The 288,358-nt window shown below is 43.2% G+C and overlaps 3 protein-coding genes and 1 pseudogene across 15 annotated transcripts; 2 read left to right on the plus strand and 2 right to left on the minus strand.

Annotated features, from left to right (window-relative positions):
* The first annotated feature begins 12,551 nt into the window (after positions 1 to 12,551).
* Positions 12,552 to 59,895, plus strand: RGMA (repulsive guidance molecule BMP co-receptor a). 2 transcript variants are annotated; one of them, XM_047795551.1, is made up of 5 exons: positions 12,617 to 12,837; positions 25,982 to 26,115; positions 32,765 to 32,880; positions 49,429 to 49,943; positions 57,490 to 59,895. In XM_047795551.1, exons 2-5 carry the CDS (start codon positions 26,093 to 26,095, stop codon positions 58,204 to 58,206), a joined length of 1,371 nt encoding a protein of 456 aa, XP_047651507.1. In that variant the 5' UTR covers positions 12,617 to 12,837; positions 25,982 to 26,092; the 3' UTR covers positions 58,207 to 59,895. The 2 variants fall into 2 exon arrangements, with proteins under 2 accessions (XP_047651508.1, XP_047651507.1); XM_047795552.1 differs by lacking the exon at positions 25,982 to 26,115 and having other exon boundaries at positions 12,552 to 12,837.
* Positions 59,896 to 71,470: 11,575 nt separating this feature from the next.
* CHD2 (chromodomain helicase DNA binding protein 2) lies at positions 71,471 to 199,075 on the minus strand. Of its 11 annotated transcripts, XM_047796055.1 has the most exons (39): positions 198,503 to 199,073; positions 198,026 to 198,158; positions 178,375 to 178,606; positions 174,338 to 174,424; positions 172,554 to 172,615; positions 165,787 to 165,894; positions 162,949 to 163,089; positions 161,193 to 161,326; positions 158,942 to 159,167; positions 157,509 to 157,609; positions 155,892 to 155,936; positions 155,536 to 155,714; positions 152,385 to 152,509; positions 149,008 to 149,224; positions 146,515 to 146,604; positions 145,448 to 145,638; positions 135,343 to 135,531; positions 129,732 to 129,894; positions 129,064 to 129,216; positions 126,892 to 126,963; positions 123,164 to 123,313; positions 122,082 to 122,230; positions 119,883 to 119,979; positions 119,229 to 119,321; positions 115,791 to 115,961; positions 114,707 to 114,882; positions 109,750 to 109,791; positions 109,028 to 109,167; positions 104,297 to 104,435; positions 103,951 to 104,101; positions 102,693 to 102,815; positions 101,391 to 101,519; positions 99,836 to 99,976; positions 97,111 to 97,245; positions 92,280 to 92,458; positions 90,025 to 90,124; positions 87,254 to 87,467; positions 81,405 to 81,651; positions 71,471 to 74,996 (listed from the first exon to the last, which is right to left on the minus strand). In XM_047796055.1, exons 2-39 carry the CDS (start codon positions 198,085 to 198,087, stop codon positions 74,663 to 74,665), a joined length of 5,487 nt encoding a protein of 1,828 aa, XP_047652011.1. In that variant the 5' UTR covers positions 198,088 to 198,158; positions 198,503 to 199,073; the 3' UTR covers positions 71,471 to 74,662. The 11 variants fall into 11 exon arrangements, 9 of the variants coding, with proteins under 9 accessions (XP_047652011.1, XP_047652015.1, XP_047652013.1 ...); XM_047796059.1 differs by lacking the exon at positions 198,026 to 198,158; XM_047796057.1 differs by lacking the exon at positions 165,787 to 165,894.
* LOC125135575 (translation machinery-associated protein 7-like) lies at positions 160,510 to 160,734 on the plus strand (annotated as a pseudogene).
* Positions 199,076 to 201,184: 2,109 nt separating the features above from the next.
* LOC125135393 (spidroin-2-like) lies at positions 201,185 to 215,368 on the minus strand. 2 transcript variants are annotated; one of them, XR_007136954.1, is made up of 5 exons: positions 214,639 to 214,940; positions 212,596 to 212,664; positions 211,939 to 212,023; positions 206,738 to 206,790; positions 201,185 to 201,551 (listed from the first exon to the last, which is right to left on the minus strand). XR_007136954.1 is itself a non-coding variant. In XM_047795505.1 (5 exons), exons 1-2 carry the CDS (start codon positions 215,299 to 215,301, stop codon positions 212,648 to 212,650), a joined length of 360 nt encoding a protein of 119 aa, XP_047651461.1. In that variant the 5' UTR covers positions 215,302 to 215,368; the 3' UTR covers positions 201,185 to 201,551; positions 206,738 to 206,790; positions 211,939 to 212,023; positions 212,596 to 212,647. The 2 variants fall into 2 exon arrangements, 1 of the variants encoding a protein (XP_047651461.1); XM_047795505.1 differs by lacking the exon at positions 214,639 to 214,940 and adding an exon at positions 214,959 to 215,368.
* Positions 215,369 to 288,358: the final 72,990 nt, after the last annotated feature.

Genomic DNA, 288,358 nt, shown 5'->3' on the forward strand with positions numbered 1-288,358 from the left:
AAAAGGGTAGGGTATGCTTTAGCAAGTTAAGTTGGCTAAATGCGGAGACCAGCAAGACAGAGAGAGGCACTACTGAAAGAGAGGGAGGAATCGAGTAAAAATTTCAGGTTTCTAACTCGGAAAATTCAGTCTGGAAACGTTGAGTTTTGCCAGCAGGACGTCCATGTAGCCCAGAGCAATTAGATATGAGCGTCCAAAATCAGCGTTTAATCTGTGCTGAAGATAACAGAAGCAGACACTCAGCAAGTTCTAGCACTAAAATCGATAGGGGGAGGGACCTGACTTTTTAAGCCTCTAGTCTATTGGTTCTCCCAAGTAGGCCACGCCCCCGGGTGTCTGGGTACTGAGGCAGAGGACCCACGGATCCTCCCCAGACAAGCATTTTCTATAGCACGTGGCACGCCTCACACACAGCTAGGTGCTGCTTTTCAGTTGCATATGGATTCGATTATGATTTTACTAATTCATTTAAAAATTTTTAATTGGAGATTTTTTTCCATTATGAGTATTTTTCAACCAGATAATAAAAGTGCTAGAACTGGCATGAAAGCGTGCAAAATGTTTAATTCTTGAGAAGTGGCCGTGACTTCCGGCCAGCTGGGCTTCCCAGGGGCCCAGGGGTCTCCACTACAAGTTCTGCTTTCCGGGTCCCCCGGGTATTCTTCCGCTGAAAGCAATCTCCCACCTGTTCTCTTTACGGATACTCCCTGCCCTTCCAGGCCGCCCCCAGGCCTCCCCACCCCCACCCTCAATTCCTCTGTGAGTAACAGGTGGCTGCAAGCCTTCTCTTTGAAATCGAGAATCCCTCTCCCCGGCCCACCACTTGTGCAGAAAGCCGCTGGCCGGAGATGGATCAACCCTGAGTTGTGCCTGGACGGCCTCTAGGGAGTTCACTGCTGGGTAGATAGTGCCAGCCTTGCTGGAGCTGCCAGGCACCTCTCCTCCCTGCCCTTCCAGTGCAGCTTGGGGCTCTCCTTTGCAACCTGTAAGAAGATATATTAAATCACACCTCCCAAGCCTTTCTGATCTCCAAGTGTACAACATCCACAGCCTCCCACACTCGACCCCAGGTAAGTAGTATGAAAGCAAGCTGAGTAGCCAGGATGGGCAGAAATGCAAACCAAGGGGTCTCAACGCTAGAAACTGAGCCTATTGATGTGTAGGACAGCTGGGGAGGGGAAAGTCTGGGGCCCCAAAATGCATTGACTGTGGATTCCTGCTTGCCTCCGGTGTTCCATAAGATTGCAGCTTAAACACAATTCCAAAGAAATTATGGTTATCCTTGGGAGGAAAGGAGGGGAGGGAGGGAGAGAGACAAGGAAAGGCGAGCTTGTCTTGTTCTATTACCGAATTTCAATCACTGATCCTTTGTGACACAGAAGTTATAGGTCAAATCTAAGATCTTACTGCAAATGGAGAGGAGGGGGATTGTTCTCCTAGGAATATGAGACTGTCCTCTTATTTTCCAATATCTCCAAAGTCTCCTGCTCTGAGAATTAGCAAGGATGATGACACAGAAAAAGATAAGGGGACACAGCTCCCTGCCATCGCTCTGCATCCATTTAATTGATTATGCATGTTTTTAGCCTTAGACTCCAAAAGCTCCCCAGGCACTTTTTTTTCTCCCTACCACAGGGAAACTAGTGAAGCATCATTTTCCACTTATAGTCATCTCTTTGCCTTATTTTTGGAATTTTCTAAAATTAAAAAAAAAAGTCAATGTCCAGACCCTGGTTATTTAAAAACAAGCCAGTTAACTTCCCCTGTATCAACTGACCTGAATAATTTCCCTGGAGGCCCCACGATTCCTAAAGTGAATCCCTCTGAGGAAGACAGGAGGTAGAGAGGAAAAGGAGAGAACTAGTAATTGAGAAGATACTGCCTTCGCTTTGCCTCCCCTATTTTCTTCCAGCATCTTCTCAAGCCCATGATCTAAGGACTCTCCTCTATGTCCAGGCTCCTCCCACAAGCCAAGCCATGCCCACCCCTCCACAGTGCTGCCAACCAGTTGACCCAGAGGAGGCTCACCTGAGCAGCACTGCTTCCTCCTTGGGGTGAGGCCAAGGAGCCCTTGTTCCCTCCCTTCCCCCCACTTCCCCATTCCCGCCCCCCACTGCTGTTGTGGGTACTGTAAAGGCCTTCCCAACATGTGAAGTGGGGTGGTGTTATTCTTTGGGGACTCACTGTCAAAAGTTCCCCAAGCTTTTCATCAAAACAGAATACACAGGAATTCCTGTCGTGGCTCAGCAGAAATATGACTAGTATCCATGAGGATGCAGGTTCGCTCCCTGGCCTTGCTCAGTGGGTTAAGGATCTGGCGCTGCTGCGACCTGTGATGTGGATCACAGACTCTGCTTGGATCCTGCATGTGGTGTAGGCTGGCAGCTACAGCTCCAATTCCACCCCTAGCCTGGGAACTTCTGTATGCTGCAGGTGCGAACATAAAAAGACAAAAAAAAAAAAGTATAAGGTTAAAACAACTGCTTTCTGCTATCACCGTCATTTCTTTTAAGAAAGAGTGCTTTAATTTAACTCATGCGCATGAATACATGCACTTCACTCAAAAAGATAAACTCTTAGAGTAAAGAACAGCCCTTTAGCTGATAAGGTTGAGCTTTCTGGAAAGCCCACCACTGAGAAGGCTGGCCTGGGGTATCAGTCCCCTTCCTTAGCTGTGTACAGGGACCTAGGCTACATCTACAACATCTCTCAGCAAAGATTAGTTGGCTTGAGAGCTACAGTTTTCTGCAGTGAATTTCTTTGGTACTTGAGAATGAATCAACTCTGAAAGCCATGCCCTCCTTGGACAAAGAGCAGAAAAATAAAGACTGACAACAAAAATGTTGTTCCCATTATATATTCTTCATTCACCACCTCCTCTCCAATGTGAGGGGTTTTTTTTGTTGGTTGGTTGGTTTTTGTTTGTTTGTTTGTTTGTTTGTTTTGTCTTTTTAAGGCTGCACCCAAAGCACATGAAGATTCCCAGGCTAGGGGTCAAATCGGAGCTGTAGCCACCAGCTCGCGCCACAACCACAGCAACACCAGATCCGAGCCGAGTCTTTGACGGACACCACAGCTCACAGCAACACCGGATCCTTTAGCCCACTGAGCGAGGCCAGGGATCAAACCCAAGTCCTCATGGATGCTAGTCGGGTTCGCTATCCACTGAGCCACAATAGGAACTCCCTCCAATGTGAGTTTCTAAGATCAATTTAAATCTGAAACTTCTGATCCCATCTCAGTGGTGACAGAGGACTGGCCCAAAGCTTGGCAGGAGCTGTGGTGTGGCCTGCCCCTGTGCCAGCTGGACAAGGAAGGACTGTCTATTGATGTCCCACTGTTAGACCTCAGTCCCTTCAAATGCCTTGCAAAGACCCAGGAAACCATCTCTTGACCCCAACTAAAGTGAGATGCTCTGATGCTCAATGGACATCCATCTAGTTGTAGTTTGGTTAGTTCTGGGCACCCCTGCAGAATGGAGAAGTGGACTCTTTCATTCTGATAAAGATACAGATGCCGCAGCCTTGTGCCAGGCAAGGGGCCCCCATTGTCGTCTTAAAGCAATTTGTAAGGGATTGGAAGACTTTGAAGGTCATGCACTCGTGGCCAAGGTTGTATAATACTGGCTTCTTAGTCACACTTGACTTTCCTTCACAAATGCACTGTCCAATTTGTATTCTAACGGTGAGGAGGGGGTGGGCCTCTTGAGAGCTTGGCATGCAAGGCCAGAATCAATTGCCTTCATTCTTGCAAATGCTCTCCCACCTGACTGGGAACCACTGAGGATGGAAGACGAAGCTGACAACCAAGAAATAACACTGGGAGAGGAGATGCTTATTTAAAAAGGAGGCAAGGAGGTAAACGGACCAAAAGAAAAGGGCAAAAAAGGTAAATACAGGAGTCCCTGTTGTGGCTCAGCTGGTTAAGAATCTGACTAGCATCCATGAGGATGCAGGTTCTATCCCTGCCCTTGGTTAGTGGGATAAGGACCAGCGTTGCCATGAGCTGTGGTGTAAGTTGCAGGTATAAGCTGCAGACACAGCTCAGACCTGAGGTTTGCTGTGACTGTGGTATAGGCTGGCAGCTGTAGCTCCGATTCAACCCCCAGCCTGGGAACTTCCACATGCTGCGGGTGCAACCCTAAAAAGACAAAATAAATAAATACAAATGGGCAAGAAATAGAATTTAAATGTTCAACACCATTGGTAACTTTTTAAAAATGTGAATCCATATGAGATACCCTTTTTAGGGCATCTGATTGGCAAAATAAAATTTTTATAGTCCTCATTTCCTAGGATCTGGGGAAACTGACACCTCATAGGAGGGAGTAGAAAAAAATTGCAGTTTTTCTGGAAGTCAGTTTTGCTTTACATGTCAAGCCTCAAAAACATGTGTATCCTTGGACTCCATTATTTCACAGATGTGTTCTAGGAATAAAGAATGTGAGAAGTTGTCCCTATATAAGGGACTAAATGTCCAACAATTGGAAGGAGTTTGTCAGTTATGGTCTCTCTAAATAATGGAAGAGTGGAAACTTAAATGATATGGTAGTTGTGTCTTTGGTCATATGGAAAGGGGTTCAAATTTTCTTGTTGTTTTAAAAGGGTTACAAGCAGTAAGCATACATTTTTTGTTTGTTTACCCATTGTTTTGTTTAACAGATATTACTAAATAAGAGAAATACGTGAAAGATCAAGATAGTTCCTTACTCATAAGGACTGTATTTACTGGGGTGATGAGGTCTGGGGATTGGATAACAATGAATAAATTAATGAGAAAACTGTCAAATTTTGATAATTGCTCTACAGAGACTTAAAGTTGGTGACTTTAATAATGACAGATCTTTCTGACATTTTATAATGAGAGCTGAAAAACAAAGAAGAGAAAGTAATGAGAGCATGCCAGGCATAGAAAACAGCAAACAGCTAGTGCAAAGACCCTGAGGCAGGAGTAAGCTTTCAATGACATGATTAGATACAGCTGGGCCGTGTAGCTAAAGCAAAGTTTAAGAGGGGCAGAGTGGTAGATGGGGTCAAAGATGGGGCAGGATCTGAGTCCTGAGGGTTTGGCAAACCTGGGGAAGGAACTGGGATTTGATTTGATTTGATGTGCTGCGAAAGGCATTGCAGGTCTCAAGTGGGAGACACAATCTCATTAAATGATACTAAACTTCACTCTGACCACTGTGTGAAAGAATGGATTTGAGAGTATAAGAATAAAGGCAGAGGAGTTCCCGTCGTGGCGCAGTGGGTAACGAATCCGACTAGGAACCATGAGGTTGCGGGTTCGGTCCCTGCCCTTGCTCAGTGGGTTAACGATCTGGATCCGGCGTTGCCGTAAACTATGGTGTAGGTTGCAGACGCGGCTCGGATCCTGCGTTGCTGTGGCTCTGGCGTAGGCCAGTGGCTACAGCTCCAATTCGACCCCTAGCCTGGGAACCTCCATACGCCGCAGGAGCAGCCCAAGAAATAGCAAAAAAAAAAAAAAAAAAGAATAAAGGCAGAGAGACCAGTCCCTGGGGCTACTGTGCTGCTCCAGGCAAGGTTTGAGTGTGGCTTGGACTAGGATAGGAGGTAGAAAGGGAGAGAAGTGGGTATAGTCAGGATTCATTTTGGAGTTAATGCCAACAGTGCTCGCTAATGCATAGATGACTCCTAGAATGTCCCCCTCTTTCCTCCTGTGGCCATCAAATGCCTCCAGCTCTAATTCTGGTCATTCCCTACCAAGGTTCATCTATACTTCGGCTTTTGGGTTCCATGGGATGACTTGAACCATACATGAAATCTCACTTTTCTCAAAGCTAACTCAAGCTGGTTTTCATTTCTTCCAACTTGATGAGGCCATGAATCAAGTCTTCTATGGGGAGCACAGCAGTTGAAGCAAGCAAAGCTCAGAGAGGTAAGGCAGCCCGCCCAGTTCAGAGCAGCAGAATAAAGATTCAAAGCCACGTCTTCATAGTCTAGAGGCGGCACTTCCTCCACTAGGCCATATGCTACTTGGATGTGATGCATTCATCCAGCTGCTAGCTGTCCTCCAAAATGTAAGCTCCCTTGTTCCATGGAAACAGAATAACAGTTGCCTACATTAATTTCCCTGCCTCCTTTGCAGCTTTGGACCTATGACTTCCTCCAAGAGAATATTAGGAGAAATGATGAGGCAAGCAGAAGCCGTGGCTCCCTCACACTCTTTTTCCTTCTTGCAAGCAGCACCCAAGCTTGGCAGCCAGCCAGTTTCTATTATGAAGATCACAATAAGGCTCTGGGGGATGGTGGAACAATGACTGGCAAAGAGCCTGAATCCCAGAGTGACCATATGGATCACCAGCCTTGAGGGCCCACCTTGGACTCTTATGTGAGAAAAAAAGGATATAAACTTTATTCTTTAAGTCATATTATTGTTGGGTCTCTATTACAGCAGCCCAGCCTTATCTTAACTGATCTGTTAAGCAGCTTCTTTTGTTAAAAAATAATTGAGCCCCACAAACAGTATGTCCAGACACTGGGTAGATCCTTGTTCTCCCTACTCCAGTCCATGGCTGAATTTGTCTAATTTGTGGACTAGATTCAATGCCTGGTGCCCTCCCAGGAGTACCTTTAAAACACAGTTTCAGGGAGTTCCTGTCATGGCTCAGCAGTAACAAACCCAACTATTATTCACGAGGACACAGGTTCCATCCCTGGCCTCACTAGGTGGGTTAAGGATCCAGCGTTAGGTCAAAGATGTGGCTCAGATTTGACATTGCTGTGACTGTGGTGTAAGTGGGCAGCTACAGTTCTGATTTGACCTCTAGCCTCAGGTTGGAAAACAAAATCAAGACCTCCATATATAAGGTGTGAGAATTTCTTTTTTTAACATGCTAATGTTTACTTATTAAAAAATATTTGACTTGATGTGGAAAAAGCAAAATTTAAAATCATGCAATCTAAATTAATTCCACAAGTATAGGAATAGATTTTTTTAATTGAATCACGTTTATTTCAGAAGGGCCACCTTCTAAGGATCCTGGGGTCTGGCTTTCATATGTTAACGAATCACTTTATTAAAGATGTTGGTGAGTTAGGGAGCAAGGTGAAAACCCTAGCTGACCACTGAGAATTTATTTATATCCACCAATGAGCTCTTTCCCAAAGGGCCTAAATTTGAATACCATCCTAAATGCCCCAGAGAGAGGCGTGATTCAATCACTTCCTGGGAAGCACATCTGAATATTTAAAGGAATTCAATGTCTCCTTGACCTTCCCTGTGGTTCACAGACTAACTAAGCCTTCCAGAGCCCACCAGAAAACACCCCACTAGGAGATCTTGCTCTGTGGACATCGTGTGCATTTGGCTAGAAGTGATAGCATGACATGTGCACCTTAGCAGCTTTGCCAGTGCTGTGGAAAGTAAGGCACAAGCTTGCTCCCCAGAGCTGTGGGTGTAGGTGTTTCTGGCTTAAACCTGGAGAAGTGGAGAAGGATGGGCCACATGCTTAGCGGGAAAGGCACTGTTGGGGGACTCAGACAGATGTGAATTCAAATCCTGACTCTACCAGGATGCATTCATCAAATCATTAACTTCTTCGAATCTCTGTTCTTTTATTTTATTTTATTTTATTTTATTTATTTATTTGTCTTTTTGCCATTTCTTGGGCCACTCCCACGGCGTATGGAGGTTCCCAGGCTAGGGGTTAAATCAGAGCTGTAGCCGCCAGCCTACACCAGAGCCACAGCAACGCAGGATCCGAGCCTCATCTGCAACCTACACCACAACTCAGGGCAACGCCGGATCCTTAACCCACTGAGCAAGGCCAGGGATGGAACCTGCAACCTCATGGTTTCTAGTAGGATTCGTCAACCACTGAGCCACGACGGGAACTCCAGAATCTCTGTTCTTTTGAAATGAGAATACTTAACACCCATCTCATAGTGTTGCAAGGACGAAGGAAACGTCTATAGCACAGAATGTTCTGGCATGGTCAGCATCCAGTAAACAATAGCGAAACAAAACCCACACTGGTCCTGCCTGGAGATAAAGAAATCAGCAAGCCTTGCCCTCCTGGCCACATCAGCCACATCACCACAAGGGAAGGCAGTGTGCCATGTGGCCCAGCAGTTTCTGAATTGTCAAGGACAGGCTTCTGTGGATGTAGTTGTGGGGCAGATAGATGTGCTCACCAACCATATCCCAGCTCTTTTGCAACCGTGGCTGCCCAAACCCTCCAGGTAGTCTCCTGGCGAAACCAGCCAGCGAAGCCTCACAGCAAGGTCTGCTTTCCTATCACCTTATTCTGTTGTCCAAATGCATGAAACGACAATGAAGAAATGTGTTGTTTGCTTTTGTTCCTGAGGCTGGCAGTTCACTTATTTAACAAAAAAGCAACCAAACAAAAAACAAAAATGAAAACAGCAACTTTATTTTGCCTTGTTATGGTCCTTACCATTAGACAGCAAGTAACTAGCATGTGGGAAAGAAAGCTGAAGAGAAACAGTGAAAGAACTAAGTCTTCTTTTCTTGTGATGGGCACAGGCATTGGGTTTCAGCTTAAAGACAAAGGCAGACCATCAAATATGGAAAATCAGAGGATTTTTTTCAGTATAGCTTTGGGGCTCCCTCTCCTGCTGTGCCAACATGGGTTGGTCCCATCGCCATCCACCCTCTTCCAAGCTTCTATTCATTAACTTTTTAGTCCCTATAATGCACATTCACCACCCAGCCCCCGACCCTTTGATACTCCTCTGACTCCCACTTCTGCAAAGCATTTGGGTCCTCTACCAGCCCCATACTTGCCAGTACACTCTTAGTGCCCTGGGTCATTTTCTTGACAACAACATGCCAAGCGTAATCAAATCTTCTGGTTAGTCTTCCACCTCCAAACCCTCTTCCATTGACCTCCTAAAGTGCAGCTTCACTTACATTATTCTCCTGCTCTGTAAACTTTGACACTTCCCTCTTAGTCATTCTGCTACCAAGCTTCCCCACACAGTGGTCCTAACCTCCCGTCTCCACCACACCTCTCTTCCAGCACAGGACTTTCAACTAGATGTCACCACTCGGTATTGAACTACCCCACCTTTTGCCATCTCCAAGCCTCTATTCATGTGATTCCCCCCGCCTGGAATACTCTGCCTCCTTCCCTGTCACCCACACACTAATGCCAAATCCATCCATCAGAGACCATCTCAAGGGACACCTCTTCCATGAAGACTTTCCCAATCCTCCCAACTTGTAATGAGCCTGCCTTCTAAATCTGCTGACGTTGTCCGTGCACTTTCCTTTGGTCTTTTCTTTCCCTCTGCCTTGCAGTGTCAACCCCACAATGTCTGTAGGGGCTTCTGAGCAGCAGTCTGATTAGAAGGGGAAGGTGGGAGACCAACCTTAAAGCAACACTTGCACCAGCCCCATGTTTCACTCTAATTATATGAGGGAAGGGGCTGATGAGAGAAAATGGAGCTAAGGCTCCCCATCCACCCACCTCACCCCACCCCCTGCAGCCAACCCCAGCCACTGAGACCTCTTTGATCTTCTTTTCTTTCTCCCACTGGACTGCAAGTATCTTAAGGGTAACGGGTGTGTTTCTCAAGCAAATGCCTGCTGCACATCAAGCACAGTGCCAGCTGCAGAATAGCTGCTTGACACAAAATGCACTGGGTTTATGAGAGCAGGCAGTGCCTCTGGGACTCATCCAGCCTGTACAGCTTCTTCACTGTCTTTGCAAAACAAGTCCCCAGCACCCATTCCCTCCCCTTGTCTCACTGGAGCCAAGGATGGGACCGTCAGCCCCTCCCTCTTTACCAGGCTCCTACAACAGCTCCTGACCTGCTTTCTCTTTAAGTAGCACTTTCACTTTTGAACCTGAATTTACCCTGGAAAACCTAATGGGGTAGAACCCCATTCAAAGGGACAACCCTGGGTGACAGCCTTCAGTGGAGAGTTGGTTCACATCACATTGTTTTGCCAGCTGGGAAGAAACCCTTAATTTCACCAGGAATCTATTTCTGAGGGTGCCCTCTTGCCAGCAGACACTACCCCTCCCTTGAAACAGAAAATACATTGCTCCCCATCCTGCACTGGGTGTGGCACCTCCTTCCACCAGCTCAAGCCCCATCAGCCTCACCACCAACACAGTGCTCTTCCCAGAAGACTTAAGCTATCCCCCCATTCCCCAGCCCCCATAAACTAAGGGCTGCTTCAAGGGGCTTGGAGTGGCATCCAGGATTGCACCTGTTCCTCGCAAACAAGAGAAAAGGAAAGAGTGTCCAAGGAGTGGAAACCCCAGGACTCCTGTTTTCCTCTAGAGATGTGAGGCCAGATTGTAACCTCTCCCTTAGCAACCCTGTGCATTGGACAAGAGAGAGACTAACATATTAGTCTTAAGCTACATTAGACATTTACTCCACCCCCCCTCTCTTATTTCTTAATGGCCTTAATTTTCTTAAACACTTGAACCCAGGTTAGCCCATTTCCTGATCATCTTTTTAAGGAATTCAGGCCCTTTGCAGTAAAGCAAGACAAGCATTCCCTGGAGCTTGCTAGTAGGAATGTTTCTAGATTGTTGGTTGAAAGCATGTACATTTGTTAATTTGCACCCTAAACACACCCCACGGCCTCATTTAACTCAGAGTACTCATGTGTGCATTGCAACTGCCTATGCCTGTTCCAACTTAATCAAGCTCTTAATGAGTAGCATTAATATTCGTTGTCTTCTCCATGGAAGCCTGCGCTCATCAAGGTAAATAGCTGCTGGCCGCCTCCACAGCCTGTGGTTAAGCTAAGAGTTGTCTGTCCTCATCCAGACAGTGGACTGTTTGTCCCCCCAAGATGGGAAAACCCTGCTGGGTACTTTCCAAAAGTTTCATCTTAAAAGGTTTCCACTTGCAGATCTTTTTAAAATACCCAGGGATTTGGAAGAGTAGCAAGAAACCTGCTCTCTGGGTGACAGTCCTTCAAAGATTCTTATAGCACGTCTAGTACATGCCAGGCACTACACTACAAGCTGGGGGTGCAGTGATGACCGCAGGCATCTGGTTTCTGCTGTCAAGGTGCTTACAGCCTGATGGGAGAGGCCCACACCTACAGAAGGGTCACGCTAACCAGTGCATAATTGCAAAGTGAGATCAGTGTTAGGAAGAAAGAATGAAATGCTGGGAGAGCCATTCCCTAAGGAGGTTAGAGTTGAGTTGAAAAATTTGATAAGGGAAGAAATCTGTCATTCACCAATTATTAGGGCTGGACATTCTCTCTCTCTCTCTCCTCTCTCTCTCTATGAGGAAACTGGGGCCCAAGAGAGCTAAAAGTCTTGCCCAAGGTCAGAGCTAATTATAGAAACCAGCAATTCCAATACCCGATCTCTTCCTGCGAAATCACATGGATTGTATTTATATCCCAGCTATAGATTATCTCAGTACCAATAAAACACAGAATATTGAGTTGAAACCACATCCCTCAAGACCACAAGCATAAATAATGATCGTGTTTTAATGTAGATGATAACTTTTTATTTTGCAAATCCAAAGAGTTCTCATCAAAATCCATGACAGCTTGTTTTCTGTAAGAATGCGAAGGCCATAACCCTGTCTGAAACGCACTGGCAAATTTCTCTAACCGAGCAATGCTAATTTGGGCGTGAGCTGTGTGTTCAGGCTGACTGCAAGCTCCAGCTGGGGTTTCAGCTCTGCACAGGGCGATTGGGTGGCTCTTTGCTGTTTCACGGCAAGAATCTTTCCCTGGACTCCCGGAAGCCTCTGGGGAATTTATCGCAACCGAAGTGTTCTCGCCAGTGTGTGCATGCGCTGCATGGTGAAACATTCTTTTGAGAAGAGAATCCACTTACAATCCGTGCGTGTGAGCGTAAAAGCGCCGCGCAGGGACAGGAAAGACTCGCGGCGGAGCACACTCTGACCCGAGGTTACCTCTGGGGAGGGGCTGAAATGGGGAGGGGGATGTTATACGGTCTTCTTACTCTAGATATGCCTGAGCTGTATAAAAGTTGTACACAAGGACGTATTCTTGATTTACATATTTAATACATATGTGTTAATGTTTAAAAAGAAGATTAAGCAAACATCTCAGAACAACAAAGGTGCGTCTCTGCAGAGAGTAGCAGCTTTTCTCCTGGATGTGACTGTCTATTCCAGAAACCTCAGAATATCTCGCCCTACCCATGGAACTGATGATGGAAACGTGCTCTCCAGGGCTTCGCAGCGGATGATTAGGAAAGTTGGAGGCGCCTCGAGGGTCATGGCACTTGCGGCTCGCGCCCCCCTAACCCGCATGTTTAGGGAAGTCTAGACTTGGCAGCGTGAGCAGCTCCCGACCCCAACCGCCTTAGCGGGTGCTGATGCGGGAAGGTGCGGCCGCGGCGGGGCGGGGCAATCCGAGTCGGCACCCCACGTCTCCGCTCCCGCCCGCGCCCGGCTGGCCCCGCCCGTTTCGCCCCCCGCCTGCGCCCCGGGCGCCTGGCCCGCCCCCTCCCCTCCGCGCGCAAAAGAACCTCGCGACGCCGCGCTTGGCGGCGGTTGCGGGCGGGGGCCGGGCGAGGGAGGGGGCTGGCCCGAGCCGCCCGACTCTGCAGTTGCCTCTCGAGCGCGGGCTGCGCAGCCCGAGCCTCTGGCTGGGTAAGCACTAGCCGTTCGCTCCCGGGCCGGCTCCTCCAGGCGCTCGCAGGCATGCAGCCCGGGAGCAGGCGGCGCGCCCCGGGCCGCTGCTGAGCCGGCCGGGGCGGCGGGGACCAGCGCCTGCCGAGCCCCTCCCACTTTGCCCCGGGGCCGAACAGCGGCGCCCCGGCAACCCCTCTTCGCCCGCAGCCCTGTCAGCGCCACCCCCCCGAGGGCTGCAGGGGCTCATGCAGCCGCCAAGGTAAGCGCGGGCCAGGAGCGGGGCGGACCCGGCTCTGACATCCCTGAGGCGCCGCCACCACTTGCCCGGGCTACGGCACGGCTTTGGTCTTCCCCAACCCCGCGTCTCATCTTGCTCCCATCTTGCCCAGATTTGAGCTTTGCTAAGCCTGATCGCTTTAGCTCTTGGCAGCAGCGAAGTTTTTGTGGTTTGGTATTTGCTCTTTTTTCCTAAAATGCTCTCCCCGGGCAGCCTGCAGCGCGCGTGGTTGGGCAGACCCGGCGAATGTGTGTACCACTGTGCGCGTGCTGGGAGCTCTCTTTCTCCCGCGGCCACCTCCTCATTGGGCGGTCGCTACGTCCAGCCCGCGGAGCCTGGGACAGGGAGAGCCACCGGGCTGTGCCGCTGTGAACCCGCATTGGCCCGACTCTCCCGGGCCCTCTCCTCCAGCTTCTCGCCCAGCTGCCTAGCCAGCTGCAGAGCCGCTGCTCTAGGGCTTGCCCCGGGGGGCATCGGCGCTGCGCACTGTTTGGGCTCGGGTCTCCAATGGTCCTTTGCCTGGGAGCGCAGGTGCGCAGGAAAGTGAGGGACTTGTGTTGAGTGCTTAAGCGATAGGAGTCGCGAGTGGCCCTGGCGTTTCTAAGTGAACAGGTGGGCCCAGAGTGCTGGGCACAGCAACAGTTCCGTGCCTGGCTCAAGCAGTGGCTCATCCCAGGAACAAGCTGGGGCAGTGGGACAGGTGTATTTGGGGGGAGGACTGATGTGGGGGACACTAGTATGCAATTCTTGATTGCATCCTGTTAATGTAATTGCATTAGATTTGCTCGGAGGTAGAATCAATATCCCTAAATTGAGATTTTTTTTTTTATGGGAGCCTGCGAGCTGCTATTATGTAGTGTGGTTTCGGAAGGCGTTGGAATGTATTTATTTTATAAATCGGGTGTCTTGAGGACCGATTAGGGGAAATCGCGCCATCTAGCGGAAATGATACATTGAGCGTTTCTTTTAGGCCACGAAGTTGGGTGTTCTCAAAGTAGGAGACTCCGGCTCGAGGTGGGGAGGCAGGCACTTGGCTGCCTGGGGCTAGAAGTTTTCACCGTAGCTACAGTCCGGCTGAGCTGGAGCGCCGCTACGCCCCCAGCTCTCACGCCAAGCTCAAGGGTCAGAATTGCAGGTCCTACTGATTAGCAAGCTCCCACCTCAAAGAGATCCTTCACCTTCACCATCAGGCTTTAGGGTCCTGTAACAAAAGCATAACGTAAAATGTTACCTGCCTGTAAGTCTGTGCCTGTTTTCTGGGCATTTATCGCAGAAATTTGAAAAACCTATGTACGTAGGGACGGTGCATCAGAGAGGCGAATCTTGAGTCATGACCCCTAGAAAAGAGATTAGCTGTGCTCTGAAGGGCAGCTGAAGGAGAATTGGGAAAGGATCTGGTGCAGATCTGCACAGGAAAGGTATGCCAAAAATGGCAAGTTTCTTTTGCACAAAGAAGAGGTTTCCTGCTGTTCCACTATCGGAGGCCCCCTTTATAAGGGACATGTTCTTCAGTTAGCCACTGGAGCAGACTTTGCTGGATGCCAGCACAGCGGACAAAGGCTGTGGGTGGGGCACCCATACACAGACGGGCTCCACATGCCTGGTTTTTGCTGCCACCTTCCAGGCCAGATGATATTAGCACTGAGCTGGGCTCTCCCTTTTCTGAAGGGTAGGCTGTTCTGCTAGTGGGGAAGATCCTTGCCCCCTTGAGATCCTTTGAGCAGCAGTGGTGGTAAGGGAGGTCCCAGCCTCCTTTTTTCAATGGCCCTGTTCCCATCATTTCCCTCCCAGGTGACAGGCAGGTGCTTCTGCTCTGAATAACAGATGGAAATGTGGGTGGCTTATCTGCCTACTCCCCAGGTTGTGTCAAACTGTCTTGCGGTTTGCAGGTGATTATTTAATAACTAGATTTATGACCCAAAAAAGGGTCTTGCAGTAACCTGGCTTCTTATTCAAGGTGGGCTTCTCTGACCTTTGCTAAAAAACAAAAAACAAACAAACAAACAAAAAAACAAACCTCTGTCTGTTTTCTGTCCTTACAAGTCTCTCCAAGGAGGAACTCCCCAGTGTGTGTAATAATACTGAATGGGGGGGGGGGTCCCAGCTAATAGGACCCTTGACTTGGCTCTTCTACTGCCCACCCCGGGGGGGCAGGGGAGAGATACAGGAATTCTTAGATGGGGAGATAAAATGAATAGGTACTGAGCATTCCTAACATTGGGACATGGAATTTTTCAAGTCTCTCTCAGCACTGCTGGCTGCTGGGAAGAGCAGGCAGGAAGAGGCACTGGCATTTCCACTTCTTGGAAGAGGAAACTGATGCCCAGAGACGTAAAGGGGTATAGCCAGGGTTCCAGGGGTTTAAAGTGCTTTTTTTCCCTCTACAGCCTTGCTACCAAATGAATTAAACTCAATTACCTTTAACCAAGTATGGTCCCAACATTAGGTCGTGCCTTAAGATGTCTCATCACCGATCTCTCCAGAAATCTGCTATCCAGGAAAAGAGACAGGATATACCCAAATGAAACTGAGCATAAACGGACAGGATTCTCAGAAACCATTGCAGGCTCATTGGAATCTGCTAGTTCTGTGAAATGAAAAGGCACCATTCCTTAAAGATCACTGTTCTAGAACTTGACTTAGAACATCCCCCGTGTAAGTTCAAACAAGTTTTAAGGGTCTGTGGTGTTTCTGTGGCTCTCTAGAAGGACAGATTTGCTTTTCAAACAACACTTCATTGTGAATTATTTCCACAATCTTAATTCAACACAGACTTAACCTGAAGAAAGGGCGATCCGGGCTTTTCCACCTGTGGTTTCCAACCCTTTTCAGGTGACCGGTTTCTCTTTTTCTTATTTTGACTGAATGGTAGCACAATTTCAGCCTCCCTTCCCCTACTTAGCAACAGAGCTATGAAGAGCAATGAAAAGGGCAGTGGAAAAAATTAAGCACTACCTCGCCCAAGTGTGCAGACAAGGTCAGGCAGAAGTCAGTTTCCTTGGTGACAAATGAACAGCTTTTAAAAGGATGCCCAGTTTCTTAGCCAGCTCTGACCTCTGAGTAGAAAATGCTGTATCATACTAGGGCCTAGGGGTCAGGAGGCAAGAATGCTCACTGAGGTGTGAAATACTACAATTCTAAGGGCAGGAGAAGAAGAAATTTTGAAATTTGGTCAGAAATTGGAAAAAAATGTCGACTGCAAATTTAATAGCTCTCATTTAAAAGATTTAAAGTCACTGCTACTTGACAAACATAAATACATACTACATACCTAATAAAATTGTTATATCCAGATTACTAGAATAAAGAATTAAAATGTAGCAGACGCTGTTTATGTGGAAAACAGTGACAAAATTTGCCAGTCGAATTTACTTCTTGTTTTTTGACTGTTTGTGGAAAGCGACACTTCAAGATGGAGAACTTTCAGGAATCAAGATCCTGGATTTGCTCGAATCTGAAAATCTGGCAAAAACTTGAAAACAAAAGATTCTGTCACCAATCTGGTAAAAACAAGGCTGATTGTTATAGATTCTGTGTCCTCCATGGAGCCTAGCAGAGATGAGGGAACATCAGTACTGACACTCAAAAGCTTGTTGATTTCTGTTTCCTTAGGACATCACTTGGTAGTGACCATCCATTGTAGCTTCAATTCTGTTTCATTTTTTTTTTGTCTTCAAAGACTCTCATTATCTCAAGGTCTCTGCAACATCATGCTCTGGCTGATGGCAACAATCTATCCTGTTCCCTAATAATATTAGCTCTATGAACAGAAATGGCCTGCCTTAGTTTTCAGCAAGAGCCTCAGTACCATAACTTAGCTTTTTTTTAATCAAAGCATAGTTGATGCCCAATATTGTATAACTTACAAGCGTGCAGTGTAGTGATTCACAACTTTTATAGGTTATACTCCATTTACAGTTATTATAAAATTTGGCTGTATTCCCTGTGTAGTACAATTTATCCTTGTAACTTATTTTATACATAATAGCTTGTACCTCTTAATCCCCTGCCCTTATATTGCCCCTCCCCACTCCCTCTCCCTGCTGGCAACCACTAATTTGTCCTCTGTGTCCATGAGTCTGCTTCTTTTTTGTTATATTCACTAGTTTGTTGTATTTCTTAGATTCCATCTGTAGATGAAAATAGATAGTATTTGTCTTTCTCTATCTGACTTCACTAAGCATAAGAATCAATTGTTCATGTTGTTGCAAATGGCAAATTTTCATTTTTAATGGCTGAGTAGTATTCATCTGTGTATGAATAGTATATATACTTATAGTATTATATATATATATACATATGTATACATACTATATCATATATATACATATATACACATACACACACACACACACACACACACAAACACACACACCTTATCTTCTTTCCATCATGTGTCAATGAACACTTTGGTTGCTTCCATATCTTGGCAATGGTATAATAATGCTGCTGTGATCAGTTGAGGTGCATGTGTCTTTTCAAGTTAGATACATATCCAGAAGTGGTATTGCTGGGTCATATGGTAGTTCTGTTTGGAGTTTTGGGAGAAAGCTTCCATTACTTACTCTTAGCACACTTATTCTTCTTGAAGATGGATGCAGACAACTTTTCATCGTCTTTAGCAGTTTGTAAGGAATTTTCTCCTTGATGACTTCTTTAAATGAGACTAGGTGGAAACATACAGACATTCAAAGATTTACCCATGATGGCTTCCTAAACATCTATTGTGGTAGAAACCTTATGGGTCACAACGCAGACACTCCACCTTAGAATTCACTCTCCTGACAGACTGATACATTTCCCAATTGATTTGGACCACCATGTATCTCTACTTCCAGGATAGCTCTTTAAAATCCAGGGTATCTAATTGCCCAAGGTCCTTTCACAGATTTGATCCTCTCCATCAAAGTCTAATCCACTTGGGAGACTACCAGCCCTTGCTGGTTACCCCTTGTGAGCACGCCATTTTCCTAGCTCTCAGAGAGGCTTGCTCAGGAAATGTCTGCTGGAGCCATCACAGTGACTTAGAAATTTGCTGCCAGTGTGCATTTTCAGCTCAAGAATAGAATAGAACAGAACAGAACAGGATAGAATAGAATAGAACAGAGTAGATAAGTCTCACAAGAACAAGTCTATGGGACTGCTGAGGGTTTAGCTGAGCTACTCCATAGTATTACTGCATCTGCATCCATTTTGTTTGGCCAAATGGCCCATGGAAACCTTAAATTGATGCCAGCACCCCGCCCCCCCCCCCATGCAAGCGCATGCCCTAGACAGCAGCCATCCCTCATGAACAAAGGTCTCCCCTTCTCCCCAGGGCTTGCCCCTTTTGCGTCCCCTAAGACTGCCTCCCCACCCCCAGCCAATCAGGCTCACAGAAAGCCAGCTCTTTGGGTTTGAATTGACCATTCTAGCTTTAGCTCAAGAAGTCCAAAGCACTCTACCCACAGACCCTAATCAAGGCATGTGCCCCAGGTCTCTGTGATTGCACTTGGCCTTGACTTCCCCCATATGGCCCCTCGAGGTATGCCGGGTACTTCTTCCTCCAGGACCTGTGAGATCTCACCTTCTGTATTTCAGTTTTTCTCAGTCTGTTGTTGAGCCCTAGCTCGCCATCCAGCACCCAGTGCTCCACTTAATAAGTGTGAATTGAACAGATTTCTAACAGAACAAATAAATGCAGCATGGAAATGCATTTTTCATTCGCAGAATAGTAAAAGCTATGGAGTTTCCTCCAAACAGTTGGTGCCTCGAATAAGAATCAATTGGAAAGAATAGGAATTGATGTTTGGAAGTTTGGGTATATAATATACTTGCATTTATGTTTAATTTAAAGTCACCAATGGAAAGAGGTACAGTGTAAATAGTAGATTTTTAATGTCATTGCATTTTGTCAGATGGGCTTCCATTTATGTAAGCAAAAAAAGATACGGAGTTTGGGGTTAGTAGATATAAACTATTGCATTTGGAGTGGATAAGCAATGAGATCCTGCTGTATAGCACAGGGAACTATATCTAGTCATGTATAATGAAACATGATGGAGGATAATGTGAGAAAAAGAATGTATATATATATTTTTATATATATATTATAATTATATATATATTATGTTATATATTATATATTATTATATTATATATAATATAGTATAGTATATATTATATTGTATATAAAATATAATATATATTATATATTTTTATATATAATATATATATATGACTGGGTCGCTTTACTGTACAGCAGAAATTGACAGAGCATTGTAAATCTACTATAATAGAAAAAATAAAATCTTATTAAAAATTCGAAAGAAAAAAAAAAACCAGATGTAGAGCTTAGAGACCAGGCTCACCTGTAGACATTATGAGGTTCATGAAGACATCCCCTGACAGATCCAGACCTGCTAATAACCCCTCCCTACTAAATTTGGCAGGTCATTCTGCCCCAGACAGAACAAGGAATTCACAGGAGTTGAATTTATATTGTTTTATGTCAATTCATGCAGTTAAAGGCGTCTGAAATTCAGATTTCGGAATAGTAATTTCAAAGTGCTTCCCTTACTCCCCTGAGGCATACTTGGTTTTGTATTCTTGGGTATCTGGTATGTGGCAAAGAAAAGCTAGATGTTACCCTCTTCCAGGTCGTGAGGGTCTTACATTGCTTTTATTTTGAGAATGGAGCTCTCTAAACTCTTAGTATCTGATTTCTTCATGAGCAAATGGATGCTATTGGCAGAGTCTGATGACTTCAGGCTATGTAGGAAACATATTGCTCCCCTCCCACCCACACACACAACTGGGCAAAGAGTCAATGCGAGCAAAACCATCCCAAGCCAAGAAGGCACCCCAACCAAAATGGTGCCCAAGCCTTCCCTTTCTCAATCGGTGACCAATCTGTAGAGGCAGAAGCACATCTGGCTTTGAGTTCAAGACATGATCTGAATGGCTTGTGGTGTAAAGTGACTGCAGTGAATGGATAATGTAGATAGGTTTACTTAAACATCTTGCCGTGTAATATTTACCTGTCATTCAGAGGTTGTTAAGCCCAGGTAAGGACTCCATGAAAATCTGACCTAAAAATACCGCTTAACATCCAAAGGAAAAAAAAAAAAGAATTCTAGAACTATTTCAGCTTCCTGAGTTCTTAGGGGTTGGGAGAGATGGTTCAGGAAAATTTTTCTTTTCTTAAAATATTTTAATGTTTTTGTTTGTTTCTGGAAAACAGTATATCTTTAAACATACCTGCATTTCTAATGCATGACCCATCATTATACATATGGAGCATTTTATCTGACTAATAAGAAAAAATAAACCCAGTGAAGACTGAGAAATAGCCCTGATTTGGTGGGAAACACCCTGGATTTGGCATCATAAAACCCGGATTTGAGCATCTCCCTGCCATTTATATTCTTAGTGACCTAGGACAAGTCATTTAATCTCCCTGAGTCTCAGTCTCCTCATTTTGAAATGGAGACAGCTGTGCCCATCACATAGTTGAGATAATCCTACAGTTACATGGGAGACTCTGTCTTATAACAGTTGCTCAACAAAACTTGAGTATAACTGATAATGCACTTAGAACCCACCCAGAAGTCAGGGTTATCTAAAAGTCCCTGGGCACTAATTCAAAAAGATACATGCAGCTCAATATTCATGGCAGCATTATTTACAATAACAAAGATATGGAAGCAACCTGAGCATCCATCAACAGATGTATGGATAAAGAAGATGTGGTATATATACATTGGAATACTACTCAGCCGTAAAAAAAGAATGAAATTTGGCCATTTGTAGCAACATGGAAGGACTCAGAGGGCATTATGCTTGGTGCAATAAATGAGACAAAGATGAATACTGTATGATAGATATACTGTATGATAGATATCACTTGTATATGGAAGCCAAACAATAGAATAGACTTGTGAATATAACAAAATAAAAATATGCAGACTCACAGATGTAGAGAACAAATTAGTGGTTACCAATGGCGGACGTTGTTGGGGGGAGACAATAATATAGGGGCAGGGGAGTTGGAGGTACAAACTATGAGGTATAAGATAGGCTACAAGGATGTATTGTGCAACATGGGGAATGTAGCCAATGTTTTGTAATAATTGTCAATGGGAGTAACCTTTAAAATTGTATACAAAATTTAAAACTTTTTGAAATAAAAATCCTTGGGGAACTTTGCAGATTTCCCCCCAATTCCCACGCATACAAAGGCTCTACAGAATCAGGGACATAGTAGATACTTTGTTACAATCAAAGCAATGGTTCTTTTTTTAAAAAAAAAAATAATAATGGTTCTTATCCTGGTTATAAAACTAATATTGGCAACTCCTTATCAACACTTGCTTGATGCCAAGCATCTTTTCTAAGTGGTCTATTATTACTTTAACTCATTTAATCCTCACAATAATCCCGAGGGAGCCAAAGTACATATCCCCATTTTTCAAATGAGATAACTGAGGTTTAAAGAGTCCGTGTCCAGACTACATATTCTTGGCCAGCCTGCGGCATTGCTTCTCTAATGTAAAAGTAAAGACATTCCCTCAGGCTCCAACAAATTTAGAAAAGAAAGACGTGGTGGTAGAGGGAAAACATCACAGAAAGCAACACATTTGTTCTTTCTGGATTGGCACCCTTCCCCACCACCCATCAGCTGGGGATCTTCTTTATTTCAGCTTTGCATTAGCCATTCTAAACAATTTTGAATTTGATGAATAACTTGGTTATCTGTTCCTATTGCTAAATGTGTATGGTATTTGTGCTTGGCACCGACTTGTTCATTAATCCAAATACTGCAGCCTTCTGCTGGTTGGGAGAGAGACGCAGCCTCACTGTCAGTTCAAACAGTTGCCATTTGGTGGATAAATGGTTTCAAGCTGGTTCTTCTCCCAAGAACTTACTGGACTGGGGTGAGGTAGACACTGGGTGGGCTGTTCTCCACTCTAGGAACATGGCACGGCTTGGTATGGGTACCCGAAAGTTGCTTTCAAACAAGAGGTTACTAGATGCTTTCAAGGTGTGCTTTCAGGTATACAGAAGTATTGCTGGGCGTTATTGCTGAAGAATCTCATGTTGATGCTAAAACATAAAAATGTCACTTTCCAAATAACATTTCCTCCTTGTTCAGCAACATCGCACTTGGAGGGACCCAGAAATGTTCCAGATGAGGCCCCAGAATGGCTCCTTAGAGTCACGTATGGGCAAGGTCAGTGAGTTACAGAGCCAACGTCAGGTCACTGGATCCCTAGAAACCCTGGACTGTGGAGCTGGGAGATGCTGGGGGGGCATCCAGGCCCCCGTTCTGCAGATTGGGAAGCTCAGGGTCCAGAGATAGGACAGGACGGGGGCCACACAGAGGTAGAGCTGCCCCAAATCCCAAGTCTCTCTCTTTCCCCATATCCACTGCGATGTCTAAGAAGTTTTGATCTCAACACTGACAGTGAAGCAATTCACAAATGCTATCACCTTTGTACTGGGCTTTGTAGGCAGAAGAATTTGCAATTGTGGACCAGATAGGAGGTGTGCCCTAGAGTCGCAGACAAGAGCTCAAGAGGACAGTGGAGGGAGGAGGACTTTCCTAAATGCAACTCCAGCTGCATTCTAGTTTATAATCCCAGTTAGGGAGAAAGGGGAAATGTATGAAAAGGAGAAATGAGGTTGCTCCAGGAATCTGCTGAGACTCTCAGAGGTCAAGAAAGAGAGGTGAGAAGAGACGGAAGGAGGGGCTTACATTAGGGAAATGTGACCCCAGAAGCTGTTAGCAGGTCGTCAGGAGGGCTCCAGCCCAGCCGGGCTGAGGTTGGAGGACCTCAAAAATGGGCCTTTCCTTCTGTTCAGAACAAGAGGTTGAGGACACTGACAGAGGAGGGTCAATAGAGGCAGGAGAAGACCAGACGTCTCTGTGGTCTGGCAAGGAGTTGGTGAGCTCATCAGAGATGGCATGGTAGCTGGGAGTGACCCAGACCTGACCAAACGCCACTCTGCCACCAAACCAGCTGGGTAACCTCAGACACGTTCCTTACCTTCTGTGTGATGGACGCATTGAGGTAAACCAGCCTTGTCTGACTTCTGGATGAGAGGGCACACAATGAGTGTTTTTAAATGGGAACTGAAGTCCAGCAAAAGGAGAGGACATAGCTTTTTAAAGGCATTCGGCATTCCTCGCACAGACTATTTTATTTTACTTATTTTTTTAAGTGAAGCATAGTTGCTGTACAGTACTATACAAGTTACAGCTGTGCAATAGAATGATTCACAATTTCCACAGCTTATACTCCATTTACACTTATAAAATATTGGAGGTCGCATCATGGCTCCGTGGTTAACAAACCCGACTAGGATCCATGAGGACGTGGGTTCGATCCCTGGCCTCACTCAGTGGGTTACGGACCTGGCGTTGCTGTGGCTGTAGTGCAGGCTGGCAGCTGTAGCTCCGATTCGACCCCTAGCCTGGGAACCTCCATGTGCCGTGGGTGCAGCCCTAAAAAAACCAAAAACCAAAGACAAAAATATATATATATATATTGGCTATCTTCCCCGTGTTGTACAATAGATCTCTGAGGCTTATTTTATACCTAATAGTTTGTACCTGTTAATCCCTACCCCTATCTTGCTCTCCCCTCTTCTTTCTCCCCACTAGTAACTACTCTATGTCTTTGTTGTCTATATCTGAGAAGCTGCTGCTTTTTTCACAGGGACTGTTTTATATTTAAGTCCACCTGTATGTATAATAGCACTGCGGGTGTAGTGGTACCATGCAAGATTCCCATAAGTCCACCTGGATGTACATGGGTTCATCCCCTTTAGCTAGGGAACTCTGCTCTTCTAGGACTGCTTGGCTCCTGCCATGATGGAGGAGTTCATAGGGCCATTTCATGGAGAGACAGAATAAAATAGGACATACCTGCTGGAGAGAGAGCTGTAGAGAAGTTGCTAATAGTTTTTGGTAACTAGATAGGTTGATTGACTGATTTTTATGTGTGCTTATAATTGATTTTTATGTGTGCATATGGAAATATCTAGAAAGATCCATGTGAAATTGTTAATAGTTATGGCCTCCAGGGACAGTGACCAGATTTCATTTAACAGGAAATTGATTTTTTTTAACATGTATATCTATTACTGTTGCAGTTTCTTGAAATAAAATTGATGTTAGATTGAAGGAAATGGAAAGTCCAAAAAATTTGTTCTCCCAGCATTTACTTTAAAAAAAAAAAAATCCCTTTTATATCTTCCCAGTGCTAATGAATATGCCCAGGCCTACCAGCAGGGGTGTGCTTCTGGAAAGTTCTGAGGTGGACACTCCATACAGATGTCCTGTGCCAAGCTGGTCCTCCAGGCCCTGAAAGTCCCAGACTCTGTTCCTGAAAGCGGACCCCCGAGCAGGAATGCTATCCCACGGGGAAGTCTCACGTGGATTGTCCACGAGGTGGAATTTTGACATGTGGTGCTCTAGACAGTATGAGGCTGATGGTGGTATAGACAGCACCCAGTCTGGTGTTCATGATGTCCTGCTTTGCAGTCAGTGGTCCAGTTTGTTACCGAAGCTACTGACAGAGACCCTCCAATTCCAAAAGACCTGAGGACTTTGTGAAGTCCTGAGCTGATTTGCAGCAAAGGGGGTGGGGGATCAACCTGGGGCTCCCGAGACACCGCGCAAATGCCCCTCTCAGGGTCCTCAGCGCTGTGCTAGGATTATTTGTGTCCACACCTTACTGCCCCCTGGGGCTGCCCAAGGGGGCCAGACTGTCTGCTGCTCATCTGAGAACCCCGAAAACCCCACTCAGAGCCAAGTACTCACGGAAGGCTTGATGAATGGGCGAAACGGAAAGACAATAAATACATTAAAAGCATCTGCCTTGTGTATGGGGAAAATGTTACTCATCTGATCACACACATTAGAAGACATGTCCAAGAGCAAATAAAATCTGCTAATGTGTTTTAAATCTGTCCAGAGAATTCAAAGAGAAAGTGAGCTATTTCTCCAGTTTCTAAAGGGAGCTGTTAGAATGTCAGGGAAATGGATGTTTCAAAAAGCCATTAAAATATTGGAATAAAATCTGTATGTTTTAATTCCTAAGAATAAGTGTCCCTTGCGGTGAGGGAGGGAACACTCAAGCAAAGGAAATAGTGTGCACGCAGAGAGAAAGGCAGCCTGCAGCAAGAGCTAAGAAAATGAGGTAGACCAAAGCGAGAACCCCCTGGAAGACCTTCCAAAGTCAACAGTAAAGAGGTTCCTTGAAGCCAGGGTGAGGATAGTGAGACCCAAAACTGCTTTGGAAGAAGAGAAGTAGGGAGATTCCTAAACTGTCATGGAGACAAACAGGTCAAGCCTGTGACCCCCTATCCCGGGACCATCTGGAGGGAAGGGAGCAGTGGCAGCTAAAGATGGCAGTCATGGAGTTCCACATGTGGCTCAGCAGTATCAAACCCAATTAGTATCCATGAGGACAAGGGTTCAGTCCCTGGCCTTGCTCACTGGGTTAAGGATCCAGGGTTGCTGTGGCTGGGGTGTAGGCTGGCAGCTGCAGCTCCGATTTGACCCCTAGCCTGGGAACTTCCATATACCGCAGGTTCGCCCCCCCCCCCCCCCAAAAAAAAAGATGGCCATCACATCCAGGTGCCAAAATAGGCACCTCTCCTTCCAGATCCCAGCCTGTGCCCAAGCTCATAGGCTGGGTCCCCTGCCCACCAAGGAAGCCCACCCATCCAGGAAGGGTCACTTTTAATAGCCACTCTGTGGAATAGATACAAAAAGGTAATATTGATGAGCATTTTTTAAAGTCCCAATTAACTGGACCAAACACACTTTCTGAAAAGAGACCATGAAACTGGACCAGTCTATTAGCATTCCTCGAGGAGGTAGAAACAGGCCTCCTGAAACCCAGGGATGAATTATGTTTAGACTTTCAAAATTCCTTCTGACAAAGTTCCACCCCAAGGTCATTTTCAATAGTAAGTTCCTCCACAATGGGGGGTGGGAATTGCCATAGATCAGAATTGTCCTTAGCGACAGGAAACCGAAAATAGGATAAACAGGTACTTTTCTGGATGAAGAACATAAACAGTGGGAATCCCCAAGGATCGCTCGTACTCCTAGACTTTGTTTAAATGTCCATAGATCGTCTGGAAGGAGAGAGTGGTTCCAGGCCTGCAGATGAAATGAAGGCTTTGCAAAGAGATGGCAAACAAATGGTGATTAATGGCTGGACCAGCTTGAGTGAGCAAGAAGATGCATGTTAAGCTTTTGCAGGGGTAAGCCTCAGTTAATGCATTTAGAACGTAATCCTAAAAAAAAAAAAAAAAAAAGGATTGTGTCCAGTCTGTTTATAGCCACAAAAAGGGATCTGGGGTGGTGGTGGGGGGGAAATCTTTGCAAAATGTATGTTTCCTAAAGACCGTGCAGGACCAAGTATTCAGAAATGGTATGGGCAGCTGAGCCAAAAATAGTATTCTCCCTGCGCTCTACCCAAACCTGGCAGTTTTATGAGAAAAATATCTCAGAAGTATAGAAAGGGGAGTAATCACTTGGGCAGAAGGCTTTCTTTCCCTGAGAAGCTGGGCTGCTTTGTTCTTTAAGGACTTCATTGTGGAAAGATGAAGCCAGAAAGGTGATATCAAAGTCTATAAAACCTTGAAGGTTATGCAGAGAGTAAACAGGGCTGGTTCATCAAATCTGAGATGGCCAGACCCAGGGTAGCCCTTGAAGTTTCAATGAGGAATTTGAGGGATAAATTACAAAGAAAGATTAGGTCCCCCTCTGAGCCGTAAAGTAAAGTAACTAAGTTCCTTCAGACATGGTGTAGACAACATTTTTTCGAAGGTGGGGGGGATGGGAGTAGGCTAGAGAAATTATCGCCAGTAAAATGAAGGATGGATTAAGAGTCATTGACGGGGAGTTCCTGTCGTGGCTCAGTAGTTAATGAACCTGATAGTACCCATGAGGACATAGGATCGATCCCTGGCCTTGCTCAGTGGGTTAAGGATTGGCATTGCCATGAGCTGTGGTGTAGGTGGCAGGCACAGCTCGGATCCCGAGTTGCTATGGCTGTGGTGTAGGCCAGCAGCTATAGCTCTGATTCAGCCCCTAGCCTGGGAACCTCCATATGCCACAGGTGCCACCCTAAAACGGCAAAAGAAAAAAAAAAGTCATTGACAACACATCTCTGCCCTTTTTTTTTTTTTTTTTTTTATGGCCGCACCTGTGGCACATGGAGGTTCCCAGGCTAGGGGTCAAATCAGCCAACACCACAGCCACAGCGACACAGGATCCAAGCCGAGTCTGTGACCTATACCACAGCTCATGGCAATGCCAGATCCTTAAACCCCTGAACGAGGCCAGGGATTGAACCCACAACCTCATACCAGTCAGATTCGTTTCCACTGCGCCATGAAGGGAACTCCAACATATCCCTGCACTTCTGAGGACTATGTAAATACTCCTTGGGACCAGTGTTGGACCTTTACTTCCTCCTTACTGGTCAGGAGTCTGTGCATACATGTGAGAGAACCCTAAATCAAACTAGTTTTGGCAGAGCAAGGATTTTGTTGGCTCCCATAGCTGAAACAGGTCCTCAGGTAGCTCCAAGGAACTAAGGAGGAGCTTCAAGGCGAATCGCCTGCTGAGGGAGTGGTGTGGGGAGGATTAGCCCTGAAAATCACCATCAGCCCCTGAAAAGCTCACCAGATAAAATGCACCTTGTAAAGACAGTATGCCAACTCTACAAACACAGCCTCAACTCACAACACTCATCACAACTTCACCTTCTCATCAGATTGCTACCCCAGCCCCATCCTATGTAGGAATCAGAGGCCAGGGGTTCCCCCCGCCCCCATAGCAACAGTCTCAGGACAGATTCTGGTTGGTCAGCTTGGGTCATGGGCCAGTCACTGCTTTACTGAAAGCCATTATTAAGTTCTCTGCCTTGCTTGGACCTTAAGTCCAAGAGGATAAACTGATGGACTCAGCCAGGGTCTTATGGGCACCCAGAGTTGATAGAGGGGGAGGGAACTTAGAAACCTACCAGTCCCTATACACGAGTCACCTGGGAGAGCTCATCTTAGAATGCTGATGCCCAGGCTCTGCCTCCCGGGATTCAGATTCAACTACTCTGAGTGGGGCCTGGGAATCTGTATTATTAACCACCACCCCACCCAACCATGGTCTCCCGCAAGAATAAGTCCCTCCCTTTTGTGAGGTTTTGGGTGGGGCTCCCAGGCACTAAAACCACACACCCTAGCAGAGCATGTGCTGGCCCTTCACAGGCTTTCCCAGGCTCCTGCTTACTTTTTCTGCAGCCTCACATCTTTCTCCTCTAGCCATGCTCCAGCTTTTCCAGCTCCTCAGGCACACCACACCTTGGTACATGGTATAGTCAATGTTCCTTCTACCTGGAAGCCCTGCCCTGTTCTTCCTTCTGTGCCCACCACCATCCCCTGGCACACCCCCACACTGGGAAAACTTCCTCCCCACGCTGCACCCCAGACTGGGCTGGAGGCCCCTGGCACCTATGTTCTGTGCCTCTCCCATCAGTGTCTGGGTTATGCTTTATTGAAAGTGATTTAAGTTATCTGTCGCGCCTTGACTTTTTAAGCCCAGTGTGGACTTGCGTCATTGGAATGAATGGCACATACAGCACATCAGGAGTGGAGTTTGGTGTGCTTGGGCTCTGCAATTTATTAGCTGGTAACTGGGTGAGTACTGAAGCTCAATCAGCCTCAGTTTCCCCACCTGCAAAATGAGGATGATAATAGAACCTACCTTAAAGTGTCTAGAAATGTCAACCACTTAGCCAGCAGCTGACATAATATGAGAACATGGAAACATAAGCTATTATTACTATCAATCTTACTAAGAATGAATCCTTGAGGTATCCCAAGCATCCCACCTTTTTACTCAAGCCTTCCCCAAGTAGTGAGTTGTTCACTCCTCACCTCCGCATTACCCCTCACCTTCCTCTGATATCTGTTTCTACCAGCAGTTCAAAGATAGGAGCTGTCTTGCTGACTTCTTTATCCCGCAGGGATTAGCATGCACTGGTCCTGAATATGGATTTACTGACTGATGATTCAGGCCCTGGATTTGAGAACACCCTGTTCATACCCAGAGGCAGGGGAAGCCAGAGTCTCAGCCCAGAGGCAGGGGAAGCCAGAGTCCCAGCCCACCCCTGCCCATGGGAGGGCTTCCACCTTAAGCAGACCTTGATTTACAGAAGCCCCCTGCCCCTCCACCACATAGCGCCACCCCCCCAAAGGTGGAGAGGGATAAATGGAGAGCGAGGCTTCCGTGGTGGGGCCCCCATAGCCAGGACAAGGGGAAAGGGAGCGGGAACCATGCATGAGCGGGTCTCTGACCCAAGGCCCAGGCTACCACCCCGGGGGAGAGGGTGTGAGTGGTCAGAGGCTATATAACTAGAGCTGTCAGTCTGAGGGCAACTGCACGTTTAGTTAAATGAGTTTCTATGGTGAATGGAGGGCTGAGTTCCAAAACCCAACATTTCAAGAATTCTTATTTTTGCAAAGCATTGGGGAGTTGTCAGTAAGCTGCGGGGGGCTGGTGGGGAGGGGTTGGCCAGTATAGACAGATTCCTCAAGGTCAGCACAACCCCATATTGTTCTGCTTGGAGCTGGATTTTTCTTCATAGTCTAAACTGTCGAAAGGCCAAATCTCCACATTCAGCCTCATACATTTCTCCTCATGAGAAGAAAGCCCTTGGCATCCCATCCCAAAATGATTTGGGGAAGAAATCGTCTTAGGAATTGACCCTCCTCCCCAGATGGCAGGCAGTCCCCTGGCAGGAATGCTGGGGAGCTCCCATGGCCCAGTGCCGCTCCCAAATTGTGCAGGCACACCTCTTTCTACTGTGCTTGACTTCGTTGTGTTTTTCTTACAAATTGAAGGTTTCTGGCAACCCTGCATCAAGTAAGTCTATTGACACCATTTTTCCAACAGCGTTTGGTCCCTTCATGTCTCTGTGTCACATTCTGGTAATTCTCTCAATATTTTAAACTTTTACTTTAGTATTCTGTTTGTTACAGTGATCTGTGATCAGTGATCTTTGATGTCGCTCTTGCAAAAAGATTCCAGCTCACTGAAGGCTTAGATGATGGTGAGGCTTTTTTAGCAATAAAGTATATTTTAATTAAGGTATGCACTTTTTTTTTTGTCTTTTTGCCATTTCTAGGGCCACTTCTGAGGCACACAGATTCCCAGGCTAGGGGTCCAGTCGGAGCCGTAGCCACCGGCCTACGCCAGAGCCACAGCAACGCGGGATCAGAGCCGCGTCTGCAACCTACACCACAGCTCACGGCAACGCCGGATTCTTAGCCCACTGAGCAATGCCAGGGATCGAACCCACAACCTCATGGTTTCTAGTCAGATTCGTTAACCACTGCACCACGACGGGAACTCCTGCACATTTTTTACACAAACTGCTATCGCCGCTCTTAACAGACAACAGTACAGTGTAAACTGAACTTTGATATGCACTGGGAAATAAAGACATCTGTAAGACTTGCTTATTGTATTATTCACCTTGTGTCTGGAACCAAACCCGCAATATCTCTGGCGTATGCTGGTATTCAGTTGCAGTCTTGGGGTGATAGTATTATCAGCCTGCCCCTTACTGATGAAGAAACAGGTGTCGAGCCTCAAAGTCCTGCAACCAAATGTACCCTTTTGGCAGGGACAGTGCTGGAAGGACCTGCTTCCAGCCCTTCTGAAGCCTGCACAGCCTCTGCTGGATCCTGAGCCACCTTCTCCCACCTGGAGATGCTGCGGCAGTGGTGGTAGGGATTGTACTCTCAGGGCTGCTGGAATGCTAATGGATCCTTTCTCTCTCATTAGTGAGAAGCTTTAGAAGTAACTTGTGAAAGGCAGGATCTAGCAAATGGTGTTAATTGGTGGACCTCAAAGGTGCCCCTGTGCAGTCTGGCTTTGTGCCTGCATCGGGGTGCCAGGCTGTCCTGTGATTGTGGAGAATAAATTGAGGGTTTGGCTCCAGGGCCAAGCCTGAGAGGAGGGTGATTTGAGACCTGGATTCGGAGTTGGTGGCCAACTATAGCATTCTGCCCACTGGGTCTTCAGATGAATCCCGGTTGGAAGGATGATCATTAGACACAGCCTGTTGAGACCTAAATATTTGAGAGAAATACAGTGGCACCCCAAACTATAAAGGCCAGCAGATGCCATCGTGGCCGTTTGCCCTAAGGAAACAACTGCTTGCTTTTACCTGGTGGCCCAGCTGCCTGAGGCATTAATCTCCTCTTGTACCTATTTTGTAGAAGCTAGATTCAGAAGTGTTACTGCTTCAAGAGTCCCTGTCGTGGCTCAGCCAGTTGTGAACCTGACTAGTATCCATGAGGAGGCGGGTTCAATCCCTGGCCTCGAGCAGTGGGTTAAGGATCCGGCGTTGCCATGAGCTGTGGTGTAGGTTACAGATGTGACTCGGATCTGGCATTGCTGTGGCTGTGGTGTAGGTCGGCAGCTGTAGCTCCGATTCAATCCCTAGCCTGGGAACTTCCATGTGCTACAGGTGTGGCACATGGAAAAAGAGAAAGAGAAGAAAAAGAAGAAGTATTACTGCTTCAGGTTGGGTCTACAGACCTAACGTCCTCTTCTCCTTGCCCAAAGCTTTCTCCTCCAGAGTTTCATCCTGCTCCCAGCAGGCAGCTACAGCCATGCAGCCTCTGTGGCCTTTTGCAAGTGAGGACTGCCATATGGCTTCAGAGAAACATCCAAATTGGATACAAACTCAGAATTTTTTCCAAAGAACCAGATGAGTAGACTTGGAAGAGAGGTGAGGGGGGCCGAGGGAAGAATCGGTTTGACTAAAAACACTTGCTCTGGCCTATTTGTGTTCCATCCAAAAGATGTTTCTTAGGAGAAGTTGCCAGTCTCTTAAATTTTATCTTCACAGCAGCAGGAGAGCTGCCGGGGCCTAGGGAATCTTGGGGAGGAGACATTTTCCAGGTCCTGGAAAAATAAGCGACCAAGTTAAAGGAAGTCACCACCCTGATGCCCTCCCAAGAGCGGCCTTGGTGGCCTTGCCCTAGCAGCGCCGGGTGGCAGGCACCGCTGCATCCACACCTCCTGCGGGTGGCAGCTGTCCTGACGCCTCCGTCAGGATCACAAGCCCCCAGCTGGGGAGCGCGGCCAGGGCAAGTCCTGAGGAAGCAGTGAGGAGGGGATGCTGGAGGCTGCAGAGTCCAGGCAGGGTGGGTGGCCCAGGGCGGAAGCCTCTAGGTGCTTTGGTGGCTGAGATCCAGCGGGCTATCCCGCCCAACGCCGGCAACTCGAAGCGATTTATCAGCCTCCTGCACCAGGGACACATCTGAGCGAGAGAAAGGAGCCAGGGTGTCGGCGGCGTCTTCGGACGGCGGTCTAGTTGTAAAGGGGTCCTGGGGTTTGCCTCCCAGCTCAGTTTCTACTTGGGTTGGATACGTATAGGGAAGATGGGGGGCGGGGGCGCGGCCGCCCTTGAGCTCTGCCTGCCTTGGCCACCCCGGGGGGATTTGCGCCTTTTCTGTGTGCACAGCCACGGGGTTCCGGGACCCGGGGCGCGCCCTCTATCCCCCAGCCCCGGGTTCCCGAGGTCCCCGCGGCCAGCGCCGCAGCCCGGCCGCCTCGGTCCCCGCCCAGCTCCTCTCTCCCCCACCCCCCGCGGGCCGCGCTGAAACCCGAGCGCGAGGGGGCGGAACGCGCGGCGGCTGGGGCGGCGGGGCTGCGCCGACATTGGAGAGGAACCGGGTGATGGATGGCGAAGGAGGGGCGGGGGGGCGCGCCGGGCGCCCGCGGCCGTGGTGGACCGAGCCTCCCGGCTCGCTGCTCCCGCCGGCGGAGCGAAGCTGCCCTTTCTCCGCAGCGTGATTTATTTTCTTCTTTTCTTCTGAACTCTTCTTCCAGGGAGAGGCTAGTGGTAACAGGCCGAGCTGGATGGATGGGTATGGGGAGAGGGGCAGGACGTTCAGCCCTGGGATTCTGGCCGACCCTCGCCTTCCTTCTCTGCAGCTTCCCCGCAGGTAAGGCACTGCCCGCGGCCCGGGAACAGCAGGCTGGGCGGGCCCGCCTAGCTCCCCGGGTCTCCTCGCAGCGCTGGGCCACAGGTTTTTGAGCGAGTCGGAGCTCAAGTTCGTCGGGCCCCCGCCTCCCACTTCCACGCGTCTTTGTCTCTCCCGCGCCCCGCCAAAGGCGCAGTGGATGCCCGTGGGGACCAGGGGGGAATCCCTCCTAGTTTGGAATGAAAAGGAGCAGGCTGGGAGGTCGCTGGCGCCCAGGATGTCTCCCAAACTTCCAAAAAAGGGGGTACCGGGGATGCGCCCCTTAGGGGCCTCGGAGAAAGAGAAGGGGAAGGGGAGGCACGGACTCGTAGCAGGGGGCACGTTCTCCATCTACTCGCCCAGCACTTTGCAAATCTGCCGGGTGCCCAGGGGTGGAGCCGGGGGCGCCCCTGGAGGTCCCAGCCCAGTCCCTGACCGCCCCCTCCCGCGGGACCCGGTCCAGCCCCCACGCGCTCGCCACGCGGGGAAGCCCACGGACAGGGCTCCAACTAGTCCTTATTCCTGTTTGATAACATTCTACGTCGCCCCCTGTTTGTTTTTATTGTGTCAGAAAAGGAGAGAATTTCAGAATTAAAGCTGAAAAAGCCCATCTGTTTCCAATGAATCCCCCATAGTTTTTCACAATGTTTTTGGCAGATCGCTGCTTTCAAATTCCTCCGAGCCCGGACCTCTTGTTTTTGTTGGGGGAAGGGAGACCAACTCCACAGAGAAGCATTTGTTCCTTCCCAAACGCTCCAGTTTCTTTACTTTTTTTTTTTTTTTCCTTTCGGGGGGAGGAGGAAAGCACGAAACTTAAATCCCGGGTCTGTTTTCTTTATAATGTTTCATTAAAGTTTATTCCATTTTTGCCATAAACTACTCACAGTCTGGAAACGCCAGTTAAACTCCGTAAACCCATTTTTCTCTTGCTAAAATTACAAATAAACCCAGCGTCATGGGCCAAGTGGTCCCCCATGCAAGGCAGGATTTCCCGGCTGTTTCCATCCATTGTGCTGCGGGATTCTGAGGCGTCTTTTTGCAACAACACCACCAAAAAAAACCCCCAAGAGCTTGTTTCGCTCAGCAGCCTGAATGGATCCGCAGCCCCCGCGCTCTACTGAGCTTTGCAAGAAAGGACTTGAGTTAGACTGGGATTGGGTTGTTTTGTTTTGCTTCTCAGCCAACTGGGTTTCAGGAACTGGCAGAACTGGGCAGTCCAGACTCAGCCTGGCTGTAAGTTGGGGCTCCCGGTGGGAGGACTGTGCAGGCAGCTGTAAGGGGCAAGGGATCCATTTACTTTCCCGCCCCATCCCTGCTCCAGCACCCCCACCCCAGCCCTGCTCCAGCACCATCCCCCCACACCCCACCCCCAGCCTGCTGGACCCCTTGCCCCAGGGGCCTCCAGAGAGTCTCAACCAGCTCACAGGCCTGAATTCCACTGGGGAGGTTCCAGCCAAATACAAGATGAGAGGTGTCAATGTCCCAAAGAGCCCTTGGACCTCCTGCAACCTCACCCTGGAATATTACAACCTCCCTAGAGGGTCAAACAGCAGGGTGACCTGCTCCCTCTCGCCCCATCCCTTTTTTTAAGGCAATTTCCCCACCTATAGAAGGGTCTGGTCAGAAGACTGGTTTGGTTCCCTCCCAGAATTTTAAATGACCCTCTTCTTTAAAAAAAGAAATCCCCCTTTTGGAGAAGCAGGAGTTTGCAATGTGTGTGCGTCTTGGTTTGGTCCAGATAAAGATCCAGCCCATTGAAAGTTTTATCAGATGGGTTGATAAATGGCTTTTGTCCCTTGGCTGCTGTGGGGGATGTGATCTCAGCTTGGAGCTGAAATTGAGAAGGGGGGCTTTAGAGGCCCTTAAAACAACACCTTCCTGCTCTTAAAGTGGCAGCACTTGTTAACTACTTGGACTGGAAGGAGAGGAAAGGAAGGGCTGGCCTGGGAGGTTCTCAGAGGCAGGACGGAGCTGGGAGGACTGGGTGGTGGCTTTGGTTTGGTTTGGGTTTTTTTTTTTTTTTCACTGTTTTTCATTCATTTCTCCATCTTAAAAACTTTATTTTAAAAGTATCCCCCGTTGTCTGAGGAAAGCTAGTGGGTTATATAATTCACAACCAGAATTCCATCACTTGTTTCCAAGAAGCCCATTTCTTTTTGGCTTCAAGGCTGGTAACGAAAACCTGGCAGATAGAGCAGATAGCTATTGCACTGTCATGCCAACTGGCTAATGTTTCTTCTAATTTGAGGCCTTGACAGCCGCATTTAGTCAAAATTGCCCACCTTGCTGAAAACTGAGCTTCTGATATGCCCAAGCGAAATACACTGGGGGCTCTGAAAAACGTGTGACCTCCAGAAACCCGGGTCAGAAAACGGTTTCTTAAGAAATGAGATGGGTAATTTCCACTGCAAAGAGATGGACTGTTGTATTCTTGACCTACCAGCCTAGGTGGTACTTGGGAATAAAGTCAGAGAACCTACAGGTCTGCTGGGGATCAGGGGGGGATGTTAGAAAAGAAAAAAGAAACCACTGGAGCAGTCAGGCGTTCTGTGTGCCAGCCTCTCCCGCTGAAGACAGGTGGAATCTGGCTGGAGAAGCCGGTGAAAGCGTAGGCTTGTTCTGGGCTAGTGGACTTGAATGGCTTCCAGGAGTAAACCCATAGGAGTGCAAATGAAATTGGACATAGTTATACAGAGAAAGATGCCTTAACGTCTGCTAGACTGAAAGGGTTTGTGTCTTTGGAGAGTGTTTACACGTACTCACTCAACGTGCGTGGCACACCTCCTGTGGTCCCGACTCAGCAACAGCGTTCGGGGCCCTCATCTAAGCAAGGCTGGCATCTGCCTTCAGGCCTGGTAAAAGGAAAGGGGCCCTGCCAGTGTCCCTCAGGCTGGCAGGGTGTCTGCTTCGACGAAGCTGCACTGTTAGCAGATGGACAGAGTGGCCACGTTTAGCTGGGAGGGAGGCCAAGAAGAGTCTCCCACTAATAGCATCTGCTTCAAAACACAATTAATAGATGCTTTTTAAACTTCGAAACCACCCGGACTTCATAAAACAGATTTCTAAGAGGAACCCAATGAAGTCACATGCTGTAGACACGTTAGCATGCTTCCCGTTCACTGCTTATGGATGCTGTACTCCAGCTCTGTGGTTTTCAAAGAGTGGTCCTTGGACCAGCAGCCTCAGCCTCCCCTCCCCCTGCCCCCACTCTCCCATGCCCACCCTCGGCCAGGAACTTGTGAGATGCCTACTGAAGCTGATGCTCCAGGGGTGGGACGTGCTGTTTGTACCGTAACAGGCCTTCTAGGGGGTTCTGATGCATCTCAAGTGTGAGGGCCACTGTTTGTTTGGGTTTTTTTTGACTTTTTGCCATTTCTTGGGCCACTCCCGTGGCATATGGAGGTTCCCAAGCTAGGGGTCTAATCGGAGCTGTAGCCGCCAGCCTACACCACAGCCACAGCAACGCAGGATCCGAGCCGAGTCTGTGACCTACGCCATAGCTCACGGCAACGCCGGATCGTTAACCCACTGAGCAAGGGCAGGGATCAAACCCACAACCTCATGGTTCCTAGTCAGATTCATTAACCACTGCACCACGACGGGAACTCCCACTGTTTTAAAAATGACGGCCCAGGGACTTTCTTTTTTCCTCGTGTCTTTCCCTTTCCTGTTAAGCTGCCCCTGTTTTAGAAATGTTCGTTTTCAGTGCAGAAACTAAGGCTTGTGGAGAACCAGGCCCTCTGCAATGTGCAAGTATATCTGTGTCCTTGTAGAGATGAGAATGTTGACCTCAGAGCTTTATGCAAAAAATGTGTAAGCTGGAGTTCCCACTGTGGCTCAGTGAGTTAAGGATCCAATGTGGTCTCCATGAGGATGCAGGTCCGATTCCTCACTCGGTGGGTTAAGGATCTGGTGTTGCTACAAGCTGCGGCGTAGGTTGTAGATGCAGCTCAGATCTAGCAGCTCTGTGGCTGTGGTGAAGGCCGGCAGGTACAGCTCTGATTCAACCCCTAGCCTGGGAACCTCCATATGCCACAGGTGCAGCCCTAAAAAGAAGAAAACGTCAAAGCTCTCCACCTGCGTACCACGTTCTCGTCCTCTCAGAAGGACTTTTGTGTCCCAGAGGGAGAGAATGAGAAGAGTCCCATTGCAAGAGCCAGGTGGCCGCAGCACCAGCCAGAAGGCTGGCGTGTGACACACCAAATGGTTGGTGGCTCCCAGGGAGGGCAGAGTGTAAAATCCTGCAGATGATGAGTCCCTTCAGCCCTGAGTTGGGGACTAAAAAGAGGATCTCTAGTCTTCTGGTTTAAGAAGCAAGGTTGGGGGAGTTCCTATTGTGGCTCAGCAGGTTAAGAACCCAGCTAGTATCCATGAGGATGTGGGTTTGATCCCTGACCTTGCTCGGTGCATCAAGGATCAGATGTTGCCACAAGGCTGTGGCATAGGTCACAGATGCGGCTTGGATCTGGCATTGCTGTGGCTGTGACCTAGACCAGCAGCTGCAGCTTGGATTTGACCCCTAGCCTAGAAACTTCATAAAGAGGAAAAAAAAAAGAAGAAGAAGAAGCAAGGTTGGAGGAATGGCTCAATGGAGAACTGGGGAGATGCTATCCATGGACTCATGGAGATGGGGACGTGGGGTGAGAGGATCTGGTAGGGACCACTTTACAAGCTGGAGGTCATGTGGTTCCTACTGAAATTTCCCTCTCAGGGACAGTGTCTAAGGCCCTTGGCAGAAATGGGCAGAGAAGCCCAATTTTATGTTTAGATGAGTGGTTGGGGTGGCTTGCTCTTTTAATGCCTAGCTACATTCAACCTGCCTAAACTTGAAGGTACTTTTTCTTCTAGGGTGACCAACTCATGTCAGTTGATCCAAGACTTTTCTAGTCTTCACACCGAGAGTCCCATGTTTTAGAAGACCTCTTAGTCCTGGACACTCCAGGGGAAGGAGCCACAATAGCCCGTCCCCCCCCCCCCCCCCACTAAGCACCTGGCCTGTGTCTGCTAGATCCCACTGCCCGGAGCCATTACATTCTGGGTGTGAAGTGGCCTCTCCCTTCTGTCCATTCAGCTGAGGCTAGGCCTCAGTCCTCCACCCTTTCTTGCCTGGTGCCATTGTCACCTTGCTACAAGCAGCTTACCAGCCCTACGACCTGCCTTCCAGGAGACCCTACCCCTCCAAAAGAATCTCTAAAACTTCTGCTCAGGAAATCACAGCTCCCTGTGGCCCTCTTTGGAGCATCAGACGGGGGGACCCTCTGACATCTGATCCCACACTTGTTCCTAGCCTCATTCACGGGGCTTCTGGCATGTCCCCAGGCTCCAGGTCCCTCGCGGCTTCCCCAGGCTCTGCCACCAGCCATTACATCTCACCCCTGGGCAGCCCCCAGGCCTGGCTCATGCCACTGCCCAGTTTAGAATGGGAATGCTCACTGGATTAACACCCAAATTCAGTGCTATCTGTTGGGGTCCAGTGCCATCCATCCAGTGACCTGGGAATCTGTCACCTTGGCTACTCACCCCTTCCTCTCGGCCTTGTTACTTTCTGGGTCTTGGGTTTTTGTCCCTTCTAAAATACTAGGTCTGTTTATAAGAATAGGAACCCCATAGCCTGTTTCTTTATACCCTTTTTCTTGCCACACACCCCAAACACCCGGCACAATCCTGGAAACTACAAGAGGCTTGGGTTTTTTGTGTTTCTGTTGTTTTGTTTAATGCTCAATAGAGACTGCAGGAGGTTTTTTCTAATAGATACTCCAATCTTTTTTTTTCCAAAAAAATTTTCATGTTTTATAATAATAATACTCTTTTTCAAATCTGAAGGACAAAAAGGATAAGTAAGGGAGTTCCCACTGTGGTTCAGTAGGTTAAGAACCTGACTAGTATCCATGAGGATGCGGGTACTATCCTTGGCCTCGTTCCGTGGGCTAAGAATCCGGTATAGCCGTGAGCTGTGGTGCAGATTGAAGATTCCACTCAGATCCCACATTTCTGTGGCTATGGCAGCTGCAGCTCGGATTCGACCCCTAGCCTGGGAACTGCAGCCCTAAAAAGACAAAAAAAAAAAAAAGGATAAGTAAGAAAATGAAAATAACCCAAATCCTGGCCTTCACAGACTGCCATCACTAATTAACATTCATGAACAGCCTTCAAGACAATACCTTCATGTCGTCCTCTCCCAAATATAATCATTTGGAGAACAGTCATTTTTAAAGCTCTTCCATTGAATGGCCACAGTATATGGGTAGGTGCTCTGCTAAATGCTTGAAATGCATCATCTCCTGAGATGGTCACCCCTCCTCCATGAGCATCCGCACTCCCACTCTATCGAGGAGGAGACAGAGGGTCAGAGAGGTTGCCTGACATTACACAGCTTAGTTAGTGGCAGAGCCAGGAGTAGAACCCAGGCCCCTGCCCTTTTCCATACAGCAGATTTGGGTTAAACACGCTCATTGAATGTGCTGTGTAGTGTTTTAGATGTTGTACGAGGTAGCACATAAAACTTTGAGGTGAGGGGGGTGAGAACCTTTCGTGATATGATTAGATGGCAGAATGAGGAGTGACCACATTTTCCATGAATCTCGCATTGTTGCCTCTTCCCAAAGGCCCTCTTTGCTCCCTCTTCATCCCTGGCTTCGCATACCAAAGTAGATGCCACCCAGCCTTAGGCTGGGAAAACATCTTTGGCGGGGCCGTCATAGTACAAATTTCCCCAAGTCAGATTTATGTCTTTTGGGTTTTGCTTATTTATTCATTTCATGCGCCGTTTCACCGGGGCAGTCAGAACACCCAGACGATTGCTGAAGTGATCCCTCTGCACCCAGGTCCCTGCAGAAAGGAGCCCATTCTTGCTCCCCATGCTAAGGAATGTTCCATGAACACAGGGTCACACATGCGTGTGCACCAGCTGGGCGTGTGCCCTCCCACTGCATGAAGAAGGTGGAGGAAGGCCTGCCTGCCAGTGAAGGTGGGGGAGAAAAGCCCCTTCAAATGAATTTTGACCTGGAGCAGTCGAGCAGATGAGCCCAGGGAAGCAGAGCCAGGATGGAAAATGATCATCTCTAGAGCCAGACCCAGACCCAGACTCAGGCAAAGGGGTTATGCGTCAAAGCAGGAAGCTCAGGAGTTCCTGTCATGGCTCGGTGGTTAACAAATCTGACTAGGGACCATGAGGTTGTGGGTTCGATCCCTGGCCTTGCTCCGTGGGTTAAGGATCCGGTGGTGCCGTGAGCTGTGGTGGAGGTTGCAGACGCGGCTCAGATCCTGCGTTGCTGTGGCTCTGGTGGCGTCTACAGCTCTGATTCGACCCCTAGCCTGGGAACCTCCATGTGCCAAGGGAGCGGCCCAAGAAAATGGCAAAAAGACTAAATAAATAAATAAAATAAAGCAGGAAGCCCAAATTGTTCACCTGCAAATTTGGCCTATAAAGAGCGATACTTTGACTATAACCACCCTCCTTGTGGAACCCAGGGTCACTTAGTTCTCTGTCCTAAGCCAGGATGGTCTTGGCATGGAATTCTGTGCCTGGGCTCTGCCCGCCATGGGTCCCTCTTACCCAGAGAAGCCCTCAGCTGCCTCACTAACAGGCCTGCTTGGGGCCTGAGGCCTGAAGGTGAGCACATGTGTGTTTGTTTGTTTGTTTGTTTGTTTGTTTTCATTTTTGGATGTCCTGCAGCATATGGAGCTCCCAGGCCAGGGATAAGATCCAAACTGCAGCCGTGACCTAAGCCGCCGCTGAGGCAAGGCGAGATCTTTAGCCCAATGTTCCCGCCAGGGATCGAACTCGCGTCCCACAACCCACACTCCCAAGACACTGCTGATCCCATTGCACCACAGTGGGAGCTCCCACATGTGGTTTTCAGTGTCCCCTTTGCTGTTGACCTGGCTCCGTGTGGCCCCAGCAGGAACAGGGGGAGGGTGTCCAGTTTGGAAAGCTGAGGTGTGCCCTTTTCCTTGGCATGCGGTGTGGTTTCTTGCAGTGACTTGGCGTGTGTGGAGACTGGGACAGAGCAGCCCAGCTGGGTGTGACGAGGGGGCAGTGCCTCCTGCCTCAGCCTGGCGAGTGGCATCCAGCCACCTCTGCCCACATTTGGCAGTGAGTTAACCCCCAGTTCCCCAGCCTCCCCACCTCCCCTCCCTAGGTCAGTGCAGATTCTCTGAGAAGCTTCCTCTCGCCCTGCTCTTTGTCCTGTAGACCAGTCCCTGGAGGAAACCCTTGGAAAACTCTTAGCACAGGCAGGGGGTGAGAGAGACATGGGAGTCACGGGCTAGATGCATTCCTTGGAACCTTCTTAGGCTGAACTGGGAACAACGCCTTTGAGGAAGGGTGATCCATTCTGGCTGCTTGGGGGTTAATAAGGTAGGGTCTGCGGTGCCTGGTGAAGAAGCCATTCCCTCACCTGGGCGTATTCCTCTCGGGCACTGGGCACTGACGCCAGACACCTGGATGTTGACACCAGGATGATAGAGTGACACCAACTGGCAGCCTCAGGCATCTCTCAAGCAAGGAGACTCCAGAACACTGCCCAGGCTAGAGTTCACTAAATTCTAGTGCTGGATCGGTCCACTGCCCCCCCCCCCCCCCCCGCCCCAGATTCAGTGCTAAGGGACAGGAGAGGGTGGAGTGTGGCCTGCTGCTGGTGCTGCAGTGTGGGCCTCCCTCTGGGCTCAAGTGGCTCTCCCACCTCCTTCAGGATCTGCATCCCAACGTGCTGCTGAGAGGGGAGCCTCAGCCTCGGTGCTGCCTGGGGCAGGCGGGCAGTGGTGGGGGGGACAGGGAAGCCCCAGGCCGCACACGGCCCCTTCCACAGGGGCTGTGCGTTGATTTCTCTTTGAAGCTGTCCTCCCTCTGCTCTGCCTGCTTCCATCCTAATGAAAGCCATCGCCTCTTATGTTACACCGCTTCCTAAAATAGTGTTCTGAGCATGCCATGTACTTACTGAAAATGATGCAGGGGCGCCCCACGGTCAGCTGGATCTGGTCTGAAATCCTTCAGCTGGCGTGTCAGAGTCCAATCAGGAAAACAGAAGCCACGATGGGTATTGCCACAGAGGGAACCTAATATTGGAGATTGTGTGAAGACGGGCGTAGGAGGAAGGGAAAGGCCACAGGGGACACAGAGGCACACACAGAGTTGCAGGAAGTGACTTCCACCCCTGGGACTAGGGGGACAAAGGAAGGAGGACCTTGGGGCCCAGGGCACTGATGAGGGTGCTGTGTGGCTGGGTGTGGTACTTCAGAGCAACACCCAGTGGCTGTTGGGGAGGCAAAGAGCCCAGGCTGGGTGATGTTGAGAAAGTCAACCGGACTGGGCCTCGTCTAGTGCCCCCTTGTGGTGGAATGTAATGGGGAGCTGGGTGACGGGGAAACAGGGTTAACAGAGCCCCAGCCCCACACAGAGCGGAGCAAATCATTTTGAAGCTGAGAAACATTTGCTCCATCACTGGCTTTATCTCAGGGCTTTTGTGTGTGGCCCCAAACTGTTGGCCCCACTCTCACCATCTAGCATTTCACCTCCAGCCAATCTCAATCACCTTTGCCCACATCACCTGTTAAATCCCGCCGCCCTTCAAGACCCAGTGGAAAGGCTGCTTCCCGATACCCTCTCCACCCCATCCTTAAGTCTGTGTGCATCCCAGTGGTGTTTGTAGCTAGCTGCCCACACCTGAGCACAGAAACCACTGCTGCTGCGGGTTCCAGGAACAGCAGGAAGCACTGTGCCTGGCAGAGTGGGGTCCAGAGACTTTAGCAAAGTACATGAAGCCGGGCAGCTACTCCGCAATCCAGAGTTGGGCAAAACCAACTTGACTGGGGCTTGCCTTCAAACGAGCCTTACTCCTTTAAGAAGAGGCAGGTTTTTCTCTTTCCCGGCTCACCCCACCCTCCTACACGGCAACTGAAACCTGATCTAATCCCTTTGCATGCGGGTAATTTATTGGTCTATTGGGTTTTTCTTGGTGGCAAATTGCATTGTCTTTATTCCCGGGTTCAGGCTGAGGAGCGGCTCCCGCATTCCTGAGACTCCTTTCTCAGGGCCGAGCCTTCACACCCCTTGGCGCTCAGCGAAATAAGTTTTATTGGGCTTCTTTGTTATGCAAACAAGGCGGTAATAATCATGCTATTATTCTGAAAGGTTGGGCTTGATTAACAGTTCAAAGGAGGTCTCTGAAAGCAGCTAATGCCGCGCTGGTGCCTAAATATTTTCCTCCTGCCAGGGTTGGTACAGCTGGTGCTCCCAGCTCCCTGCCCCCCCCCCCCCCCCCCCCGTCTTTCTGTTCGGAGAAGGGCTGGGTTGCTATTTAAAGGAAAAGAATTGTCAGGCAAGCTGTGTGGCTGCGATTTCTCTCTCCTGTGTCTCATCCCACCAGGAAGGCAATCTGGCGCCCACCTCCCCAAAAGGTTACTTATGTGGGGTGTGCAGGAGCACAGATGCTTTCAGTGTGGAGCGTGGGAGTCAGAGGACTGCAGGACAAAGTGGGGGGGCTGATCTCAGGGGATTTGTGAGCAGGAGGTGGCACCCTCACAGAGCATCGGTGGTGGACACAGACAGTTCAGCGAGGCCCCCAGAGGGGAGCGGCCAGAGTGTGAGACCAGAGGAGGTGACACAGGAAAGCCATGCCTAGGGGCCACCTCCAGTATTTGCAGGGTTAACTTTGAGCCTCCTCTCTCTTAGAGAAGGGCTGAGGCCCCGCATATCTCCCTAGAAGCAGATGCGGGTCTGCAGCTGGAGCTGTCCAGAGCAGGAGGGGCCAGCCCTGTCCCAGCAGAGTTCCAGTGGCAGTGGAGGCCAGCTGTCCACTGGGCAGGAATGCTGCAGGGAGAGTTCCTGCTGTGGGGGCTGGTGGGAGATGCAAACTGGTCACCTCCGGTGTCCCTCAGGCCCCAGGTCCTAAAATCCCATGGCTTGACATGGAACTTGGTCACTAAGTCATCATTAATAAAGTGATCCTGACAAAGTCTATTACACAGAGAAGAGAGAGGTCTGGCCCTCACAGCACAAGCTGGGAGCCAGTGGATCCACGGGTTGCCCAGGGTCCCAACCTGAGCACCAAGGGCACCACCTGTACCCTGCCCTCTGAGCCGGATGTCCCACTTTGCGGGGCACCAGAGGGAATTCAGGGGGCTCCTGTTAGTGAGTCGGAGCTGGCCGCTGTCTTTGCAGCCCCTGGACTCTCCTCTGTTCACTCCCTAGTAGCTAATCCCAAAAGTTCTAAGTCTCAGGAGGGTTGAATCAAAACAAAACATGAGTAATAAGCATAAAGTCTCTTTGGCGCCTTTACGTTTTCCTGGGCGTCTGAGATGGAGTCCATGTACCAAAGGTCAGCAGCCCCCATCCTCCATCCCTGCTGCCGAGATGGAAATAGAAGCTCGGGGAAGCTTCTTCCAGTCAATTTTGGAGAAGGGGGTCTGCTTCCCTTCTTGCACTTTTTCCTTTTTAGGGCTGTACCCACAGCACATGGAGGTTCCCAGGCCAGGGGTCGAATTGAAGCTGCAGCTGCCGGCCTACACCATAGCCGCAGCAATGCCAGATCCGAACCATGTCTTCAACCTATACCACAGCTCACGGCAACACCAGATCCTTAACGCACAGAGCAGGACCAGGACTAGAACCCGCATCCTTGTAGTTACTAATTGGGTTCATTACTGCTGAGCCACAATGGGAACCACCCCAGTCAGTTTGTTTAATCCCCTGGCTCTGAGCATACTGGCTGTCCTGGCTCCATCAGGAAGTGGCTGACAGGCCAGAATGGCCACTTTGCCCTCCCCGAGAACCAGGAGAGGCTCCTTCAGAAAAGCTCGCTTCTCAACCTGCTTGCACGAGCTTCAGAAAGATGTTTCAAATCCTCAGACTTTCCTCTCCTCCCTCCCTTCCTCACACACATCAGAAAAGTCCAAGGGTTACTGCCTGGAATTCACACCATTTTTCCTTTTTTTTTTTTAAGATACGGCACATAAAAATCAGGCCCTCTGAGGTCTCTTTGGCAGGTGACACCACAGCCCAGGGCTTTTCCTTTGATGCTGGGCCAGGTTACATTCACGTCCCTGACCTGGAGGGCCTTAGGCCTGTGATTTACTGGAAGGGATTCGCGTGGCAGGATGACTCAGTGGGGGTCAGGGCCCCTCAGGTCACCCCAGCATCCCCAACGCCCTTCCCTGAGGCCCCAGGAAATGATGGCCAAGTGGCCCAGGAGAGCTGCATTACTGCCTGGAGATGGGACAGAGGGACTGGGAACACCTCCATTCTGGTTCCAGCCCTTGTTACTCTTGGGGCCTCTTGCAGGATGCTCCCCCACCCTGGCCTGAACCTGAGATGGGGACAGGGCAGGGGTGGTGTGGTGGGGGGCAGTCCCTAGGATTCACACTGGCTGGCTCCCATCTAATGCCCTTCCATCCTCCACCTGGTGACTTTTAACCTCTGACCTCACAGAGGGTTGTATTCGTCCCCCTCTGAGACCTTTGTCAGGGCCCCCTGGGTCCCAGGGACGCCATGTGCATCTCCTCTTTCAATCCTCAGTGGCCTCGGAATCGGGTGCCGCCTCCACTTCACAGATATGGCAACTGAGGCCAAGTCAGGTTCCCACAACAACTAGTCAGGGACAGAGCGGGACTTTGGCCCAGACGCCCTCCCTCCGACACCCACTCTCCATCACCCCACAGGGCCAGCATCCTCTTCAGACCTCTCGTCATGGGCCCAGTCCTGGGTCATAGCATGAAGAATGTTCTCCAGATGGTTAAGAAATGAGATTGGCAGGAATTAGAGGAAGTGAGGGACCAGAGAAGCATGCAAGCGAGCACTCGCACATACACACATGATGCACACACACGAGGTTGGAGGCAGAGACTGGGGCCCTGGCTCCTGAGTGCAGGGGCAGCCAGAGTATGACCTCTGTGGCCACCTGGGGGTGGTGGGCAGAGCTGCCATGCCCCCTCTGGGGGCGTCCTTGTTCCTACCTGTGGCTCAGGAGCAGGAGGGGAGCAAGAGAAAGCGCCACATTGAAAGGCCTTGCCAGTAAGGACTGACAGCCTGAGTGCCCAGCCACTCAGGCTTGGCAGCTGGGTCCCTCCTGGGTTTGCTACCTGGGAGGGCTGTCTCCTCACTCCCCTCTGTCTGCAGCCCCTTCTCACTCCCGGAAGAAGAGCCCAGCTCACACACTCCACACGGGCCAGGCAGCAGCGGGGGCTCACTTGGCTCCTCTGTGGTTGTTGAAAAGAAAATGACCCAATCTGTCCCCTTTGAGAAACGCACACCTCAGGGGCCAGCTGAGCCAGAACCAGGCAGTTGGTGGGCACAGTGACACTGGAAAGGGCTGCTCTGAAGAGCTCTCACTCCGTGACCCCCTCTAAAGCACGGGAGAGACCCCCTTTAGTGACACCTCAGTGGGATTTCGTTTATGAATTTCAGACACACCAGGGGGCTCTGTAGCTGAGATACTGCGCCAAACCCCGTTTTCCAAGCTGTGGAGACAGCAGACCCCTATCACCACCTAAGGGCCTGGGGAGTGGCCCCCTTGGGGGGGTAGAGCCACACAACACATGATGGTCCAGAGTGGGACACCCCACATACCCCCTTGCTGTCTGTGTGCAGGCTGGTCCTGCCCTGGCACCGCCCGGACCCCAGCCTTCAAGTCCCTGCCCACGTCCTGGCTGCACCCTGAGAAACGGGCCTGGAAACTAGTCTGGGGACAGCACCACAGAGAGTGTGAGGACTATGGGCCTCCTGGCCGGTGGGGGTCTCAGCATCGTAGGAGGGTCCTCAGGCAGAGGCTGAAGCCCACCTGTGACAGAGCATGCCCATGAACCACCCAGCGGCCAGTGGAGGGAGTCATCAAAGCACTAAGATTGATGACTTGGCGCCGCCAGGGGCCCAGAGCCTAGGGGCTGGATTCAGATCCTGCTGCTTCCTCACAGTGGAACCATGCTGAGTCTGGCTCTGCTCAGGGAGGCGGGGATGCTGTAGTGCCCGCCTGGGTACTGGCCAGGGTCACTGAGCTGGCGGGCAGGTGGGCAGTGGGCAGAGCCAAGACAGCACCACTCAGCACAAGTCCTGAGTCCCTTTGGGGCGGTTTCCTCTGATATGCCGATCTCCATAATTCTGAGAAAGCAGAATGGTAGGTTAGCGCACCTGCTCCAGAATCATGTGGGCATTGCATTCAGGCCACGGATGGCAGATGGACGGTTGATGGCTGCACCAGCCAGTTCCCCTGACTCTATTCCTCCACTTCGCCTCCACCTAGAGGGCCTCCTTCACCATCTCCCACACCAGGCATGGTAGCATTTGCAGCCCACAAAGATACTGGGTCCTTGGTCATCTACAGATTGGGGAAGCATGAAGATGGCTGGGCCAGACAGTCTTCCAGCCGCCCTTCAAGGGAGCCCTGGGCCAGGAGCATAGCTCTGTGGGAGGGGCACCACACGGGGGTCTCACTCAGACTGGAACCTCTTCATAGCAGTCACCACCTCTCATATACCAGATCTGCTTCTTTAGGGCAGCACACCTTCAACTTACAACGAAGCTTTTAAAATAGGGAGTCTGTAGCTCTTCCATCAAAGCTGCTTTATTTTTCTAATGCACATTTAAGGAAATAATAACTTCTCAAATTAAAAGAAAATTGGGGAGTTCCTATAGTGGCTCAGTGGGTTACAAACCTGGCTGGTATCCATGAGGACGCAGCTTCAATCCCTGGCCTCATTCCGTGGGACGGGGATCGGCATTGCCATGAGCTGTGGTGTAGGTCGCAGATGCGGCTCAGACCCTGTGTTGCTGTGGCTGTGGTGGAGGCTGGCAGCTGTAGTCCAATTAGACCCCTACCTGAGAACCTCCACATGCCGCAGGTGCAGTCCTAAAAAGCCCTCCCCCCCAAAAAAGAAAGAAAAATGCTCACCCAGATACCCCCTGAAATGAATTTGTCTCCCAGCAGTGTGACAAACACAGGTCATGTTAGGGGAAAAGTGTGAACTTTAGATGAGCATGGGCTTCCCCACAAGCACGAGTGTGTGACTTGGCCGAGTCACTTCAACGCCAGGAGAATGGCACCTGCACGCCTGCACCTGCAGAGGTGGGAGAGCTCAGGAGACAGGCCATCCCGGCATACAGGTATGGGGCCAGGCAGCACAGATCAGGGCCCACACACGCCAGCATCAGCAATGTAAAGTGACTTTGCCAAGGTCATAGGTCAGTAGTCCAGTCAGGAGTGACAAGCATCAAGAGCCCCCTTCCTCTCTGTTGACTGGGCTGGGGCACCAAAGGCTGGGTCTCCCAGCTGGTCTGCTGACCCCTCGGCACCTGGAGTGGAAATTGCTGTCACTTGTGGTGACTACAGGCCGTGCAGCGGAGGCCAGGAGGCCAGGAAAGGTCCGTGTGTCTAGGTACAAGCTTGAGGTGTGTTAAACCCATGCTTCTCAGGCATGGTTATTTGTGGCTCATTATCGCTAAGGTCTCAACACTTGTGACTGATCTTTTAAAACACACATACACATGGAGTTCCCACCGTGACTCAGCAGAAACGAATCTGAATACCATGAGGACGCAGGTTTGATCCCTGGCCTCCCTCAGTGGGTTAAGGATCCGGCGTTGCTGTGAGCTGTGGTGTAGGTCCAGATGCTCAGATCTGGGGTTGCTGTGGCTGTGGTGTAAGCCGGCAGCTGTAGCTCCAATTCAACCCCTAGCCTGGGAACCTCCATATGTCTCAGGTGCAGTCCTAGAAAGACCAAAAAAAAAAAAATTTAACACACACAGATTAGAGCAGATCCAAAGTTATCACTCTCAGTTGGTACCCAGCTTGCTCCCCTGAGCAGGATGGAGGGGGAGGGAGCTCTGTGACCAAGAGGGAAGCTGTCTTCCCCTGTAGACAAAGTGACACAACCAGCCCCTCTGTGAGCAGGCTAATAAGTAATCATAGTAGCCAGCATTCCTTGAGTTTCTGCTATATGCTGGTGCCACATTAAGTCCATTAACATTTTCAGCAACCTCATACAGTAGATACTGTTAGTATTCCATTTTCCAGATAGGTATAATGAGGCACAGAGAAGTGAAGTGATTTGTACAAGGTCACACAGTGGCAGAGATGGGGACACATATTGAATAGTCGAGATTCATTCCCTGCCAGATTTCTGTTGCTTAGCTGAAGTTCTTGGGAATGGTTGTGGACGTGCCAACAGATGTCAGAGGCCCAAGGGTGGCCAGTCAGCTCCCACAGTTCTGCTCTCCAGAAATACTGACCACGGCCCAAAGGTGAAGAGCTTTGGGCAGAGGCGGGGCCTGGACTATGCCAGGCCTTTCAGTCTGCAAGTCTGCAGACCTGGCCACTTAAGGGTCATTGTGGGCTGCACAGAAGAATGGGAAGGTGGAAAAGGCAGGTCCCTATCACCTGTGGGAGCTCTTCTGACGTCTGTGTGCTGAGGGGCAATGTGCCTGGTGTCCTCTGAGACAAGGCAGTCTTTGTCCTTGGCACGTGCCTGCAGCCCTGGCCCACGGGGGAGGAGGCCTGGGTTCACCCACACTGACAATGCACCCCCTTGCTGCCCCCACAGCCACCTCCCCGTGCAAGATCCTCAAGTGCAACTCTGAGTTCTGGAGCGCCACAGCGGGCAGCCACGCACCAGCCCCAGACGACACCCCTGAGTTCTGTGCCGCGCTGCGCACCTACGCCCTGTGCACGCGGCGCACGGCCCGCACCTGCAGGGGCGACCTGGCCTACCACTCGGCCGTCCATGGCATCGAGGACCTCATGAGCCAGCACAACTGCTCCAAGGATGGCCCCACGTCGCAGCCTCACCTGCGCACACTGCCGCCTCCGGGGGACAGCCAGGAGCGCTCGGACAGCCCTGAGATCTGCCACTATGAGAAGAGTTTCCACAATCGCGCAGCCGCCCCCAACTACACACACTGCGGCCTCTTCGGGGACCCACACCTCCGGACTTTCACAGACCGCTTCCAGACCTGCAAGGTGCAGGGCGCCTGGCCCCTCATCGACAATAATTACCTGAACGTGCAGGTCACCAACACGCCGGTGCTGCCTGGCTCGGCTGCCACCGCCACCAGCAAGGTAAGAGGGAAGGCAGGCTGAGCGGCCCCGGTGGGTGGGGGTCATGGCACCAGGACCGCCAGTAGGAAGGTTCTAGACTCTTATCCACCTGACCCAGACACCTCCTGCACTGACCATGTTCTTGTCTTCAGTAAGTGAGCAGATTATTTAGAAAGGAATGTCCTAGACAGTCTGAAATCATCACATAAACCACCCTGGAACGACCTCTGCCTGCTGCCTAGAGTGTGATGTTTGTCAGACTGTTGGACACCATCCACTCGGGGTCTGTAAGATCAGCCTTTTGGGGTCAGAAGCCAGCACACAGGTGTATTGTTTGTTTTCCCAGTTGGGCAGGGTAGCACAGGATAGCAACACCTAGGGCTCAGTAAAGACAGCGTGTGAGTGCTTTTTGTACACAGTAAGGGTAACCGTTTAGGAACCTAAGTTCCTGGATGTTCCTATGTTCACATGCCTTTCCATCGGGTCCAGAGGGAAGATGGATTTCTCACTGGGGTTAGAGTCCAGAAAGTTTTATTTTATTTTATTAATTTATTTTATATTATTTTTGTCTTTTTGCCTTTTCTAGGGCCACTTCCCGTAGCATATGGAGGTTCCCAGGCTGGGGGTCGAATCGGAGCTGTCGACACCAGCCTATGCCAGAGCCACAGCCACGCGGGATCCGAGCTGCATCTGGGACCTACACCACAGCTCATGGCAATGCCAGATCCTTAACCCACGGAGTGAGGCCAGGGATCGAACCCCACAACCTCATGGCTCCTAGTCAGATTCGTTAACCACTGCGCCACGACGGAAACTCCAAGTCCGGAAAGTTTAGAAACACTTTCCAGAGCATTCAGTTTCAAACTTCTGGGAAAGTATTCTCTTGCTCCCAGACTACATTTCAGTAGAACCCTAGTGTCAAATCCCAATAAAAAGGAGCCTCTGTGCATGTATGTTTCCATTGTATTCATCACAGAGCTTACTGTCTGGTGGGAGCAAACCCAGCCGCAGACAAGTGGAGGTAACAGTGGTGGTCCTGCTCAGGCTTCCTCCTTGTGGCTGCACGTTTAGAAGATAGCGGTTCTGGGCCCACCAGGCTGGTCTGACACCAGATCTCTGGGTGGGGTCAGACATGTTTTTTTGTTTGCTTGTTTGTTCATTTGTTTTTTTAGGGCTGCACCTGCAGCATGTGGCAATTCCCAGGCTAGGGGTCTAATCAGAGCTGCAGCCGCCGACCCATGCCACAGCCACAGCAACACCAGATCTTTAACTCACTGAGCGAGGCCAGGGATCAAACCCACATCCTCATGGATACTAGTCAGGTTCATTACTGCTGAGCCACAATGGGAACTCCCCAGACACGTCTTTTTAGGAAAAAAAAAAAAAAAAAAAAACAGTGATTCTGAGGCCTGGAGGGCCCTGGGGACTCTGGTTGGAGGCCGGGCTGCAGGATGTTGCTGGGGCCAGTCTGGGCTGCAGAGTGCAGCCCTGTCCTTTGTCTCTGCCCCACACCAACAACAGAAAGGCCAAGCCTCGGAGAAGAGAGAGCCGTGGAGTCTGGGGACGGGGAAGACGGGACAAGTAAGGACAGGGCATCAGCCCACTGTGAGCACCCCATAGGGCCACCCACGCAGCCTGCCATGGCAGTTGCATTCAGCATATCTGGGTCCTGAGGCTCTAGGAGGGAAAGTGGCCTTCCCACTTGAAGCACAGTCAGCTGGGCCGGGTGACTCTGGAGCCCAGTGTGTTTTCACTGCCAGGAGCGGCAGTTCCCACCTGGAGCCCCAGAGGCTACCAAGAGCTGGTCATTTTCTGACCCAAGAAGGCTTCAGTGTCCGGGTGGCAGGACTCAGGTCTTGCTCACAGGGCCACTGCCAGAGGCAGCCATGATGTGTCCCCAGCCAAGGGAACCTTCCTGTCCACCCCAGATTCTCCCTCCCATTTTCTGGGAGGGTCTCCCATGACCTTACGTTCAGATCTAACCAGAGGACATGGTCTCAAGTCCAAGAGGCTGATGGGTGATCAGAGTCCAGGCAATGGGGCCACCTCTGCCTGTCCAGGGCCTGGCCCACCAGAGCGTCTGGGGTTTCCGGCTTGGCAGTGGGTCTGTTTTCCCAGGAAGAGCGCATTGCAGGGCAGCGTGTGGGGCAGCGCCAGGCTGGCCCACAAGGGCGTTTCTGTTCCCTCTTGTCCCTCCACACCCCAGCGGAGGACAGTGAGGTGACCTGGCAGGCAGGAAAATTCCTGCCACCTCCCTCTGCTCCGGTAGCCGTTGCATGCCTGCAGGAACCAGCTTCTGGGTAGGAAAAAGCAGGCGTTGATCCTGCGGATGCCCTGACAGGCCTTTGGCATCAGGCCATGAAGCCTAGTGGGCAGCGAGTTGTGGCCAGTGCTCCCTCTACCCCGTCCCCCCACCCCCTGCCAGCCTTCTGCAAACCAAAGGGGGCCAGAGTCAAGGACCCAGCCGCCTTCTCTGCAGCCCCTTCACCTACCCACTTCCCTCCCTAGAGCCAAGATAAATGAATGCTGGGAGCCTGAGGCTGTGGCTTCTAAATCCAGCAGCAAACACACTGTGGAAGGGGACCCCACCTCCCTGTTCCATCCTGGCAGGGGGCACACGGAAGGGGTGAGGGTGTGAGAGGGCTGCGGACTTCAGTAGGCCCCCTCTGATCCAGGGTAGTATAAGCATCAAATATGACAACAGACCTGGAGAGAATTATGGTTAGCAACCATCAAGACGGTACTGTTCCCGCCTTTAACTACGGGTGACAAGGCAGAGCAAGAGCCTTGTGGGTCCTGTAGGCTCGGGTGGTGTGCCTTGGCTTCAAACCCTTGGATACCACCCCCCATTGACACACAGCTCAGCGAGGCTGTCCAAAAACCAGTTGGATCATTCATTCATTCTTGTGTTCCGTTCATTCATTTGGCCCATGTTTTTCAAATGCCCACAGTGTTCCAGGCTCACTGCTGAGGGCCTCCCTTCCTGTTCCAGCATGGAGCTTTCAGAAGGGTTTGGGGCTCTGCAGAAAAGCCCCTTAAGCAACCCAGTCCGTTCCTGCTGTGATCTGGGACCCACTTGACCTTCCCAGCAGGCTGAGAGCCTTAGCAGCCTTCCGTTATCGCCCATCCACTCGAAGGCAGCACAAGGCTCTGCTGAGGCCAGCGACAGTCCCAGTGTCTGGCCAAGCCAGTCTTGGGTCTCAGGGTACCCAGATGGGAGAAGGTGGCTGGTTTCCACCGTCTTTCGGGCCTCCATTACTCAGGTATTTGTGTCTCTATTGATTCAGAAAACATTGACCAGACGGCCCTTTGGTGCCAGTCTCTGTGCCCAGTAACGCCTGCCTCACTGCAGCTCCCAGGCCAGTAACAGAGAACAGACCAGCCAAAGGGCGCTCATGATGGGTGCTGAAGGCCTGGGGTGGGAGCTGGCTCTACCCAGGGCATGCTGGGAGGCCTCCTGCAAGGCCTTGCAATGAACTTGCCCCCGAAGGATGGGTGTGGCAGCGGCCGAGGTGGGCAGAGTGTGGGCTTTTATCTCTGAGGTGGTGGGGTCTGGGCTTTCTTGATTCCCCCCACCCGTCCACAAGAGCCCACTGCCAGACTCTTCTGCTCATGTGAGCCCACTCCCCTTAGCCCAGGAGCATGATGTTGGCATTACCCAGCCCTGCCCAGCCCTCCATTGTTGTAGTGGATGATGAAAAGCCAGTGTTTTCCAGCCCAGGCTGACATTTCAGCCAGCTTCCTCCCCCCCACCACCGCCCCCCCCAGGCCTGCCTCCAAGGCTCGCCCCCAGGACTGTCTCCCTCTTTGCCACTGTGCTGGTGGCACCCCTTTTTGAGCCTCAGGGAGGAGAGGAGGGGTCTCTGTGCCTCCCCCGGGTCCCCACCCCTGGCAGGATCCCCCATAGCACTTACGTTCCATCACAGGGCATCATTCGTTTGCTGGGTCTGTGACATCCCCCCCGCCCCCCCGGAATGTGAGCACCAGAGGATGGGGGCGTGGGGGGGGGCGGTGCTTGGGTGGTTTCCTCCTGTCATGTGGACACAGCCCCCAGCCCCAGGCTTGGTGCATCATCGGTGCTCCATAAATAGCTCGGTGAAGCTGGGCTCTGCGCAGTGCCCCGCAGAGGAGAGAGCGCGGGCCCCTGGGGGAAGGGGGGCAGCAGAGACGGGAGCGGCAGCCGCGCCCGTGGCCATGTTGGCAGCAAGCCGCCCGGCTTTCGACAGGCCCCCTTCATGCTGTTACTTGTGGCTGAGTCCCTGGCACCAGTGCCAAGAAGAGTCAAGCGGCCTGTCAGCCTTCCAGGAGACTGTCTCCACGAGCGATGGCGGTTAGAGCGAAACCAGCCTTTCCTGTTCCAGGGAGGCTGATGGCACTTGGAAAGCCGCCCCCAGTGTCTGTGTGTCTGTGTGGCCCTGCAGTGCCAGGCAGGGACACCGAGCCCCTCATCCCATGCCCCTCCCCCCACGGCAGGACCACCCACTGCCCAGACCACCCTGGCTGGCCCACCTCCCGGCCCCCAGCAGGCGGCCTCCACATCAGAGTGGGAGCCTTGGATGGAGTGAGGAAGCAGCAGGAGCTGTTTCCCTGTGAAGCTGCCACGTTCGTAGGTCCAGGCGGCAGAGGAGCTGCAGTGGAGCGGCAGTTTCATGCGTAGGGTTCTCTGTGGGAAGGAGAGGCTACAGCCGCTTGGATGGCCCACCGCTAGCCAGAGGCACTACCTCCTGGGACCAGCCTGGGACCTCCAGGAAAGAGATGGGGACTGGAGCTCCGGCCCAGGGGCTGTGTCATGCAGGCCTCCCCGTGTCGCCCTCTGTGGACTCTGGCCCTCGGCCTCGGGGCACTCGCCCCTCCTCCTATCCTGTGAAGACCGCAGAGCGTGTCCCTGGCCCACCTGGGCCAGTCACCATCAGGCCTCACAGTCACAGCGCTGTGGCCCTGAGATGTCTAAGTCCCACAAAAAAGCATCCCTTCATTTTAAAGTCGAAGGAAAAAAGTCAACATAATCCAACCTGCACTGTATTCATCTTTATACCAATGCAGTCACCAAATGGAGTTTTTAATATTTCTGGTGGAGGAAGGGACCCATGATGGCCCAAGTTCATAGAGTTCCTGAAAGTCACACTGCGTCCTGCCCCTCGCTGACCTCCCTCAGCCTTCATTGCTCAGGAACAGGGCGAGAGGGGCCGGGGTCTCTCTGCATTCCCTCCGAGGCATCCGGCCCCTCATACACACCACGCCTGGTCACCCGTGGGCTTCAGGCTGCTGTGGGAGGACCCGCAGGGCAGTGAGGAAACTGCAGGGGACCCCTCCTGCCAGGCTCATGCTACCTTGTTGGCTCGCTCAGCCTAGAACTTTCTGTAGCCCCTAGGCACCCCTGTCTCCAGTCCTCGGGCCTCTCAGCACCTGCTCCTGAGGCTCCCTGCCAAGGCCACTCCCTGCCAGCTGTGCCTCCAGCCACCCCCGACTGCAGCCAGACATACTCCCAGGCCTGGGGCCCCACCCTGGGCCGGCCTCCCCCGACCCCCCTGCCTGAGCAGAGATCCCTCTGCAGCTCTCCTTGCCTTCCCCTCCCCATCAGCACTGCTCTGGGTTCCTGCCTTGATTTATAGCAGGTCTGGGCCTTGCCCTTGTCACACACGCTGTAGGACCAGAAATTCCCTTGATGCTTTGCTGAATCACCCTCAACCCTGAGAGCGGTTCCAGGCCATCTTCATGCCCTTCAACTGCCACATCCTCCTGGGGTCCCCACACAGAAAATTCAGCCACTGCCAGCTGTACATGTCATTACCAGCCCCCTGCCCCTTACCAGAGCCCCCTCGGCCTACAGACATTAGGAAGAGGTTTGGTACCCCAGTTGGCAAGGCCCTTCTCCAGGCTTGGTGGCAGGGGTGAGGGCACAAGGCCTGGGAATGGTGGCTGGAAGCCATACAGAGGTTGGGAGCCAGTGAGCTTTTAGGAGGGGACTCCAAAAGGCCTGGGTACCATATCGCCCCCATCACTCCGCCTTCCTATCTGGCTTCAGGCTGAGACTCAGGGTGCTAGTTGCTCTTGGTCCTGGGGGTGCCCTGGCCATAGAGGCACACTCAGAGCCAACAGCTGGCACCTGGTAGCAGGAACAGGGGCAGGGGGTGTCTCCCAGTTTCTCCCACATCTCCACCCCATACAGTCTTCCTGGTTAGGGTTATAGAGGGAAGAGCAGCTGGACATCTCAGCCTGGCTAACAGTGGAAACACATCACTCCCCAAGCTGTTGTCTCTTGTCGTTCTCCCAGGCCTCCCATCCTATGGCTTGTGGCTAAAAATGCCCAAGGACTGGAGACCAAGAGCCCAATCCCAACTCTGGCCCTTGCTGGCTGTGTGCCTTTGGGCCAGTCACTTTACCTCTCTGAACTTGAATTTCCTTGTATCTAAATTGGAAATAAAGTCACCTCCTCTGCAGCACTGCACAGGACCAGAAAGAATACATGCAGCGAGTCTGCCTGTGTCTGTGGTTCTCAGGAGGACAGCTACCGATGGAGCCACTCAGGGAAACCCGTCACCCTGGCTGCAGGCTTCAGCAGAAAGGGGCCTCCCTATTTCCCTGGCCAGGGCTGCTGGTTCAACCTGGAGACCCCAGCTCCCTTTTGCTGACCAGCATCTCCTTCCCCTCCCGCTTTCTCCTGCTCATCTCCAAGGCCCAGCTGGGTGACCCCTCAGGGCAGCTCTGATGCAGTGGCCTTTGCAGGCCTGTGTGTCCTTTTTCAGGAATTCTGCTGTGGGCCCATGGGCAGCATGAGCAGTGAGAGGTGGTTGTGAACCATCTGGAGTTTCCTATTGCTGCTGTAACAAGTGCACAGACTAAGTGATTCAAACAAATATATTCTCTTAGACTCCTGAAGGCAGAAAGTCTGGAGTGAGTCTTACGAGGCCAGCATCGAGGCGGCGTCAAGGCCGATCCTCCTGGAGGCTCCAGGAGAGAAGCTGTTCACCGCTTCTTCCAGCCTCTGCTAGTTGCCAGCATCTTTCAACTTGTGGCTGTATCCGAGTAGTCTCTGCCTCCGTGGAAACGCGGCCTTCTCTTCTGTGCTTAGATCTCCCTTTGCCTCCATCGCATGAGGAGACACATGATTATATTTAGGGCCCACCAGGGTAATATCTCCATCTCAGGATCCTTAACCTACTCCCATCTGCCAAATCCAGTTTGCCATACAGGGTAACATTCATGGGTTCCAGGGATGAGGGCCTGATGTCTTGGAGGCCATGATTCAGCCTATTGCAATGGATGATGACCTTGTGTTTTTAATTTGACGTGCTTTGCTGTTTAAGTTGCACCTCTGTATATGGTCAGTGAGCTGGCTTCTTCTGTTTAGGGTAGTAATCTAAACTTTATTCTAAGTCAAAAAAATCTTTAAGCAAAACCAAATGTTTTAAAGAAAAATATTAAGTACATCACAGTGCAGGTGGCACTGAACAGTGACTAAAACGAGGAAGGGATGGCTTGGGGCATCCTGGGGCTGCTGCTGGGCCTCGTCCCCCGGGGGTCCCCGGCACCACCTCACCTCCTCTCTCCGCCCCTTTCCCCGTAGCTCACCATCATCTTCAAGAACTTCCAGGAGTGCGTGGACCAGAAGGTGTACCAGGCCGAGATGGACGAGCTCCCGGCCGCCTTTGCCGACGGCTCCAAGAACGGCGGGGACAAGCACGGGGCCAACAGCCTGAAGATCACGGAGAAGGTGTCAGGCCAGCACGTGGAGATCCAGGCCAAGTACATCGGCACCACCATCGTGGTCCGCCAGGTGGGCCGCTACCTGACGTTCGCCGTCCGCATGCCCGAGGAGGTGGTCAACGCCGTGGAAGACCGGGACAGCCAGGGGCTCTACCTCTGCCTGCGGGGCTGCCCCCTCAACCAGCAGATCGACTTCCAGGCCTTCCGAGGCAGCGCCGAGGGCCCAGGTACCCGCAGGCCGGCCGCCGCCAGCCCCGCACCCTCGGCCCCCGACACGTTCCCGTATGAGACGGCCGTAGCCAAGTGTAAGGAGAAGCTGCCTGTGGAGGACCTCTACTACCAGGCCTGCGTCTTCGACCTGCTCACCACGGGAGATGTGAACTTCACACTGGCTGCCTACTATGCCCTGGAGGACGTCAAGATGCTCCACTCCAACAAGGACAAGCTGCACCTCTACGAGAGGACTCGGGAGCCACCGGGCCGGGCAGCTGCTGCAGGCCTGCCCCCGGCCCCCCGGCCCCTCCTCGGCAGCCTCCTGCTCCTGCCCCTGCTCCTTGTGCTCCTGGAGGCCGCTTAGGATGGAGAGCCAGGTGTCCGCGGAGCTGCTTGGCGGCTGCACAAGGGCTGGTGGCCGCCGGTGGCCCTGAGGGCTCAGCAGGGCTCAGGAGCCCCGGCAGGCAGCCGCATGGGACCGTTACCTCCTCCGAGCTGCCTTGGGCCGCCTGCTGGCAAGGGCTGGGGGCGTGGGGCGTGGCGTCCCCTCCCCTCCCCGGGGCCTGTGACAAGGTTGTGGTGACTGGTGCTGTGATGTTTGTGACATAGAGCTGTGCAGAGGGAGAGCCGCCCTCTCCGCCCGCCCGCCCTGCCGTGTGAATGTGCACATCAGAGCCCCTCAGGCGCAAGCCCCCACCCCGCAGAGACACTGGGCGTGGGCAGAGTCGAGCTGCTCCCACCCCCTGCAATGCACTGAAACAGGCCCGGCTGACTGCTGCACACGCATCCCGGGGCCACCCAGACCCGCCGCACGCACACACACTTGTACACACTCACACACGAAGCCAGGAGCCAAGGCAGCCTCGAGGCTGCCCCCCCCCCGACCCTGAGCAGGGCATCCTTTCCCCCATGGGCTTTATAGGACACCTCCAAGGCGCTGCATGGCCCCTTTAGGAAATTGATGTTACCCTTTGGCCAAAAGATGGTGCCTTCCTGCCCATGTGAGCCAAGGAGAGACCACCGTGTGTGCCCCCCCACTGCTGTGGGCACAGGTTCAGGCCCCAGTTACCAGGCCCCACCGGTGGGGGCAGGGTGATGTATGTTGGCACGTGCTCTGAGCGGTACCCTGCTCCGGCCCCTTCCCCCACTGCCCATCCTCCTGGCCCCCAGTCCCTATTCTTAGGAAGTCAAGTCTTTGTTTCTAAATGTCTAGACAGAGAACTACCCCCTTGATTTCTGTTCTGTTCTCCCCAGCAGGTGGCAAGAGCCGGTAGGCAGGGGAGCTGGGGCAGGGTGTGGGCTGGAGACCCAGTGGATAGGGCCAGCTGGCCTGCCCTGATCCTCTGCTTTCTCCTCTTGACCCCCACCCCCACCCCCCGGAGCCCTGCTCCCTACCCTGTCCACCCAGGTCTGCATTTGGGGGAGAGGAGCAGGGCCTAGAAGTTGTCTCAGCCCTTAGCATCTCCAGCGAGGTCTCCTCGGTCTTGGCCCCTCTCTTAAGCCCCATGGCCACACAGCCAGGAGACTTTCAACCAGGCTGCCTGGGCCATCCAAGGAGCCCTGAACCAGTCCCACCTCTGCTGCTGTTTCAGAGAACCCAGGGACCAGCCCCGGGCTGGGTTCCCCTCCCAAAGGTGCGGCCAGACCCCCGAGGACTCTCTTCCTGGAAGCCCGCAGCCCCGCACTGTCCCTGCCCACCCGCCACGTTCCGGCAGCCCCTCTGCTGTTCCCCAGGGACCTCTCATACACTGGCCCAGGAGGCTGCGGACTGGTCCCTGCCTCCCCCTCCAAGAGGTCCCCTCTCTCTGCCAAGCCATGGGTGGGCGGGCGGGTGGGCAGGAGGCGTGGCTCCCTCCCTGCTGGTTTTTAGATGGTCCCTATGTTGGAAGTAAAAAGTGAAGCACTTTATTTTGGTTGTGTTTGATCGAGTTCTGCTTGGAAGTGGGGACCCCTCACTGTGTCCCGTGTCTGCGACCTGTGTGGAGTGTCACCGCGTGTACATACTGTAAATTATTTATTAATGGCTAAATGCAAGTAAAGTTTGGGGTTTTTCTGTTTGGTTATTTTCTTTTGGACTACGTGTTGGAGTTTGTTTTCTAAACAGACTTTGGTTCCTTTGAAGGTGGAGGGTTGACTTTGGTGGCGGGTTGTCCCTTACAATGTGTGTATGCGTGGGAGGGCAGTGTGCAGCGTGCTTGTGCATGTGTGTGTTGGGGGGTGGGGGGGAGAGCTCAGTGTTGTGAACACCTGCAGTCGGGGAAGCAATGTAACAACCAAAGCCCCCGCTTCTCTAAAATAATTTTTCTCCTTGCACTGAGCTGCCTTTGGGGCTTGAGAGGTCCAGGCTTCCTTGCAGAGCTGGGATCGTCTCAGAGACAGACGGCCACATGGTGGAGAGTGGTGAAGGGCCTTCTTGGACAGGTGGGGTGGGCTGGCCTGAGAGTCCATCAGTCTAGGACCCCAAAGCTGGGACTCTGGCTGCCTCCCTCCCTAGAAGTCCCCATCCTCACCCTCGCCCGCAGCCCAGGGAAAGGGTGACAGCAATGCAAAGGTTCATCAGTGTGCAAAGGAGGAAAGCTTACTTGGGGCCAGGTTCACTGCTGGCTGTCTTCACACTTCATCTTTCAAAGCCACCTAGTGAGTCAGGAACAAACACATGCCCATGTTACAGAAAAAAGGGAGACTCGTGCGGGAGATGGACCAAGTGGCCTAAGATTCCTTACCTAGGGCAGGGCCACAGTGTGTACCTAGGTCTATTTTGCCCCCAAATCTCTACTGTTAATATTAAACACCATGTGGCAGAAGAGCAGCACAATTGAGCCAGGCCACCTCTGAGCCTCTCCACTTCCCTGGCTCTGTGACCTTGGACAAGTCACTTAACCTCTCTGAGCCTCCATTCCCTCCTTCATAAAATAGGGAGTGCTCATCCCATAGGGTTGTTTGAAGATACAGTGAGTTAATTCCTGTGAAGTACTTAGGACAGGGCCTGGTACCTACTGAGTGCTCAGTGTAGGTGTCATTGTTATCCCAAAGCAAGAGGGGTTGAGTGAGATGGTTGCTGAAAGGAGAGGGGACAGGGCCACAGGGAATCTTGGGAGGGAGGTGAACCAAGAAACCCAGAGAGGGAGCGAGAAATAGGGCGGGGGGACTTTCTACAGCTCTGCTCATGCGCAGGCTCCCTCCCAGAGACTCCCGGAGAGAACACAGGATGCTCAGCTTTGGGAGGAAGAAACCAGCTTGGATAGGACAGAACAAGGCCAGGACATCCTGCCTCTTACCCAGTCGTCCGATAGGCCTGTCACCCTCACTAGAAACTGAGATGAAATGAATAAGTCTTGGGGGCGGCAGGGAGGCCCTGCCAAGGTAGCAGAGCTGTTGGTACTGGGCCAGCACAGAACAGATTTATTGCAAAGCCAGGGTGCACAGGAGGGAAAAAAAATATCTCCTTCACCATCAGATGAAAAGGCTATGAGCTCTTGCCAGAAAAGTCTTGGTTTGGAATTTGTTCAGGACCCTAAACTTAACCAGCTGGGATCCTCTTCCAAGGACCATGCTACTAGTTGCCCTCGTGAACATGGAAATTTGCATTTCATCATGAATATGGAACAGAGTCCGTGATCTAAATGATTCCCAAGAAGCGGCTTCATCTCGCGCCGCCGGGTTTGGAGCAGATGCCTCTGCGCCAGCTCAGCTGGGGCCAGCTCAGCCTGGAGGTAAACCCATTAGCAGAGAGAGCAGCGGGCCCCTCTCTTCACCCCGTCCCCACTCACCGGGAGCTGGAGACTCTGTTTGGCGAAGCGGGATGTGTAAGGATGGAAGACAGAGAGAGAGGGCCATTAAAAACAAATGAATGAGGGTCATTTAGAAGGAAGGGGGCAAAATTCTGGGATGAAAATAATGACCAGAAGACTTGGCGGAGACCCCTTCGAGTGGGGCCAGAGGGGCTCATCAGAGTAAGGCCAGCGTGCGGGGTTGGAGCAGGGGTGGCACAGAGTGGGGTGGCACTTGGTCTTGGGCGGCAGGCCGACTTGGCGTCCCGACTGGCTCTGCCTGTCGCTGACTGTGTGGTCTCCCTTGGATTCTTCTGAACCTTGGATCCCTTATTTGTAAAATGGAATTATGAGTACCTACCTCCCAAGACCATTACTGAAATCCAATGAGCTAACGCTTATAAATTGCCTCGCACACGGGCCGTGGCGCCCTGGCAGCAGGGGGAGGCGGCCAGAAACGGCTGTCTCTTCCCTTAGCCATTGTCTGCATTCCTGTCTTCACTGCATCACCCCTTCATGATCACAGGCGCAGGGGGAAAGCGACAGGGATCTGTACTCACTGTCCTGGGTTCTTGTTGGAGAGATGAGTCCGTAACCAAGCAAACGTCCCATGGTAACAGCCACATGAAGAAACCTTTGAACTTTTCACAGGTCAAAGGATCTGAGAGAGCAACACCCTGGATTGGAGGAGGACAGGGGCGCTTTCCTCTCCCATGGGGTCTGCGGGACCTCGGACTGGTTCGCCTGGATGAATCTGGGGAGCAGACTTGCAAAGATCTGGGGGGAGTGCTCTCCACAGAGAAGATAGTGAGTGCAGAGGCCCTGGTGAGCAACAGCCCTCAGGGTTTAGGGGCAGCAGAAGCAAGGCAACGGGGTAGAAATGAGTGGACAGACCAGGGTCCAGGGTGAGGCCACAGAGCGGCGCAAGTGGAAAAGGTCTTGTCATTCTAGTTTTCAGAGGAAGCTGTTAGCAGGCTTTGAGCACCAAGAGATGGGCTTGACTCTTTTGTTGCTGTTGTTTTTAGGGCCACACGTGCAGCATATGGAAGTTCCCATGCTAGGAGTTAAATCAGAGCTGCAGCTGCTGGCCTACTCCACAGCCACAGCAATGCCAGATCCAAGCCACGTCTGCAACCTGCACCACAGCTCATGCTGGATCCTTAACCCACTGAGCGAGGCCAGAGATGGAACCAGTGTCCTCATGGATGCTAGTCAGGTTACTGCCGAGCCACAATAGGAACTTCTGGCTCTGGTTTTGAAGGAATCATTGCAACAAAAAGTGGGATCATCACAGGTGAGAGAGCAGACACCAGAGGCTGCAGCACAAAGCCAGTGAGGAGTGGGATGGCAGCGGCAATGCCGGAGACGACACGGACAATGGGCTTTGGGCTTTAACGGGATGAAGGTGGAGCTGACAGGGCTGGGGAGCGAGAGGTGAGAGCAGAACAAGGTGTTACCTCCAGGTGTGGGGCTGAGCACCTAGGGCAGTTGCGGCGCCACTTCCTGAGCCCGGGAGGACCATGGGAGGAATGGGTCTGGGACGCCGGCATCCTAATTTTATTTTGGGGAGTTCCCGTCATGGCACAGTGGAAATGAATCCGACTAGGAACCATGAGGTTGCAGGTTTGATCCCTGGCCTCGCTCAGTGGATTAAGGATCCGGCGTTGCGGTGAGCTGTGGTATAGGTCGCAGATGCGGCTCAGATCTGGCGTTGCTGTGGCTCTGGTGTAGGCTGGCGGCTACAGCTCCGATTGTACCCCTAACCTGGGAACCTCCATATGCCGCGGGAGCGGCCCTCAAAAAAGACAGAAAGACAAAAAAAATAATTTTTTTTAAAAAAATCTTATTTTAGGACTCAGAAAGCAAACGCAGAGAAATTGTTCTTAATATTCAAATTTAAATAATGAAACTTCCCAGAGCAAAATTTTAAGGAGTACAATGTGCATAGAATAAACTTTCCAAAACAAGGACATGTGTCGTTTGTGGTTGCACGAGTGGACTGCAAAGCCCTGGTTGGTGAGAGGCCTGGCAGGGGTCTCCTGGCTGTCCCTCAGAGGCTGAAGGCTGACGGCCATGCCCCAGGAGAATATTGGGAGCCCAGTGGGAAAAGACAGCTAATATCTGGCTTCACCAAGACAGGGCTTTATGGCAAATACCCAATTACGCGTGGACCAAAGTTCTGATCCTCATGAGGACAGTTATGGTAAAATTTTTAAAAAGCAAGTTAAAGAAATATCAGGAAAACCAGGAGAGGCATATTAAGTTCCCAAAGCTACCAAATGATTGCTGGAGACTCTGTGGGCTGGAAGGGGTCCCCTTCAACTATCAGCCTTACCACTTGCTGGCCTTATGACCTTGGCCTGATTCCTCATCTGCCAAATGGAGCTGTAGGTCCTGCTGAAACTGTGCTTGGGAAGACAGCCGAGAAATGATGAGGCGAGAGAAAACAGAAGGAAGCACCAAGCCAACCACAGACCCCCAGCAAGTGTCGGCCCCTCCCCCCTCATCCCACGAGCTCACACCACCCTCACGATGGGTTGGTGGGCCTGGATGGCCAGGGATGGGCAGTGACATGGCAGGGGGACACCTGGTCAGAGGGAAGAGACCAGACCTGGTTTGGGATCCCAGCCTTGTCACCTGCTGACTCTGCGATGGGGGTGACATGAAATGGTTTTCAGCCTCAGCCCTCATAACCACCAGGGATAATGACAGCACATCTCCACGTGGTTTTCCTGGGGACGAGATGGCTCACATCTGAGCCTGCCCTAAACGTGCAGCTGTCTTGGCCATTTTCACCATGGTCCTAGAAGGCAATGCCATCACTTGGTTTCTAAGTGAAACCCAAGCCACCCACTTTCTCCTCCCTCAAAGAGCCCCAAATCAAGGATGGCATCCAGCCAAGACTCTGGTCCTGGGGGGCGGGCAAGGGCTGGGACCACACCCCCACCTGGAGGCTTGGGAGGGTAGGGGGTCTTCAATGGACCCCGAAGAAAAGGAAGATGGTAGAGAGGGCTCCCAGATCTGAAGCCTCAGAGGCTCAGGTCAAAGAAGTAGGCAGCCCAGGGGCACCTCTGGGTTCTCGGCTGGGTCCTGACGGTCCAGGGGCTCATCAACTATCCTAAGCTGGAGACAGTCTTGTTGGCAATCCCAGACACAATCCAGCCGCTGGTGTGGACCCCCCTCCCAAATACACGGGGACTGGAGCCAACCCAGCCAATACCACGACAGCTCCATGTTTTGGACACCTGCCATGTGCCAGCGCTCTGCCAAAGGTTTGATCCAAGGACCGATGTATCACAGCGGAGGTCCCTCCTTGCTGGAGCTCAGGGGACTGGAAGCCCAGGCTCCATCAGTGAGCCTGGTCCTTGGTGAGCAGGGCTCCCAGGTGGCCCTCAAGTCAAGGCTGGGGGCCTGGATCCCAGGGACCAAATGCCAGGGTGTGTGGGCCCAGGGCAACTCCAGTGCACACATCCTTCCCTTTGCAACTGAAGGGGCAGAGGAGAGCAGTGAATCCCTCAAGGAAGTGCCAGGCCCTTCCCTTTGGGTGTCAAATATGTGGGATCCAACCTTCCTTTCTCTCTCCCATCTTTGTACAAGCACTTGTGGGCCCATCCTCTGTGCGTCCGGTCACAGTGCAGATTTGGGGGTGCATTCATTTATGCCCCACACATTCACTGAAGCCCTGTGATGCGTCCAGGGCCATGCTTGGAGGTGGGGACAGAGCAGTGATCCCAGCTGGTGAATGTGGCTACCCTGCCAGGACTGACTTCTCTGGTGAGTCCCAGAGGGAGGGGACACAAATGGCTATGGGAAACAGCCCCACGCTCGTCCTCATGCTACTCGCTTACAAGTTCTCTGGCCTTGAGCCTCCCTGTCTAGGCCTAGGGAAGGACTAGGACTGGGTCACAGGACTGGTCAGGGGAAAAATATAACACTGTTCAAAGGCACTTGGGTGGCAGTAGGAGGAGCCATTGAATGAGGCAGAGACCAGCTCAGCTTTTGGAGGCAGGAGGCGTTGGGGTGAATCTAAGCTCTACCACTTAGCTGTGTGTTCTTAGGCAAGTCACTTAAAGTCTCTGGGCCTCAGGAGCCCCAGCTGAAAAATGGGTACCCTATAACCAATCCTCTGTTGATGGTGGCTTCTGCCTGCAGCCACATCACATAGGCTGCTTCATTCACTCACAAGTCTAGCCCATGACCGGCTCAGCTTCCCAAACACAAGACATGCAGATGCTTTCTGGGGGCCACTATTCACCCAGGCCTTCTTATGAGGGTATGGATAGAAACTTCGTAATTACAGCTCTTTCAACTATAAAAATCAAGATGCATTTATTAATTAAGCCCAAATAAAACCACAAAACCAGTAAGATGCAAAGGATTTTTTTTTTTTTTTTGTCTTTTTAGGGCCACACCCACAGCATATGGAGGTTCCCAGGCTAGGGGTCTAATTGGAGCTGTAGCTGTCGGCCTACATCACAGCCATAGGATCCAAGCTGCATCTGCACCACAACTCACGGCAACATCGGATCCTTAACTCACTGATCAAGGCCAGGGATCAAATGCACGTCCTCATGGATACTAGTTGAGTTTGTTAACCACTGAGTTTTTTCCCACAATGGGAAATCCAACAGAGGATTAATTTAAGCAGAAGGGGACATTTTGTGGACACTCAATGGGCCCTCTACAAGCAACAGGGGTCAGAGGTGGGGCTGCCCAGGGCCCAGGCTCTCTCCTGCTCAGCAGCCTGACAAGCAGTGACTCTGGCCCCAAGTTTCCCTCCTTGGACCCCAGGAAGCCTGTCAGCATGAGTCCCCTCATCCACCTGGGTAAGACAGACTAACCCCTTGGGTCCAACACAACCCTGAAGTCCTGGGTTCCTTTCTCCCTTGTGCCCTTCCTTCCCATAGACCCAGGATTCACTTCTGTTGATTGAAAACGATGCTCATTGGAGTTCCTGTTGTGGCTCCGTGGTAATGAATCTGACTAGTATCCATGAGGACGAGGATTCGATCCCTGGCCTTGCTCAGTGGGTTAAGGATCTGGCGTTGCCGTGAGCTGTGGTGTAGGTCACAGATGCAGCTGGGATCTGACATTGCTGTGGCTGTGGCCTAGGCTGGCAGCTGCAGCTCCGATTCAGTCCCTAGCCTGAGAACCTCCAGATGCCTCGGGTGCAGCCCTAAAAGACAAAAAATGTAAAAAAGAAAAAAGAAAAAAAAAAAGAAAACAATGCTCATCAAAATGAAAACATACATGGAGTTCCTGCTGTGGCGTAGTGGGTTAAGAATCTGGTGTTGCCACAGCTGCAGTGTAGCTGTGGTTCAGATTCAGTCCCTGGCCCAGGAATTTCCATATGCTGTAGGTGCAGCCGTTTAAAAAAAGATGAAAAAGAAAAGGAAAATATACAAACATTTAAATTCTTCTAGAGATCTCTAAGGCCTACGCTCCCCACCATATAGCTGAGGTCCCAAGTTTGGGAAACACCAACTAGAACCCAACTGGGTGGGGAATAGCTGATTTGCATCTGCACCCACTTTTAGAGCAGGACTCAGGAAGTGAAGGAGGTGCAGAGGGACAGAGTGACATGGGGCAGGGTTGAGAGGGAGGCAGAGAGGGCCCATGGTGGGGGGTTGGGGGGCCAGAGCAATGTGGAAAGAGGTGACCCCACAAGGAGTCAGGAAGTCCACAGACCCTTCATCTCCAGGCTCTCCAGGGCAGGGAGGGCAGGGTGTGGGCCAGACCTCGAGACAGGTCGCCAGGCCCAGGCCAGGCTGAGGACCAGCAGCAATAAGGAATCGGCCACAGTAGTAATGGTTCACCCTGCATGGTGCTTGGCACGTGCCAGGCACTGCTCTCCCACCAAGTGTGTAACACTGGTTCCCCCATCCCCAGGTTAACACCTGGCAGATCACAGCATTCCGGCTGAAGGTGGACAGTCTTTCAGTCACCATGTGCTCAGCTGGGCTGCTGAGAGTGTGCTGGCTCTCCTCCCTGGGCCTCGGGGCCCTTCTGTATGAGTCCACTCGGGGATCCACCCGGCTGCTGCCACCCCCAGACCTCGTTGCCTCCTCACCCTCCTGCGGGTACAGCAAGCCCCAGCCCAGGGCCTGGGTGCCTCCCTCCCCACTGAGGCAGCTGGGGGACATGTGCCCTGGCAGAGCCACTCCAGGGGCTGTAATTCTGGAAGAACCACAATCATTAGTAAATTTCCATGACTTAATATTTGCCCCAGGCCTCTAAAGCCTCATCAGCCTTCCAGTTGTTGCCCTGGACTATATCACAATCCAGCAAATGAGGGGTTAATGCCTAGCAGGCCTGGGAAAGTTGTTTTACCCCCAGAACTGGCTTCTGAAACATCCCCTGGTCTGCCAATCAGGACCAGAACTCTGACCTAAGCCCTACACCCACCCTCTCAGTCCCCAGGGAAGGGAGCACCCCAGTCCTCCCTCCCAGACCCCCCCCCCAAGGGTGCTCCGCAAGAGAGGGCTGCAAGCCCAGCACCCACAGGGCCCATGCAGGGACAGGACTCAGAACTAGAGGTGAGGAAACCTGGTCCCCCCAGGGGGCCCCGCTTTCCCAGGGGAGACATAGTGGCTATGACAGCATGGGGGCAACAGAGTATGCCAGGTGCTCTGATGGCATCTGTTGGCACAGGGAAGGGACAGATGGGATGGGACAGCAGGGGCAGAGGAGGCTGCTCAGAGGAAAGCAAGCTTCAATTGAATCTTGAGGATGGACAGAATATGGCAGGCACCCGGAGGTGATGCAGGCGGGGAAAAGGGGGGCAGTGGCCTGGAAGCAGACCCTCAAATATCTGAGGCTGCAGGAGCACACTGATTTGGCTGCAGTCAGAGGCCCAAGGAGACAGAGATCAGCGCGGCCAGCAGGGCAGGTGGTAGAGGGCCCCGAACACAAACCAGCAAGCTTAGAGTCAAGGTGAGGCCACAGGGAGCAGCACAGTGATGCCTGGGCCTTGTGGCTCAGGGCGGCCCCTTTGGCTGACACACGGAGGTGGAAGAGGAGAGGCTGGACCCAGAGGAGCCTGTGCATTCCATCAGCCCCCAGAGGCTGGGGGACGTGGGGGGAAGAGGCCCATCATGAGGCTGGGCCATGGCTGGTCGGCACTTTCCTATGGGCCTCTTCCTGGTGGAGGCAGGTGAGGCCGGCCTCTCTCTCAGCCTCAGCTTCTCTCCTCTTCCTCGCCTCCCAGTCTCTGGCTCCCAAAGGGCAGGAAAGTGGCCGCTGAGCCCTTCCAGTTGGGTTCATGTGGAGAGGAGAGGCAAGCCGTTTGTAGTGGAAATCTGCTGCCCTCTGCAGGACAGTTCTAGAACTATAGTCACTCAAGGCCCTCTGGCAGAAAATAGGAGCCAAAATGCAAAGCAGACCCCAGCTGGGGTAGGGAGCATGGTCATCCACCGCAGTTCAGCAGTGCCTCTGGAGGTCCCAGCATCCCCCTCTGATAATCTCAACAGATGCCAAGCCCATCGGGTGTCCCCTCAGTGACCTCATCTACGCCACCCTGGCCTGGCAAGGGGCTCTCGTTATCCGTAGTTTGTATTTGAGGCTTGGAGAGGCAGTGAACTTGCCTAAGAAGCCAGCTGGTTCAAAGCCAGGTCTGTCTGCCTCCCAGACCCATGCTTCTCTATGGTCCTCATGCCTTCCTGGACTCCTGTCCCTCTACTCCTGTCCTGGCTATTTTCTCCCTGGCATTTATGTGACATCTTGTCTCCTCAGGGTCAGCGTTTGCTTGTCTATGTTCTGCATCCCTGACCCTCCACCTAGGAAAGCTCAGAGAGGGCAGGGTCTCATCCTGGCTCACCGTGTGTATGTCCACATCAGCTAGGACAGGGCCACTCTCATGACGGTCTAGTCCCAGCCATGTCTCTCTGTGAGCCTTGAAGGGGCCAGACTCTGTCTCCAAGTTTAGCTGGTTCCACTCCCCGCTGGGCGTTCCTCCTGTGTTTAGTCGCCTCTCAGAGCAGGCTTTGCAGAAACCTCCTTTCTGGGCTCCCAGGATGGACTGATTGTCTGGCTCTGGGGGGGGGGGGTGAGGGTTGCTATGTCTTAGGTCCCCCTGATCTCCCTTCCCTGATCCAAGGACTGATGGACACTGTCTCCTTCCAGTTGACCCCCAGTGTGGACAAACTTTTTCCTTTTCTGCTTTCAGAGCTCTCACAAAGCCCATGAACCCTAGGAGCTGCCTCCTCCGTATGCAAATGAAGATGAAAAGGCCAGCTTCCCAATCACAGGCAGGCACTGACTTCCCTGCCCGCCCCCAGACCACCCTGGTGCGTGGGGTTAGTGAGGACCATGCTTTAAGCAACATCAGTTCCCTCTGGGGTCAGAAAAGAAATAAAGAAAGAGCACATGGGAACCCTCTGTGGGGCAGCTCTGGCTCCCAAGAAATGGCTGCCATTCTACCATTCTCAAGGTCAAAAGTCTGTAGGTCAGGGATTTGCCCGTGCTCCACACAAAACCCTGTCTCCCTGTACAAAACTGACCAGGGATCCCCAAGACCCACCCCAGGGGAGGGCCCCTGTTTTCTACAGGATAAAGAACTTTGATTCAGACGGGCCATGTCTCTTCCCCACTTCACAAAGCAGAACAAATGCAGCTTGCAAGGTGACAGGAGCCTGGTGGGTTTTCAACCTCAAAACACAAGGGAAGGGCTGCCTCCAAGGCAAACCTGGTCCTGTTCCTTTAAGAGCCACAGGTTGGAGCTCAGTGCTGCCTGGCAAATTGCAGGGCCTTGTGTTTCACTAAGTGACCTTTCTGTTGGCGCTAATTGAGGACTTGCCTTGATGCCAGAGGAGCGAGGCCTTGCCAGGGAGCAGGGAGGGGCCTGGGCCTGCTCCTTCCAGTAAAAGGCAGGCGTTTTGGCAGCGGTCAGTTTAGAAGCCTGGTTGCTATTGTAAATCATAGACTGATTACTGCACTTGTTCTTAAAGTTTCCCAAAGTTGTTCCAGCCGAGCTGTGAGTTGCATGATTGTGCGTTAAGTTTATAGGCAGGAAGAACTCTCGGCTCTTCTTTGCATCTAACTCTACAACTACAGGCGCTAAATCCAGGCACAGCCAGGGCAGCAGGACCCTACAACCACAAGTCCTGGGCTGACAGTCACAGGAGTTAACCCTCAACTCTGAGTGGAAATGCAGTTTTATCTGTTATCAAGAATTAAGTGCTTCACAAGGACTGAAGTTTCGCTTCAAAGTCATTTAAGTGTTAGTAAAACCCCTCAGGCCTGGCAAACCTCTCTGACTTCTATTCAGACGGTTCTCCACTCGTGGGCTGTGGCTCCCTTCCTCTGTCTGGGCCTCGCAGGAGTTGGGCTGGCCCCTGTGCCAAATTGCTTAACATTTGTGTCAGTGTTTCCATTATAAAGTGCTCTTTTCCCCTTCAAGAATATATAACCCAACTGTAAAATGACCCTCAGGGCTGCAGGCTGGCAGGCTCAGTGTTTTTATTTCCTCTGGGTAGAGGTGGCTGTAGGACCCCTGTTTGCACAGGCCTGGGTCTCCCGGGATCCTCCTGGGCACGAACAACATGGGAAATTGAGGGCTGCCCTGCTCAACTACTGGTGCCAACCCCTCCAGGTTCTCATCAAGGGTAGGGATGTGGGCTAAGATGACAGCTGCTGGGGTCAGGGACGCTACTCAGAGAAAATGATAGAACCTGCAGTGCAAGATCCTGGACTCAACAGCACAACTGGTGCTCAGTAGCGAGGAGAGAAACATAACTTGAAAAGACTCCATTTCACAAGCTGTCAAAAAATCCCAATGACCCAGCAACCAGAGAAAGGGTGACGTGGAGGCATGTATGGTCACAGGGCACGCCAATGCAAAGCAACATGTTCGCCCAATTCTAAAAATCCTTAGTAACACTTTTTAATATATAAGAATCAAAAGTACAGCAGTTTTTACAATGTAGGAAAATTTAATACATACTATATAAACAACATTATTTACATCAGAAATCACTAGGACAGTGGCATTTTTCACAAATATAAATTAATTACTGTTTAGTCAACAGGTTTTAAAAGTCCACAATTTTACAATAAAGAAAAACCACCTGTCCCCAACCGAGCGGGGAACAGATGGACTAAAGCAGCCTGGACCCTTGGCCTGGATCTCCTCGCCCGACACGGTGGCCCTCAGATAAGCCAGAGGACCACTGGTGCTGGGCCCCGGGCCACCGCTCCTGCTGACGAGTGGGTTTTGGTCTGCAGGATTTCAGTGTCACTGCATCAATTCCTAACTGAATTGCGTTTGCACCGCGCACCCTGATGCGACTTTCAGACATCAGGCTAGAGTGTCTGCAGCACGATATGGGAAGTGTTCTGGTCTCCCGTGGAAGGGCGTTAAGGAATGACTGAAAGGAGGCGGAGCTTGGGGCCATTTCTCTCTGCCATCTCCCTCAGACCGCGGGATGAGTCTGGGGTGACCATGTGCTGTTCCAGGGCGATGGTAGACACAGGAGCCCTTGTTCTCTCCCTTGGCCCTGGCTTTACCTAATAACTAAATCTTTGCAAGCCAGGACCCCTGGAATACCGTCCTCACAGATTCTGGGGGCAGCTTCTCCCCCCGACAAGGGAGGGAATTTCTACCTGTGCAAATTTCTGGTTTTGACAGAAGAATACAGTATTCATACTGATTTAGGGCAATGAGGAAACACCTTTCTCCCAACCCACTCTTCAAACATATTCCAAAACCTAAAACAGATTCCTCCTATGGCGATACTGTACTTCTTTCAATTTAACACTGATCTGGCTGATACTGCCTTTTGCTATATGATATGGCACTAAAGTCCCAAATGTGAACAAAAGGAAGTTCCTTTTTCCTCATGATGAGACATCTTGGGGAATAACCCACATCTCCAATCAACAACTTCAGAGAAAAAACAAAACAAAACCTTGATGAGTATTACAATGCAGGCCCTCCGATTCCTCCTCCTGGCCTCTTCTAACTGAAAAGACATGACCTGACTTGCCACAGGGGATGCTGTGCTAGGGCCCACCCTGCTCACCCCAGGTCCCCTTTGATGACTCAGGGATCCACAAACCAACCTGGCTTGACCTTTGGCCTGGACGGGACAAACACAGGTAGTGTTGGTATTGTCAGCCCAGAGCCCCACTTGCTGCCAAGGCAGAGAGAGGATTTCCTATCTTCTCCTACCAGGCGGTCTCCATGTCCTGGGTGGGTGACTGCACCCAGGGGCTCCTCTGCGGTCCCTTGGGCTCTGCTCCAGGCATATGACATACAAGCCTAGGGTGAAGGACTGCAAGTACCAGGAGGAGATAGATGAGGAACTGGTGCTCCCACTGAGCTCCCCACAAGCTGTGCAGGCCCAGCCTCTCACGCAGACCTCACTACAGGCAAGCCCAAGGATGCTCTGGTCACAAAGCCACCTCGGCTTCACTGGCTGATGCAACCGCAGATGTTCCTGGTAAAGGCATTACGGTGCTGCCCAGGACACCAGCAAGTAAGTGATAATGGTCAGTGTGGGGAGTTTAACCCTATGTATGCCCAACGGAAGGGTTTCCACCAGCTCTGAGCCTGGACACTTATAGGCACACACTGTGTGTACAAGTTAGTTATTCTGTCTCCATCTAGAAAGGCCTTTGGATACTCTAACAATACTGACAAGCTATATTTAAAATGAATAGAATGGAAGGCCCAGAACCTGTAAAATGAAAGGAGCCTGCTTAATGGATGCAACCAGCTTGCCTCCCGTCCTGACTCACTTCGACGCTAGTCAGCCTCTCACTATCTACAGCTCAGTCACCCTGTCCTCGGTTGCTTCCTGCTTTGGAAAAAAATAATTTCACTTCAGTTTAGGCTTCACCTCATTCTAAAAGATACTGAACTCAATCCTAATGATCTGCAACAAGCAAGGGAAAGGTGTTCACCACAGGTAACTTATCTGTCCACCCACCACACGAGTGGCAGGAGGTATGTGATTCTGCATCATCTATTCTTCAAGCTGTGCAAAACAAACTAGGATGCAGCTGCAGATGGTGACCCACTGCCACACTGAAGCGCCCCCAGCCCCTTGCTGCACTACCAACCCCCATGCTGGGAAACCTGGTCACCACTGCCCCAGCGCCTGCCCTGGTGTTGCCAGCAAGCAGCTAGTCAGCAGGTCTGCTTCCTCACTCCCTCTCCTCCAGGCCAGAAACTTTTACTGCTCATCCCAGGAATTTGGAAATCCACCAGGGATTCCAGTGCCCTGGCCACACCCCCACCCGCCCCCACCCTGCATTCAGCCACTCCCAACGAAACAAGACTTCAATGCTGCCTAACTCACAGTCCTCAAAAGCCAGCCACACAGACCCTTCCCCTGGCACAGGAGGCAGAGGAGGTCCACTTGGGAGGCCAAAGCTTTTAAATGCACAGTGTGGGAAAGTTTAGTGTTGGTGGGGAAGTGGCCACTGTGGACGCTGTCTCCCCCGCTCTAGTTTCCCCCAACCCCCCCGCCCCCCGCACCAAGGGTGTCACATAACGAGGCCCGAGTGTCATTTCTCCCAAGAACACACTTGAGGGGGGTACCTGCTCCCCTTCAAGTCCTATGATGTGAGACCCCACCCGCTCTCCCACGCCCTGCTCCCGTCAGCAGCATCCATCACGTCAGAGTGAACCACACCCCGAGCTGTCCAGCAGGTCCCGGCAGCCTTCATGCACATGTCCTTCCCTGGCCACCGCACCAAGGGCCCAGCACAGTGACCCTGGCAACAAAACATTCACGACTCTGATCCCTTCTTCCTCCACTGGGAAAGAGCCTGTGAAGCTGGCACACACGCAGTCACCTCTTCCTCCTAGCACCCGTCAAAGGTGGGGGGGCCAGGACCAGGCCGGAATGGGATGGGGCGCCGAAGTGAAGGAGTGGTGACCGAGCGCAAGGCCTCCCACTCCTTGAAGTGCTCCTTAGCCGGCGAGCTGACAGGAGCAGCATGTCCAGAAACTCCACTCACTGGTCTAGAACTGGCTCCTGTTGGGTCAGACCAAAAACATCCAGGTGCTTAACAACTCTTGCTCTCCCCTTCATTCCAAGCCGTCCTTTATGTTTTCCTAACATTCCAGTTATAATCTGGGTTGTTTTTCTGTTCTAGTGATCTCTCCAAAGGAGACCTATGATCCAGGGGTGACTTGGAATCGTGAGGAGATTTCTGAGAAGGGGGCGATCGAGGATCTGAGACTGCGGGATGCAGGGGGGGCAGGGGCTGTTTATACTCCCCCAGTTTGTCTGTGTGGAAAGAGCGGTGATGGTCTGAGGGTCCCTGGCCATGGTAGCCCATAGGAGGGCGGTGATCAGACATCCGTCGGAAATCCTGCTGGTGGTAATTTTGGGGCCTGAATTCATCGGATCGCCTCCGCTTGGAGTCGTGATGGTGCCTGAAACAGAGACACAAGGATCAGCGGAAAACCAAAGCCTGGTTCCTACCCTCCCCCATCCTCCACAGGCTCCCAGCAAAGGACACTTCCAAGGACTCAAAGGCAAACACACTACTAGGAATGGAAAGAACAAAACTAAAGTAGTAATGAAGGGCTATTTTATAATTACTGGCAAAATACAGCCTATGAAATGACATAAGCCTCGTCAGGTCTGCAATGAAACAAGTACACACTTGCGTCAGTGATGGCTTTGTAAACTCGTTCTTTTCAGGAAAACTGGCAAGGTCTACAATATCTTCATACTCCTTGACCCAGCCCAGGAGGAAAAGAGCCACAGAAATTATTTTGTAAGTTACCAGTAACAGCAAAAATGACAACCTAAATACTCAACAATAAGTGCTGGGTTAATTATTTTTAAATTGACTCAAGGTGAAGAATACTACACTTTTTCATCAGGACCATGGCAAACTGCTTATTATTACTCTGTTAGAGTATTAAGAGAGAATTTGTATGAGTCAACAACGAAAAGACAAACAATCCACTTCAAAAATGGGCAAATGACCTGAATAGACATTTCTCCAAAGGAGATACACAAATGGCAACTAAGTACATGCTAAGATGCTCAACATCTTTAATGAGCATTAATTACTAGGGAAATGCAAATCAAAACCACAGTAAGATACCACCTCACACTCATCAGGATGGTCACATGCAAAAAACAGAAAATAAATGTTGGTGAAAATGAGGGAAACTGCAACTCTCATACATAGCTGGTAGGAATGTAAAATGGTTCAGCCACAGTGGAGAACAGTTTGGTGGTTCCTAAAAAGTTAAACATAGAACTACCATATGCGTAACAATTCCAATCCCAGGTTATACACCCAAAAGAACTGAAAATAGGTTTTCAAACGAACACTTACACACCTTGTCACAGCAGCGTTAGTCACAAGAGCCAAAAGATGGAAAACCTTAAAATGCTTATCAATGGATGAATGAACGGAAAAACAAAATGTAGCCTGTACATACAATGGCATATTATTCACCCATGCAAAAAAATGTACCGATACAAGATACAACATGGATAAACCTCTAAAACATCATAAACGTCCAAAAATGCCAGCCACAAAAGGTCACACGTTGAATGATTCCATTTATGCAAAATATCCAGAATAAGTAAGTCTGTAGAAACAGACGAGAAGATGGGTGGTTGCCAGGTGCTGGGGGGAGGGATGGAGAGTAAGCACTGAGTGGTTACGGAGTTTTCTCTGGAGTGACAAGTGTCTTGGAACTTGGTAAAGGTAGTGGCTGCACAAAACTGTGAATGTACTAAAGCCACTGAATTGTTCACTTTAAAATAACTAATTTATGTTACGTAAATTTCACCTGAATAAAAAATAAAAAAAGAGAGAGATGGGGAGAGGGAGGGAGGAAATGGGAAAGACACTGACCAGGTTCAAGCCAAGAAGGAGGAACAGGGACTAGATTTACTCTCCTGCTGAAACAACCAGAAAGGGACAAAATACATGGAACAATGGTTTTCAAGATAGCAGATGCCAGGGAACAAAGAACAGTGATCCCTAAAGGATGGGCAACTAATGACATGAGCCTTATAATCACCCCCACTCACTGCCTTAAAAGAGCTTCTAGGTGCAACACAGGGAGGGGGAATCAGGAGAAGCGCAGCAGCCTTCCTAAGTTGGGGTGACAGCGGGGGCAGGGTTGTCAAGACAGCTGGAGTTCAAAGAATAGAGTGCAGAAGAAAAGAGTTCTGCAAAGACAAAGAAGTTCAAAGATCAGCAAAGTTCGCCCTTGAGAATTCACAAGACCCCGCTCAGAGAGCGTATATAGGGAAAGGACCCAAAGCCCAGAGGAAAACCACTGAGAAGGATGGGAGGTGCCAGTGCTCTGTGCACACAGAGAGCTGGACAGGGTCTGTGCTCACGAGCCAGTCTAAAAAACCTCAAGAGGGAGTTCCTGTCATAGCTCAGCAGAAATGAATCCAACTAGTATCCATGAGGATGTGGATTTGATCCCTGGCCTTGCTCTGTGGGTCAGGGACCCGGCATTGTTGTGAGCTGTGGTATAGGCTGCAGACATGGCTCAGATCTGGCATTGCTGTGGCTGTGGCACAGGGCTAGCAGCTGCAGCCCCAATTCTACCCCTAGCCTGGGAACTTCCATATGTTGTGGTGTGGCTTTAAAAAGCCAAAAAAAAAAACCTCAATATCCAAGGGGTACTGGTAGAGTACCATGAGGGTCCTTGCCTTGGCAGTGGGGAATAGTGAGCCCTTGACTAAGCACTGCTCCAGGTCTGCCTAACAAATCCAAACAGCAAGATATGAAAGAATCAAACTGTTTCCAAGTAACCTGTGTTTCATAACAAGGCTCCAGAATGTTTATAGGAATATAAAAACATCCAGCACTCAACTAGGTATCTAATCCAGAATTAGCAGGCATGGAGAAATAAAAGCAACAATAAACAAATAGGACCTTATCAAACTTAGAAGCTTTTACACTGCAAATGAAACCATAAATAAAAAGAAAAGGCAACCTACAGACTGAGAGAAAATATTTGCAAACACACCAACCAACAGGGCTTTGTTTCCAACATATACAAAGAGCTCACAGAACTAAATAACCAAAAAACCCACACACAACCCAATCAAAAAATGGGCAGAAGACCTAAACAGACATTTCTCCAAAGAAGATATACAGATGGCCAATAGGCACATGAAAAGATGCTCAACATAACTAATTATTAGAAAAATGCAAACCAAAACTATACTAGTCAGGATGGACAGAGGGTATGGAGAAAAGGGAACCCTCCTATACTGTTGGTGGGAATGTAAAGTGGTACAACCACTATGGAAAACAGTATGGAGGTTCCTTAAAAATTAAAAATAGAGTTGCCATATGATCCAGTAATCTCACTCCTGAGAATATATCTAGAGAAAACTCTTAATTTGCAAAGTTACATTCACTCCAATGTTCACTGTAGCACCATTTAAAACAGCCAAGACATGGAAGCAACCTAAATGCTCATCAACAGATGAACAGATAAAGATGATGTGGTGTCAATACACAATGCAATGTGACTCAGTCATAAAAAAGAATGAAATAGGGAGTTCCTGTCGTGGCACAGTGGTTAACGAATCTGACTAGGAACCATGAGGTTTCGATCCCTGGCCTTGCTCCGTGGGTTAAGGATCCGGTGGTGCCGTGAGCTGTGGTGTAGGTCGAAGACTCGGCTCGGATCCCACATTGCTGTGGCTCTGGCGTAGGCCGGCGGCTGCAGCTCCGATTCGACCCCCTAGCCTGGGAACCTCCATATGCCGAGGGAGCGGCCCTAGAAAAGGCAAAAAGACAAAAATAAATAAATAAATAAATAAAAATAAAAAAGAACGAAATAATGCTATTTGCAGCAACATGGATGGACCTAGAGATCACCATACTAAGCAAAATAAGTCAGAAAGTCAAATACCACATGATATCACTTATATGTGGAATCTAAAATATAATACAAATGAAATTATTTACAAAACAGAAACAGACTCACATACACAGAAAACAAACTTATGGCTACCAAAAAGGAAAAGTAGAGGAGGGATAAATTAAGAGTTTAGGACTAGCAGATAGAAACTACTATATGCAAAATAGATAAACAACAAGGTCTTACTGTATAGCACAAGGAACTATATTCAATATTCTGTAATAAGCCATAATAGAAAAGAAAATGAAGAGAATATATAAATAACTGAATCACTCTGTTGGACATCAGAAACTAATACACTATAAATCAACTATACCCATTTAAAAAAAATTTTTTTTAAATTACCAGGCATGGAAAGAACCAGGAAAATATGACCCATAAGGAGGAGATTCGAGCAACTGAAGCTGACCCAGTGATAGAATTAGCAGACAAGGATATAAAAACCATGTTTGAACTGTGTATCAGATTTGAAAAGATCAAAGCAAGACATGAAAAAAATTAAAAAAGAAAAAAAAAAAAAAAAAAAAGGACCCAAAGGCAACTTCTAGAGATAAAACTACAATGCGAAAAATTAAAAAAATTAGAATTTCCCTGGTGGCTTAGCAGGTTCAGGATTTGGTGTTGTCACTGCTAAGGCTCGGGTTTAATCCCTGGCTCTAGAATTTCTGCATGCTGCTGGTGCAACTGGAAAGAAAAAGAAAAAGAAATACAAGATATACTAAATGGGACTCAAGGAAGATTAGACACTGAAAAAGAATGTAATAGTAAGCTTGAAGCAAAGCAATAGAAACTATCCAAATGAGGAGTTCCCATAGTGGCTCAGTGGTTAATGAACCTGACTAGTAACTATGAGGTTGCAGGTTTGATCCCTGGCCTCGCTCAGTGGGTTAAGGATTCAGCGTTGCCATGAGCTATGGTATAGGTCGCAGATGCGGCTTGGATCTCATGTTTCTGTGGCTGTGGCATAGGCCAGCAGTTGTAGCTCTGATTGGATCCCTAGCCTGGGAACCTCCATATGCCGGGGGTGCAGCCCTAAAAAGACAAAAGACAAAAAAAAAAAAAAAAAGAAAGAAACTATCCAAATGAAACAAAGAGAAAATATGGTTTTAAAAAATAAACAAAGGAGTTCCCGTCATGGCGCAGTGGTTAACAAATCTGACTAGGAACCATGAGGTTGCAGGTTCAATCCCTGGCCTTGCTCAGTGGGTTAATGATCCAGCGTTGCGTGAGCTGTGGTGTAGGTTGCAGATGCAGCTCGGATCCCGAGTTGCTGTGGCTCTGGTGTAGGCCGGCAGCTACAGCTCCAATTCGACCCCTAGCCTGGAAACCTCCATATGCCACAGGAGCAGCCCTAGAAAAGACAAAAAGACAAAAAAACAAACAAACAAACAAACAAACAAAAAAAGCCTCCATGAGTTGTGAGACAGGTGCAATTGGAATCTTCAGAGGAGAGAGTAAGGGAACAGAAAAAAGTATTTGAAGAAATAATAGTAAAAAAATGTTTCCAAATTTGATAAAATGATAAACCTATAGTTCCAAGAATTCCCCATCACAAAAAAAAAATATTATAATCGAATTGCTAAAAACCAGTGATGAAGAAAAGAGCACATTATGTAAAGAGGAATAAAAATAAAGATGATTTTTTTTTTTAAATCAGTGAACAATACAAGTAGAGAGTAGAGGAACATCTTTAAAGTACTGAAAGGAAGTGTCAATCTATAAATTCATACCCAGCAGAAATATCTTCCATAAATGAAGACAAAATAAAGACTTTCTCAGACATACAAACACTGAAAGAATTTACCAGCAGACCCACACTAAAGCAAAAGTCCTTCAGGCAGAAGAATGATACAAAACGGAAATACAGACCCACACAAAGGAATGTAGGGCAAATGCCCACTGGAGCCAGACAAGATGATATAAAAGAGTGAGGGGTACAGACCCTTCCTAACAGACGAAGCTGCTATTCAGCCACAGTTGCTACACTAAAGCAGCCTGGTGTTATCAGACCCTTTGAAAAGAAAGCAGGACACAGAGATGTTTATATGCAATTCAAACCATGTCTAGCATGCCTAAGGAAAACCAAAGATGCTTTTTAGGAGGTTAAAATATAGCCATGTCTTGAAATTAAGAAGAACAGATAAAAACCTCTTTAGCCCTTCCTGTACTTGCTAACTCTCACATTTAGTCTCATAAAACCTTGGCTTATCACATCATGATATCCTTGTAGAGAAGGCACAACTTCAAAAGGTTTTGACCCTTAAACTGCGGGCACCTAAAACACAAGGACCACAGGCTGGGACCCATCCTGGGATCCCTGCTACCTGATGTATCCAAGAGCCTAGCACAGAGCTTAATAATTTTGGCTGCTGATTCTAATATTTTATGGCTACCACTTCTCTAGATTTCCTCAGTGGATGGCAGAAAACTCTTCCTGCACAATACTGATGAATCCACAAATGGCTCCCTAGCCCAGAGAATAAAATTAAAACCTGTAACATGGTTTTCAAGGCCCCCTGACTATACAACCTGTTAATCCTCTGGGCATCCTATCCTGGGTGCCTATCCTTGACCTGGGCCTGTGATGCCTATTTCATTTCTCTCTGCTTAGCTGACTCCTCAGGGCCCAACTCAAGAATTACCAGCCTCTCCTCTTCCTTAGCCCTCAGGAAAAACTCAAAAATCCCTTCTTTAAACCATCCACTCAGCACACAATGTCAGCTGCCTACATCATGCTTTATCCCCAACACTCTGAAGATGCCTTGATGGCAGAAATGCTGGACCACGCTTGGGACCATGCCTAACACATGATAAGAATGAGCATCTGATGGATAAACGCATTAAGTTTGTACTGCCTGTTTCTCCCCCAAGAGCTCCTGGCAGAAGTCAGTGCCTGGTGCCTGAGGGCCTCCTGCATACCTGTCATAATAATCTCTGTGTCCCCGGTGGTCGCGGTCACTGCTGTACTGGTCATAAGGTCTCTTTCTAGACAAGTTGTTGGGTCGATAGCTCCCTGAACGGTGGGCATCCATGTGTCTCCGGTCCCCATAATGGTGGTCCTTGTACCAGTGCTGCTCGTACTGATGGTGCCTGTCACTGCCCCAGGGCGGATTGTTATTGCCACCACCATAGTTGAACTTTCTTTCCCTCTGCCAGTCGCCTCGATCTGCAGGAAAAGAGGTAATGATTCCATGACTACAAGAAACGGCTGCATTTCACTTCCACTAAAGTTTAAAATGAAAAAGGCTAACACATGTTACAAACAGACATTACAATTCCTCCTTCTTGGCCTTTTTACTGCTGGTTAATACACAAGTAATGAGTCCTACATTCTTTTCCCAAATTTTTGAGGCAAAAGAAAATTCACCACCTTTCTCTGAAATCTTAGGAACTGTTGCTTTTCATTTTCTACACCTGCTTACCTTCCAATCTGGGGCAGACCCTTAAAATGAAATTTCACAAAAAAACAAACGAAAAAACCCCAAGCCAAACATTAATTCAGAAAAAGGCACTGCTGAGTTTCACTGCCACAAGGCTTACAATAATTTTCTGTTTACATATCTACAGGATATTTACCTCCTGGTACCATCAGTTGCGCTTCGTCCCTGAAAATCATTCTAGACTATACTTACTGATTCTACTATTCTTCCTCTGCCCACACCAAAAGAATGGCACTCCTCCTGTAAAAAGTGCTTTTTCTAACTTTAGATTCTGTAGTTCTCAAAAATAGAGCCAAATTCAAATTTGTTTTAGCTTGCACAGCCTCCCTTTTTCCCTGAGGAGAAGAATCATGCTTATTTGAATTAGAAAAGGCAGTGAATGGAGTTCCCATCGTAGCACAGCAGAAATGAATCCAACTAGGAACCATGAGGTTGCAGGTTTGATCCCTGGCCTCACTCAGTGCGTAGAGGATCTGGCGTCGCCGTGAGCTGTGGTGTAGGTCACAGGATGCAGCTCGGATCCGGCATTGCTTGCTGTGACATAGGCTGGCAGCTGCAGCTCTGATTTGGCCCCTTGCCTGGGAACTTCCTTGTGGCTGTAAAAAGCAAAAAAAAAAAAAAAAAAAAAAAAGAAAAGAAAAGAAAGAAAAAGGCAGTGAAAATACAGAATTCCAGGAATGTAGACTACAGTGGGTTGAAATGTGGTCCCCAAAATGTATGTCCACTCGAGACCTATGAGTGTGACTTTATTTGAAAATAGGATCTCAAGTTGTAATTATGTAATTATATTGTAATTATGGATCTCGAGTTGAAGTCATCTTGGGTTTACATCAGGCCCTAAATCCAATGACAACTATCCTTTTAAGAAAAAGGCAGAGGTAAATTTGGAACAAAAATACATATAGAGGAAAGACACTTAGAGATGAAGACTGAGACTGGAGTGGTACAGCCAAAAGCCAAAACATCAAGGACTGCTGGCAGGACATCATAAGCCAGGACAGAAGCATGGAACAGTTTTGCCCTCAAGCCCTCTCTCTGGAAGGAACCAACCCTGTTGATTTCAGAGACCTACCTCCAGAACTATGAGAGAATACATTTCTGTTATTTTCTTCTATTTTTTTTTTTTTTTTCGCTTTTTAGGGCCATACCCACGGCATTGCGGAGGTTCCCAGGCTAGGGGGTCGAATCCAAGCTACAGCTGCCAGCCTATACCACAGCCACAGCAACGCAGGATCCGAGCTGCGTCTGCGACCTACACCATGGCTCATGGCAGCTCTGGATCCTTAACACACTGAGCGAGGCCAGGGATCGAACCCTGGTTCCTAGGAACTCCCATTTCTGTTATTTTAAACTGCTCAGTTTGTAGTACTTTGTCACAAGAGTATCAGGAAGCTAATATAGAGGCTTAACCAGTAGGAACCTCGTGGCCTCATGATAAACCCATCGTTTAGCTACAATTTGTTAAGACCAAACACGTCACCAAATAAATCTCTCTCTACTCATTCTGTTGGCCATCTAGCATCTTTCTACAGAGCCAAAGAGGAATGCCATAAAGGAACCTGTGCACCTTAGATATGTATACCATTAAATAACCAGGGGCTTAAATTCATTGCTGACCCAGGGTGGTGCAGGCCAAAGAACCAAGAAGTAAAAAACTTTTGACTATTCAACCTAAGAATTAACAAACAACAGACAGACACCTTCACAACATGAAAGGATCATTTGAAGAGGGCTTCAAACCAACTAGGAAGTAAGATTTCAAGCAGGGTGTCAATGTCTGTGGTATAGTAGAGACGCTTAATCTCAAGCCAAGTCATTTATTTCCAGAGAAAGTAAACAGTGCGTTTCCTCTTGGACCCTCCATGGTCCTGACTACTAAGGAGAGGGGTGAGAAGTTCAAAGTTTAAATAAAAAAGTACGGTTAGCTTAATAAGAAGAGTTCTTCTAAAGGATCAGACTATAAAATCAGTGACATCACATGAATGACATAAAAACAGTCTAAGCCCAGTATAACTAATACAACTACATCTAAGAACATGGAAACATTTCCCAACCACCTTGTACAGTCATTACCTGCTGCCCACACCGCCCCCCCCCCCCCAATAAAACAGTGGCCAATTAACTTAGATTTTTAAGATTAAAATACATGGAACTTCTGCTTCCAGGTAATTTAGAGTAGTTGCAGCAGAATTACACTCTGCCAAGAACAGTAAGAAATGCCAGATAAACAGAAAATAATCTGTTTAAAGACATCAAAGAGCAGCCAAAGCAATGAAGACTAGAAGGAATAAGATTCCAAAGAGGAGTAAACCTCAAAGAGGTGGTAAGAGTTGATTTCTGCAGCCACTGGAAAGATCTGTGATTCTGAACACAGGCAAGAAGCAGAATATCTGGGCTTTTCCCAGCAGAGAACCACTGCTAGAGAAACAGAAACAGCAGCAGAGCCTTTGGTGGTCTTTCTAGGCTAGAGGGACCCTGGAAGCTTGAGGGAATTCAAACACACAGCCAGCTTTCCCTTAGAACATTTGCTGAATCTGAACAGAGCAGGAAGCTAAAAAGCTGAGCTGGAGACCTTCTGAAAAGCAGAGTGGTTCAGGGCTGTCTCATGGTGCCAAGGAAACCAAGATCTGAATTTAAGACCTGCCAGTGGGGAGGAGAAGAGTGCAGCAGGCCATCTGCCTGAGGACCCTGGAGAGCCAAGCCCCAGGAACAGGGGGGGACCAAAGGCAGGCTAGACTGAGACAATGTGCCTGGGGAGGGAAGAGTAAATCCTCTCTGGGGAAAAGTGACATCATCTGGAGCTTCTAAAAATTTTAAAACAGAACTAGGCACATGCCAAAAGACAGGACTGTATGACTGAAAACCAAGAGGAAAAAAAAAAAGCATACAATACAAAATGGCTTACAATAATTCAGACATTAGAGTGAGCAGACAAGAATTTTTCAATACCTATAATTAATGTGTTCCAAAAAACAGGAAAAGATGGAGAAAATCGATTTTTCTAGAAGCTTGAGAATTTTATCAGAAGACTAAGGTGTACTCAAAAAAAAAAAAAAAATCAAATAGAATCCTAACAGTGAAGTTTAGAAAGAAACGTATATTTTATTTTGATCAATATGGAATATTGGCTCTTTGTAAAATCTTATATTATGCTTCTATATAAATAGTATTCTTCTTAGGTTTTATTCTATATGCTTTCTTCCTTCTTATTACTTTTGTCTCTAAAAGTATTCATGCTCATTGTGACCAGTGAAGTTAATACAGAATGAAGAAATTATTAATTTCCACCAATCCCACCACATTTTTACCAGCCTAAGGTAACTGCTATTGTATGTATGCTTTCACATCTTTTCCTATGCTTATAGAAATATATTATTCAAATATGATGTAAAACAGTTTGGTGATTCCTCAAAAAGTTAAACACAGAATTATCACATGACCCAGCAACTTCACGCTCCTAAGTATACACCTAAAAGAATTAAAAACAGGTACTCTAATAACTGTACACAAATGAGCTCAGCTGTACAATTCACAACAGCCAAAAAGCAGAGATAATTCAGATGTCCATCAACTAATCAATGAAAAAACTGTAGCTTAACCGTACAATGGGGTATTACTCCATTATTCCCAGAAAGGAATGAAATACTGATACATGCTACAACAAGGATGGGTCTTGAAAACAGAAGCCAAGTGAAAGAAGCCAGACACATATTGTATGATTCTGTGTGAATCCATTAATAAAAGTATCCAGAATAAGTAAATCCAGACACAGAAGACAGACTGGTGGTAGTTCAGTCAGGAGCTGGAGAGAGGGCAGAAAGAATAAATAGTGACTGCATAATGGTTACAGGGTTTTCTTTGGGGTGATCAAAAGTGTTTTGGAACTTGATACAGGTGGTAACTGTGAGAATGTACTAAGTGCCACTGAACTGCTCATTTATTTTTATTTTTATCTTTTTTTGTCTTTTTTGCTATTTCTTTGGGCCGCTCCTGCGGCATATGGAGGTTCCCAGGCTAGGGGTCCAATCGGAGCTGTAGCCACCGGCCTACGCCAGAGCCACAGCAACGCGGGATCCGAGCCACGTCCGCAACCTACACCACAGCTCACGGCAACGCCGGATCGTTAACCCACTGAGCAAGGGCAGGGACCGAACCCGCAACCTCATGGTTCCTAGTGGGATTCGTTAACCACTGCCCCACAATGGGAACTCCTGAACTGCTCATTTAAAATGGTTAAGCTTATGTTATTTGATTTTCCCCTGAATAAATTTAAACACACAACAGGATTTTGTTGCTAGTGCTGCTTTTTTTCCTTTTTTTTTTTAACCTATAAAGCCAGCTCATTCTTTTTAATATTGCAAATAAGAGTACAGATGCCCTCTATTCATCTGACCATTCTATCAATGGGCAGTCATATATCCAGCTTTTTGTCATTATAAGGCGGTAACAGCATCCTCATGCATGTATGTGTTTACATTTCTACAGAAGAGACTCCCAGAAAGGGAGTGTCTAAAATGTATTTAGATATTTCAGATTATTTTCTAGAAAGACTGTAGCAATTCATACTCTGAGCAATTTGTGTGAACTTCGCTGTTTTAATTTTTACTGATCTGAATGGGTAAAAAAAAATGGTTAACTTATTGCCGCTTTAATTTACATTTCCTTAATAACAATGTTGATTACTTCGTCATATTGGCCATTTGAATCTCCTCTTCTATAGGAATTACCTGACCTTTGCTTATTTTTTATTTGGTTATCCTTCTGTTAATAATTTATAAGAGGTTTTCATATTAGCAGTTTTAACCATTCAACTGTTGTATATAATGTAAACGTTTTCCTTCAATCTCTCATATGTCTTTTGTTTATAGTGGCTGTGTTCTTAAAAGTTGAATTAGCTGCCTTTTGAATCTTTATTTCCTGCTCTATCTCACTGAGAAAAAAAGAGGTCAATAAAAGTGATGGAGAGAATAAAGCGCAAAGGTCCAGATACCATCTTTGGAAAACAACATGATTCTTCTTTAGGCACCTCTTTTTTTTTTTTTTTTTTTTTTGGTCTTTTTAGGGCCACACCTGTGGCATATGGAGGTTCCCAGGCTAGGGGTCGAATCGGAGCTATAGCCGATGGCCTACATCACAGCCACAGGAATACCAGATCCGAGCCACATCTGCAACCTACACCACAGCTCATAGCAATGCCGGATCCTTAACCCACTGAGCAAGGTCAGGGATCGAACCTGCATCCTCATGGATACCAGTGAGATTTGTTTCCGCTGAGCCACGACAGGAACTCCCTGGCACCACTTTTTAAAACTCAACTTAATGACCCACCTGCATTACTGAAGTGTCTCTTGTTGGGGTGATTGTAGTTATCTCTTGGGTGTCCATGCATCTGTGGGCCATGAGAGGCAGGCAAATGAGGCTTCTGAGGGTGAAGGTTGTGTGGGGTGTGAGACTGAGACATCAGGGAATCCCGACTTGAACCTGAGGCCTCTGGTCGAAATGGTTTCTTACCACCAATCGCATCATCTTTCTTCTTTTGCTCCTATAGAGTAAGAGGAAACCAAAGACTCTCAGGATCTCAAGCGGAATTCCCAAGAACAGTAAAAACATCATCACCTTTAAATACTTCCCTTCTGACCTCTGACAAGTCTCTCTTCTCTTCCCTGCCATTAACTACCTTCTTAGGAAAAAATGCTCATAAACCCCCTGAGCTCTCAGAGCATGAACAACTTCATAGAGCTCCACCTGCTGCTCGACCCCAGTATACCAGGCCACTACAAGGAAGCCCATCTCCACTGACCGGGACCTGTCAGAACAGGGGCACGGACCACTGGACATCATTGCACAGGGTAAGGAACAGGTGCCCAGACTGTCAGCTTTCTCAGAGATTGCTCTTGGGTCACATAAAACTAAGACCACTGACTTCCTGAGGCTAACTAGAACCAACCACTTCTGAGTGGTCCAGGAGGAACTAGTTTCCATGCCAAAGTCATCAAGCTAAACAACTACATGTTTGTTACACCATTATCTTTACCACACAAGCGAAATTTTCAACACAAAGACAACAGAAAAAAAAAGAAACGTGAAGTGACCTAAAATCTCACCACCAAAGGAATTACTGTTAATACGTTGGTCCATGTCTTTCTGAGCCATTTTGTGTGTTTATTTATATTCAGTAGTCCCCCTTTATATACTGCAGTCCAGTCCCCCTTATCCATGGGAGATACATCCAAGACCCCAGACGGATGCCTGAAACGGCCAATAGTACTGAACCCTGTATGTAGGTACATACCTAAGACAGTTTAATTTACAAATTAGGCATAATAAGAGAATATCTGAATTGCTAGCATCACTACTCCTATGCTTTGGGACTATTACCAAGTGAAGTGAGGATTACCTGAACACAAGCACTGTGATAACACAACAGTCAGTCTGACCACCAAGAGGGCTACTTAATGGGCAGGGAGCAGACGCAGTGTGGATACGCTGGACAAAGGGACCATTCACGTCCCAGACAGGACAGAGCAGGGCGGCATGAGATTTCATCATGCCACTCAGAATAGTGTGCGATTTAAAACTTATGAATTGTTTATTTCTGGCATCTTCCACTTAGTATTCTCAGACCATAGTTGACTGCGGGTTAACTGAAACCATGGAAAGCAAAACCACAGTAGAGAAAATAGTGTGTGTGCATGTGTGTGTTTTCTTAGAACAAAATTTGACAGTCTTTTTTCACTTAATGTATTGTGAAAAATCTTATGTGAATACTTATTTCCACAGTATTTATGTACTCCCTGATATGGCTATATCAAGTCATTTCCACATAAACATGTTTAAATCCTTAATTATTGCCTTCAACTAAATTCTTAGAAGGAGAATTGCATGTTTTGGTCTTTTGGTCAATCTTACTGGACTGTCCCCTAGAAAGGTTGTGAATATACACTATACTACTTCTGTGAGTCACGCCTCATTCTAACTTCTGACACCAAGACTAATAAAGCCCTTTAACCCTTTACATCATTTGCCCAACTTCAAACACTCATCCTAATTTTCACTCTCTCCTAAAGGGCCTTTCCCAACTATTTTATTCCCTCCTGGGGCCCTTCCTGGCTAGTCATTCAAAGACTTTTTACAATGCATAAAATTTATGCTAACATTCAGTAATATTAACCTATTATCCTGCATATTACTGCTCTATCACACTCTTCCACGTAAAATTCAATTACAGACTACTTGAGGGCGCTACTCTACAATGGAACACACTGCTGGGCAAAGGATATATTTATGCAACAAATACTTCTGAGCACCAGAGCTGCGCCTGGCACCATTGCAGGTGCTGATGACACAGCAGAGGATGAGAGACATAAAACCTCTGCCTTCACAGAGCTGACATGATAGTGAAGCGAGTATTAAATGTTTCAAGACTGGCCCTACATGACTAATCTGGGTCAGCAGATCTGCAAAGGGACACACCCACACAAGGAACGGGCCAAGTCACTTTGTGTCCATCCCCCTACAGCAAAGAAGGGGAGGCAGCTTCTGGGCCCCTCCTCATGTTCACTCCTTTAGATGAGCACTTGGGACCCTATGTACAAAAGCTGGAAGGACAAGTACACATGGCCCAGAAAAGAACAGAGAAAGTATGTGCTGCCCATAACTTTGTTACATATCAGAAGTCATGTTTGTAAACTACCATAAGACTTGAGCACATGGAAGAAAAAGCCTGGTGAATAAATGTTTTCAGGACTTAAAAACAGAGTAATCCCTTGTGAGGATTTCAACACTGTCTGGTTCTAGTACACCGGCTATTTTATCCATTGGGTCTTAATTGCTAGTTTAACTACTAGCAGAGCACCTGGACAAACTGTACTGCTAGCAGGGTGAAGAAGCCCACTGTACAAGACAGGATGGGCCCTGGGGAGTCTTGCACTCCCTCTTGGACCTGGACCTCCATCTGTAAAGTAAGGCAGAGAACCAGTGACCTTTCTAGTACCAACTACCTTACGATTCTATGATCATCTCCCCAGAAAAAAAAATAATTAATATTTCTGAGGAATGAGTCTCTATCTGTATGAATCAAGATTAAATTTGTATTGTACCTCCTCTTCTTGAGATCTTTTCTTGTGGGCCATCTTGTATAACTTATGCAATTTTCGAGCATCAAATTCTGTAAACTTGGAAACAAAAATCCATAGGTTCCTAAAAAAAAAAAAAAATTCTGGTAAATTATAGGATTTAAAAAATAACTACTTATTCTCTTTATGGATGGCATGCTACTGAATTGGGGGGGGGGAGTGGGGAACGGTGGGCTGCACCCATGGCATGCGGAAGATTCCTGGGCCAGGGATCAAACCCACACCACAGCAGTGAGCCAAGTCACAGCAGTGACAATGCTGGATCTTAATCTGCAAGGTCAGCAGAGAACTATGCTATTGGATTTTGCTGTGGAATACTCTCTAAGTATAGAAATTGAGTTATAGAAATAATCTTTAAGGTCTTTGCATCAATACGAAATGGCATCTTTAGATGCAACTATCAACAGAGTTTGAGTGATGGGTCTGGGAACGACAGTTCTGTCTCTTAGCTAAAACTCCTCTAATTTATTTCACTGGCACCTAGAACTTCAATCTCCCTCCACCTTCTGCATTTCCCAGATTCTGCGTGCCACCCATCACTATCACCATCTCCTAAGTTTGGGACCTATAGTTGGGCATCTCTGCATTGCCTCCCCTTCTTTCTTCCCAGCTGTCATCACCAAGGCCTGTCATTTCTTCCTTAAAACTCCAAGGGACTCCTCTACTCCAATTCCACTGTATTCCCCCTAGCATGGCATTACCGTCAACCGGGGAGAGGCTAATAAACAAGTATGCAGAACAAGGAGCTACCCTTCGTGAAATGGAAAAGAAGGCTCACATCCCATCACACTTTCTACAGAGCAGACACACCATGCTGCACCATGTCACTCAGAGGACACTGTGCCAGTTCCCTGACTAGTAAACCTGACGCATCATGTGGAAAGCCATTTACCTTTCATTCTAACGCCTTCTCCAATAGGGTTTCAGTCATCTTAACAAACTGCCTGTAAACCCTAAAACCCTCCCAGTCCCTGCACACTTCAAGCCTTTGCTGGAGCCTGAGACCTCACTTCCTCTAAGCAGCTCAAGTGTACATGTCTACGCCTTAGAAGACTTACCTCCCTGACTACTCCTCTACGTGTGCTTCCTTCTTGTAATTCCTACTATACTTGGTCTTCCAATTACCACCTTATGATGGACAGTTTCTCTCTAGGGGGCAAGCAACTCCTTATGAACTGAAGGGACCACCGTGTCCGGTGCATTTAAACAGCTGGCTGGAACCACCGTGTACAGTGTCCAGTGCATTTAAACACAGCCTGGTCCCAGTGCACATTATTCCCTAGCTTCATGGATCTATGCACTATGACGAGTTTTGCTATCTTCCAATAAGGATTCAGGTAGGTAAAAAGAAAATCAGATGGCTAGTTATCTGGTAGTTGGCAACAGTGTAAAAGGGAAGTAAAGTAACATTTCAAAACTTAATAATTTTTTAAACGAGTGTGAAGCATGCTATGGAGAGCATAATGACAGGTTTTCTTGGATTCCTTTTTTACTCAAAAACCAATCCATTGATATTAGGCATATTATACAAAGATAATTATATTAACCATAAACTATACGAGTTCAAAGCAACTGTGGTGTATGGAAAGAGACAATGTTACAACTGTCTTCGAGAAATTCCATTCATGTTTTCTAAAAACATCAAAAGTGAATATATAAATGAATATACGTAAGTCACAATGTCTTACAAACTAAAGTTCTGGGTTAACAGCATTGACCCACGTTACTAGCAGAATTCTTCAACTATTAAAGAGAAGAGAATTCACAGCTCTGGTGGTTTGTAGCCTTTGTTTCCTCTCATGACGTAGTAGGGAACTAGTCAATTAGTTAATTTTTTTTTTTTTAGCCAATTAGTTATTAAATTATACCTGAATATTAACCTGAGGTGGCTAAAGTAATGAAATTAGACTTCTATCCCTTCCATGGTTTAAAGCTGAGTCTTTATTCTGAGAACAGGTCTGCAAATCCAGTATCACTGTATTTCTCCCACAAAATAATGACATCGTCCTACTCATTCAAAAGACTGGCCTCAGAGGAGTGGTCTGTTTCAGGAAAAGAAAACTGAAGCCTGCAAGTATGTTGCCAATAGATGGCTTTTGCTGAGAAAAAAAAAATTTTCATTAGGTGGCTATGTCATGTTTTATAAAACGAAAATAGAATCCCTAACACACACTCTGTCATCAAATCCAACCGGGCAACTTGAGGCCAAGGCTGGTTACCTCCTCCACAGTTTGATGTGCTCCTGGTCTGAGTAAGCTTTAAGGCACTCGGCTATCCGGTCTCCAATTTTCAGCAGGCAGTTCCGGGTGTGCTCCAGCTGTTCTTGCACATTGAGCCCCTTGTCAGGCTTATCCAGCTGTTTCAGTGCCTTTTTCACAGGCCTCATCCTCTCCTTACACTGGAACAGGCCAACAGAGTAGAAACATAAAACATCCTCAGCAAAGACATCTCCTGAGCGTATGGTGCCCTAAATTCCCAGAGGAAACACAGCCCAACCTCAGGCTATATAATAACTAGAGGAGAAGCAGGTAAAGCCAGTGAACAAGTAAAACTGTTAGAGTCAGAGAACCCTGAGGTGCAAGTCCCAGCTCCATCACTTGGAGCAATGACCTTTTACACCTTACCTGGCCTCCCAAGCACGGCTGTTTCCTCATGTGCAAGAAGGGCATGATGATCTCACAAGACCATCATGAAGATCAAAGAAGATGCAAAATTACAGACATAACCTAAAAACCTCCCATCACTACTACCTAAAACCAGAGGATAAAGTATTTATGAGTCCTTTAGATTCAAAAGAAACTGAGGGAAAGGCTTCCAGATAAAGATAATGGATTGAACACAAGAATCTTTTTCTCCCCCTCCCCATCCACTAAAACAACAGTAAAGGAATTACCTTAAGAAGAGAGAAGCCCACAAAGACAGGGAAAATGAGAGAAAACAATAGCAACAAAATATTGGCAGCAAGTGAAATGACTTGGTAGACCTGAGAAACAAAATCCTAAGCCAGCAGTGGAGAGAGCTGAGAACGAACCTGATTAATACTGCTAAGTTTCCCCAAAGGCTAAGCTCTCTGGAAGGAGGGGTGAGGGCTGAAAATAAGGATGGGTTTTTAAGACTGCCTAGAAGAACGGATACTCAGATTCGCAATAGACACCCAGATCTCCCATACTGCCCAACCAAAAATATGAAGTTTATTCTCTGGAGAAGATGAACTGAGCTACACGGGCATAGTTGAGCAGCAAGGCTACCACACTGTAAACAGCATATGTGAACATATGCATATTATAAGAGCCTCCACCCAGTCTTTTTTTTTTTTTTTTTTGGTCTCTCAGATTCTGGAATGAAGAAAGTCAGGCCTTAACCCTCCAGTCAAGAGACTGAAAGATTCTTGTCCGCAAAATCTGACCACCCAAGAGAAAGAACCAAAAGATGCTGACAATATACTTGGAAGTCCCCCAAGGAAGCAGCTCAGTCAGATCCCCCTAGAGAGAACACTCTCCAAGTTGATCAAGCCTCACACACATGCTCAATCAGATATTTAGTTCCTACTCTTAAATATGAACAGACAATCAAGAAGTACCAAGCCATGTGAAAAATATCTAACATGAATTCTGGAAAACAAAGAGAAATAAAAAAATATTCAAGAGAACCATATGGAAAAAAAAAGACCTTAGAAATAAAACATGACAGGAGAAATGCAAACTTCCAAAGAAATAATGGCAGATAAAGCTGACAGGATCTCCAAGAAAATAGTTAAAAAAACAGAAATGGAAAAAAAAATTAAAGATAAAATTAGCGACCACTCCAAGAGCCTAATATCCAAAAAACAGGATAAAACTAAGAGCTGAGGAGGGAATTATCACAAAATAATTCAAGAAAATTTCTCTGATCTACCAGGGATAGCTGTTAGCCACTAAGAATAATGAACTAACAAGGCACGTGTCCACGTAATTTCAACACAATGAAAATCTGACAAATTTCCAACACTTTGGGATAATTTCCATAGTTAGATACCTACAATCTATTTCTCAGTGTTGTATTTTAATTTTTTTTTTGTCTTTAGGGCCACACCTGCAGCATATGGAAGTTCCCAGACTAAGGGTCCAATTGGACCCCTGCAGCTGCCAGCCTACACCATAGCCACAGCAACACCAGATCCGAGCCACGTCTGTGACCCACACCATAGTTCATGGCATTGCTGGATCCTTTAACCCACTAAGCAGGGCCAAGGATCAAACCCGCATCCTCATGGACACTAGTCGGTTTTTTAACCTGCTGAGCCACAATGGGAACTCCGTATTTCAATTTTTTAAAAGGACACAAAATAAACTGGAAGATACTTGAATGACTATTAACAGATTAAAAAATCAGTGCCATGAATGTATAAAGGATTCCTATGCAAAAAGTAAGAACAGAAAAATTACCCAGATAGGCAGAGGATATGAATAGGCAATTCACTAGAAACATGAATGCCAAGTAAATATGAAAATAAATGTTCAAGTCTACCACTGGTCAATATTTCATACATCTTAAATCGGCAAAAACTAAGTCAGAATTACCATGTGTTTCCAGGACTCAGAATCAACTGGAAACTTCGTTGCTTAGAAGGAGTGCAAATTTCTTCAATCTCTTTGAAAACGAACTCTACAGCAGTATTTAATAAAATAGTATATGCATAGACCCAAAGAAATACCAGCTTTTCTGCTTAAGCTATACACTAGAGATGCTCTTACACATATGTACAGGAAAACATTTAATTTCACAGCAGCCTATCTGTTGTAGTGAACATTTGGAAAACCCCAATATCCATCAATAGGAGAAGGAATGAATTGTGGAAGACAAAAAACATTGAAATCAGAGACAATTATTAACGCAGATAAATCTCAAAAGTATAAATGCTGAGGGAAGAAACTGAAGCTACAGATACACAGTGTGGCATTTATAGTTTTTAAACACAGAAAGCAAGAGTATGTGTTGTTTACGGACACAAGGGAGGCTGTGCAGAACAACAGTAAGAACCCAGACACTCGTGCCAAACTGCCTGGACCAAATCTTTGCTCTACAGCTTAACTGTGTGACATGGACAAGTTACTTAACTCTCTTCATCTTATTTTTTAAAGTGGAAAATGGAGATAATTATCCACCTTACAGGTTGTTGTGGAGAAAATACACAAAAAGCACACTAACAATGCCTGGCTGTTTATGTGAGCTATTACAGTCTTTAGAGACAGAAAATTCTAAAATCATGCCTGAGCATGATGATATGATTTATACCGAATTTAGAATTGTAGTCACTTCTGGGAAGGTTAACAAAAAGCACGATCAGGAGCTTCAACATTAAGGTTTAAGCCAAAAAACTCCAGATTTGGGAGAACTTCATGGTAGCTAAGTCGATGCATGTTACATTCCACTTTTAAAAGATACCATAAAATAAAAATAAGAGCAGAATTCCCTTGTGGTGCAGCAGGTTAAGGATCTGGCATTGTCAATGCAGTGGCTTGGGTCACTGCTGTGGCATAGATTCGATCCCTGGCCCAGGAACTTCCACATGCTGCAAGTGCAGCTCTCCCCACCCCCAAAAAAGAACAAATGAGCCAATATGTAAGAGCAATTTTTTAAATAGTATGGTCGTAAGGTACCATTCAAGCATTAGGGTTTTTGTTTTGTTTTTTCTCTTAGAAATATTGGGCTAAGGAAGAAGCAGGAAACAGATCAGAGAGCTGGTTATGTAACAAATTTACTCATTTACTCAATTTACTCATTTATTAATATACTTTTAGCATCTACATATACTTCATAAAGACATGATACTTGCCCTCAGAGAGCTCATAGGCAGAAGACTAAAGGAATTTAAGAAAAATGAAGTAAGTGTAAAGAGAAAAAATACACACACACACAAATATAGGTTTTAGGAAACAAGGAGAAAAGCATAAAGAGAGAGACGACCTAACAGGATGAAGTCAAAATTCTATGCTTTGCTGCCCCAGAGCAGGAACACCTTGAGATTTGGAAGAAGGTCTGTTTTCTCTTTGAAACTAAATTAACTGTTCAAATGAACTGTGATGTATGGAAGTTTGGGGAGGAAGAGATCACAGGAGAGGTCCAGAAGGGAAGCGAGTGCCGCACAATGAAACATACACGTGCAGCTCTGAAAAGGGGCCACGGGCCCTGAGGATGCACCTGCCTGTTTCCATCCCAGCACAACCTGGTCCATGACCGCTGCCCTCACCTTCCCCATCTCCTAAGGGGAGACGGACCACAGCCAGGCCATGTCTTAACACCCAGCACCACAACATGGAAGCATGGAGAAGAGGCCATGCTCACCCCAGCAGCCAGGACCCCAGCTTCATCTCACGCCAAGCTGCCCCCGTGCTCTCAGCACTCCAGCCATGGCAGCCCCCTGCAACTCCTCAGTGCACCACCCTCGGTCCTGCCACACGGCCTCTGGGTGGGCTCGGGCCTTGCCTCGGTGTGTTCTTCCCTCCTCTCTTCTGTTGCCTTTCCCACTTCCTTCAGAACCCAACTCGAAGATCTCTCTTTAATTAAACAAGCCTTCCTGATACCCCTGCCTGGTCAAATCCCTTTCTTGGCATCTGGTCTTTCTCCCCTGTTGGCCATCACAGGAGCACAAACACAATTTGTGTGATTATCTACCTGTCCTGCTCAAACAAAGTCTAAGATGCTGGAAAGAGCTATTATTTCAGCACTGTAATTCAAGGGGCTGATACCGAGCAAGTACTCAATCAATCCAGCCCAGTGAACACGCATGTCTTCCAAACGCCTCGAAGGGCTCCTGCAGCCTTTCTGACCAGGAGCAAGAGACAGGAAATACTTTTCTTAAAATTCTTTCTCACTAGAGGTAGAGTGAGAAAATCTCATCCTACCAGCACATCCCAGAGCACGAGGTCTTTAGATATTAGAAGCAATCTGTTTCCAAAGCAATGTTCTAATGCTTAGACGACTGAGATTGTGTGGCAGGAACTATGAAAGGCGGAGCCCTGGCAAGCACTGTGGCTGTAGACCCCAGTGTCCCTCAATTTCAGGACTTACTATGCTGAATGTCTCCTGGTCCAGATCATCATCCTCATCCTCTCCAATGGGGACAGGTTCACTTCCTGCTGTGATGTGGACAGGACCCTGAGATCGCTTTGATTTACTTGAAGATTTGGCATCACCACCTTTAGGCTTTTAAAAAAGAGTTACAAGGAGTCACTGACATTCCTGTCTTACAATTTGAACTTCTTACCTATGTCACATCATTACAGTGGGTACACAGGATGGCCTCCGTTATTTATTTATTTATTTTTTAAAGGTAAAATAAAGTCTCCTGAGATACAATGAAGCCAAAACTATTGAATTAACAGCTTAATCATACATCTTTTCTACTTTCATCTCTAAACTTATAATGACTTATTTTAGGTTTCTCAATGCTAGTTTGGCTTAAATAAATAAAATGTACAAAAATGTCATCAAGAGGTTAAGATTGTAAACTGGCAGAGCTCTCACAGAATAGCATGTAGCAACTTTTATTAACAGCTTATAAATGAACATACACTTTGATTCTGGAAACTGTATTAACTAAAAAACTGTAAGTGATTGAAATTTACATGAATCCCATGGATAAAGTTCATTTAACCAAGTAAGAGTAGAGAAGGATGAAGATACAGATACATATAGATAGGTATATAAAAAATAACTATGTATGAACATTTAAAAACATAAAATGGCACTACACTTTGCTTATGATTACATACTATGTAGCAATGGTATAAAAAACATGGATAGGAAGGTTTCACACCAACTTCAGTGTTATGAAGGAGAAAAGAGGGAAGAAGAGTGATGAAATTGGGAGAAGTAACAGAGGGGAGCTTCAACTAAGGGGAGTCTTAGTAATGAGTGCATGGAGCACCAAATACAGCAGCCAAAAGAAAGCCACATGAAGTAAACACGAAAAATGTTAACAAAAGTTGTAATATCTAGGCAATGTATACATGGATGTAGTTAAAATTGTTCTTTGTGCTTTTATTTTTTCGATATTTCACCTTAAAAAAAAGAGTGTCTTTCTGTGGAAGTGCAAAGAAAGGTATCTACCACAGTACAGTTTATAACATTAGAAATTTGAATGAAGAGTTCCCGCCATGGCTCAGTGGAAATGAATCTGACTAGTATCCATGAGGACACAGGTTTGATCCCTGGCCTTGCTCGGTGGGTTAAGGATCCAGTGTGGCCATGAGCTGTGGTGTAGATTGCAGACACAGCTAGAATCTGGGGTTGCTGTGGCTATGGCCTAGGCCGGCAGCTACAGCTCCGCTTTTGCCTCTAGCCTGGGAACCTCTGTATGCCGCAGGTACAGCCTGAAATAAAGAAAGAAAGAAGGAAAGAAAGAAAGAAATGTGAATACAATTTAAATATGGGAGACTTAAATTGCTTCCAAAATGTTTATTTCCAAAATTTGTATTTATACACATGGGAAGCTGTTCATGATATATTGCTAAGTGGGGATAAAAGGCTACCTAATCTGGTCTGATTTTTATTTTGTATTTGTACTTACACACATAATAAAAATGTTCCAAAGGTGCTCATCAAGAAATCTAGTTCCTGGAGTTCCTGTTGTGGCTCGGCAGAAATGAATCTGAGAAATGAGGACGCAGGTTTAATCCCTGGCCTCAATGAGTGGGTTAGGATCCAGCATTGCTCCTGAGCTGTGAAGTAGGTTGCAGATGCAGCTCGAATCTGGCATTGCTGTGGCTGTGTTGTAGTGAACTGTTAGTTCAGTTCCCTTGTGGCACAGAGGGTTAAGGATCTGGCATCATCACTGCAGCAGCTTGCGTTGCTCCTGTGGCACAGGTTCGATCCCTGGCCTGGGAACTTCCACATGTCGTGGGCGTGGCCAAAAAAAAGAAAGAAAGAAAAAATCAGTTAAGAGTTATTATAACTGGTTGGTGGAATTAAAGCAATTATTTGTTTGTGTGTTTTAACTATGATTAAAGATTAACTGCAAAACAACTTTGTTAGAAGTTCCCGTAGTGGCTCAGTGGTTAATGCATCCAACTAGGAACCATGAGGTTGCAGGTTTGATCCCTGGCCTCACTCAGTGAGTTAAGGATCCGGTGTTGCCATGAGCTGTGGTGTAGGTCGAAGATGTGGCTTGGATGCCGCATTGCTGTGGCTCTGGCGTAGGCCGGCGGCTACAGCTCCGATTAGACCCCTAGCCTGGGAACCTCCATATGCCACTGGTGCGGCCCTAGAAAAGACAAAAACAAAAACAAAAACCAACTTTGCCAAAAGTCAGCAAGATGCAACACTACCAGAATTCTATGGTTTGGAATGAACTTCTTAAAACCCCAATGTGCGGATGATAGAACAGTAGGGCTTTTCACCCATTGCTACTCCAAAAGCTTAACTGTTCATAGAATTTGGTTTGAATCCTAAACCTTCCACATATTCAGATTCATCTGTGAACTGTGCTCTTTTACCCTGAGTCAGAAAACATGCATCAAGTAGTCACCTGTCCTATGCCATTCAAACAACCCCTCTGAAATGTGTAATAAAAGAGCAAGTAAAGGCTTCTGTATTACAAAACATCCCAAACTCATACATTCTCCTCTCTCTGCAGGAGAGGTGCAGGCATTGCCCGACAGTCCCATCCTTTCTTCTGGGATACACTCATAAAAAGACAGTTATTTCAGGGCTCTCAAACCCCATTCTATTTCTAAATCCTAGAAGGGAATTTCAAAGGGTGCGGGCACCTCAGTAAGTAGAATGACACACATACCTTTTCTTTCTTATCTTTTGACTTCTTCCTTTCCTTGTCCCCTTCCTTGTCTTTCCTAGAACTCATCTGTTTCTCCTTGTTCTCCTTGTTCTCTTTCTTCTTCTGTTTCTTTTTCATCGGACTCTTTTCTAAGCCATCATCCTAGAAAACAAACAAGGCTATGAGTTTTTGCCACAACCCTTAACTTTCCTCATTTGCTTTCTGGAGAAAAAAGCACTGCCCCAATGGTTCATGACTACATCCACAGAATCTTGTTTTCAAGCAAATAGCCTTAAAGCTACCTACTTAAACTGAAGCCTGCAGAGGCAGATGCTCTTTGCTTAAATCTCTTTACTTCTCATAGCAACCCTTCAACAGAGGCATTACCATTCCCATTTCACAGATGGAAAAAACTGAGGACCAAAGAGATTATATACTTGCCTGGCAGTAATTGGTGAGGTTGCTAGTATATGAATTCATGCACTCTTGACTCAAATCCATGCTAGTTGTTGTACCCACTGCTGATCCTCCTGGAACTAATCTCAAAGTGCAACTGCACTTGAAGAGCAATAAGTTGTTGCTCACTGAAACAACACACTGAATGCTACCAATTTACTTTTCACTTTGCTTAGACCACAGTTTACAAACTGACAAGCCTTGGGCCAAAGTGAATCCACATACGAGTTTTGTTTGGTCCAACAATGAAATGAACTGCATAACAGCTGCTCCTACACATTAGGCATGAGCACCCTAGTTAGCCACAGTCTCCACCACTCCCTATAACTCCCAACAATGAGCGTGGATATCAACTGCCCTTTATCTTTTTTTTTTTTTTTCTTTTTGCGATTTCTTGAGCCGCTCCCATGGCATATGGAGGTTCCCAGACTAGGGGTCCAATAGGAGCTGTAGCCACCGGCCTACGCCAGAGCCATAGCAACGCGGGATCCGAGCCGCGTCTGCAACCTACACCACAGCTCCCATGGCAACGCCCGATCGTTAACCCACTGAGCAAGGGCAGGGACCGAACCCGCAACCTCATGGTTCCTAGTCGGATTCGTTAACCACTGCGCCACGACGGGAACTCCCCCTTTATCATTAAAATTTGCATGGTTCCCTTCATTTGTTTGCATTATCTATAGATTTTTAATTGCTGTTTTAAATGAGCAACTATATTTTCTCTCTCATAGGTTAAGCAGGGACGTATTTTTTCCTTTTTTTTTCTTTTTTTTAGGGCCACACCCAAGGCATACAGAGGTTCCCAGGCTAGGGGTCAAATCAGAGCTACAGCTGGCAGCCTATGCCACAGCCACAGCAATGCAGGATCCAAGCACCATCTGCGACCTACATCACAGCTCACGCAATGTCGGATCCTTAACCCACTGATAGAGGCCAGGGATAGAACCCACGTCCTCATGGATACTAGTCGGGTTCGTTAACCACTGAGCCATGATGGGAACTCCTCTCTTTTCATTTTATCTACTCTGGCATGTAAACCAAATACATTTCAAATGGCTTTATATCAGTTGGTACAGTAAAGTAGTTTAAAAGAAAATCTCCACTGATGCCCAGCCCATACCTTTACTTCTCCCTCTTCTGATGGATTATCTGAGTGTCGAGGAGATGAAAACTCAATCCCATGCTCATCTTTCAGCCTGGGTGCTTTGTTTTCCTTCTTTACTCGAGGCTTCCGCTTCTTTAATTTGGCCTGAAAGGGAAAGAAAATGGTAATAAAACTACAAATCAAGTCCCTCAAAACTTGACCAAATAACATTATGATTCTTTGGAAGAGTAGCAGCCATTTAATTCAAACAAGAAAACTCAGAGGAAATTCAAAGAAGTGCAACCAATTTTACCTGAAGGAGTAAAAAAGAAAAGGAAGCTACAAGCTTTATACACATCCTGCACCGCACAAAAACACTGACTGATTGAGTCTATTTTTTTTTTTGGAATTCAATTTAAAGATAATATTCAAAGAAGGGAAAACACTTTATGTACAAAGAGATAAATAAAGATAATATGTAAAAGACAATAATAGAAACTTTAAAAAACCTAGAAGCATGCTATATCTAAAAGTAGAGAAAAAGTACTTATCTACTCAATCAAATATGACTTAATCAAGTATAATCATGATCTAATCTGTCTCTCCAGGACCTAAGTTATAGAATATCCTCAACATATTATTTGGAGAATTATAATTACTTATGATACTACTACATGAATAAGGCCAAAGTACAGGATTAGGATTTTTTCCCCCAAATTTGCTTTGTTTATGATACAAAGGAATTAATTAATACAAACGGCATAGCTCTAAGAGCACTTTTAAGGAACACTCACACACAAAGGCTGCTAGTACCGGCTGTGATTTATAGCATCTCCTAACTGTGATTCTCATTTTTCTAGTTCTGAACTAAAAGGAAAAGGTGGAGTAATAAAAGAAGTTAAAGCTCCAGTGAGCCCATTAGCAACTTGGTTCATGTTTTTCACTGAGCAAGTAAGGCAATGTAACTGAAAACCAGTACCTGCCTTAACTGGGACCCAGAATTACAAAATAGCTGTGTCAACTCTAATAGCAGGCAAACCCAGTGATATTCACATAGTAAGTAACAAAAACTAGGTTCCAAAATTAAGGAACCAGCATAAAGAAACAGCAACAATGTGTCTGGACCAAGGGCAGGGGGAGAGCTGAGAACTACTCTGAGGCAATATTTGAGGAGAATGGGTTTGTAAGGAAGTTGCCAAGATGTTTAGGTCAATTATTAAATGAACATTTCTATTAATTTCTAGCAACAGCTAGCAAGGAGAAGGTACTGTGCGGCACCCAGCGAGGGCATCTCCCCCCTACCTCACCTTGCAGGGCTGGAGCCTCAGCTGCACTCACCTCTTCCCCGCCTGTCACGGCCCCCTCCTTCTCCAGACTCTTCCTGAGAAGCTTCAGCAAATAGTCCGCTCGGGTCTGCAGCTGCTTTCCCTGGGGCTTTTTGTCTGTCTCCACGGGCAGAATCTTCAACAGGAAAGGAAGAGAAGCACCCGGCATGGCCCACGTCCCGGTTAGTGGATCAGGATAAACAGAGATGACAAACAACTGAGCAGTCCTTTCCCTCCCCAACCACCCGAAATACAGACAAAAAGCCTCAGATCCTATCTCATGTCCATGGCTCCCAGTCACTGCAAATCCCTTATGAGCCGTTCTCGTTTTACAAAATGGGATGGAGAAATCCAGCTCTCCCACTGGCTCCTACCTGTGCTGTTAACAGGGTAGAACAACTCAGGTAGGAGGGGCTTGTTGGCTTCATCTGCTAGAGCATCCCAGCCGTCGTGGATTTCCTCCTTCCAGGAGCAGGGAATCCCTGGAGCTAGGTTAAAGCTTTGTTTTAGATTGAAAATGCTTCTTAGAGCATTGCCGGAGAGCAATGAGCTATGCCAGGACACAGCTGGACCTCTCAGGCCAGACTGGATTTGGTCTCAGTGCTTATGGCAGGGTGCTGTCACCCTCTTAGAACATCGCACCTGGGATGAGCATGGTTTGACGTGCCAGGAAAAGCCCTGCCAGGAGCACAACGTGGAGCACATCCTACTCAAATTTGAGCCAGTCAGCTTTCCCTGCTTACAGCTCTGAGCACGGCCTTACTACTCGGTAGCCTGATGTGCAATGGATAGGGTGGGAGGCTCGATTTTGTGGGAGAAGTACAGCTAGTGTTTAATTCCATTACAAAAAATACCAAGGTGCGGCTCATTCTTTTTTCATGTGTAGAACCGCTTTATGGTTGTTTCAAATACACTTTTAAAGACAGTGCCAACAACTAAGGCTGGAGAATGCTTTTATTATTAATAGTCTTACCCTGGTATTTGTTGCAATGAGATCTGACCTATAATAAAAATCAGAATTTTTAGATCTCTCTTATAAACTCCCCAGAATTACACCTGGCTATCATCTTCATCTCTAATAAAAACTGTCACAGTCCACTAAAGACGACAAGCTTTCCAAGGATAAAAAAAATCCCAGAAATTCACTATTGCACTAATTTCCGATTTGATTCCCCACCCCACAGAAAATAGTTAAAAATAAGTAATCAATATAAAAATAGTGATTCCATAATAAATCTTCTATAAATCTCCAACATCACAGAATTACTTACTTTGTCAGTTAACTTTAGCTCTGGATCCGTTTTAATTAGCTCCCAGTTTCCATAGCCATGTTCATAAATTCCCAGCAACAGGCGAGAATCATCCTCCACTCCCCACTCCACATCGAAATGTGCAGCTTTGACACGACAGGTTAAGCAGTACCTGAAAAGATTTCAACAGAAGGAGGAGATCAGAAGAGGGGCCTTTCTCATTTGGAAACAAACACAAATGAACACAAAGCATTCTGATATGTTGGAGAAAAGACTTTGAAAATACTATGTGACTACACATAACAGTGAACTTTAAAGCTTTTTCTAACAGCACAACCACCCATGCATGGGCACACATTATACTCACTTTTTTTTTTCTTCAGGGTCTACAGGGATAGATTTATGCAGCATCTCAAACTCCTCTTCATGCTGGATAATAGATTTCACATTAACCTGAACCCCAGATATCTTGATTGTTGGGCCTCTCTTTTTCCCTGGTCCTTTCCCTAAAGAATACCAATTACACATTCATTAAGTGAGAATTTGCTGAGGTTTCATAGAAAACATATGTCGACAAATCCTGAACTCGTAGTCCCTCAATCTACATCTCTGGCTGTTAATTTGAAGATATAATCAGTAAGGCAAAGAACTTTCCCAATTAATGTTTGTAAAATAATCTCTAAACAATTTAGTTTTTTCATATTTAGAATTATTAATCTACTAAGTGTTTATAACTGTATTTTAATCTTCCTGTTGGTTTTATACTTTTGCTCTAAAATTAATAAAATTAAAGAAAGATGATTTTAAAGGAGTAATATTAATGCTTAAATTTTTTCTTTTGTTACTCTATCCCATCAACAGTTTTTAAAAGTGGTTTAGAAGATGATCTTCTCTACTAAAAAAGTATGAGATCAAGTTAATACCCAACACATTTGAAATGATGAACAGAAGCAGCCATGGAAATGCTACTACCCTAGCCCTAATTTCAAATTAATATAATCCTAAAAGTAAAAACAAAGCAGTCAGCTTTAACCAAAGAGTCCAAGTTGAAATCCATGAGATAATGACACCTGCCTGGGAGAGAAAAGATGGCTCAAAACTTAAGAAAAGGTTTCTATTTTTTTAACATTCAAGTCAATGAAATGGCACACAATTATAAGTAATTATTTAAGTATTCTTATATAATCCACTAGAATTTCACTTGCAAATGTTATTCCCAGCAATACTGATGGGAGCTGGAACTGAATGTGGTAAAATGGGAATGGCACCGTCTCTGAAGATCAGAAATCTAGGATTTATTCCCAGATCTGCACAAACTACCTCCTGCCTCTTTTCCCCCTCACTTCTAGTTATTAACCTCTCTGGATCTCAGTTTCCTTATCTGTAAAATAAAAAGATAGCAATAGAAAAATGGGCAAAGGATAAAGAAACAATTCCTAGAAAAATACATACAGTTCCTAAACAGGTGAAAAATACTCAACCTCATTTATAATAAGAGAAATGCAAATTAAATATATACACACAGCATTTTTAACTTATCAGGTGGGGAAAATTTTAAAATATTCTGTTGGTGAGATTAGGAGGAAGCAGACACTGTCATTCAATGCTGGTGGAAGGATATGGCTCAAACACCATATACATAAAAGATTATTTACCAAAACATTGTAAAGCAAAAGATTGGAAAACTAAATGTCCATTAACAGGACACTAATATTGTAAGCAGATTATGCAGCTCTTCAAAAAAAAATAATAATCAGGCAGTGGGGAAAAGATCAACCATCTTTAATGAATGGTGTTGGGATATATATTAGCCATATGGAATAAACAACCCACAAATCCAAAAAACCTGGATACACCAGGAAAAACTCCAAGTGGATCAGCGATATAAAAGTAAATGAAATCACACAGGTAAAATGGGGGGGAATCACAATGACTTCCTTTATAGCCTTAGAGTAGGAAAAAAAAATGTTTTTTAGTCCATTACAAGATACTAAATACAGTTCCCTGAGCTATACAGTAAAAGCCTGTTGTTTATCTATTTTATATATGGTAGTGTGCACCTGTTACTCTCATATTCCCAATTTATGCCTCTCCCTACTCTTCCCTTTTGTTAACTATAAGTTTTCCCCGTCTGTGAGTTTGTTTCTCATTTATAAAAAAATGTTTTTAACTGATCAAAATCCAAACAGCGTAAAAGATTGATAATTTTGACTATACAGATTTTTTTAAGTTTTCTGCATGAACTATCATAAGCAGAGTCAAAACAAATGACTAGAGGAGATCAATGGCAACTTTTATCAGAAAAAAAGATCTGAAAAATTAAGGCCAACAGCTCAATAGAAAATGGGCACAATTTATGCATAAACAGTTTACAAGTAGCCTTTAGAAAAGACATACAACCTTTCTTATTAAAAGAAAAATGAGATATCATTTCTCACCTATCAGTTTAGCAAATATCCAAATGTTTGACAATATATTCTATTTGTGAGGCTTATAAGCAATACCCATTGTTGGAGGCAAAGTAAATGGTACCAGATTTATGGAGAATTTGGTAGTATCTAACCAAATTACATACACATTTCTCCCAGGACTCAGCAATCTCACTTCTAGAAATCTAACCCAAGGATATGCTGGCAGAGATATGAAACAGCATATTCAATCGACTATTCATTGTGGCTTCATTTATAAGGGCAAATAACTGAAAATAACCCAAATATTCACTACTAGGGAACAATAAAGTACGGATTAATATCTGCATGGTGGAAAACTGTGCAATTATAAAAGGAAGGAGGCATGTGAGAGAATAAGTAGGTAAAGAATACACAGTATGTTATCTTCTGTATAGTAAGGAAATACACACACACACACACACACACACACACACTTACACTTTAATTTTTAAAAAGAAACCAATGGAAAAATCAACCCCAAACTAGTAGAAATGGTTACCTACAAAGGGAGGAAGAGAACAGCACTGGGAGATACGGATGAAGGAAAGATTCTCCAAGTGTTCTCTGTTTTATTGTTCTGACTTTATGCCATGCAAATGTTTTACATAATTTAAAAAACAAAGTTTCATCAAAACGGGAAAAGTAATACACAAAATCTGAAAAGACATAAAAACAAAAGGTGCTCAACTACGTATTAAATTGGTGGCATAACCAGAGGATTAAAATACAGTATTTTGACTATAGACTGCTGATCAGATGTATTTTGAGGACAAAAAGAATTGCAAAGAAATTAAACTTTGCATTGAGAAGTCTTACTGTTAAGAGTAACATTGGTTTTTAACACTTGGAAATGCGTAAAATGTTTAAGACAAATACATGATTATGTTAACATTTTCAGTAACAAAAATTTTTCGGCTTAGGAGATACCAATAATCTTACATTTGAATTGGAAATGTCAATGCAGACTCAGAATACTAGTTTATAGGAAAGACAGGGGTATGAGAACTAGTTAAGCAATGCCAGGAGGAAGCAATGCGCCAGATTCAGAATGTGAACATACACAGAAAAGAGGCATATGGGAGGGAGGAGTCTGTTGTAAGGCAACATCTTCAAATACGCTGCGAGGTGGACTACGAATGGAACAGGACAGTGTGCACGCTACACCACCAATATGTGAAAATATTATCTGTTCATTTTCTGAACATACATATTTTTATATCTCCAGAAAAAGATAAGAAACAGGGGTACTTGTTTTTCATTTCTGAGCCATGTGAATACAGTACTTATTCAAAGTAATTACAATAACAAATGGGATAAAGTTAAGGTTCATTTTTGGATGTATCCTTTTGGTGCTATAAAAACACATATTTGGATCATTATCCAAACCACTCAAGTTATTTAAGTTTCTTTTATGAAAAAAATGTATCTAATGGTAAAGATGGTAAATTTAATGTTATGTGTTTTTTTTTCCGCAATAAAAAAATTGAAAAAAATTTTTTAAAAAATGGTTACTATATTCAAGTAAAATTCTATTTTTTTTTAGTAATAACCCTAAGAAGAAAATTTCAAAGCACAGATACTTCTTTGGTTAATGAAACAGCTAACTCTGCAAACCAGAATCGATGACAAGCACTTTAGGTGTATGGAGTTATTCAAATAAGCACCCAAGCCCTTTGAGGTAGGTACTATTACTTCATTTGCAAATGAGACCTTTGAGAGGCTACCCCTTGTCTCAGGCCTTACAGCTAAGAAATGGTAGAACCAAGATTCCAGGTAAACTGGCTGACTCCATGTCCTGAATACTTAGCCACAGCTGACAGAGCCTCCTGTTAGTAACCTCTAACTCAGTGAAGGGTGACAAAAAAACATGATAGCCACTTGGGTCATTGCTCTGGCACAGGTTCAATCCCTGACCCAGAACTTCTACATGCTGGGGGTGTGGCCAAAAAAAGAGTGACAAAACAATGGGGCAATGGCACAGATAAATCACAGTCCAGTGAACTGGAATGACAACACCCTCATCTCTCTGTTTGAGGTTCAACTATAACAATGTCCTTTAACAATAAGGACTCCAGCTCTCTCCTGACAGCTCCTGCTTTTAGAGAACAGGCAAAAGCACCTTCTGGTATATAAGCAAAAACACACTACAGTAGGTCAAATCCAATTACAACAAATTCCAGTGCCAAGAAAGTAAACGTTCGCAATACTTATCTACTATTTTACTTATTGTAATTCTATAAATCCTTTATCACAGCAAAACAATACAGGTATGTATATCCAAGATAATACTGATGTTTGTGGTATGTAATATCCTCCCTACAAAAAACAAATGCGTCCACTCAGCTTTACCCACTCTGGTCTTTACATCATTCAAACCAATTTAAACTTCCTATAGTGACATTAAAAGAAAACATTCTTCTTGTTCATCACTTTGCACCTTCTACAAATCAATTTTATGAGTAAATCTCTGGGATCTTACAACTGAGCTCACATAAAGTCAGGTGAGAATATACATCTCAAAAAAGTACGGATCAATGGAGTACAAGTGCTCTTCTAAAAAAAAAAAAAAATAGCCCTCTAGCAGCAGAGATCCCAACCCCCGAGTGCCAGGTCCTAGAGAATCATGAAGTAGAGACTGGGTGACTCACCCTCGCTGGCATTTTCTTTCAGCTGCTCTTCATATTCCTGCATTGCTGACACACAGCTGTTGTGAATCAACTCCCCCAGGCGCTTCAGATCTGCCACAGACTTATCTACCAGCTCAGCATCACGTGCTATGCACTCCAGCCTGAGGAAGGACAAACACGGGGACATGTCAAGGCCCTGCGCCCACTTTCCTGATGTCACGTGAGCTGCCACTAGGTTTCACATAAGGCTGCTCCAGCAAAGACACTTTTCTCTACATTCCTTAATTGATCATTCCGAGGCTCCAACAAGAACCCTCCAACGGTGACTAAGGACTAACTTACTTTCCATCCTAAAGAATCCGACTTGGAATAGTCCACAAAACAGTCATTTTAAAAAACAGAAAGAAAGGTTTTGTGTTATTAACTTTACTAAAAGGCAGTCCCATAATGCTAGCAGATAAAGTGCCTGAAAGCTACCTGCACTAGTTTGCTTCTTTGTGCTCACTTTCCTTTCTCTAGCCTACTTTCATTCACTGTCATGTTCCTAGAAGCAAAGTACAGTTTCATCTACATTATATCTTGTTGATCTCCAAGTCATCTGGAGCATTTGAGTACGTTAATGTCTAAAAATCAGACTGTCAAAAAGTGCCACACCTTAAAGGAAAAGCAGAACCATAAAAAGAAACTGCTACATAATAAGTGAAAAAGAGGTGGATAAGGAGCTATTATATTACCGGGCTTACCGTTCAAGAGGGAGACCAAACTTCTTATATGCCTTGATGAACCTAAGAACAGGATCAATAAGTCACATTAAAAAACAGACTTTAGCTATGTTAATGAAAACATATTCTGTGATGAAATACACATGAATGGTCAAAAGGGCTCAATCCCTGCTACTGCCTTCAACAAATGAATCATGAATGCCTTTGAAAATGGCCAACTTAAAATAATGAGTGCTAAAAATCTATTCAAACTAAAGAGCAACTTTATTCTCAGTGACTGGTCATGAAACTGCTTTGGGACATAACTGAGGATGACGACTTAAATATCATTGTTTTAGTGAGGTCCCTGGTGGCCTAGTGGTTAAGGATTCAGTGTTGTCACTGCTGTGGCTTGGGTTTGAGCCCTGGCCTAGGAATTTCCGCATGCCATGGGCACAGCCAAAAAAAAAAAAAAAAGTATGGAAAAAATTATTATTTTTAGAAGGTACAAGTTTTTGGAGTTCAATATGTAATAAATGATTTAAAAACCACAGCTCTTGTGATAAAATCCAGTATAAGTTAACTGAGCTATTTAGTCCACTACTATTACTTTCAACTCCATACTACAATATTTTTCCATTATTTTCTAGCCAATGATACAACTCTAAGATTGTTAGAACTGTCTCAAATACTTTTTGGAATAAGGCAGAGTAAAATAATACATGATTTTAAACTTATTAGGCAAAACTATTTTGGAAACTCTGCTGACTCCTTCTGCCCAACCTTTTCTCCAACCAAAAATCTAATCTATCCTTCCACAAGTCTCTAGCCTAAACCATGCTAAATGCCAGTCCATGTGTAATCCTCTCCCCTCCCTACAGCTAACCACCAACACTCTCACTAAAAAGCAAGATGTCACAATATATCAAAGGCATCACTGCAACATGCCAAATTACTAAAATAATCTCATTAGGTGACAGTGAAAGGAGAGATACAATGGGGGAAAGAAATAAAAAGAGAGGGCATAGCAATTAAAGAAAATGAGAATGAATACAACAAAAGCTAAGAAATAATATTAAAGGAACAGCATGGACACAAGAATTAGGAAAGTATTAAACGTGAAATCAAACCTGAGGATTATTCCTCAACTCCACATATCTTCTTCTTGCTAGATACTGAAATATTTTACATCTGAAATGTCATTTGGAATTCATTTCAAAATAATACTGAGACAGTGAAACACTACTGGAATGGTTGGGTAAGGACCTCTGAAAATCTGCTCCTCTATAAAAGCAACAAGAACACTGGCAAAAACTGTCAAAATCAACTTTGTTGGAACTCTGGAAATTAACCAAAGGCAGCCAACTTATGAACGTTTCTTCAAGAAAACGGCTGAATCTTAGTATGAACAGCTGGCATTTTATTATTATTATTATTATTATTATTATTATAGTTGATTTACACTGTTCTGTCAATTTCTGCTGTACAGCAAAATGGCACAGTCCTATATCTATCCACATTCTCTTTCTCATATTATCTTTCAGCATGTTCCATCACAAGTAACTGGACATAGTTCCCTGTGCTATACAGCAGTCTCTGGCATTTTAACTTGCTCTATTTCCTTGCCCTCTCCACAGCATCCTGACTGCCTTGAAAACTATGTCTTCCCAATTACAGCAGCTGTACAAAGCAGCAACACAGCAGCCACTATAGAGGGCAGAGTAGGTTTGAGCTCCCTAAAACTCTTTCCCCAGGGAACAGTGCTATTCAACCTGACCAACAGCATCAGCCTGACCAACTCCATTCTCAGGCTTGTCTTCATTTGACCTGACTCTATATGAAGAACACTGTCCATAGATTATTGGTCAAAAAACAATTAGAGGCAAAGGTTTAACATCAGCGCTGCCTGAAGTAGCATTGTAAGTCAGGGGTATGAACAGGCTGACTAAAAATTGAAACGGGAAAATTGAGGGGAGAAGATGCCCACAGGGGTCTTTGAAAAGCTGAGGCATATTTCTGGGGGTCCAGAAGTCTACACATATGCAGGGCTATGTGCATGCACAGAGAAGACTCAAAGAGCTGTTATTTCTCACCTCTGGCTGGCCTTGAGGCTCTGTCTACACAAAGAGGAACTGAAGGATAAGGCAGAGTTGTAACTGCCTATCAGAGCATTGAAAATATGCTCCAACACACACAAGGAGCACTTCAGCAAAGGCTGGTAGACTTACTGGTTGGTAGATTTAAGGCATTTAAAGAAGACTGTCCAATCACTGGCTGACCACTAAGCTAAGTGAGCAGAGACTTCAAATAACAGATTTCACAGAACTAGTCCAGTAAAGTTACTAAATAAGCAAACAGCCACAATAACAAACAACAAAAACTCTGGCTGGTAGAGGGAACCTGATTTCTTGACTTGCTGCGTCATTTTACTTAAGATGTCCAGTTTTCAAAAAAAAATTACAGGACCCATAAAGAAATGAGAAAGTATGGCCCATATACAGAGAATGATAGCAGTTTTCAACAGAAACAGTCCCTGAGTTAGTCCAGAAGCTAGACTTATTAGATGAAGATTTTAATCAGCTATTATAAACATTCAAGAACTAAAGAAATCCATGTCTGAGGAATTAAAAGAAAATTTGAGAATGATATATTACCAAATGGAGAATGTTAACAGACAGAAATTGATATAAAGGAGCCAAATATATAAATTCTAGAGTTGAAAAGTGCAATAACTAAGATAAAACATTACTAGAGAGGCTCAGGAGTAGATGTGACCTGACAGAAGAAAAAATTAGTGAAAAGATAGGTCAACTGAGATAATACAATACGAGAAAAAGAAAAACAATAAAGACTATTCTTCAATAACAAAGGAGAAATTAAGACATTCCCAGATAAATAAAAATACAGAATTTGTTGCTGGCAAACCTGCCCTAAAAGAAATATTAAAGAGAGTACTTTGGGGAGAAATGAAAAGACAATAAACAATAATTCAAATCCACATGAAGAAGTCAAGAGCCTTAGGAAGGATACCTAAGTAAGTAGATAAAAAGACAGTATATTTGTACATCTGTCAGTAATTTTTTTCTTCTGTATGATTTTAAATATCAACCACATAAAGCAATAATTATAAAACTATGTTGATGGACTTACAAAGTGTAAAGATGCAATCCGTGTGACAATAACACCACAAAGGAGGGGGAGTAATGTACCCATACTGGAGTTAAGTTTTAGAATACCATTGAAATTTAGTTGATATTTATCCAAACTAAATTGTTTTAAGTTAAAATATTAATTTTAACCTCCAGGGCAACCACCAAGAAAGTAACTCTTTAAAACATAGTAAAAGGAGGAGTTCCCATCATGGCTCAGTGGTTAACAAATCCAACTAGGAACCATAAGGTGGCAGGTTCAATACCTGGCCTTGCTCAGTGGGTTAAGGATCCAGCCTTGCCGTGAGCTGTGGTGTAGGCTGCAGATGCGGCTCAGATCTGGCGTGGCTGTGGCTGTGGCACTGGCCAGCAGCTCCAGCTATTAGACCCCTAGCCTGGGAACCTCCATATGCCGAGAGTGCGGCCCTAGAAAAGACCCCCCCCCCCAAAAAAAGTAAAAGGAATAGCAAGAGATTTAAAACGGTAAACTTGAAAATATCTATAATCCAAAAGAAAGCAGTAATAGGGAATAAAGGAACAAAAAGAACAGAAGACATATAAAAATTCTATCTCATCAGTAACTGCATTAAATGTTAATGGATTAAAGACATCAATCAAAAGGAAGCTTGATAGAATGGATTTTTAAAAATCATATAACTATACACTATCTATAAGAGTTGCAAGCTAGATTCATAGGCAAATAGATTGAAATAAAAAAGGAGGGAAGGAGTCCCTGTCGTGGCGCAGTGGTTAATGAATCTGACTGGGAACCATGAGGTTGAAGGTTCGATCCCTGGCCTTGCTCAGTGGGTTAAGGATCCGGCATTGCCGTGAGCTGTGGTGTAGGTTGCAGACGCAGCTTGGGTCCCAAGTTGCTGTGGCCATGGCATAGGCCAGCAGCTGTAACTCCAATTAGACCCCTAGCCAGGGAACCTCCATATGCCATGGGTGCGGCTCTAGAAAATGCAAAAAAAAAAAAAAAAAAGAAGGGAAAAGGAGTTCCCTTCATGACTTAGTGGTTAACGAATCTGACTAGGAACCATAAGGTTGCAGGTTCAACCCCTAGCCTCGCTCAGTGGGTTAAGGATCCGGCATTGCCATGAGCTGTGGTGCAGGTCATAGACATGGCTCAGATCCTGTGTCACTATGGCTGTGGCATAGGCCAGCAGCTAAAGTTCTGATTCAGCCCCTAGCCCAGAAACTTCCATATGCCACAGGTGCAGCCATAAAAGCAAAAATAAATAACTAAATAAAAATTAAAAAAAACATGGCAACTAGGAAAAAAATTGGTTTGGAACCAACCATTTTAGATTTTTCTAGAGGGCAGAGGAGTGTGAATCAGACAGCAACAAATGTGTAATAAGTACTGACATAGAAAGATATCTAAAACTGATTGTAAGTGAAAAGCAAGTTTCAGGACAATAAACCACCACTAACATTGATGGAAAGTGGACTGGGATTTATTTTTTTATATTTATACTATTTCTTTTATATACATAAATACATACATATCTGTATTTATGTATATATTTGTTCATATTCTTCAATAGAAAAAAAAAAGTTTCAGTCCAAGTTTACCTCCAAAAGTCTCTTTCCTCTTGGCTGGACTTTCTTTGTGAAATGTTCAGAACAATCAGAGAATAATAAGTAAAATGAAATGAGCAACAAAAAGAAAGCTCAACTGAAGAAAATCATGGAGAAGAAGGACTCATCCTTGAGCCTTAAGGCATGACTCAGACTCTCCTGCCTTCCTTGCCCTTCTGGTCATCAAATGTCAGGTATCCAATCAACCTGAGGCTTAGAGCATGTCCTTCCAAATGAGGTAGAGGGAGAGCAGAGGTCCTACTAACCTCCGGATCTCAGCGTCTGTGAATCCCTCCACGAGGTCCTTCCGCACACTTCGGGGGCGCCCTCTGCGCTTGGGCTTCTTGTCATCATCAGACTCATCCGTCTCACTCTCAGAGGCAGAGGATCTCTGGGCCTGCCTCTTAGACTCAGTATCAGAATCACTGTCATTTGTCTGAGCCTGAAAATGCAGAATCACACTGCAGCAAAGTGCCAGGTCTAAGAGGTCTAAGGACTAAGACCAGCCCAACTTAACTTCATAACACTCAATGTAAAAGCAAGTCAATTTTCCTTTAAGAAAGAAGGAGGCAGATGGCATGTGATGAAAGAAGACCTATTTGGGATATTCACACTGCCAGAGACATACCCTAATGTAATTTAAGTAAATCGGGGAAAAAAATATTTGGATTGCAGGTTCATGTCTACTTCCTGGGCAAACTGCTTTACCCTGTGCCTTTTCCATTTGTAAAATGGGGATAATAGCACCTACAATACAGGGCTTTCATACAAATTAAATGAGTCAGCAAGTGTAAAAGCACTGACACACATTGAGGTAGTGCTCAAGGAAAGCTATTTTAGCTTACACTGATTTACTACAATCTTGGACAAACCTAAGTTTGTTACCTCCAACAAACTGGGTATTAAAAGTTAGTCTACTTTAGTATTGTTGCAAAAATCAAATGAGATACTGCCTACGATGGTGCTTTGTAAACCTGAAGCACTGTTACATAATCTCTTACTAAGTATTTATACCAAGTGCTATGAACACACTTAAAGGCAAAAAGAGGCTTGACTCTCTGAAGGTCAAAGGCCTTGCCAGTTAGAACCAAACTGTTAGAATTACTAGTTTCTGATTGCAAAGGCAAAATGTAAACTTCAGTCAAACTCAAATCCTGTTCGCCCATCTCACAGAAAAGGCAATATGCAAAGATCAAACATCTCACAAGTATGCCCATGAGGCCCATGCGTTTTTCCATTTCCCTCTGCTCAGTTTCCTCAAACTCTGCCCTGAAACCCTCGACATCAGGACAACAAGATAAGGCAAAGAAAATAAGAAGCACTTTCATATCTTTCATCTCACTTCATCACCTTTTTAGTGGAACTCCGAATTCGAGGCAACATATAAATTTCCTCCAGCTCCTTCTGCCGCTCTTCCTCCTCTACTTTTTTCCTTTGCTCCTCCGGAATGATCTCATCCCAGTCCTTGTGAGGACGCTCTTCTAGCTCCTCCTCGTCCTCCATCGTGGCAAAGTTGGCAACCTTGAAACAAAAGGACAATCCACTGTCTGACAGACATCTCTCCATTTCCCAAACACCAGCTCATGCAGTGTTCCTCATTTAAGATGCTATGAATGATAACAGGACTCCTATGACACTGCATAATCAAATAATCAATTTTATATTCATTTCTCCCTTATCCCCCCCAAATCTACTTGCCAAATCCTAAAGTTCATCAGAAATTTTACTGAAAAATGAGGAAAGATATAAAAGATACCAATTGGCTTATAAGTTTTATTGAAAGATTTGTTAAATCATATACATTTTCTAATATGCTTTATATATATTCAAATTATAAAATGCTATCAATAAAAATCCATATAAACTTACAGTTGTATAAATTATAAATTGCTACTGAATAGAACTCATGTGAAACAATGCATAACTCAAACCAGTAGCTATTGCCTACCAACTGGCTACCTTATTCATTTTTATACAAGTATAGAGGCTAAAGGTAATCATTTCACATGCTCAAAACGGCACTTTAGTCTTAGGAATGGAAACAAGAACATAAAATGCAACAAAAACAAACAAAAAAAAACTTGGAAGAATATTCCATTACTTCCTATCAAATATTTAATATCTAATGTCTACTTATATTGCAGTAATGTGTATCCCAGAAAGAAAACCATCTAGATGCACCCATTTCAAAGCCTTAGACTATGGCTACAGAGAAACTACCAGCTCTGACCAGCTCTGAGCAGTGGTGGGCAGGCCCCGGCCTGGGCTCCACCTTCTTTTTCTTTTTTCCCAGCTAGCCTTTATGACTATAATGAAGCTACCAAGAGCTTTAGGAGGTTCCAGCACTCAGAATCACTTAGTGATGACAGTGAGGTCAGATTTTTATAACTTTCAGCCAAAATTAACTCTAACTTCCAACATGAATATTCTGATCTTGACAATCAAGATTTTTTAAATTCCACAAGAAGTATAATTTGAGATTTAAAATTTAACATTTTTCTATTTTATAAAATGAATCATCTGACCAGCCTCTCAAGTTAAGCACTGTTTGTAACTGCTTAATTAATTTATTTTTTTTGGCCATACCCACAGCACGCAGAAAGAAGTTCCAGGACAGGGATCAAACCCGGGCCACAACAGCAACCTGAGCCACTGAAGTGACAATGCCAGATCCTTAACCTACTAAGCCACCAGGGAATTCCTGCAATTACTTTAAAGCTGACTTTTTAAATGATATAAATTGATACAAATACCAATATTACATATATGTTAGTGGTTAATGCAGTTGAAATTTAACTTTTCCAAGAGTGGTGTAGTGGTTAAAGGCCAGACTCTGCAGGCCAGACCCCCTGCCTAGGAAGTAATCTTAACTCCACATATGTGTGACTTGAGGAAATCTACTCAGCCTCTTTACACCTTGGTTTCCTCATCTATAAACGAAGATAATATTTACTTTAACATAAGATTATTGTAAAAAACTGAGAGTTAATATATATAAAGCACTTAAAATAGTGCTTCAAGTATAGTAAGAATTATACAAGGATTGGTTATTATTACTTTAAAAAATGATAACCGTAAATAACTCAAAAAATGTTTGCTGTGTTTCCAACGTGTTAAATTAGCATAACCCCAAAAAAGGATTATCAGGAAAAATCAGTCAATTTAATTCAGCATTAAGCACTCCAAAAAGAGACAGGCCCTAAGGTAAAAGATTCCTACTTAAGTGACCTGACCAGGCTGAAAGTTCATGGCCAAAAGGCCTTTAGAAAGGCAAGTGTCTCCAGCACTAAGACTTCTGACCAACCTATATAACATGCAGAAATTTTTAGAACTAAATAATCATATAATATTCTGACAAGGATACCACCATGAAGATTACCCCTGTTTAAGCAGGGAGCAACAGTCATAAAAGTAAAATCCAGTTGAAACACTATTAATTTACCTACATCTTCTGCATCCTCAGACACATTAACTCTGATCTCAAAGCTCTGTGATCTACTCAACTCTTTCCTTTTCCTTCCACTGAGACGACAACTCCCTTCAGCCAACCCTGGGCTTCATCACAAAATACTGCTTCCTTCTATATACCACTTCTTCAATCCTGGTGGGTCTACCACACATCCAGATCTCCCCTGCTTCTCTAATGTGCATGGAACCAATTCATGCCAAATCCATTCAACCACATTCTCACCTGAATCTGGGAAACCTCTGCCACTGTGACTCTCCTATCTCCCACCTTGGGATCACCAACGGATCCAATTTCTCTGACCTCAAGAATGGCTGGAGAAAGTCATATGATCCTCCTGACTGGCTCCAATGCAAAGCCCTGTCTTCTAAATTCAACTCTACTCCCTATTGAGTTCCTTCAGGCAACTCCTCACCCCTGCACAGGGCTATCCCCAATCTTTTCCACTTCTCAGCAAACACCTCATTTATTTTACAGGCAATTAAGGTCATCAACTGGAAATGCTACATCTTCTCTCCCCTACTGTTCCCTAAAGCATACTTGCCTTTTTCTTTCAAAGGCCAGCTCTTCTATCTGTGCTTTTGATTATATCCCTTTCAGTCTTCTCATGGGCAAAGTGCCATCAAATTTTCCTTCTCTCCTTAGAGCCTTTAAATTGTCCCTATTCTCAGGTTCTTTCCCTCAACCTAGAAACACAGAAACACCCTCAAAAAAAAAAAAAAAATCTTACCTTGCTTGACCCTTTTGACCCTTCTATCCTCATAAATTACTTTCACCATACTCCTCACTAAGCTGTTTAATAATATCTATTACTCAATGCTGCCACCTCCTAAATCATCTGGTACCTAGCTTCTGCATTTAGTCCTGATCTCATTTAATTTTCGCTTCTATCAAACACCACTAATGACCCTGTAGTTTCCCTTTAAAAAATCCCACCAAGTCATCTAAAGCTTCCCCATTGCCACCTTCTATTTTCACATCTTTGACTTCTTTTTGCTATAATTCTATTAATGTCTCTTCCACAACCCCTCCACACCACCTAGTTCCTCACCTATCCCACTGGCTCTTATCACTGACATCATTTCCTCTACCCACTGACTCTGGGCAGGATGGATCACTTCAGTGGTTATCCTCATGGAGAGGCCTGTAGAAGCTATACTCACAACATACTTGGAACTCTAAGAGAATAACATTAAGGATATGAGACAAACTTAGGTAAAAGGAAAAGCAGAGCGCCTGAAACCTAGAAAGTACCGAAAGCAGTAGTTATTACTGGTTAATGAATCAATGCTAAGGACTTTCTCTGACAATGATTTTCATACCTTAAATTGTGACAGAAGCTCATCTGTTGCACTTGTTGAGACTTCATTCTCTCTGGTTTCAGCCAAGCGCAAAATTTCATCTATGTCCATTTCCTAAAACAAAAGCAACACAACCATGGTAAAAAGGAAACAGTGGTTAAGATTTAGCGAAATCTAGGGGTCAAATCAGAGCTACAGCTGCCAGCATACACCACATCCACAGCAATGTGGGATCCAAGCCGCGTTGGTGACCTACACCACGGCTCACACCAATGCCTGATCCTTAACTCACTGAGTAAGGCCAGGGACTGAACCTGAATCCTCATGGATACTAGTCAGGATCGTTACCACTGAGCCACAATGGAAACATACCCGTTTTATTTTATGCTCTCAGTTTTATATCATTTATATCTAATGTTGCTTACAAATGATAAGCTGAAATTTTAGAGCTTACAAAAAATAAAAGAGACCAAAGACAAAATCCTCAAGTGCTTTTCTCATTCTTTCCTATTCACTTTAGGAAGAGCTGTAAGCTCCATAAGAAAAAAAGAGAAACTATATCCTTTAAATAATTACTATTTCTTTATAAAAGCCTCAGACTCAGAATCTGCTTTCAGAAAAAAAAAAATCTATAGATGATACTTATCGAGAAATTTTTTCCTTACTGTTAATTACCTGAGGCTCTGATTCCTCCCCTTCAAGTTCTTTGAAGAGATCTTCTGCTCCAAATTTCAAAATAGCTGTCAGCTCTTCTTTATTAAAAGGATTTGAACTGTAGAAGGAAAATGCGGTTGTAAACTCTCAGGAATGTCAAGTAACCTCTTTGGAGTTCTAAACATCTATTCTTTGTAAAGAGGTCAAATTACTGGTGAAAATATAAATTCTGACACAAAGATCTCACAAATTTTTTTTTTTTTTAATTCACAGGATGAGTCTGTGGTGGTAAACCCAACTTAAGATCAGGAAATCAATTACTTTCCTGTTCAACTATGACACAGCTAAGCAAGAAAGATAATTAGCAACATGAGAGAAGGGAGGTCCTCTCTTCATCTTTTGACTCAAAGTTATCATTTACAAGAATTTTTAAACTCATCCCTGGTCCAAGATAAAAGAATAAGCTTTTTCCATCTAGGTTCCTCTTTAATGGAAAATCATTATCTAAAAATGTTCTATTTAGGAAGGGCTCAGTTGATTCCACCTGTGACACAAGTTGTATGACTGCCAGAAAGGAGACTCAGCAATTTGGTCAAAACGTAAATTCTCTAAGAGAAATAATTATGCTCCCAAATAAAGCCAATTGAATCAGGAACAAGACAAGGATGCCCGCTCTCACCACTTTTATTCAACACAGTATTGGAAGTCCTAGCCACAGCAATCAAACAAACAAAAAAAAAGGGTATCCAAATTGCAAGAGAAGAGGTAAAACTGTCACTGTATGCAGATGACATGATACTACATATAGAAAACCCTAAAGACTCAACCCAAAAACTACTCGAACTGATCAACAAATTCAGCAAAGTAGCAGGATATAAGATTAACATTCAGAAATCAGTCGAATTTGTGTATACTAACAATGAAGTATTAGAAAAGGAATACAGGGAGTTCCCGTCGTGGCTCAGTGGTTAATGAATCCGACTAGGAACCATGAGGTTGCAGGTTCAATCCCTGGCCTCACTCAGTGGGTTAAGGATCCGGCATTGCCATGAGCTTGTGGTGTAGGTTGCAGACATAGCTCGGATCCTGCGTTGCTGTGGCTCTGGCGTAGGCCAGTGGCTACAGCTCCGATTCAACCCCTACCTGGGAATCTCCATAGGCCCTAGAAAAGGCAAAAAGACCAAAAAAAAAAAGAAGAAGATGTGGTGTGTATATATACACAATGGAATACTACTCAGCCATAAAAAAAGAACAAAATAATGCTATTTGCAGCAACATGGATGGAACTAGAGACTCTCATCCTGAGTGAAGTAAGTCAGAAAGAGAAAGACAAATACCATATGATATCACTTATATCTGGAATCTAATATATGGCACAAATGAACCTTTCCACAGAAAAGAAATTCATGGACTTGGAGAACAGATTTGTGTTTGCCGAGGGGGAGGGAGCAGGAGGGACTGGGAATTTGGGGTTAACAGGTGCAAACTATAGCCTTTGGAATGCATAAGCAATGGGATCCTGCTGTATAGCACTGGGAACTATGTCTGGTCACTTGTGACAGAGCAAAATAATGTGAGAAAAAGAATGTATACATGTATGTGTGACTGGATCACCTTGCTGTGCAACAGAAAATTGACAGAACACTGTAAATCAGCTATAATGGACAAGGCAAAAATCATTATTAAAAAATAAAGTTAATATTTAAAAATAAATAAAAAATAAAGCAAATTGAAACTTAACTACCCTTCTTTTTATACCCTCTGTTTTCAATAGGAAAAATAATCTACACACAAACATTTTTACTAATAGTAAGAAAACAAATGCCAATTCAATCTGGTGCATTCTCCCTGCTAAGAAGTCCAAGGCAACATTGCAGGCATGAAAGCCTAAAGGGGAGCATATGGCTGCCTCTGCTGCTGCTGTGTCATATGTCATTGGCAGAGCCAAGAGCAAAAGGCAAGAGAAAGGGGCACGAAAGAGAGAGAAGGCATACAAGAAGAGGGCTGATAGGTAAGAAGAGGGTTGACAGGCAAAAAGAATAAGAAGAAACAAGGAAACCAAAATAAATTGAAAATGTCATCTTGTATTTTGGCTTGGTCTTTTCCAGGTAATTAATGGACTAAGGTCTACTGCAGAGCATTCTATCAGAAGAATGAATTATACCAAACACTGATGTAAAAATCGAGGCTGCTAATCTTTCCCATCTTTCTGGCACTTACTTGGACCTTCCTGAGTTGTTTTCCAGAACTGTCCGGCCAGTGGTATCCATGCGCTGAATCACCAGATGGTCCAATACCATCTTCTTTTTGGCCCGTTCTATGATCTCTTCTTCCACAGTCCCCTTTGTAACGAGGCGGTAAATATTTACCTGGAGGAAAAGGAAATGTTAGGCTTATGCCTGATCACACAAAAAAAGTTACTTCTGTGGAAAGCCAGGACAGGAAATAAAAATCTGTTCTCTGCTACCATAAATCACTGGAAGAGATAACTCAAGCACATGAAATATTTTTACTATCTGTGCACATGACATTCTTAAATAAAACTGCCTCTAAGGAACTATTACTATAGCCTTGTTCTCATGATAAAAATATTGCTAAAGACAATGCATTTCACTAACATATAGAAAACAAACTAGCAGTTACTGGCAGGGAGAGAGAAGGGGAAAGGGTGGGAGATTTTTTTAAAAAGAAGGTTATTATGGGATTATATGAAATCATGTGAATTAAAATTCTGAAAAGTGTAAAGACTACAAAATTAAAAGTATTTTTCACTCAATTAAATAAAAAGAATAATCTGTTTCACTGAAACTGAATCTTTGGCCATGTATAAATCTTATGAAGTGCCCAACACTAGAGAAGACTTGGAAATTCATCTATGCAGGAAGTTAAGTGTGTACTTTTCCAACATACCACAGAGTTAACATTGGTCATGTATAATAAAAACAGACCATTTTGAACAGTGTTAGAATATTTAACAACTTTTCCATATTAAAAATAGAGGGAAATTTTCAATTCTAAATCTATTCATCATATTATCTTTCTAAGGGTAAGTCTGAAATTTACTGGTGATGTACTTTTCAAACAGCAAAAGAGAATAGCTCCATAATAGGTTTGTCTCAGCCCCAAAGACAGCTTCTCTACACTAGTTAATAAACAGACATCTATCCTTGGGGAAATGAAAGGAAAATGGTGGGGGGGGAGGCATTTTACAAATATCCTAAAAGGCCAGAATACCACCCCTTCACCCCCCCACCCCCGCCTCCTCCCCTCCAAGCCATGTCCAGAGGCCCCTCTCTACTGACCTGCTTCTTCTGACCAATTCTATGGGCTCGGGCTTGTGCCTGCAAGTCGTTCTGGGGGTTCCAGTCAGAGTCAAAGATGACGACTGTGTCCGCTGAAGCCAAATTGATTCCCAGGCCACCAGCCCTTGTCGAGAGCAGGAAACAGAAGTCCTGTACACAATGCAATATACTACTTTATGCAGTGGCCTTCTCAGAAACAGTTTCACAGTCCAATAAGCCCTTATACCTGGAAACCCCTGCAGGTGTGAAGAAAAGTGAGATATGATGGACAAACTTTATGGAGGCTACAAGAATGTCAGGGACTTGATGGCAGAGTGAACTTTCATTTGATTAAGAGATAAGAGTCAGTGCAATGAATTACGGAATAAAGTCGAATCTGATAAGGCAACCAAAGAATAAGAAGCCAAAGAGTTAGTGTCTTCTCCTGGCTAAAACTAGTACACAGCAGTTAACAGAAACCAGACAAACTTAGTTACCCAGGGGATTGTTTCAGCAAGTTGCCTAGACACTTATTTTCTGGGTAAAAGTGGGTTATGCCATATTAGGCAGTCAGTATAAGCAAGCAAACGTTATTGCATAAATGTCCATTATTTGTTAGGCTGGTGAGGAATACAGAAGCACTGTGCCAACAGAGCACATGATGGAACCACTGCATATCAAAGGATCTTCAATCACCACAGAATATGCACAAAGAAAAACAGAGCAGGCATGGCTGAAGGGCTATATGTGGGAAAGACCCAGGCACTGGCATAGTCCAGTTTCCACAGTAATGATAACAGCAGTACACCTGCTTGCATCTGAGCACTCAAAAAAAAAAAAAAAAGCAGAAGGCAGAAAATAAACTCTATGAGCCAGAGAAAAGAAAGCCAAACAGACTTCTATTTTCAGAGAGCTTGGCTGTGTACATTCAAAGGCTTGACACCTTGCTGGCATGGAAGTGTAACTCAAAACTGATGGTTCTGAGTTACATTTTGATAAATGGGTATATTTAATATATCTACACAGGTGCAATACAAGGTCGCTACATCCTAAAATCTGTCACATTTTGCCACAGAAATAAAAATGGAAAGAGCTATCTCACAAGAACTTTAAATAATTCCAATAAAGAACTGATCAGAGGGGTGTTGAAGCACATACTCTGTGATCTCCGGCAGAGATACCAAGTAACACCTCACCCTACAGAGAATCCTGAAGAGAAACACCTGAGAATGGGACACCTAACACTGAAATAAAACCTGGGGTCTGAATGATCATAAGAAATAGTTTCACTGTCACTCTTTATCATGGATAAGATAAAATATATTAAGATGATATTTGCTATTGTCAAATTAACAAAGGTTAAAAATTACGAAACTAAGGGTGAGGTAAATGAAAATATTCATACATAAACATTAGGAATATAAATTGTTTGGAAAAAGTGATTTAGCAAAATGTATCGAAAATCTTTTTTACATTTTTTTTGTCTTTTTGCCATTTCTTGGGCCGCTCCCATGGCATATGGAGGTTCCCAGGCTAGGGGTCGAATCAGAGCTGCAGCCACCGGCCTACACCAGAGCCATAGATAGCAACACAGGATCCAAGCCACGTCTGCAACCTACACCACAGCTCACGGCAACACCGGATCCTTAACCCACTGAGCAGGGACAGGGATTGAACCCGCAACCTCATGGTTCCTAGTTGGATTCGTTAACCAATGAGCCACGAGAGGAACTCCTTTTTTACATTCTTATATCCTCTCAACTGAAGATCTGATAATGATAAGATGGTTAAATAAATGATGGAACAGGCATGAGGAAATATTACAAATTATAATTTTTAAAACTTGAACGACATGGGAAAATGCTTAAAGTAGAATTTTTACTGAAAGGTGACAAAAAAACTATACACAGCATGATCCCAATTAGGCAGATATATATAAAGAAATAAACAGTCTCCTCTAGTACGAATGGAAATGCACCCAAATGATGTGAACAGCAAACTGTCTCTGGGATGGGACTTTTGTACCATTTTTCTTCTTTGTAGTCTTCATCTTCCAAAATTTCTAAATGTGTATATAATACTTTCCTCCAGTGATAAAGTACTTAAATTTTTTAAATTAATTTTAAAAAGACTCAGATTTGCAGAAAATGGTAGAGAATCTATATTCTACATGTCCCCCATTGGGCAGGGGGATCAATTAAGAACTCAAAGAAAGCCACTTAGGTCCTCTTCTGAGAAAGGGTAGCATGAAACATTTTCCTCATACTGTTTTTAAACTGAGAGTAGGGAACATCAAAACCAATCTCAGCAAATATTAAACAATAAAAACAGCTAACACTGATGGGGCTCTTGCTGTGCGACAGGCCATGTGCTCAGTGCTGTGGGCACATAATCCTCAGAGCAGAGTTATGAAGGAGGGTTTGGAAGTACCATGATCTTATAGTTGAGGAAACAGGGAGGAGAGAAAGGAGGAATGGGAATTAGGTGGTTATCAATGTTTTTAGTAATTCGATTCTTTTTTTTTTTTTTTTGGCTTTTAGGGCTGCACTCACAGGATATGGAGGTTCCCAGGCTAGGAGCCCAATCAGAGCAGTAGTCTTGGCTTATGCCACAGCCACAGCCACAGCCACACCAGATCCGAGCCGTGTCTGCAACCTACACCACAGCTCATGGCAACCAACGCCAGATCCTTAACCCACTGAGCAAGGCCAGGGATCAAACCCAAGTCCTCATGGAAGCTAGTCAGGTTCGTTAACCGCTAAACCATGATGGGAACTCCTCAATTCCTCTTCTTGACTATTCAAAGCCCTAGTCCTGAAGATTAGTGCCCAAAACTTCTCAAGGAGAACTAAAGGTTTAGGTTAGAGAAGCAGCCAGAATACTGTAGTCTAACTAGGCCTAAGTGCAGAGGGACTCCTCCAGAGGGAGGAGTCATGCCATTCTGCAGTGACAGGCAGGTAGACAATGAGTCTTTAAAGCTCTTCAAAAGCAGAGAGGTAAGTCTGGTCTATCTATACAAAACAGTGACCCAGATTCCAGAAGCTCTAACATTCTCTCCACAGCCTCCTTACCTCCATACACTGCTATAGCCTTACCTACACTAAACCTCTTCTCCCCACCTCTCTCAAATCCCATTGGGTTTAATAGCTTGATATGCACAAATTACAATGTTACCAGGGTTCCTAATTTGTCCGAAATGTTCTTCCATATGTGCCTTAAAAACAAAATACTTTATAATGCCAAATTCAAGCTAGAGACTTAAATGATTAACAAATGTTGCTATTTGCCAAAGCAAGGAAATTAAGTCACATGCTACCAGGGCCCAACAAATCTGAGAACTGGAAAACATATTCTCAAGGTCACCAAAAAAGTATAGATTAGAACCTTCGGATGTAACGTATATGTCAAAATTAATCCTACTGGCTGGTCCTCCCTAACCCTTGCCTTGTTGTTCTTCTAGGCCCAGAAATTTATAATCTGTAAGAGCCACCAGAGAACACTCAGTTGATGTCAAGACTACTTTGTCATTAATCCAGTCCAGGGGAGACAAAAAAACATGCATATGCTTTTCTGAAGTGACAAACAACAAAATTAAGAAGCATCTGTTATATTAGTGATTTCTTATTCCTTTATCAGGTATGCAAGTTGCACTGTGAATTGTTTCTGAAACAGAATACACTGAGCTAGAAAGGCTTTCCCCTTGATACAGAGCCCAAGCTGCCCAAATAACAAAGCCATGCATGAAGTACCTCAGACCCATCTGCATTGAAGTGGTCCAATGCCTGTTTTCGGATTTCTCCCTTGATGGAACCATCCAGACGCTATAAAAATAAACCACAAGAAAATCATAAGGCAGGAAGAACAGCTACACTCAAAATAGAACACCAGACTTGTAACCTTCTTCACTCCAACACCCACTGAGTAAAAATAACCAGAACACACTGGCAAAGTGCTGTCAAGGGGCTATGCTTGCCCCAAGCTCTCTGGTTACAAACTCAAGGTCAGAAGCTTCGGCTTCAAAGGTCCATCCAGGTTTATCTAAGGATGAGAATGACTGACGGAACCTGTAAAGAGAAAGATGGCAACCCAAGCCGTGCTCAAAGGCCTTGTCTGCTTCTACATCTGTGGGTTCTAAAGAGATCAGGAAATACTACCTACCACTGGTCACCTCAGAATTAGCTCCCACAGAAAATGAGGCTCCTTAGCTAATGTAGCTATAAGTTGACCTGTTATTAAGTGCTACATAAACCAAAAAATTGTTTACATAATTTTGTTTGGAAAACATTCTCTCATAACATTGAAAACATTAAAGTGGGTCATATATCCCAGCCTTTCCAAAAATTACACTCTAAATCAGAGCAACGTGTTCAAACAGCCAAAATGTATCTTTAAGAGAGCCTCCGGCATTTACTAACACTTACAATTCTTACATTAGAGTGCATGTCAACTCTAGGTATAAAACAATGCCACCACAGAGAAACTACATAATATGTAAAATAAATACTTTAGAATTAACTACCTGTATGCCATACATATAAAGCATTTCTCACTCTTTAAAATCATTTTCAAATTGCTTCTCCTTAGTCATCACTAAGAAAATACTTCATTTTACAGAAGGCAAAACTGACCCAACAGATGTGGGCTGGCCAGTGATCGGTGATGGAAGGGGAGAGACCTACTTCGCCCCTGCTCAGAGCTCTGCTCACCAAACCCAGAGCCACCTGAACACAAGTAGAATCAAACATGGGAGGAAACCCCCCTTCTTCTGACTACCAACTCTACTGAGAGCCTTGACCCAAAGATAAGCTTAAACGGCAGGTTCACAGCCCATACTTGAAATTAGAAAACTCAAATGCCCTCTTTGTAATACTCTAAAAGAAGACAGCGAGTGTGATAAACCTTGAGTGGACTCCAGATTACATATTCCCTAAAGAGAAAAGTAATGGATTCTTATTTGAATTGATATCAAATGATGAGGAAGACCTGACAGCTCCTAGGGATGAGATGCACTGAGAGAGCACTGACTCTCCAGAGAATGCTATTTCTGATAATAACCACAGTATTTAACTATATTCTGACAGCTGCTGAAAGGCCACTCAGGGTATTATGCATCTAACAATGGCTTTCTGAGTATCTGAAAGACAATCTGTTACTGAGTTTTAAAGCTTGGCCTTCTTAGGGGAGAATAAGTGACTTCTAGTTTCTACAACACCAGCATAACTGCATGAGTCCATTCAATTAAAAATCAAAGCACTCTAAAAATATTAGGCCAAAAATCAAGGTAAATTGCACACATTTATAAATATATCAGATAAGTTTCCCACTGTCTGACACATAGAAAAATATTATTATGCTGAAGAAACTCTTTTTTCCCTGTATTTTTCTCCTTTATCCTAAAGGAGATTAACAAATGAAGATGAAAATAAGAAATTATAATTCTGCAGAGTATATTCAGAGACAAGCTAAGTTTTAAGTATACTGTTCTCCTGAATTCCCAGCCTCACAGTAAGGGTCAACTTCCTTTGAGGTAAAATATATAACACTGTTACCTCCCTTTTTCTTTCTTTCTTAGAATTTGGCTCTGCCATCAGATTCACACTTCCTTCCCCTCTACTTTTACCACAGACTTGGAGATGTAAGACACCATCCAACATACTTTTCTCTTCCCCAGTTTTCCCTTCTCTAATCCCTACCCCTCACCCACCAAAAAAAGAAGAATGATCTCTCCATGACCTGTAGCCTAAAGCCATGGAAGTAAGAACTAAGACCCTCCTGGAACCTTAAGCTCAATTTGTTTCAAGCAAGGAAATCTCTTGTTTTCTACTTCAGGACAATTCAGCAAGCAAAGTATACAATCTAGGGGGAGGGAGGGATAGAGGGAGGAAAGGAAGGAGAGACCCTAAGTACCAAAACATCCTCACCTGGAAAGGATAGTGCTTAATAGTCAGGTACTCAGCCAGGATATCCAACATTCTCACCATCTGAGAGAAGATAAGGACTCTGTTTCCCCTTTCTCGAAGTCTTGTCAACAGTTTATCTAACAGAATCAGCTTCCCGCTGCTCCTGATCAGGGACTGAAGATTGAAAAGACATTCTAATCATCATGTTCAAAAGCATACTTCAATCTGCCCTTCACTTCTAAGAGTTCATATTTCTAAAATCACCTTAAAGCTTTTTGAAACCTTCCGCAATCTGGCTGACAAACAATTTCTAAAATGCTCTTTACTTCCCAGATTTTTCCTAGCTATTTGACTTTACTCACCTTTTTTTTTTTTTTTTTTAATCTTTTTCGGGCATATAGTGGTTCCCAGGCTAGGGGTCCAATCAGAGCTGCAGCTGCCAGCCTACACCACACCCACAGCAACGCGGGATCCGAGCCACAGCTGCAACCTACACCATAGCTCAAGGCAATGCCAGATCCTTAACCCACTGAGCCACAAAAGGAGCTCCCTTGCACCTGTTTTTAAAGCTTCTCTTGATGCTCCTTAAAAAAAATCAGCAAGGAGAAAAAGGAGCATTTTGATAAAAAGCATCTACAGAAACTAAACTGTCTTTTATGAAAGTAATTACAAACAAAGTAGCCACGCACCAGAAGAATCTCCTGTCCATTTTCCCTTTCATTTTCTTCAGGGGGTTTAATCAGATAACAGTGGTTGCAACATTTTTTCAATTCCATCACAATATTAAGAAAACCAGATGTACTGCCTCTTGTTCCTTTGGCAAGAGCCTTGTAATTTCTGGTTAGAATCCATCTGCAAATTAAGATAACAATGATTATTACTAGAGTTGAAGAAAGAAACAGTTGGGGGTATCAGAAGACTATAAAAGAAAGCAGTTTTACTGACTGGAGATGGGATGAGGACAATGTTAAAAATGCAGAGAGAGGAGTTCTCTTCATGGCTCAGAGGTTAAAGAACCTGATTAGGATCCATGAGGCTGTGGGTTCGATCCCTGGCCTCACTCAGTGGGTCAAGGATCCCACGCTGCTGTGAGCTGTGCTATAGGCCACAGATGCAGCTCAGATCCAGAGATGCTATGGGTGTGGCATAGGCTGGCAGCTGTAGCCCCGACTCGACCTCTAGCCTGGGAATTTCCATAGGTCTAGAGTGCGGCCCTAAAAAGCAAAAAAAAAAAAAAAACATGGCAGAGAAAGATGTTTTATTTTGTGTTTTGGGTTTTTGGTTTGTTTGGTTTTTTTTTTCAGAGCTGCAGCTGCTGGCCTACACCACAGCCACAGCAACACCATATCCAATTCCAGGCCGCATCTGCAACCTGCAGCTTATGGCAATGCCAGATTCTTAACCCATTGAGTGAGACCAGAGATCAAACCCACATCCTCATGGATACTAGTCAGGTTCTTAACCCATTAAGCCACAATAAGAACTCCTAGGATGCTTTATTTTGCTTCTCAAGCCACCTAACCAGGAACCCTCATACATCTCCAGTCAGATTCAGACCATTAATTCATTCTATTGAGCATTTCAACATGGCTGAATAGAAATATTAAAAGGACATAATAACAAATATATATACAAAGAACTCATATATGTAAAACAATGACTGTCACTGAGGCAGTCTTTACTGCAGTATAAAATCGGAGTTAAGCTGTCTAAAATTAGAAAATCAGTTAAATATATTACATATGCATTAGACAGAAGCTAAACACCCACTGGAACTGTTGTAAAAGGGTACTTTACAGAATACAGTGCTCAGGATAAGTATGTTTTATATCTCGGTTTGGAAAGAAGAGAGAAGTATGTAAATATTCATGCATATCCATATAGATAAGCTTTAACGACAAACTCCAAAATATTAGAAGTACTTTTTTTCTGAGTAATGAAACTTCTTTGTACTTTTAACAATCACACTTTTAGGAATCTATCCCAAAGAAGAATGCTCAAGGAATTTCATTGTAGCACTATAAAAGGAAAGCATTTGAAACATTCCAAATGTACATCACTAGAGGACTAGTTGAATAAACTACGCTTCGGCTCCGCAATGCAGCTGTAAAAAGAAGGACTGTCTCTATAAACTAGTATGGAGTAATCTCCAGCACAGCTGTTACCCATCACTAAGTGAAAAAAGTACAGAAAAATACACAGAGTATGTATAGGAAAAGGGAAGCAATAAGAAAGTTAACATGTATTTGTTTATATTCTAAAAATTGGAAAAAAAAGATAAACATTAAGATTTTAAACTACAATAGTAATTATTATCTAAGGAAAAGAGGGACTAAAATGGAGGAGATGGGAGAGAAGCCAGATATGTGCGAACATGCCAGGCTTGGCAGCTTTACCTTTGAAACTATAAATATTATAAATAATGATGACAATATTAAACAAAGCAATCCCTAAAAAAAAAAACTAAAATGAAGTTAACCATCATATCCAAACATTAACCTAACCACAGAGAAGAAAACCTATCTCAAGTGTTTTAAGATTCTAATCCATTTATAGTGGGACATACCTCTAAAAACAAACCAGGAGTTCCTGTGGTGGCTTAGCAGTAAGAGAACTTGGCTAGTATCCATGAGGATGCAGGTTCAATCCGTCGCCTTACTCAGTGGGTTAAGGATCTGGCGTTGCCATGAGCTGTGGTGTAGGTTGCAAATGTGGCTCAAATCTTGCATTGCTATGGCTGTGGCACAGGCCAGCAGCTGTAGCTCTATTTCGACCCCCTAGCCTGGAAACTTCCATATGCTGCACTTGCGGTCTAAAGAGCAAAAACAAATAAATAAAATAAAAATAAAAACAAAAACATAGAGGGTGAGGGAGTGGGGTGGACTGGGATCTTGGGGTTAACAGTTGCAAACTATTGCCTTTGGAATGGATAAGCAATGAGATCCTGCTGTGTAGCACTGGAAACTATGTCTAGTCATTCATGATGGAGCATGATAATGTGTGAAAATAGAATGTGTACATGTATGTGTAACCAGGTCACCATGCTGTACAGTAGAAAAAAATTACAATGGGGAAATAACAATTAAAAATAAATAATTAAAAAAAAAACCTGCTACTTTAAAAACTTTAACCTATTTTTGTTTATCATCTTGCTAGTGGTAATCCCGGTACTATTATTCTAAGATTCTGTGTGTAGGATGATTAAATTCGTGCCGCTGAAAAGTCAAATTTTTTTTTAAACTAATGCCTTTATTTTTATTTATTCATTTATTTTTTGGTCTTTTTGCCATTTCTTGGGCCGCTCCTGCGGCATATGGAGGTTCCCAGGCTAGGGGTCCAATAGGAGCTGTAGCTGCTGGCCTACGCCAGAGCCACAGCAACGCGGGATCCGAGCCGCGTCTGCGACCTACACCACAGCTCACGGCAACGCCGGATCGTTAACCCACTGAGCAAGGGCAGGGACCGAACCCGCAACCTCATGGTTCCTGGTTGGATTCGTTAACCACTGCGCCACGACGGGAACTCCCAGAAGTCAAATTTTTTGGTGTGGCTATAAGTTTATTAAGGTCAAATAAAATTTCTGTAGTACTATTTAACTGGAAAAAATTCATGACATATTTTTATCTTTAAAAAAAAGACATCTGCTAATTCCATCCACCGAAAAGATCTGTCAGTAATGCCCACCGCAGTTGCAAAAAACACCCCAGTGCTGTTTGTGGTCTCCAAATACCATTTTCCAATAAAACAGTATACAGAGCTTGTTGGTTGGCTGACTCTGACTCTAGTTCTGGGACTGGAAATGCTCAAGATGAACCTTGACATTTTTCCATTCTGGAGAGCAAAGAAGCTATCAACTACTACTAGGATTACGTCAAAAGAACTCCACATCAACTTAAACAAGCTCTCACTGGCTAAAACTGGACCATTAGATCATGAATACAGATAGTAACCGCAACAGAATGAAACACAAGCATGTTTACTGATGAACTTATAATCATACTGAAATAAGTCTCATTAGGTGCATAATCCATTTTTTTCTTTCGAAAATGTCAAAAATTCAACACGGATGGACTTCAAACATATTATGTTGAGTAAGATAAGTCAGAGATAGACAAGTAATGTATATGCTATCATGTATAAGTGGAATCTAAAAAAGCCAAACTTGTAAAAACGAAAAGTAAAATAGTGGTTCCACGGGGTGCGGGAGGGGAAATATGACACGTTTGAGGGTACAAACTTGGAATAAGTAGTAAATAAAGCCTAGAGATCTAAAACACAGTATAGCAAATACAGACAAAATACAATCATCAACCTTGCTAAGAGACCAGACTTAATGACCCCAACCACCAGAAAGAAATGATCAGCAAGTGACATGGTAGAGGTACTAACCACCAGTACAAGGGCAATCAGACTATAACACATAAATGTATCAAGCTGACATTTGCCACACCTTAAATTTGCACAATGTTATATTTCAAATGCACAGTCAGCCCTCCATATCAGCAGGTTCTGCATCTCTGGATATGAAGAGCCAACTATATTTTGTCATTTTATATAAAGGACTTGAGGATCCAAGGATTTTGGTATCTGATCCCCTGTGTTTACCAAGGGACAACTGTATTTCAATGAAAAAGAAAAACAAAAAAAAAAACAAAAAGTAAATAAATACATGTTTTTAATTCAAAAATCAAAAAGAACTATGAATTTACTGTCTTTCCCATATGAACTGTTATTCCTCACTTGATGTAGGGAAGTTTCTTTTTACAAAGTCATTCCATCTAATAAACAAAGGAGTAACATACTGAATTACCTCTTTGTAACGGATAATGAATTAGAGATCAGGCAATGCTCATCAATACTTGCTAATACCACAGAAAAACTTCCTGTGATAGAACATCTCTTTGCATTCTATGAAATATTCACACTGAATCTGAGTCTAACCAACCTTCTACACTTAACTCTGAATGATTAGAAAACAAAGTTGTTCTGAGAAAAATGTTAAATGATGCCATGGAGTTGGAACTAGCAAAATCCGGGCAGTGAGAAAAATCTACAGAACATAGACTCAGTTTCTTCACTCAAAAATTTACAAGGGGGGAAAATGAAATAAAATAAACTTAAGAAGTAAACTAACCACAGAGAACTATATCCAATCTCCTGAGATAGATCATGATGGAAAATAATTTTTTAAAAAAAGAATGTATATATATTTATGACTGAGTCACTTGGCTGTACGGCAGAAATGGGCACAACATTGTAAATCAGCTGTGCTTTCATTTAAATAAATTTAAATAAAATTTATTTAATAATAAATTAAATAAAATAAATTAAAATTAAATTAAAATTGATTAAATAAATAAAGCTAGTTAGCGTCCATCACCATTAATGGTTACAACCAGTTGTTCTGGGTTACAGTTTTTTTTCCCTTTGTGATTAGGACTTCTAAGATCTACTTCTTAGCAAATTTCAAATCTGCAATTCAGAATTATCATAGTCACCATGCTGTACATTTCATCCCCAAAATGAAGTCTGTACCTTTTGACTCCTGTCATCCATTTCTCTCACCATCCTCACCCCTGTCTATGGTAACCACCAATCCGTTCTCTCTATGAGCTTAATCAAGAATCTTTTATCTTTTAATTATTTGTCTCTAGCCTGTCTTCTCTACTAAGCAACAAGCTTCTCTAGCAGGAACACATTCCATTCATTCTCATCTTCTCAGTATCTAGCAGAATGCCTGGCACATTGCAAAACTTTAACAAAGTAAGTGAGTGAATGACAGAGAAGAATTGCATGAATGAGTGAAACATGCCTGTTTATTGGCAGGGGGATAAGCACTAAGAACATATATTTCAAACCATTTACACAATGAAAAGTACTGTGCAAATTCTCACCTAAATAAAAAAGCAAGAATAATAAATCTTGGAGTTCCTGTCGTGGCACAGCAGAAACGAATCTGACTAGGAACTATGAGGTTTCAGGTTCGATCCCTGGCCTCATTCAGTGGGTTAAGGATCCCGCATTGCTGTAGCTGCGGTGTAGACCAGCAACTAGAGCTCTGATTCAACCGCTAGCCTGGGAATCTCCATATGCCAAGGGTGTGGTCCTAAAAAGCTTAAAAAAAAAAAAAAGAGAGAGAGAGAGAGAATAATAAATCTTCCTCTTTCTGATCATAAATAAATTGCTACTTAAATCTCTGTTGAGGTTTCGCTAAAAAAGGCAGTTTGTCAATCATCTATCTCATGGCTTCCTGGTGCTGATCTTAATCCCATTCAGGCCTTAACCCAGCCAATGACTTACTTGTAATACTGCTTCTGAAGGGCCGACATCTCCACCCTGAGAATCTGTTCGACTTTGGCAGGAAGGGATTTCTCCACATCTTTTTTCACTCTTCGGAGAAGGAAAGGTTCTAGCACCTTGTGAAGACTCTGATAGCCGTTCTCGCGCCCTTTCCCATGGTCTTCTTCAAAATCTTCCCAGAACTCAAACCTAGAGATGAAATAGCACAGTGTTACTTAACTACATAAAAGAAGAAAAGCATTTTTCCAACCAAAATTTCTTCTTAAAGGAATTACATAGAAAAAAAAATTGTTAAAAAAAAATGAACCTTCCCTCTAAGGAAAAATAAATTTTATCAGTCACCAGCTCTTGAATACAGGAAAGGGGAAAACAAAATGGCAAGGGAAAACCAACTGAATCAATTCCATCAGTCCACACTGGGTAAGAGCAAGTTTCCAATTCTAAGCCTGGATCCAGAGTTCACAAAACATTTCAGTATACCATGCGATCAGAATATAAGTAAACATAATAAGTTACTGTGATAAAATGTTTTGCAGAAAAGTTAATCATAAGCTACATTTTGAGAAGCTGAAATTTATTGGGAAAATTAAATTCAGAGGTAAAAAAATAATGAGGGATGATATTACTGCTATCACTGCTCAAAAGTAAAAGTTACATGATTTCCACTGATTTAATAGTTAATGGATTATGAGAATAAACAAGATGATAGCCCCCAGACAGGAAGAGCAATGTAAGTGATACAAATATAATACTAACAGAACTTGGGGGGGGGGGGACTCAAAATTTATTAATTTAAAAAACATTTATCGATTTATCACCCATAATAATTCTGCCTGAATTCTCATTTTTAAATCTTTTTTTTTTTTGGCTTCACCTGAGGCATGTGCAAATCAAACCCATACCACAGTTTCAACCTGCCCCAAAGGTGTGGCAACGGCAGACTCTTAATCCACTGCATCACAAGGGAATGTCCCTCGTGTTTAAATCTTAATTCAACCATTTTTGTTTCACTAAATGATTTTGCAACAGAACACCAGAATGGGACATTATCATCAAATTTCTTTCAAAAATAAAAAAAGAAATTTACTTCATGAAGCTTAGAAAAATATGCTTTGTCTTGCCACTAGAAAGCCAACAAAGCACTTGGAAGAACTTGCTGAGTTTATGTGGAGACTAAAGCTCAGTTGGTGACCCACTGCCCCATGGGTCTGACACCAGGCAGCCCTGATCTGCTGAGGCCAGTCAAGGCCCAGAATAATAAACTCAGTGATTCAACATTACCCAGACCTATGTAATAAGGCCTCTGATAAGACCAAAAGTCAAGGACAGCAAATACCAGCACTGCCACTGGGCACAAGGATGTCAACAGAGCCTGCTGCCATTTCTGAACTCATGAATGGCCAAGCATTTCATCTTCTAGGGGTCTCGGCATCATCCTTAGTGACACCTGGTAATGTCTGAAACAACTCTATGTTCAGAGAACTAGACAAAATGATCTTTCAGGGTGGAAATCTAAAAACATCATTAAAAGCTTCAGCTTGGCAAACCTAAGGTAAACTGTATTTTGCCACAGTGCTATAAAAATAACTCTAAGAATATAAAATAAAATGAGTTTAAACAGATAAAAGGATTGAAAGGAACAATGTAAACTGAGTTATCTCAATGGCATCTCACACAAAATGTACAAAGCAAATGGAAATGAGGGTTCAGCACTATCTATCAGGCTATCTTCTGAAGAGCTGGGAGATAATTTCAAGAGAATAGTTTAATTTACTTAACGTACAGTATAATTAATGAAAACTATACTAGTCTAAAAATTTAAATATAGACTGTTTTAATAAGATTTAGTTCCCCTGTTTTAAGCAACAAATATTTTCAGCCATCTAATGTCCTTTCACTATGTTAGAGGAATTAATAAGATTATTTCTGTATATACACACTGAATTGTTTATGAATTGCCTATGGCTGCTTTCTGTCTATACAGCAAATAAGGATCTGTGACAGAGACCATAAAGTTGAAAATGTTTACTATAAGGTCCTTTAAGAAAAAGTTTGCTGCTTCTGCAATAGATAACTGTCAATTTATAACACTACATATACAAAAGGTATAGGGGCATAACGGTGAACTTGTATTGATGCCACACCACAGCCTAGATTTATTATTTCAGATTATCTCCCTGTTAATAAACTTCTATACTTAACAGATGTCTCTCAACAAAGTAGAAACAATTTTGTCTCTCAACAAAGTAGAAACAATTTTGATTAAATTTTCCAGATCTTGGGATTTTAGAAAAACAGAAGCTCACTCTACTGAGCAATAACAAAGAAGAAAATTAAATCAAAGCAGTGAAGGTGGTATACTAGAAGTCACGTGATAAATATGTGATGGGAAAAGTGCAAAAAAAGTCACAGACTGGCCTAGACAGCAGAAGCAAAAGTAAAAAAATTCCAATACTAAGAGGTAAGCTCTCTGAATATACTCTACCAAACTGAGTTATCTTGTGAGGTGGATATGAGGTACACATTTGCACATGATAATCTTTATAAGCTAAATTCTTTGATCTAGTCATAACTTTTTCTATCTTAACAACAAATCCCATGCTTTGCAAAATAGTACCTACAAAGTGGCTCAGTGATGTATATCCATAATAAGTGTAGTAATCATATACATAGTCAAGGTAGGCTCCTGGTCAAAGCCACCATGCAGGCAAGTTGCTCAGATAGACTCTGCACAAAGGAAATGGCATTTCAGTTGGTTAAATAGAAGACTAACTTTTAGATGCTGAAAACAATGGCCTACCACAGGTGAGGAAGGCAAAGTTCAAAAGTTACCTGAGCAAACCAAATTCTCTTCTGTACAACAATATTTCTTTAGTGGATCATTTCCTTGAAAGGAACAAATGGTTCTGTAGAGCTGTAATGAACCTCAGGAACTACACTAAGGGTAGGGAAAATACTTCACTGAATTTGTCATCCACACAGCAAGCTCAGACAGAAAGGAAGGTAAATCCTGACTCCTTAACTAATGGGTTCCCTTTTTACATATGCATCTTCATAAAAAATAATTTTTTAAAAAATGTTTGAAAACGTTTTAAAAACAAAGTTTGCCAAGAGAAAAAGCTCTCTTAAACACACACACAAACACACATACACACTGCATCTTTAACTCCAATCCACCCTTCAATAAGTAATCCAAATGGCCACATGGAAAACTTTGGAAGACACTATTTGATTGATCATTTCTAATGGAAAAATTAATTCAAAGTTCCTCTCTTCAATTATGAAATCAAGATATCTAAAACTTTTTTTTTTCCAAAATGTAGCCCATGCTGGGTAAAATGACACAGTTGCTTACAGCAACAAAAAAATCAATTACTACCATTTAGGAGTCCAAATTCCTACTGTCCACTTCAGCAGCCAAGTACAAAGGGCAAATCCTAAGTAACCATTCACTGATGGAAACTATGCACCACATTATTTTTCTAGATAACGAACACATATGTTCCCATATTGCCTCAAGATTCCTACTATATAGGATGCTTCTACCTAATCTCAATGGTGCTATGAAGGATATACTGTTTCTCTTAGAATTTGAAGTTCAAAGGACAGTGGCCTTGGTCACAGAAGACCAGAAATTGATCTCAGTCCATTCACTTGTTAACCATGGGATTAGGGACACATTTTCATCTTCTCTCTTAAGACAGCATATTCTTAACACAATCTAAGGCTGAACATATCCAGTGTATCAAAAAGATTATATATGGGAAAATAATAGGAAAATTAAAAAGTAATATACATGAAAATTCTCTTACCTATTCCAGAAAACAAAAATAATAATTGATACCCGTGTTTCTAAACTTTTATACATTATCTGTTTTATAGCACTACTCTGAAAAGCACATTTTATAAACACATGGGCTTCTGCTAATACATGACAGACAGGGTATTCATTACAGAATGTAGAGTAGGATGTTTAAAAAGAAAAGGGACGACTGCCCCCATCATCAGGAAGGTGACTACTACTGACTTACAAGGCTCTACAGAAGGAACAGAGGACCCAGAAAATAGGATAGAGAAAAGAAAGCAATGAGACAGGGTGGGAAGGGTGGAGTATGAAAGAATGAGCAATGTGGGTAGACATGAAGAACCCTCTAATGCAGTGCTTCTCAGCTGGTGGTGCTTCTGCATCCCTGGAGGACATTAGGCAATATTTGGTGATGCTTTTGGTTGTCGCACCTGAGGAAGGGAGTCACTCCTGGCAGGTGCTGGATAGCAGCCAGGTACACTGCTAAGTATCATAAAATGCAAAGGAGAGCCCCCTTACAAAAAATAACTATCCAGCCAAAAATGTCCACAGTGCTAAGGCTGAGAAACTCTGCTCTAAGGCAGAGGAAGGAGGGGTACAGAAGGGCCTCCTCTCTCTGAAGCACTGCAGTGAGGATGCCTGCAGAAAAGGAAATAGTGTAAGCTTGCTCTACTAGCAGCTGTCGTGAGAGCAGCACAGTCAGAGTGGTCAAGTTTCTCTATCGTCTTCTGAAGAGCCTTAAACTATTCTTCAAAAATAAAAGTGGGAATTCCCATTGTGGCTTAGACGGTTAAGAATCTGACTAGTAAGCCTTAAACTATTCTTCAAAAATAAAAGTGAGAATTCCCATTGTGGCTTAGAAGGTTAAGAATCTGACTAGTAACCATGAGGATGAGGGTTTGATCCCTGGCCTTGCTCAGGATCCGGTGTTGCTGTGAGCTGTGGTGTAGGTCACAGATACAGCTTGGATCCTACAATGCTGTGGCTGTGGTATAGGTCAGTAGCTGCAGCTGATCAAACCCCTAGCCTGGGAACTTACATATGCTTCATGTGCGGCCCTAAAAAGGCAAATAAATAAATAAGAAAAAAAAAAAACAGCCATAGACAAATGAAGACAGGATTTGTTGTTAGTAGGCCTGCCTTATAAAAATACTAAAGGAAGCCCTCTGGCTAAAAGAAGTGACACATGATGGCAACCTGAATCCACATGAAGAAAGGAAGCACTGGATGATAAAATAAAATGGATAAACACAAAAGACTCTATAAGTATATTTTTCTCTTTTTTTAATTTCCTTAAAAACACAGCTTGAATAAAGCGATAATTATAAAATGGTATATTTAGATTATAACACAAAGGAAGTAAAAATGGAGCCATGCAGAAAAGTTGCAGTATTTTACCAGAATTAAATCAGTATTAATCTTAATATTGTGATAAGATGCATATACTAAATAACCTTAGAGCAACCACTAAAAAAATAAACTTAAAAAAAATCAAGTAACAGGAAAATCTAAGTGGCACACTAACAAATATTTGTTGAAGCAAAAGAAGGCAGTAAAGAAGGGAAAAAAAGGAACAAAAAACATATTTCAATAATTTTTTTTAAATAAATAAGACAAAGACAAAATAGACATAAATCCAACCATATCACTACTTATATTAAATGTAAATGCATTAATAAATACTCCAATCAAAAGACAGATTTTCTGACTAGAGAAAAAAGAGCCAGCTATATGTTATCTATAAGAAACATATTTTAGACTCTAAGAAAGAAATAGATTGAAAGTAAAACAATGGAAAATAGTATACTCTGCAGGAGCTATAATAATATCAAAACAGACCTAAGGAACAAGAAATATTATTGAGATGAAGAGGGACATTTCATAACGACAAAAGGTCGATACACAGGAATGTTTAACAAAAACAAGTGTGCACACACCTACTAACAGAACCCCAAAACTGACAGAAGTGGAAGAAGTAGATCATATTCAACGAGTATAGTTAATCAAAATACTTCATTCTCAATTACTTATAAATCTGAAGTCAGCAGAGACACAGAAGGCTGGAACAAGACTACTAACCAAGCAGACTTAATGGATACTTACTGAACTCTACCCAACAAAACCAGGATAAACATTATTCTTCTAAGTACACATGAACATTCTCCAATATAGAAAACATAACAGACCATATAACAATTCATTTAAAGCATATTCTCCAAGACGAAAAAAAGTAAATTATAAATTATTTGGGAAATACCCAAATTATTGGAAATTAAACGCACTTAAAAAATGCATGAGGAAATCACAAGAGAAATTCAAATAGGTGAAATTTAGATTAAATAGACATTCTTACAAAACTAAGTTAATACGAAATAGATAAAACTAGAATCAGAATTCATCATTGAAAATTCTCCCACAGGAGTTCTGCTGTGGTGTATGGGTTAAGCATCTGACTACAGCAGCTCAGGTTGCTATAGAGGTGTGGGTTCAAGCCCCAGCCTAGAGCAGTGGGTTAAAAGGATCTGGCTTTGCCGCAGTTGAGGCATAGACTGCAGCTGTGTCTCAGATTCAGTTTCTGGCCTGCAAACATCCTTATGCCATGGATGAAACTAATTTCCCACAAAGATTAGCTATGGCTCACAAGGCAACACTACTGAACCCTATCAAACATTTTAAAACAGAAATTACACAAATCTTAAATTGTTTCAGAAAATGGAGCGAATACTCTGTAATTCATTCTATGATTCCAATATTAAAGCCAGGAAAATATCACTAAAACATAAAACCAAAAAAAACTAGAGACTATCATACCTCAGAAACATAGATGGACGGAGTTCCTGTTGTGGCGCAGCAGAAACGAATCCGACTAGGAACCATGAGGTTGTGGGTTCAACCCCTGGCCTTGCTTAATGGGTTAAGGATCCCAGCATTGCCGTGAGCTGTGGTGTAGGTTGCAGGCCCGGCTTGGATCTGGCGTTGCTGTGGCTCTGGCATTAGACCCCTAGCCTGGGAACCTCCATATGCTGAGGGTGCAGCCCTAAAAGGACAAAAGACAAAAAGAAAAGAAAAGAAACAAAGATGGAAAAAAATCTTTAACAAGATATTAACAAACTGAATCTAGCAACACATAAAAAGGATTCAACATCATGACCAAGTCAGATTTACCCCAGGAATGAAAAATTGGCTTAATATCTAAAAAGTAACTAATGTAATATACCATAACGGTAGAATAAAAAACAAAAACCACATGATCTGCTCAACAGGTACAGAAAAACAGCAAGTGACAACCCAACACCCATTTATTATTTAAAAAACTCTCAAAACCTAGGAATACAAGAAAACTTCCTCAAATTGATAAAGGGTATCTACAAAAATTCTCTAACATTCTACTCCCACAAATTCTAATTCAATGTGAAGGCTCTAACCAGTACAATGAGGCAAGAAATAAAAGGCATCCACCTACATTGGAGAAATGAAGAATTATAGTCTTCATTTAAAGATGTGATTCTAGGAGTTCCCGTCATGGGGCAGAGGAAACAAATCCGACTAGGAACCATGAGGTTTCGGGTTCGATCCCTGGCCTCGCTCAGTGGGCTAAGGATCTGGCATTGCCGTGAGCTGTGGTGTAGGTCGCAGATGTAGCTCAGATCCCATGTTTCTGTGGCTGTGCCATAGCCCGTCAGCTATAGCTCCAATTAGACCCCTAGCCTGGGAACCTCCATATGCCACAGGTATGGCCCTAAAAAAAGACAACAGACAAAAATAAAATAAAATAAAGATGTGATTCTAATAAAGCACTATATAATCTAGATTACTTTAAAAAAAATTAAAAACCTCTTCCACTCATAAGATAATTCAATTTAAAAATTTCGATTTGAACATTTTTCAAATTTCAAATTTGGCAAAAGATTTGAACAGACATTTCATCAAAGACATACAACTGGCTAATGAACACATGAAAAGATGTCCAACATTATTAGTCATTATAGAAATTTAAGTCAAAACAAAAATGAGATGCCACTCTATACCCGCTAGAATCTTTTGGATTCTAAACAATACACCAAGTTTTGATGACAATATAGAGAAACTAGAAAATCCAAACATTTCTGATGTGAATGCAAAATGGTACAGTCTCTTTGGAAAATTATTTCTCTTTGGAAAAGTTATTTCTTAAGAAGTTAAATATACATGCTTTCCAAACAACCTGGCAATTCCACTCCTAAATATCTAATAGCATGTCCACACAAAGACAAACTAGCCCTAAACTGACTAGCCCTAAACTGAAGCAGTCCAAACATCCATCAACTGGTAACTGGCTATGTATACAATGGTATACCACTCCATTATAAGAGGTAACTCCTGATAAACTCTGTAACATGAGCAAATATCAAAAATATTATGCAAAGTAAAAGAAACCAAAAATAGAAACACTACTTAACAGGATTCCATACAGAAGAAATTTCTAGAATTCTAGAAAAGGTAAATCCCTAGAGATGAAAGCTAATTAGTGAATGCCAAAAAGCTAGAAGTTGAAGCAGAGGTTAACTACAAACAGGAAAGAGGAAAATATTCTAAAAGTACATTATGGTAGAGTTCCCATTGTGGCTCAGGGGTAATGAGCCTGACTAGTATCCATGAAGACATGGGCTTGATCCCTAGCCTCGCTCAGTGGGCTAAGGACTGACTTGGTGTTGCCGTGAGCTGTGGTATAGGTCACAGACACAGCTTGGATCTGGCGTTGCTGTGGCTGTGGTGTACACTGGCAGGTACAGCTCCAATTCCACACCTAACCTGGGAACTTCCATACACCAAGAGTACAGTCCTAAAAAGACAAAAAATAAAATAAAATAAATTAGAAAGTACATTATGGTGATGGTCGCACAATTCTATAAACTTACTAAAAACATATTGATTTGTGAACTTACAACGGTGCATTTTTTGGTATGTAAATTATATCCCAACAGGGTGTTTAAAAAATAATTAACAGCAAGTGGAGAAAGGGACCATTCCTCTATGTTGCTCATGGCACCCAAAATGCCTTGCTCAGTTTATGGCATATAGTAGGCATTCAAGTCTTTTCTAAATTAAAAAAAAAAAAAAATGTGGCATATTTACCTTTCAAGTTGACAACTCTTAATTGAACTGTTTACTGTATGGCAACATGTGCCATTGACAAAGTAAACAAGAGCCTTACTACTTTTGCTTTTTTGGTTTTTTTTTTTGTCTTTTTGCCTTTTCTAGGGCCACTCCTGTGGCATATGGAGGTCCCCAGGCTAGGGGTCTAATTGGAGCTGTTGCTGCTGGCCTACGCCAGAGCCACAGCAACATGAGATCAGAGCCACGTCTGCGACCTACACCACAGCTCACGGCAACGCCGGATCCTTAACCCACTGAGCAAGGCCAGGGATCAAACCTGCAACCTCACGGTTCCTGGTTGGATTTGTTAACCACTGTGCCACAACGGGAACACCTGAGCCTTGCTACTTTTGAATGCATAATTTAATAACATGGGATGAACAAGGAAATAAGTGATGCCATTTAGAAAATAAAACAGGGTACAGATGATAAGCATAAAAAACTTTAGGTTCAGTGGTCTGAGAATACCTCTAAAAGGAGGTGGTCATATAAGCTGAGGCTAAGAAGTGACCAGCCATATAAAGATAAGGAGGAGGGAAAAAACATTCCAGACAAAAAGAATACCAATGGCTTGGCATATCAAAGGAACAGAAAGATGGCCAGAATGGTCAAAGCACAATGAACAAGGAGAAAGGGGTATGGGATGGGAGTCAAACTAAGTAGGGTACTCCATCGAACATCACTGGATAATTTTAAGTTTCATGAGATGTGCAAACCATCTCTCCCATAAAAATCTTTTCAGTAAAGACACTCCACAATTGTTTAAGAAGATCTAAAGCTGATGCTTTTCTTATCAAAAATTATAATTTAAAATATTTTTTAATGCTTGTCAGACTGTGTACCTTGTATACTTCAATTATATCAAACATCTTATGGCAACAGTGAGGAGGTATGATGTTTCCTATTTACCAATTATTTCCACCAAAGCATTAAATGATTCAAATGTTTGGCAGACAATATGCTTTCCTCCCTAACAGAATGGTTTCTGAGCTTTCTATCATTTGTTATGAAACATTTCACTACATTTGTTGCTGCCTCAAGTTCAATGCTTTGCTTTCCCCAAACCATGCCATCCGTTTTCCCTAAGGTCTCCTAAAAAAAGTTAAAAAGCATTGGCATTTCAGACAGTCTAGCATCTTTTGAAATACATAGGAAGGAGCTTACTTCTCCGGCATAATAAAGTGCAGCAAGGACCAGAGCTCTTTGAGGGAATTCTGAAGAGGGGTCCCCGTAATCAGGAGCCTATGGTTGGACTTGAAATCAATCAGAGTTTTATACAATAAAGAGTCATCATTCTTCAACCGATGGGCTTCATCCACTCCCAGAAAGGCCCAGTTAATACTGCCCAGCACAGTCTAAAGCAAAAACAAAACAGAACGAGCCACCAGGTCAGAAGGGAACCCAAAAGTACTTGCAAGTGTTAATTATCTCTGTACAAATACCATCACAAAGGCATACATAGACACATTTACTCTTCACTGACTTAAAGTATATCAGGACTCTTCTGTTTATTCTATTAGTTGCCAAATTGGTGTCTACTCAAAAGAGCAGGTCATCATCTAAAAGGCATGGGGGGAGGGGTGGCAAGAGGCAGGTCTCTTATGCCAGGTATTGCTGCATGCCTCAAAGCAAAAACACAAAAATGGTATGCTGGGCAAAAACACCACAAAACAACAAATGATTTTGCAGCCTCTCCTTAATTAAGATTCTCCTCTGTCTATTCTCCACCCCACCCCTGAAGCACAGAAACACCAAGAGCCACCAAACTGAACTTCTGTACACTTATTACCACCAACGGGCTTACCCTCCACATACATTTCTTACTAGATGGTAGAAAGGAGATAATTTAAAGAGCTTCGTTTTTCTGCCCTCCTCACAGAAACCATTCACATCATGTGTTCTGAAGAAATCCTTAACAATATGATGGGAAATCTTTGAGATTAACACTCAAGACCAGTTTCCAATGACTGACTGGAATCTCTGGTAAGTTACTGGCCTCAATGCCCTTTCACCCTCTTTAATTCAAGTGGCTTAGGTGACCCAAGGTCCCCTTCAACTATAAGGTTCTGTTCATTTTTTCATAACCTTAATATTCTTCATGGATTTATTCTGTTGTTCATTTGTTTGCTTTTATAAAGAAAGAAAAATAACATGGCAAGTAGGAGGCAAAGACCCTACCATTTGGATACGTCATACTCCAAAATTTAGCCTTTTAGTTACCAATTACATACCTTATCTTTTAAGAGGATCTCATATGTTGTTATAAGCGCATTGAACTTCAGCCGTTTGGTCTGAGAGTGAATCCATTCATATTCTCGTATCTATAAGAAAAAAAAAAGGTAATTAAGATACAATATCTACTTTTACCTTTATCACCAAAGTTTTATGATAGATACAACAGAAATACGCCAAATAAAAATAAAGCTGATTAGAATTTAATGAATACTGTATACTCTAAATTGACCTAAGCAACCAAAGCATAGAGCAATAAGTGTTAGAATTAAAAGATCCGGAGTTCCCGTCGTGGCGCAGCGGTTGACGGATCTGACTAGGAGCCATGAGGTTGCGGGTTCGGTCCCTGCCCTTGCTCAGTGGGTTAACGATCCGGCGTTGCCCTGAGCTGTGGTGTAGGTTGCAGACACGGCTTGGATCCCGAGTTGCTGTGGCTCTGGCGTAGGCCGGTGGCTACAGCTCCGATTCAACCCCTGGCCTGGGAGCCTCCATATGCCGCGGGAGCGGCCCAGGAAATGGCAACAACAACAACAACAACAACAATAACAACAACAACAACAACAAAAAATAAAAATTAAAAAAAAAAAAGACCTATCACTGAGCAGCAAAAACTTTATTGCCAGAATTCAAAGTGTTGTCTCCCCTTGCCCCCCCAATACATTTGACAAAAAAAATGTAATTCAGCAGCAAATAAACCATGGCAACTTGAATTTTTCCAAGGTTCTCAAAGAATGAGAATTTTTAGAAGGAAATATAATTTGATTACTCTTTAAGTAAGGCATACTTTTATTAATAAATAAATTTATTTCTGACTTCTAGCTTGGTCAGAAATTTCATTAATCATACATCAGAAAGACGTGGCCCCCAAGAAAAGAAAGGGAGCCTTATAGGATGAAAATATAATTTATTTGAAAGAGAATAAAGTAAAGGAATACGAAGACTGACACTCATACTGAAGAATAGCGTATATAACTGGATGCCCAGCAAGCACAATGGCCCATGACAACGCTCCTGCAGTTTGGCTGTCAAGTTAGGAACTGGAGAGCAGGTTAAGGAGTGCTGTACGTGATCACCATCAAATAGGAAAAAAAGAACAAAGAAAAGGAGTACAGGAAAGAAAAGAAAATGTCCCTGGCGCCACAATTTTTCAGAGTTTATTTTCTTTGTCTTCACCTTTAAATGCAGTGCTTAAAGCCATTTTGCATTACCTAGAAATCTTTTTTTTCAATGGTTAACAAGGGGATTAAGAAACTTAAGAACTACTCTAATACCTAGAAACTCAAAACTACAGCAATGAAATCTGCCAGAATTTAGGTTAGACAATTTTAAAGAAAATATTTAATAAAAATTTTAATTGGCATGATAATATATGGCATAACACCTCTCTCAAAGGTTTAAGGATTCCTGATGACTTGCGCTTATTATAAGCAATCCCCTAGAAACAGTTTACTCAACATACATACAGTGGTGAAAAGGTAAAGGTCTGGGACTGGACACGTCTTTGTCCCAACCCCAGCTCTGCCACCTTCCAGCTGGCCTGGGGATAAGTGTTAACTCTGAGTTAATTTCTTCATCAGTAAGTTGGAAAGTATATCATCTACTTTGAAGACTATCGAGGAGAGTACAGGTAATATATACAAAACACCTAGCATACAGCATTTTTTAAAAAGTAAGTCATTATCAAGAAAAGATCTGTAAAACAAAGATAAACTTAAGGTTATGTGTTCTAAGCTCCTGATGATCAAGTGAACGTTGATATCAGACAAATAATTCTCATTTCTGCAGCTCTGAAATGGCTCATTGTCTTTTTACTCTTTGTTTTTTGGGGGTTTGTTTTTTGGGTTTTTTTTATCTTTTTTAGGGCTGCACTCACGGCATTTTGGACTTCCCAGGCCAAGGACTGAATCAGAACTGCAGCTACTGGCCTACACCACAGCCACAGCAACGCCAGATCCTTAACTCAATGATGAGGCCAGGGATTGAACCCACATCCTCATGCATAACTAGTCAGGTTCGTTACCCCTGAGCCACAATGGGAACTTCTTATTCCTTTCTTAAAAGTTACACATCCTCATCATCTTAAAAGGTTAGAAAACAAACTCTAAGAACTCAATTATTTTCGGTAATATCTCTGCTCATATAGCAAAACATTCACATTCCACAAGGTATTAACTCTATCTTATAATCTTTCATAAACAAAGCAGATGTGAAAGTACAGAGGACAGAGAGAAGAAAAACTTAATACTGCAATCCAACTCAAGAGAGATTCCCATTCATGTAATGCTGTTTCTTTTCTTTACATAGTAAGCATATGTTTTAAAGACTATCTGAGACTATCTGAAATGTATTTCTGTGATACACAAATCTTCCAATAGCAGGCGCATAGCACAGTGTCAGAATCATAATTTTACTAAAGACTATAACGGCTTTAGGTCAATTTCCAAAATACATTTATAACATAGATTCTATCCCAATTCTTTTTATTTACACACCGTATTTCTGCTCATCAGGTCACCTATGTAAACCACTACGTTAATCTCTGGTGCCCAGATTTCAAACTCCCTCTGCCATGAGGTGAGGGTGGATAAAGGGACGACTATAAGAAAGGGGCCATACAGCTGGTGTTGGTGGAACAGGTAGGAGAGGAATGATATGGTCTGGATGGTCTTTCCTAGGCCCATTTCATCAGCAAGGATTACACTGTTACTTCTGCAGAAAGAAAAAACAAACAAACAAATCATTAGTTCTCAAAAAAAACACATGAGCACAAACAGCAGTGGCATCAGTGCCTCATGATGTCACTGAGCAAGACCCTGGGTGTGAGCCTCAAATGTCTTCCTCTCATCTGCAATTAAGTCTCCTACATAAGATGATAATAGAAGCTTAAAGAGCAGAATAACAAGTATCTAAGTATAATCAAAATTTGGATTACAGAGTTCCTGCTGAGAATCAGCAGGTTAAGGATCTGACACTATCTCCGTGAGGATGTGGGTTCTATCCCCGGTTTCACTGAGTTAAGGATCCGGTGTTGCCACAAGCTACAGTGTAGATCACAGATACAGCTCAGATCTGGCATTGCCGTGGCTGTGGCGTAGGCCTCAGCTGCAGCTCCAATTTGACCCCTGGCCTGAAATGTCCATATGCCCCAGGTGCAGCTGTAAAAAGAAAAAAACAATTTGGATTACTACAAGAGCCTATTCAGACTACATTTTTTATCTTGCATTTTGGTCTTTTACATCTATGCAGTGTAAATACAGAGAAGGCAGGTTTTGTTATACTGGTGTATACAAGCATGTGACCTTGGGTTCCATCGATACAGAAAGCAGGGGCAGACGAGTTATCCCCACTGCTAGTGAACCCTACAGCCTGACAGTCACGAGCCCTTGTTCAAACTGCCCACACATTCCACTGCATGCCCCTGGGCTGTTTAATGTTACCTATACTACTCCCTAGACCTACGTGTTGCGGGTGCACAGAGCTTGTTTGAAACATACTAGTAGTCTACAGCAGAGGTAGGCTGCCAATCAGATCTCTGAATCCCACCCTAAAACTACTGAAGCCGAATATCTGAGAAAGGGCTCAGGAAACTGTATTTCTGGGTTTTGGCTGGGTTGAGGGGGTGGCTGCATCGTCAGCATGCCTAAATTCCTGGGCCAGGGAATGAACCCGAGCCACAGCAATGACACCACCAGATCCTGAGCCACAAGGAAACTCCAGGAATCTATATTTTTAAAACATACTTCTGGTTATTGTGTTAGAGGTATATTCTTTGAACCATACTTTGAGAAATACTGCTCTAGGAGACAGGCTGAATTTCAGCAGTATACTAATAGGAAAGGACTGCCCAAATACAAGAAAAAAAAATAATTAATTTAATTAACACTTAAAAAGAAATAGCCAGAATTGGGCAAGTATATTCACAAAATAGAAAATAGCTTATTTGGCAGGAAATCAGGAATGCATATGTGACATAAAGTTACAAACGTTAAAAAGGTCCCTGAAAACCAGGCCATATAAGGTTTACATACATATAACACGAGCTTTATCAATGGACCAGAGAGAACAAACGTAATAGTCAAGTTAAAGACAACTTAATTGATTAGAAAAACTAGACATTTAATTCACCAAGAAGAGAGAGACTGCTTTGAGTAATTTTCTTCCTATTTCTTTCTTTCTTTTTTTGCTTTTTAGGGCTACACCCACAGCACATGGAAGTTCCCAGGCTAGGGGTCCAATCGGAGCTGTAGCTGCAGGCCTACACCACATCCGTAGCAACATCAGATCTGAGCCTCATCTCCAACCCACACCACAGCTCAGAGCAATGCCAGATCTCTAACCCTCTGAGCGAGGCCAGGGATCAAACCCTCAACCTCATGGCTCCTAGGCAGATTAGTTTCCACTGCGCCACGATGGGAACTCCTCCTTCCTATTTCTCTCACCTTTTCACAACACTGGGTAGGAAACGGGGTTAATTTTCTCAACATTTCCTCTCCCTAGTAAACTACCACCATCTGTTTGTACACATGAAAGTAAATTAGGATTAATTTGCCTGTTTTTTCTGAGACTAGACCAAAACAGCACATTACTTAATCTAAGGTTCCCCTGGCCTAGCAGCTGTCTGGGCCCTTTTCAGCTGATGCTGAATTAGTTTAAAGTAGAAAATGCTGGCTCAGAACTCCTATATGAAACATAGCATGACTCTGGACAAGAGCTCCTAAGAGCCCTCAACTGTAAAATAAGAGCGTTAGCTTTGCAACTTCTCATGGCTCCACCTAGCTTTCTAACCAGCCCTTAGAAGATCCGGTCTCACTGATCTCTGAAAGAGAAACAGTTTTCAAGCAATTTAGAACATTTACATCAGACTTCCATTCTCAGTCATAGAAACTGAATCCCCTCAAGATCTCGGATTCGCATATTCAATGTTAAAAACTACGTGAGTTTTTACAAGATAAAGAGTAATAGTTCAATTGAGAAAGTCATTGTAAAAGTGTCTCCATGACTAAAAAATATCTTTTCAGCACTGAGAAAGAAGTTCACATGTTTTCATTTTCAGGCTGTAGTCTATTTCTGAAATAAGAAATCTTGCTTTACCATGAAACACTGAAGAAATTAAGAGTTTGCATATGGGGAAGGAATTTGTAGACACACATTAAAGGTACTTTGCACACAGGATGCTCCATGAGGACAGGGAAATCCTTTCTTTTCTTGCTTAAATTCTCAAGGCCTGTATGAGTCCCTGATGCACAGTAATTAGGGGGGATTTAAATTTGCAATTGAATTTGATGAATAAAATTTATAAGTACATCCTCAAAGAACCGTTAAACCTCAAGTGCTATTATTGTGCCCCCCCCCCATAAGACTAAGGTGAACTTGTCACAAAAAGTAAAGGATACTTTCACAAGCTCAACAGAGAACTTTCTCTACCTGGGATGACCTATACAGCAACTGCAGGACAAGGGATCACACTTCTCAGCACTACCACATGCAATTTCCAGTTTCCCTGGTCTAAAAAGAAAAATAAACGGGAAAAAAGACATTTTCTTCTTTTTTTTTTTTTTTTCCTGAGAATAACTCCTTCCACACCAAAGATTTGGGCAAATTATCCTGCTACTTATACTCATGAATAACACAGTATGACATAGGTCTCCGGCTATGACAAATTACCCCCTAAATAACTAAATAACAAAGTATTCTTTACTTCAGGCTAAAGTGGTATTACACATACATAGAGAGTCCCAGAAGTGACTTCTCTCAATCACATAATTTAATTCTATAATATACAATAGGAAGAAGTTATTCTTTGCATCCAACAAGAAAAGAAAAAAGTCAAAAATAGTAAAGAAAATTTCAAACATATTTTTCTACCTACTTGCACCAGGAGTGAGCAAGCCAGTTGAGACCTTCTAGCTGATAATCTCGGAGCTCCAGATTCTCTCCTCCTAAATATGCTGGCTGTTTCTTTAAAGCCACAAATCGTGGTCTCTGCTTCAGAGCCTGAAAAACAAAATATGACAAAGCCCAGGTCTGAAGAAAACCTTCTTCCCTCTTTCTATGTTAAATGCTAGCCATGATTCCTGTGCTCTACACCAAAGCATAAGAATTCAAATTTTACAGCTGAATCACCAACCCCACCCAACCAACCATGAGCTGCTACGTCCCATGGCCAGATTGCATCGGAAATATTTTTTAGTTATTGCTCTTTTCCAGAAATAAGTTTGTGAACATCATTAAATAGCACTTACTTTACATTAGCTCCACTGTACAGCAGTAAGTCTCCTATTTTCACCTCTATGTTACCTTATTCTAAACAGCACAAAACAATGCCTCTGGGAAAGTCTGTATATGCTAAATGCAGCAGAACTTTACCATACAGCATTTGTAAATTCTGAAATGCAGCCCACCTACCTTGAACCCCCAACTGTGTGAGTTTGGTTTTCTGAAGGAAAGGATGCTGCTTTCACCTCCAGAGGTGTGAAGAATTGGCAGTCTAGTAAAGCCATGCCTCTATGGTTTGCACAAAATGTGGATTCTGTGGCCAAATCAGTTTGGGAAACAATGGATTAAAAAGTTATATAAATTTCATTACTCATGACTTTCCAAAGTCTAACATGCTTGTATATGCAGTGAACTTACAGGAGAAATTCATTCAGGAATGCTTCCCAAAGTTATTTGGCCACAATAGTCTTTTCTCAGGGAGCATTTCTCTGAAGATTAGCATTCTATAGAATTAGTGCCTTATTATGAGAAGTATCATCCTAATAATGTATTTGATAAGGTAATTATGGATAGTTTCAGCTCTCCTCTGTGAGCAACTGGCAGTAAATGAAATCAGATGCCTCACTCTCCCCACCAAAAACTGGTTGTCCACTTTCACCAAGTCTCCCCATGATGCTCCTCCCATCCAGTCCTTCCACCCACTGCTACTCCCCTGGTCCTCACACTACTTCTTCCTTCATGGACATCTTCCTGGTGGGACCTTCTGGCTTTGATGACTGATTGTGTGATGTCTCCTATACAATGCATTAGATGAAACTTTTTCTTTTTCCTTCTTCTTCTCTTTTTTTTTTTTTTCTTAGGAGCCGCACCAAAGGCATATGGAAGTTCCCAGGCTAGCGGTTGAATTGGAGCTGCAGCTGCCGGCCTATACCACAGCCACAGCAATGTTAGATCCTGGCTGCGTCTGCGACCTATACCACAGCTGGGGCACCACCAGATCCTTATCCCACTGAGCGAGGCCAAGGATAAAATCCGCATCTTCATGGATCCTAGTTGGTTGGGTTTGTTAACCACTAAGCCACCAAGGGAACTCCAAATGAAACTTTCTAAATGAAATACTGTTTCCTGCCTGCTGCTCTACTCAGGAGGGTGAGCTTATTATTAATATCCATAGGATAAAGTTAAAGTACCCTTCAAGGTATTCAAGATACACACACTCTGAACTGCCAACATCACCTCCCTCTCTTCCAACCCCGAAGTCTGGAAGTCCTCCTACTGCATTATAAGAATATCTCTCTTTTTTTGGCTTTTTGGGGCCACACCTGCAACATATGGGAATTCCCAGGCTAGGGATGGATTTGGAGCTGCAGCTGCTGGCCTTCACCACAGCCATAGCAATGCCAGATCCAAGCTGCATCTTCGACCTATGCAGCAGCTTGAGGAATTGCCAGATCCTTAACCCACTGAGCGAGGCAAGGGATCCAACCAACATCCTCACAGACACTTATCTGAGCTTCTTTAATCCGCTGAGCCACAACAGGAACTCCAAAAACATCTTTCTCTTGATATCTTTCATGGAAGGGCAATAACCTCAGACCCCTTTTGCTGTCTATCCAGCTCCAATCTATTCTTCAAGGATCATGGCACTTCAAATGCCATGATTTCCTCTTGTTTTACAACCCCTTCAGGAGTTCAGGTCATGGTGCAACAGAAACGAATCCAACTAGTTACCATGAGGTTTTGGGTTCAATCCCTGGCCTCGATCAGTGGCTTAAGGATCCAGCACTGCCATGAGCTGTGGTGCAGGTCGCAGACACGGCTCGAACCTGGCGTTGCTGTAGCTGTGGTATAGGTCGGAAGCTGTAGCTCCGATTAGACCCTTAGCCTGGGAACTTCCATATGCCACGTGTGCAGCCTTTTAAAAAGACAAAAAACAAACGAACAAAAAAAAACCTTCAATGATTCCTGGAGCTCAGTGACTTCTACCTCTGTACATACTCTTTATCACACTCACTGACCTCCAACTACACACTGCTTTTCACAGAACGGCTTGGAGCCGTGGATTTGAATGGCGACTTCTCAGAGACAGACCCCGTATCTCACACATACTTTTACTGCCAAGGACCCAAGCGTACCTTTACACAGGGAATGAATTCCAACGAAAGAAAAGGATCTGTACAGGGAATGAATTACAACAAAAGAAAGAGATCTGCCTATATAGTTTCTAACTATATACACTCTCCTTTCCTGTCACTTCTCTTCAAAGTGCTTAAACGCTTTCAAGTATTCTCCATAGTTATCTCTAATTAGACATACCTAACTCTGTAAACAGTAAGATTAAGGAAGTCAGAAAAGCTATTATATAATTCATCCTCTCCTTTTGTTTTAATTATTCTTTTATTTTTCAGGCCACACTTGCAGCATATGGAAGTTCCCAGCTAGGGGTCAAATCAGAGCTGTAGCCGTCAGCCTACACCACACCCATAGCAACTTGGGACCCGAGCCACATCTGTGACCTACACCACAGCTCATGGCAACACCAGATCTTTAACCCACTGAGTGGGGCCAGGAAGCGAACCTGCATTCTCATGGATACTAGTCAGGTTCATTACCGCTGAGCCATGAGGGGAACTCCCTGTTTTAATTATTTTCCTTTGATGTCAAGGTTAAGTCAGCTTCTTTCACTTCAAAATGGGAGTTAGCATTTACTTTTGCAGTGTTTTATCTTCCCAACATCTATGTGGCCAACGCTTTGTAGCAATATACCTTTCCCCTGAAAATTCAAAAGCCAGCAATCACCACACCTTGCATTCTCTTGTTGGGATGGTTTTTGAATTATTCCGACTATGGAAGCTGTCAATGCAGCTCTGGAATTTCTTTCCAATCAAGGCTTCATCTTCCCAGCTGCACTCTGAATAGGGCAGTCCCATCCATTTGCATAGATACTCAGGTTCATTTGATGGTGCCGGCTTCCGACTGTGAGCTATTTCACATATAAAAATTTATAGATCAGCAACTGTCAATCAAAGGAGAGGAGTGACATTCTGTTTTATGTGTAATCAATGAAAGAAACACCATATGGCAAAACTGTAAATACTCTGCAAAACATGAACTGCTCTTAAGTGCTAAACAACATTTATAAACAAGATCTCTTGCTTACCTGGAAAATCTGTCTGACCCAATGTAGATTTGCTTGTCTTCACAGCTAAATAAATGGAAAATTAAGTAAGTTATTATCATAACCAAGAAGAGAGTGACATTTGTGGTCCTACGTGTAAGAGCAGAGATATACTTTACTATCTCACATCTTAAAAAAAAAGAAAATCAGGAGTTCCCGTCGTGGCGCAGTGGTTAACGAATCCGACTAGGAACCATGAGGTTGCGGGTTCGGTCCCTGCCCTTGCTCAGTGGGTTGGCGATCCGGCGTTGCTGTGAGCTGTGGTGTAGGTTGCGGACGTGGCTCGGATCCCGCGTTGCTGTGGCTCTGGCGTAGGCTGGTGGCTACAGCTCCGATTGGACCCCTGGCCTGGGAACCTCCATATGACCGCGGCCCAAGAAATAGCAACAACAACAACAAAAGACAAAAAGACAAAAGACCAAAAAAAAACAAAAAACAAAAAAAAAAGAAAATCAGTCTTATCCTCATGGTCCTGGTCTAGCTATCACCCCATTTATACGTCCCTCCTTCACAACAAAGCTCCCAAGGGAGTTGTTTTCATTTACTGCCCCTCACCCTCTCTGAAGCCACCCCATCGGGTCTGCATCCCCGCCACCTCATGGATCCACCTCACCAGTGCCAGGCCTATTGCCAAGTTGAAGGATCAAGTCTCAGTCCTCACTGCCTTCGACAGCAGCGTCTCCCGCTCCCCGAGTCGTGTGAATCACCTGGCTTCCAGCACACCTCCCTCTCCTGGTTCCCCTCCTACCTCACTGGCTGTTCTTTCTCACTATCCTTTGCTGCCTTCTTCCTGACTTCTGAAGGCTGGAATGCTCTGACATCTAAGCTCACCACGTATACAGTTCTGATGATCCCATTAAATCGTAGGTTTTATGTACTATCTCTAATACTGAGCAATCTGGAGTTCCCATCGTGACTCAGTGGTTAATGAACCTGACTAGTAACTATGAGGTTGCAGGTTCGATCCAGTGGGTTAATGACCCGGCGTTGCCATGAGCTGTGGCATAGATCACAAACGTGGCTCAGATTCCATGTTGCTGTGGCTGTGGCGTAGGTCGGCAGCTACAGCTCCAATCTGACACCTAGCCTAGGAACCTCCATATGCCATGAGTGCGGCAATTAAAAAAAAAAAAAAAAAGAAAGAAAGAAAGAAAAAAAAACTGAGAAATCCTCTAATTTAACTCTCCAACCCAGACTTAGAGTTCTAAACTCCAGGCTCACATACACCACAGCCTTCACAATACTATCCACTCAGATGACTGAGAAGTATTATCAAACAGATAAATATCAAACTAAGCTCTTGATTTTCACTCCAAAAATCAGCCCTTCTATTAATAATCTTCCTATTTCAGTAAATGGTACCTCTGGTCACAAGTCAAAAATCTTGGCCTCATCCTCGCCATCTCTTTCTCTCATCCTCCACCTCCAAATCTACCAGCAAATCTTGTTAGTTTTCCCTTCAAGTTAATCTAGGTACCTATGTGTTCTCAAGAAGTTCACCTACAAAAATTCATTTTTAAATATATATTACTGGCAAAAGAAAAAGCGCCATTATTCCTAGAGCTCAAATACTATTTAAATGAGTTTCCATGTACTTACCTATTACTCTTTCCACTATCTGATACTGTTTATTCAGCTCCGAGGCCAGCTCTTGTTGGCAGTTGAAATATTCCACATCTTCAGGAGAAACTTTCCCTAACCTGGACAGAGAAAGACAGAAAAAGTACATACTTATCAGATTTGGGAGAATCCATACATATTTACCAAAACAAAGTCAAGGCAGGAAAGGAAAGGAAACTTAGTCTTTACTTCCATCTATCCCTTTAGTAATTTTTTACTAGTAATTAGGCCAGAGATTTTTACAAAAAAACATGACTTGTAGAAAATACTAAAAACCTTAGACTTATACTAGTTCTCTCTGATGTGGCCTATTTATAAAGAAACCTAAAATTACTATTTTGTATAATAAATTCATGTGATCTCATGTGATAAATTCATATATCTTAACAGATGAGGACAAGAAAACTGTTCCAGATTTAAAAGAAAACATGCCATTTTTCCATATATGTATGGGCTTTAGGAGTGATTAAATGTGCCTTTTTTTGGAAAACTAGTTATTCTTAGTTATGAGGACAACACTTGGAATTAAGTAATACCATACTTTTGAGGATTTTAAATTTCTAAATGTTTTATAACTTAACTCCTATCTTAGGGATACATACCTCTGCTTTTGACTCAAAGGAAAAATATGTGATTTACTGAAATAGCACATTTTGCATAGTAATAAAACGGGAATCAGAACCCATTTTGTCCCTATTCCTAACATAAAATAATCTGATCACATGACACTGACAGGGATGTCTTCAGGGGCAACTTAATACTTCTTATTACTCTGCCAGGTTTGTGTGTGCTGTAGCCCCACAAATTTCTCATACACGACCTATCACATTCAAAGCTTTAAGTAAACTAAAAACCATGGGCTATCATAGTTTCAGAATATTTCTGGCACATCATTTCTATAAATTGTGTAGAACCAAGATCAGCTTTAAGTGTACCATTACCCAGAGAACTCTAGAATATTAATTCCTGACATCTCAGCCACCCAAGCACAACCACAGAAAAGAAGCAAGGTGCTTAAGAACATTAGCTTTGGACTCAGGCTGCCGGAACTCCAATCCTGGGCCCACTCACAGAGTTGCTCTGTACCTGAATCTCCCCGTCTACAACATCTTGTTCAACAGTACAAGTCTCATAGGGTTATTGTGAGGATTAAAGAGATGATGTCTGAAAAATGCTCCATATGCTTGTTATTAATATTAAACTCTACAAATTTGATGGCTATACACAAAAATATATAGTCTCTTAAGGTCACGATTTCATAAAACGTTAACTATGGATGGCTCTATGTTCATTCAGATGATTTAGGCAAAATTTGATATCCTAGACAGCCTTGTTTCTCTATGCACCATTTAAAAACCTTCCCTTCCCTCAGGAGGCAAATATATTTCTTTGGTCCAGGACAGATAACGTACCACTGCTTGATTTCATCCTCTTTCTTCTTGAAGTTCTCTAGTTTTTTAAGACCCTTCACTTTCTGTTGCTGCAAGGACTCTTCACTCTCCCACGTGCTGTGGATATATGACCAGCCTTTCCACTTGATGAGGTACTGAACTTCACCTTCATCCTTTTCAGAATCAAAGTCGCCACTAGGGTCTCCATTAGCTTCAACTGCATATACAGTAGTAGAAGCTCCAGTGGCTGCAAAAGGATTCAATGAAATTTTAGAAAGTATATTAATCCAGGCACTGAAAAGCCTTCCAGGTACATAATCATCTATAGGAGCTCTTTCTGGATGAAGCACTAAAATCCTTTAACTTGAAATAAGCAGATATTCACAAACAATTCAAGGATGAACATGAGCAACAAACTTCAACTATTTTCAAAATGCAAACCCAATTTTTACAATAAAAAACATTCCAGACAGGTGGGGGGTAGGAATGGATTGGGGGTTGAGATTAGCATATGCACCTATTGCATATGGAATGATTCTTCCAACAGGGACCTGCTGTACAGCACAGGGAACACTACCCAATGTTCTATGATAATTTACATGTGAAAAGAATCCGAAAAAGAATGACTATGTACTGAATCACTTCATTGTACCCCAAACATTACTGCAACATTATAAACCAACCGTTTTTCAATAAGATTTTAAAATATGAAATAAACAGGAGTTCCCACTGTGGTGCAATGGTTTAAGAATCTAACTGCAGTGGCTCAGGTCACTAGTGGAGGTGCGGGTTGGATCCCCAGCCAGGCACAGTGGGTTGAAGGCCAGCAGTTGCTGCTCAGGTTGAAGATGCAGCTCAGATTCAATCCCTGGCCTAGGAACTTTCATATGCTGCGGGTGCAGCCTTGAAGAAAAAAAAAATGAAATCAATAAAAAACATTCCAAAATTTACTGGTGAAATTCAAGAAATCTTTGTGTCTTAGCACGATAAAAATCAAACAGCAACGTTCTTTTGTTTTGGTCAGTACTAACTTAAAAAACAAATCTATCTCTCTAGGAATACTAAGAACAAGGTAAAAAAATTTTAAATCTCCCCTATCACCCATCCACTCGAAGTTCTCTACCAACCCTGTTAATCTGAAGCGAGGCTGGATGAAAAAAGACAATGAAAATGGAATTAGGTATTATTTTGATACTTCCTATATGGAAAGGTAACTTTCAAAAACTGAGTTATGAAATATCTCAATTTGGATATAAAAAATTCTTCACTATTGCCCAAATAAGTATTTAACCAGTCTGATACTTAACCTAAAGGTAGATTCACTTAATCTTAATAAGGAGGAATCTCTGCTACATCACTGCTTTTAAAGATATTAACATACTTTTAACTACCTTAATTTTAAAATCTTGAAGACATAACAGAACACTGCCCTACAGTCTCAGCTCTGAGACATCAAAATTGAGTCAGAAAAACTTCCGCATTTCACAACAAATATGAGCATGGACTGAAATTCATCCTTTAGGAGCTGAATACATAAAATCTGGGCCTTTCTTACTGAGCAGATATAAAAAGTAACTTGCTGGCTTTCAATGGTAGTGTCTGGGGAAGGGGCAACAGGTGACATATCTGGCCACAAAGGTGGCAAGAAGCCCCTGAAGCAACCCAAGAAGCAGGCCAAGGAGATGGGACAAGGAAGATAAGGCATTCAAGCAGCAAGAGAAAGAGGAACGAAAGTAATTCAAGAAGCTAAAAGCAGAGGCTATGGTGAAGGGCCCCTGATCACAGGCAGGATTAAGAAATCTGATAAAAAGTAAGCTATTTTAGGAGTTCTCATTGTGGCACAGTAGAAGTGAATCCAACTAGTATCCATGAAGATGGGGGTTCGATCCCTGGCCTTGCTCAGTGAGTTAAGGATCCAGCATTGTCGTGAGCTGTGGTGTAGGTCACAGACGCAGCTCAAATCTGGTGTGGCTGCGGCTGTGGCACAGGCTGGCAGCTGTATCTCCGATTCAACCCCTAGCTGTGGAATTTCCATATGCTGTGGGAGCAGCCCTAAAAAGGAGGAAAAAAAAAAAAAAAAAGTAAGCTGTTTCCTATGTCTGAGGCAATGATGATCTTAACTCCACTCCTGTTTAAACATCTGGATTCCCTGCCACAACATCTGTTGCCACCTACAGCTCCTATGAAGGACTGTCTTAGAGCCTGTTGTGATTTAAGAATCAACTTTTATTAAAAAAAAAAAAAAAGTAATTTTCTCCCCAAAGACACATACCTCCTTTCTTTCCCAGCCTTGAATCTAAGACCTTTTCAATAGTTTCACTATTATCCTGTTGTTCATCAACTCCTTCTCCGGTCATTTCAATGAGGTCATCTGAGTCAGTCTCAAAGTCATCGTCTTCTTTGTAACTGCGTGAGGAATAATGCCGAATAAATGAAAAACTATTTTTTCAAACACCATATGTGATAATATCCTTAGAATAAGGACCCATATTCCCTTTTAGCTCCAATATGCTGGTTTACAGATCAGCCACAGATAAAGTGGGCACAAAGTTCATCTTTTTCCTAAAGAATTAATACCTGCTCATAGACAGCTGCAGGAAGGCTACCTCATATTTCAAAATAAAAACAGAAGATGGTGATTTTTTTGTAAGTAAGACATAGAAAACCACAAAGACACTCCTATGTTTTCATTCCTTAATGAGATCATTACTATGTATAATAAGGAAACAATTTCAAAGAAAGAAAATGCATGATAAATGGAAGAAACTGTTACTATTTCATTAGATTAAAACCCTGCATTTTGTCTCTTAATAGTAAGAATATGAAATTTAAGTAATCTCAACTTTCACTGAGAACATTATGAGCATAATTTTTGGTTACAAGATATTAAAACCTTCCACCATGTATAAACAACAAATGGTATGGAAGTTACTCAAGAAAAAAACACAATTCTGGATTCAGTGCAGCTGTAGGATTTTCCTCCTAAGCTACACACTAACATACATAAAACCCAGCCCTAGCTTTCAAATTATTAACTGAATGCACTGGACAGATTATTAATAACTCCAACACTCAGTTTCACCATCTCTAAGTAGACCAAAAGAAACCTGCATATCCTCCTCTAAAAGGAAGTTAAATGTTTTGATTCATATAAAGTTAAATATTTGTTTGCATATATCTACTCCTTTATTTCATTTTCTATTAATGTTTCATATCCTATCAGAATGCTTGATAAAATTACTATATCCAAATGACAATACATAAGCTGAAACTTAGAACAATGTGTCTGAGCACATTCAGAGAAACGCAGAATTAAAAACACAATGCAAATGTCTTTCCTAAAAAAGAATGTTATGGAGGTCCCATCGTGGCGGAGCAGAAACAAATCCGACAAGGATCCATGAGGTTGCAGGTTCAATTCCTGGCCTCACTCAGTGGGTTAAGGATCCAGCATTGCCATGAGCTGTGGTGTAGGCTGCAGACACGGCTCAGATCCCACGTGGCTATGGCTGTGGTGTAGGCCGGCAGCTGTAGCTCCGACAAGACCCCTAGCCCAGGAACTTCCATATGCTGGGAGTGTGGCCCTTAAAAAAAAAAAAGAATGTTATAAAATAGTGAAGACAGGGAGTTACCGTGTGTCACAGCAGGTTAAGGATCAAGCTTTGTCACCGCAACAGCTCAGGTTGCTGCTGTGGCTCAGTTCAATCCCTGGCCTGGGAACTTCCACATGTCCCCAGTGTGGCCAAAAAAAAAAAAAAAAAACCCATAGTGACAATACCACCACCACCACCTGAACAAAACATGAACTTGAAGTAGTTGAAGGCTTGAAATAAGGTATCACTATTCCTGTTGGCCAATGCCATTCTTTTTGCAAGAACTGTAGCCAGATTTCTGAATACGACCTCAAGACATGGGTCGTTATTTCTGCCTATCAAATGCCTAATCCTGGACTTCTTAGAACAAAGTTCCAGCCAACTTCACTATCATCATCCCTCATACAAATGAAAACCTTCTGTGGCTTCACCTACCTAACATTTTTAGCCGCTCTGCGGCGAGTCTGCCTTTTGGGAGCTTCATCATCTTCATCATCATCATCAGAAGAATCTTGTTTTTTCCTCTTTCCACGCTGAGTCTTAGGTTGCTTTTTCACACGAGGTTTGGGCACTGTTCTAAAATGAGAAAAGGAAAAAAAATGCCAAAGTCCTTACTTTATCATTTCGTGTCTACTTCAAATGTATGTAACTGTCTTTCCCAGAGAAGGGTTCATATATGGGATCAACAAGGAGAATGTTAGACGTGTGTGTTCCTAGGTCCCATTCATTCCCTAATATTCTAATTCACTAGAAATATGCATTTTCAACATGAAAGTGATTCTATTGCTGATACCCTTCATTCATTCATAGGAGATATAGTCAGCCCTCTGTATCTGAAGGTTCCACATCCACAGATTTCACTAATCATGGATCAAAAATATATTTGTAAGAAAAAAAATTCCACAAAGTTCCAAAATGTAAAATTGGAATTTGCTATACATTAGCAACTATGACACTGTGTTAGGTATTATAAGTAATTAACAAGTGATTTAAAGTAAAGGAGGATGTAAGTAGGTTATATGCAAATACTACAGCACTTTATATAAAGGGACTTGAACATCTGGTATCCCCGGGGATCCTAGGACTAATCCCCAGAGGCTACAAAGAGACAACTATACTGAGGGTTCTGAGGCAACAGCTCTCAACTGGTGTCTCAGAATCACCTAACATAAAAATACACATGCAGCTGATGGTGATGGGCAATTTGGAAGTATCTATCAAAGCTATAAATATGACAGTTTTAAGTCTGGGAATTGACTTTACAGATATAAAATGATACAAGCACAATAAGGTATAACACTAAGGTGTTATCTGTAATAACAAAAGATTAGAAAAACTAAATGTCCATCAACTGGGAACTAGTTTAATAAAGAGAATACTGTGCAGCTATAAAAAAGGAGTTTTCAGCATATTGATATGAGAAAGATTCCTAAGACAATGAAAGAAAAATACAAAAGATGCATGGAATGCTATCATCTTATAAAGGAAGGACAAGAAATAACTGCATATAATTTTTCCTGTATGTACACAGACTATGCCTGGAAGACCACCTGAGAGATTGTGCCCTGCCATAGACCAATGGAACAGACCAAGGAGGTGGCACCTCTGGTGACTCCCTGCAGTCAGAACTGAGAGCCACAGACCAGGAGCTCTCCTAAGGAATCCCCAAGTACTCTCTTAGTGGTAGAAAGTGGAAGGAGAATGAGGGAGACTCGAACTCACAACCATATCTATCTGTTTCTCTCATACGTACCATAATGAACACTACACAGAGACGATCAGAGATTCAAATAATATCTACAAGAGAGAACTGGAGTGGCATTCCAGTCCTCGGAGCTGAAACTGAGATGAAAGGAGATAAAACTCAGTTGATGAAATGCCCTGTTAGGGTAGAGGGTGAGGGGGTAGGTTTAACATCCTAAGCTAGTGACAGACAAATGTTTGCTGTAAATGGCCAGAATACAAATATCTCAGATAAGAAACAAAGCTAATGCCACTACATAGTACTTCTAACAAGTGAAAATAAATTTTAACAAATATTTTATTGACAAAATTCAAACTAATAATAATGATTGAGTACATTTTTTGTGATTTAATACCTACTAATGAGAAGCTTTTTTTTTTTTTTTTTGGCTATTTTAGGGCTGCACTTGTGGCATATGGAGGTTCCTAGGCTAGGGGTCAAATCAGAGCTGTAGCCACTGGCCTACGCCACAGCCACAGCCGCTAGGGATGCAAGGTACATCTTCAACCTACAGCTCACAGCAAAGCCAGATTCTTAACCCACTGAGAGAGGGCAGGGATCGAACCCACATCCTCATGGATCCTAGCTGGGTTTGTTAACCACTGAGCCACAAAGAGAATTCCTTTTTTTTTTTTTTTTTCCTATACTAATGAGAATTCTTTTTGAAGGGATAACATTTCACTTAATTGGGGTTCAAATTTAGTGTTCCCTATCATCAAATGACAAATGTTCACCTCTAAAAGCTATACTTAGCTAGCAGGCCATACAAAAAAAGGTGAGTGGGATTTGGCCCAAATGCAGTATTGAATGCCAACCCCATCCTAAGCAATACCGCAAGGAGGTAAGTTTTTCTGGGGCCTCTCTGCCTCCTACCTTCCTTTCCCCATCACCAGTACCTTATGCTGCCATCTATCTGATCAAATATTACCAAAGTTGCCTACCATCTCTGTCTACCTCCTTATTTGCACAGATTCACTGCTTAATGTTATACAGAGTATGTGGACAGGGTAATAAACAGTTAAGTATGCTTTCAACCAGCCAATTAAATTTAAGAATTAGTTCTCCCCAAAAGAAACTGTACTCTCATCAAATGCATAGGGAGCTTTTTTTTTTTTTTTTTTTGGCTGTACTTGAGGCATGCACAAGTTCCCCAGCAAGGGACTGAACTGCAGTGACAACACCAGATCCTTAACTCTCTGCACCACAAGGGAACTCCCTCACTGGGAGCATTTTTTAAGAGCAGAATGTGAGTTTACCCCTCGTAACTAGCCCACCTGGAGTATGAAACAGTTAAGATTCACTCTGAGCTACATACCATGCAAATCACAAAATCAATACAAGTAGCTCAGTCACCTCACCGCTTGCTAACAATGCAGGCTGGCAAGAGGTTAACCAGACATTCAAAATCCAGAACCAGAGCACACTGTACCCCAGTGGTTCAGGCTCTCATGCTAGCACTACATTATCCTTCTCATTCTAACACAAACTAAGCTAGACCAGAAGCAGAGATATTCAAGCAAACACTGCACCTTCTGGGGACAGGTCTTCTGGCTTTCACTTTTTTTTGCTCTGGTTCACTTTCTGCACTGGTGCCTTGTTCCTGTTCATCTTCTGAGGGCTCCCGTTTCCACTTTTCTCTGTGATCAAAAGCAAAGCAAAATGTTTCTTTTTTTCCTAAAAGAATTCTTCAAGATTGTTTAACTTGAAGAATCTGTCAACATCAATTTCAATCTGATTAGCCAAAAAAGGCAGAACATGTATATTTTAGATATCATGTGAAAAGAGATTTTTTGGCTCCATTTAAGTTTTAGTTGTTTTAGTTGTGTTCCTTCCTGGGCTGTGTAATATGTATTCCTATTTTATCTCTGGTATCAAAATTAAATGAAAATAGAAACTAAGGCTATATTCTGGGGGGGAAAATGCTATTAAATCTCTAATATTCTGGTTTTTTATTTACTACTATCATTGACCAGATTAAAGCCATAATATATACTAGATGAGTAATTCTCAAATTTTAGCATGGATTAGAACCACCTAAAGGGCTTATTAAAAGAAATTTCTGGGCCCCAGCCAATTTCTGATTCAGTAGCTCTAACATGAGCCCTAAAATTTGAATTTTAACAAATTCACAGATGATGCTGATACTGTGAGACTTCTTTGAGAACTGTTGTGACAGAGATTTTAATATCTTTAATATATGTTTGAGAAAACAGTTCCTCAAACTATCTTTCAGTGATAAAGCCACCACCACCTACTAAATAATCTGTTCATCTAATGAGGTGGTTTGTTTTTGTTTCTCTTTTTTTGGCTGCCCTGGGGCATATGGGATCAGATCCAAGCGTAGTCATGAGGCAGTCATGATCTAAGCTGCAGCTGCATCAACACTGGATCCTTAATTCACTGAGCCAGGCTGGGGATTAAACCTGTGTCCCAGCATTTCCAAGACACTGCCGATCCCATTGCACCACAGCAAGAGGAGGAAGTTTTTAACAATCATTAAGTATAGTATGTGTTCTTTTGCTCTAAGAGATCTTAGAAGACTTGGAAGAGCCATATCCTATTGGTGCCTACACCTCCAAACGGTGTTTGAAGTTTACTTGAAAACTAAATAAGTCATCCAGGGACTTAGCTCATTTCTCACCTGTAAGAAGAAAGGTACATATAGCAGCTACTTGGCATGAAATACCTAGGGGGAAGAAACTTAACAGGCAAGAACCTGAGGTTTCTCTCTACACAAAACAATTACCATTGTGCCTCTGGGTCGGCATATAGAAAATGAGGTTATGCTAAAGACAACCATTGTAGAATTGCAAAGTCAAATCAATATTCTTCATGGGAGAAGAGATACAGTAATAGTGGAAGAACCTTCCCAAAAGGTCCAGGACCCATCCTATCCTTCAATTAGTGGAAATTTTAGGAAAGAAAAATTTCCAAGCCTTTCATGAAAAGGCAGTGGAGCACTTCCACGTACACTACTCAACAGAAACGCACTACTATTTCACATTCATTCGCCAAACAGTAGGTCACTCCTTATAGGCAGAGCATCTTTGTGCCAGAGCTTAGCACAAAGGCAGGTAAATGGAGATACTCCTTTTTTAAATAAATAACTAAAGAATGAGCTCTATCAGTCAGTCAGGGTGCTTCTGGAAGCAAACTACTAAGATAGTAAAGCCTACTAGTATTGTCCAATATCCTTAAGTCTCTCTTTAAAACAAACTACACTCTAGGCACCGGCCTTATTCTCCTTTCCTAGAACCTAGCACAATAAATGTCTGCTAAAGAATCCAAGGAATAGTGGATGGTGATAACCAGAAAGGAAACACAGAAGATGTCTGCAGCAACTGGGAGACTGACATCTAAGGCTACCACTCCCTTGGGCCAAGTCCAGCACAGTTTACCCCTCAGAAGGAGCTACACAGTCAAACCAGAGAGAAGAGGTTTCACAGGAAACAAGCTTGAAAGAACCTACACTTAAGACCTAAAGGGGAGCAGATCAGATGAGAAAGCTCCACAGTCAACTATTATTTGAAATCTACATAACTGCCAGAAGTTGAGATCTATGTCAGAGTAGCTAATGAGGTTCACTTCTTCAATTTTAAGAGACTAAAATGGCAGTAAACACAGAAAGAAGGGATGTTGAGGCCAGAGTTTTCCAGTTAAAACTGCAGATCTGTAGACTTACAGACAACCAGGAGCACTTCAGATCTTCCAATATGAGAAAGTAAAAAACTTAGCAAATCACCTAGTCCAAAGGGCCCTCCCTAGACAGAGGCAAACTCAAGGCCAGGGAGAACAAGCTATTTGGTACATTCAAACCCTCAGCTCTGCTACTCTCAACCATAGCCCACTGAAGACCAAAGGATCTGGAAACATTAAAGCCACACTCACACATTCTGGAAGGATCTCAACAATCGGAGGCTTAAAAGGCCTAAATGAGTTTGTACGTGTATGAATTCAAAATTGGCTGGATTCTTTCGAATTTCATTTTAATTTTTAAGACTAGGGAAAAAAGTGTAAGTTAGGTTCAGCAAAACTAAGTCATCTTGTATAAGGGGTGAAAAGGGCAATCAATTACAAAAAGATTACTGCCCAACCTTGCAGAGTATGGAGAGGGCTCTCTGACAGGTCCAAGTGCTGTTCCACTAGTTCCACTGGTTTGCTAGCTTCTTATATAAAGCAAATTTTATGCAAAGACTCCCTAAGTCATACATTATAAGCTGGGTTACAATGAAGAGAAGTCTGCAATAAGAGAAACTAAAATATTTTTCATGAGGCAAAGGAAACATGAACTACCAGATTCAGCTCCAAGAGGGCATTGATGGGATTCCCTAAGATTCCTTAAGATGGAATAATGGGATTTTTTGCCAAAAAAAAAAATTGGGGAGAAAAACAACAAGGTTTGGCCACTGAGGCCTCAAGAAAATATAAACAAACAGGAAAAAGAATACGAGTTAATTGGGTATAGTTTTCATGCTTTACTGGGAAAAAGGTGGCTGGAAGGACACAAATCAAACCTGAAAATGGTGAAGGGGAGAATGAACAAAAGCCATTTTTAAATAAAATGGGCCTAAACGCTGACCAAGGGTCACTGAGGCTTCCTGTTAACAGTCTCTAAAAACTCAAAGGGAACTCCTTTCTCCTCTACTTTATAAGACAAGTAAGGAAAAGAGGGAAATAACCGCTTAAACGCACTGATTTTCAGTAGGTTTTCTGAAAGAGCATGCCTTTCAGGAACGGGTTCCAGTGAAGAGGGGAATGTAGGGCTAAAAGGGATTCTCTTAGGCTGTGTCACAGGGTCTGTGACAGACGTCCAATTCAAAGCCCTGAAGAAGAAGAAAGAACTATGATCCCAAGAGGAAAACTTTAAATGACCATGGTGAAAATATATTTTTAGTGCCAGTTGGGAGAGAGGGTTCTAAAACCACCATACAGTGGGATTAAGCACTATGAAGACCATAATGAGTCAGCAGAAATCCTATACAACGTTTCACAAGTTTAAAGAGCATAATAGGGACTGCATAGAAAAGGGTTCAGTGATCAAAACAGCACAAGTGGATTAAGTGAAACTGTATGACTAAATCAGGAGTTAGTCTCCAATACCCACTGGGGCCAGTAAAGATTGTATTTGGGTCAACTGGAGAACTCATGGCCTGTCCAAAGGTTATAAAGACCAAGTTATAAGGGGCAGCACTGACAGAGTTCCTCAAAAGCTAGAAATCTAGATTTTTATATACCATCTCTCAATTTTCAACATTGCCAACTAATTCGAAACAGCTTTTCAATATTGTGCAGGAACATTATGCTGTGTAACCTCTTCTAAGCTTTTAAAGTGCTAATTCACATGACTCAAGGGGAGTTAGCCCCTTCTAAGACATCATTCTTCGAAAGTGTCAATGTCATAAAAGCACTGGGGGTGGAAAAACGTTATAAAAGACATGGGGTCCACTGACAAAATGGAAATATGAATCAAAGGTATTTCAGCAAAGTTAAATTCACTTACATTAAAACTGTACTGTGCTTTTGAAAGAGAACATCCTTACTCTTAGGCAATAGACACTTAATACTTAGGGTAAAAAACCATGAATGACTCTTAGTCTCAAATGGTTCAGAAAAAATATTACCTGTGTGCAATACATACATATATAGAAACGAAGTACTCAAAAAACAATAAAGCAAATGGGGCAAAAATGGTAACCAATGATAAATCTTGGAAAGTACACAGGCATTCTTCATACTATTCCTACTCTTACAGTTTTTCTAAAGTTTGGAATTAATCCCCCCCCCAAAAAAAGGTTTAAAAAAATAGCTCCTTTTAAAAACGTTAAAATCTATGATACAATCTGCAAGGTTTCAGAAAAGCACCTCCCTATGTTACTATCTCCAAATTCCACTCCCTCTTAGAGTCTCTCTCAATTCTCAAAGTCATGTGCCCACACACTAGGTTCTGTCATCCTGCTCAGATCAGAGGCCCCTGTAGTGCTGTGCCTTCCAACCTGAGTCTTAGCAGGACCTTCTCTAATTAAACTGACTCAGGAGAAGGGTTTCCCCGTAAGCCCTAGTATCCTCCAGCTGCTCAGGGGATGGCAAGAAGTGAGGCTGGCCCAGGGCCCAAACAAACAAGAGGGAACATCTCAGCTGGCACTAAGTCCCCAAGGAAGAGCTGGGTGGGGGGGGGGGGGTGGGCATTAGGAAAGCAGCATGAGGGAAGACACCCCACACACACACAAGGAAAGAGGAGGTTCCACTTCGGGGAAAGAAAGATCCACAAAGGCCTCTGAGAGCTGTCCCCTTTGGAGAGCTCCCAGGATTGACAGGAGGGAGAAAATAAGACAAAAAAGTAAGGCTGATGTGTTCCACGATGACCGAAAAAATGCAGGGCTTCTGCACACCCAGATAAAGCCATTAAAATGACAATTTCAGGTTTTCAAGTACAGCACCATTTAGATCCCAGCCAAGAGACCAGCAGAATGTGGCCAGACAGTGGCGAAAAGAGCACATGCCTGGACTTCCCAAAAGACCATTAGCCCAGGGAGCTGAGAATAGTCTCCCAAGCAGACCCTGGGACTGCGGTAGAACAAAACCCTTCTGAGCTGCCAAGAAGTACAGGCGTGCCTACAGTTACTTTTCTAACTAAATATTTAAAACACAAATGAAAGCTGTATGTGTGCTGAGCAGGGCAATATTAAATACTACTTGACTTTTTTTTTTTTGTCTTTTTGCTATTTCTAGGGCCACTCCCGTGTGGCATATGGAGGTTCCCAGGCTAGGGGTCCAATCGGAGCTGTAGCCGCCGGCCTACGCCAGAGCCACAGCAACGCGGGATCCCAGCCGCGTCTGCAACCTACACCACAGCTCACGGCAACGCCGGATCGTTAACCCACTGAGCAAGGGCAGGGACCGAACCCGCAACCTCATGGTTCCTAGTCGGATTCGTTAACCACTGCGCCACGACGGGAACTCCCTACTTGACTTTTCTTAGCATAGTTTCCAATAACTCTGTTAGGTCAGCAGAGTTAAGTATTACTCTTCACTTTGGAGATGAGGAAATGGATCTTAAAAACTCACATTACTTTGTCTTAGGCCAAATACTTAAATTAAGGATTACTAATACTTTAAAACAGAGACTATATAACTGGAACTCTCATTAGAAGTCAAGAACAATTGTTTACCATCAAAATCCCCTGAATTTACATGCAAAGTTTTTTTTTTTTCTTTTTGCTATTTTAGGGCTGCACCCTCGGCATATGGTAATTCCCAGGCTAGGGGTCCAAACAGAGCTGTAGCTGCCAGCCTACACCACAGCCACAGCAACGAGGGATCCAAGCTGTGTCTGTGACCTACACCACAGCTCATGGCAATGCCAGATCCTTAACCCACTGAGCAAAGCCAGGGATCAAATCCGCATTCCTCATGGATGCTAGTCGGGTTCGCTAAACGCTGAGCCATGACAGGAACTCCTACATGCAAAATTTTGAGTATTTTTCTGAGAAGATGGGGTATAGAATTCAGATTGTCAAGGGGACCCACACAACCCCCAAAAAAGATTTTTTAAATTATTTCTCAAGAAAAAAAAAATCAATTTTTTTTTGACCATAAGCAGAATTTTTGAAGTAAATTTTAAAATAGCAAGTATATAATCTATATTATAAAGGGACTTCACAATGAAATCCATAAATTAAAATTCTCTGGCTTATAAACAAACACCAACTGAGAAAATATTTGGTATCAAGTAAAAATGCATGGGGATAAGTTCAAGTAATCTTCCCTTTGTTTATGAGCCATGTATTAAACAACAGGTGTAACACCCTTAACAAGTTTCAATTTAAATAAAAATCTCTCTTGACATAGTAAAATTACACAGAACAATGTGAAAGTTTATACTAAAGTGAGTGTCCAGCCAACATAATTCTGCCATGCCAACACAAAGAACAAATGAAAAGGAAAAATGGCCCAATCTAAATTTGTTTCTTGCTTAATAATCAGAATAGAACACCAAATCCCTATATGTTTGGTACTTGCGCATATTTTCAAGAAAAAAATCATCGGGATAATGGGGTATTTCAGATGGAATAGCTGGAGTTGGCCCCCAAAAAGTAGCCCAACATTTACACATGAAAAACTAAGAATCTTGGGCTTCAAACGCTGCTATCGCGGCAGATCCAGGTGGACTGGAACCCAAGATGGCAAGAGAGAGAAGGCGACTCTGCAGGGCACCACAGACACAAGAAAGGCAGTCCGGCAATGCTCACATATTTGAAACTACCAGATTAAGTCATTTCCCCCATGAAAGACTTACTGTTTTTTCAGCTGCCTCTGGCCTCTTCTTTTTGGGCTCCCACTCTCAGACCCGCTACTTGCCTTCAGTGTGTGAGGGGGGGAAAAACGATTACAGACTTTAATTTACAATTCGTAGGGTAAACTAGCCCCGGTTCAACAATCTACCCAATATAACATTATTCGATATGAGCTTTCAGACAGGAAGTAACTAGACATTTGTTTGGTGGGGCTCACTCTTCTTTTGCTTTGAAAACTAATTTCTCTTACTTCTGAGTTATCTCCAACACCAGGAAATACTTCAGCTCAACTTCTGAAAGAGCACAGTCCAGTAAAATTTTCTGTGATGATGGAAATGTTCTTATCCGCAATGTCCAATAGAGTAGCCAGCAGCCACATGGGACTGAGCCCCTGAGTGTGGCTGGTGTGACTAAGGAATGCGACTTTTCACTTTACCTAATTTTAAGACTCACATTTAAAAAACATGCGTGTCTAGTGGCATTCATACCGAGTGCTACAGATCTAGAGTATCACATGAAAATGCCACACGACATTTAGTGTGCCGTTCACAGTGGTGACTACTGATCTGTTTCATTCCAGACTTACTGAAGAGCATGGACAATCAACAAGCCAGCAGGTCTTTGCTAATGACAGTGCTTGTTAACAGCGCTAAAGCCAAGGAAGTTTACAGTCAAGACATTTGAACAACAGCTCTTTTTCCCCCAAATTTAGCAACCTGGCTTAAGCATTCTACAACCATTGCTGTTAGTCTTGTGCCCTATACAGAAAGAATTTATATATAAAAAAGAAAGGATTTACACAACTATGTGGTCGGTCATAACAAACATGGAAAAAGAAAGCTAAATAAAGGTATAAAGCAGCTCAGAGGTCACTCAAAATAAAACACCATAAAGGCAGTGCAGGTGTTACAGTCAATTACACTTTTAAAGTATATTTACTACCCCAAACTCACTAACTTCTGGCTATTAATATTTAACTTTCATCCATAAGGACATTATATAGTTAGGAATAGCAAAGTTCCTCCTAGAAATGCAGAGAGGGGAACATTTCACTGCATGACCAAAGAACACCTCCTTAGGATACAGTCTATATATAAACCCAATACAGAGGTAAGAACCCCCAAAAATACCACACAAACTGAGAGAGGTCTGACTCTACAGAAACAACAGAACCCAGTACAGAACACTAATTTTAAAAATCACAAATTTAGCCAATCTCTCACAATTTGACCAGAGAGGTAACATGTGTTAAACATTTTACACTGCACATTAAATTTGGTTAGGAAACCAAATTTAAAGAATTTAGGTAAAATAAGATAAAATACATTACTTAAGCAAACTCTACTTCTTTTCTCAGGATTAAATCCAAAACTACTTCCATTTGTTACATTTGCTTAGTTCCCCGGGTAACAAAGTTTGGGAGATTTAGAAACTAGATATTTTAAAAAGTTAACTTCTTGCTATAACCAACTGCACTAGAAGACACACACACACACACACACACACACACACACACACACACACACGATCTGAGACCAGTTCTATATAATACTCTACGAAATACTCTACGAAAGCAGTCACTATAACATTAACTTTCTGGTAGTTTTTTTTTAAGTCACATAAGGCTTTTCTTACTGTTTTAGGTTGAGAAAACTCACTATAGAGTCACTTATGTCCCAGGCCTGAAGTTCAGTCTCATTAATGATAATGCATACCAGAGTCAGAAAGGATGAGGAAATAAGAGAAGTTTCAACATATCCCTTTAAAGTGTTTTTTTTTTCCTTACCTCCTCCTTAATATTAAATCGTGATGGTTCTTGTCTGCTTCGGTTTGACCGCCTAACCCCATAAACATCAGGATATTCTTCCCACATCTGTAAAATTAATAGACCACACATGAATCTTTTTTTTTTGACCCATTTACTATTTACATAACTAGAACATATATTTCAATTTAAGAGAATTCAAATAACTAAACATCAAAAAGGTTGTCTTGTTTAGTTTTGTTTACGAGACAATAAAGGACCATCTTTAAAAAGAATAAGGTGTATTATTCTAGAGTTCTAGCTCCTTAAAATTTTAACAATGCCTCTCCTCACTAAACAACTATTAAACTGTATGTACACTGCTTACCCATCACTAAATAAAAACTTACAGTTGAATAATATGGCAAGATAAGAGAACAAACACTTCCACTGAAGACAAAATACTGACTGATGAATTTTAAGTCCCTAATGCTTTCAGTTTCAGCTTTGACTGCATAAGACCCATTTGAGAAACTCAAAAAATCAGCAGGGCCACCACCTAGTCTCATTAAATAAGAATCAGTGCATATACATATCTCTCTAAATTCTTCAGGATAGGTAATATGCCAGATAAAGGAATATCTGATATTTCTAACATCTAAAAGCTGGAAGTTCTCAGAATGAGATCCACTACCACCGTTTCTTCAGGACACTTAATGTTATTCTCTAGTAGCAGAATATTCTCCTTTGCCTTTAAAACCTGACTTTTAGTAATAATCTTTACCAGTGATCCAAGTTTAAAGAGGGATTAGTTGAAGAGAACATTTTTCTCACAATATATAAACACACTTTCATTAAAAGACTCAAAGCAACAAATCAAGAGAAAAAAATGTAACAAGGCACCCATCTGGAACTGTTATCTAACAGTCTCCAGGCTTGCTCTCCTTCCTACAGATAACTACTGTTAAGTATACTGTGTGTTCCTTTAATGAAATCAATCACCTACAGGCAAAATGAATTTAAAAGGATTGTGGATCACTGAAGTGAAGATGTTTAACAGAAGTTAAACATACAGAAGAGATGCCTGAAAGCCAAGATTAGAAATGTGGATTTCTTTGAAATGTACTTTCATCAAAGTATGGATGACAGCTAATGTTATAAAAATACTTGGAATGAGGCAAAAGGAGAAGCCACCAGCTGAGACTCATCATGAGATGTGTGGAAAGTAGACCCCCCCCCCAAAAAAGACAAAAGTGATGACAAACAATCCAGAAACAAACAATGTCACTAAGCCAAGGGAGGACATTATCAATAGTGCCTTAAAAAAAAAAAAAAAAAAAAAAAGCCAAGTAAGCTGAAGAAAAGCAAGGCCTCCAAAGAGAACAGGCAAAATGTTCCAGGAATAGGGCATTTTTGAAGTAGTAAATCCAGCATCCTCAGTTTATAAAAGTCAAAAATCCATAATCTGAGTCAGAGGACAAAAGGTCCAACCAAGAGTTAGGAATAAGAGGAGGGAGGAAATCTAGGCTAAAAAAGGCAGCAAATGCAGCACACTCTGAACAAATGTGGCAGAGACAGAAAGCGACAAGGAGCTTTGCTCCAACCCTGCCTGCCTGCCAACCCCTACCCCACCCCTTCCTGGACTTCTGCTAAAGCTATGAAATGACTCAACACAGGTTATATATGGAGCTTTTATTAACTATGGGACTCAATTATTTAAATGACACTACATCAATTAGTTTTACCTTTTTTTTTTGTCTTTTTGCTATTTCTTGGGCCACTCCCGTGGCATATGGAGGTTCCCAGGCTAGGGGTCGAATCGGAGCTGTAGTCTCTGGCCTACGCCAGAGCCACAGCAACGCGGGATCCGAGCCGCGTCTGCGACCTACACCACAGCTCACGGCAACGCCGGATCGTTAACCCACTGAGCAAGGGCAGGGACCGAACCCGCAACCTCACGGTTCCTAGTCGGATTCGTTAACCACTGCGCCATGACGGGAACTCCGAGTTTTACCATTTTAAAATATTAGATAGGCACTCAGGTTCACCTGTTAGGACATTATTACAATATATACTGTAATGTGTAATCCTAAAATTATCTTGTGTTCGTATTTGTCCTTTTGAGGGCTAATGATACTTAATTCAATTCTTTAATAAAAAAGGTACCATGTGAAAGAAAAGCATGTACAGAAAACAAAGAGCTTTCTTTAGAAGCTCACTTTAGAATAATAATCATTAAAGTCCCAATCAAATCATCCTAAATGGCTAGTATATTCATCCATGTATTAACTTTATTAATTTTTGGAATTGATCATCTTAACTTGAATATTTCTGCTTAAAGCTGTATCTCATGTTGAAATTCAGACTTTGTTAATGATTTCCCTTCTTTCTTATCCTCCTCTATCTCTTTGTATTTTCTTGGTGCTTTTTGTTTGATTGTTTGGGGTTTTTTGTGGAGGGAGAGTAGTTTTGTTTTCTTGGCTACACCTGAGGCACGCAGAAGTCCCAAGACAGGGATCGAACTCACGCCACAGCAGTAACCTGAGCTACTACAGAGACAGTGCTGGATACATAACCCATGTACCACAAGGAAGCTCTCCCTTTATCTATTTAAATGAAGTTATAGATACATGAAGCTTTATATTTATAAGGTCTCACTAACAGTTGTGAATCCTAGACACTTGAAGTTTTTTCAGTCAAATTTTAAGCATACTATGCAAGTCATGGTTTCCATAGCTTCCACTATTCTGCTAGTAAAGAACTTTCCACTGTACAGAAGACCATTCTATCTGAACTTATTTCTGTCCATCCTGGGCTTCAAACGCTGCCACCACAGCAGATCCAGATGAAGCATTTTTCTTTTTTTTGTCTCTTTAGGGCCGCAACTGTGGCATATGGCAGTTCCCAGGCTAGGGGTCTAATTGGAGCTGTAGCTGCCGGCCTACGCCAGAACCACAGCCAACACCAGATTCGACCAGTGTCTGGCGACCTGCACCACAACTAACAGTAACGCCTGATCCTTAACCTACTGAGTGAGGCCAGGGATCCAACCTACATCCTCATGGATACCAGTCGGGTTCATTACCACTGAGTCATGATGGGAACTCCAAGACATTTTATTTTTAAATTTCTAAAAGCAATTCTTTGTGTGTCTTCAGTGATTCAAACATAATTCTCTCAAAATGAAATTTTAAAGATCAGCTGCATTCTTATGATTAACTAGACCAAGTCATTAATTTTTCCCCAAAAGGAATGCATCTCAAAGTTTGGGCATCAATGAGAAAATGGTATGCAACTCAATTTTTGCCCCTTTGCATTCTTCACTGGAAAACTCTCCTGTTAAGCAAAGAATACCTATACTGCCCAGATATAGATAATTTCTTTTTCTGTAAGAAGTATTCCTTCTTCAATTTTTCAATACCACAAAAACTGCCCTTATTGTTAGATTGGAATTATCCATCACTAAGCTTTACAACTGCATTGCACAATCACCTGTGAATGATTTCTCTCTGGTGTTATTCAGTATTGTATTGAAAAATCATTTTAACTACTTTAAATGTTAAAAACCAAAACTACAAAAATTTGTCTTTTTATCCTATGATGGTTCATGTAATTATTTCCCTTATAGCCCTGTCTACTAGTAGAGCAGAAGGTAGTTCTCTTGTATATCCATAGAAAGTATATTATTTAGAAAAGCTGGCTATAGCTGAAGTTTCATAATCAAGATACACAATGAGGAGTTCCCATCATGGTGCAGCGGAAAGGAATCCAACTAGGAACCATGAGGTTGTGGGTTCAATTCCTGGCCTCACTCAGTGGGTTAAGGATCCGGCGTTGCCATGAGCTGTGGTGTAGGCTGCACATGCGGCTAGGATCTGGTGTTGCTGTGGTGTAGGCCGGTGGCAACAGCTCCGATTAGACTCCTAGCCTGGGAACCTCCATATGCCGAGAGTGTGGCCCTCAAAAGACAAAAGAAAGAAAAAAAAAAAAGATACACCAATGAGTTTTCCATGGGAAACAAAGGTCTGCTAGCTGGTCCTAGCTAGCAGCACATTTACATGGCACAGCAAAGCTGATACCTTCTTCACATCAGCTATCCGTTCCTTCTTAGAGGCTGGCTTCTCTTTGGCTTCTGGAAGAACTGGCTGGGATTTGGAACCTGCTGATTCACTTTCAGATTCCGACTGACTCTCCGAAGATTCAGAACTACTATTTGACTCGCTGCCATGTCCACTTCCTGGATCGCTGCCCTGCTCACTCTCCGACTGGCTGCCTGAGTCTGAACCCGAAGCTTCTTCAGATGCTGAATGACTTAATTCAAAAAAAAAAAAAAAAAAAATTTAAAAAGATTTAAGAACTGCTACATAAATGTTTTTTGAAATCCTAACATTAATACAACAGCAGATAGTAATTTGATAACACAAGACCAAAATTTTCAAGTTCACTTTTATATTCTTATTTGCAAATAATGTCATTACTATCATTCTCAAAACTACCATTTCTTGAGACATTACATGTTGCCATATACCACCTAATTTATATAGATTAGCTCTTTAAAAAAAAATTACAAGGAGAATATTATTTTTCCCTCCATTCAGATGTGGAAAAACTGAAGCTCAGAAGTGGCTGAGTAACTCCCAAGATGACACAAGACTTCATGCCATGTCCATCTATGTGAATCCACTAACTCTTATTCAGTATCAATCCCTCCCCCTCCCTCCTTAAGACAAAGTCAAAAACAAAACAAACAAATCAAAAACACAATCATCCCAGGAGTAAGAATGCAATCTGGTTACAATTATCCAATCAGAGGTTCTCAACAATATTCCCACCCCTTCCTCATTCCAAACCCCCCTCAGGAGAGCAACCTAGGTACAGCATATGAAAGCAGAAGCCACAAAACAGATGTCAAGGGAAGGCAGAAGGCAATACATACCACCCCCTGTTCTAGAAGAGTTAAAAAGTAATTCACAGCCATGCAGGTAAAAGGAATGAGGAGCCTCTGAAAAGACCTAGAGCTGACAGACTACAAGAAGTGAGGCAGAGAGTTCCCATTGTGGCTCAGAGGCAACTAGCCTGATTAGTATCCATGAGGATGTGGGTTCAATCCCTGGCCTCACTCAATGAGTTAAGGATCCAGCTCAGACCCCGTGTTGCTGGGGCTGTGGTGTAGGCTTGCAGCTAGAGCTCCAATTCGACCCCTTAGCCTCAGAATTTCCATATGCCACACATGCAGCCCTAAAAAAGCAAACAAAAAGGAAGGGAAGCAGGTAGCTCATTCAACTCTTCTAATTAAAAAATATCTTTTCAGGAGTTCCCGTCGTGGCACAGTGGTTAACGAATCCCACTAGGAACCATGAGGTTGCGGGTTCGGTCCCTGCCCTTGCTCAGCGGGTTAACGATCCGGTGTTGCCGTGAGGTGTGGTATAGGTCACAGACATGGCTCAGATCCCGAGTTGCTGTGGCTCTGGCATAGGCCAGTGGCTACAGCTCCGATTCGACCCCTAGACTGGGAACCTCCATATGCCACGGGAGCGGCCCAAAGAAGTGGCAAAAAAGACCCAAAAAAAATAAAAAAAATAAAAAAATAAAAAATACCTTTTCATTTAGGAGAGGCAGAGCAGAGGTGGCAAGAAGCAACCCAGAACAACAGAAAAGTCCTTGAGTTTAGCAACCAGAAGATAAAAGACATATGGCATGAACCAGTTTAAAAAAAAAAAAAAGAGAGAGAGAAGGCTTTATATTCACCACCACTCTCCCTTCTAAACTAGAAACGAGGTCAATCACTTGACAATGTATCCACAGAATGAACACAACTATACACTGCGAACTGGGATTGATCCAAATATCCCATATGATCCGCAGCAAGCACAATACAGTAGAGGAACCCTTAGTTAAGGTGAAGAAGCCATGCAATAAATGGAGGGGGAGGTTGTCTACCTTGGGAGGGGAGCAGAAGGGGAAGTCCATTTTGAATTGCCTGATCATCTAATAGCTGAGTGCCTTGTATATGTTTATTTTGCTTACACCCCAGAACAACCCTTTGAGGCATTATTATCCCCTCGTGAAAAACAAAAAAATTGAGAAGTCTTACATAACCTAGTTAATGACAAAACCAGAAAGTGCTGTTGGGGGAAGAGCGTAGGGTCTCCACCTCAGGTGTGGCTCTGCAAAGCTCATGTCCTATTTTACTGTAGGAGTTCAAAGCCTTAGAGATTCAGAAAATAAATCTTATCCCCATTACACAGAGTCCAAAACCAGTCAGGCACCCGTGTAACAGTGACTCGGCACCGTCAAGGCGTCATTACACTTACTGACTCCCTTGGCCCTTTGCACGCTGAAGCAGACTAGTCCAGCTGACTAAGGCATCTTCAGTCACTTAGCCACCTTGGTGGTTACCAGGCAAGAGGGAAAAGAGGGTGGACGGCAGTTAAAGTGCAGGCTGTCAGATCATCTCAGGCCTGTGCCACCTTTCAACCTGTGCCATCCTCTGTGACATTACCTGTACATAGGGTCATGAGGGCATCAAAGCTTTGAAAGCAGCACCCTATAAATGCCAAAGCCTTACCCAAACGTTAGAAATTTTAGAATTTTACACCCAAGCCCAGATTCCTCTTCTAACACAGAGCTCTTTCCAGCTAGCACCCACTGGAGTCAGTACCATGCAATTCATGGCACCAGTAGGAATGTATTAATCACCTGGCCTCCACCACTTGCTCACAGATGGAAAGGCACAGTGGCAATTCCAGAATGCCCTTGTTAGTAAGGGATTTAGAAAGGACACTCAGCTAGAAAGGGGTGTTGCGGGGTATACCCAGAAAAAGCATTTGCATAGCCAAGGCGGCTCAGTGCTTAAAGAAGCCTGAAAGAGCAGGAAGCTAGAGCTGGCCACCACCTCCCAGCTACCCTACCACCACCCAACCTTGGCATACCCCATGAAACCTGGCCCCCTCGACTTCTCAAGACTCATGCCTTAACCACTCCTTTCCCTCATCCCCAATGCTCCAGCCCTACTTCACCACCACAGAGTAAGTCCCAGCAGTGCTCAGCTCTAACCTCTGCTTATGCATCAAGCTAAATACCCAAAGCCTCAGATACCACACCTTCTCTAGGAAAACATCTTGCATTCCAACCCTAAACTTGGTGCTGACTAATACTTGCGTAAGACACAGAGATTGCACAGCATCTCTGCCATAGCAATTACTAAAGCTAGGAATGGGAAACACGCCGATTCATCTCCATCTGAGCTTCAACCACCATGTTCTGCTGCCTCTCCTCACTTTTATCAATGACACACATCTTGGCCTGGAAGAGACTCCAAAGCTCTAGCTGTTCACACCTATACTACTTTGCCTCTGTGTCCCACTGTGTAATTCAGTCACTTGTCAATCTCCCTAGGCCTTGACAGCTAAGCTTAACATAGCTTCATCTATGTTCCCTGAGCTGGAGAAAGCAATGGACAGGGAGACTTAATGACTTTGCCAGAATATGCAATCTTTTTGAAATCCTTATGAAGGTTTTGACTATTATAATGTGTGACTCCAGACAAGAGGTTAAGGCTGGAATCCCATCTGGCTGCTTCGGCAATCACCACCAACTCAAAACTGTTACAGAACCACAATACGGTCTATGTCCACCCGGGAAATATAAAACATTCCAACAACAAACAAATGGAAAATCTCCAACCACGACTTAAAGAGCCAGAAAAGAAAGCCACAAAAGGTAGCATTAGGTCACTGAAGATAACTTAAACAGTCTAGTTGGCTAGGAATTCTTTTGAGCGTTTTGTCCTAAAAAAACAGTAACCATTGCAATGGAAACATCCAGGGCCAATACCCACATCACGGTACATGTACATACATGAATCTCACTCTCTTTGAATTGCCTCACAGTATGAATAAATTACATTGTATTTAAACTGTCCCCTATTAGTAATAGGACATTTAGGTTATTTTTAAGCTTTTCCCTTAACCAATAAACTACAAATATCCTTAATACACTTCCTATCTCTATATTTCAGTAGAAAATTCAGATTTCCAAATGTTCTCTATAACCCATAAAACTATAAATCTTTGAATGTACCTTCAAGTGTAGCTCTGAACTTGTGTTTGTGTAAGAAAGTTTAACAATACCTTTTAGGTGAAAAATGCATCCATGTTTCTATCCATACATATCTACTTGCATAAATGCATTTTTTTGATAGAACATCCATTTTATTGCTTTCATTACACATGTGGTCTCAGAGGTATTCACAAACTACCATGGTATTTATAATTACACAGGGTGTCTAAGAAACATTTCTCAACATTAAACAATTCATTTTGCTCCTATATTTTTGTATGTATGGATCTAGACATGATGTGTGTGAAACAGGATACTAATTCTATGCTTTGCTGACAATGGATGTTAAACAAATGCAGCTGCTTTTTAAAATTTTTTATTATACTTGATAATAAATCCATTTTAATTTTTTAATTTTTTTTTTGTCTTTTTGCCATTTCTTAGGCCACTCCCACGACATATGGAGATTCCCAGGCTAGGGGTCAAATCTGAGCTGTAGCCCCCGGCCTGCGCCAGAGCCACAGCAATGCGGGATCCGAGCCGCATCTGCAACCTACACCACAGCTCATAGCAACACCGGATCCTCAACCCACTGAGCAAGGGCAGGGATCAAACCCGCAACCTCATGGTTCCTAGTCGGATTCATTAACCACTGAGCCACAACAGGAACTCCAATAAATCCATTTTAATCAACAAATTGCTAACAGCGGTTTACTCTGTTAGACGTTTGAAGTATACTACTGGATTTCACGAACTATTCATTTCCCAAAAAACTACTAACTATGAGGAGTTCCCTTCATGGCTCAGCAGTTAACAAACCCAACCCAGCAGTTAACAAACTTCCATGAGGAAGCGGGTTCCATCCCTGGCCTCGCTCAGTGTGTTAAAGATCCAGTGTTGCCGTGAGCTGTGGTGTAGGTTGCAGACTTGGCTCAGATCTACATTGCTGCGCCTGTGGTTAGGCCAGCAGCTAGAGCTCCAATGCATCCCCTAGGCTGGGACCCTCCATATGCCACGGGTGCGGCCCTAAAAGGAGAAAATAAAAAATTATTAACTATGAAACCCAATAAAATATAAACACCAAATTTACAATTGTATTCTCCTCTGGAAACGTTTTAGGACAAAGGTGAGTGGTTGAGTTCACTGTTGTTCATCATGCAACTATTAATCTTTTCAATATTTCAAATGGTTCATTATAAACCCAACCGCAAGTGTCAAGCTGAAGGCAAGGGATGTTAAGTACCCCTTTCCTACACAAACTCAGCTAAAGATATGAATGAGAGTGAGACTAGGTGCTTTTTAATTATTTCTGAAACTAACAAGTCAGATTTAATAGACTTAAAATAATACTCAGAAGAAAAAATGTTTTTAAAAAAAGCCTTTCACTGCTGTGGCTCTGGTTATGCTGTGGTGCAGGTTCAATCACTGGCCCAGGAACTTCTACATGCTGTGACTGTGGCTAAAAATTAAATTTAAAAAATAAAAAAGCTTTAATAAAGGCATAACTCAATTAATTTCCACACTTTTCCTGTAACTATTCCTAAATGTTGAAATGGAAAAAGAATATTTAAGGGAGCTCCCCCTGTGGCACAGTAGGTTAAGGATCCAGCGTTACTGCTAACTGTGACATGTCACAGATGCAGCTCAGATCCGGCATTGCTGTGGTTGTGGCATAGGCCTACACCTACAGCTCTAATTCGACCCCTAGCCTGGGAACTTCTATGTGCCCCTGGTGATGCCACAAAAAGAAAAAAAAAAAAAATTTTTTTTTTCAATTTTTTTTTTAGATTCCAATAGAAAAATAAATGCTTATGCTAAAAAAGCCTTAAAAGCTTAACACTTCTTTTCATTTTCTGATAAAAAATTTCAGTATCTCTTCAAAATCCTTTTTGAAATTGGCAAAAATGGAGTGGCTAAGTAGCTCTTACAATTGGACTCTGAGCAAGCAAGCAGCATTAAGAGCTGGTTCATTTTTAATCGCCATTTCCCATATAACCACAAGAGGGCAGCAGAGCAACACTTCACTAAAAAGCAAGCCTGTGGGTTCTCTGCCCAAGAGCTGCCATTTCAGCACTGACTGGGTAGTGTTTATTTTTCTAAATTTACAAAATGGCCGAACTACTTGATCGACCTTGTTTTTTGTTTGTTTTTAAGTGGTGGTGGGCTAAAAGCAATATCTGGTAAAAAGGCAAAGCATTCTACACTGGAATTTCATAAAATTTATTTCCAAACTATGTTCTATTGATAATAAAATAGCTAATATTTATGGAGCACTTCTGAGACATATACAATCATTCTCCTCTAATCCTTAAAACAATCCTTTAAAACAAATTATCCTCATTTTACAGAAGAGGCTTGGCCCAAGTGCTGTATATCATCCCCCACCCCACAGCCTGAATTATGAAATCCACCCTATCAACCTCTAAGTGATATTGCTGTCCCCGTCATACTAATCAGTTAAACAGATTATTAAACCACCCAACAAGAGATTAAGGCCAGACTGGACTGAATCTTTCAAAGAGTGGTGCAGGACAAGCCCTTTTCAATCACTTCTAAATGTCTTAAGAGGATAGATAGGCAAAGATGATTAAGTCACAAGCTATTTATTGATTAAAAAAATACTAATGTAGTTCCTTGGATAAATCAAACTGCATCTTTAAATCCTCCACCTCTAGTTCAAGTCTCATGATTCTGAAAAATAAGCTACATTTTAATCAAGTTTCAAAGACAAGAGCCTGAGAAGAGAAATTTCAATGTATGCACAATGAAGGGCTTATACAACAACATATGAAGAATTACATCAAAGAAAAATCCAATTAAAAAAACTATGCAAAAGATGGAGTTGCATCATGACTCAGCAGTAAGGAAAGGGACCAGGATCCATGAGGATGCAGATATGATCCCTGACCTCACTCAGTGGGTTAAGGATCCGCCATTGCCGTGCCATGAGCTGTGGCGTAGGTCGCAGATGCGGCTCGGATCCCAGTTGCTGTAGCTGTGGTGTAGGTCAGCAACTATAGATCTGATTCAACCCCTAGCCTGGGAACTTCCAAATGCCGCAGGTGCAGCCCTAAAAAGAAAAAAAAAGAAAAAAAGAAAAAAAAAAGAAAGAAAGAAAATGGATATGCAATTACAAAAAACTGCAATAGCCAATAAACATGTGAAAAGGTAAGTAAATCTCACTGGTAATTTGGAAGTGTATTTATAAGAGATTATTTTACACTTGTGTGCTTTGCAGAAACTAAAAAGGCTGGTAACATTAAAGGATGGTGAGAATGTACAGAAAATAGTACTCATATACCATTATTGAAAAAGTAATCAAGAATTCTCCTATGGCACAGCAAGTTAGGATCTGGCATTGTCACTACAGCAGCACAGGTTCAATCCCTGGCCTGGGAGCTTCCATGTGCCACAGGCACAGCCAAAAAAAAAGTAATCAAAAAAAAAAAGAAGAAGAAATAATTGGTAGAAATTTTGGAAGCACTTAGGCACTATCCAGTATACCTAAAAATATGCATATGAATCACGTGATTCAATCAGTGGGTATATAACCTAAACAAATTATCAAACCTGTGCAGGAGATGGGAGTATCAAATGTGCAGAGCTCAGCTCATAAGATAAAAAAGGGAAATAACCTAAATGTTCATGTGTGAAAATGCAAAAATAAATGTGAAATATTCATACTATTAAATTAACTACAACAGTTAAAACTAGGGACAAATTAGATCTATAAATATCAATACAACAATTTGAAAAAATATGCTCTCATATTTTTAAAACACAAAATACATTGCATGAACCATGCACGTTTTTAAAATGTCAAGGTTTTTAAATGCCAAGCTTACAAACATGACTAGGGAAAAGGAGTAAATAGAGTTTTAACTCTGACTTGTTTAAAACAATTTCATGGCAGAATTGATCAGTACTCTGGAGCAGACCTTCCTAGGATTCAGCAATTCTTTTGGAAATTACTGTAATACCAGAAGCCCTAAAGATCCCCCTTCAGAAAAAGGACATGCCTACAACACAACGCACACAAAAATGCTGCTTACAGGAGTTCCTATCGTAACTTAGCGGAAACAAATCTGACTGGTATCCGTGAGGTGCCAGGTTCGATCCCTGGTCTAGCTCAGGGGGTTAAGGATCCACTGTTGCCATGAGCTGTGGTATAGATCGCAGACGCAGCTTGGATCTGGCATTGTTGTGGCTGTGGTGTAGGCCGAAGCTGCAGCTCTGATTCAGCCCCTAGCCTGGGACTCTCCATATGCCACGTGAGCAGCCCTAAAAAGACAAAAAAAAAAAAAAAAGCTACTTACACATTCATTATATAAAGGGTTAAGTCCCAACAGTACCCCCAAGATTAAGAGATCCAGTGAGAAAGGAGGGCAAAAACAATCTATCTTTAATAAGCATGTTTCTAAAATTCTCCACTGGTCCCAGGCAGAAGAAATCTTTACCCTTTTTTTTGGCCGCAGCTGCAGCACTCAGAAATTCTTAGGCCAGGGATGGATCCTGTACCACGGCAGTGACCCAAGCAGCTGCAGTGACAAGGCCGGATCCTTATCCTGCTGCTCCACACGAGAACTCCCTGAGTCACCTTTATCTTTATCACGCTACTTCTGCTCCCCAATAACCAATAAACATTTCAGTCCTCAACAGCTTATGAAGCACCAAACAAATGGAACTCAGGCATACATATCACTAAGGAAAAGAAGACTGGATAAGGAACAAATTAAATATCTATCTTGCATAAACAAGCTGAGCTTCTTGCCCAAGATTCTACAGCTAAAAAGAAACAGAAAAAGAGACCCAAATCCCTTACTTCCCACATCTACCTCAGGTAAGAATCAAGGGAAATGGTTGTTCAACATACAGATTCCTGGGCACCAACCACCCTACAACGACTGAACTCAAACTTTAGGGCAAAAAGCCTAAAGCTTGGAAATAAGTTTAACAAGCACCCCAGCTGATTCTGAGCAAGTAAATTTGGGGTCTTAGATGCATATAAAAAGCTAAATTCAAAGGGAACAGACTTTTTAATCAAGCAAGGGAAATGGAAAACTACAAGAATGTGACCCATCTCTTCCCTCAAAACGACGACCCATCAGCCATACACTGCCTCCATCTGAATGTCAAATAATCTACGTTGGAACTGAAGACACCTTCTAATTTTTTAAGATTTTCAACACTCACCACACTCAAGAACTACTTCCCTAGAGGGGGCATGTCTATAGAACCATTCCCAATGCAGGCTTTGCAAGAGACTGCACCTGGAGGATTTCTGGCAATGCTAACTATCTCCCCTCCCCTCCAACTAAGATCCAATCAATATGGGCCCGAATTTTTTAATTCACAAGTGATTCTGATGCAAAGCCTATTTGGGAACTAAGTTTACAACAACAAAAAACAAAAATTAGAAGCAAAGCCCAGTCTCTACAAATTGTCCCCAAATCCAAAAGGCATGTGTGGTGCTGGGGTCAGTCCAGCTGGACACGGAAAAGGCTCTCCCGTCTCCAGCACCCATCCACCACCACCCACCTTTCCTCACACTGTTCCATGCTGTTTCCCCGACCACCAGAGGAATCACTTTGTGGATACAATTTAACTTGAATTTTTTTTTAACTTGAATTGTTTGATGTAAAATTATGGCCTTTTGAAAAGCAATGCGTCTCTGGTATCAATCACACCAGTGATTTTCAGTGGTTGGTTTCTCTAAAATGCAGCATTTTTTAGATAGAGTACAGAATTACTCTACATTTTTACTACTGTCCCCGATCACCTATATAGTTTCCTCCTACCCATCTAATCCTGGGGCCCAACAACCCTTGTGGCTCAGTTTTCTCATCTACAAAAGAGGGGTGATAATAATACCTATTTCACAGACTTGAGGTGAGGATGACTCAAATTAGCACATACCAAAGACTTAAAACAAGTTACAGGCTCGAAGCAGGCACTATAAATGTTAGCTATTATTGAATCTTTCCAAATCAAGTCACCTCAGTTTTCACCAAAACATCTCTCAATCATTTCATCTATGGGTTTGATATTTAATTGAAATATAAAACTATAAGCAAAACCACCATAGCCAGTTGCAAGAAGTAACTATAAATCCTTGCTGGGCATACAATTCAACTAAAGGAATGGAAAGACAAGGCTATGAAGCAGCTCAGCAGGACACAGGACCACCCACAGAAGTTCAAAGGAAGAAAGCTCTGTGACACTTAACTTGGGAAGGTGGTTAATGTAAGGAGGCCACTAAGCATTTCTTGCTACTCTAACCCTCACACTCAAAGAAAATATACACTCAAAACCCATTAAAACAGCGCCTGACAGAGTAAACACTCAATAAAATGTAAATCTACTCCGGTATTTTTCTATAAAATGTTCACATGTTATCTTCCTTCACAATTAAATCCCAAATGAAAGATTACCAGCCACTGCTGGACTTAGAAATAACTCATACAAAATGCAATATCCCGTAGAGCACAGGGAAATGTGTGCGACTGGGTCACTTTGTTGTACAACAGAACTTGACGAAACACTGTAAATCAGTTATACTTTAATTAAAAAAAAGAAAAAATGCAATTATCCCGAGGCTTATTTTTATATTCTAGTCTATTTTGTTTTTTTAACTGGTTGCAACTCACAACCCACCAACAGGTGACAAAAAGCACTCTAAATAACTGCTTCACAGCACAGCCAAGGGCCACTGCTCTAACCCTAGGTTTTAGACAGTTACCTTTATCAGCTAGAGAGAAAAGGAATTATGAATGGAATGTAACTGCTTTCAAAGTTAATTCTGGAATCCAAACTTTTGGAGGTCTCTAAAAAGAATTTAAATAGGTAATTACAATACAGGAGAGAGCACTAGAATTTAAAGCAACTGGGGATGAAAAAAATACACTAGAATACACATTTTAAAGGTATGCTACAGCGGGATCTGGCATATCATTTAATACTTCTTACATTTAACTCTTCTTCTTCCATCAAGCATACAATTTACCCCTCCCCCTTATCAACATCCCCACCCCCACCCCCTTGCTTCCAGAGCTCCAAACTCAAGCTGCCCTTAAAGGGTCACTGAGAAAATGAGACAGGCAATGGAGAGATGAACGGTTAAAAAAGATTATTACAAGTGCTCCATCAGAATATTTGAAACACATGGGGACGCATGCAAACATATGGAAACACATGCAGATTTGAAACACATGGAGAGCTTTTAAAAATCAATCATAGGGGTTGGGCTGGACGTGGGTATTTTTAGAAGCTCTCCAAAGTCTGAGTAAAAACAAAAAATAGAACTCAACAGAACTCATAAACCAAGAGCAAAGGAAATGATGGAAGCAGAGGAAACCAAAAACACAAGTTTTGATACTATAGTTCTAAAAGAATAAACTGGACAGTAGGCATTATGTCCTACCAAATATATAGTGCTGTGGTGAAGAGTGATTAGCAAAAACAAGCTACAGCCAATTAATTATTTGTTGTATATATTACTGCAGTTACATCTAAAGAGCACGGCACCTTGGTATTACTTATCCACTCCTATACAGCTTGAGGGAAATGGGGCAGAGGGTAAACCAGGGCAATAGTTACCAGCTCCAGGAGGAGGAAAAAAGGCATCTACTCAGAAGACTGACTGCCAAGAGGAAGGCTATGACTCACACAAGAAGCTGTTCTAATCCAGAAAGAATCATGTGCTCCCTTCAAAAGGCTGGGTTTCTCAAAAAAAAAAAAAAAAAAAAAAATCTAGGATTGGAGTTCCCGTCTTGGCGCAGTGGTTAACGAATCTGACTAGGAACCATGAGGTTGCGGGTTCGGTCCCTGCCCTTGCTCAGTGGGTTAACGATCCGGTGTTGCCGTGAGCTGTGGTGTAGGCTGCAGACGCGGCTCGGATCCCGCGTTGCTGTGGCTCTGGCGTAGGCCGGTGGCTGCAGCTCCGATTCAACCCCTAGCCTGGGAACCTCCACATGCCGCGGGAGCGGCCCAAGAAATAGCAACAACAACAACAACAAAATCTAGGGTTAACTACAAAATACACCCAAAGTTTTAACTATCTAAAAGAGGGCTTGGGAAGTTCCCATCGTGGCGCAGCGGTTAACAAATCCGACTAGGAACCATGAGGTTGCGGGTTCGATCCCTGCCCTTGCTCAGTGGGTTAAGGATCTGGCATTGCCGTGAGCTGTGGTGTAGGTCGAAGACGCAGCTCAGATTCCGCGTTGCTGTGGCTCTAGCGTAGGCTGGAAGCTACAGCTCCGACTCAACCCCTAGCCTGGGAACCTCCATATGCCACAGGAGCGGCCCAAGAAATGGCAAAAAGACCAAAAAAAAAGAGGGCTTGTTTTCCAAAATCATTTTAACAAATGTCTCTCCTAACTGGCCAAAAAGAAAAAAGGCCACTTTGGGAGGCCAGGCCACCAGCCTTGGAACCTCAGGAGCAACCAGGCTCTTAAAGAGGGAGTTACAGCAGAAAAAGAAAGATGAAGCATTAGGAATAAAGTAGTACTACTATAAGCCTGACATCTATTGAGTACTTTCAATGCAGTCTCTTCACTAAGCACTTTACAGGCATTATATAATTTAATCTTCATGACCCAATGAAGATTGTCGTTATCCACACTTTAAAAATGAGAAAATTCCACATTCAACAATGTACTTCACTGGCCTAAACTGGGGGAAAAAAATTTCAATACTAAAGTAAATGCTACACCAGTGCCTATCACTGTACACAGCTCTTGCCAGGGATGGAAGGAACAGGTAAAGGCTGCATAAATTACAAAGTAACTTGCTAGAACTGAATCCTAATATAAAATCAACACTATCTTTAGAATGCCTTAGCAGCTGCTTTTGTTCAACAATCTCACAAAGATGAGAGTAATCCCATTTTCTCCCAAACCATGGGGACCCTCCAGAAGCTATCACTAAAATAACAAAAATGGTGACTCTTAACCAAGAATATTAACATAATACTGTAAGTCAATCATACTTCAAAACTAACAGAAAAAGGGATCAGATTTGTAGACCAGAGGTAGGGTTGGGGAATGAGGAGGAGTGATGGGTGTGGGGGGAGGAGAAATTGAATGAAGGTAGTTAAAAGGTACAAATATTCCAGTTATAAGATAAATAAGTACTACCAATGTTGTACTACGGGTACAACATGCTAAACACAACAAATTCTGCTGTGTGTTATATAGGAAAGTTGTTAAAAAGAGTAAATCTTAAGAATTCTCATCGCAAATCTTCCTTAATTTTGCATCTATGAGATTATGTATGCTCACTAAATTTACTGTGGTAATCATTTCATGATGTAGTCAAACCATCATGCTGCCCACCTTAAACTTATGAAGGGCTGTATGTCAATTACATCTCAGTAAAACTGGAAGAGGAAAAAAAGGTGCCCCTTAACCAAACATGTAAATGATAAAACGCTAAAATGGAACCGTTAAGAAATGTAGCATGACGGCCTTTCATGCATCTTCATTCTCCATAACTTATTTCATTGAGCAAAGCCTTCTCCTCCACCTCCAACATAACCCAGTATAGTATAGGAACTTTTTAGAAGGGTCTCTGCCTCCAGACTTGCCCTATCAAGTTTAGACAGATCAGGGCAAGGTTAATGTGCTCCGACACGGCGCTAAATTACTGATAACAAAATAAACATACCACAGGCTCTATGCGCATTGGATGAATTTTGTCATATTTTGTTATTCTGGCCTTATATTCATAACACTAAAGTTCCAACGCACTCAGCAACTTTGGTGAAGTATGAATTTGAATTCAATGCCCAGTCAGACTGAAATGCAGAAGGCAATTATACAGCTAAAATAACAAACATGGCCTAAGCTTAGTTGTTTTTACTTGTATACAAAATAACTCTTGAGTGATTAAAAAGAACACTGCTTCTTCCCTAAAGTGATCTTCTTCAAGAAAGCCAATTGAGTTCTATGGTTTTAAAAAAAAAAAAAAAAAAAAAAGCTGAAAGACCTTAAAAAATGATACTCACATGCAGAATAAATTTACCACGCCTGCTGTATATGACTGGGAACTGTATCTAGTCACTTATGATGGTGCAAGATGGAGAATAATGTGAGAAAAAGAATGTATATACACATGTGTGACTGGGTCACTTTGCTATACAGTAGAAAATTTGCACAGCACTGTAAACCAACTACAATGGAAAAAGTAAAAGTCGTTTAAAAAAATTTACCAGATGTTAGAGCAGTCACTTTTACATCAAGAACAAGGTTACTGTACACATTTTATGGGAGAAATGACAGAAGACTGGACAAAGGTGGTTTAAGGATCTCTTTCAGAATTGTCAGGGATTAGCAGTACGTGGGAGGAGGAAAGGAAACCAACCAATTACAAAATCTGTGAATTTCAGCTACTGTCAGGTAAAACTCAACTGAACTTCCAGATTCATCTTTCAAAGCAATACTTGCTAGAAACTTTTATAGCTAAACTTCCTTATGATATAGTTTGCCTACCTTTCTGCAATTACTTAACTTTTACAAAAGACATTACTCTCCAAAGAGCCAAATACCAATTGGAAACAGCAGGTTTTCAAAACAAGAATCCGAATAAAAGAGAATATTAATCAGCACTTTTCTTGTCATTTCATGCCATTCCGCACACAGAAGGAAAAAACCCATAGAAGGATCAATGAACAGACTAATACTCTGGGTCTTTAAAAAGTTAACTGGCTCCAAGTGGCATGCAAACAATTCATGGATAAATTGCTATACAACAACATTCATTTTAACTCACACCTTAATGATTCCTCTATAACAGAGCAGTTTACATTCTGGAACAGGACCAGGATGTTACTTAATTGAAACACAAACTACAATGTTACTTAGTTCTATCCCACTTTTCATTTAGTGCATTTACCAAATAAAATAAAATTGTAATACAGCCAATCAGAATTCAATGTGAATACACAGAAAGAACTTTTGCTCTTGCTTTAGATACACTTTAGGAAGTTGCTCTTTAAAAGAAAATTGCTGTTAACATGTTAATGATCAAGTTCTATAAATACTTGTCCCTAAAGCTGTTAAATATTTCATCATGTATTTGAGCATATAATTTAAAAACCACTTACAGAATCTCTGATGAACAGGTCTATTAAAAAAACTTAAAGCCCAATTTCACCTAGTTTCAATAAACTATCCAAAGAATTCTTCATAAGGAACCAAAACTATTCGAAGCCTCAAAACCAGTTGAAAGTGTTGTAAATTATATCCTCTGTAAACTTTATCCAAAAACTTACAATATGCCCAGGTAAACAGCTCTACCTACATTCAGGAGTTACATCTCTTTCATACCATACTTTGCTCAATAAAAAATTTCTAAACTATTGCCAACTATATCAGCTCATTTCAGTCTGTTAAAAACACTCCAAAAGAGTTTAAAAAAAAAAAAGCAAAACTTTCCACCAGAGTGCTACTGAGAAAACACCGAGAGGCTTTCCGTCTTGCTTAAATTCGTATCTCCTGACCAAACTATAAAGTCAGTAAGCTACGTTTTTGGTTGTTTTGTTTTTTTTTTTAAACCAGAAATCTTTGCAAGGATTTCCCAACAAAGCAGGACATAAGCTTCACCACAGCATTTTAACAAGTTTACTAGGACTAAATGAAAATTTCCAGAATAGGGAAATCTCAGGAGTTTCGCAAGATTTTGCCAAGTAATTCCACTATCAGCCCAAGTTTAGGGAGTCACTGTTCTTTAGCAAGTGCTATTGACACCTAAAGAGTTGTTTTCTAACACCTGTTTGTATAGTAATGGACACCTATTGCAGTATCCTGTTATTTAAGTTAACCTAACATTTACCGTTACTAAGCAGGTGAAAATCCCTAACCACTTTCTACTTAACTATCCCATTGTTTATCTTAAAAATAAGTCACTTAGCACATACTGACCTGAGTTTTTCTCCATCAAATGACAACTGAGAAAGTGTTTGGTACCAAGTAAAAATGCACGGGGACAAGTTCAAGTAATCTTCCCTTTGTTTATGAGCCATGTACTAACCAACAATTAACACCCCTTACGTTTCAATTTAAATAAAAATATCTCTTAACAGAGAAACGCTTTCAGTCAATGGTAACAAACTCACTAATCTTCTTAGTGAACACAAAAGGGGGAAAAAAAAAAAAGGACCCGCTAGTATATGAGAAAGGAAAGCGAAAAATGTAAAAACTGGCAGGTTTTCGATTTGAAGGTTTCCGATTAGTGCCTTTTACTTTCTCCAAAGGTAGAAGCTGCTTCTAAACGAGGAAAACCACTCCTAGGGATGGGAAAGGAATACACGCTGCAGGGTGGAGACCGCCACAGGGTGGAGACCGCCACAAGGCGGGACGGAGGGCGCTGCAGGAGCGAAATTGCACAGAAAAAAAGGCCGCCCACAGGAAAGTCCCTAGTCCCCACCGGAGTTCCCTTCCCCGCCACCCCACCCCCAGGCCGGCGGCTAGCTAGGCGGAGAAAAGGAACGACCTACGCTGCGCACGCAGCCTGACGCCGCTGCGCACGCTCCCCTCTACGGCGAGACGCTTGACGTCACTGGGCGGAACCTACCCGAGGGCCGCTGCTGTTGACCCACTGTTACCAGGCGCGCGCACAGCCAATCAGCACTCGGCGCCGGCGCCGGCCGGCCTTTGAACTCGGCTCGGCAACTTCCTGCTGTTTGGCGAGTACACAGTGCAATGCAGTATGTCTGTCAGCGCTGCGGCACAAAGGAACAGCCATTTTGTGACTGAGCTGGACCTGCACCAAGATGCCAGGGGTTGACGGAGCTGCAACCAGCGCTAACTACCGAGCTGCCCTTTATTTCAGTACCAAAGAGCCAAAAAGGGGGAGGGCGTGAGATGTTTTGGCATTTGAGGTTTCAATTCACTTTATTTTCAGTCTCCTCAAAAAATCCCGATTCTTAAGAATTACCAGCTTCATAAAATGGCTGCCACTTAAAAAACTGCCTGCTCCACTACACAGGCAACTGCATTATGCCATTTCTAACCATTCCCAGCCTTTTAGAGTAAAAGATAAAGGGGTGATTAAAAAGATTTTGCCAGCACTTCAGGCTAGCAAAATAAACCTGGTTCACAGACAGAAGGGCTTGGAGAAATTTAAACAGTCTCAGTTCTTAGGATAAATTGAAAACGGAGCGTCCTAGAACGCAGAGCTCTTTGCACAGTTCCATTCTCGTTCTCTTTCCATTCTTTGGTATTACTTAAATTACCCCAAACTTTTAACTAGGTAAGTGTATGGTATACATTTCTGTATGTGTCCATCACTGTAACTTTGTATAAGATATTCAGTAACTTTACAGACATAAAATATCTCTAAAATCATGTTTTTGAAAGTGAACTTACTAATCTTCAAAAACCATGATATACAAAGTATAACATTCTGCTTAAGCAATGACTTCAAAAGAATAACAAACTTACATAATGACTATTAAGCATTGCCATTATTTCTAAAAACAGGAAGATAACAGATTTATCTAAACTTAAATTCAATCCTTTCAGATCCTAAAGTAATTCACAGACCGAAAAGTTTACTCGACCTGAAAAACTCCACCCTTCCTCTCCTGTGGCTCAGGCTGCTGCAAAAGTGATTTTTGTAGTACTACCTAAACACTAGACTTTATGCCACAGAAACTAGGTCCTTAAGAGAAATTCGAATGGATTAAGGAACCAAGTACTTACTAGTTACCATAATAGTTACCTTAATTTTAGCTCACTAAAAAATAAGTCTACTACAATAAAACACCACTAACATTCTATAGCTTCACAATTTTAAAAGGAAGTGATGTCATAATTATGTACATGTATTAAGGTATGCAATTTGAGATAAAAGTAATTTAAAACCCCACCTTCAAGTAGTCAGTCGCTCAAAATATTTTTCTGACACCAGGTATATGAATCAAAATATACTTAACACATTTAAAAGTACAATGTATGCTTTTTGTTAAGCTGCAACCCCATTTCCAGTAGACAAATGCATGGCAACTTCCAGGTAGTTTTCCAGGTCAGAGCAAATTATTAAAAGGAATAGCAACACTGCTTATTCTTTTTAAATAGAAAGCGATCTGTTCAATGATGTTAACCACAAACCTTGCATGAGAAAGCCAAAACCCATGTGAGATATGCAAATCATACACTCAAGGGAGTACCAATTTTAGGTACTGAATTTTTAATAATTTGTCAAATATACCTGGGGGTTCCTATTTCTTCAAATCACCATTACTTCTCTGAAAAATCATTTTGGAATTAGTGGAGAAGTCCTAAAAAACCTAGGTAATTACAAGGGCAATTCAATTCCAGAGACAGCAATCCAAACAAGTGACAACTCAATTTGCAAAAGAATTTGGAAAGGTATTTTCAAAAGCAAGGGTCAAAATATTTAAAGTCATATAAAACAAAAATTCAACATTTGTAATAAACCATGTTCAAAACTTTCAGATTAACTAAGCTAGGAATAAGGTATAATATTTATATAAAATTATAAAAATAAAAGCAAAATTGGGGAAAAAATAAATCATAATTAAATTCATCAGTGCATGATTTAAAATTTGCAACATGACAATTCACAGAACATACTTCATGAATTCATATATACTTTAAAAATTAATATACATATCATACAACAAAATATCTTTTAGGCCTTTCATACAACAAAATATCTTAGAGATTTTATTACTTAGTCACTAATAAGGTGAATTCCAACAAATGTGAAACAAATCATGATCTGAACAAACAGTACATTTGTAAGCTTCAGAAGATAAAACATTCCAGGCGACTCTGTCGAAATAAATCAATAAATTTAAAGCAGCTACAACTGAAATGTGAGGATAAAATACATCTATCAACCAGAGCATTGTCTGAATATAAGCATACAAATGAAAACCTTAAAGTATTTTAAATATAAAATATACAGTTATAATCACAGTAACAAACACAAAACCTAAATATATTAAGAGTATTCCAGGATCTCTGTGATCACAGGTATGATTTCATAAATGCAGAAACTGTAACCATCGAGAGAGAGTAAAGGTTTTGATAAATCTTATCAAAATTTCCTAAAATGTCAAGAGTATCAAAAGAAATATAGAGTCAAATAAAAATGTAAACTGAGAGGCATCAGTCAAAGGGTACTTTTTGCAATTTCATTTTAAAATGTACATTTTTTCATTCATATAACTTTCTCAAATGTCTATTTACTATAATTTACTACCACAAGGCTCCTCTATGGCCTTCAGTTACAAGTTTGGGTATCCTAGATTCTTCAAAGAAAAAATTTGCCTTGTATGTAAAATGGTGCAATGCAGCAATGGCTAAACCGACAAGGTCATTTTCCTACAGCACAAAAACCTAAAAACTGAAATTTATTGACAAAAAAACTGTAGTTTACAGGAAAGGCCCCCTTGAATAAAGGTACCTTACCTTTTGACTGCTGTAAGAGGCCTTAAGTCACAACTTAACTTTCATAAATTGTTACCAAAAAATTAGGGTGTGGCATATTAGCAATCTCAAGGTCACGCTTTAAAAAACGAATCCAAATTAGTAAAATACTTAAAATAAAACAGACAGCTATCCCTGTCTGTCAAGGTAAACAATGTAAGCTGAGGTTTCCCCAAAAAAAAAGAAAAAAAGGAAGAAAGTTGATAGCTCATACCTCGATGCATTGCTGTGTAGCGAACTGTCCTCCTCTTGGCTTTTGTCCTTATTTCTCATCATCTTTTAATTCTTAAATATTAAGGGGGAGGGGAAATCTGTGTTTGCTTTGAAGTCCTGTGCCCAGGTATTTACTGTCAAAAGTTGAAAGAAAGGTAAGGTCCCAGCTTCTATCGATGGTTTTTATTATCAGGAACAAAGTCCTGACGATGTAACGATATTGTTATAACACAACAGCGGTAAGCACCAAAAAAACAAAACATTTCTGCTTTTTCCTTTAAAAAAAAAAAAACCAGGATAAACCGAACAGGGGGAATCATCACTATCAATAAGGAAAGTTTCTCAAAGTAACACACTAGATACAAATAACAATCTCTGTATCTTATTGCGTCATCCAGGAATTTCTCATATTTACAGAATATAAAGCAAACTTAAACATAGAAATCTTCAAAATTATCACTAATGATCATGAACTTACCTGATCCATGTAGTAGGTCCAAAGCAAGAGTCCTATCTAGTAGTAGAAAAATATCAGATCCCAAATTAAAAATAAAAACAAAATTCCCCGTTAAAAAACGAAAAATAAATAAAATAACCCTCAAATATGTTAACTGTTCAGAAAAATAAAGAACAATTAATATTAAAACGGGTCCGGAAGAAAAAAAAACCTCATTAGGAGAGCGCACAAAAATGGAGGTGCGCCATGGCTTCTAAGCTGGAAAAAACAACGACCTGGGCTCTCAGTACGGCTGCTTCTTTCCAACAAGGCACGAAAAGAAAGCTCCCAAAAGCTGCTTTTCTCCCTAAAAAAGGTTCGAATCGACCCCAGTAAGTCACTAGAAGAGGCAGGGGGCTGCGGGGGCCCCCTGAGGCTGCCCGAAAGTTAGGGAAAGTTGCGTAAAGTGAAGCGAAGGCAGGGAGCAGAGCGCGCTCTCTCTAAGGCACAGCCGCCATCTAGAGCCTCCTTCCCAGCTCTGAGAGCTCTGCCTTTGATTGACACTCTCTACATTTACCCCACAACTCAGGTGATGTACCATAGACCCACCCCTTCATCTCCACCAAAAAAAAAAAAAAAAAAAAAAAAAGAAAGAAAGATCCTCCATCCCAGGGAGCCTAAGGACCCCTACCCCCACCCCTCCCTGCCCCTCCAGACCACCCCATCAGAGGGAGAGGGGAGGGTTTCTTAACCCCCTCTGGCTCAAGCACCCTTTTTAAGCCAGAGAGAAATGTAATTTGTTCCTTTTGTCTAAAGATCTGCTAAATATTTCAGTCCTTGAGCTAAAATAACTTCCTCTCTGGACAGGAAGTGGTGTTTTATCAAGCCATTTTGAAAGAGGGATAATTCTCAGAGAAAATAAAGCTCAGCTCAAGTACTAATCTTTTTAAAAACTAACCCCACCAAGGGTAAAAATGGTTCCTGGACAAAAGCAAAACCTCAACTTGATATATTAAATTCAAATCTCCCTTCTTTATGAAGCCTAAAAATGATCTAGGGACAAAGTTTAATAGGGAATTTTCCATCCCAAGTAGAAGGAAGGGGTACAACTCAAGAGCGCCTCCCTAGTGTTCAATTGCATTAGGGCAAAAATTAATGCAACAAGATTTTATTCAAGAATCTCAACTTTCATTTGTACTTTCACAAAATTCTTTTAACCCATTATATAACCCTGATAAACTTTACCCCCAAAATTCTCATAACAACAATGATTCAGGAAAAACAACTCAAGAGTATGAAACTACTACTAAAAAACAAACCCAAAAAACTCCACCTCCAAAACCAACACATGTATCTCAACCATTCTCTTGTATTTCAAATCAAATTCTAAGTATTTACCCATTTCAACAACAATAAATTAATATCCAGTCATTTTGATGGAAAGTAATCAAAATAATGTCACAGGGCAAATTCTCCTAAATAAAACCATAACATCTGAAGAAACAAAATTACTAATGACAAAACCAAATTATTCAACACTTTCTCAACAAGCACCCCAAAAAAACACTCACATTCAAAAAACAAATCATCTTTCCATACTCAACATTACAATCTGCCAGAACAATGTCCTTCTCCTCATTGAGAAATCAATTTAGATTTACACCCAACAAAAGCAACAATTTTGCACCTGGGTGATTATAAAATCTATAACCAAAACCTAGCTTCAATTCCATACTTTCTACAAAAGATAATTTTTTATCAAAATCCAAATTTCCACTTTTGATTTATACAAACACCTCAAATCAGCCAATGAGAACAAATACTGTACATGTACTATATATCATCAACATGCATATCCTGGTATTTTACATTAATCACAAACGCAGTATGACGAACACTTCCTCATCAAAAAAACCCCAGCATTATCACTTGTTCTGTCTATAATGGGAAAATACAATCAACAATTAACTTGGTTTGTCAAAATAAAGCCTACCACATCTCATAACAGTAATTGAAACTGATTTTAGTTGATTATCAATAAATGAAACTGCAGTGTTCACCTAGAACTCAAACATAAGTTATCTATGGCATGGTGTGATTCATTTAATCTAAATTCCTAAATGTACAGAATAAGAAAAATATAAGGATTCTATTTTATAGAATATATTGTATACATTACTGCCACCAAAATTTTAAATCCTTTTATGAATACCCTAAGGAAACCTCTCTATAAATCCAACGCCTCTTCACGTAATATTAACTATTAAGACAAGAGGATTTTGTTTTAATGCTCAGATGTTATTTATAACATTTAAAAAACATAGAAAAGGTACTTTTCCCATCAAAACTCAGAAAAAGACTGTATCATGAATTTTGAAGCAAAAGGCAGTTTGTTTTAAAAGTTCATTGTAATCTCACAGCAAATTAAGTATTCTATTATTACTCACTGGTTAACTTATTTTGCAAGATATTTCAAGAAAGCATGTAACAGTATTTTAACTCAACACTAAACCATCTCTTAAGGCACAAATAAATTTGCACAACTTTGTCAAAAGACAAATCTAAATCAACCAAACAAAACATTTTCCAGCACACCATTTCCATTTTACCAGCTTTATTCAGTATGTTTTACTGCTGGGCAACTATAAAGGTCAAAATGTTATTTAAGGCAACACTGAGAATTTAATGAAATTTCCGCTTAAAAAAAAAAAAGCCCAAACTGAGAAATTTTAAACTGTTAGAAATTTTATTAAAGTTAACATTCCACAAGGTCATTCTCATACAAATCAAACCAAAAAATTCCAGACATACAAACTATCATCTGTTAATATGTCATCTTTCTTCTCCAAATGTCAAAAATGTTCTTGTTTTTATGATACAAAAAGTCTTTCCAAAGTCAAATCCACTGTCCATTGTGTTGGTTAAGAAACCTATATCTTCATTCATGAAATCCATGTTAAAAGAACCCTGTCTTGGTTGTTATTATCACAGCACTCTTGCATTAGTCCATTTTTCTCATTTCCCATAGTGGACTGCCATCTTGATTTCTCAGTTGTAGGGTCCATTTGAGACTCTTCAAGCTGACTGGGTGCTTGATGAAAACATTAAAAGAAAAAATGCTGTTGGAATAGCAATAATCTTATTCCTTTAAACAGAGAACATCCACCCACCTTGAAGATACTCTAACCATACAAAGCTTTAACAATTTTGTAACAGCTTTAAATTATAAAACTGTATAAAGTTGTATGTGCTGTACAAACTTATCAATGAGAGACATGGGAAAACTGCACACTAGTAATAAAGTCCTTCTACTGTCACAGATACATATGTAACCATAAAAATGTGGCAGTGAAGAGTCAAATTTTTAATAGTTAAATATTGCTAGACTATATGAGAAATAAAAACAAAAATTCAAATTCAAAAATCCTAGAAAGCTAAATTACACCAACACTATGGATGCTAAATCTCAGTGCAAAAAACTTCCCAAGCTTCTTCAAATAAAACTAATTATGGAAAAGAATCTTAGGATTAAAAAAAAGAAAAAAGAAAAAAACTAAAGCAGTGGATCACAGTGGTTTTCCAATGCAACGGTATTAATTTTGCATAGGTAACACAAATGACCAACATAGATACCATCATCTTTAGCTATGTATGAGAATGCAGGAGACATGCTAGCTACTAGAATACGAAACTATCAAAAATGCAAAATATCTGCCTAGCTTATTTGATATTTGCCATGAAATGTTATCAAATTGCAAATTAAATAAAAATAAAATATTTCCATTTAGAAAACATCAAATGTTCCCCCATTAAAAAAAAAAAAAAAAAAACCCACTACTTAAATAATTTGAAATAAAGGGATTAAGGGAAGCCAGGAGATTTTACTATTAAATAAATAGTTCTGATTCATCATGATAAAACATAAAAGTAAGTATTAACTCTAGTCTTCTCTATAAATTCTGCAGCTCTCAAACTAAATTTGTATAGCTGGTCTGGGTGACTGATTAGAAGGGTATTAAATATAAGGGCATTTTGGAGTTATCACTGTAAGGCAGAGAGTTAAGGATTTGGCAGTTGTCTCTATGGCTGCATGGGTTCGATCCCTGACCTGGTGAAGTGTGTTAAGGATCTGGCATTGCCACAGCTGCAGCTCATATTCAGTCCCTGGCCCAGGAACCTCCATTTGCCACAGGTGCAGCCAAAAAAGGGGGGCATCTTGAGCTCATGAGGTAATTAATACCTTGACTCAAACTGTAATTTGGATTTCTAGTCTACAGTAAGTATTTTATATATAAAATACAAAAATCTACTTAGTTATTTCATTAACCAAGAAGACACAACCACTCATTAAACATCAAACAAAAGACATTTCTCCTTAATATTTTTTGCTGATTTCTCTCCAGCCTAAAAGGAGAACTGGAAATAACTTATTCATTCTCCATGTCAGTAAATTATCTTCTAATTGAGTGTTTCATTCATAAAATTAAGGGACATACATTTCTATATAAAAGTATAAAAATAAAAATACGATCAGTCTCTTGCAGAGTTAATTATAAACCAACTTCTCCCCAAACCCTGCTCTTACAATGCAGGATCAAGCTCTAAATGAAGTTGAGAACATAAATATTATTATGATGAACAATGACATTAATGCATCGATATCAAGTTATAATCATCTCAATGGCTACAGGTGCAATTTATTCAATCTAGTACATTAAATGATAAACTTTGTGCTTTATATTCTTCTGCCATAGGCCAAAAGGTAAAATTTACCTTGGACACTATAAGACATTTCCTTTTAAAACCTTGTTTTTCAAAAAATTTCACAAAGCCTTATTTATTAAAATCAGAACAAAATTAATAAAATGCACCAGTTTATGGGATAAAAACAGAGATTAAAAATACTAGCATATTGGTCAAGCTAATACATATACTGCCATTTTAAACAGTATAAAAGGCAGGGCAGAGGAGAGAAGAAAAGAAAAAAAAAAAAGGAATGCTACCCAAGAAAACCCATGATCAACCTTCACTTCTATAAAGCCAACTCAAAAGCCAGAAGTCAGTTCTGTTAATAAGCAAAAGTGCTCAGTAATACTTTAAGTATCAAAGCACTTAAATGAACAGTAAATGATTTAGAAATAAGTCATTCTCATGGAATTCCAATTTCTCTACAAAAATTAAACTTGCAAATCAGCAAAGTTATGTTAAGAAAAAAGAAAAAACAAGCATGAGTTCTGTGGGACTGGAAATTTTCTTGGTAACAAAATCCAGTTCTTCATCTGTAAAACAGAAGTAACAGTACCTACCTCATGTGGCAGCAGTAGTGAGGATTAAAGGAGTTAGTACATTTATAGCTTTTACATTACCTGGCATAATGGAAGACTTCAATAAATGCCAGCTATTGTTCCAATATACCATAGTAACCAAAGTACCTGAGGACCTACAAACTACCCTTAATGAATCAAAGTAATTTATATTCCAGTGGCTATGATATCCCTGAAAAATCTATAGAATCATGGGGTCAACTATTTAAAGACAAAACACTTTCTGCTTTAAAGAGAATTTAATCTGACATTAAAATAAGACCAGTACAGAAAACTGAGTAGGGTTTAGTATCAAAGCCCTAATACTCCATCTCTCTCTAGTAATTAGTGAATTACTGCAAATATACTGAAGAGATGATGGTTTGCTCAAGAATTCCATCATCAAACATACAAGTTCCAAGCTCATATTACGAAAAGCTAGGAGAATTTCTCCACGATGATGTTCAGTACTTTATATTTCCTTTTTAAAGGAAAATTTCTTACTCTAATACCCAAAAACAAAAGCAAAAGCTTCCTATAGTAAAAACATAATAAGTACTTACTACCTCTTAAAATTCCCAAATATTTTGTACATCTGGAAATTAAAAACGCAGAATTGAGCAAAGTCTTCTCTTAAATTCTAATTCAGTAAATTTTTTCAAAAAAACCTATATGTCATTAGCTGAAATGCAAGCAAGTGATTCATTACTGGATGGGTTTAAGGGTTCCCCTAAAATAAGCAATTTCCTTACCTCTACTTCCCAGCAAACCCACATTTTAATGGCAACAAAAAATATGGCAGACAGGGAGGAATACAAGGAAAAAAGATTAATGATTCTTAATTTTTAAAATGAGTAGCTCTAAATGGGTACCTGCTGTATAGCACAGGGAACTCTACCCAATATTCTATAATAATCTATATGGGAAAAAAACCTGAAAAGGGATGTGTGTACATGCTGTAACTAAATCACTTTGTTGTACATCAGAAATTATCACAACATTGTAAATCAACTATACTTCAAATAAAACTAAAAAGATGAAAAAATAAAATGAGAGGCTCTATAATAAATGCTAGTTTGTTAAGTAACTTATGTAACTTTTATTATTTTAAAACTCAAATATTTAATGCAAAACAAATGGATACAAAATTACAATGAGAAGCAGAAATTGATCATTCTCATCGGCTTATATAAATAAGCTTCTTGGTTTATGATTTCAATCTTCTTTGTACTGTCTTTAAATTTGAAAACATTTAATGAATTCACATACTGTCTTATTACCAAAAATAGCTTGAATGCTCAACAGGATTGCAATGTATTAACAAGTCTTGGGTATAAAATTAAATAAGGTGGGCATAAAAACTAACTACAAAAAGTCCATCCAACTGTTGTTTACTAAAAGAATAAGATCAACTATGTTAAGTAAGAAGAGTCTTACTTAAGGTTTTACAATCAAATCAAGTCTTCCCCATTATCCCTATTAGTTTTTAAAACTTGACTACATGTGCATAAAAGATTGAAAGTTGTGGTTTTTTGCCACTTTTAAGGTCTTTACCGAGTCAGTTTTAGCTTTCAAGCATACCTAAAAATTAGTATTTAACCCATTACAAACACATTTTAATAATGAATTGTTTTTAGACTAGACTCAAAATACTAGTTAATAAATGTTCAATAGAAACCATTAAAATAAATCAACAAGTATGTTGAGCATCCACTAATGTGCCAGTTAATTGCTTTAAAAGACATTAAGTTAATAAATTGTATTACATTAGCAAAGTTTTCATCTGTCCTCACATCCTAAATTGGAAAACAGAAACAAATTTCACTATTTTACAAGCCCTAGTAGCCATTTTTACATAATAGAAGTTGCAGTAATTAGAAGCAAAGATTATCACTTAGAATCTAGATTCCCAAATGTGAATTGAAAATTATTTTTATGAAACAGCTACTAAATAATTATCATACTTAAAAAGTCCTGTCAATAATAAATAAATCCTTTTGAGAGTTCAACCAAATTCATTTATACATTCTTAACCCTAACTCTTTTCCCACTATTTCTCAGGTTGCGAATTAGAAATTCCATAGCAGTAGTAACCAAATCTTCTTTTTTTTTTTTTTTGCTTTTTGGGGCTGTACCTGTGCCATAAGGAAGTTCCTAGACTAGGGGTCGAATCAGAGCTGCAGCTGCTGGCCTACACCACAGCTCACAGCAACTCCAAATCCTTAATCCACTGAGTGAGGCCAGGGATAGAACCCAAATCCTCATGGATACTATACTAGTTGATTCATTTCCACTGTGCAACACCGGGAACTCCCCAAATCTTCTAATATTAAAGCATAATGCTGGTGTGAAAGAACCTTTGCTGGGCTTTGGAGTTTAAGCCAAGCTCCTGATTACTTATGTTATTTGAATTCTAACAATGAAATACTAACGAAGTAAAAGGTACACCCCATTATTAAGAGAATCCAAGTGCTTTTGAGTTCTACATAAAGTTGACAAAAAGGATGAATCTAGGGAAAGGATAGGCAAGATTTCCTTACAGGTTAAAATACTAAATAACTAAATATGTTAGGGTTTGTGGGCATTAGCTAAATCTACTCTCTGCAGCTGTAGTCAGAAAGCAGACATAGCTAATACGTAAATGAAAGAGCTTAGCTGTGTTCCAATAAAACTTTATTTACAAAAATGGGGAGCTTACCAACAGCTAGGGTGCAGTATTAGAAGAATGTTCAAATGTGAGTTTCCTTCCATCCATTTATACCTCTCTTTAAGTAAAGAAAGGAAAAAAGGTTGGAATAATAACCAAAATTTTAATAATAAACCACATACATCTATGTTGATTTATATCTGTACTGCTTGGAACTTCACTAAATTCTTCTACATTTTTAGAGACTCTGACTCAATTACTCAAAATTTCCAAAGTCACATGTAAAAGTAAAAAACAAATTAAACATGTAAATTGAGTAAAACTTACATCTATTTCGCTGTACAGGCCCCTTAGACAATTCAGCCTCAGGATTCATATTGCTGCAGAAAACAAAAAGAATATAATTGTACACATACAAAAAAGACAAAAATAGATTTGGAAATTTCAACACCTTATCAGGATCACTCTCCAAAAGACCAAGACATACGTGCATTTATAAATGTAGCCAAAAGTTCTAATCCAAAACAAAACAAAACAAAACAAAAAAACAAAGTTCTAATCCAGAGGATCTTAAATTTGACTGTTCAGAAGGTTCACCTGTAGAGTAAAAACATTTCTCATGCTCCAAGAACTCCCTAGTAAAGTCTGGGCTCTTTAGGTAGATCTAATGGGCAGCTGAGAGGTAGCTGATTAATATAAAAGCCAATATCACTCCTTAACAGCACAGAATTACTTTATTTTCTAGTCTTTCATCTAATCTACTTTTAAGACTTCTAAAGGAAAACTTCCATTACCAACCTGGCAAGGCCGTATTACTCGCTCCTAAATATTACCATATTATTTCACATTATCATGTACTCTAATCAACACTATTCTAGGATCAACTTAAAATGTCAAGCTTTTTGTACTACTACTTACAATGACCTACTCAACTCAATACTAACCCTTCCTAAAAATATTTGCTTGATCAGGATACATCCATACTCTTCACTAGTTAGTTCACTAGTTAGACTGAAATACCTCATGTGAAAGATGTTTCCTACATCTCAAATACATTTTTGAGAACATAGGTATACACTTTTTTCAGTCTCTCCTGCTCCTAAGTTGATCATAATAATCACAATAGCTAGAACTACCCAAAAAGCTTTGTTTAAAAGTTCACTATTTAAGTGTAGCAATGTAAGGATTTTTAGAAAGCAAAAGTTTAGGACTTAATCTAAAACTATGCTTACCCAAATGCTTTTCCATGACTAAGGTTTCCAATTTTCAAATTTTAAAGCCAACTTCCTGATTATCTTACCAAATCTAAATCCCTTTAATCATTTTGACTAATCACAACCAAGAAATATTGCAAAGATCTGCTTCAAAATTACTTTTAAGAGCAACATGCTAAAATATCCTCCCAAGAAGTTAATAAATGAAGAAATTTACAAGAAACACAGCATTATTTATTCTTAAACTTCCAAATTTAATCTGACTTTATAAAGAAAAGTTTGTGAACAAAGACAAATTCTAAATCAGCCAAGTAAAATAAATTGATATAAACCCCAAGAGAAGGGTGGAAATGACCTAAGGAATGTTGGGTGAAAGCAAAGTCTGAGGGAAATCTATCACATCAGTCTGAGAACCTGCTTACAAAAAAGCTACCTACTTGTAAATCAACTATACTTTAATTTAAAAAAAAGAAAAAAAGGCTACCTACCAGTACAAGTATTAGGGCTCAAGGTGCTCAGTCCACCAAAAACAGAAGATGACCTGGGTCACATCTTGTACCACCACAAAGATTAATGACACCCATTTAATCTGCCATACAATTTCCTTTCCAAACACTGACAAAGCAGTACTCAGCCCACTCAGCCCTCCTTTTAAGGGGGAGGTAAACCAAGTTCACATTAAGCAAACTATCAAAGTTGATAATTTTGCTCACATGCCTATTTTTAATATTTTGCAGTATCAAAGATCCTCATTTAGTATGAAATTATAGCTATAATGCAAATAACAATTTTGATTGCTTGTCATAATAAAAGACAAGATGGCCTGAATCAAGTCCTATCATTACTAGCCCATTTGTGCATCTAAGAATATTTTATTTTGTCACCTTTTTTTTGGGGGGGGGGGCTGCACCCACAGCATATGGAGGTTCCCAGGCTAGGGATCCAATCCAAGCTGCCAGCCTATGCCACAGCAGCCACAGCAACGCCAAATCTGAACATCTGCAACCTACACCACAGCTCATGGTAATGCCAGATCCTTAACCCACAGAGCAGGGATTGAACCCAAAACCTCTTGGTTCCTAGTTGGATTGTTTCTGCTGCACCACGATGGGAACTCCTGATTTTGTCACCTTTTAAAGTCCCTAAAACAATTTTTACATTTAAATTAAGAATAAAATCTGAGAGTACTGTGAAATATAAGAAATCTTCCACAAAATTAAGGTAGTGATAAATTCATTAACAGTTATATAAGAAAACATCACAACTCACAAACCATTAATGTTAAGCAAAATATCTAGCTTGATAACCTAAATTGAAATGACTCTATCACATTAAGGATATAATTGCTTGCTTAGGAAATATTCAATTTCAAATAAATGGAATAGTTTCAAAAAACAAAGAACTGTCTTTTAAAACAGGGATCTAGCTTTATACAATGTATAAAACTTTATCAAACGGTAAGAAACATGCTACTTGAATGTTACGTAAATCAAGTCGGATAGTTTTTGCTTTAGAAAGTTGAGAGTATCCTTGAATTTAAATTTTAAAAATTATCTATATTCAGCACTAACAGCCAATATGAAAACTGTCTGTTTTGAGCCACTCGATCTGTAAGGGAAAATGGTAAGTGAGGTATATTTATCACTGAAGAATAGAAACTTCTTAAAAAGATTATGTCAACATGTAAATTATAAATCACCATTTATAATCAGATGGTCAGGTTCAAATTACCTTAAATACACTAATCTTTAAATTATTTAATAAAATAACTAGGCAAAAATTCAAACAATGTTTTTATTGTAGCCTTCTAAATCTTTGTTTTTTAAAGACAATTTCACACCATAACTGCTTTTTAAGATTAACTTTCCATTATGTCTGCTTTATACTATTTATTAATATTATGGAATGCCTAAAATTAGGAAAGCTGGGTACATTATCACCCAGGTCTTGTTATTCAAATTAACTTCACCAGAAATAACAACCATGATTTACAATTCAAAAACTACAAAAATAATTAGGCAGTTTAAGAGAATCAAGACATTCTATTATTTTTACCACACAATTCGAGACCAAAAAGGTTATCATAAGAAATTGAATATTTCAAATACTTTAAACAAATTAAGAGACTAAGGGCCACAATGAATAAAATGTCAAAATCACAAGGGTAATTTAGGTTAGAAGCCAGCTCTCCTGACTGCTGCATCAGAGTTATACTTTCTGCTCTATCACACACCTCTCATCAATGTAAGAGATGGAGAGGTCCTCAAGTTATCTTTTTCCCCCAAGCCTCTCAAAAAAGTATAAATCTCATAGAAAAGGTAAATTAATTGGCTGTCCACAGTCCAAATTTTTAAATAAGAAACTTCGGGTAATAGTAAACTAAACTTAAAAGAAAATTTATATTCAAAATTACCTATTTCAGTGTACGTTGGTGGTATAATGGTAAGCATAACGGCCTTCCAAAATTAATTTCATATAATCTAGCCTCTTAGTGATATGTATAGTTCATAACAACCTTGTATTAACTACAGGCATGGTTTCTTTCATTTCTGTGGAACTTCGGGTAATTTTTTAAACAGTTATTACTATAACTAACAAATGCAATGCAACCCAATCACCAACTTTATCAGGTGATTTTTATGGTTCAAGATTCAAAATGCTAAAATAAAAACAAATATTTAAGCATTTATCACTCCGGCTCTTAAGCAGAAAATGGTAGCAAAGTAATTTATTTATGAAATATAGTAATTTAAAGTAGTATCTTCATTTTATTTGTTCTCATGAATCCACTATTTTTATACATCAAAAACATTGCAAATTTTACAAGCTTGGCTCAGAAGTCCATGCAGATCTTTTTAAAATGTAATTTATTATTTTTACCTTGTTGATAATAAAAAGAAAGCTGTATTCTATTACATTAATGTAGAACTTACCGTATCATTTGTTATTTTTATAATTACTAATACTAGACTAAAAAGGATAATCTTCATTTAATGTTTCTAATCTTCTTTATTCTTTTTTTATGGGTCAAATTATACCTCTGGTAGGCGATTAGAAATTTACTGTCAATTTATGCTTAAATTTACATTAAACTTCAAATATATTTGTGTCTTAAGAGGCTCAATTCTCAATTTTTATAGCAATGCCTAACCACATCTGAATGCCAATCCAATATCCAATCATTTACACAGAGGAAACCCTAAACTTGACATTTGTATTAAAGAAACTTAGGATGAAAGATACTGACTTTTCTATATATGCTACATCTTTTAAAAGTATAAAGGTCTAACATTTGGTTTCCTTTTGCACACTATAATAAACACAAATTTGGTCAAATTGCAAAAGGACTGAAAGGAAAAAATTAAGCTAAAGCAAAGGTAAAAAAATTAATACTTTTTATCACCTATTTGTATCAACAGAATAAGTCAACAACAACAGATAAAAGCTATTCCACAAAAATTACAAGGACAAAGGTAAACCTGCCCTCATGTTAACTAGTTGGTTATTTGGCTATTCCTAAAATTTCCCAAGATATCTCATTATATTACATATTTCCTCTGGTAAATCCCTTGCTAATATTGGCTTGGCATTTATTTCCACATTCAGTGTTAACTTAAGAGTAGGAAATAACTCCTGAAAATTTTCATTGTACATATTTTTTCATTCATATGTCTAGCTTTAAGATGTCAAAACACCACACATATGTTGAAATTATTTCTTCCTTCTTATGCTTTAAAAAGACTAAGCTACATTTTTCAAGGTCTCCTCAGCCGTATTATTCTAGTTTCCTATCAGATAACTTACTTATTTTTGTGCCTATTTGAAAGCGAACTCATAAAAACAGAAAAAAAATCAGAATTTTAAATTCACTACATAATAACTAGAATATGAAAGTGTATTTAGTTTCTGAAATATAGTTCCTTAGAATCATAAGAGCTGCAACTACAAAATTCTAGGCCATTTGTAATCTGCATCACAAAAAAATGTCTACAGAATGTACATTTCAGATTGTAAAGATATATAATTCTGATGACTCAACTACTGATTTAACCATAACCCTAAAGCACCATTTGATTGAAAAACATCAAATGTCTCATCGCTCTGATACAAATTACATGTATCAACTGTTTCAATGTTTTAACACAAAACTGCTTTGATGTAAGGTAAAGAATTTGATGGGCTTTTTCTCATCCTTTTTTTAAGATAATGAGTATACAATTTATGTTCCACTGACAACCTTTAATGATATATTCTTTCTCAAATGTTGGTAACTATTAAATTTCAGACATTGGGTAAAAATATTTATTTACTTACTTGCTTTATAAAATACAGACTTTCACAAAGATTTCCCCTATCCTCAAGGATAAAATTCCACGGGTCTGTCTTCAAAATGGCATACCTTTTGGAGGAAAAAAAAAACAATATTCTGAACGACTTATTGTTGGAACAACTAAAAGCAAGCAGGAATAAGTGTTTTAAAACTTTTTATTATATAAAAGAAACAAAATCAAATCTATGCTCAGAAAACCTGATTTTTAAAACCTTTTTCTCTAAAATCTATTAGTATGAATAACTAGCTTAAATTTTCCAATAAATTTACTTCTTTAAACACTTTAGAGATTAAAATTGTTTACACAATATATTAGATAGCAAAAAAAAAAAAAAAAAAGCATATCTTTGGCTTACAATTTTAATCAAAGTATATATAATCAGTCTTTTCTTGTTCCCAAAATTAAACAAAGGCTTAAAGGACCTTCATTATTTCAAACTATTCAAAAGGCACTTTAAGTTACAATGGCTATGCACATAACGCTTTTCATTCAATGAAACGGTTTAAAGATTTTGTAAAATTATTTCAGATATTTAATGTACTCAGTCACTACTTACTAAAAATATAAATTACCAAAGAAAAAGTAAAAACATGATAAGCTTACTTTTATGACAAAGTAATAAAAATTCACCCAGTCTTACCTCAAATAAAAGAGCTGTATTTGTCCAGAACCATCATCAACCAAATTTAATTTTAATCTTGTAAGTTGCCTTTAAAAAAAAGGGGGGGGGGAATTGATATCAATGCTTTGAATTTTAAACATTTCTTGGCCAAAGTTTCAGTGTGATGAAACAATGAGAAAATATTTCTGAGACACGATCAATGGACAAATTCAAGAGATAGCTCATTAACACACTACCTGTACATTTAAGATAGCAGTTATTTCTTATCTTTGTATCTATCAGTCTCTGTTTTCCCCATCTTTTGGTTGCATGGACAATCACTAGAGATTAAGGTATTAAGATTAAAAAGAGAAAAAATTCATATCTTTGGACAGATTTAAGATTATGACCTTGTTTTCATTTTTATTTTTCTTTTGATGACAAGCAATGCTCAAAAACAAAGGAAAAGTTTACCATTTTTAAAGACTGAAATCATCTTAATCATCCTAAAATTTCCTTTACCATCTAGAAATACATTTTACAATTATGAGTGATTAAAAATGAACTCCTCCAGGAGAATTTAGTGAAGTTAAAATGGCCACTGGTTACTTTAAATTTTTAAACCACAGTTATTTGATCTCACCAAGTGAGATATTAGCTTTGTCTTTAACGCAAATCTAAAACATGTAATATCTATGACCTTTATTCAATTTCAAACTAGGGTCTAGAACACATTCAGTCTCTCCCTTCCCCCTTTTCTCACGTAAAAAAAAATTTATGAGGTTAAACTGCCAGTAATTATTTTGCATTTTGCTATTCAAGAGGATTCTGAAAAACTAGATTCAGAATATTAATTTAAAACTACTTGAAGCATTTAAAAATTTCAAAAATGTTGACTTGCAAAACCACAAATTATTACTTAAAACAACAGAGCCTGTAAAATCAAGATATGCGCAACTGATTTAACATGTGAATGCTATTCGAAAATAAAACAATTTCACTGACAAAAATACCCTCAGAAACCTAGTCCATTACACCAGTAGCTTCAATTTTATAAATACTACGAAAATCTGCCCAAGACAATTTTTACGTAGATCTGCACCTCTACAAAACAAGAGCTACCGCAGAATAAAGACAAATATATTCTAAAATACACAAAGGTTTATGCATTTGTGGCCTGTGTTCAAACACTAAATATAAATTCCCTCTCAATTTTTTAGATTAATAGATTATATAGAGCACTCTGTAAAATTTTTAAAAACCAAAATACAACATTAAAATACTGTTCCGTTTTAAGCATATCTAGATTTTTATGCATGCAACAAATGCAACAAATATGGCTCCTCTTCATCGCCCATTACCGAGCAGTCCTACTTTAATATTTACACTAGGAGAAAGTAACTTCACAAAGAAATTTGTTGTCAAAATATCCTTTTGTAAAAGTTTTGTCGGCCATGGGTTGTGATAATATACATTTTTTTTTAAATAATAAAATGTGCTTAAACTTTTAAAAGTCTAGGAACTGACCCAAGTACGTTCTAACATTCAGGTGATAAGTTACAGATAACGGCTCCTATGACCTTTTAAAAAGTACCAAACAGTGCATTTAATCGTTATTCAAACACCAGAATGTCAAATCATTTTGCCGTAAATACTCAGTAAAATAAACTACCTTAAACGTCATCGTCTTAGCACAATTAAAATCTATTTCCATTTAACAGCCTTGACGACACAGTAAACTTGTCTCCGTAATTTTTGAGACACCAGAAGCACTGCCCCAACTTGCATTTTTTAAAAGACAATCTTAACGTCATAAAGGTTTTTAACAAGCAGCAAGTACCTTCTCATCTCTAACACTGCAGCCGATTTCAAAATCGGCTTTGAAAGAGTTAAAAGCCAACACCCAAAAGAAAAAAAAAAAAACAAGTTTTATTTTTGTTTAAACGCAGTCAGGGTTCCATTGTTCTTTTAAATTCGACCACGAAGATGAGTTTCCACCTCACCGGAAAGAGATTAAAAAGCTCCGCAGTTGGAGAACCTGGAAGGGATTTTCTTTTTACCCTAAATATCAAAATAACTCACCAGGACAGAAAGGGGCTCTCCTCGCGCGGTCCCCTTCAAGCTCCCGCCTGCGGTCATCGCCGCCGCCCCTTTCCCTGCGGGTCCGGTCCCGGCTGCGAGACCGCCCCCCGCCCGCCGTGGGGTCTGCAGCGGGGCCCCCGCGCCCCCCAAACCCGGGACCGCGGCACTTCCCGCCCGCAGAGCCAGCGCCAGTGGGGCCGCCTGGGGAGAGCTGGCCCCCGAGGCCCGTCCCGCCTCCCCCTCCTGCTCGCGCGCTCAAGGACATTTTGCTTTTCCTCCCAAGGACAAAGGACAATAAAAGGAGCCGGGGAGCCACTCACCGGGTCCGAGCGCCGCTGTCGGCACCCCTTGGTCACTCACGCCCGAGTCCCGCGCCGGGCCGCCTACCCGAGCCTCCCGCCCGTACCAGGTCGAGCCGCCGGGGCCCCGAGGAGCCTCCGCAGCCGCTGCCGCAGCGGCGCTTTCCGCGTCGTGGGCCCGGCTGCCCCGGGCGTCTCTGCCGGGGGGCTCCCAGCCCGACCCGCGGCCCGCCTCGCCCCATCCGCAGCCGCTGGGTTCCCGCGAGCCTGCGGGCCTCCCGGGCGCAGCTCCCCGCCGACCGGCGGGCACCGCGGCCGCGGAGGAACGCCTGACAGCTCGCAGTGCTGCTGCCTCTCCGGCCATCTTGTGCCGTGTGTGTGGTGTCTCTCTCCCGTCTCCTCTCTCGGCTTTACTCCCTCCTCCTCCTCCCCCTCCCCACACACCACACAACATGGCCTCTTCGCTGCGGCGGCGGCGGCTGCGGCGGCGGCGGCAGCGGCGGCGGCAGCTCCGCCGCGCTCCTGCCCGCTCCCCTCCCCCATTCTTCCCCGCCTCCCGCCCGCAGCCCCAGGTTCCAGCGAGCATGCGCACCACTGCCCGCCCGTCAAGGCGATTGGCTCAACAAGCTTCCTGCCACCCCTTCCCAGTAGCGGCCTCACGCACGCTCGCGGGCATGTTCCTCCCGCCTAACAACAAACCCTTCGATACTATTGGCTAATTCTGACCCCACCCCTTCAGCTGTCTCCTCGAGGATAGGCTGGCCTTAGTGCCATTCATCTTCCGTAGGTGTTTTTGGTTTTCTTGAGGGGTCCCAGCCGGCGATTGGCTGGTGATGGAACCTTTGGGTTTGGACCTGGGCTGTCGCTTTGCGCCCCGCAGTGCGGACCCCTCTGGGCAGTCTAGGGGTGGGTTGCTGGCGCCTGGTAGGCCAGGCCAGCATTATCAGTACAGTGCCCTAGGGATAAAGGCTTTGCCTCTGGAAAGAGTTTAGATTTGGTGTTCCTGACTTCAGATTTTTGTCTTCTTAAAAAAAGGAAAATGATTGACAGGATGACGAGCAAACAAGATGCAGGTTCACAGCCCCTGGGCAAGCAGCCATAGCTCCACAGCTCTAGAACTAAAAATTTTTCTTCTAAACAACGGTCCTTCCTTAAGGGTTACAGAGATAGGGCCAGTGATACTACAACCACCGCATCTTCCTAGCCCAGTATCTGATTTGAGGTGCCATTTGAGTGTTTGTATGCGTTTTCTCTTTTATGAGAGGCAACCTATTAGTATGTCCAGTGCACCTTGGCCTTATGAATCAGTATCTCACTATCCTGGTTGGGCCAGATTCCACCCTTTAGGGAGTGTTTATTGAAGGGATAGTTTGAACCTGAGCAATCATAGTCTACCTGCCAACCACCCTCTACCAGAGAATCAGGCAAAGCAAGCTTCACTTCTTTTAGGCAAATCTCACCTTTTTTTTCATTACTTCTTCCTACTTCAATCTGGAATCAACTCTTGGCAGACAAAGGAATAACTGAAAACATAAACTGACTTGAAATGGATGGGAAAAGAAAAGGTTGTGCCTCTCTCCCAATAAAAGCATTTTAGAAATCTTGCTCTTTTTGGCAAGGGACCTGAGGAGAAAGAAAGGAACACCAAACAATGTTAACAGATTTATTTGGGGGAAGTGGTCTTGGGGTATCCTGTTTATGTGCCACTCTTAAATTCCCTTGAGACCTTGTTCTTGTATTAGAATCAAAAAATGTTAAATTCTCCTGGGGCCTAGGAACTAGGTCTGGCCCCTTCTTTTCAAAATGACACAGGTGTTAATTGACTTGATTCAATATTGCATCAGCTATTTAGGGCAGAGCTAAGACTAAAACCCAAATCTCCTAATTTACGGATCTTGGGTTCCTTCTATGCAAACTGGCCATCTTCCTTTACAGTATAATCTGAGCTCTAAGTGGACACCAAAAAAGAGTGCTGGAGTTCCCGTCGTGGCGCAGTGGTTAACGAACCGACTAGGAACCATGAGGTTGCGGGTTCGGTCCCTGCCCTTGCTCAGTGGGTTAACGATCCGGCGTTGCCGTGAGCTGTGGTGTAGGTTGCAGACGTGGCTCAGATCCCGCGTTGCTGTGGCTCTGGCGTAGGCCGGTGGCTGCAGCTCCGATTCGACCCCTAGCCTGGGAACCTCCATATGCTGCGGGAGCGGCCCAAGAAATAGCAAAAAAACAAAACAAAACAAAGTTTCAAAAATTAAAAATTTCATGTCATGAAATGAACATAAAATTTAAAAAAAAAAAAAAGAGTGCTGCTTTAACTGAAATTCAACTTTCGCCATTTAATTTCCAAGAGACATTCCCTTACACCATCTAGCTTTGAGTGTTGTAGACATGCAACAGGATGTTTTCTCTGAAACAGCCCCACCCTAAACCCTTTTTCCTCATTCTTCCTGGTATGTTCTTGCTATACTATTGTTCATCCCCTCCTACCAATACTTGAAATACATCTATGATTCTACTTGTCCAGATTCATCACCAAGTACTTCTGTGCCAGCAAAACTGGTTGAACAAGCATTTATTAAAAATAGGTATGGCTGAAAAATAGAGGTAGCTATGTGCCAGGCCTTGTTCTAAGCCCTCATTGTAGGTTAATTCAGGTGATCACACAACATCCCTATGAGAGACTATTATTATCTTTGCATATTGTCTCTATTAGGAAATGGAGGCACAAGGAGTTTAACTTGCCCAGGTTCACACTGCTAGAAAGTATTAGAACCAGAATTGAGACCAGGTCGTCTGAATCCAGACCTATTCTTTGATACCTCCCCAGGTTCTTTTTGAAGACTGCCCCCTTGTCAAATAGGTTCAGATGGATCTCCTATTGTGTGGAGCTGATTTGCCAGCTGCTCCCTCCCCTACTTCATGGAAGTGTTCCACCTTCAGACGGGAACCACAGATCCATTTTCGACTTGATTCCCAGAGCTGGGCCCCACCCTTTTTGCTGTCAGCCTCCTGCAAGCCACCTGGGAACCTCATAACTCTTTTGTTGTATTCTTCCTTTGATTGTGGACCCCCACAGTTCAACCGTGGAGTAACTCCCTATATGATACACCTTGAGTGGTTCATAGAAAACAGCTTTCTTCTCCCAAGTTTACCCCATACAATGTCTTCTTCAAAGAAGGCCCTTAGCTGCCACATTGAAACTTTTTTCCCTACCCCCCATGACAGTCATGATTTCTTGTCTGTTTGTTTGTTTTGCTTTGCTTTTTAGGGCCACACCCACCGGCATATGGAGGTTCCCAGGCTAGGGGTCAAATCAGAGCTGTAGCCTCCAGCCTATGCTACAGCCATAGCAATGCCAGATCCAAGCCTCTCCTGCAACCTATACCACAGCTCATGGCAATGCTGGATCCTTGACCCTCTGAGCGAGGCCAGGGATCAAACCCTCACCGTCATGGTTCCTAGTCAGATTCGTTTCCACTGCACCATGATACAACAGTCATGATTTCTTTAGCCATATTTACACCATGTCTTTCGCCATTCCTCCTTAAAACTAGACTAGTTCTGTCCTAAATGAAAAGCACCTGACACCTGGCAGACCACATTCCCCTCCAAGGTTCCTTTTCATCCCAAGTGATCTGCCAATGAACCAAGAGGATATCTCTCCCTCCCCTACTCCCTCTGGCTCCTATTACCACTGTCTTTTTACCATTGAAATGAAGAGCCCAGCTCTTAGCCTTGACTTACTTAGAGGAAAGGCCTCTGCATGTGCTCTGAGTAGTTCTGATCCTGTTTATGTCCAGAGAATTTTTCTGGAAGCATACAAATATCTGTTTCCACTGGTCACCTCTGAAGAGACCTCAGAGGAAAGTTGGAGGATAAGGGTCAGAAGGGCACTTTGTGACTTTTGAATTTTGAACCATGTGAGTGTATTACTTTTTTTATTTCTTATTTTTGGCCTGTATTACTTTTTTTAATGAGAGAAAAGAGGAGCTCCTGCTGTGGTGCAGTGGGTTAATGATCCGGCATTGCCACGGTTCTGGCTTAAGCCCCAGATGTGGCTCAAATTTGATCCCTGGCCCAGGAATTTCCATATGCCACCAATACAGCCGAAAAATGAAAAAAAATTTTTAATTAAAAAAAAGAAAGAAGAAAAAATATAAATGCAATCTCCCAAGCTAAAAGCTGACACTATTGGAAAAAAAGGTAACTTTAAAAAGATTTTTTCTTTTTTGGAGTTCCTTTCGTGGCTCAGGGGGTTAAGAACCCAACTAGTATCCATGAGGATGTGAGTTCGATCCCTGGCCTTTCTCAGTGGGTTAAGGATCTGGCATTGCCATGAGCTGTGGTGTAGGTTCCAGTAGAGGCTTGGATCTGGCATTGCTGTGGATGTAGCATAGGCTGGAGGCTACAGCTCTGATTTGACCCCTAGCCTGGGAACCTCCATATGCTGCGGGTGCAGTCCTAAAAAAGCAAAAAAAAAAAAAAAAGATTTTTTAAATTGTGTCATCTGCATTTGCTACAATAAATTCCTGTAAGTTTTGTTTTTCATGCAGTAAAAGTCACACAACCAACAATCAGTACCTCCAGGGATGTGAACAGCCCCTGAAATGTCTCTGGTCTATGATAAGGATGCCTGGTACATAAAAAGGGCAGCAGTGCCTGTTCCCCAAGTACTATAGCCCTACACACAGCAGCAAGGAGCTTCCAGCCATCCTCCCTGCTTCCCTGCATCTCCCCAGGTGGGTTTCCTGTTTCAATCTTCTTTTCATAGCAAGTAAAGAAAAGCCAGCAGGATATGCTTTCCTCCCTGTTTCGTGTCCTATGGGTCCTCCTCTGCCTGAGGTGTCTCCCTTGGATGGTCAGCCCAATTCATCTCAGAGGCTTAGCCAAATACCAGGATGATCTTGACTCAAGTCAGAGACAGTTTTCAAACACAGGCCTTTCTGGATTTCCGCAGCTCAGCTCCTGCTCTTTGCAGTTTGTCCTGCTGCTTATACTCACATGACTTACAAGCGGACTCTATCTTATTTCTGGATACACCCTACTTCTTCTTCACACGTGGCCATCTTTTTTTCTTTTTCCCAGGTTACATCACACACAAGGTTGAAACTCACAGGATACTCAAAATATTATTTCCAAACACAGTTACTGAGTTTCTTCCATGTACCAAGTACTGCTTTAGAAGCTGAAGATGCTACATGGACTCAGTATCTGTCCTCCTGGGGCTTACATTCTATTGGGGCAGAAGTCTATACATAAGAAAATACCAGGTAGTGGTAAGTGCTTTGATGATGGAGGCCTAATTTCAGGGTTAATGGTCAGGGAAGGCTTCTCTGAGGAGGTGACACTTAAGTTAGAGCAGGAAGGACACAAAGGAGGCAGCTATGTGTATAACTGCATGCCAGTTCTAGGCTAAGATGTCAGATGTTAGGCATGCATCTAATTTTGCTCTATGACAAAACTGCACTAAACATTCTTTTCCTTTTCTTTCCTTTCCTTTCTTTCCCTTCCTTCCTCCCTCCCTCCCTTCCATACTCCCTTCCACCCTTCCTTCCTTTCCTGTCATAAACGCCTAAGAAATGGAAAACAGGAGAAGAGAAAAAAGCAACGCAATTTCGGAAGCTGGAAAATAGATGGATGAGTAGTAACTTAAAATTCACTTGACTTGAGAAAGCTGAGATGCAACCTGACATACTCAGAAAGCTCAGAAACTGCCAGAACTGGGGACCACTGGGACTGGAGGGGAAGGCTAAAATACAGAGAGCTGAGTGAAAGCAATTTGAGAAGCTGTTGGATCCCACGTCCCATCCCTGATCCCAGTAAGAGATTGGAGGCTTATCCTGCAGGAAGATTATCTGGTCTGGAGGATGCCAGGCACATGGAGGACATAGGTACCACACTGGCAATGGGGGGATCCAGGGGCCAGGTGCACAGCAAATGTGGAGACTTCAATTGTCTTACCCCATTTGGCCCTGAGAATCCTGGCAACGTGACATTCACCTGCTAGGTAAGAGATTGGAAGACTCTTCTTGAGGAATTTAATCAGTCTAGGAGGAAAGACCCATAGGACCTGAGACTGAGGGACCTCCTAACTCCTAACAATGGTGCAACCAGGTCACCTTCAGTGAAGCTCAGGATCAGTGTACCAAACACCTTTTGTACACCACCTCTAATCATTTTGGCCTCACCTCTTATTGCACCAAAAGTTGCAGCATCTACCATCAAGTTCAGTGATTAATTTTCTGTGTCAATTTGGCCACAGGATGCCCAGATTTTAGCTATTATTTCTAGGTGTGTCTGTGAGGGTGTTTTGGGATGAGATTAGCATTTGACTTGGTAGACTGAATAGAGCAGCCTCATTCAATCTGTTGAGAGCCTGAATAGAACAAAAAGACAGAAGAAGAGAGAATTCATTCTCTGCCTTATGTTTTTGAGCTGAGTCATTGGTCTTCTCTTGTACTCAGACTAGACCTTATAGCACTGGCTCTCCTGGTTCCTAGGCCTTTGGACTTGGACCAGAACTATACCATTGGCTCTTCTGGTCTCCAGTTTGCAGATAGCCGATCATGGGACTTCTCAGCATAATCAGAGTAAGCCAGTTCTTTATAGTATCTATATTTATAACTATCTCCTCTCTGAATCTTGTTTTCTATCCCAAAACTGCTTTGATATCCATGTGGGTCTGAAGAACCACTCAGTAGCAGCATTCAGGATATGAACCCCGAAATTCAGGGATGATAACATCTGTCGGGCTACTCATGAAGACAAAGATGTCTCTCTTTCATCCCATGAGTGGAGAGTTCTGAGACACATTCGGCAAGACTCAAAATATCCCATTCGACTGGAGCACCAGTCACTGCAGCTACTACTGTCACCTGGGTGGAATGTCTAACACTGGTATTGGCTTTTGCTCTGCCTTTTTTCCTCTCACCATCCCTCATTCCTGCTTCTTTGGATTACTTTCTACCTCTGTGTAAGTCTTGGGCTTGGGGGGAAGACTTGGGGAAATCTTGGCTAAGACACAGCAAGGCCCAATCCCATACTCAGAGCTTCCAAACAGCCTTTTAGACCCTACTTTTAATCAGGAACAAACAGTTAGTTAATGCCAAACAACTAAAGAAAGCTTTTCACTTGAAAGTGCCAAAACCAACAAGGAAAAAAGGTAACTCGGAGTTCCCCTCGTGGTTCAGCAGAAACAAAACTGTCTAGTATCCATGAGAACACAGGTTTGATCCCTGGCCTTGCTCAGTGAGTTAAGGATCTGGCATTGCTGTGAGCTGTGGTGTAGGTCGCAGACTCGGCTCAGATCCCGTGTTATTATGGCTCTGGTGTAGGCTGGCGGCTACAGTTCCAATTGGACCCCTAACCTGGGAATCTCCATATGCCGCAGGTGCGGCCCTAGAAAAGACAAAAAGACAAAAGAAGGAAGGAAGGAAGGAAGAAAGAAAGGAAGGAGGAAGAAAGAAAGAAAAGAAAGAAAGAAAGAAAGGAAGGAAGAAGGAAGGAAGGAAGGAAGGAAGAAAGAAAGAAAGAAAGAAAGAAAGAAAGAAAGAAAGAAAGAAAGAAAGAAAGAAAGAAAGAAAGAGGAAAAGAAAGAATTCAGAAGTTACCTTTGTGGCTCAAAGGAAAGAAAGAAAAAGAAAGAAAGAAAGGAAGAAAGAAAGAAAGAATTCAGGAGTTACCTTTGTGGCTCAACAGAAACAAATCTGACTAGTATCCATGAGGATTCGGGTAAGATCCCTGGCCTTGCCCAATTGTTTAAGGATCTTGTGTTGCTGTGGCTGTGGCATAGGCCAGTGGCTACATCTCTGGTTCACCCCCTAGCCTGGGAACCTCCATATGCCCTGGGTGCAGCCCTAATAAGACAAAGAAAATTTTGAAAATTTAAAAAGAAAGCAAAGAAAAGATTCTACAGGAGTTCCCTTGTGGTGCAGTGGTTCAGGATCTGCTGTTGTCACTGAATAGGCTTGGGTTGCTGCTGTGGCATGGGTTCAATCCTTGGCCTGGGAACGTCTACATGCTATGGGTGCAGCCAAAATAATAATAATAATAATCTAAGGGAAAATGATTTTCAACTTAAAATTCTATACCTTACCAAATCATCTAGTAAATATGAGGATAGGATGAGGACAGTTTTCATGCAAAATCTCATAACATTTTTATTTCCCATGCTTGCTTTCTCAAAGAGTTATTGGATAACAGATTCCACAAGGGAGTAAATCAAGAGGAAGTCGTAGGATAGAGGAAAGAAGATCTATTGCAGGAGGCAGGCAAACAGAATCCTTGGAGGGATGGTACAGGGAGGTTCCAGGATGTTGATGGTGCTCCAGATGGCCACCAGTCAGGAGTGGAACAGAGTAACCCAAGAGATGGACATGAGGAGGGCTTCAACCAGGCGCTGCCTCCTGTGGTCCCTTCCTTTTTACCTGAGGACTAAATACCCAGCTGAACCTGGCCCAGATTCTAATTTGGACATGACCTATTTTGGACCATGTATTGATAAAGTTCCTCCCTCCCCCCTAAACCTTCTACCCAGATCAGCTAAGGACTCGTCTCTTCCCCAGAGGTGTGGGCTGCTTTGATCTACTCCTAGGCTGAGGTGAGCTGAGAAGCAGATAAAAACAGCAGCATGCTCCCCAACCACATAACTGTCACATGTCTAACACCTGCCTCCCACTTTTATCCTACCAATCCCCTCGCTCTGCTGCACCGTGTTTTCCCCAGGATTCTCTCATGACATTGCCTAGGAGAGGTTCTGGCAAATTCCCAGGGAAGCTGCAGTCAGACTACAGGCTAGAGATGGTTCTCTTTGTCTTCTCCTGAGAGCCTCCATCTAACTCTTGTCATATCCTGCGATAGCTAGGTGTGTGCTTAGAACTCAGTTTTTCAAAATTAAATGACAACCGTTCAGGGAGACCTACATAGTTGATTTTTTTAAAAACTCTATGTTTAAAAGGAAGAGTGCGATTAATTTGAATTAAGTCTGAAATTAGGAGAATGGGTAACTTCCTGCGGTGGAGGGCAGAGATACAAAGTCAGGACCCCATCTCTCAGCCCTGCCCTCCCTCCCCGCTGTCGGCTTCTTTCAGGAAGGCCCTCCCCACGTGGTGGCAAGATGACCACCTGGAATTTGAGCTTTGTTCCTAAACCCTCTACCCACCTTCACACAAAACATCCTTAGCATTTTTGATGACTGGCTCAGCCTGTATTCCATGCCCATCTCTGAAGCAGTGGCTGGCTGGCCAGGCCTGTCATTGCTCGGGAGTTCTCAGATGAGCACCCCAAACTTGTGAGGGGGAAATAAAATCAAGTTGCTATCACCAAACCGAGGAGGAATGGATTCTGAGCAACAGACCAAGAGATGTCATTATAAAAAGCACTGCACATACACTGCCTTCCTCTTCAAGTTTGTCTGGCCAAAATGATAGGAAACAGATCCCCATTGTAAGAATCTAGGTCATGGGTTTTTCTTTGGGGGGGGTGAGGGAGGTAGGGAAGAGTTCAGGTATTTTTATTGCTCTGAATACCAGCTAACCTGTCCAAGGTTAGTTTCCACATTCTTTTTCCTTTTTAGGGCCACACTCTTGGCACATGGAGGTTCCCAGGTTAGGGGTCAAATCAGAGCTGCAGCTGCTGGCGTACACCACAGCCACAGCAACACAGGATCCAAGCCACTTTTTTGACCTACACCACAGGTCACGGCAACGCCGGATCCTTGATCCACTGAGCAAGGCCAAGGATGGAACCTGCATCCTCCTGGATACTAGTCAGGTCCATTACCACTGAGCCACAAGGGGAACTCCAGCAATGTAATTTTTAAGTGGGCAAAATATATAGAGTTTCCCAAGGAGATATGCAGATGGCAAATAATTACATGAAAAGATGCTCAATATCATTAGTCATTGGGGAAACCCAAATTGAAACCACGCTAAGATGCCACTAAATAACAATACAGCAATAGCAATAATGATGATGACTATGATGATGATAAAAAAGTGGTGAGTTTAAAAGACTGTGCCAGAGGGTTATAAGGTACAACATGAGAGATATAATTAACACTGCCGTATGTTACATATGAAAGTCGTTAAGAGTAAATCCTGAGTTCTCCCCCAAGAAAAAAAATTTTTTTTCTATATCTTTAATTTTGTACCTATGTGATATAAAGGATGTTTACTAAAATTATTGTGATAATCACTTCACGATGTATGTAAGTCAAATTAGGCTGTATATCCTAAACTTATACAGTGTTGTATGTCAATTATATCTCAATAAAACAAGAATAAAAATAAAAATTAAAAACTATGTAGGAGTTCCCATCACAGCTCAGTGGAAATGAACCTGACTAGCACTTATGAGGATGCATGTTCTATCTGTGGCCTTGCTCAGTGGGTTAAGGATCCGTGTTGCTGTGAGCTGTGGTGTAGGTCACAGATGCGGCTCAGATCCCATGTTGCTGTGGCTGTGGTGTAGGCCAGCTGCTACCACTCCCATTCGAGCCCTAGCCTGGGAACCTCCATATGCTTCGAGGGTGGCCCTAAAAAGACAAAAAAAAAAAAAAAAAGGCACAACTATGCAAAGTGGTGGGGACATAGAGCAACTAAAGCTCTCATACTCTGCTGGTGAAAATGCAAAATGGTACAATCACTTTGAAAAAATTGGCAGTTTCTTGTACTTAGTTTATGACCCTGCTCCTCAGTATTTACCCAAGTGGCTATCTATAAAATAGAATAATATTTAACAATATATAGGAGTTCCCGTCATGGCACAGTGGTTAACGAATCCGACCAGGAACCATGAGGTTTCGGGTTCGATCCCTGCCCTTGTTCAGTGGGTTAAGGATCCAGCGTTGCCACGAGCTGTGGTGTAGTTCGCAGATGTGGCTAAGATCCCACGTTGCTGTGGTTCTGGTGTAGGCCGGCAGCAACAGCTCCAATTAGACCCCTAGTCTAGGAACCTCCATATGCCTCGGGAGTGGCCCTAGAAAAGGCAAAAAGATGACAAAAAAAAAATTAGTGACTGAGCAAGGATAATCTCAATAATATTTTTTTCTGAGTGAAAGAAGCCAGACCAAAGGATATATACCATATGATTCCATTTATATAAAATTCTAGGAAATGCAAACAAATAGAAAGCAGGACAGTGCCTTGGTTACCTGGGGATGGGAGAATGGACAGGGATGGATGTGAGACTCGGACTTTAAAGGGCATGAGGAAACCCTCAAAGGTAATGAATAGGTTTGTTATCTTTATTATGCTATGGCTTTGCAGATGTAAATGCACATCAAGGCGTACTTAGCAAATTGTCCACTTTACAAATGGGCAGATTTTTCGTACGTCCATCAGACCTTAATAAGGCTGTTTCTTTAAAAATTGGGAAGGAGTCTCTTTATTTGTTTGTTTTTTTGATGGCAGATCCTGTTAAGATTGTACTCTTTATTTTTCTTTTTTTTTTTCCTGCTTTTTAGGGCCACACTTGTGGCATATGGAATTTCCCAGGCCAGGGGTTGAATTGGAGCTATGGCTGCCTGCCTACACCACACAGCCACAGCAACGTGGGGATAGAACCTGCTTCCTTATAGATACTAGTTGGATTCGTTTCCACTGTGCCACAATGGGAACTCCCAAGATTGTACTCTTGAAATATTTTTGTGTATTTCATCCATTTTTTTTTAGCATACATGTATTTTATCTTTTGATTTTTTAAAAAAATGTCTTAAATAGTTAACATCTGAAGTTATCCATGAGGACTCGGGTTCCATCCCTGGCCTTGCTCAGTGGGTTAAGGATCCACCATTGCTGTGAGCCATGGTGTAAGTCTCAGGCGAGGCTTGGATCCCGAGTTGCTGTAGCTGTGGTGTAGGCCTCTGGCTACAGCTCTGATTCAACCCCTAGCCTGGGAACTTCCATATGCTGTGGGTGGGGCCCTAAAAAGACAAAAAAATAAAAAAATTTTAAAAATAAGTTAACACCTGGTTCAAATTCAAAGGCTACAAAAGATATACAGTGAAAAGTCTCACCTCTGTTCCCATTCACCCAGCACTCCTCTCTTAGAGCAATTAATGTAACTAGTTTCCCCAGTGTCCTTCCAAAGATATTCTAGATTTTATTATAAAGATCAAACTACTGAGAAGAATTAGAGTGAGGTGGTATTTTGTCTGATGGCTCAAAGACTGCAGGATCAAGGGCATGTTCAGTATTAGACAAACAGACCAGTGTAGTCCCTGTGAAGTCATCCTGATACTCCCTCCCCTCCAAGTATGACCATCAGTCTCAGGTGTCTCTCCTTGACCTTTCTCCTACATCACACACTAACCAGTCATCTCTTGTGGCTCTTCATACATGGACCTTCCTGACATTACACTGACACAGCTTTCTTCAGATAGTTTCAACCATTTCTTTCTCAGTCATCTTCCCATTGCCAGTTTCAATTCTAAGACTGGTGCTTTGCCAGCTCAATGAGGCAGCTACTCAGCCAGACTGGATGTGTCACTCCTGTGATCCTGTCTGGCACCTGCCTGCCCTTCTTTTTTGCACACCCTTCCCCATAACCCTCCCATGTGTGCCACTCGCATTGCCAGTGAGGCTCTTGTTACACAGAACAAGTTCATGCAAACTGTTCTGTTTTCTGTCTTCCAAAGTGATTGCTTTCCCTCCTTGGAATTCCTATGAGCTAATGGCTATGTAATTCAGTACCCAATGGGCTCTTATCTTAAGGTAATATTTGCCTATTTGGGTACATGGATCACATCTCCCTGAGTGGGCTCCACGTGGTTTGACTGGGGGCAGAGACCTTGACTTAGACTTTATTTGTTTACCACGGCACAGATGTAGATGCTCAAATAACAGCCGATGGAAGATTTGCTATAGTAAAATTCTTACGAACTGTAAATGTAATTCCATTAAATAGATTAGGGGAACTTGCTATTGAATGGGATGCCATGTCATTTAGTCAACGTAAATCATCACAATTTAATGTACGTCTTATGTAAATACAGTTTCCCACTTATTAGAGCTCCTTAAAAGTAGGACACGCCCTGTATGTCGGTGGCCAAAAATAGATCTTGCCCCTGGCACTCTGATAGAATCTCTGCAAAACCGACTTGTTATGCAATAGCCCCTGACCAGCCAACCAGAAGTATCTCTGTCCTGAGAACTTCTTAGGACTTCACCTGGGCTCCTCCCATTTTCAGGGCACAGTAGAGTGAGTCCTTGACAATATGTTTTCTCTTTACTAGATGTAGGCACTAGGAAGAGAGAGAATGGACAGAGGCAGTACAGAGCGACAAACCATGAGGACCTTGCTGTCTTCAGCTCTGAAAGCCAACCGGGATGTGGCCATTCCCTGGCTCTCTGACCCCAGCCAGATTCTGCTACGCCTCTGCAATCAAAAAATCATGACTCTGTAGAAAGCCCCACATACCCCTTCTGTTTGCACACCACCATCAACCCTCATAAACCCTGGAAAAGGGAATAAGACAGCCTAGGGGACCTGGAAGCCTCAAGCTGATAGAAAACAACTATTCCCATTACACAATAGCACGGGGTCGGAGAACAGGCAAAGAGCCGGTCTTTATTTAAAAGTTTGATATTTTGTTCATCAGAGATATTTTAGCATTAATTTTTAACTTTTTAAAATGTTCCATTAAAATATTATTTGTCTCTCTCTGGTGCCTCTTAGATTTTGTGCCTGAGACAAGTTCCTTACCTTCATCCCAGTCCTGCCAGGACTGCAGAATTTGAGAAGAGATTCTGGTAACCAAAAGGCTTTGGTTTCGACCTCAGCTCTGTCATTAAAAGCTTCAAGACATGGACTTTCTGGACCTCACCCTTGTGACTTCCTCAGTCATAAAATGTAGATGATTATATCTGCCCCATTTTCTTTGCAGGGCAATTAACTATGATGGTCAGATGATGAAATGTAGGGGAAAAAAACACTTTTAAACAGCTACATACACAAAATGGAACAATAATTAGCAGTAGTTTATCTTCAGGCTTGCTCTTTGAGCAGGGATTAGCAGATCCAGCTTGATCTGTGAGCTTCTAGATTGAATGGGCTGGTGACCTTCAGAAACCTCATGGCAGCTAACACATACCGAGGGCTCTCTGGCTTCTAGGTACTGGCTTTGGAACAGGTCTGTGTGAGCAGAGTGATCCTGACCACTGCCTTGCCTCTTCCAGACCCAGAAATAGGATGTAATCCTCATTCTCAATCCATATCCTTTACAAAGGTTTTATGATTAGTGAACTCAGCTGACATAATTCAGGCCTGATCTATTTCTAAACTGTAGGCTTGTACACAGGAAATAATCATAACTGTGAATAAGCTAACCCCTTCTCTACTTGTTTTTTCCAATGTCATTATTTTTTGTGTAATAATTATACTTCCTATCTACATTAAGTTCCTAAAGTATGGATTGTGGAATAGTAATTAAGGATCTTTCATAAACATTTTTGTAGCATTAATATTTTTGTTTCCTATGCAATTAGGTAATTTATTTGTGACTTCTCATTAGTGTCTCATCAAAAAAATGTTATTCCTGCTACTTATTTTTTTAAGGTTTTTTTTTTTGTGGTAAGATATACATAACATGAAATGTACCATTTTAAAAGGTACAATTCAGGGAGTTCTCTGATGGCCTAGTGGGTTGAGGCTCTGGTTGCTGCTGTGTGGTTTAGGTTCCACCCCTGGCCCAGGAACTTCCACATACTGCCTATGTGGCAAAAAAGGAAAAAAATATAAAATAAAATAAAATATACAATTCAGTGGCATTAAGTACATTCACAATGTTGTGTGATTATCACCACTATTTATCTATAGAACTTTTTCTTCATCTCAAACTGAAACTCTGTACCTACTAAACGACAATTCCACATTCTTCCCTCCCCCAGCCCATGGTAATCACTATTCTGCTTTCGGTCTCTATGAATATGCCTATTTTAAGTAACATATAAGTAGTGTCATACAGTATTTGTGCTTTCGTTATGTAAACCTTTACATCCAGGGACCTTCCATCTTTTTTTTTTTTTTTTTCTCTTTAGTAGACCCTTTTCCCACTTAAGGAAAACATGGCTTCTTTTACTGAGAAATAATGTGATAGGATCATTTCGCTTTCCATATATAGCCCTAAATAGGAAGGGACGTTAGAAGTTGTCTAAAGCCAGCAGAAGAACTTTTGACCATTAAGGGTGAGGTCTTCCTCTGATCCATCAAGATAATTAGATACCTAATAATCCTGGCTTTTCAGTGACCACTTAGTCAAGTGAAGAAGGTTCAGTCGTCTTTATCATTAATGATGTTTTATAACTATCTGCTTAAGAAATGAATTTGGGGAGGTCCCCGTCATGGCTCAGTGGTTAACGAATCCGACTAGGAACCATGAGTTTGCGGGTTCGATCCCTGCCCTTGCTCAGTGGGTTAAGGATCTGGCGTTGCCGTGAGCTGTGGTGTGGGTCGCAAATGCAGCTCAGATCCCGCGTTGCTGTGGCTCTGGTGTAGGCCAGTGGCTACAGCTCCGATTGGACCCCTAGCCTGGGAACCTCCATATGCCGCAAGTGTGGCCCTAGAAAACACACACACAAAAAAAAATTTACCGAATTCTTTTTTTCTTTTTTTCTTTTTGTCTTTTTGCCATTTCTTGGGCTGCTCCCGCGGCATATGGAGGTTCCCAGGCTAGGAGTCGAATCAGAGCTGTAGCCACCGGCCTACACCAGAGCCACAGCAACGTGGGATCCGAGCCACGTCTGTGGCCTCCACCACAGCACATGGCAATGCCGGATCCTTAACCCACTGATCGAGGCCAGGGATCAAACCTGCAATCTCATGGTTCCTAGTCAGATTTGTTAACCACTGAGCCATGACGGGAACTCCCGAATTTTGTAATTTTTGAGGTTCCTCTTAGCCCCCAGCTTCTCAAATTTAAAGACCATTCTTCTCGCTGCTTATTTTAGATATTTTCTTTTGCAGAAGCAGTTAAGATCAGAGAGTTTACTTTTGGAGGTGGTCTCATTGTTGCTTCTCTGCCTTACTTAAAATGCCCAAGGTTTTTTCAAAGTTTGTGAACCAGGGTTCCAAAATACCCCCCTTTTGGCCATTTAAGCCTCCCTTCACTTGATTTTGCTTTGGAGAAACTTTCCTGACACCTTGGAGACTTTCTAGAGAAATCATCAGTGTTCTTTACCCTCTACCAGCACACAAATCAAACATAGCCACATATTCACTTCTCCTCTGCTCAGTTGAATATTATGCTTTTTAATGTCTGTAGGCTCTGTACTGATGACACCGCTTTAATTTACATTTTTACATTTTTTTATAGAGCAGTCTAGCAAGGGGTTTATCAACTGTGTTGATCTTCTAAAGGATCCAAGTTTGATTTTGTTAATTTTTTCTGTTGTTTGTTTTCTAGTTCACTGATCACAACTCTCATCCTTTTTATTTTCTTCTTTCTGGTTACATTAGGTTTACATTGCTCTTAAGGTGGAAACTTCAGTCATTAATTTTAAGCATTTCTTCTTTTTCTTCTGTTAAATATAATCACTATATAAGAAGTCAGTTTTCTCCAAAGAAACAGCAGCAATGGGGCGGGGGGAGGATTTATTATGAGGCATTAGCTCTTGTGATTATGGAGGTTGAAAAATCCCACAACCTGCTGTCTGCAAACTGGAACCAGGTAAGCCAGTGGCAGAATTCCAGTCTGAGTCTGAAGGCCTGAGGACTAGGGTAGCCAATGGTGTAAATCCCAGGCCAGTGGCAGGAGAAGATTGATGTCTGTATTTTCCAGCTCAAACAAGCAGGCAGGAAGCTAAAGGGGCAAAATTCTTCCTTCCCTTCCCTTTGTTCCATTCGGGTCCTAAACTGATTGGATGGGAGTTACCTTTGTGGCTCAGTAGATTAAGAACCCAACGTAGTGTCTGTGAGTATGAGAATTCGATCCCTGGTCTCATTCAGTGGGTTAAGGATCTGACATTGCCACAAACTGTAGTGTAGGCTACACACGCGGCACATGCAACACACGCGGCACATGCGGAACACACAGCTTGGCTCATATGTGGTGTGGCCACGCCTATAGTGTAGCCCCCAGCTGTAGCTCTGATTCAACCCCTAGCCTGCCAACTTCTATATGTCACAGGTGTGGCCGTAAAAAGAAAATAAATTAATAAATTAATAAAATAAATTGATTTGGATAGTGCCCACTCACATTGAGGAGGGCAATCTACTTTACCAAATCTACAGATTTAAATGCTAATCTCATCCAGAAATACCCTCACAGACACATCCAGAAATAATCTGACCACCATTTGGCCCAGTCAAGTTGATGCATAAACTTAACCATAACAAGGAGTTCCCTGGTGGTCTGGTGGTTAGGATTTGGTGCTTTCACTGCTATGGCCTGGGTTCAATCCCTGGCCTAGAAACTGAGATCCTACATTAAGCTGCTGCATGTTGCAGCAAATAAATAAATAAATAACCATCATAGTCACTTTAGAGCTATAAACAATTTTATAAACTTCTCTCTAATCATTATTTTAAAAGCATTCTCTAATTTTTTATATGCTGTATTGATTATTACTCAGTTCTTATTTCTTCTATAACCCAAGGATTATTCAGAAGTGTGTTGTTTCATCTCCAAACATCTACAATTTTCCTATGTATATTATTGTTATTGATATCTAATTTATTTATTTATTTATTTATTTTTGTCTTTTGTTGTTGTTGTTGTTGTTGTTGTTGTTGTTGCTATTTCTTGGGCCGCTCCCACGGCATATGGAGGTTCCCAGGCTAGGGGTTGAATTGGAGCTGTAGCCACCGGCCTACGCCAGAGCCACAGCAACGTGGGATCCGAGCCGCGTCTGCAACCTACACCACAGCTCACGGAAATGCCGGATAGTTAACCCACTGAGCAAGGGCAGGGACCAAACCCGCAACCTCACGGTTCCTAGTCGGATTCGTTAACCACTGTGCCACGACAGGAACTCCTGATATCTAATTTAATTCCATGTGAAAACAGAATGTATTTTATTTGTTTATTTATTTATTTTCTTTTTAGAACTACAGCTGTGGTATATGGAAGTTCCCAGGCTAGGAGTCAAGTCAGAGCTGCAGCTGCCAGACTACACCACAGCCACAGAAACTCTGGATCTGAATCACATCTGCAACCTATACCACAGCTCACAGCAACACCAGATGCTTTAACCCATTGAGCAAGGCCAGGGATGGAACCCACATCCTCATGGATATCATTGCATTCTTAACCTGCTGAACCATGATGGGAACTCCAAAATGTATTTTATATTATTTTAATTATTTTAAAGTCATTGGGACTGTTTTATTGCCTAATAGATGTATAACTTGGTGAATGTTTCATATGAACTTGAAAAGAATATATATTGTGCAGTTGTCTGATATGGTGTTCTGTAAATGCCATTTAGGTCAAGGAGATTGATAATGTTATTCAGATCATCTATGTCTTTATTGGTCGATTACTGAGAGTGTTAAAAAAAATCTCCAATTATAATTACGGATTGACTATTTTTTCCTATGTCATGTATTTTGAGGATGTGTTGTTAGGAACACACATTTGTGAATGTTACATCTTCCTGATAAATTGACTTATCATTGTGATGTGTTTGTCCTTTTCTTGAGAAGTACTGCCTTGCTGGACATGAACGTGATGCAATGATAGACTCGAAGTAAACCTGCAAACTATCCAGAGGTCACACCACAGAAAGGTTCGTGGGTTAAAATAAAATGCTTGAGTCACATAGTTGATTAAGATCAAGTTAAAACACACAATGAGAAACAAGTGGGAAAATACGGGGCAATTAATATACTCACTGTAAGGCGAAAGTGAGGTGGACCTCCCACACTGCATGGATCTGGGTACACAACATTCACTTTTCCTGTCTCTGCATCACATCATCCTCCCCCACTGATAGCAGGGTTATGAGGACCAGAGTCGAGGTTAGAAATGCATTGCCTTGCTGATCCCCAGGGATCAGGGACACAACCTTCACCCCGGTTCCATCCTTCATGTCAGGACCTGGCCACACTGCTGGATAGGTAGAAGCACACCTCTCACCTGACGTTGTTTTCTAGTCCCAGGTTCCAAAATTTCCTGCCCATCCGCCACCAAAATCTAACTCGTGTGGTTCCCTGTTGCCTTTCATGTTCCTAAACTCCACCAGAAATTCCCGTTAAGTGCTTCATCTTCAATCCTCATCAATGATGGTTTGTTTCCATTGCATAAAGACCAGTATCACTCACCAGTAAAGGAAAATGCCCAAAGCATAAAGAAAGAAGAATATAGGTACACTGTATAATCCTCAAATTAGCTACTAAATGACTAAATTGAAAAAAAAAAAAACTTAGCAAACTATGTAATAGAAAACTAGCTTTGCTCAAAAGCTTTATAACCAAGCTATATTTCATAGTGAGTGCAGTACGTAGCATTTAAGAATTAACACAGCTGATGGAGTTCCCGTCGTGGCTCAGGGTTAACGAATCCGACTAGGAACCATGAGGCTCGATCCCTGGACTTGCTCAGTGGGTTAAGGATCCGGCGTTGTTGTGGCCCTGGTGTAGGCTGGCGGCTACAGCTCTTTTTATTTTTTTTTTATTTTTATTTTTTTTTGTCCTTTTGGCATTTTCTTGGGCCGCTCTCGTGGCACATGGAGGTTCCCAAGCTAGGGGTCTGTCTAATCGGAGCTGTAGTCACCTGCCTACGCCAGAGCCACAGCAATGTTGGATCCGAGCCTTGTCTGCAACCTACAACAGCTCATGGCAACGCCAGATCGTTAACCCACTGAGCAAGGACAGGGATTGAACCCGCAACCTCATGGTTTCTAGTCGGATTCGTTAACCACTGCGCCACGACGGGAACTCCGCGGCTACACCTCTGATTGGACCCCTAGCCTGAGAACCTCCATATGCTGTGGGAGCGGCCCAAGAAAATGGCAAAAAGACAAGACAGACCAAAAAAAAAAAAAAGAAGAAGAAGAAGAATTAACACAGCTGATAAAACAAGAAAAATCAGTTTATATCACCTCAGACCTGGAGGTCAGAAAACGTTATGTGTGACACGACTATCTTTAAGGGTGAAGTTGAAGGCATTAACCAGTTTGACAGATATGGTTTAAAACTATGAAAAAGAAGAAAAGGGCAGAATTTTAGGAGCTATTATTTTCCAGCGTACTCAGAAGTGGGAAAATAGGATTTCCCGTTGTGGCTCATTGGTAACAAACCTGACTTGTACCCATGAGGATGTGGGTTCAATCCCTGGCCCTGCTCATTGGGTTAAGGGTCCAGCATTGCCTGAGCTGTGGTGTAGGTTGCAGATGTGGCTTGGATCCGTTGTTGCTGTGGTTATGGGTAGGCAGGCAGCTACAGCTCTGATTCGACTCCTAGCCTGGGAACTTCCATATGCCTCGGGTGCAGGCCTAAAAAAGAAAAAGGAAAAAAAAAAGTGAGAAAATATGTAAAGTTCAAGAAATGTGGGCAGGACTGCAGGGAAGGGTGCTGCTCAGTGAGGAGACACAGAGAGGCACGGAAGAGCCTGAAGTTTTAGAAGGAAAAACTACCAGGTTGGATAAGAATGATGGCTCTGGGCAAGCAGCAAGCAAGGTTTTACTGCTTTCCTGAAAAGACACAGGGCTGCAGTCTTAACCCCTTCTTTACCAGAAGTCTCCAGCTCAGTCTATGTATATAAATGAAGAAAGCTGGGGAAAGGACTGCTTTAGCACCGGTACCTTTATACAATTATTATGTCAAATAAAGCTTGGGAAGGAAAGCTACTTAAAGGAGACTTTAACCCTTTTTTTCCCTCAGTCTCTTTATAGAAAAACTGAGGAAATGTCTATTTGTTCAAATATTTCATTGTAAATATTACAGATACAGGCCATGAGTGGTACATATAGGCTTAATGTACAAAATCCAGGACTCGAAGGAAGAAGCAGAAGAGAGCCGTGGAGACGATAAAGGCCTGTTTGGTCTTGGTTTCTGAGAGCAAAGGTACAGGTTTTTAATGGCTGAGGAGGAAATAACCCAGAAGAAGTAGTGGTGGGGACTGAGCAACTCCCCTACAAGAATGAAACTGTGGGAGTTCCCGTCGTGGCGCAGTGGTTAACGAATCCGGCTAGGAACCATGAGGTTGCGGGTTTGGTCCCTGCCCTTGCTCAGTGGGCTAATGATCCGGCACTGCCGTGAGCTGTGGTGTAGGTTGCAGACGCGGCTCGGATCGCGCGTTGCTGTGGCTCTGGCGTAGGCCAGAGGCTACAGCTCCAATTCGACCCCTAGCCTGGGAACCTCCATATGCTGCGGGGAGCGGCCCAAAGAAATAGCAAAAAGACAAAAAAAAAAAAAGTCTATTAAAAAAAAGAGGAATGAAACTGTGGTGCTGAGAATCAGCAGCCTTGGATATTAAGAAAAAAAAATCTTTTTTTGAAAATTGAAGTGTAGGAGTTTTTTTGTTTTGTTTTTTGTTTTGTCTTTTTTGCCATTTCTTGGGCCGCTCCCGCGGCATATGGAGGTTCCCAGGCTAGGGGTCGAATCAGACGGGAACTCCTGAAGTGTAGGAGTTCTTGTTGTGGCTCAGCAGTAGCGAATCTGACTAGGATCCATGAGGATGCAGGTTCCATCCCTGGCCTTGCTCAGCGGGTTAAGGATTTGGCATTGCGGTGAGCTGTGCTGTAGGTCGCAGATGGGGCTTGGATCCTCTGTTGCTGTGGCTGTGGTGTAGGCCGGCAGCTACAGCTCATATTAGACTCCTAGCCTGGGAACTTCCATATGCTGCAGGTGTGGCCCTAATAAAGACAAAAAAAAAAAAAAAGAAAAGAAAATTGAAGTATTTGTAATAAATCTATAATAATTTATAATGTATAATGCTGTGTTAATTTCTGGTGTCCAGCAAAGTGATTATACGTATATTACATATGTGTGTGTGTGTATCTATATATAGAAAATATTCTTTTCATATTCTTTTCCATTATAGGTTATTAGGAGATAATATATATAGTTCCCTATGCTATCCAGGAGGCTTGTGTCAACAATCTATTTTTTATACAGTACTTTGTATCTGCTAATCCCAGCTCCTAATTTATCCCTTCCCCTACTTTCCCCTTTGGTAACCATAAGTTTGTTTTCTGTGTCTGTGAGAAAAAGATCTTCAGAAGAAGCAGCCTATCATGAAGATTCAAAAAGGTGGACATTCCAAGCTGATGAGAGTCAAAACAGTTTACAGGTGAGAATGGAAGTGGATCCCTCTGGCTCCGGAAGGAGAAAATGCCTCCATGACTGGGGAAGATGTGGGGCCACTCCAAAGGCTTGGATTTGGGAGAACCTGGCTCCTGGATGAAACGGGGCAATTAAACACTCGTGGTGCTGTTCTATAAGCATTGATGCTATCTACATCATCAATTACACCAGAATTATACAAATAGTGACCTTGATCTTCACCAGCATCCTTCACATGGCAAATGGACTCTGCATAGGTCATTTTCCCGAGGTCAGCATGGAGGGTCAAGCAGACCAAAGCAGGACCTTTCCTTCTAAAGTTGACTTCAATGTATGAGGAAGGTCCATCATGACCCACTAAAATACATGTATGCCAGGACTGCTTTATAGAAAATTGTGTTGGCATTTTTTAACAATTGCGATAGGAGTTCCTGTCGTGGCGCAGTGGTTAACGAATCTGACTAGGAACCATGAGGTTGCGGGTTCGATCCCTGCCCTCGCTCAGTGAGTTAAGGATCTGGCATTGTTGTGAGCTGTGGTGTAGGTCGCAGATGTAGCTCAGATCCCATGTTGCTGTGGCTCTGGTGTAGGCCGGCGGCTACAGCTCTGATTCGACCCCTAGCCTGGGAACCTCCATAATGCCGTGGGAGTGGCCCTAGAAAAGGCAAAAAAGATCAAAAAAAAAATTGTGATAAAATGCACATAAAGTAAAATCTACAATTTAATCAGTTTAAAAAATACAATTCAGTGACATTAAGGACATTGACACTCTTCTGCTATTGTGCACCTGTCTTTTTTTTTTTAAGAGGTCATGAAGCACTCAGGATTTTGTGGTTCATGGTCATCAATGAGAACATTAATTATGGCCCTTCCGGAGACTTGGAAATACCTGCAAGTGGAGAGTATTTGTTAGCACAGGACTGGCTTTGATTCTTTTAGTGTTTCTGTTTTTCACTGGGTCTGGAAAGTCTGTTAGCCACCCAGAGTTGGGAGCTTGCTTACATGCAGCTCTGAATGTATTCCTCTGAGAAACAGTCTTAGAGAGTTAAGAGCATGAGTCTGGAGCCAGACTGCAGGGCTTTGAATAGAAGTTGTGCCACTTACTAGCTGTAATACTTGGACAAGCTGCTTTTCCTCCTGTGCTTCCATTTTCTCTTGTTGAAAATGGAGGTAATAACACCTACCTTATTGGACTGCTGTGAGGATTACGTGAGTAAATATACAAAACCCTTAGAACAGTGCCTGGTGCATCTTCAGTGTCATGAGACTTGGCTAGTATTATCACAGGAGGGAAGGGAGAAAAAATGAGAGGTAGAAGATGGAACAGAGGAGGATGTTTCTGCAAGTGAGTCTTGAGAGAGATGGAGCCAAGTCAATACAAGAGGGTGAAGTCAAAACAAAACGAATCGAAACCAGGGTAAAACTGATCTCTATCTATGACAGAGGAGCTATTTGTGATGCTGGGCCTGAGCCAAGTTGAGAGCCTTTCCCTTTGCTGACTTTGTTTTGTACCCTTTTGCTGTAATAAATCATAGCCATGAACACGACCATATGCTGAGGTCTAGGAGTCCTCCTAGCAAATTGTTGAAGCCAGGGATGGTCTTGAAAACTTCCAACACAGGGAAATCTTAAGACATCACTGCTTTGGTCACTCTGTGGGTTTTGTTTGTTTGTTTGTTTGTTTGTTTTGGTTTGTTTTGGGTTTTTTTTTTGTTTTTTTTTTGTCTTTATAGGGACGCACCTGCAGCATATGGAGGTTCCCAGTCTAGGGGTCTAATCAGAGCTGTTGCCACCAGCCTACGCCAGAGCCACAGCAATGCCAGGTCCGAGCAGCATCTTCGATCTACACCACAGCTCACGGCATCGCCGGATCCTTAACACACTGAGAAAGGCCAGGGATCAAACCCGCAACCTCATGGTTACTAGTTGGATTCATTAACCACTGCGCCTACGACGGGAACTCCCGCTTTGGTCACTTTGTAGGCTGACTCCTGTTTGGGTGCAGTATTAGGATGGATGGTGAGAAACCTGGTGAGTCCTCTGTCTGTATTGCCTGCTACCATAATTTCCCTATATTTTTTCAGCTTCATAATTTTCTGGAGAACTTTGGATAATTTGAAGCCCCAAACATGTTATTTGATGGCCATTCCCTTTCAGGAATATAATGTAAATAAATTTAGTGATTTTTTTTAAGCGTCTAAATATTTTAATGTTAGCAATCGTATTTAATGGTAACAAGGAAAATGATCTTGAGATTAAAATGCAGTTATTATATGACAGAAAGAGTTGTAATGGAATTTATTTTTGTGAAAAATGCACTAAAAGCAGCATGTACCTTAATTGGATAATAATTTTAAAAGGTATGCATTAGCTTTGAAATGCTCTACAAATATTTTTCCTCATTCTCTTTCTGTAACATCATCAATATTATTATTCCACTTGAAAATAAAAAATTAAGTAAGCAAAGTGAAATACTAGTCAACAAAATTCCTTTCTTGGATTTTAAAAGACCGCAGAGTAGGGTAAAATTTCCAAGGTAGCCTTGAATGGTTCAAATTACCTTGGGTTTTAGCATTTTTACGCTTGTGATGGACTGCAGATGATTGACCATTTGCTGTTTCAAAAGCCAAAAAAGCTCCCAAACTGGACTTCAGTCTTTACTTTGATACTTTAAACTTTCTTTTAGTAGATTTCACCAGGATACTCTTCCCTTTAATTAATAGTCTTTCATATTATTCTGTGGAGTGACAAATTTTTTAAAAATGTCTGTATTCAGAGGTCTTATTGAGCAACTGCTGCTGCTACTTTTCATATGGGAAGACAATTATTCTTTCAATCTGTTAAACTCCAGCAGATCAAAAAAAAAAAAAAAACACTTTAAAACAAAAAAAAAAACTTAATTTAAATCAACTCTCCAGCTCATTCAAATGAAATTGCAATGCGACTTTCAAAATTGCTCTTACTGAGAAAATGCTCATGAAAATAAAGACCAAAAAATGTAGTTTAAGAATTCCCGTGTGGGTGTTCCCGTCGTGGCTCAGTGGTTAACAAATCTGACTAGGAACCATGAGGTTGCAAGTTCGATCCCTGGCCTTGCTCAGTGGGTTAACGATCCGGCGTTGCCGTGAGCTGTGGTGTAGGTCGCAGACATGGCTTGGATCTGGCATCGCTGTGGCTGTGGTGTAGGCCAGCAGCTGTAACTCCGATTAGACTCCTAGCCTGGGAACCTCCATATGCTGCAGGAGCAGCCCTAGAAAAGACCAAAAAAAAGACAAAAAAAAAAAAGAATTCCCATGCGGCTCAACTGGTTAATCTGGCATTGTCATTGCAGTGGCTCGGGGTTCAATCCCTGGCCTGGGAACTTCCAAGTGCTGTGGGTGCAGCAAAAAAAAAAATTTAGTTTGAGGATGGATTGTGGAAAAACTTGAATGTTGGTTCCTGCTTCCCTTATAGAGTAGTTCTTGGAAATTTCTGAGCAATCCGAAATTATGATTCTTTTTTTTAATAGATCTATTTATTTTTTTCCTTTGGCAGTCCTGCAGCATATGGAGTTCCCCAGCCAGGGATCAGATATAAGCTGCAGTTGTGACCTCAGCCACAACTGCAACCTAAGCTCAACCCCTCTGCTGGCCAGGGATCAAACCTGCTTCCCAGAGCTCCCAAGACAACCAATCCCGTTGCACCACAGCAGGAATTCTGCAAGATTATAATTCTAAGTCAGTGATTCTCAAAGTTCTGTGGGCATTCTAAACACCTTCACTTGATGAATGGATAAATAAAAAAGTACACCTTCAGATTATCTCATTGAGAACCTGTTATTTCCTTTATAAAATAACTATATACTTAGTGTTTGAGTTTTCATGCCATTATCTTTGTTGATTTACTTTGTTGAAAACTTCTGTTTCTATTTGCTAAGCAAAAAATGTTCTCACTTAAAATGAGAAATAGAATCAATCTCCTAGACCTTTTTCTTCATTTAAAAAAAAAAAAAACAGGAGTTCCCGTCGTGGCGCAGTGACTATCGAATCCGACTAGGAATGACGAGGTTGCAGGTCCCTGGCCTTGCTCAGTGGGTTAAGGATCCGGTGTTGCCATGAGCTGTGGTGTAGGTGGCAGATGCGGCTTGGATCCCATGTTGCTGTGGCTTTGGCGTAGGCCAGTGGCTACAGCTCCGATTCAACCCCTAGCCTGGGAACCTCCATATGCCGTGGGAGTGGCCCAAGAAATGGCAAAAAGACAAAAAAAAAAAATGGAGTTCCTACTGTGGTTCAGCTGCAGCAGCTTTGGTCAATGCAGAGGTGCAGGTTCAATCCTCAGCCCAGGGCAGTGGGTAAAGGGATCCAGTGTTGTTGCAGCTGTGGCTCAGATTCAATCCCTGGCCCAGGAACTTCTATATGCCATGATTTGGCCACAAAATTTAAAAATAATAATAATAACATATGCTTCCATATTGTGTTCATTTCCTAGGGCTGCTGTAACAAAGTACCACAAACTGAGTGGCTTCACAAAGGAAATTTATTCTCTCACAGTTCTGGAGGTTAGAATCTCAAGAACAAGATGTCAGCACAGTTGGTTCCTTCTGGGGACAATAAGGAAGCAGCTGTTCCATGCCTTTCCTCTAGCTTTTTGTGATTGCTGCTCAGCTCTGCTTTCACCTTCACTGGTGTTCTCCCGGTGCCATTCTGTGTCCAAGTTTCGCCCTTTTTTTAAGGACACCAGTCATACTGGTTTAGTGTCCCAACCTACTTTAGTATGACCTCATCTTAACTAATTACATCTGCAATTTCTCTATTTACAAACAAGGTCACATTCTGAGGTACGGAGGTTAGGATTTCAACCTATGAATATGGTGGGAACACAACTCAACCCACAACACACCTGAACAGTAGTTGTCACTGATAACTACATGGCCTTGGGTAAGAGATTTACCCTCTCTGGACCTCAGATTCTTCATTTCTCAGGATGAATAGTTGTCATTTCCAAGATTGTGAATCTCCAGGAAACCAAGGACTGATCTGTCTTATTAAATCGGCTGAGAGGGAAGCAGATTCAAATTTACCTCTTCTGTTTGGATGAGAATGGGAAGCAAGACTGTCTCCTCACCCCACCATTAGTCCAGGTGGTGGAAAATCCTTTTTATCATTTCAACTCCAATCTTTGTCCATAAGCTCTGCTTCATCACCAGCTCAGCAACACTGTCCACATAGCCCCATCCTCACAGCTAGGATGGCATTGCTCCCACCACTCGCCCTCCCACTACCTGAGCAGTGGCCATTGCAGGTTTTCACATCTGCCTCCATATCCTCCATCTGTTTTGTGGCACCCTGGCCATCTATTGCCTCCCGCCTCCCTTTCCCAGGCCTTGCCTTTTTCTACCAAAACTAACGAAGGACAGAGCTGATGCTCTCACCTTCCACACCGCCCCCAGACAACGGGTGCTTAACTGCAACTCAGCAATTCCTCTTACCACATGTCTGGTTAGATCTGAAACTCTCCCACAACCATATTGTCAAAGCTATGCAGGATGTATTCCTTTTTTTTTTTTTTTGTCTTTTTGCCTTCTCTAAGGCTGCTCCCTTGGCATATAGAGGTTCCCAGGCTAGGGGTTGAATCAGAGCTGTAGCTGCCAAGCCTGCGCCAGAGCCACAGCAACAGCAACGCGGGATCTGAGCCCCGTCTGCGACCTACACCACAGCTCACGGCAACGCCGGATCCTTAACACACTGAGAAAGGCCAGGGATCGAACCCTCAACCTCATGGTTCCTAGTCGGATTTGTTAACCACTGAGCCACAACGGGCACTCCAGGATGTATTCCTAATTCATCGGATGGAATTCACTGGAATCCTACTTTTAGAGCAGTACATTTGTACAGCCAGTGAGCCAACCATGGAAACATTCTGGCAATGATCGTGCCCACAAGTGGGTACTATCAAAATATTACAATATATTTAATAAAATTTAGTGGACTGCATACTCACAGACAAGCTTTCAGGGTCATGAAAGCATGGGCAGAGAGGGACCTTTAAAGGAAAAGAAGCCCAGGTGTGTAACATAAGGAAAGTCAATCCAGTGGGAAGATCAGTGTGAGGGTTAATTTCATGTGTCGGTTTAGCTAGCTTATGGTGCCCAGTTATTCTGTCAAACACTCGTTTATTTAGGTGTTGCTGTGAAGATATTTTGTAGATGTAACATTTACAATTAGTTGACTTTAGATAAAGATACTTACTCTCCATAATGCTTTATCGAATCAGTTGAATTTCTTAAAAACAAAAACTGAGGTTTCCTGGAAAAGAAGGAATTCTGCCTTAAGACTGTACCGTGAAAATCCTGCCTGAGTTTCCAGTCTGCCCTTTGGACTTCAGACTTGCCAACCCCCACAATCATGTGAGCCAATTTCTTAAAATAAATCTCTCTTACTCTCTCTCTCTCCGCTTCACTCTAGGTATTGCTTTCATGCTACACAGAGAGGGAGGGAGAGAGAGAGTGTGTGTTTTTCTTATTCTATTTCTCAAGAACTCTGATTGATACGATCAGATTTTTTTTTTCTTTTGGTCTTTTTAGGGCTGCACCTGCGGTGTATGGAAGTTCCCAGGCTCGGAGTTAAATCAGAGCTGTAGCTGCTGGCCTTCGTCACAGCCATAGCAATGCCAGATCCAAGCCTCATCTGCAACCTAACCACAGGTCATGGCAATGCTGGATCCTTAACCCACTGATTGAGGCCAGGGATTGAACCTGTGTCCTCATGGATACTAGTCACATCTGTTTCCCCTGAGCCACAACGGGAACTCCAATCACATTCAGTCTTAGTTGTAGCCAAGAAAACAGGATAAGTTTGAAAGAGGAGCTCCTGTGTGGCTCAGCAGGTTAAGGATTGGAAATTGTAGCCTCTGTGACATGGGTTTGATCTCTAGCCTGAGAACTTCTGCATGCCTCGGGTGCCACAAGAAAGAAAGAAAGGAAGGAAGGGAGAAAGATTTGAGATGAACCAACTGAGAGTCTAGAAACCAAATCTTTAGTAGTTTTCCACTTTGGTGAGTAGGGAAAGAGAGGAGAAAGATAATAGCATTTGACAACTCCAAATTATTTGCTTCCCACTTGGAGTTTGCACCAATAAGGCAAAGTCCTTCAAAGAAGACTGTCTAGGGAGTTCCTGTCGTGGCTCAGCAGAAATGAATTCAACTAGTAACCATGAGGATGCAGGTTCCATCCCTGGCCTCGCTCTGTGGGTTAAGGTTCTGGCGTTGTTGTGAGCTGTGTGTAGGTGGCAGACGCAGCCTGGATCCCAAGCTGCTGTGGCCGTGGCTGTGCTTTATGCCAGCTGTCAAAACTCCAATTAGACCCTTAGCCTGGGGATCTCCATATGCCTCAGGTGTGGACACCCGCCCCCCCCCCCCCCAGAAAGAAAGAAACAAAGAAGAATGTCTAAGATGTTTTCATGGGTCCACATACCCGAGATCCAAAGATGGACTGAATTCTAAACTTACCTCTACAAATAAATGCTTATAAAATTCCCTATTGACAGGCTATAAGCCTAATATAGGCTTCTCCACCTCTCCACAGTTCTTGAAAAGAAGCAATAAGTAGGTTATTCTAGCCTCAAAGGCAATGAAATGAATTATGGATGACTCGATGGGGAGGACTGAACAAATAAAAATGTACATCTTCTGGGCTAAAAATAAGCTAATTTAATCAAAATTCAAAAGGCAAATACTAGATGAGGGACCTATTTATTAATAATATGGAACAGGATTAATAATAGTCTTAGTATTTAAAGATGCCATCAGTAAGAAAAACCCCAATAACTAAATATGCAAAGAAGGCTACTACCACACATTTTTCAAAAACAGATTATATAGGAGTTTCCACTGTGGCATAGTGGGTTAAGGATTCAGCATTGCCCCAGCTGCCTGGGAATTGCCCTGGCCCGGGAATATTCATGTGCCATGGGGTCAGCCAAAAAACCCCCAAAGACGTTATATAAATGGCTAGCAAACATCTGAAGAGATGCCCAACTCCATTAATTCAAAGAAATGCAAACAGAAGCAACAATGAAATCATGATTACCTTCTATCAGATTAGCAACATGAGGAAAAAAATCAAACTACCCATGAGGGTGCTGATGGGAGTAAATAGCCTATTGAAAAGCAATTTGGCAAATACCTAAAAGCTTTCACCTAGTAATTCCTCTTCTAGGGATATCTACCTAAGGAAGCGTTGAATAACAAAAAAGTTTGACACAGCATAGTTTAAAATAGCAAGAAATCAAGGGTTCCCATTGTGGTTCAGTGGTTAACGAGCCTGACTTGTGTCCATGAGGACGCGGATTCGATCCCTGGTCTTGATCAGTGGGTTAAGGATCCGGTGTTGCCCTGAGCCCTGGTGCAGTTCACAGACGCAGCTCAGATCCCAAGTTGCTGTGGCTGTGTGTAGGCCAGCCACTACAGCCCAGACTCAACCCCTAGCCTGGGAACTTCCATATGTCACAGGAGCAGTCCTAAAAAGACAAAAAGACCAAAAAAAAAAATTGTTTAATTAAAAAATAAAATAGCAAGAAATCAAAGCGTCCTATCAAAGAGGAATGGTTCATTCATTTAGTCATTGAAAAATTTATTGAATGCCTACTATGCAATCATTTCCTGAGATTGCTAAATAGTGGCTAGTTATTTTAAATAATCTTTTAAAAAGTGGGTAGAATTTGTGGAACTAGATAGATGTATATGACTATAAATAAGCTTATAATGCTTGAATATGTTTATACTGTCACTGGAAAGCTACACAAGGAACTCATAACAGAGATTGCCTTTGGAAAAGGAATTGAGGAGTTCCCGTCGTGGCGCAGTGGTTAACGAATCCGACTAGGAACCATGAGGTTGAGGGTTCGGTCCCTGCCCTTGCTCAGTGGGTTAACGATCCAGCGGCGTTGCCGTGAGCTGCAGTGTAGGTTGCAGACGCAGCTCAGATCCCGCGTTGCTGTGGCTCTGGTGTAGGCCGGTGGCTACAGCTCCGATTCGACCCCTAGCCTGGGAACCTCCATATGCCGCGGGAGCGGCCCAAGAAATAGCAACAACAACAACAACAACAAAAAAGACAAAAAAAAAAGAAAAGGAATTGAGGGGTAGGAGGCAGAATTACTTTTTACTGTACTCTGTTGTACCATTTGAATATTTTACTTTTTTGAATTTTAAAATATGTCCATGGAGTTTGTCAACATTTTGAAAATGAATAGTATATATCTAATGTTATTTTTCTTACAGACATTTTGAGTTGTTTTCAAGGGATTTCAGGGGATTTTCCTGTCTCATCTTTCTGTATGTGGAAAGCTCTTCAGGAAACCGACTGTTTTGTACTTCTTTGTATTCTCCCACAGTGCAAAGAACAATTGGGGACCATAATGGGTGCTCAAAAATACTTATTAAACAGAAAATAATGTGATTTGGTGCTCAAATACCTGGGAAATAGAAGTTAAAATCAATCACATGAATATTGCTTTATTTTTTTTTCTTCTTTTTATGGCTGCACATATAGCATATGGAAGTTTACAGGCTAGGAGTCTAATCAGAGCTGCAGCTGCTGACCTACACCACAGCTCACGGCAACAGCAAGTCCTTAACCCACTGAATGAGGCCAGGGATGGAACCCACATCTTCATGGATTCTAGCTGGGTTCTTAACCCCCAAGCCACAGCAGGAAATCCCACATGCGTATTGCTTTAATGTTGACTTGTGCATTTTAAGATGTATCAGTGATCTTCTAGGGAGTTCCCTGGTGGTCTAGTGGTTAGGACCTGATGCTTTCATAACTATGGCCTGGGTTCAATCCCTGGTTGGGGAACTGAGATCCTACATCAAGTCGCTCTATATTGTGGCCAAACAAACAAAAAAGTTGTATTATTTATCTTTTATACAATAGTTTGCTAATCTGCCAATGGGAAAAACAAGATAATTGATAAAATTCTTTGATGAAACTCTTTGTAGAAAAATGCAAAATGCCTTTTTAAGTCCTATATGACCACCTGTAATCTTAATAGTTGAATTAATTTAAAGACCCCCCCGAATATCAAATAGGAAAACATATAGATAATCTCAAGGTTTTAATTATTATGAAAAACAAAGTTTAACATAGGGCCTATTTTGAGCATTTGTAAGAGATTATGTTTATTTTAATATTCTTTGTAAGGTTTATAATCTTCAGCAATCACATTACATCAGTTTTTTTAAAATTAATTCTCCTCTATATGAGAGACAGGGAACAAAGTAGTTATGGTAGTAAGTTGCATTCACCAGTAAATTTATCTCTTTTCTACAATTTCATTCATGAATAATGACCTCAGTTGAAACTGGCACCTGATTTAGTATATTGATTCCCTTCATTGCCTAACAGTCTCCTCCCCCCAGCTCCCCAATAGCCATTTGCTTTCTTTTTTTATTTTATAAAATTTATTTTTATTTATTTATTATGCCATTTACTTTCAAAATATTCGCAGCTGAGGAAATTCACTGGCCAATCACCAAAAGGAAGTGTATTTCACTAAGTGAAGTTCCTGAAATGCAGCTTTTGTTTTCTCGTTTCTCTTTGCTCTGCCAGCAACTCCAGATTATGAGAAATGCATTCTCTGCATTGCATAGCATAGACAGTTCAGGACTATTCCAGAAGATACAGCCAATAATCTATAAAAAGTACAAAGCAGGGACTGGGGTCTGGGGGTGGGGATGGGATGGAGGAAGAGAATGAAGGAACTTGCACTAAGGGTCTGTTTTTGTTTCTGAAATTCACAGAAGGACTTAGTTTGATGTTGAGTGAAGTACAAAACTCAGAATGGGAGGCTGCCTGCGTATAAGGTATATTAACAAGAGAATGAGGAGTACCAAACTCAGTGAAAAAGAGTCGTGAGCCAAGTTCTCCCAGCTAATGAAGGGAACTTCGCTGCAAAATTCCTCAATGAAAGGAAACCCACAGATTCACTGGAACGCACTGAGGCTAGATGGTGGGAAATCAGAATTTTTTATTAAACTGGAGAATGAATATTGAGATGCTGGAGTTCCCATTGTGGCTCAGCAGTAACAAACCCAGCCAATATCCATGAGGACACGAGTTCGATCCCTGGCCTCACTCAGTGAGTTAAGGATCCGGCATTGCCGTGAGCTGTGGTGTAGGTCGCAGATGTGGCTCAGATCTGGCGTGGCTGTGGCTGTGGTGGAGGCCGGCAGCTGCCGCTCCATTTTGATCCCTGGCCTAGGAACTCCCATATGCTTCAGGTGTGGCTGTACAAAGAAAAAAATCCGAAAAGAGACATAGTGTTCTATGCTACAAAAATTAGAGGTAGAAACTTGCTGATCTATTACATCATCACCCTCTTCCCTCAAAAAGGAGGAATGGCAACGCACCGTGAGTGTTTACAGCTACAGAAGCAACTTGAAAACAGATAACTTGGAATTTGGAATTTTCTGCTCTCTCTCAAAACATCACACATCCCTGAAAACTGATGAATTTGCTTAATGTGGACTTGTCTAAAAGCAGAGGTTTATGGATTGAGTGCTTTCTTTGTTGATGCCAATGCTACATCAGAGTAGAAAGAGCCAAGACAGGCTCCAAGGTAGGGCCAAGCCCCTGGTTTCACAGAGGATAGTACTACAACCCCTAACCCTCCCAGGTTCCTGCTGACATTCCAAAGCCCCTTCAGTCCTGGGATTCCTAAAAACTACTGTGTCCTCTGGCTCCAGGGAAGGGCAGTCCAGGACGCAGTTGCCATCAGCTTTGGACCACAGCTGTGTCTAATGGGCGCTTGAACTTCCAGCTTCAAGTCCTTCACTTAGTCCTTGTTTTTTGGCCTCTCTACTAGCTCATATCCCTGCATTTTATTAAAAGTGAAAAATAGAAGTTCCCTTGTGGCACTGCGGGTTAAGGACCCAGCATTGGTACTGTAGTGGCTCTGGTTGCTATTGTGGTGTGAGTTCTAACCCTGGTCTGGGAATGTCTACATTCCTTGGGCATGGCCCAAAAAAAAAAAAAAGTGGGGGGGAATATACTGGCTAAGGTAGAAATGAGGCAAAACTACCGTCATAAGGCAAATGAATTGATTATTGTTTAATAATTATTTTTACTTTTGGTAAAATATACATGACATAAAATTTACCATCTTAAGTCTACTAAAATGTACCATTTAGTGCAGCCATCACTACCATCCAGCTCCAGAACATCTTGCAAAAATGAAACTGCACTTATTACCAATAACTCCTTATTCCCTTTTCCCTCCAGCCCCAGGCAACCACCATTTTACTTTCTGACTTTATGAATCTGACTAAATACTTCATGTAAGTGGAATTATACAGTATTTGTCCTTTGGGGGAATATTTCACTTAGCATAATATCCTCAAGGTCCATCTATGTTGTGGCATGTGTCAAACTACCTTTCATTTTTAAGACCAAAAATGTGTAGACCACGTTTTGTTTATCCACTCATCCATCGATGGATGATTAGATTGCTTCCATTTTGGGGTGTTGAACTGATTTTTTTTTTTTTTTTTTTTTGCTTTTTAGGACCACATTGCCAGTATATGGAAGTTCCCAGGCTAGGGGTCGAATTGGAGCTCTAGCTGCTGGCCTACACCACAGCCACAGCAACATGGGATCCGAGCTGCATCTGCGACCTACACCACAGCTCATGGCAACGCCAACTCCTTAACCCACTGAGCGAGGCCAGGGATTGAACCTGAGTCCTCATGGACACTGGTCGGGTTCATTTCTACTGCACCACAACAGGAACTCCCAAAAGGTATGTATTCTTAAATATTGCCTGTTTCATAGATGGGAACACAGCAGCTCAGAGAGCTTAAATAATTGTCTGAGATCTTGTGTGTCAGGAGTAAATAACAGGGGTAGAAGTCCAAGTTCCAGGTCTCTTCCGCTTGCCAGCTGTCTGTAGAGCTGACCCCTCTGGCCAGGAAGTCCACAGCGCCACACATGTTCCACGAGGAGTCCTGGGGCGGCTGCCTGTGGCTGTCCTGACCCCAGTGTGGGGAGATCAACATGTGTGCTCCATGTTGGCAGCTGGTCTGAGCCCCTGCAGCATCCTCACTGTGTAGCAGCTGCCGTCTGGGTACACAGCTTCTATACCACCCCCCCCCCCCGACCTCATCCACGCTCATTTGCAAACCCAGAGACTCTTTTCCTGTGTCTTCAGACCCCTCCCTCCTTGCCCCCTCTACTCTCTCACCCTCTCTGCCTTCCCGCCGCCACATCCCCCCTCTTCATTTTCCTCTTCCCTCCCTACTAGACTAATTTAGAATGGAACGAAATTATTCTGTGTTCATTAAACAAGGCGTTAAGTTGCCTGTTCTGAAGTTTTAAAAGCAAATGAATTGAATATTTAAGCCAGGTTTTTAAAAAGTCTCCAAGAGCAGTGGCTTGGAGAGATGGAAGAATATATAATAAGGAAAGCAAATCCAGCAAAATGTTAATTGCCGAATCTAAGCAGTAGATAGATGGGTGATCACTGCACCATTCTTTCAATGTCTCTTGATGTTTGGAAACTGTCATAGTGAAATGGTGGTGGTGGTGGTCGTGGGAATCAATGGCTTTATATTTGTCACTTGCAACTGATTTTTGTTGGGAAGAGGACTGGGACAGTAGTCTGGATATTGCAGAGATTTCTCCTGTGTCCTGGCAGAAGACATTTTGGGGTGGGGGTGAGATTTCTCAGTGTTGGCATCTCCTTTGGGAGGAAAACCATTGAGGGGCTCGCCCAGGGCTGGCAGTCAAGCGAGGCATCTTCAGACAAAGCCTGGCAGGAGCAGACATTCAGCTACTGGCTTTTCTAGAAGGAACCACGAGGCTCGCCAAAAGCTCTGATGTCAGTGAAGAGAATATGGGAACTGGGCTGAAACAAGGCGCCCAGGTCTTTTCAAAAGAAGAACCGCCAGAGGTAGGAGACCTCCAGAGAACCCCATCCTGTTCGTTATGTGTCTGTTGATCCCAGCTGCCCTGGATCGTAAGCGGTGCCTCCAGCTGCATAAGTCACAGAATCAGCCCACTGCAGGTCCTGCTGGAAAAGATGACAGTGGCATACTGGCCAGGCATCTTTGGGAAAAGTTGTGGTGTGTTTTCACTGCTGCTGCTGCTGCCAGATTTCAGTGATTAGTTGAGTCAAGCTGTCTAGATGCTTTTTCTGAGCTATCCCTTCACCTAGCCACATGAATTAATTCTCTTCTGACTACCACCCTATAGAGGAAACTCTAGCAGTCAAGTATGCTCTGCTGGCTGGGGGAGGGCGTGCCACCAACTCCCCTCCAGCCCCTCCTCCTCTGTGTAGATAGCATTAAAGGGGCCTATGCATATTGCCACAAAAACACAAGCAGATTCATCGTGCTGGCTTGGCAGGGCTTCGGATTAGAAGCAACCTAAACCCTCTAGCTGGATGAATTATTACTCAGCCCTACAACAGGATCTGTGCAGTCTCTTTAAAAAAGCTAGAGAGTGCTTTAGATATTGATAAGGAGTAATTTCCAAGCTATGTTGAGCATTAGAAATAAAAAGGAAGAGGAGTTCCTGTCGTGGCTTAGTGGTTAACGAATCTGACTAGGAACCATGAGGTTGCTGGTTCGATCCCTGGCCTCGCTCAGTGGGTTGAGGATCCAGCATTGCCGTGAGCTGTGGTGTAGGTTGCAGATTCGGCTCAGATCCTGCCTTTCTGTGGCTCTGGCATAGGCTGGAGGCTACGGCTCTGATTTGACCCCTAGCCTGGGAACTTCTGTATACTGCGGATGTGGCCCTAAAAAGACAAAACAAATAAACAAACCAAAACACAGACTCTCAAGGCATCAGAACCATAGTATTCAAGTTGCTCAAGTGAGTCCCAGGCAATGAATTCCACACTGGGCCTGGAGGGTGGGAGACCAGGTCACATCACAGTGAGGACCTGCTGGGAGGACCCCAGGAGCTTGCAGCAGGATCCACTCTGGGAAGCACCCCCCCCCACCAGTTGTGCCCCAGGACAGATACTCTTGAGCATCTGCAGCTCTAATTTCTGATTTACAGGCAACTGGTTTGGTAAGAAGGGAAGAAAAGAAGGAGGGGCAAACCAGCAAGGCTGGTTTGGAGTGGAAGATGTGGCTATGTCAGGTCCCTGTCGGTATTTCCAGGGCCTTTGGCAAGGTTCTCAGTGGTTAGTTGAGCCGGGGTCTCTCACACTCCCTAGGACTCTGACTCCTGGGGACACTGGATCCCAGACTTTGACAACAAACCACCTGGGCTTCCCATCCTGGCTCTGCCACTGACTGGCTATGGGACTTGGGACATGATAATTTTTATTTTTTTAATTTATTTTTATTTTTATTTAATTTATTTTCTGCCACACCAGCAGCATGTGGAACTTCCCAGGCCCGGGATCAAACCCTCACCACAGCAGAAACCCAAGCTGCTGCAGTGACAAGGCCAGACCTTAACCCATTGCACCATAGGGGAACTCCTACTTTTTAAATTATTTTTTGGTGATAAATTCTCTAAGCCTCAGCGTTTTTGTTCAAAAATGAAGAGGGAGGGTGGTGCTGGGAAGAGAAAAATGCTACTAAGGATGTCATAAATTTGTTGTTAAAATTTTGTCCTTAAAAAAAAAGTAAACTTTCCATAAATGTTGCCTAGCTGAGTAAGATCATGGCCTCTGGAGCCAGAGTGCCTGGATTTAAATCATAGCTATACCACTTTTTAGTTTTGAGACTTTGGGAAAGTTATTTAATCTCTGTGCCTAAGTTTACTCATCTATAAAATGGACAGAATAATTGCAACTATATCATAGGGCTTCTGAGATGTAAATAAGTTAACACTTGTAAAATGCTGATAATAGTGCCTGGTATATAATGATTTTTGAGCTGGATAAGGTCTTAACCCAATTTTTTTGTTTTGAATAATGAGGAACTCCAGGGGGTGACTGGCCCAAGAGGGGACTATTGATTAACGACAGAGCCAGGAATAAAACTCCATCTCCCAACTCCCAACCTAGAACATTTTCCACTGTTTAGGACAGGATGTTTTCTTACAACCTGGTATAAAATTTGAAAGAAATGAGGAGAAATCCGTTCTGAATCCAAAAAAAAGATACTGGGTTCACATTCAGTGTGTGGCCATAGCCAGATTTCCTGAGCTCTTCCTTAGGAATAAGATGAGGATAATAACCTGTACCTTGTAGTGCTGTTGTGGTAAGTGAGCTTCTACATGTAAAATGCAGGCACAGAGCATTTCTCTCTCTCTCTCTCTCTTTTTCTTTTTTTTTAGGGCTGCCTCTGCGGCATATGGAGGCTCTCAGGCTAGGGGTTGAATAAGAGCTGTAACTTCTGGCCTCCGCCACAGCCACAGCAATTCAGGCTCTGTGCTGTGTCTGGGATCGACACCACAGCTCATGGCAATGCCAGATCCTTAACCCATGGAGCAAGGCCAGGGATCGAACCCATATCCTCATGGATACTAGTGGGGTTCATTATCCCTGAGCCACCATGGTAACTCCCGCACAGAGCATTTCTCTAAAAATATACTGATGATGTTGTTAGGCCCGGGAGTATCACATCTGTGGCTAGACCACCTTCATTCCTCACTCTTTCAGGGACTTGCAAACTACCTAGACAAATGTCCGATGTGGGTAATTATTAACAATGGAGGTTCATTTTGGTAGCAATTATCTTGAAAACAAACTGGAACATAGTATAAGCTGTCCAGTATGAGGGACAGCGACGAGTTGGTTTTATGACATGTGACTATGAAATATCATGGTTTCTAAGCCGGGTAATAATATTTCTGATAGGAAGTAGGTGTGGCATTGCCAGGAAATGCAAATAATGTCACAAGGAGAAACAACCTCACACCCACTGGAAGACTTCGACAACAGATATCAGGTGTTACTAAAGACGGAGTCCTCATGCACTGCTGGCAGGAGTACTGAATGCTGCTAAAATGACTGGAGACTAGGGGTCTAATTGGAGCTATAGCCGCCGGTCTACGCCAGAGCCATAGCAACGCGGGATCTGAGCCACATCTGCAACCTACACCACAGCTCATGGTAATGCCGGATCCTTAACCCACTGAGCGAGGCCAGGGATCGAACCTGCAACCTCATGGTTCCTAGTTGGATTCATTAACCACTGAGCCACAACAGGAACTCCTGTGAGGATATTTTTGGATGAGATTAACATTTAAATTGGTGAACTTTGAATAAAGCAAATCCCCTCCATTAAAGTGGGTGGGCCTCACCCAATCAGTTGAAGGCTTGACTAGAACAAAGACTGACCTCCTCTGAGCAAGAGGAAATTCTGCCTGCTGACTTCTCTTAGACTTGCACTGCAACACTGGCTCTTCCTGGGTCTCCAGCCTGTCAGTTCACCCAGCAGATTTTGGACTTGACCACTTCCATTGTCACAGGCGCCAGTTCCTGAAAATCAACCTCTCTTTCTTTCTCTCCTATTGGCTCTATTTCTCTGGAGAATCGTAACTAATACAACCTGGTTTCTTAGCATCACCAAACCTATGAGCTTCTTGTCCAGAAGTTTTTGCCCTTGGTTCATAACTGCAAATGGGATTTTCAGGTAAACTATTTCCCATGCTACTTCTTACTAGTAGACAGTGTGCCCCTGATACACAGCATTTTCATAGTGGCTGAAAAACCTCGTAGCAAGGTGACAGTTTTCAGTGGTTTTCTGAGGAGGACGTGAACAGGAGCCATTACATGGCTCGTCAGTAATCTGTTGCAAAGAAGCTGTGCTCATCAGCGCAGAAGTAAACCTTTCATTACTGGAAAATGTGAATCAACTCAAGTGAAACAGGGTTCTGTCAGCCTATAAAACTCAATTATGTTTTTAACTCCATAAATTTGTCGCAGTAAAGATGTTTGAAAAATACCTAACTTCCAGTTTGAATCGACAGAAAATTAATGGCCAGAATGTAAACATGTAGAATATGTTCAGAAATTATCTGCATTTTATTTCATCTCTAAAGAATGTCTTCCACAAGGGTGTCTGCTTAAAATTTTTGTGTCAGCTCTGCACCAGAGTCGCTCAGTTTCCTCTTAGATAACAAACCCCAGATAACACTAAACTTTCAGAGTAAGAACACGCCCCAAAGAAGAGAAAATAGAGTGAGGAGAAAAATCAGTTCGCAGCTTAAGGTTTTCACCCTTGGGGAGTTAAGAAAATCACTTCAGCCTGAGGACAAAAGCTCCCTTGTTTAAAGGCTTCCCCAGCTGCACTTCAACTAAATATATCCTAAGCAGAGTGTTTCCATTTCTCCACCCCTCTCCTGGAGCCAATCACATGGTGACAAACAGCTCAGAGGCCCTCCTGGGACTGACACTGCAGAGGTAGTGCCTTGGTTACCAGGCTTGGCCTTCCTTCCCAGCTCAGGCCCTGTGCCCTGCTTCCCCAGAGGCTGGGGGGCTGGGGGGCTGGGGAGGGCGGGCCAGAGAGGAGGCCTGAAGGGGTTAACTCTGCGGCGGCGGCAGCCTGTCTGGAATTCATGCACCACCTGGGCTGACAGCATGAATGACTCATTGTTTCCCCTCAGAACAGTCTGAGGAGTGCTCCTCTGTGTCAATAACTGAGGCAGAGGAAAACTGTTTTTTCCCTTTCGCCATAACCAATTTTCTAAAACTGAATATGGAACTGGAAATCTGCGGCAACGGTAGCCAAGGTTACTGCTTTGAGTTGGTCTCTGGGGACAAGGGATTTAAATGTACTGTCCACAAACAGAAGAGGCCTAAAGCCAGGGGGCCTTTTATTTACAGCCTGTGCGAGGGCCTATAAAACAAAGCAAACTTAGTTTAAACCTCTAGTCTGTCTTAACCAGTGGCCTGGCTGTATACAATACTAGATTTTACCTTACCCGTGATTTGTATAAATGGTAATTTTGACTGGTTATTTCCCATGGCTAAATTTAAGGCTCATAGGCGTCCATCCTTAGTTCTAAAGCAATGTATTAATCATCATGCCCCCCACCTCATATTTTCATGTACAGAGCCCTTCCTTCATGTTAGCCAGTTTAACCCTCCGTGGGAGATTGTCCTAGACTGTAGTTTTTATTTTTTATTTATTTATTTATTTATTTTGGTTTTAGGGCCGCACTTGCAGCGTATGGAGGTTCCCAGGCAAGGGGTTGAATTGGAGCTACAGCTGCCAGCCTACACCACAGCCACAGCAACACCAGATCCTTAATGCACTGAGCAAGGCCAGGGATCGAACCTGCAACCTCATGCTTCCTCGTTGGATTCGCTTCCACTGTGCCACTACGGGCACTCCTAGACTGTGGGATCTTTCACCTTTCTTTTGTTTTTTTCGGCTGTGCCTGCAGCAAGTGGATGTTCCCAGGCCATGGATCAAACCCAGGCCACAGCAATGACCTGAGCCACAGCAGTGACAATGCTGGGTCCTTAAACCTACCGCACCACAAAAGAACTACATCTCTTGCCTTTCATGGGACATCTCAGTCCAAAAACTAGAGAGGCAGGCCTCACATTTGACCATGTTTCTGCAAGTGTGCCAGAGATAACAGATTTTTGAACTCTTGTTGCTTTGGCCTCTTTTACTCACCTACATGTCTAGGTGTTTAAAGATTTCAAGTCATTCTGACTTGGAATAAGGATGATGACAGTTGATATTGAAGAAAAAAAGATTATGGGGAGTTCCCGTTGTGGCACAGTGGAAAGGAATCCGACTAGTATCCATGAGGATGCAGGTGACATCCTTGGCCTCACTTAGTGGGTTGGGGATCCAGCGTTGCTGTGAGCTGTGGTGTAGGTCGAAGACACGGCTCTGATCTGGTGTTGCTTCGGCCATTGTGTAAGCCAGCAGCTGTAGCTCCGATTCGACCCATAGTCTGGGAACTTCTATATGCCTCAGGTATTAGCCCTAAAAAGCAAGAAAAAAAAAATTATGGATGGGATTTGGAAATTAAAGACGGTTCTCAATAAAACAGCAGTAAATCCCTTTATGTGAATTGATATCATCTCTTGTGCCCTTTAAATTTCTGCAGTAATAGGGAACTTGTTTGGCTTTGGCTGGTTTCGTGTGATATATGGGGCCACTCTATCCCAGGGATGGAAACTGACGTAGATTCTGAATTAGAAAGATCCAAAATCTTGGAGTTCCCGTCGTGGCGCAGTGGAACCATGAGGTTGCGGGTTCGGTCCCTGCCCTGGCTCAGTGGGTTAATGATCCGGCATTGCTGTGAGCTGTGGTGTACGTTGCAGATGTGGCTCGGATCCCGCGTTGCTGTGGCTCTGGCGTAGGCCAGTGGCTACAGCTCCGATTCGACCCCTAGCCTGGGAACCTCCATATGCCGCGAGAGCGGCCCAAAGAAATAGCAAAAAGACCAAAAAAAAAAAAAAAAGAAAGAAAGAATCAAAATCTTGGGGTGAACAGATGCAAACTATTGCTCTTGGAATGGATTTACAAAGAGATCCTGCAGTGTAGCACTGAGAACTATGTCTAGATACTTACATCGCAACACGACAACAGGAGGAAAAATTATGCAAACGTGTATGTGTAACTTGCTCACCATGCTGTACTGTGGAAAATAAATAAATAAAAGAATCTAAATAACAAAAGATATTTTGCTTTCTTTCAAACTTCTGCTATAATTTAGCACAGTGAGCACCTTTCTTTGATTGTCAGCATCCTTAAAAAAGTCAGGGATCGAAATACTTGGATTAGTCTTTTGAAGCTACTGAGAACCCAAAAAGATTAAGTAATTCTCTGTTTTTGTAGACAGGACACAACTACTGCAGCGTGCTCAGAGAAATGGCAATAGTCAAGGCTTTAGTTTCTCACATCTAACAGCAAGTAACTGTGTAGTTCTCTGAATGAGCCTGTTTTATATCACATGCAATTAATCTATTTATCAATGAGCTTCTGAGCCGCTAAAGGTTTGCTGGTTCTTGAACTAACACCATAATCAACTGCAGCTATTGAACTATCTGGAGGACGGTGACCCAATACAAGCAGAAAAACACAACCCTACTATGTGCTACGTGGTTTGGGTCTTCCACCACGCTGGAATTTAAATTTTGAGCAGCTTCTAAGCTCTGAGAGAGGAGACATAGTTGCATTTTTTCACTGATACAGCCACTCCTGTCCCTCTGAGTCTTTTCATAAAACGTAGGTCTCAGGACTCCAATTCTGCTTTAGGTCCTTTAGAAAAGTGAGTAGCTGGTTGATTCTGTTTTTCTCAGGTCCAAAGTAAATACAATTTGCATAGCTGATTGCTTTTTCTCTCCGTGCTTAGAACTCTTTCATCATGAGTTTAATAGGTGTAAAATTATCTGATGCACACTTTCCACTGAGAACCCCACTATATACCCTTGACTTGTTTGGTCTAAAAGGAAAACTGGGGGTTTTTAAGGGCAGGGTATGTCGGAATCGACTGTAAGTCTTTTCCTAACTGATCCCACCCCAGCCACGATCCTATTAATTCTACATATTTGGAAAGGACTAATATGGCCATCCAAGACAATAATATACTGACTTTAAAATTCTAGGCAAGAGGAGTTCCCAGTGGCTCAGTAGGTTAAGGATCCAGTGTTGTCACTGCTATGGCTCTCGTTACTGCTGTGGAACGCTTCGAGCCCTAGCCCCAGAATTTCTGCATGACACAGGAACGACCAAAAAAAGAAAAGTTCTAAGCAGGAATAAGGAGACAGATGAATTGAATTACATATCATGATGTTGATGTCACTGCAGGTGTGGATCAGAAAGGAACATTTTGCCTGACTCCATATTATCATTCCATACTCCATAATACCATAATAGGACAGCAGTTATTGCATTCCAAAAGATCCTCTATTCCACTAAGCCAGATAGGATTCTTAACTCTAAGCTATGAGAATTTAGAAGGGAATAATAATTTAAAATATTTCCTTGAAAACAAAAACTCTATTGAGCAAATCTCTGGAATTAAAAACAGCATTTATGAAGTTCCTGTCATGGCTCAGAGGTTAACAAATCTGACTAGCATCCACGAGGACACAGGTTTGATCCTTGAGGCCTTGCTCAGTGGGTTAAGGATCCGGCATTGCTGTGAGCTGTGGTGCAGTTTGCAGACGTGGCTCGGATCCTGCGTTGCTGTGGCTGTGGTGTAGGCAGGCAGCTACAGCTCCAGTTCGACCCCTAGCCTGGGAACTTCCATATGCTGCAGGTGCTGCCCTAAAAAAAACAGAAACAAAAAAAAACAGCATTTATAACTTCTTAAATTTAGATTTCATACCTTGGTAGGTTTCATGCAAGACAGAACAACAACATCCTTCCACTTTGAACACACAACAGTACTTCTCTCATTGGTGAAAAAAGGCGGTATTTATTGTATTTTATTTCATTTTATAATATTATACACATTATAGCTGTACAACAGAATGATTCACACTTTTTGAAGATTATACATTTACAATTATTATAAAATATTGGCTACATTTCCTGTGCTGTACAATATATCCTTGCAGCTTATTTATTTTAATGTAGTCGTTTGTAACTCTTAGACCCCTACCTGTCTTGCCCCTCCCCTCTTCCCTTCTCTCCACTAGTAACCACTAGTTTATTTTCTGTATCTGGGTTTCTTTTTTGTTATATTCACTAGTTTCTTTTAGATTCCACATATAAGTGATATCATACAGTATTTGTCTTTGTCTGACTTATTTCACTTAGCAAAGTACCCTCTGAGTCCATCCATGTTCTTGCAAATGGCAAATTTTCATTATTTTTAATGGCTAATATTTCATTGTATATATACACCACATCTTTATCCCCTCGTCTGTTGATGGACAATTATGTTGCTTTCATATCTTGGCTATTGTAAATAATGCTTCTATGGACATTGGGTGCATGTATTTTTTCAAAGATAGTATTTATTTAGGAATTCATTTTGATATGTAAGCATTGATAGAAATGGGACTAAATATTTCCTCTTGGTTTTTTTTTTTTTGTCTTTTTACCTTTTCTAGGGCTGCGCCCACGGCATATGGAGGTTCCCTGGCTAGGGGTCTAATTGGAGCTGTAGCCACCGGCCCACGCCAGAGCCACAGCAACTCGGGATCTGAGACATATCTGCAGCCTACACCACAGCTCATGGCAACACCAGATCCTTAACCCACTGAGGAAGGCCAGGGATTGAACCCGAAACTTCATGCTTCCTAGTTGGATTCATTAACCACTGAGCCGTGACGGGAACTCCTCCTCTTGTTTTTAAGTTTTACAAAATAGTCCTCAGTTTTATCTATCAAATGTTGTCTACCAAGTATAAGGTGCAGTGGATAATCCTCTGGAAAATTAATTAACTGCGTAAAGTGAGCTTTTTTTTGTTGTGTGCATTCTATGGCTGTTGAGTCATTGAAGTCAAATGGCACATAGCTCAAGTTACCTTAATGGTTTTTGATAAGGTAGTTGCTATAGGAATATGAGTATCATGTGTACACCCAACCAAGATAACAACCAAATGTTAAAAAGATGTTCAGGGTGAAACTGAAGGATTGGCTAAAGTCAGTAATTTGGGAATTCTGTTTAGGTAGCTGGATTCAAAAGTCTGGAATCTTGGAGTTCCTTGGTGGTGCAGCGGGTTAAAGATTGGGCATTCTGACTGCTGTGGCTCTGGTCACTGTTATGGCACAGACACAATCCCTGGCCCAGGAATGGCATGGGTGCAGTCAAAAAAAATAATAGATAAAAGTTTGGAATCCTAACAATTTGCCGAACTTGCTTTTCTTTCCTTCTTTCTTTCCTCCTCTCCTCAAACAGATCTTGAGTGTCTATTCTAAGGGTTAAATATTCAAATATCTAAAGGGGCTAAGAACATAATGTAAAAAAGCAGGAGTTCCCTCGTTAAGGATCCCATGTTGTCACTGTCGTGGCTCAGATTACTACTGTGGCTCTGGTTTGGTCCCTACCTAGCCCAAGAACTTTGGTATGCCAGGGCCCAAAAAAAAAAAAAAAAAAAAAAGATAACATAAAAAAATCAAAGCAGGTGGATTGAAGAAAAATGGAGATAGGTCAATTCATGTGTCTAATAAACACAGGGCTGACTCTTCATTCCCACCAAGAAACAAGCTCTCATTATTTAAAAAAAAAAAAATTGTATTGTAGTTGACTTACAATGTTGTGTTACTTTCAGGTGTACAACAAAGTGAATCAGTTATACACATACCCATTCTTTTTCAGATCCTTTCCCATATAGGTTATTACAGAATATTAAGTACATTTCCCTGTGCTATACAATAGTCCTTGTTAGTTATCATTTTCTGTATAGCAGTGTGTATATATTAATCCCAAACTCCTAATATGCCTCTCACCCCCCGTGTTTCCCCTTTGGTAACTATAAGTTTGATTTCTAAATCTGTGAGTCTGTTTCTGTTATGTAAATAAGTTCTTTTGTATCATTTTAAAAATTAGATTCCACATATGAGTGATATCATTTGTATTTGTTTCTTCCGTTATTTATTTATTTATTTTTTTAGGGCCGCACCCGTGGCATATGGAGGTTCCCAGGCTAGGGGTCGAATCAGAGCTGTAGCCGCTGGCCTATTCCGCAGCCACAGCCACAACAGATCCGAGCCAAGTCTGTGACCTGTATCATAGCTCATGGTAATGCTAGATCCTTAACCCACTGAGTGAGGCCAGGGATCAAACCTGAGTTCTCATGGATACTAGTTGGTTCATTAACCACTGGGCCACAATGGCAACACCCTCTTCCATTATTCTTGAGAAATACTTTAGTCTTGTTCTGTCTTTTGGTACTGAGAGATAGTTTACTACAAGAAAAATAGCAGTGCACACTCAATATGAATGACAGCTCATACTGAGCCTCAGTGAGGAAGCAACAGGGAGTGACAAAGACTGCAGTAAAGTGAGGAGCCCAGGCCAAAGGGCCCACCTCTGCACCAGGCACCTGCTGCCACAGAAACAGGTCCAGAGGCGCCATATCTTATTCCTCAAGATAAGTCAAAGACACTGATTTGTATGTAAATCCAGATTTTAAAAATGTGACTTGAAATTTAAAAATACAATTGAGGAGTTCCCGTCATGGCGCAGTGGTTAACGAATCCGACTAGGAACCATGAGGTTGCGGGTTCGGTCCCTGCCCTTGCTTAGTGGGTTATCGATCCGGCGTTGCTGTGAGCTGTGGTGTAGGTTGCAGACGTGGCTCAGATCCCGAGTTGCTGTGGCTCTGGTATAGGCCTGTGGCTACAGCTCCGATTCGACCCCTAGCCTGGGAACCTCCATATGCCGCAGGAGCGGCCCAAAGAAATAGCAAAAAAAAAAAAAAAAAAAGTCAAAGACACTGATTTGTATGTAAATCCAGATTTTTTAAAATGTGACTTGAAATTTAAAAATACAATTTTGAGAAAGAGTCAAACAAATTAGTTTGGTAGGCTGGATTAGGCCCATAGATCACCAGTTTGAAATCTCAGACTTACTCATCTAGGTAACCTGCTGTGAGATGCTGGGAATACAAAGATTAAAAAAAATTTTTACTCTCATGAAGTTCACAGTAGTACCTCATGCATGACTACACATAGATATCTATATCTAACAGGGGAAATCTCCAAGTAGTCCGGGAGCCCTGGGAAGACCAAACCAGATGCAGATGGGTGGGTAGGAAAGAGGAGGTTCAGAGAAGAATTCCAGAAGGATGGATTAACTGAGTTGTCTTGCTAGTGGAGCCAAGCAAGCAGAAAATGTGGAGGAAGGTGGTCCAGGATGAGACAACAGCACATGCTGAGGCACGGAGGCTACAAGCAGCCAGAGCCTTTTGTTAAAGGAGCTAAGACAGGTAGGCATTTGAGACTCAGGAGAACAGTGGAGGCAAGAGGTCCTCCCAGCCAGGCATCTCCAGGAGGACTGAAGACTGCACTCAAAAGAACATCAAAGCCAGCTGTCCGTTTGTCAGATCTTGGACGTGTTCTCATGGCTGGTGCAGCATGCAAATTCACTCAGCATCTGCTAGGAATTAGCTGTCATTTCAAAGAAACAAGGAAGTAGGTATTTGAATCAGAATAGAAAACTCAATCCTCAACATTTGGTAATACACTTCTCCTGGCTTCTGACTATTTGGATTACTCTTCATCTGTGGAAAGCATGGGCCAGTAAGGTGAAAATTTGAACACAACCTGACCCTTTGATTGGAAGAACTGGCCTGTTTTGTCTCTGGATCCCGTGTCGGGCAAATACAAGTCTAAATAAATAAATAAAATAGATTGTAAACTTAATAAAAAACTATAAAACTTATTGAAGGAAATAAAAGAGAAAATCATTGTGGAAAAAGAAAGAAAGAAATTTCCTCGCATCCCATTTCTGTTTCTACCAACATTTACACTAGAAATTTTCTGATTGTAAATTCTTTCCCTGCCCCTTCGAGACTTATGCAAACCTTTTTAAAAGCTAACTAAGCCTCTTGCCAGTTTTACAATACAAGAATGTCTTTCTTAATGACCTGGGAGCCATCTCTTTGAAATGTAATCACCAAGGAAGATAACATCCCTATTTTCTTTCTGTAGAAAGATTACTCTCCCTGGGGAAAGTAGGAGTCTAACTTCAGTAGGTTGCCAAGTTGCAAACCTACCTCCACTCGTAAAAATATAAGTTCATTTTTCTTTTGGATAAGCTAACTCGCTGACACAGATAGAAGCTACCAATTACCAAAGTGAATTTAGGATGAACTATATGTGACAAATGGTGCTGTCAAGTCCTCCCAGTTATTGTTTATCTGGAGATAAACAGAGAACAGGTAGTAGTAGCAGGGTGTATCTGCTAAGCTATGTAAACAAGAAATTCCTCCTATCTTTGCAGCCTCTCAGTGGATTGCCTGTGATGCATATCATATTTTGGTTTAAAGCTTATTCAATATAAAATGTTTTTTCTTTCTCTTCTACTTCTGTGGAAAAAGTTTCAGCATAGGCGATTTTGTTTTTAAATTATATTTCCTCAACACCTGCCACCAATACTGCCTGGGTTTGGGTCTTTAAGCTCAGGGTATGGTTAGCATCTAAATGCCCTGACTGAAACAAATGTGAAAAGTTTATTCACGACAAAGAACGTAAGTCAAGAGAAAGAGACTTGCACACTCCTCCCTGAAAGTACTGCAATTAGAAGACATCATGGACTCTCTGCAGTATTTACAGACAGCAGTATAGTACAATGGCAGGCTAGCAAAAGCTCTCAGGCTGTCCGGGTTTGAATCTTCATTCCAGTGTTTACTAGCTGTGGTGCTTCAGGCACTTAACCTCCTGGTGCCTTAGTTTCTGCGTACATGGGAGAAAAAAAATGGGGGTACTTACTTCATAGCACAGTGCTTTGCACAGTTTAAAGCCTCGGTAGTTAATGAGACTTACTTAACATTCTTTGGAGGTTTATTATGGGCAGAAACACTTCTGGGATACAAAGATGGTTAAAACATACTTCTCCCCAAAAGAATTTACAATCTTATAATAATTATAATGGTACCATTAATTTGAACATAAAGTAACTTCAAGATAGAGAAAAACGAACAGGTTTTTAAACAATTTTTTAATTGAAATATAGCTGACTTACAATGTTAATTTCTGCTATACTGAGAAGTGACTCAGTTATACATACACATATGTTCTTTTTAAAAGACATTATTTTCCATTATGGTTTAATTACAGAATATTAAATATAGTTCCCTGTGCTATGAGGTAAGACCTTATTGTTTATCCATTCTACATATAATAGTTTGCAGCCCAACAGGTATTTTTAAAGGGAAGGGGACACAGTCAGGAGCTAGGACCCCAGTTGAGCTCCACATAATTATACGGTCTCTAAGGTTAAGCGGCACGGGCCAATTTAAACTTAAAAAGAGACGTCTTTCTGAGCTAGTTAAACAGGAAAAACTAGAATTCTTACCAAAAGAAAAGAATGTATCACCAACTTTGAAGCCACAAGCCCTGCTATGGAAAAAGGCCAGGGCTTACACACCCGGAGGCGATCCCTGATTTTCTCCCCATCTAGACAACCTAAGAGGATTTTTGTAACATTGTAATAGTAAATAAATATTGACATAGAACACTCTTAAAGCCGGCCCTAAGACCCTTACTTTCCGCTAAGCTCAAGGGTATTTAGCTGGCTTTGTTTCTGACGCATTAAGACAGCACTGGGCGCCATCTTGGGAACAATAGGGCTTCAGTCGCCCAGGGGTGGGAGCTGGTATCCAGGCAACGGGAGGCCCGCGCCGCGCCCCATCGCGCAGCCGCGCTCCGACGCGCCCTGCCGCATGCCGCGTGGGCGGGGCTGGGGGGGGGCGATGGAAAATTACCCCGGTTCTTCTTAAAGGCACCCGCGCATTTCCGGCCCCAAACCTCGGCGCCAGTTGCCCTTTGAGTGAAAATGTAAAGCAGCTTCTCCATTTTATCTTCTTAGAGGAAATCAAATTCAGTTCGCAGTTTCCAGGGCAGGACTAGTCTATACTTAGGCAACTGATATCGGAATGAATAGGCTTCCTCATGACCAAGTTAAGGAGAGAAAAAAAAAAAAAAAAGAAACCGAAAAATAAGAAATACGACTCTGGTGCAGGAAGAGCTACTTAACATACAGGAAAGGCAGAAAAGAACTTCATGAGTAAAGTCACACTGACTATGCAACAGGTTTAAGAATGATGGGGCTCCGAAGCAAACATTTTTTGACAGAATGACTACTTATACTGGAAATTTCCAAAAAACAATAAAGTTTGTAAGAAGCAACAGGATGGCTTTAGCATGCATCAGAAAAATTTTCCTCTCTTTGTAGATCAGTTTTTACAGTTTTTTGAGATTTTTTTCCAGCTTCTTAGTCGTTGGGCTTTCCTCCATGTAAGCTTTTATGATTTACTAGTTAAGCGATGGTTTATTGCTGCTTCACTTTTCCGAAGGAACAGATAACATAATTCTAGTTTTTGTAGCATAAACATCCAAGATATATTCTCCGTGACTCTGAAATGATTCTCCTTACCAAGCAATATTCACTAGAAGCCATCCAGAAAACAAGTGGATGAAAAAGAAATTTTGGTTTTCCCTGAAGTAAAGCTTTTGACGTACTAAATCTCTTTAGTACGTTTCAAAAGATAAAAAGATCGTCCTTCGCTCTGTTCCTCCTCTGAAGATTTGCTCGGTGGTAGTAGTCTTTTCCGTGGTTAAACTGGTATGAGGCATATCTCCTGTGCTCATGCTCCGACTGCAGACATTACGGGGGGAGCCAGGATGGATTCTGACAAGTGTAGACATGATGTTCCAGTCTTACTATAGCCCTGGCAAATTGATTTTCCGCTCCCGACTGAGCTGTTTCCCTCATGCTTCTCGGCTATATTAAACCACCTTCACCCCAATCGCCTTTTAACACGTCTCTTTTTATCCCTAATGTGAATTCTCTCGCATTCCATGCGCCACTTCTTAGTAATTTTTGACGGTTCTTCTTGTTTTCCAGAACGCATAGTTGTGATATTTGAGCACTAAGCAAATGTTTTGCATGAGTTTAGACACCCAGGACAGCGTTTGGTTTTTCAAGTTTGGGTGTTAAGGAAGGGATACACTTGTGACATCATCTTACTTTTCAGAACCACAGGGAAAACTAATTACATGTAACAAAAACATATGTCGTGTAGAGTTGTCAACCACTTTGAAGCTGCAGGGGAATGTGATTTAATGTAAAGGGAGCTGTGGTTATGAAACAAAAATATGTGCAGCTTGAATTTTTTTTTTTTTCCCCTACAGGACGTGAACCAGTGCCAAAAAACTGAAATCAGGAAATGCCCCATTTCAGATAAGATGATGTTTCTAATTTTTAAAATAGTTTTGTCGTGGAAAGCCTCGTCTGTAATAATACTTAATGGCTGCTGAGCTGGCCAGTGTAGGTGCCAGAGCTGAAGAGTGAGGCTTCCTCTTTTCTCTGCAGGGAAGTGGTATTTTACAGCCCAAACAGCTCTGTGGGGTTTCTAATGGCCCACAGTGTCCCTATCTCTGTTAGAATTTACTGCAGAACAGAGACTTCAGATGTAGAGTCACCTGGATTTTCCCTCTCAGATCTAATTCTACTGTTAAGTGGCTTAGAGGCTAAATTCGTAGAAATTAGAATCTAACTTTAGGTAAATATAATCACGGAGTTTCAGAAGAAAGCAAAGTAGAAAATTTTAGCAAGCAGAGTTGGTAGATTGTGCTTGCTTATTTATTTAATAAAGGTAAAATGGCACAGTTCATAACATTTTCTAAGAATTAGCCGGTTTGAATGCAGGAAGACAGGGTTTGGGAGTTCAGCCTTTCAGGTAGGGCTGTGGGATAAAATACTGGAGGCCACCCAGTCAACAGTGAATTTCTGATAAACAATGAATCCTTTTTTTTTTTTTTGTATAAGTAATATTTGGGACAAAATTACACTAAAATCTTGTCTGTTGTTTATCTGCTGGGCACCTTGTATTTTTGTTAAATCTAGCAGTCTTTAGGAGTTCCCGTCGTGGCTCAGTGATTAACGTATCCGACGAGGAAACACGAGGTTTCGGGTTCGATCCCTGGCCTTGCTCGGTGGGCTAAGGATCTGATCCGGCATTGCCACGAGCTGTGGTGTAGGTCGCAGACTCGACTCGGATCCTGCTTTGCTGTGGCTTTGGAGTAGGCCGGTGGCTACAGCTCCAATTAGACCCCTAGCCTAATATGCTGCAGGTGTGGCCTTAAAAAAGCAAAAAACCAAACCAAACCAAAAAACCTCAAACCTCACTATCCTGATGATGAAATTATAAATTAATATATATATATATATATATTTGCATTTTAGGGCTGCACCCAAGGCACAGGGAGGTTCCCAGGCTAGGGGTCTAATCGGACCTGTTGCTGCCGGCCTATGTCAGAGCCACAACAATGCCAGATCCAAGCCACGTCTGTGACCCACACCACAGCTCATGGCAATGCCGGATCCTTAACTCACCGAGCAGGGCCAGGGATGGAATCCGAAAATTCATGGTTCCTACTCGGATTCGTTTTTGCTGCACCATGACAGGAACTCCTTGTTTGAGTTTTGATGAATGAGGAGGGATTTACTAGGCAGATAATACAGAAAAAGCATATTTAAAGGGAAGGTGGTACCAGGAATAGCAAGCAGCTCAGAGGTCTAGGCTGGAGGGCTGGAGATCCATTATGAAGCAACTGGTCAAAAGAGAATGAGGACTGAGCTCAGGCAGAAGGTGGATTAGGGAGGTAGAAGGGTTAACAATCACTGCCATCTGTCAAATGCTCATTTGTACCAGGCCTTGTGTTAAGCACATCCTCACAAGAAAGAAACATTCTGAATTTGAGGGAAGGAAACTGAGGCCCAGAGATGTTAACCTGCCCCAAATCACACAGTTTGTAAATAACAGACCCAGAAGGCAACTGACTTCCTGACTCTCAAGCCCCAGTTCTTTTTTTTTTTTTTTTTTGTCTTTTTGCTATTTCTTTGGGCCGCTCCCGCGGCATATGGAGGTTCCCAGGCTAGGGGTCAAATCGGAGCTGTAGCCGCTGGCCTACACCAGAGCCACAGCAACGCGGGATCTGAGCCACGTCTGCAACCTACACCACAGCTCACGGCAACGCCGGCCGGATCGTTAACCCACTGAGCAAGGGCAGGGACCAAACCCCACTGCGCCACGATGGGAACTCCTCAAGCCCCAGTTCTTAATTGCTATTCTGAGGGCCTAGAAAGAATGAAGAGCAGAGCTTTAGGGCTATTTGATATGAGGAAGAGAGGGAGATTTAGGGAGACTAGAAAGTTTTGAGGCATAGGCCCTCACCCCGTTGGAATGTGCCTACAACTTGCCAACATAGCAGCCAAGACTGTGCCTTGAGTCTAGGACAGGAGACAACCTAGATTCTCTTTTTGATTCTGGCAAGCCTGAGTTAAGGGGCAAATTTACAAGCACCTTTCTTTCCTTTGAAGAGAGTGGAATCCCTGTTTTCAAAGGCTCTGGAGATAAAAAAATATATGTATATTTTTCTTCCCGCACTTCGTTTATGTCACTAGCTTTTATGTATTTACTTTTTTTCTTTTTTTCTTTCTTTTTTGTCTTTTTAGGGCTGAACCCTTGGCATATGGAAATTCCCAGGGTAGGGGTTGAATTGGAGCTGTGGCTTACACCACAGCCACAGCAATACTGGATCCAAGCTGCATCTGTGATCTACACCATGGGTCACAGCAATGTTGGATCCATAACCCAATGAGCAGGACCAGGGATTGAACCCCCGTCTTCATGGATACTAGTTGTGGTCATTACTGCTGAGCCACGTCGGGAACTCCCTATTTATTTGGTTTAAATTCATTTATTTATTTTTTGGTCCCACTTGTGGCATGCATAAGTTCCCGGGCCAGGGATGGAACCCATGTCACAGCAGTGACCACACAAGATCCTTAACTGCTAGGCCACCAGGAAGTCCAATATCAGTAGATTTTTAAACTTCAGCTCCTAGGAGACAGATTTCTAAGAGTTATAGCTTCCAAAAGGTATTCAAAGACAATGTCCCTTAAAAGAATTAAAATGAAAAATACTCATCCATTTACTGCCTTGGCTATCAGCTATGAAATCTGAATGATAAAACAAACAAATCTAGAGTTGTTTTGAAAGGATCACAGTGAATGAATCTCTGATAATAGATTTTAATCTCAGATGCACAGTGCTGATGGAGCTAAAAAAAAAACTTCCCATTTTTATTACTGGGCATCTGTAGAATTAGACAATTTTGTAACTGGCCTCAAATGCTCTATCTCCAGAGATAAGTCTCTGCACCAGGGTATTGTCACCAAAAGGAAGACTATTAGAAACTAATCATGATTGCCATATATAGTAGCTCTTAAAGCTACTATAAGAATAATATTTATTCTTATTCGAATAAATATTATTAAATGACATATTCCTTTTAGTGGAACATATCTTAATCTATGTTTAGTCATTAGAAGGGGCTTCATTTGCAAAGACACTAGTGTTGTTTAAAGTATAGTGGGTGATAAGAACTGGTATTACCCCCAGGAAGGAGGATCGCATTCCCTGAAGTAATTTTAAGACGATCACATAATGGCTGCTGATTTATTTTTTTCCTCATTATTCATGTGTTTGTTTTATTCATCTTCTCCAGGTTTTTTTTTTTTTTTTTTGTCTTTTCTAGGGCTGCTCCTGAGGCATATGGAGGTTCCCAGGCTAGGGGTTGAATCGGAGCCATAGCTGCTGGCCTACGCCAGAGCCACAGCAACGTGGGATCAGAGCCGCGTCTGCAACCTACACCACAGCTCACTGCAACGCTGGATCCTTAACCCACTGAGCAAGGCCAGGGATCGAACCTGCAACCTCACGGTTCCTAGTCAGATTCATTAACCACAGTGCCATGAAGGGAACTCCTTCTCCATGTTTTCTAAATCACTTTTAGAGAGTGAAGGAAGGATTGTGGCAAATAGAGGTAATTTTGGAAGAACAGGCTATGGAACAGTTTCTGGTAAGGCGTATCCAGACATCATTACACTAAACATAGAGGAGGAATCTTAATCAGTCATTTTGCTTTGAATAGAACCGTCTTTCTTGTTCCTATGGATAAAGTTTTAGCAGCATGTCCACAATATCACAATTGAAAATAGCTAATAAAGTGATGATAGGTGAGGTTTAGAGGACTTTACCCTAAAAAAACCCCCTATCCTCAAAGTTCATTTATAGTAGATAATTTTGGAGAACAACAAAGTTTTTATACTTGCTGCATATTGGAAAGAAAGTTCCAGCAATAAGTTCCTTTTATACCATATCTATATGTAGAAATGAACTTGTTAAAGGGAAAAGAGGTTTCTGTATTATTAATAGGCTGTCAGTGAAAGGATTCCTTTTAAATATTTAACTTAAGGTTAAACATCATATTCTTTTTTTTTTTTTTGGTCTTTTCGCCTTTTCTAGGGCTGCTCCCTTGGCACATGGAGTTCCCAGACTAGGGGTCTAATCAGAGCTACAGCTGCCAGCCTACGCCACAGCCACAGCAACGCCAGATCTGAGCCACGTCTGCGGCCTACACCACAGCTCATGGCAACACCAGATCCTTAACCCAGTGAGCAGGCCAGGGATCGAACCCACAACCTCATGGTTCTTAGTCGGATTCATTAACCACTGAGCCACGATGAACACTCCCATGAAGATTCTTATTTGACCTGGGAAAATGTATATTATGTGGGGCTAAATGCAAAATGTAGGTTACAAAACTAGGTAGTTTTATTTATTTATTTATTTATTTATTTATTTGGCTGCACCCATGGTGTATGGATATTCCCAGGCCAGGGATCAAACCCTCGCCACACCAGTGACCTGAGCCGCTGAAGTGACAACCGGAACCTTAACCTGATGCACCACAGGAGCACTTCTCTCTAAGACAACGACACACCTTGTTTAACAGTGGTTATTCCATGACTGCTTTTTTTTTTCTTTGTATTCTTCTATAATTTTTGTGTGTGTGTATCTTTTTAGGGCTGCCCCCACGGCATATGGAAGTTCGCAGGCTAGGGGCCTAATCAGAGCTACAGCTTCCGGCCCACGCCACAGCCACAGCAATGCCAGATCCAAGCCTCTGTGACCTGCACCACAGCTCATAGTAACGTCGGATCATTAACCGACTGAGCAAAGCCAGGGAGCAAACCCATGTCCTCATGGATACTAGTCAGGTTTGTTACTGCTGAGCCACAACGGCAACTCCTCTTCAATACCTTTTGTTTGGTGTTGAGCATAATTTAAGCAATATGAAAGAAAACAATATATTTTTTAAAGTCAAGTGAAAAAGGTACCAAACTAAAAAAAAAAAAAAAAAGGAAAGGTACCAAACTGTACAAACATAATCTCCTCAAAACAGACTTATGGGAATTCCCATTGTGGCTCATCAGGTTAAGAATCTGACTAGCATCTACAAGGATGTGGGTTCGATTCCTGGTCTCGCTCAGTGGGTTAAGGATCTGGTGTTGCCTCAAGCTGTAGTATAGCTTGAAGATTAGGGTCAGATCTGGAGTTGTGGCTGTGGCATAGGGCGGCAGCTGCAACTCCCATTCCATCTGAGGGTGTGGCCATCAAAAAAAAAAAAAACCCACAAAACAAAACTTAAATCTCTGCCTACAAGGACAAGTATCTCAGAATTACTAGAGTGCTGGTTCTTTTAATTTTTTTTTTTTACTACTTCTCTGTTTTTTAAAAAAAGTCAAATTTGCTGAAATCAACTATTTAAATATTTATGATGCATTTTCTCCTTTTAATAGTAAGGTAGTGCTAAGGAAATTTTGGAGGCAAACAGTTGAAGGCCTGAGGATGCTAATTCTTGTGCTCCTGTATGATGGGCATTTGCAGAAAAAGCTGCCCAAGTTTCCATCTGAATTATATGTACAAAAGGAGACACAGAAGGGGGTAATCACTGCAAAACATAAGGACACAATGAGGCAGGCTCTTTCTGAGAAAATGTTCTGAAGGTAGCTGCATTCTTTCCCCGTTCAAGGAAGAGAAGGTTCTAACCCCTCCAGGTAAAAGGATTCTTTGCAAACTCCATTCATTCCTTTTTTTTTTTTTTTTTTTTAAGCCAAACATTGGACAAACCTCTGAAGGCTTGGTTACAAAAAGGAGTGGCTGAAGGAAAATTCTCTCAAATCTCTGGGTTAGGAAAAAAAAAAAAATCCGAATTTAAGCCCTAGAACGAAAATTTTGAGCGTCCTTGTCACTTCCTCCCCTCCCAATCAAATTATACTGTTCCTAGTCTGCACTTTACAGCAATGCAGTTTTGATCACAGCACAAGTGTTAAAATCCCTACCAGACAGACAAAACCAGAAGGGCTTCTTCATAAAGTAATGTCCCTCTCAAGCTTTGTCACTGTAGTGGGGACCTGCTACATTCAGAAAATTTTATTTAACCTCCCAAACCTTTGAGAGTCAAGTTCCACTATTTAGAAACAAAATAGTCTTATCGTTTCAGACTTGCCAAGTCTCACAAATTAGTGAGAATGAGAGAATCTGAATCCTAAAATGACACATTTATAAATAAAATCAAGGACAAACGTCTCCTTTACTCTAAATATACTCTACAAGCCCAATGGCTGTGTTAACTATTTTTACCCACACTGGCCCTTCTGTGTCCAACTTATGTAAAATGAAACAGGATGAGGAATGAAAACCAAGCCTGGGCAATTGGCCAAGCAGAGATTCACGGGCTTGGTCTTCCCTATCCATGGACACAAAAGAGAAACTGCAGGTCTTTTTTTTTTTTTTTTTGTCTTTTTAGGGCTGCACCCGCAGCATATGGAGGTTCCCAGGCTAGGGGTCCAATCAGAGCTGTAGCCACAGCAACGCCAGATCCCAGCCGTGTCTGTGACCTACACCACACCTCATGGCAACACTGGATCCTTAACCCACTGAACGAGGCCAGGGATTGAACCCACAACCTCATGGTTCCTAGTCGGATTCATTAACCATCAAGCCATGACGGGGAACTCCGAAACTGCAGGTCTTTATTGAAAGGCCAAGAACACTATTCGACTTTGCTCTTATTTCCTGCATTTTATAATATGCAACAACCCACAACTACATTTATCTTTCTGAAAAAAACATCTAAGGTGGCTGATATAAAGTAATACAATCTCAGACTCTGCAACACTTTGGAGGTCCCAGAGCAGCTTCTGGGTGCAAGTCAAACAAGCTCCAACACTTTGGACAAGGCAGGGAAGCCACTTAAAGCCCAGATCTTTGCGAGTTGTTTTTTCCCATCAGAAAGGGAGCAGTTCTAGGCCTTTGAACAAAGACAGGAAATGGTAATGGAAACTGCTGGAAGGGGGAGAGTGCCTTTTGATCCAAGTAGGACTCGCCCACTCGAAGTGCAACACCTAATCTCTCCCGCAGAAAGAAAACGCCCGAGGAAGACGTCTCTGCTGTCCTTGTTGGCACAGAACAGCAAACGCAGGGACAAAGCAAAAGGGGTCGGGAATGAGAAGCCGACTGGCGGCTGCACAGGAATGCGCCGTGCTGATCCTGCGGCTGGTGCGGTCATAGCGGGCCGGACCAGAGAGCTCCGCAGGAACAGGACTCTGATCTCGCGCAGCTCCTTGCTACTGGGTCCAGGTTCGGCCGGGCAACCCGTCAGCCCATCTTACCCTGCCCGGCCAACGCCGCCCTTTAAGGGACCTGCAGCCTCAAGGGCACCGACCGGCCCCGCCCCTTCGCCGCCATCTTGTTATTTTCTCCATGACCCCCGGCAGACCACGTGGCGCGTCGCTGCGGAAGTCAAGGCACCGCCCCAACTTCCGGCCGGACTGGTTCCAGCCGGCCGCGGCCCGCAGACGCCCGGCTGCCCCCTAGCGGCTGGCAGCCGAGCCCCGGCCATGCCCCGGCCCGTCCGGACCTCGCCATTTCCTTCCCGGCTGGCCGCACGTCCGCGCCCTGCAGTCAGTCCCCGGCCCGAGCGCCGCAGCGCACGCTCCACGGGCGGGGCACTCAGCGCACCCTCCCCTGGGCGTGGACGTTTACAGTGAGGTTCAACGAGTGTCATCTGCATCTTTACACGCAGTTTAAACTGTAAGCCCCGTAGAGAAGCGTGGAGGTACTCTGTGCTCGGTGTTTCAGGACTTCCTTACAGAAGCTCCCGCCTCGCCTTTAAGGTGTGGCTTCTGACCTCAGCCCACAAAACGAATCCCAGCTAGGTCCCTGGCCCCCAGCACTTGCCTGGCCCCGCAGGTTTCTGGGGTGGGGGTGGGAAACGACGTGCGAGTTGGGACGCAGCCAAGGATCACGGTTCCCGTTTTCCGGGCCATCCCCCGCCTCCCCAGCAGCTCTACGTTCCTTTCGCGTTGTAGTCCTTGAGCATTTGTCGTGACAAATGCCCCTGCATGTGCAGTACCTTATTTAACCTGCGCAACAGCCTCCGAGATGGGAGTTTTGTTTATTAAACAGAAAACTGAAGCCCAGAGTAGTTTGCTCCAGATGCAGAACCTGGGATGGAATCTGGGGTGTCTAAGTTCCCACTGTGCTTTCAGGTGGTCAGATGACCCTCTGATTAGCATCTGCAGCACCTGAGAGCTTCTTGGAAATGCACATACTTGGGTCTATTCCTGCCCTGCTGGGTTGGAAACTGAGGGATTGGGAGACAATCTGTGATTAACTAGCACTGTGTGATTCTGAGGCATCCAAAGACGCTTATCTCTTAGCCTTTTTAAAGGTAGGGAAAGGGCGGATGTGTTTTTGAGTCCAAACTCCATGCCGGGCACTAGGGTTAAGGCATTTTCATGAATATGTGATGTAATCCTAACAATGCCCTTTTACAGGGGAGGAACCTGTAGCTCAAACTTCCCGTTGAGTGTAATGTGTAAAATGACACGAGCTTATACTTGTTAGTTGCTTGTACCTTATATGCATAAAATATCCCTGGAAGGATATCAAGAAGTTGTTAATAGTGCTTTTTCATCCAAGGAAAGGAAGCAGGTTGCCAGGACTGAGTTGGGAAGTTGTTTTTTTTTCTTAGTAGGTCTTTGTAAATTTTGAATTTCAGCCACATGGTCAATGAAAAATTTATAGTTGATGTAAGAAAAATTTTATTTGAGCCAACCTAAGGTTTATAACCCAGGGGACACTCTTTGAGAAACCTCTGAGGACTGTTCTACTTGTTAGAGGTGAAAGCACGGTTATACAAGTTGTTGAGACACATGCGCTGTTCATCAAGTGATGTATTATTGGCAGTTTGCAGAACCTAGATCTATGTATACAAAATGAGTCATGGGTCATCATGGCCTATTTCCAGGTTAAGAAGCATGGTTATCTCCTCAGGAGTTGTAACCCTTTATGAGATTAAGAAGGAATGTTAGCTCCTAAGGAGGGCTGTTTAACCAAGCACAACACACACTTCATTGTTGTTGGGGAGGGAGGCAGCCAAAATGGGGAGAGAAAAAAACCTTACCTTTAAATTTCCTTGTCTTGCTGTATGATATGAATTTTATCTCATCAATAGGAATTTATATCTTATTCCCAATAGAATTAAATAGGTAAAAATTGTATTCAGAACGGTATGAAGGCAGAAACCAGAATTTGAAGTCAGGTTTGACTGACAGCAGATTCCATGTGTTCTATTGACTACATATGACAGACTTTTAAACATAAACTACTTTGTAAGTTTGAGGTATTGTTATGTAATTAATCATGAAATACTTATTAGTTAGAAATTTTGTTTCTGTTTTAAACCTTTGAACAATGATCCTAATTCTAGTCACTACATAACACATTGTGTGGTGCATATTTCCATTACTAGTAATAACTGTAAGAACCATAAAACAGACCATAAATGTAATGCCTGCCTTCTGAGGAATATTAATGTATATTAATTGATAATTGTGGAGTTCCCATTGTGGCTCAGCAGGTTAAGAACCCAACATGGTATCCATGAAGAAATTTACTTGTTCCCATCCTTATTCAGTGGGTTAAGGATCTTCATTGCCACAAGCAAGTGTAGATCTGAGATTCAGTGTGGATCTGGTGTTGCTGTGGCTGTAGCATAGGCCCCCTGCAGCCGCAGCTCCAATTTGACCCCTAGCCTGGGAACATGCATATGCTGCAGGTGTGGCTGGAACAATAAATAAAAACAATTTCTTTTTTAAAAGGATAATTGCAGAAAGTTTTGTGCTCTTTCAGGGGAGATGGCAAAGTCCTGTTATTCCCAAGACTAATCATTGTGAAGAATTTTATTGGTGTATTTGTGTATCTGTTAGGTTCAATTTATAATTATGTATAAATAATGTTTTTGTTTTTGTCTTTTTGCCTTTTCTAGGGCCGCTCCCATGGCATACGGAGGCTCCCAGGCTAGGGGTCTAATCAGAGCTGTAGCCGCCGGCCTACACCAGAGCCACAGCAACGCCAGATCTGAGCTGTGTCTGCGACCTACACCACAGCTCACGGCAACGCCAGATCCTGAACCCACTGAGCAAGGCCAGGGATCAAACTCACAATCTCATGGTTCCTAGACGGACGGGTTCATTAACTACTGAGCCACGATGAGAACTCCCAATAATTTTTTTTTTTTACTTGAATCTATTTAAAATTTATGAAGAACTTCTTGGGTTGGGGAGACTGAACATTTATTCTGCTACTCTTTATGGGCAAAGACAATTCAGGGCTATGTGGATTTGGGCATGTTACTTACCCTTTCAATGCTTCAGTTTGCTCATCTATTAAGAGAAATCTGAAAGTACTTGCCTTAGAGGCTTATGAGGATAAATTGAGTCAAGGTATGTACTGCACTTCCAACAGTTCTTGGCACAGAGGAATTGTAAAGATGTGTGACTATTTTAGACACATGTTCCTAGCAGGAGTATTTAGTCCCTGAATTTAGGAAATTGACGCTCTGTGGTGATCCTCTAAGAGCTACACTGTCTGGCTTCTGGGCTTGCACATTTGTCTTTTTTTCTTTTTTTGTCTTTTTGCCTTTTGTAGGGCCGCTCCTGCGGCATATGGAGGTTCCCAGGCTAGGGGTCGAATCGGAGCTGTAGCCACCGGCTTACACCACAGCCACAGCACACCAGATCTGAGTTGAGTCTGTGACCTACACCACAGCTCACAGCAACACGGATCCTTACCCCACTGAGCAAGGCCAGGGGTCGAACCTGCAACCTCATGGTTCCTAGTCAGATTCGTTAACCACTGAGCCGAGACAGGAACTCCCAGGGCCTGCATGTTTTTGCTGAGAGGAGGCCAAAGTTGCCCACAGGTCTGAGGCTGGGAGCTGCAGTGACATGCTGGAGTTGGCTGGTGGGAATATGGTGCAGAGCTTTTCCCAACTGCACTTTCAGAGACACCTTGTTGGCAGCTTGAAATTGGTCACAATGGGATTGTTTACACCTCAGGATTAAATAGACACTACAAATCCAAGGCTTTTGCCCTGGAGAGCTGGTTGTTCATTAACATGTATCTGCTGGAGTTCCTGTTGTGGCTCAGCTGGTTATGAACCTCACTAGTATCCATGAGGATAGGGGTTGGATCCCTGGCCTGGCTCTGTGGGTTAAGGCTACAGTGTTGCCATGAGCTGTGGTGTAGATGGCAGATACCGCTCAGATCCCACATTGCTGTGGCTGTGGTGTAAGCCAGCAGCTGTAGCTCAGATTCGACCCCTAGCCTGGGAACTTCCATATGCAATGGGTTTAGCCCTAAAAAGCAACAACAAAAACCATGTATCTGCAACCCCATGGCTTGTCCCCCAGAAGCCCTGCTGGGAGAAACCCAGATAGGGCACCTAGCTCCTCTCAGCTTGTCCAGTGTTACAATGTGTCTGGACTTAGGGGTCTCTTAGGGGCCTTGAGGCCAGTGTTTCACAGCCTGATTCTCCATTTCTCCAAACAGTTCTAGGAGGAAGGTATTTAATACCCCCTTAGAAAACAGTCTTAGAAGGTTAAGCAGCTTGTTAGTTTAATGCAGCTGGGAGTAGAAAAGCAGGTTTACTAGGGAGGTACTGGGAGGCACATTCCAGGTGTGAGTTACTGCATGATCAAAAACATGCCTGTGTGAGAGAGTCAGGTCCAGTTGGGAACTGCCTGTAGTGTGGCTGAAAAATGGGATGATGAAGGGGCGAGAGATGAGGTGGGAAAGAGCAGTGTTCCCAAACTGGGGCGGGTGCTTCTTAGCCGAGGCGCCAGGGTCCCCCTCAGCAGCCTGGAGGAAGGATGCCAGGAACCTCAGAGCTTTCCCAGAGCAGGGCAGGGTGAATGTGCCATTCAGTGGAACCTTTTGTCTTCCGGCATTTACCCCCTGTCCAGCATTCTTGTGGCTTTCTGTGACTTAAGGTTGGTATGCCTGCAGGAAGGGAAGCCTTTCAGCTGTCACGATCTTAAATCTAGGAATTGTGTAAAGCTTCCGATTAGTCATCACTGATTTTCACCTTTTTCAAGATGATAAAAAAATGCAACAAATTATGTCTTACAGCAAATCTGAGAAGAAAATTGCACTGTAGGGCAACCTTTGCCCCCTAGGGAAGAAGGGCAAATGAAAAGTAAGTGGGAAGGGATTAAGGACAAAATTCCACTAAACTAACAGCAGAACTATGTGCTGGTACTTTGTGTATCTTTTACTCCACAGGGCAACCCTATTTTTTTAAAAAACTTATGAAAAAATTAAATACACAGAAGTAGAAAATAATGGAATGTACCCCTAGGCTAACGCATGACCAACTTTAACAGTTTTCAACTAATGGTCTGTTTTTTTTTTTTTTTTGTCTTTTTAGGGCCTCACCTGTGGCACATGGAAGTTCCCAGGCTAGGGGTCGAATTGGAGCTGTAGCTGCTGGCTTGCGCCAACAGCCACAGCAAAGAGAGATCTGAGCCACGTCTGCTACCTACACCACAGCTCACAGCAACGCCGGATCCTTAACCCACTGAGTGAGGGCAGGGATGGAACCTGCGTCCTCATGTTATTAATCAGATTTGTTTCCGCTGAGCCCTACTAATGGTCAGACTTGTTTCATCTATACCCATACCTGCTCTCCCTGCCAGATATTTTTATTTCCCCCAACATTTTTTTTTTCTTTTGGCTGCATCTAAGACTTGGAAATTCTCAGGCCAGGGAGTGAACCTGTGCCATAGCAGTGGCCCAAGCCGCTGTAGTGACAATGCCGGATTCTTAACCTGCTGCACCACAGGAGAAATACCCCAACACTTTTCCTTTAGAAAAAAATTTCTAAAGAAACTTTTTTTTAATAAATTTTGAGCCTACTGAAAAATTATACTAGTATTGTAAACATCCATATCCCCTAAATTCATCAATTGGGTTTTTCCCCAGCTTTATTGAGATATACTTGACACATAGCATTGTGTAAGTTTAAGGTGTACAAGATGTTGATTTGATGGTCAAGTTGGTTATGCTTTAACTATTTGAAATAGGAATGGACAAGGGAAATGTCTAATTTCTAAGAACTTTTCTTCAGAGCAGCTGACCTTCTGTCAGACCAGGTACCTCTCTTCCTGCAGCATGTAAGCTGAAGATTATCTGTGAAATAAGGTCTGGAATGTAGCCCCTGCAGTGATTGGGGACCTTGGAAAGGAGTCATCCCCCATCTCTGAGAGTGAGTTTGGGGGAAGTGAGAGCAATTTGCTGGCAAGAGATCTAAGTCACATGCTTCTTTCTCTTTTTTTTTTTTGTCTTTTATCTTTTTAGGGCCACACCCACAGCATATGGAGATCTCCAGGCTAGGGTTCAAATTGGAGCTGCAGCTGCCGGCCTTCGCTACAGCCACAGCAACGCTGGATCCGAGCCACGTCTGTGACCTACACCACAGCTCACAGCAATGACAGATCCTTAACTCACTGAGCGAGGCCAGGGATCCAACCTGAACCTGAGTCCTCAAGGATACTAGTTGGGTTGTGAACCACTGAGCCATGAAGGGAACTCCCTAAGTCACATGCTTCTTATAATCCTATTATCTCTCAGTCTTTGCTCTTTTCATGCTTTGCCTCCCTTGAAACCCCTTCTCTTTTCTCTTCTCCAATCAATCTCTGTTAGATTTCTCCCTTCCTTCCTTCCTTCCTCCCTTCCTTCCTCTCTTTCTCCCTTTCCTCCCTTCCCTTCTCCTCCTCTTCTGCACCTGGGGCATATGGAAGTTCCCTGGCTAGGGCTGGGGAAGTCAAATCAGAGATACAGCTGCAGGCCAAAACCACAGCAATACCAAGCTGCATCTGGGACCTACACCACAGCTCACAGCAATGCTGGATCCTTAACCCACTGAACAAGTCAAACCCACATCCTCATGGATACTAGTTAGGCTCATTACCACTGAGCCACAATGGGAACTCTTCTGTTGGATTTCCAATGTTGTCTTCAGCAATATACTCCTTTCCGTGGTGAGTTGTGGGATTCCAGTGCCCAGGCTGCTGACCTTCATCCAGGTAGCCATGCTTCTTTCTTGTCTTTGTGTGCTGGTAGTCTCACCCCAGGCGAGCTGATTTACTTGATTCTAGCTTTGAACTCTGGACTCAGAGCTTCCTTTGCCTTCTGGGATTTCCCCTTAGATATCTCAGAACCCTCTCAGGAGTTCCCGTCGTGGTGCAGTGGTTAACGAATCCGACTAGGAACTATGAGGTTGCGGGTTCAATCCCTGGCCTTGCTCAGTGGGTTAACGATCCGGTGTTGGTGTTGCCGTGAGCTGTGGTGTAGGTTGCAGACGTGGCCTCGATCCCGCGTTGCTGTGGCTCTGGCATAGGCCGGTGGCTACAGCTCCGATTGGACCCCTAGCCTGGGAACCTCCATATGCCGAGGGAGTGGCCCTAGAAAAGGCAAAAGGACAAAAACAAACAAACAAAACAAAAAACAACAACAAAAAAAAACCAAAAAAAAAAAAACCTCTCAAAGTCAGCATGTCTAAAAGTGAACTTGTGGAGTTCCCATGTGGCTCAGAGGAAATGAAACTGACTAGTATCCATGAGGCTGCAGTTTCGATCCCTGGCCTCGATCTGTGGGTTAGGATCTGGCGTTGCTGTGGCTGTGGTGTAGGCCAGTAGCTGTAGCTCCGATTCGACCCCTAGCATGGGCGTGGCCCTAAAAGACAAAAATAAATAAATAATAAATAAAAGTGCTCATGACTTTCTTTCTCTGCTACCCAGCCACTATTTGAGACCCCTTGCCCCCTTCGATTTTCTTTCTATCTGTCGGCTTGTCTGAGCCAGACACTGGGGAGCCATCTCTGGCACCTCCCTTTCCTGCGCATCCCCTAGCCATTGAGTTCTGGTACTTGCCTCATCTCTCAGTCGTTTCCGTCTCCAGGTCCCTATCCTGACCCAAGACAAATCCTTCCTCTTAGGCTCCAGTGGTAGTTCTTTAACTGGTCTCCTGCACCTGGGAGGACCTGCCCCCCTTCAGTCCCCCCACTTCAGCTGAACCCCCAGCAGAGAAGACCTCAGTCACCCTGTTAAAATGCAAATCTGACCTTGTTAAATGCAAATCCAATCTAGTCACCCAGCCCTCTCCGCTCCTGGGTTTAAAAACCCATCAGTGGGCTCCTGCTGCTCTGTGGATCTAGATCCAAAGCCCCACCAAGAACTAGGTTTACAAGGCTGCCTGCCTTTTGCTCCTCCCTCCAGGGTGGGCAGCTCCCATTCTGCTCACCTGCTCTTTGGGCTCCAGCCATGTGGCCTTGCAGTCGTCCCACTTTTCAGGAGCCACTGACAGGCCCTCCCTTCTGCCTGAGCATTGACTTCCCAACCCTCACCTTCCTGGGACACCTCCATCTCTTCATCATCCCTTTATCAGGGATGCTTTCCCCCCCACCCCCCCAACGGGCAGTTCTCCTCTTGTGCACTCACAGCACTTACTATGGTGTGCTATTTTATTGCTGTGATTCTCTGTCCATTTCCTCACCTAGACCTAAGGTCCATAGATAGGGACTCTGTTTTTCCTCACTGATCTTTGTATCTTAACTGTGGTGGCAGGCCCATAGCAGCCATCGAATAAATATTTGTTGAATGAATGAATAAATCACTAGTAAGAAACAGTGCTGAGTTCTGAAGATCAACGTTAATAACCAATTACCTAGCACCGTTATTGCCACCTAGTGGAGACTGATGTTATGATACCGCTGGGCCCATTCTCAGTCGATTGCCCTTTATAGACATCTGTTGTACTCCTGGCCCAGAAGGGAATCAATACATGAATAATAGATTCTTGGTGCGGTATTATAGCAGGCACTTCTCAACATTGCCTACCTGATGTCTGAGCAAAGGGCATGTAAACTGCCTTCCCCAGAGTCACGAGCTAAGGGGGAGACTTGTAATTCAGCACCAGGTTAGAGAGCCTAGCCCCACTACTTCTGTGTTTTCTGCTATTTGTTACATGGAATGTACCCATAAGAAAACTAGAATCATTGTAGTGGTTGCAGAGGGCCTGAACAAAACTCGCTTTAATGGCAGAAAATATATTTTGTAGCTAGAGAAGGTACTATGGGGCTCTTGGAATTTCATCAACACATGAGAATTCCCAGACGAGTACTCACTGGTTATGCCGCAACCGAAGACCGGTGAATGCTCTCATTTGAAGGCCCCAGGACAATTCTATATGCAGTATTGCTGGATGGCTCACAGATCTCAGCATATTTTTCCTAGGCTTTTTGATTTTCTGGCCCAGGAAGCGCTGGTCTTCAAATCTCTGCAAGGCTTTAGGTCATTTATAAAGTAATTCCTTTTTTTTTTTTTTTTTGGCTACACCTAAGGCATGCAGAGGTTCCAGGGCCAAGAATTGAACCCACATCACAGCAGCAACCTGTTACTGCAGTGACAACGCCAGATTCTTAAACTACTGAGCCACAAGAGAACTTGAGTAAATTTTTTAACAGTCTTCATATAGCACATTTGAGATCTGTGGTAAACAGTAATTACATTCATCACCAGCCACTTCCAGTGTTTTTTGGAAACAAAGTTTTATTCATACAATGTATGAAACAGATGTTCTTTGCTTTATGTTCCTGACAAGTTTATGCAAATAAATGGGGAGGGGTAAATCTGATAATTTGATAATTTTCTATTGAATAAATTAAAAAGAGCCAAAGTATTAACTTTTTTAAATTAATTTTTTTTTTTGTGGCACCCACGGCATGCAAAAGTTCCCAGGCCAGGGATTGAACCACACCACAGCAGTGACAATGCCAAATATTTAACCTGCTGAGCCACCAGGAAAGTCCGAGTGTTCATTTTTACCATGAAGTTGTGTGGAGGAATAAGAAATATGTTGTTTAAATGACACCTGTGGTGAATTATGTTATAGGGAAATGGTTTTAAACTTGAACTTGCTTCCGAATCACCTATGCTTGTTAAAGTGTAAATCACTAGGGTCCTGCCCCCCCAGCTTCTGTTTCAGGAGGGCCTGAGAATTTGCCTCTTTTTTTTTTTCTTTTTCTTTTCTTTATTTTATTTTTATCCAGCTGCACTATGGCATATGAAAATTCCTGGGCCAGGAATCAAACCTGTGCTACAGCAGTGACCCCAGCCTCTGCAGCGATCCAAGCCACTACAGTGACTATGATGGATCTTTAGCTTTCTGTGCCCCAAGGGAACTCCAAGAATTTGCATTTCTAACCAGCTCTCAGGTGAAGTTGATGTGACTGGTCCAGAGACCACACTTTGAAAACTACCAAAGCAGTGAAATATACCCTAATTTACTGCAGTCTGTTCCCTGCTTTCTGTCTTTTTCTGGACAAGTCAAGATTCCCCAAACTTCACTGTTACTCTCCCCACCTAGGAGGAAAGCAGTACAGAGGGAATTCCTTTTCAGCTTCAGTCTCTATGGCTCCTGTCTCTTCCAACTAGTCTGGCAGAGGTCAGTGACCCTGGGCCTGGCTCCCCTGACACGCTGGAGGATTTCATTAATCAACATCTTCGGTGGCCAGGTGAGAGGTCTTAGGCTGCTGGCCGCTTTAGGTCCTATGGTCTTACAGTGTTGGCTCACGTGGCCTTTTTGGAAATGTCTGTGCCTGGCCTGTGTCGTCGTGTGCATCTGACACCCTTGGTGGAGGCTGCTGTCATTTCTTGCTGGGTATGTGCACCCATCTCTTCCTGGTCCAGCCTCCTGCCTGGGTCCCTTGTGTCCAGCCTCCTCATAGAAGCCAGAGCCCTCCTGACACACAGGTTAGGTGATGTGCAGTATAAATATTTCACAATATTTATTCTCATGGAATAAAACCCCTTCTTTAGCAAGGTGCCTGAGGTTTTTGTTTCTGGCCCCTGCTTACCTCTCCATCCTCTTCTCTCCAGTGCGGTTTTTTGATTTTTGACATCCTGAACTTTCTGCCTGGAGTGTCCTTGTGTCACTTCTTTGCCTAATTCCTTTTCATCTTTTTTAGCATAAGGATAAGTCTTTATGTAACTGTGTAATTCTGGCATGTATAAGTTTATGGGATGTTTGGACAAATGTGGGAATGAATAAATGAATAAATAAGTATAAAGAAAATGGATTTCTAAAAATTGTGGTAAAATACATGTAACACAAAATTTACCATCTTAACTATTTTTTAGTGTAGAGTTCAGTGACATTAAGTACATTCACATTTTTCTATAACCATCACCACCATCCATCTCCAGAATGTTTTTTATCTTGTGGAAACTGAAACTTAGTACCCATTAAATGCTAACTCTTCATTTCCCCCTCCCCCTAAGCCCTGGCAGCTACCATTCTACTTTGTTTCTACAAGTTTGACTACTCCATATTCTTCATATGAGTGGAATTATACAGTATTTGCCCTTTTTTGACAGGCTTGTTTCACTTAGCATAATGCCCTCAAATTTCACCCATTCACATTGTTGAGTATGTCAGAATTTCCTTGCTATTTAAGGTCGAATGATATTCTGTTGCACGTATAGACCATTATTTTTTTTATGCTTTCATGTATTGTTTGTACAAAGATTTAATTTGTAGCATTGTTTGAAATAGTAAAAGGTTGTAAGCCATCTAAAAGTCATGTGAGCATTTCTGTTGGGCACAGTGGGTTAAGAAACCATCAGTAGCAGCTCGGATCACTGCAGAGGCACAAGTTCAATGCCTGGCCTGGTGCAGTGAGTTAAAGGATCTGGCGTTGCTGCAGCTGTGGTGGAGGTCGCAGCTGTGGCCTGGATTCAATCTCTGGCCCAGGAACTTCCATAGGCTGCAGGTGTGGCCATAAAAGTAAGTAAATAAAAATAAATATCCATGTGTAGGGGATTAGTGATGTAAAATAACCTTACAGTAGAAAACTGTGTAGCAGTGATAAAGAATGGGGCTTCCCATCGTGGCTCAGTGGAAAGAAATCTGACTAGTATCCATGAGGCTGCAGGTTCGATCCCTGGCCTTGCCTTGCTTAGTGTGTTAAAGGATCCATTGTTGTGGTGAGCTGTGGTGTAGGTCGCAGACATGGCTTGGATCTGGCGTTGCTGTGGCATAGGCTGGCACCTGCACCTCCCTAACCTGGGAACTTCCATATGCCTTGGGTGTGGCCCTAAAAAGGCCAAAAAAAAAAAAAAAAGAATTGAGGCCACTCCCATCTATAATAAAACAGTCACTGTAATAAAATGTTAAGGTAATAAAAACTGTGTAGACTGTTTTACTTTTGGTATGTGACCAAAACAAAACCAAACAAATCAGGGTATGTGTACAGATACACTGCTTCTCATAGTTGCCAAGGCTGCCTCTGGAAGAGGAAATTTTTTTTTTTATTAAAGTATGATTGATTTATGATGTGCCAATTTCTATTGTAAAGCAAAGTGATGCAGTTGTACATACATATGCATATATAGATATTATATGTATACACACACTTTTTTTTTCTCATATTCCATCATGTTCTATCCCAAGAGATCTATCATTCCCTATCCTACACAGTAGGACATCATTGCTTATCCATTCTAAATGTAGTAGTTTTCATCTACTAACCCCAAACTCCTTGTCCATCCCACTCGCCCTTGGCAACCACAAGTCTGTTCTCTATGTCTGAGTCTGTTTCTATTTTGTAGACAGGTTCATTTGTGCCATATTTTAGATTCCACATCTAAGTGATATCATATGGTATTTCTGACTTTCTGACTTCACTTAGTAGGAGAATCTCTAGTTGTATCCACATTGTTGCAAATGGTATTTTGTTCTTTTTTATGGCTGAGAGGTTTAGTATTCCGTTGCATATATGTACCATATCTTCTTAATTCATTCATCTGCCGATAGGCATTTAGGTGTTTCCATGTCTTGGCTATTGGGAATAGTGCTGCTGTGAACATGTGGGTGCATGCATCTTTTTAAATTATAGTTTTGCCTGGATATATGCGCAGGAGTGGGATTGCTGGATCATATGGTAGTTCTACATTTAGTTTTCTGAGGACCCTCCATACTGTTTTCCATAGTAGTTGTACCAATTTACATTCCCACCAACAGTGAGGGATGGTACCCTTTTCTCCACACCCTCTCCAGCATTTGTTATTTGTAGACTTATTAATAATGATGGCCATTCTGATTGGTATGAGGTGGTACCTCGTAGTTTTGATTTGCATTTCTCTACTAATTAGTGATGTTGAGCATCTTTTCATGTGCTTGTTGGCCATCTGTATATCTTCTTTGGAGAAATGCCTATTTAAGTCCTCTGCCCATTTTTCTTCCTTTTTTTTTTTTCTTTCTTTTTTTTTTTTTTTTAGGGCTGCACCCTCAGCACATGGAATTTCCCAGGTAGGGGTCAAATTGGAGTCTACGCTGCAGCCACAGCAATGCTGGATCCTTAACCCACTGAGCAAGGCCAGGGATTGAACCTGCATACTCATGGATACTAGTCAGGTTCATAATAGCTGAGCCACAACGGAAACTCCTTCCGTCCATTTTTCAATTGGGTTGTTTGTTTTTGTTATTGAGTCGTATGAGCTGTTTGTTTACTGGGGAGGGAAATTGACGATGTACTTTTCATGCTTCGCTATATCTTTTGTGTTTTGTATCAGGCGTTATATTTTATTAAATAAAAATGTTGAAAAGAAAGCAAAAAACCTGTCCAGAAGGAGAAGTGATTAGTTCCCTGTAGATCTTATGCAAGGGAGGGATGCTTAATTCTTTACAAAAAATTATTAAACTAATTCAGTGAGAAAGACTCGAATCAAATTAAACTTGGTTGGTGAATTCTCTTGACTCTCAGTGAAGATTAACCTTGGATCTGCTCCTTTGACCACTCCAGGGACTTTTTTTATAATGGAATCTTATCAATGGTATATTGATTAACTCTTTGTGATACTTAGCAATTGACCTGAAAAAGATCCATAGGAATGAATTTTGTTTATTTGTTTTTTTAGGGCCACACCTGTGGCATATGGACGTTCCCAGGTCAAATCAGAGCTGCCGCTGCCGGCCTTCACCACAGACACAGTAACGCAGAATCTGAGCTGTGTTTGTAACCTGCACCACAGCTCATGGCAATGCCTGATCCTTAACACACTGAGTGAGGCCAGGGATCAAATCCACATCCTTGTGGACACTAATTGGGTTCTTAACCTGCTGAACTACAACAGGAACTCCTAAATGAATTTAAGAACAGAGCCTTGACTTTCTACACTGTTCCTCTCAGTGGCTAAGTGCAGGCTTCTGAATGATGGTCCTTTTAAAGCAGCCTAAAGTAGGAAGGAAAACTCCCCTGAGATGAATTTGATAGGCTCATCTGAATAGATGCTTTGGTCTTGATGTATCCGGACCAGGGGTAATGTACAGGCCTTCCCAGAGAGTGTGGGTTTTGTTGATTACC

The sequence above is a fragment of the Phacochoerus africanus genome, chromosome 9, assembly GCF_016906955.1.
Source record: "Phacochoerus africanus isolate WHEZ1 chromosome 9, ROS_Pafr_v1, whole genome shotgun sequence".
Classification (NCBI taxonomy): domain Eukaryota; kingdom Metazoa; phylum Chordata; class Mammalia; order Artiodactyla; family Suidae; genus Phacochoerus; species Phacochoerus africanus.

Bases quoted from the DNA above. Each gene is read 5' to 3' on its own strand.
- RGMA (XM_047795551.1), top strand. From the start codon at position 26,093: ATGCATGTTAAGCTTTTGCAGGG. The intron at 26,116-32,764 runs GTAAGCCTCAGT...CTCTTCTTCCAG, and splicing joins CATGTTAAGCTTTTGCAGGG to GGAGAGGCTAGTGGTAACAG. The intron at 49,944-57,489 runs GTAAGAGGGAAG...CTTTCCCCGTAG, and splicing joins CTGCCACCGCCACCAGCAAG to CTCACCATCATCTTCAAGAA.
- CHD2 (XM_047796055.1), bottom strand. From the start codon at position 198,087: ATGATGAGAAATAAGGACAAAAGCCAAGAGGAGGACAGTTCGCTACAC. The intron at 119,322-119,882 runs GTAATTAACAGT...CTTTTGTTTTAG, and splicing joins GGGAGGAATCAGAGCCTCAG to GAAATGGACATAGATGAAAT. The intron at 109,168-109,749 runs GTAAGCCCGGTA...GTCCTTCCTCAG, and splicing joins TTTGGTCTCCCTCTTGAACG to GCTGGAGTGCATAGCACGTG.
- LOC125135393 (XM_047795505.1), bottom strand. From the start codon at position 215,301: ATGGCCGGAGAGGCAGCAGCACTGCGAGCTGTCAGGCGTTCCTCCGCG.